This window comes from Scyliorhinus canicula, chromosome 6 (genome assembly GCF_902713615.1).
Source record: "Scyliorhinus canicula chromosome 6, sScyCan1.1, whole genome shotgun sequence".
Lineage (NCBI taxonomy): Eukaryota > Metazoa > Chordata > Chondrichthyes > Carcharhiniformes > Scyliorhinidae > Scyliorhinus > Scyliorhinus canicula.
In genome coordinates this window covers 64381573-64669930 of record NC_052151.1, presented here as the reverse complement: position 1 = coordinate 64669930, position 288358 = coordinate 64381573, and the positions used below count along the sequence as shown (strand labels likewise).

At 47.5% G+C, this 288358-nt stretch overlaps 1 protein-coding gene, 1 long non-coding RNA gene and 1 pseudogene across 6 annotated transcripts in view; all 3 read left to right on the top strand.

Moving 5' to 3' along the window:
• Positions 1-711, top strand: part of LOC119966806 — a 7932-nt gene extending 7221 nt beyond the window's left edge. The window contains exon 3 of the long non-coding RNA XR_005460838.1: positions 565-711. This is a non-coding gene — a long non-coding RNA (uncharacterized LOC119966806). The remainder of the gene's footprint in view (positions 1-564) is intronic.
• Positions 712-23542: 22831 nt separating this feature from the next.
• LOC119966805 lies at positions 23543-24569 on the top strand (annotated as a pseudogene).
• Positions 24570-173563: 148994 nt separating this feature from the next.
• On the top strand, positions 173564-274463 carry sgk1 (serum/glucocorticoid regulated kinase 1). Of its 5 annotated transcripts, XM_038799392.1 has the most exons (16): positions 173564-173793; positions 173877-174047; positions 194375-194575; positions 246857-246929; positions 268301-268379; positions 268724-268796; positions 268890-268939; positions 269049-269106; positions 269219-269302; positions 269478-269609; positions 269859-269971; positions 270140-270263; positions 271115-271210; positions 271301-271456; positions 272886-272975; positions 273255-274463. In XM_038799392.1, the coding sequence occupies exons 2-16, from the start codon at positions 173979-173981 to the stop codon at positions 273420-273422; spliced, it is 1566 nt and encodes a 521-aa protein (XP_038655320.1). In that variant the 5' UTR covers positions 173564-173793; positions 173877-173978; the 3' UTR covers positions 273423-274463. The 5 variants fall into 5 exon arrangements, with proteins under 5 accessions (XP_038655320.1, XP_038655318.1, XP_038655322.1 ...); XM_038799390.1 differs by having other exon boundaries at positions 173564-174047; XM_038799394.1 differs by lacking the exons at positions 173564-173793; positions 173877-174047; positions 194375-194575; positions 246857-246929 and adding an exon at positions 266293-266383.
• The last annotated feature ends 13895 nt before the right edge of the window (positions 274464-288358 follow it).

Genomic DNA, 288358 nt, shown 5'->3' with positions numbered 1-288358 from the left:
CCATCCAATTCCTCTCCCCCTCCATCAAATGATGAACACTTGAACCCTGCTTGACCTGAGTAATGCACCGTATCGTGACCAATCCCCTCCTTTGTGCCGTGACAAATCTTTTAGTTATAAAGCCAGTGTCTCTTTCATTAGTTACCTCACAATGGAAACATAACGGCAATGAACCTGTTAGATGAACTGAAAGATATTCCTACTTTGGCTAGGGTTAATATTTTCTCTGGTACATTATCCCTAATTTACGAACAAACTAAAGCAGATTATCTGGTCAATTCACCTCATTGTTCTGTGACCTCTCTTACCGGCACGTTGGCTGCCTCATTTGCTTATATTCCAAAGGTAACTGCATTTCAAAATGTTCTCATCAGTTGTGCCTGTTCAATATGCATTCAACATGATAAGCAGTCCGAATGTTTTCCTGTACAATTTTTAAAATTAAGTTAGCCTCTTGGAGAAATATCTCTAGTTCCAGAACTGCGTAATACTGCCTTGTTAAAAGGATCAAAAGGTTCTTGATAAATACAAACTCTTCCTTTCTTGTTTTTTCACTCTATACAGAACACGAAGGCATCCTTGGAGTTAATATTCAACCTCATCGCAAAGCATTAACATTGGATTGTCTGCCGGGTGTAAAACTCATCCGGTTTTTGTCCCATTGATTTCTGGGTAATTGTAAATGACCCCCTTCTTTCAGGATACCACTGGAAAATAAACAAAAGTATGTTTTTGGAAAGGTATCTTAAAACATATATTAAAAGGGTTATTTAATATGTTTGCTTTATATGAGCGAGAGAGAGCTGAAAATGACATCAGGAAATATCAGTTGCGACAGTGGGTCAGGATACTCATGTCTAAAAGCAGATATAATCAACAGCCTATCTGCTGTTTTTAAATATATGCTTATTACGCAGGTGTCTTAATATAGTTTGCTATGATCCTTCAGTTAAGGTCACTTATATTTCTTGCTAAATAAAGAAGATTCTAAACTGGTCCTCGAATTGGAAATATTGCTCTCAGAGGCAAATCTAAGTTTAAAAACTGTACAGGAAAACGTAAGTGCTGCTTATCATGTTGCATTCATATCGAATCGACAGTGGGTGATGGGCGGTTAGCAGAATGATTGCACCACCTGCATGATGGCAGAAGGTCTGTCCCACTTACATGGTTGGGCCCCATCAGCATCACCTTGGTGAGCTTTAAGCACTGGATGATAGCTCACCAAATGTTGGGAAATTCAAAATTCAGCTGCTCCTCAAGGGAACAGAACAAGTCAAAATTTAAAAACAGGGATGGATGGCGAAGCAATCGGAGAGAGGGGAGTGAGCAGAATGACAATTGTGCAATTTATTTTGCAATAAGGTACTAATAAGACATGTTTAGAATCTGGGAAGAACTATTTCATTGCTGGCTGGCTGATTTGACCACGCACCAAAATAAATTCATGTTTTGGAGGCCAGAGGGTTGGAGATTTAAAAAAATAAATCATATCTCATCCATGTCATTTTCAACAGGTGGTCAAAGCCTTTGGCAATGATCTGGATTTTTCAAAGGTGGCAGAGATCCCACCACCAAAGTCAGGGGACAACTCCACTTCAGAGGCAGCTGGACTGAGGCTAAATTGTTGTTGGCACCATTGAATGATCATAATGGCCCAGATCTTGTAGCAGTAATGACGGTGAAACTGTCGGCATTCGCTGTCATTACTCCCTGAAACTGATGGTAACTTTAGAAGTTGCACAGTTAAACGTGGAAAGCCATACGTTATGTGATACTATGCTTCACTTTAAAGCTGGCTCAAGATGCCCTTGAAGAATGCAATCAAGTAGAAATCATTGATCTTATGAAAAATTGCCCTTTTACACTATTGATCTTGCTGAAAAGTCCCTTGAAAAAGTTGCACCTCATTGAATGAGGTACACCTGTTTTTTTTTTTAAGGGTGAAGTAAGTTATTAATTACTGTGGAAAAACTTCTTGGGTCTAGAAAACCTTTTTGTAATTGCGAAATGCCAAATTGCTGCATTATGGTAAAATAAAGCTTCCACATATTTCAGAATTTTAAAAAAACGTTTATTTATGATGTTTCGGCTTCTATCTTCATCCATATGTATGTCCAATAATTTATTTCACTCTCTGTGAAAGTTAATTAAAAGTGAAGGTTAACTTGTGTATTTTTTTTATACATCCCCGGGATGTGGGGAATGCCAGCATTTATTGCCCATCCCCAATTGCCCTTGAGAAATTGGTGATGAGCTGCTGCCTTGAATCACTGCAGTTTGCGGGGTTGACTCAGTGACAATGAAGGAACAGCAATATCGTTCCAAGGCAGGATGGTGTGTGACTTGGAGGGAACTTGGAGCTGATGCTGTTCCCATGTGCCTCTTACCCTTATTCTTTCCTATGGGTTTGGAAGCTGCTTCACCACTGACTGAACGCTCAGGGCTAATATTCATCCACGTGATGTTTCTTTGTCTGACCTTTTAGTGGAAACATGAACCCATTCAAAATAGAAGCGTTTAACGTCTGAGTTAAAAAGAAGAAATTTTACATTGAAGTAGAGATTTTAACTTCCTCAGGATATCCCCATGCACTTTGAAGTCAATTTAGATTTTTGAAGTGTAGGAAATGTAGCAGTAAATCTGTGCACAGCAGCAACCCACAGAGGGTAATCAGGTAATGACTAGATCAGCTATGTTAAGCGTTGGTTGAGCTACAAATGTTGGCCAGGACACAAGGTTATTCCACCTTATTCAAGTATTCAAATGACTGCATGGGTGCCCAAGGGGTATTTGGGACCTTTTGTTTAACTCCTCATCCTAAAGACGACCGTCTCTGACAGCTCCGCTTCAGTAATGCATTGGACTGTCAGCATAGCTTTTGCTTAGATTTTGGGACAACCTTCTGACTCAGAGGTGAGAATACTGTACTACCACTGAGTCAGGCTGACACAGAGAACACTGGACAGAGGAATATTACACAGGCTTCTTTAAGCAATATTAGTTGCAGTTCAGTCAGCTTGAACACTTTCAGTGCATTGCTGAAAAAAAACCTCATTCTCCAGTGTACAATTAATCCAAACTAGGTCCTAGAGTAGCCATGATGTGGAGATGCCGGCGTTGGACTGGGGTGAGCCCAGTAAGTAGTCTTACAACACCAGGGGTTAAAGTCCAACAAGTTTGTTTTGAATCACTAGCTTTCGGAGCACAGCCTGAGGAAGGAGCAGTGCTCCGAAAGCTAGTGATTCGAAACAAACCTGTTGGACTTTAACCTGGTGTTGTAAGACTTCTTACTAGATCTTAGAGGTTAATTCCTCACCTCACTGAAGATCTGAACGTTTGACATTGTGGTTCCATTTATTCCCACAAGGTGCCTCCATCATTGCCTGATATATATTAATGATCTAGATCTTGGTGTGCAGGGGACAATTTCAAAGTTTGCAGATGATACAAAATTGGAAGTATTGTAAAGAGGAGAGTCTGGAACCTCAAAAGAACAGAGACAAGTTGGTGGAGTGGGCAGATCGGAGGAATATGAAGTTCAGTGTGGAGAAGTGTGAGGTGATGCATTTTGGTAGGAAGAACATGGAGAGACAATATAAAATAAGGGGTAAAATTTTTAAGGGGAAACAGGAGCGGAGGGAGATGGGTGACTTTGTGCATACATCATTACAAATGGCAAGATAGGTGGAGAGAGAGCAGTTAATAAAGCAGATAGTATTCTGGGCCTTATTAATAGGGTCGTTGAGTGCAAGAACAAGGAGCTTATGCTGACCTTATACAAGACAGTAGCTAGACCTCAGCTGGAATATTGTGTAAATATATGTGTGTCAAACATTAGGAAGAATGTGAGCCCATTGGAGAGAATGCAGAAGAGGTTTACTAACGTGGCAGCATGGATGAGAAACTTCAGTTATGAGATTAGATTGGAGAGGGAGACTGTTTCCTTTGGGAGAGAAGAAAACTGAGAGGAGATTAACGGGCAGGTCAGAGTAGATAGGGGGAACTTCCTGCTCATAAAAAGATCACGAATGAGGGGCACAGTTTTAAAGTGATTGGCAAAAGAAGCAAATGTGATGTGTGAAAAACATTTTCCACACAACTGGTAGAGTCTTACCATAGTTTTTCAAAGTGTCAGGCTTGGACTGTAAACCGGCATGTCGTTCTCCAACAGCACAGGCCGCTTTTCATTTCAGATCTCGAGCCTCTCTAAGTAAAAAAATGAGCGGGCATGCTTTATGCTGTCACTCTAGCAGGGCACGGCTTGAGAGAGCTGGCAAGGCCGGCTCCACAGAGATCGGGTTGCCATCTTTAAACGGCATCGCAACCAGAACTGAAGATAAACACCCTGCCCCGCCGACAATCACAGAGGTATCGCCGGCATTCCCATTACCCCCTCCTGCCACACAATCATCTGGGGGCTCACTCACACCACCCCCACCAGCCCCCCCCCCCCCCCCCCCCCCCGCCGTGTGAGTATCACTGGCGCTCTCTCCCTTTCACTGCTCGTGCCACTCCCACCATGCCGAAAGTTCCCCTTCAATGGCCTTGGCACTCTCCCCACACTACACATAACAGGAAAACCCCCTCTCCCATGTGACTTCCAGAGGGTCCGTCCCAGCACTGACCCCTGGCGCTGCCTCTTGGCAAAGGATGGCACTGCCAAGTTGGCATCACCATGATGGCTCTGTGCCAACCTGCAAATGCCAATCTGACAGTGCAATATGAAAGAGCCAACCTGGCAGTGCCAACCAGTGGCAAGGTGCAGTGCCAAGCACTTTGCGCATATGTCCCTCTCCCCACAGGGTTATATTTACCTTTGTGCCCTTGGAGGGATCTCTGCAACTGATTTGCATCTTCAAATATTTGTCGTCATGTCAGGAAAACTGGAATATTAACTGAGGGGGTTCATGTGGTGGGGGGGCTGGGTGAATACATTTAAATGTTTTCCACAACATTAAAATGGGGTTCTTGCCCTGAGAGGGCGTGGAAAGTCAAGAAACATGGGTGGGATTTTCCCCTATCTGGCGGGGCGGGCCGCACCGGCGCCGAGGAGTGGCGTGAACCACTCCGGCGTTGGGCCGCCTGGAAGGTGCGGAATCCTCTGCACCTTCAGGGGTTAGGGTGGCGCCGGCGTGGTTGGCGCCAACCAGCACAGAAGCACTATGGCGCTTGGCAACGCGCTAACCAGCGCCATAGGGCCTCCGCTGGCCGGCACGAGTTGGCGCATCAGTGGAAGCGCCAGCGTGTGCTGGCGTCATCCCAGTGCATGCGCAGGGGGGTTCTTCTCTGCACCGACCATGGTGGACTGTTACAGCGGCCGGCGCGGATGGAAGGAGTGCCCCCACGGCACAGGCCCGCCCGCGGATCGGTGGGCCCCGATTGCGGGCCAAGCCACCGTGAGGGACCCCCGCGCCCTACTGAGGACTCCGCAGGCCGCCCACAGAGCCAGGACCAGCTGCTATGGACCTGGTGTATTTAACGCCGGCGGGAGCCGCCGAAAACGGGCGGCCACCCGGCCCATCGCGGGCCGGAGAATCGCCGGGGGGGCCGCTGTCAACGGCCCCTGACCGGCGCAGCGCGATTCCCGCCCCCACCGATAAACCGCCGCCGGAGAATCTGGCAGCCGGCGTTGGGGCGGCGGGGCGGGATTCCGCCCCCCCCCCCATCGGCGATTCTCCGGCCCGGCGGGGGGGTCTGAGAAACCTGCCCGGATCTCCCTCAGAGAGAATCATGTTTCCTGATTCTTTCTAGATTTTCCACCCACGCCGATAATTCTGCGGACCAATAACGTGGGTTCAGACTTGCCCCCAACGTGATTTTCGGGTTTGGAATGCACAGCCTGGAAGTGTATCGGGGAAGGTTAAAGCGAGGCTTCAAGAGAGCATTAGATGATTATGTGAATAGAAACAATGTGCAGGGTTACGGGGAAAAGCCACGATGCTTGTTTGGAGCAGACATGATGCTCTCCTTTTGTGCTGTAACAATTCTATGATTCTGTGATTTATTTGCCATGATGATAAACAAGTAACAATGGACAATAAATGGATATTGATAAATATCAATAGTGGGAGAGCTAGGTATGGTAATATGGTAATTATTCATTGGATTAGTAACCTAAAAGCCTGGTCTAATGATCTGGAGATACAAGTTCAAATCCCGCCATGGAAAACTGGGGAGTTTAAATTCAATGAAATGAATCTTGAATAAAATCTTAGCAACAATAACGGTGACCATGAAATTACCTGATTGTCACAGAAATGATTATTGGTTCAGTGATAACTTTCTAAGGCAGGCAATCTTCCATCCTTACCTTACCTGGGCCTGTGTAAGACTACAGATCCTCTGTAGGATGGTTGACTCTTAGCCAGCCTCTGAAATACCGTAGCAAGTCCCGCAAGAAAGTGGTCCACTTCCTCAAGGACAATTAGGGAGCAGTAATAAATGCTGGTCTTACCAATGACATCCACATCCCATGACTGTATTACAATACCCACAATAACAGTCATCACATGTACGTTTTAACCCTCTGAATGCGCATCACGTTGGTATTTTTAAATTATCACTGCAGGATCTAAATTGGGTCTGAGAGGATTAGGGTGAACAGTTTGCTAAGATTCACGTTCGGTTTAAAATTGATAATTTTTTAGCTGAACTGCTTGTTGACAATCTCTTCCCGGAAACGAGGCTACAAATAAATTTCCAACCAATTACGCCTTGGCCCTCAAAGTACATTCCATAATTACTTAATCTCTCTGCCCCCTTTTTTTATTCTTACACCGCAGCTGCTAGTAATGGCCTCATCATCAACAACAGAGCCGTACCATTGGGCTGCTGCAAGGACCCAGAATAGATGCTTTTGTCAGATTGCAACAACACTGGCAATGAAAAGCGATGAGGCTGCCAGGTAGTGAGGCCAGCACTTCTCTGTGTGGATAGGTCAAATGCTTAGTTAGACAATCAGAAGTACAAACCTCGATGGAGTAAATGGCCTGTTTGTGTCTTTTTGCTTTGTTTAAGGTTCATCTGAGAGCTTGCCAAGACTCAGCAGTCTGAAAACAATGCATCAAATCACAACTTCCAAACCTCTAGAAGCTGCGCTATGATTAAGAGAAGAGTTGGTGGAGGGATAGCTCAGACTGGCGCTTTGGGGACCATTTTCGAATCCTGCCCAGCTCGGTGGTTCTCCTGGGACTGGATTCTTTGCTCCATTGAAAAATAAAAGGCTGTTTACTTTCCAGCGCATTTAGATCTCATAGTCGGTTATAAAATAATATTGTTGAAGGTCCTAATGCTGCTTGCAACACAATACAGGAGAAACAGAGTGTAGGTAGCTACCTCTACTCACCCCACTGCTTCCCCAGGCAACCTCCTCAGAAACAGCTTGGTATTGAAATATTACTGAAGTCTTCAAAGGGCCAAGACAGATTGCTGATGAGAATCCAGGTGCTTAATTTAGACCAGACATTCTCTCCTACTGGACACACTCTGATATAAAATCTAATCCAGATTAGGATCTGATCCAATTCTAATCATTGCAACGAGATCGGAGCCAGTAACAAATTGGTAGGTGTGAAAGCATGCTGCTAATGTTATGACTGTAAAAACTAAACACTGTCACGTCAGGACACTTTGCTGATACAACTGACATTCTGCAAAATGGTGTACATAAGGTATATTTAATGTAGCCACATGGTACCTAAAAATCTGCTTTTTTAATCCTAGATTTCAGCACACTGCTTCATACCGTTAAATCCAGGTGGCCATACTTTTATGTGGGTCACTCAGCTCCTGACCTCATTACAGCCTTGGTTCAAACATGGACCAAAGAGCTGAACTCCAGAAGTGAGGTGAGAGCGACTGCCCTTGACATCAAGTCAGCATTTGACCAAGTATGGCATCCAGGAGCCCTAGCTAAACAGGAGTCAATGGGAACTCTTTGCTGGTTGGAGGCACAAAGGAAGATGGTTGTGGTTGTTGGAGGGCAATCATCTCAGCTCCAGGACATTGCTGCAGGAGTTCCTCAGGATAGTGTCCTCAGCCCAACCATCTTCAGCTACTTCAACAATGACCTACCTTCCATCATAAGGTCAGAAGTGGGGATGTTCACTGATGATTGCACAATGTTCAGCACCACTCATAACTCCTCAGATATTGAAGCAGTCCATATCCAAAGGCAACAAGACCTGGACAATATCCAGGCTTGGACTGACAAGTGGCAAGTTACATTTGTGCCACATACGTGCCAGGCAATGACCATCTCCTATAAGAGAGGATCTAACTATCGCCCCTTGAAATTCAATGGCATTATCATTGCTGAATCACAAACAATCAACATCTTGAGGGTTACCATTGATCATAAACTGAACTGGACTAGCCATATCAATACTGTGGCTACCAGGGCAGGTCAAAGACTGGGACTCCAATGGCGAGTACTCACCCCCCCCCAAAGTATGTCTACCATCTACAAGGCACAAGTCAGGAGTATGATGGAATCAGCTCCAACAATACTCAAGAAGGTCAGCACCAACCAGGATAAAGCAACTCACTTCATTGCTGATCCTTCCACAAGTATTCAAACCCTCCACTACTGACGAACAGTGGCAGCCTTGTGTACCACCCACAAGATGCACTGCAGTAACTCTCCAAGGTTCCACAGACAGCACCTTCCAAATCCACGACCACTACCATCTACAAGGACAAGAGCAGCAGATACCTGGAAACACCACCATCTGGAGGTTCCCCTCCAAGTCAGACACCACCCCAAATTGGAAATATATCGCCGTTCCTTCACTGTCACTGGGGCAAAATCCTGGAACTCCCTCCCTAACTCCCTCCCTAAGGCAGCACGGTAGCATTGTGGATAGCACAATCGCTTCACAGCTCCAGGGTCCCTGGTTCGATTCTGGCTTGGGTCACTGTCTGTGCGGAGTCTGCACATCCTCCCCGTGTGTGCGTGGGTTTCCTCCGGGTGCTCCGGTTTCCTCCCACAGTCCAAAGATGTGCGGGTTAGGTGTATTGGCCATGATAAATTGCCCTTAGTGTCCAAAATTGCCCTTAGTGTTGGGTGGGGTTACTGGGGTATTGGGATAGGGGGAGGTGTTGACCTTGGGTAGGGTGCTCTTTCCAAGAGCCGGTGCAGACTTGATGGGCTGAATGGCCTCCTTCTGCACTGTAAATTCTATGAAACAGCACAGCGGGTGTACCTACATCTCAAGGACTGCAGCAGTTCAAGTAGGCAGCTCACCACCACCTTCTGAAGGGCAACTAGGGACGGGCAATAAATGCTGGCCTAGCCAGTGGTGCCCACATCCTGTAAATTACTAAAAAAAAGTTTATTTTCCGTGATTCACCAGAAAAGTTTCAAAGTGCAACATTGGGAGCTTTTGACATGGTGGGCGTGATTCTCCGCTCCCGCGCGGCATCGGAAAGGCCGTTGTGAACTCGGCCGGGCTTCACGACGGCATCGGAGGCCGCTCCTCGCACCCTATTCACCCCCCCCCCCCCTTCCCAGGGGGCTAGGAGCGGCGTTGTGAGAAACTCGGCCGCCGGGCCTTGACGCTTGCGTCAAAGCGATGCGCTGAGAATGATGCGACGGTGGCGCCTAAGTGACGTCAGCCGCGCATGCGCAGGTTGGCCGGCTCCAACCCGCATATGAGCAGTTGCCGCCTTCCCCTCTGCTGCACTGCAAGACGTGGCGGCTTGATCTTGCGGGGCAGCGGAGGGGTAAGAGTGCGTTTCTTGGAGATGCCGGCCCGATGATGGGTGGGCACCGATCGCAGGCCAGTCCCCTCCTGAGCACGGCCGTGGTGCTCAATCCCCTCTCCGCCCCCCACAGGCCCTAAACGCACCTTTCGTGCTATGTTCACGCCGGCAGCGACCAGGTGTGGTTCCCGCCGGCGTGAACAGGTCGGGAACGTCAGGCCGCTCGGCCCATCCGGGCCGGAGAATCGGCGGTCCCCGTGAAAAACGGCGAGGGGCGATTCCCCGAGTGGGGGGTGGGAGAATCGCAGGGGGTGCTAGGGCGGCATGTCGTGATACGCCCAGCCCTTCCGCGATTCTCCCACCCGGCGTGGGGAGCGGAGAATCGCGCCCGGTGTTCGTGACGGCTGCAATGCCGAGACTCACGGTAGCATGGTGGGTAGCATCAATGCTTCACAGCTCCAGGGTCCCAGGTTCGATTCCCGGCTGGGTCACTGTCTGTGTGGAGTCTGCACGTCCTCCCTGTGTGTGCGTGGGTTTCCTCCGGGTGCTCCGGTTTCCTCCCACAGTCCAAAGATGTGCGGGTTAGGTGGATTGGCTATGCTAAATTGCCCGTAGTGTAAGGTTAATGGGGGGATTGTTGGGTTACGGGTATACGGGTTACGTGGTTAAGTAGGGTGATCATTGCTCGGCACAACATCGAGGGCCGAAGGGCCTGTTCTGTGCTGTGCTGTTCTATGTTCTATGTTCTAACACTTAGCCATTTTTCTGACCCTTAGTGAGTTTCTCCCTGTCAAGGCGACACTTTGAAATCGTCCTGGCAATTGTGCTGAACTGGCCAGCAGGGCCGGCTCCTCTGACCCGGGCGCCATTTTGAAAGGCTGCCTGATCTCTGCACCACCATCCTCCTTTCGGACCCCCTACTTTTGGGAGACCCCCACTTCACTCTCCCCAACCTATTGTGGCCCCTTCATACCCCCCTGACCCTCCCTGGCTGTGACCCTTGGCACTGCCAGGGTGCCCAGGTGGCACTGCCGGGGTGCAAGACTAGCACTGCTAATGTGCCCAGGTGCCAGGCAAAGTACCATAGTACTACCCTGCCCAGTCTCAGATCCCCCCCCCCCCCCACCCCCCATGCGGTTCCATCACCCTGGTCCACACTTGTGAAAACCAGTGCAATTGGTGCCCGGTTGAGGCCTTGCAGGCAGAGCCATTGACTCCTGGGTGCCGGGTGAATGTGGCGTCGGGATATTTAAATAAGCCCAATGGCTCATTTAAATATCATTATCTGGATTATGTGAGGGTGTTGTTCAGATCGCGCCGGGCACTATGAATCGGGTAACTTGTGCGTGGTTTCGCACTCAGCGCTCAGCTCGATTTGGGCCTGTCCCATGATTCACCGCCGGGAGCGTCACGGTGGGATAATTGAGACCCTTGTCTAGTCAATATCTTTATATAAAAATCTTTTTTGGCTTATTTTGACACAATTGTTAACCTTTTCATTTGGAACACATTAACAAATGCATCAAAATAGTTTGTAAAAATGTTGTGCAAAAATGTTAAATGCACTGTTAAATGAAATCAAAGTAAAGTCATATTTTTCAACAAGATTGCAAGAAATCTATTTTCTGGTTAATATAATTAATACAACTAAAGCTACCTATAAACCGTGCTAAATACGATATATTCACAACAGGTCTAGCAGCTAAAAACTAGCACTCACGAGATGATATAAATATGGGTATTCCATCACAATAAGTAATCTAGGCCTGATAATATAAGGCAGCTAAATCGACCATTACTCTACCATTACTAGCAGTCCTGGGGCTCAATCTTGATTCAATGAGGAGTGCAGAAGACCATGCCAGGAGCAGCTCCAGTCATACTTAAAAATGAGGTGTAAACTTGGTGAGGCTACAACACAACTTTTCTTTGTTCTTTGTTCTTTGTTCTGTGGCCTTTGATGCCCTTGGCGGCATCCTCTGGGGGGCCTGGGGCCGGAGGGCCCCAACCGACTTACTGGTGTCACAGGCATTGCCATGCCACCCTGTTCGGCCTGCTGCCAATGCGCTGGTGTCAGGAAGGGGGGGATTCGCAAGAACTGGAGACCGCCATTGTCTCCTTGGTGGCAGACCTCGGGTTTGCCTCCTTGGCTTCCTCCTCCTTGACGGTTCCCATAAGGCCCTGGGGGACTCCATGGGATGGAGGGAAGCTGGAATGAGTTGAAAGTATCTGAATCATCTGACGATGTCAGTCCTGAGCCTCCGTATGGGTTGTACCATGGTGTAATCCCTCAGCGATGCTCCTCTGGGGCAGCACGTTGGGCAGTGGGTTAGCACTGAAGCCTCACGGCGCCGAGGTCCCAGGTTCGATCCCGGCTCTGGTTCACTGTCAGTGTGGAGTTTGTACATTCTCCCCGTGTTTGCGGGGGTTTCGCCCCCACAACCCAAAAATGTGCAAGCTAGGTGGATTGGCCACGCTAAATTGCCCCTTAATTGGAAAAAATTAATTGGGTACTCTAAATTTATTTTTAAAAAGCGATGCTCCTCTGTGACTGGGCCCTTGGGACTCCTTCAATCAGATTTCCAGTCACTGGAATGTCGCTGACACCCCCTCCGGAATGTCACGGCCCTGGCCTCTCATTGGCATCAGCTCTGGGAGAACCTTGTCCAGAGGCTCAGCATCTGACTGGGACCCAGCAAACCTCGGACTGCCGTCTCCCTTGGATGGTCCTGCCTCCTCCTGATGTGCAGCAGCAATGGTATGGTGCTCACCAGACTGTGCCCTGAAGCCTGTCTGCTAATGTCACCCTGGTGTGTGTCTCTGTGATGATGGAATGTGGAGATGATACCTGTGACGCCTCGTTGGCGGTCTCCTTGGAGCTATCCTCCAAGGTGGTCTCTTGGGTGGTGGGGGGGAACAACTCTGCATGGCTCGGCCTCATCAGATGGAGATCTTGCAAGGCATGGATATGTGATCAGTGAGAGGGAAGGATTATTTTTTCTGACTGACTTGAGACAGGTCACCTGGGTAAAGGGGCGGTGGATCCTCACCTCTCTGGTGCAGGCCAGCCTCGCTGCCGGTGGCTGCTCTCTCCTCGGACAATCCTGCAATTTCTAGGGGCTGTTGCTTACAGTGGTTGAGACTCAGATCTCTGGTACCTAGCCCGGGACTTGGCCTTTTGCCACTTATTATGGGCTATTTTCACCTGCGGGTTAAAGGGAGGGCATTGTGAGCCACAAGTTTGATGGGTCAGGGGTCTATAGAAGGTGGCAGTGTGGGCACCCCACCTGGACCTGAAGGGATTGTGCTGGTGGATGTCAGGGAGTGCTGAGGAACAAGCATGAAGATCGGATGTGGGGAGGGAGTGAATGATTTTCTGAGGTGGACGGGGAGTGAGTTTGGGAATTTGAGGGGTGGCAGGCGGAATTAAGGCCAGGAGACAGGTGGTAACTTACCTTTGCCGCTCGGTGGAGGTCGTTGATCTTTTTCCCACTTTGGACTGCAGTCCTCCCTGTCACACTGACAGCTGCTGTCATTGCCTCCCAGGTGAAATTGCTGAGCCTCCTACTGGTCGTCCGACCCACTCGGGGGAATAGGGAGGCCCATTTCAGATCCACAGCATTGAGGTCAGGAGCTGGTTGGCGCGCTGCCATATTTATGTGCTGACTGGGAGTGAGTGGTGAGGGAGCATTGTAAACCAGCTCCCCCTTGTTCGGGGCGAGCTGCTCAGGCGCGAGTCAGACAAATCAGACGGTAAGAGGGCCGGTAATGTCGAAATCTCCGGGGGGGGGGGGGGGGGGGGGGCTCATTTTGGCACTAACTGCCGTTGAATACGTGCCTCAATATCGCCAACCCCGGCCGTCGAGGAACCCCCCCAAATGGGCCCAAAATGACTATTTGAAAATTTTCAGTTAAATTGCACCTAGGAAGTTGCTCGAGGAATTCCTCAGGACAGGGTCCCCGGCCAGCCCAGCCATCTTCATTTGTTTAATTACCAACCTTATCTCTATCATAATGTTCAGGGTGGGAATGTTTTTTGATGATTGTACAATATTTCATTTCAGTTGCAGTTCCTCAGATAATAAAACAGATCATGCCTGCATGCAGCAAGACATGGGCAACATTCAGGATTGCAACACAAATGCCAGGCAGTCACCAGATAGAGTCTAACCATTTCCTCTTGATATATAGGACATTGCCATCAATAAATCAACATTCTGATGCCACCATTGACTAGAACAACCAAATAAATACTGGAGGCGATTCTCCGAGCCCCGTGCCGGACCGGAGAATCGCCGCAACCGCGCCAAGACGCCCCGACGCCGGCGCGCGATTCTCCGAGTTGTGGAGAATCGGCACCATTTGTGCCGGCGCGTTTGGTGCAGCGCCAGCCATGGGCCCCTGGAATTGGTGGGGCCGCCGATTCTTCGACCCAGAAGGGCCGAGCGGCCACGCCGATACAACAGAGTCCCGCCAGCGCCGTTCGCCCCCTGGTTGCTGCCGGAGGGAACTCTACGGGAACAGTCGGAGGGTAGCCTGTGGAGGGGGAGGGAGGCTACTTCACCGGGGGTGATAGGGTCTGGCCCGCAATCGGGGCCCACCGATCGGCGGGCCGGCCTCTCCCCCCGGGCCTACTTTCTGGCGCGGCCGGCCCCTGAGCACCAACACCATGTTGAGTCGGGGCCAGCGCGCTAAAGAAGTCCCCCGCGTATGCGCAGGTTGGCGCGGCCCAACTGCGCATGCGCGGATTGTGCCATTTCTGGCGCCACGAAAGGAGGCTGGAGCGGTGTGAACCGGGCCCGATTCGCTCCATCGTGAAACGCGACGGCGTTCACGACAGCGCGGACACTTGGGCTCCATATTGGGGAATCGCCCCCACTGTATCTACAAGAACAGGTCAGAATCTGTGAATTCTACTGTGAATTACTCACCTCACAGGTCCCAAAGCCTTTCTACCATCTCCAAGGTACTAATTGGCTGAGTGATGAAATACGCTCTACTTGCCTGGACAAGTGTAGCTCCAACAATACAAAAAAAGGCTAAATACTACAACGACAAAGTAGTATTATTCTGGCACCCCATCCACCACCTTCAACATTCACTCCCTCCAGCACAGGTGCATGGTTTTTGCCGTGTGTACCATCCACAAGATGCACTGCAGCAACTCACCAATGAATCTTCGACAGCACCTTCCAAATCCACAACCTCTACCACATAGAAGGACAAATGCAGAAAATACATGGGAACCCCATCACCTGCAAGTTCCCCTCCAAATCACGCACGACCCTGACTTGAAATTATACCGTTCCTTCACTGGGTAAAAATCCTAGAACTCCTAACAGTACTGTGGGTGTACCTACACCACAGGGACTGCAGCGGTTCAAGAAGGTGGCTCACCACCACATACTCATGGGCATTTAGGGATGGGCAATAAATTCTGACCTAGCAAGTGACATCCACATCCAGTGAAAGAATAAGAAAAATTCAATATTACCTCCCACAATCCTAAAACTCCTCTTCAAGTGGCACAGTGGCACAATGGTTAGCACTGCTGCCTTACAACGCCAGGGACCCGGGTTCAATTTCAGCCTCTGGTGACTGTCTGTGTGGAGTTTGTACATTCTCCCTGTGTCTGCATGAGTTTCCTCCGGGTGCTCCGGTTTCCTCCCACAGACCAATATGTGCAGGTTAGGTGGATTGGCCATGCTAAATTGCCCCTTAGTGTCCAATGGTTAGACAGGGTTATGGGGATAGGGTGGAGCAGTTGGTCTAGGTTAGGGTGCTCTTTCGGTGGGTTGGTGCAGTCCCGATGGGCTGAGTGGCCACCTTCTGCACTGTGGGGATTCTATGATTATATTCTATAATTCTATGAAGCAGTCTGTTCACCTCACCTTTGACGACCATTGGTGCTCATGTCGTTGGCAGCCTCGGCTGAACTTCCCTCCTACATGTCTACATTTCTCTACCTCCCTCACCTTCTTTGCCGCTCTCATTAAATTCCACCTCTTTGATTATGTTTTTGGCCACCCCTCCTAATATTTTCTTCTTTGGTTCAACATCCATTTCTGATGATGCCTGTGTGAAAAGCTTAGGGATGTTGCCAATACAATATAAATGCAAATTGTTGCTATTACACTGCCGTGCCATCAATAATTTCAGTCAAGTATGATGCTTGAAAGAAAGGTAGTCGTTAGCTACAATGCTGGAAAGTTACAGAATGAAGACTGAGTCTAGCTGTTGACTGACATTTGTAAAGATTCCATCCATTATCAAAGTGTGGTTTGTGATATTAGCATTGCAGCTTGTTCGCACGTTTATAATAAATCCCACTGCTTGCTATTTAAATGGGGGTGTTAATGGTTTTTAAATAAATGGGTTATTGCCTCCATTAATCTGGTCACTGGAAGGATTTCTTGTGAGCCCATTAAAGCAGTTATATGTTCGTGTGGTAACGTGATTTACTCCCCCAGACTGCCTCATTGAAGAACCCTGGAGTGACGTTACTGATGTCTGTGGTCATTCTGCAGTTACAGTGGACAGTCACCACCAGTCAGCTCTCCCTCTCAAAGGGGAAAGCAGCCGATGGTCATCGGGGACTATGGCGACTTTACTTTTTTACAGTCCGCAGTTCTGAAGACAGTTCTGGGAAGCGTTAATCCAATTTTTGCCTTTCATGTTTGACTGAAATGAATGGAAAGTTTCACATAAATTGTTTGTGATGTTAACTCAGCTACTGTATGACGCAGCTCATAGAATAAATTACTCTAAAAGCAGCATTAACTTGAAATGTTGCAATATCTACTGTTGGTTCAGCCCACATCAAACAATCACGTTTTGACGCACATCCAAACATGATGAATGTCACATCTATTCTCCAAACTAAGTGTCTGGCCTTCATCCAGTATTGATTACCCTTCGGCAACTTAGACATGGGTTTTATAACGATGACCACTTGCTGAATTTGAATGACACAAGCAAAACGTCACAGTGGTGCCAGTTGTAGGTGCAAACAAATCCTCAATTCCACCAGATATGTGCCTCTACGTGCCTCCAAAATAGGTCAACACAAACTGTTCCCTGCATGTTGGACTGAATAAACAGTTCAAGATTGAATGGTGTGAATGGTGGTGTGAACTAGTCATTGTCGTACCAAAGTATTGTTGCAACTATTTGACTCAGTGGCATAAATTCGCGCCATTGAAGAGTATTAATTTCCTTTCTCTGCACGGATTTCCAATGCAGCTTCACACCAGTGCACTGTGATTCTGACAGATAGCATTGAAGAAATAGAATAGGACAGTGCAATGCAAATGCCTGGGAAATTTGTTCCCAAAACATTGGGATTTTCATTTCTCGCTGGCAGCACACCCTTGCCGGTGGATTTCCCAAAGGGACGGGGGTGGCCTCAATGGGAAATCTCATTGACAGGCACCTGGGAAGAGAGAATCCCGCTGCCAGAGAACAGCACGCTGCCGACAAACACGTGGCTAGTGGACCGGAAATCCCACTCAAAGCTGCATGATTAATGAAACCGAGAAGGGAGGCTCATAATAGTCATTGGGTTCACAATTCAATCCAGAATCAAGCTACAGTAAGATACAGGGAAGAACTGATGCAAAGATCATTGGTAAAATGGTGCTAATGTCACAGTGAAATTAGATAGGACAGAAGAATTTCAAAGTTGACAGGCTCAAAGAAGAAAAGTAATTTTATCAAGATGGGATGCATCCTGTTTCCTGAGGCAAGTAAAGGTGCGAATTAGGAAGGCCCTGAAAAAACTCTTCCAATCCTCCTTAGATATGGGAGTGGTGGCTGAGTCCCAGAAGATTGTAAATGTGACACTCATGACCAGCTTCCCATGTTCTATGATCCATACACTTGAGGCCCGGGGAATGAAAATGTTTCTAAATCCCCCATTGTTTTGTGATGTACCATCAATGACCATGAGACGAAATGGTGAAACTATTGAGGCTTTATTGCACTAAATGTTGTGCCTCCTGCAGCTGGAACCAGAATGGAAGCAGCGCAGGAGAGCACACACTGTTATACAGCACCTGCTGGGAGGAGCCAGCAGGCTGGGATGTAATGTATTCACTGTAGTATAGTGGCAGCACCGTAATACACGTAGTGTGTTACCAGTGGTTCTTAACACATTCACCCCCTGTTTTTAAGAAAAGTCCAGCGGGAGTGAAAACAACGTTACAGGTTATGTCTGTCGGGGGCTTTGACCCTTCGCCGTGACCGCCTCAGTCCAGGTTGTGGTGTGGGCGCCAATGTGGGTACCTGCGACTCTGGGAGCATGTTGTCCTCTCCTTCTTCACCCACTAGTGGATCCGGTGAGTGGACGGATGCTGCTGGGGTGAGGGTTGCTGGTGGGAGGGTGAACAGCGCAGGGGCGTGGGAGGCAACCGGAGGGGGAAGGGATGGTACCAGGTCAGGGGTGGTTGTGGATGGGGAACCAGCGGGCCAGGTCCCGGAGGGAGACTGTGTCCTGTCGCCCGTCATGGTGTGCTACGTAGGCGTATTGTGGGTTCGCATGGAGGAGGAGGACATTTCGACAAGGAGATCCGATTTATGACTCCTCGCATGCCGACGGCCCCAGGAACTGTCAGCCAGGTTGGGAGCAAGATCCCGGAGGTGGACTTCCTGGAGAAGGCAAACACACGTTCGTGAGGGGTCTCATTAGTAGCAGTGCACAGGAGCGACCGGGGAGGACCTCCTGCCAGCAGGAGACTGGGAGATTCCTGGACCGAAGGGACAACAGGACGGCTTTCCAGACCGTCGCGTTCTCCATCTTCACCTGCCCGTTTCCCTGGGGGTTGTAGCTGGTCGTCCTGCTCGAGGCAATGCCCTTGCTGTGCAGGAACTGATGCAGCTCATCGCTCATGAATGAGGATCCCCGATCGTTATGGATGTAGGTGGGGTAACCGAACCAGCTGAAGACGCTGTGTAGGGCCTTGATGACCATGGCAGAGGTCATGTCGGGGCATGGGATGGCGAAAGGGAAGTGGGAGTAGTCATCAATGATATTGAGAAAGTACACGTTGCAGTCAGTGGAGGGGAGGGGCCCGTTGAAGTCCATGCTGGGGCGCTCAAAGGGGTAGAAGGCCTTCACCAGATGCGTTCTGTCTGGCCATTGGAAGTGCGGGTTGCACTCCGAGCAGACCTGGCAGTCCCTGGTCACGGTCATGACCTCCTCGATGGAGTAGAGCAGGTTGCAGACCTTGATAAAATGGAAGAACCTGGTGGCAGATGTCATAGTGGAGGGCCCAGAGTCGGTCTACTTGTGCGCTGGACACATGTACCGCGGGATAGGGCATCTGGGGGCTCATTGAGCTTCCCCGGGCGATTCAAAACCTCATAGTTATAGGTGGAGAGCTCAATTCTCCACCTCAAGATCTTGTCATTCTTGATCTTGCCCCGCTGTGTATTGCTAAACATGAAGGCAACTGACCGTTCGTCAGTGAGGAGACTGAATCCCCTGCCGGCCAGGTAATGCTGTCAATGTCTTACAGCTTCTACAATGGTTTGGGCCTCCTTTTTGACAGAGGAGTGCTGGATTTTGGAGGCATGGAGGGTGCGGGAGAAGAAAGCCACGGGTCTGCCCGCCTGGTTGAGGGTGGCGGCCAGAGCCATGTCCGATGCATTGGTCTCCACCTGAAAGGGGAGGGTCTCGTCAACCGCGTGCATCGTGGCTTTGGCGATGTCCCCCTTGATGTGGTTGAAGGCCCGGTGGGTCTCAGCCGTCAGGGGAAAAACTGTGGACTTCATGAGTGAGCGGGCCTTGTCTGCATAAGTATAGACCCACTGGGTGTAATATGAGAAAAACCCCAGGCATAATTTCAGGGCATTGGGGCAGTGGGGGAGGGAAAGTTCCAGGAGGGGGCGCATGCGGTTGGGGTCGGGCCCTAGGACTCCATTTTCCACAACGTAGCCAAGGATGGCTAAGCGGGTGGTGCGGAAAACGCATTTATCCTTATTGTAGGTGAGATTAAGGAGTTTGGCGGTATGGAGGGATTTCTGGAGATTCGTGTTGTTGTCCTGCTGGTCGTGGCCGCAAGTGATGACATTATTTAGGTACGGGAACGTGGCCTGCAGCCCGTATTGGTCAACCATTCGGTCCATTTCTCGCTGGAAGACCGAGACCCCATTGGTGACGCCGAAAGCAACTCTGACGAAGTGATAGAGACGGCCATCTACTTCGAATGCAGTGTATTGGCGGTCCTCCGGGTGGATGGGGAGCTGATGATAGGCGGACTTCAAGTCAACTGTGGAGAAGACTCGATACTGTGCAATCTGATTGACCATGTCAGATATGCGAGGGAGGGGGTACCCATCGAGCTGCGTGTACCGATTGATGGTCTGACTGTAGTCGATGACCATCCGGTGTTTCTCCCCAGTCTTGACTACCACCACTTGAGCTCTCCAGGGGCTGTTGCTGGCATCAATGATCCCCTCCCGCAGAAGCCGTTAGACATCCGACCTGATGAAGGTCCTGTCCTGGGCACTGTACCGTCTGCTCCTAGTGGCGATGGGCTTACAGTCCGGGGTGAGGTTTGCGAAAAGTGAGGGCAGATCGACCTTATGGGTCGTGAGGCCACAGACGGTGAGAGGGAGCAGGGGTCCGCCGAACTTCAGAGTAAGGCTTTGGAGGTGGCACTGAAAATCGAAGCCTAGTAACAGGGCAGCGCAGAGCTGGGGGGAGGACGTAGAGTCTGAAGTTACTGTACTCTGTATGGAGAGGGTCGCGACGCAGTACCCCGGATCTGTACGGAATGGGATGTGGAGGCTAGGAGATTTTTTGGGTGACGGGGAGGACCGGGAGGGAGCAGCGCCTTACCGTAGCAGGGTGGATGAAACTCTCTGTGCTCCCGGAGTCGAAGAGGCAGGTCGTCTCGTGCCCGTTGATTCGTACAATAGTCGTAGCGGTTGCGAGGTCGTGGGGTCGAGACTGATCGAGGGTGATGGAGGCGAGCTGTGGAAGATGTTGGGCTGGTCGGCGGTGGCAGAGGTATAGGCGGGCCGCAAACGGCCAGGCGAGCAGGGGTCCTGAGGCGCGGTCCAAGATGGCACCAAAGATGGTGGCGCCCACGGGGTGCACATGGCGGAAAACATCCAAGGTGGCAGCACCCACGGGCCGCACATGGTGGGCGACGGCGAAGATGGTGGCGCCCTTGGATCGCACGTGGGGGGAGTGCAGTGATGTTGGGCCTGGAAACGGCAGCAACAGAATTGGCCTGGCAAACGCAGACGAAGCGGCCCTTCTTGCCACACCCGTAGCAGGTCGCACTCCGCGCTGGGCAGCGTTGTTGGGGGTGCTTGTTCTGGCCACAAAAATAGCACTTGGGGCCCCCTGAGTTAGCTGGCTGCAGCGCGGTGTAGGCTTGAGGCATTCCCGGGTTGGAAGATGGTGGTGCCGATGACGCCCACGAGGGAGCCGTGCGGTCGGAGGTGTAGGACTCTAGATTGCGGGAGGCTACTTCTAGGGCATTAGCGAGCTGTAAGATCTCTGTAAGGTCAAGCGTACCTCCTTCCAATAACCGCTGGCAAATATAATTGGATTTAATGCCCGTGACATAGGCGTCTCTGATCAGCAGTTCTGAGTGTCGGACGGCCAACACTGCCTGGCAATTACAATTCCTACCAAGTATTCGCAGAGCTCGCAAGAAATCGTCCTGAGACTCCCCCGGAGCCTTTGTCACTCCACAAAGGCTGCCTGGGTGTTAAGCTCTGGAATACCGTCCCTGAACCTCTTCACTTCTCTACTGCTTCCTCCATTTTTTTTTCATGGTATTTTGTTCCAACCATGTGTCTCGTGGCCAGGAGATGCCTGGCAAACACCTGATTCGCAGTCTTGATGTACTGTCCTTTTAGTGATGCCATCTCTTCCGTGTAGGTGGGCGCGTCCCGAATTGGGGGGAAAATTTGTGGGTTCACCTGTGAGTAGAGGATCTGGAGATTCTGCGGGTCTGAGAGGGCTTCTGTGGATGCTCCAAGATATCCTTCAAAGCAGGCTAGCCAGTGCTCGAAGGTGGATGTGGCGTCGGCTGCGTGAGGGTTCAGCTCCAGGTGATCAGGCTTGATTAAGACGTTCATCTCTAAAATTCTAGTGTAATAAATTGATGTACCATCAATGACCACGAGACGAAATGGTGAAACTATTGAAGCTTTATTACACTAGATATTAAAACTCCTGCAACTGGAACCAGAATGGAAGCAGCTCAGGAGAGCACACACTGTTATACTGCGCCTGCTGGGAGGAACCAGCAGGCTGGGATTTACTGTATTCACTGTAGTACAGTGGCAGTACCGTAATATACCAACGTGTTACCAGTGGGGTTTACCACACTTTGTTCATTCCTATCTCTGTAAAACCCTCCAGCCAGCCATCAAATCCTCTGAGATATCTGCACTCCTCCAATTCCAGCTTTTTATCCCTGGCCAATTTCTGTCACTCCACAAAGGCTGCCCGGGTGTTAAGCTCTGGAATACCGTCCCTGAACCTCTTCACTTCTCTACTGCTTCCTCCATTTTTTTTTCATGGTATTTTGTTCCAACCATGTGTAAAAAACAGAAACATATACAACAACACATTCCGCAAACTCCTTCCCCTCCAGCAACTCCGGCACATCCGATACCCCAAAGATCACCAACATTGGATCCAGCTTGACCTCCACACCCACAATCTTAGACTATCTCCTTTTCCTTTGTTATCCTGTCTCCTATTCCTTTGTTATCCTGTCGCCTTTTTCTTTGCTAACCTGTCTCCTTTTTCTTTGCTAACCTGTCTCCTTTTTCTTTGTTATCCAACATCCCAATACCGCTTTCCACTATCCCTCCAGCTTCTTGCGACCCCAGAACATGTGCACATGGTTCGCCGGCCCTCACCCACACTTCTCGCACCCATTGGCCACCCCCTTGGAAGAACCCACTCATCCTCACCTGGGCCATATCTATCCTGTGCACCACCTTGAACTGAATCAAGCTCAAGCTCGCGCAAGAAGAAGTTGAATTCACCCTATGCATCGCCTCGCACCACAACCCCCAATTTATCACCCCCCCTCCCCCCAAACTCCTTCTACAATTTGTTCTTGGGACCTGAAACACAACCAGCCCCCCCCCCCCCCCACACTCACCCAACCACCCAAAAGTATCCCAAATCTAACCCTCTCGCGGCTCATCTGGGAGCAGCGGTTGTTCCAATGAGGTGTACTCTGGTAACCTGGGAAACGTCCTCCATTCCTTTTGCTAAAAGTCCCTCTCCTGCACATATCTAAATTCACTCCCCCTCGGCAGCTCAAACCTCTCCCTCAGCTCACCCTGACCGGCAAATTTCCCTTCCCGAGTAAAAGTCCCTCACCCTCGCCAGCCCCGCTTCCCTCCATTTCCCAGACATCCCATCTATCTCCCCTGGCTTAAACCTGTGGTTCCTGAACAGTGGTGTCCACACCGACATCCCTTCCAACTTAAAGTGACTCAGTAGGTGATTCCACACCCTGACCATCGACTGTACCACCAGGCTCCCTGTATACTTCCCCGGAGCTAGTGGCAGTGAAGCCGTCACCAATCCCCCTTTCTGTCTATGCCTCTGCATGAAGCTTCCCTGTCCATATAAATTCCAAAACACTGTTTCCAATTTCCGGAAGAAGGCGTTGGGGAGAAAGATGGGGAGGGTCTGGAAAACAAACAGGAACCTTGGCAGCACATTTAACTTTACCACCTGCACTCTCCCTCCAGTGTCAGGTGTAATGTACACCATCTCTTAAAATCCCCCCATATCTTCTCCAATAATGTTGTCAAATTCCACCTGCGCATCCTAGCATTCCGTTTCCCCTCGGTCTTTCCGGTCCTGGCGCCAGAGCAAAGAAAAATGGCGATCAGGTATACGATGGCAGTTGGCCTGCGCAAAGGTCACCCCGTAACCAAGAATGAGACCGCCCCAAGGCAGAGCCGTAGAAGAGGGCGCCTAACCAAGCACACCATGTTTGTCAGAGATCTGGGGCGAAATTCTCCGACCCCCAGCAGGGACGGAGAATCGCCTGGGGCCACCGAAAATCCCGCCCCCGCTGTGGCAGAGAGTCTCTGCCACCCGGGAAGTGGCGGTGGCGGGAATCTCACCACTCCGATCGGCGAGGCCCCTGCGGTGATTCTCCGGCCCGGATGGGCCGAAGTCCCGCCGCTGGAAGGCCTCTCCCGCCGCCAAGGTTTGAACCACCTCTGTAACGGCGGGATCAGTGGCGCGGGGGCGGGGGGGGCGATCAAACCCCGGGGAGTGCCCCCACGGTGGCCTGGCCCGTGATCGGGGCCCCCCGCTCAGACTCCGGGCCAGTGCCCTGGGTGCACTCTTTCTCATTCCGCGGCCGCCACGGCCTTCGCCATGCCGGAAGCGGAAGAGAACCCCACATCGCGCATGCGCCAGCAGTGACGTCAGCGGCCAACTGCCGCTGCCGTCACTGCCGGCGCATGCGCTGACCGGTGAAAGCCTTTCAGCCAGCCCTGCTGCCGGGGGCACCGGTTTTTTGCGCCAGTCTTCTGGTGGCAACCGCTCCGGCGCGGGGCTGGCCCCCAAAGGTGGGGAGAATTCCCCACCTTTGGGGAGGCCCGACCCCTGAGTGGTTGGCGCCACTCCCCTACTCCGGGACCCTCCGTCACGCCGGGTAGGGGAGAATCCAGCCCCTGATACGTGAGGTCTGTGGTTTTCCTCCCGTTGAAAGGCGTGCAATGGAATTGCTGAAGGTCTCTAAAGACAAACGGCACTCAAATGCATCAAAAAGCAAGTTGGCACTCACATCCGTGCAAAGAGGAAGCGGGAAGAACTCAGCAATGTGCTGGCAATGAGAAAGGCATCTGCGAAGAAAGATTAATCTGTACAAAGTTGCTACCATTAAAGTTATTTCATCGTAGCCCATTCCCTCGTCACCTGAATCCCCAAATATCTGAACCTTTCCTTAGCTACCTCTAATGGCAACATCCCCAAATTGGCCCCTTGCCCCGCCACATTCACGGGAAACAACTCGTTCTTACCGACGTTTAACTTATACCTGGAGAAGGCCCCAAACCTCTCCAATATTCCCATGATCCTACACATACTCTCCAGCAGGTCTGACACAAACAGCAACAGGTCATCTGCATACAGTGACACCCGGTGCTCCCCCTCACAATCCCCTGCCACTCCACTGACCCCCTAAGGGCCATCACCAAGGGCTCAATCGCCAGCGCGAACAACAATGGTGACAGCGGATACCCCTGTCTCATTCCCCTGTGCAATTGAAAACTCCGTGAACTTATCCCATCTGTACATACACTTGCCACTGGGCCTATATACAACAGACGCACTCATGCCACAAACTTCAGGCCAAACCCAAACCTACCCAAGATCTCAAATATGTACCTCCACTCTACCCGATCAAAAGCCTTTTCTGCATCCATAGATGTAATGACCACTGGCACCCGCCCCACTGATGGTGTCATAACCACATTTAACAGCCTCCTGATGTTACTGGTGAGCTGCCAGCCCTTCACAAAACCCGTTTGATCCTCAGCGACCGGCACATATCCCTCCATCCTCCAACCAAGCACTTTCACGTCTGTGTTCAGCAACGAAATGGCACCAGGCCCTGGGTCCTGGCCACCTCTCATGGCCTCCTCTCCCGCGTCACCTCCGCTCACCAGCATTACCCAGAGCTCTCACTCTAAGGCCCCCCCACACATAACCTCTGCTCCCTCCCCAATAGTTCCTCCTTAGCTTGTGCAACAGCCCACCTATCCATCTGAATGCCCCTCAGCCGGCAACCCCATCCAGCAGGCCTCACCATACACACCCCTTACCCGTAAAGGAAAAACACCCAAAATCGCAAACGCCCTCTCCAAAAAGAAAAAAAGGTGATTTCCCCCTTACAAACTTATAACCGCCATAAACAAACGCTCTCCGGCAACACACAATAGCCGTAACCTCCAACCTTTGTAGATACAGATCCTCCATCTCAAACCAACTCTTAGTTCTTACCCAGTTTATGGTCCCTTGTAAAGTCATTGGCCTCTTCTGGTGTTTCAAAATAATACCCCTGGCCTTCAAATGTGACCCACAGTTTTGCCGAGTTCAGCAACCAAAACTGAATCTTCCTTCTCTGCAACAGCGCCTTGGCCCTGTTAAATCCAGCACATCTCTTCGCCAACTCCGCACCAATGTACTGGTCTATTCGCACACGATTCTCCTCCAATTCACAGTCTCCCTTCTCCCTGGCTCATTGTAGGATCTGCTCCTTTTCCACAAACTTGGGCAACCGCACAATCACCACCCGCAGGAATGACTGGAGAACTGGTGGCCAATCTGATTGGATGGATGTTGTCCTAGGCGGCTCTATGCACAACTCTGAAAGTAGCAGGACAAGTTGAGAAAGCTATTTGAAAAAAAAAATGACTTTATTAAAAGAGGAGTAGAGTACAAAAGCAAGGAGCCAATCACTGAGTTGGAATTTTGCATTCAGTTTTGGGTACCGCACTTTGGGAAGGATGTTAAGGTCTTGCAGAGGGCACAGAAGAGATTTACTATTGTGGTACCAAGGCTGAGTCACTTCAATTGTGTTGACACACTGGAGAAGCAGGGGTCATTCTCAGAAAAGCTTAAGAGGAGATTTGATAGAGGTATTCATGATTTTGATAGAGTAAATGAGGAAAACCATTTCAAGTGACAGAAAGGTCAGTAACTAGAGGACACAGATTGAAGGTGAATGGCAAAAAAGCCAGAGGCGACATGAGGAAAACTATTTTTACTCCATGAATTGTTATACCTGGAATGCGTTGCCTTTCAGGGTGGTAGAAGTACATTAATAATAGCGTTAAAATATATATATATAATTGGATAAATATTTCCCCCTGAAGAGGGAAGATTTACAGGACCCTAAGGAATGGGAAAGTGGGATTAATTGAATTATTCTTTCAAAGAACTGCTACGGACATGATGGTTCTCCTTCCATGCCAGATCATTCTATGGTTCTATGATCATTCTGATGAAGCAATAATAATTAAATGTCATAGAATAGTTCTTAATTTTTCCTGAGTAACATTGAAAAGCAAAAGTTTACTGGATCCTTTATTTTGTCATGGGGACTATCAGTTTGATTCTGCGACACACATGAGTTTTTTTGCTGATGTCCACATGTGATTGAGAGCTGGTGACAAGGGTAAGGTCCATGCTTGATTAGACACTTGTATAACATTTGGTGCTTTGATAAAAGTGCTCATTTTTCCTACATCTCAACACCGCCCTGAAAATTTTGGCCACTTGCTTATCACAATTATTTAACTTCCACATTATGAGAACAAAGAACAAAGAAAATTACAGCACAGGAACAGGCCCTTCGGCCCTCCCAGCCTGCACCGATCCAGATCCTTTATCTAAACCTGTTGCCTATTTTCCAAGGTCTACTTCTCTCTGTTCCCCACCCGTTCATATATCGAATATATATATATATATATCATATTAATCAAACATCCGAGGTGGGATTCTCCTGTGCGGGGACCAAGTCCCCACGCCGGTGGGAAAACCGGTGCGAACCACTCCGGCGTCAACCGCCCCCAAAAGTGTAGAATTCTCCGCAATTCCGAGATCTAGGTGCATGCCGGAATGGTTGGTGCCGCGTCAGCCGGTGCCGAAAGGACTGCGCGAGTTAGAGCATGCGCTGAAGAGCCGGCGTGATCTCACGCACGCGCAGAACCGCCGGCATATTCTGGCGCATGCGCAGGGGATGTTTGCGCCGGCCATGGCGGAGCCCTATCGGGTCCGGTGTGGAAGGAAGGAATGCCCCCACTACACAGGCCCGCCCGCAGATTGGTGGGCCCCGATCACGGGCCAGGCCACCGTGGGGGCCCCTCCCGCGGTCAGACCCCCCCGCGCCCCCCCTCGCGGACCTCACCAGCCGACTTACCTGCTAGGTCCCGCCGTGTGGGACCATGTCTAATCCACACCGGCGGGACTGGCCAGAAACAGACAGCCGTTCAGCCCATTGGGGGCCGGAGAATTGCCAGGGGGAATTGTAAAAGGAATTGCCAACAGACCCCGACTAGCATGGCATGGTCCCCGCCCCCGACCGAAAACCGCCGCCGGGGCGGTGGGGCAGGATTCGCGCCATCCCCCAGGGATTCTCCGACTTGGCGGGTGGTCGGAGATTGGATTGGATGGATTGGATTGGATTTGTTTATTGTCACATGTACCGAGGTACAGTGAAAAGTATTTTTCTGCAAGCAGCTCAACAGATCATTCAGCACATGGGAAGAAAAGGGAATTAAACAGAATTCAAGAAAATACATGAGAATACATAATAGGGCAACACAAGATATACAATGTAACTACATAAGCATTGGCATCGGTTGAAGCATACATGGGTGTAGTGTTAATGAGGTCAGTCCATAAGAGGGTCATTTAGGAGTCTGCTGACAGTGGGGAAGAAGCTGTTTTTTAGTTATGTTCGTGCGTGTTCTCAGACTTCTGAATCTCCTGCCCGATGGAAGAAGTTGGAAAAGTGAGTAAGCCGGGTGGGAGGGATCCTTGATTATGCTGCCTGCTTTCCCCCGGCAGCGGGAGGTGTAGATGGACTCAATGGATGGGAGGCAGGTTCGTGTGATGGACTGGGCGGTGTTCACGACTCTCTGAAGTTCCTTGCGGTCCTGGGCCGAGCAGTTGCCATACCAGGCTGTGATGCAGCCCGAGAGGAAGCTCTCTATAGTGCATCTGTAAAAGTTGGTAAGGGTTAATGTGGACATGCCGAATTTCCTTAGTTTCCTGAGGAAGTATATGCGCTGTTGTGCTTTCTTGGTGATAGCGTTGACGTGAGTGGACCAGGATAGATTTTTGGTGATGTGCACCCCTAGGAATTTGAAACTGCTCACCATCTCTACCTCGGCTCCGTTGATGCTGACAGGGGTGTGTACAGTACTTTGCTTCCTGAAGTCGATGACCAGCTCTTTAGTTTTGCTGGCATTGAGGGAGAGATTGTTGTCGTTACACCACTCCGCTAGGTTCTCTATCTCCCTCCTGTATTCGGACTCGTCGTTATTCGAGATCCGGCCCACTATGGTCGTATCGTCAGCAAACTTGTAGATGGAGTTGGAACCAAGTTTTGCCATGCAGTCGTGTGTGTACAGGGAGTAGAGTAGGGGGCTAAGTACGCAGCCTTGCGGGGCACCGGTATTGAGGACTATTGTGGAGGAGGTGTTGGTGTTCATTCTTACTGACTGTGGTCTGTTGGTCAGAAAGTCAAGGATCCAGTTGCAGAGTGGAGAGCCAAGTCCTAGGTTTTGGAGCTTTGATATGAGCTTGGCTGGGATTATGGTGTTGAAGGCGGAGCTGTAGTCAATAAATAGGAGTCTGATGTAGGAGTCCTTGTTTTCGAGATGCTCTAGGGATGAGTGTAGGGCCAGGGAAATGGCGTCTCATGTGGACCGGTTGTGACGGTATGCGAATTGAAGTGGGTCAAGACGTTCCGGGAGTATGGAGGTGATGCGCTTCATGATCAGCCTCTCGAAGCACTTCAATACAACTGACGTCAGGGCCACCGGGCGGTAGTCATTGAGGCACGTTGCCTGGTTCTTCTTTGGTACCGGTATGATGGTGGTCTTCTTGAAGCAGGTGGGGACCTCAGAGTGGAGTAGGGATAGGTTAAAGATGTCTGTGAATACCTCTGCCAGCTGGTATGCGCAGGCTCTGAGTGCACGACCAGGGATCCCGTCCGGGCCCCTCGCCTTCCATGGGTTCACTTTCAGGAAGGCCGATCTGACTTCGGAAACTGTGATGGTGGGTATGGGTGAATTATGGGTTGCTGGGGCACTCGATAGCGGATTGTTGGTTACCTGCTCAAACCGAGCATAGAATGCATTAAGTTCATCGGGGAGGGGTGCGCTGCTGCCAGAGATACTGTTCGGCTTCGCTTTGTAGCCCGTTATGTTGTTTAGTCCTTGCCACAACCGCCGAGAGTCTGTCTGTGACTCTAGCTTAGTTTGATATTCTCTCTTGGCATCTCGGATGGCTTTGCGGAGGTCGTACCTGGATTTCTTGGATAGGACAGGGTCGTCTGCCTTGAATGCCTCAGATCTGTCCTTCAGTTGGGAGTCAATCTTGCGGTTGAGCCATGGTTTCCGGTTGGGGAACATACGTATTGCTTTCTTTGGCACGCAGTCGTCCACACATTTGCTGATGAAGTCTTTGACGGTGGTGACATACTCATTTAAGTTAGTCACTGAGTTCTTAAATATGGACCAGTCCACTGTCTCCCACTCCAGAACTCTATGGGAAAGCCTTTTTGTGAGCGCAAGCTTTAGATTTTTCAAAACCTCCAGTTTCTAATCTTCCTCTGTCAAAGTATACTCAGTTTCTACCCTGCGCCTATCTATAAAGCTATCTATCACCTCACTTTATCCAGCCCATGCTTACAGCAATTGATCGGTAACTCTTCGGAGTTGGTCTTGACTTTGTGCGATAATGTAAAACTGGTCACCATGAGTAGGCAAATTTTTTTTCCAAATGGGCAGAGATGTGAAGTGGGCTGCTGCTGACACTGTATCATCCATTTTACACAATCACACTGAGTCAAGATTGGCCTGTTTGAGTCAATATTTGTCTGAGAACTTAGCTGTAATTTCTGCACTGCCCAAAGTGCTTCTTAACACTTTGTAGTGTACTTATTAGCAGCAAGTTAGTTAACAAAATATGTTTGCCTGACAACTGTCACCAATGCAACCTTTGCACAAGTAGTTCCCTAGCTGGTTGAGAACAAAGCAAATAAGTTGGAAAGTGGTGTTAACTGTTTAGAACTGTTGATTTACACATCAATGTACTTTGTGATATCTTTAATGTATTCAGTTGATATCTTAAAAGCAGTCATTTGGAAATTAAATGCAGATGGGTTTGTTCATTAGCTGATTGTTGCTGCATTGAGGAATAGCCTGAACAATCCCCATATGAACCCAGCCTTTCTTGCTTGTAAATGACTACTATCAGCTGTCATGAATTATACTTCTTTACCACTTGTGGGAAAAGTCAGCCAAACTTAGAACTCAACTTCATTTTTGTTGCCATTGGGTGGGATTCCAGGAAGCTTAATTTAGCTCTTAGATTTCTATCGTTGGAATTCAAAGCTCTGCAGATCTCAAACCATTGAAACTTGACGGTACATGAAGACCACATAATAACCACTTGTTATCAGAGCATGAGATCGACAACTGAGAGAGCACTTTTCCTACTGATTTGGTAACATTGATTAGGAATGGGCTAGATAGGGGTTATAGTGCTTGGGTTGCAGTTCAGTGAAGTCATTACTTGATACACTTTGTCTAAAACAGGCAGAGTAATCAAGTATTCGTTTTGCTTATTGCATGAAATGATCCTCCAGAACACCCTATCCACCAAGATCGCAGATTAAAGATTTGCTTCCAGGCTTCTCTTCCATTCTATTCCCTGAAATTTGCTTTAATGGGAAATGCCTGTAGAGGAATTGAGTGAGTTCAATTCCCCCCATTCTATCTCTGTAGCCCAGTTTAGTTCCCTCAATTAGCCTATCTAATTTATTTTTGAAATCAATGGGTCCATGACATTACTACTCGTTTCATAAAAATATTCTTCCTCACCACACCCCTGTATCTCTAGACTGCAACTTTACCTAGTATACTCTAGTTCCTACTTGGGAGCGGGCTATTTTAGACCAGGTAGAGTGCAATGATACAGGAATTAATTAATAACATCATTTTAAAGGAATCGCCAGGTAATAGTGATCATAACGCGATAGAGTTTCATATTCAGTTTCATGGTGAGAAGCATGGGTCTCAGGATAGTTTCTGAAATTTAACTGAGGCAATTATAAGGGTGTGACAACAGTGTTGTCCAGATTGAACTGGGAAAATAGGTTAAAAGACGGGAGTAAAGAAGCAGTGGCAGACTTTAAGGAGGACTTTCAAAACTCTCAACGAAGATAGATTATATCAAGAAAGAAAGACTCTATGGCCTGAATTACACTTTCAGGGAGTGCCCAAATTTTGTGTGGATGGGAAGGGATGTGAAGTCCGCTCCCATTCGAGATCACGGTGTTAATGCTAGCTGGACAATGAACAACCATCCGGCATGAAATGAGTTCTGTGAGAGGGTGAGCGCTGCTGGGGTGGGTGAAAGGAGGGCAGGCAACAGGAATAGGGAGCTTGCAGGATGGCACTTCCCATGTGCTCCCTCATAGGGACAGTTGCTGCGGAGCTGTCTGAGGGAGTTGCTGAACTCAAAAAATAAATATCAACAGAAAAGTTATGCTGTGAGTGTCTTGGCAGCACAATAATACACTGACCTCAGTTTTACAATTTTGTTTGAGCCCTGCCTTTCAACCTGCCCTAGATCGAAGTGCCGCTTAAAGTAAAGGCCACCCTGCCAATCACCCTGCCCGCTAACTGTAAAAGCAGACGGGCAACATAATATCCCAGTCAATTGCTGTTTAATTCAATTAAATTGGCTCCTTGATTGTTGGTGGGCACAACCCTGACTTGCACACGCGCCAACCAAAATATAGCGTGAGGGCATGATGATGTCGGGATGTAGTCCCAATATCTTCTCATGTGGTTGTCCATGCTTTCAGATCGGTCTCACGCCCAGACAAGCAGCATAAAATTCTGGTCTATGGGAAGGATGTGCCCTTCATGGATAATTAAGGAAGTTGAGGACTTCCGGTGGCGGCGATGTCCGAGTGAGCCGCACATTCGGTGGGCTCTCACTCCGGCCGGCTGGAACAGCTGTTTCCCCGCGATAGTGGGACTACGGAGGCGGCAGAAAGGCTGCCTGGAACAGAGGAGGAGAGCGGGCTGCAGATGATGTAAGTGTGGGAGGCCAGCAGGTGAGGAAGAAGGAGAGAGAGAGAGAAGGAGGAAGCTGACCTGCAGGGTAAGATGGCGGACCCACGGACCTTCCTTCCTCCAGGACAAAGGGAAAAAGAAAAAGTTTGGAGTTGCTGAGGAGGGACAGCTTGGACCCACTTCAGATGCCCAGGAGGTAAAATTGAAGGAGCTGGGCGAAGGAAAGCGGCAGCGGAGGCGCTGAGGAGCGGGCTGCGGCATATGGAACAGCGGGATTCCAGAAGGCAGAAGAAGAAGGAGAAAAAAAAAAAAAGGGACAGAGACAAGGACCGGAAGAAAATTACCTGGGACCTAAGATGGCGGACACACGGAACCCGGACTCAGCAATCCAGCTGGCGCTGGATAACATGCTCCAGGTAATGAAGTCCAGTTTTGAAGCGCTGAAGCGGGACAGCTTGGACCCAATCCAGAAAGCGGTGGATCAGCTGAACCAGAGGCTGGACGCCCAGGATGTTAAAGTTAAGGAGCTGGGAGAAGCGGTGGAGGAGCAGGCGGATGCGCAAACGGTTGCAGCGCTAGAAGTGGACGGCCTGAAAGAGCGGCAGAGAAGACTGCTGGACAGAGTGGAGGAGCTGGAGAATAGAGTCCGCAGGAACAATCTGAGGATGGTCGGCCTCCCGGAGGGGGCGGAGGGGGCTGATGCTGCAGCGTTTGTAGCAGACCTGCTGAAGCAGCTGATGGGGGCCGAAGCCTTTCCGCGACCGCTGGAGCTGGAGGGGGCACACAGGGTGCAGGCAAGGCAGGGGCGGCTGGGCGGACCCCCCCGCCCGATGGTGATTAGGTTCCACAGGTTCGTGGACAAGGAGCGGGTGCTGCAGTGGGCAAAGAGCGCCAGGAGCAGCACGTGGAATAACAGTGTGCTCCGCATCTATCAGGACCTAAGCCAGGAGGTGGCTCGGCGGCGAGCAGCCTTTAAGAATGTCAAGGAGGTGCTGTTCAAGAAGCACGTGAAGTTTGGTCTGCTGTTCCCAGCTCGGCTATGGGTCACGCACCAGGGTCAACACCACTACTTTTCCGAGCCCGAAGAAGCGATGGATTTTGTGAGGGACCTGGGGCTGGTCCCGAAAGGAGGCCCCAAGGACGCGAGTTAGGGCCCGAGGATTTCTGTGGGGAGGAACGCCGAATGTGCCTGGACTGCTGCTCAACGGTTTGCTGGGCCAATGGGGCCAAGTGGAACATTTGAGACTCTTTCCTTTGTTCATGGACATTTATGTGCTTTTTCTCTTTTTTCTATGTTTTTTCCCTTTTTTTTTTTCTGTTTGGGCTTTTTGTGCAGCTCGCGGAAGACACTGGAGCCGGCTTGCCCCAGTGGGTGGGGAGGAGGGCGGGGAAACAAGGGGAATGGGACAGGAAGGCGCCGGAGTGTTGAGTCACCGGGCTAGCAGATTGGCTAGTCAAGGAAGTCAGATGGGGGGGAAAGCTATAGCCAGTAGATGGCAGGGGTGGGGGTATCGGGAGATGGGGTTAGGGGAGGGGGGGGTTGTTCTGCTGACGGGAGAGGGACTTGAAATAGGCACTGGAAAGGAGGTCGAGGGTGGAGGCAGCTATAGGGCGGGCCAGGAAGGGCGCGACGCACGGGTCAGGGGCCGGCCCGAGAAAGGCTATGGCTGACCGGCGGGGTGGGGGGGGTGGGATGTGCCCCCCGACCAGGCTGATCACCTGGAACGTCAAGGGACTGAATGGGCCGGTTAAGAGGGCGCGGGTGTTCGTGCACTTGCGGGCCCTGAGGGCGGACGTAATTATGTTGCAGGAGACACATCTGAAAGTGTCAGACCAGACCAGGCTAAGGAAGGGCTGGATTAGCCAGGTCTTCCACTCGGACTTGGACTCGAAGTCCAGAGGGGTGGCAATCATGATCAACAAGCGTGTGCAATTTGAGGCAGAGGGCATATCCGCAGACAGGGGGGGCAGATACCTGATGGTACGGGGCAGGCTGGAGGGGAGAAGAGTGGTGCTGGTGAATATATATGCCCCGAACTGGGATGACGTGGACTTCATTAAAAGAGTGCTGGGGAAGATCCCGGACTTGGATTCTCGCAGGCTAATAATGGGAGGGGACTTTAACATGGTCCTTGACCCGACTTTGGATCGGTCGTGTCCCAGAACGGGTAGACTCTCAGCAATGGCAAGGGAGCTGAAAGGGTTTATGGAGCAAATGGGGGCAGTGGACCCCTGGAGGGAGGGACAGCCAACAGGAAGGGGCTACTCGTTTTACTCGCACGTCCACAAAGTATATTCCAGGATAGATTTCTTTGTGCTAAGCAGGGACTGTAGGGGGGAGGTAAAGAACACGGAATACTCAGCAATTACCATTTCAGACCATGCCCCGCATTGGGTGGACCTGCAGTTAGGGGGAGCGAGTTATCAACGCCCGCAATGGAGGCTAGATGTGGGATTGCTGTCGGAGGAGGGGATCTGCGAGAGGCTTCGGAAATGTATAAAAAATTACCTGCAGGTGAATGACACTGGGGAGGTCTCAGCGGCGACCGTGTGGGAGGCGCTAAAGGCAGTAGTGCGGGGGGGAGCTGATTTCAATTGGGGCCCATAGAGCCAAGGCAGACCGGGCAGAGATGGATAGATTGGTCAGGGAAATGGGCCGGATAGATGAAGAGCACGCGGAGTCCCCGGGGGAGGTTTTACTCAGGGAGAGGCAGAGGCTACAGGCGGAACTGGGGGCACTATCCACGAGCAGGGCAGTGGAACAGCTTAGGAAGGCGAGGGGAGTGGTGTACGAGTATGGGGAAAAGGCTAGCAGACTGTTAGCGCAGCAACTTAGGAGGAGGGAGGCGGCCAGGGAAATAGGTAGAGTGAGGGACGAGGGGGGGCACAAAGTGGAGGATCCGGCAGAATTGAATAGGGTATTCCGGGACTTCTATCGTAAGCTGTATACTTCGGAGCCGCCAGAAGAACCGGAGGGGATGAAAAGGTTTCTGGATGGGTTAACATTCCCAACAGTTGGGGGGGGGGGGCGAGTGGAAGAGCTGGGGGCCCCGATTAGAGTAGAGGAGGTATTGGGGGGCCTAAAGGCCATGCAGTCGGGGAAGTCCCCGGGGCCGGATGGATACCCAGTAGAGTTTTATAGGAAGTTCTCGGAGCTGGTGGGCCCGGTCTTGGCGAGGGTTTTCAATGAGGCAAGGGACAGAGGGACCCTGCCGCCGACGATGTCTCAAGCCACCATATCTCTGATATTAAAGCGGGGTAAAGACCCGGAGGTGTGCGGGTCCTACAGGCCAATCTCCCTGATTAATGTAGATGCCAAGCTCCTGGCAAAGGTACTGGCGGGTAGAATAGAGGACTGTGTACCGGAGGTGATTGGGGAGGATCAAACGGGGTTCGTGAAAGGTAGGCAGCTGGCGGCCAATCTGAGGAGATTGCTCAATGTGATAATGATGCCCCCGGCGGGTAGAGAGGTGGATGTAGTGGTGGCTATGGACGCCGAGAAGGCCTTTGACCGGGTGGAGTGGGAATATCTATGGGAGGTGCTCGGACGGTTTGGGTTCGGGGAGGGATTGGTGGATTGGATCAAATTATTATATCAGGCCCCGAGGGCCAGCGTCAGGACCAACAGAGAAGTGTCGGAGTACTTTAGGTTGTACCGAGGGACCAGGCAGGGCTGCCCGCTCTCCCCGCTGCTGTTTGCGCTGGCCATAGAGCCGCTGGCGATTGCGCTGAGAGCCGCAGAGGGTTGGAAGGAGATGGTGAGGGGCGGGGTTGAACATAGGGTTTCTCTTTATGCAGACGACCTGCTCCTGTACGTGTCGGACCCAGTGGCCGGGATGGGAACTATACTGGGAATGCTGAGGGAGTTCGGCCAGTTCTCAGGATACAAATTAAATACGGTCAAGAGTGAAATGTTTGTGGTACAGGCAAGGAGCCAGGAGAACAGATTGAGAGGGCTACCGTTTAGGTTAGTTGAGGAAAATTTCCGGTATTTGGGAATCCAGGTGGCACGAGACTGGGGCAGGCTGCATAAGTTAAATTTGGCCAGGGTGGTGGAGCAAATGAAGGGAGAGTTTCGGAGATGGGATGCACTCCCGCTGTCGCTGACAGGGAGGGTGCAGACTGTAAAGATGACAATCCTCCCTCGATTTTTGTTTATTTTTCAGTGCCTCCCGATCTTTATCCCACAGTCCTTCTTCAAAAGAGTTAACGGGCTGATCATGAGCTTTGTCTGGGCGGGAAAGTCTCCGCGGGTGAAGAAGGCAATGTTGGAGAGGAACCGTAGCGAGGGGGGGCTGGTGTTGCCGAGTCTGGTCAATTATTACTGGGCTGCCAACATCGCTATGATAAGGAAGTGGATGGTGGGTACGGGGTCTATTTGGGAGCGGGTGGAGGCGGCTTTGTGCAGGGGCTCCAGTTTGGAAGCCCTGGTCACGGCTCCTCTACCGCTGCTGCCGGCCAAGTACACCACCAGCCCGGTAGTGGTGGCGACCCTGCGGATATGGGGCCAGTGGAGGAGGCATGTGGGGGAGATGGGGGCGTCTGTCTGGGCGCCAATCTGCGACAACCATCGGTTTGCCCCCGGCAGTATGGATGGGGGGCTCCGAGTATGGCGGCGAGCAGGGGCGGGAAGGGTGGGTGATATGTTCCTGGAAGGGAGCTTCGCGAGTTTGAGGAGCTTGGAGGAGAAATTTGGGTTGGTAAGGGGAAATGATTTTAGATACCTACAGCTGCGGGACTTTGTTCGTAGACAGGTCCCATCTTTCCCGCGCCTCCCGCCAATGGGGATCCTAGACAGAATAGTCTCTGGGAGGGACGAAGGGGAGGGTAGAGTCTCGGGTATTTATAAGGTGCTCATGAGGGAGGAAGGGTCCCAGACAGAGGAACTGAAACTTAAATGGGAGGAGGAGCTAGGCGGGGAAATGGAGGAAGGGCTGTGGGCAGAGGCCCTGAGTAGGGTAAACTCGACCGCGACATGTGCAAGGCTCGGGCTGATCCAATTTAAGGTCGTTCACCGGGCCCATATGACGGTGGCTCGGATGAGCAAATTTTTCGGGATAGAGGACAAATGCGCTAGGTGCGCGGGAGGACCAGCGAACCATGTGCACATGTTTTGGGCATGCCCCGAGCTGAGGGGGTACTGGGAGGGATTTGCGGGGGTCATGTCCCAGGTGCTAAAAACAAGGGTGATGATGAGTCCAGGGGTGGCAATTTTTGGGGTTTCGGAAGACCCGGGCGTCCAGGGGGAGAAAGCGGCCGATGTGCTGGCCTTTGCTTCCCTGATAGCCCGGCGACGAATATTATTGGCGTGGAGGGACTCAAAGCCCCCGAAGACTGAGTGGTGGCTTGCGGACATGTCAAGTTTCCTGGGGATGGAAAAAATTAAGTTCGCCTTGAGGGGATCTGTGCAGGGGTTCACCCGGAGGTGGCAACCATTTATTGACTTCTTTGCGGGAGAGTGAGCGTCAGCAGGGGGGTGGGGGGAGGGGGGGGGGTAGAGTAGAGTAGGAGGGAAAATATGGCGGGTAGTACGGGTGGGAGGGGAGCGGGCTTGTGCAATACGGTACGATGGAAGTATTGAAAGTACGTGGATGTTTGCACATTTTTGCCTTTTTTTGCTTCCTTTCTGATGATGTCTGTAACTGTTTATAAAGCCAAAAACTACCTCAATAAAATTGTTTATTAAAAAAAAATTAAGGAAGTTGAGTAGAGTATAAAATGTTTTGAAAAGTGTATAATTATATGAAGATTAGGGGTGGATGAGACGATTGGACAGATTAGAAACCAGCAAAGAATGACTATAAAAATTAAGGAGAAATTAGAGTATCCATGAAATTCCTACAGTGCAGAATGAGGCAATCTGGCCGATCAAGTTTTCACCAACCCTCCAAAAGAGCACCGTACCTAGGCCCATTCCCCCGCCTTATCCCTGAAAACCCATGCATTGATCATGGTCAATCCACCTAACCCGCACATCTTTGGATTGTGGGAGGAAACCGGAGCACCCAGAGGAAACTCATGCAGACACGGGGAGAATGTGCAAACTTCGCAGACAGTCAACAACAAGGACACCTATATCAGACTCCTTTATATTGACTACATCTCCGCCTTCGACACCATAATCGCAGCCAAGCTTGTATCAAAACTCCAAAACCTAGGACATGGCTCCTCCCTCTGCAACCGTTTCCTCAGCTTCCTGACACATAGACTGCAATCAGTAAGGATAAACAACAACACCTCCTCCTTGATAATCCTCAATACTGGGGCCCTGCAAGGCTGCGTACTTAGCCCCATACTGTACTCCTTATATACATGATTGTGCGGCAAAATTTGGCTCCAACTCCCATCTGTAAGTTTGCTGACAACATGACCATAGTGGATTGGGTCTCGAACAACGATGAGCGAGAATACAGGAGGGCGATCGAGAACCTAGTGGAGTGGTGTAACAACAACAATCTCTCCCTCAATGCCAGCAAAACTAAAGAGCTGGCCATTGACTTCAGGAAGCAAAGTATCGCACACACCCCTGTGTTGATTGGGAGTGGATGTTGAGGGAGTGTTTTAAAGCACCTCCCTCTTGTTAGCCACGAGAAGCTGAGCCGCGCGTTTGGGGAATTAATCGTCGAGACAGCCAGTAATGACGGGAGGTCCGTGGGGCTCTTTTTGGCACTAAGTGCCGTTGAATATGAGCCATGATCTCCCCAATGCAGCCCTCAAATACACTCTGCCATGAAGATGGCACAGAGGAGATGTGCCCCCCCCCCCCCCCGCCCCGCTTTCTGGAAATTGAGCAAGACTGGATGCTGGCGCAGTAGAGGAGAGGCAGGACTCTCTCTTCCCCCTGGTGGAAAGGAGGCTCAAGCCGTCCGTCCTGAACAGGGCCTGAGAGAAGATGGCAGAGGCAGTCAGTGTTTCCATCCTAACGAGGAGGACAGACACACAGTGCCGGAAGAAGATGAATGACCTCTTTAGGGCAGCTTGGGTGAGTCACCATCTCTGTTTCCCCAACATCACTCATCTCCCTCACATCACACCCCCATTCCCACAGAGATCAACCAAAGCCACCTGCCCGTATCTGCCATACGCCGCACATTCCACCAAACCCCAACACCTGTATTGTCCTCTTTGGCCCGATGTCTTGCACACACATGCCACCAGCTACAGACCCCCCCCTCCCCCCCCCCCCACCCCGTTTAACTCGCATCCATGCCTCTTACAATGTCCTTCATGTGTCCCCTAGGACAAGGCAGCCCATAATTGAAGGGAGCGAGAGAATACTGGATTGAGAAACCTGGAGCTCAGAGCGGAGACTCCTGTGGAGCTGGAGTTAGCTGGAGAGGTCCATAAGAGGACTGTCTCTGAGGCGGAGGTCGGCATGCATCAATCAAGTGAACCCCTAATGCAAAATGGTGTCGCTACAGCAAGAGAGTCATCCCTCCCATAGACTACTCCTTCCCAAGGAGCCTTGTGCCTTGTCTTTCGTCTTGCAGGATCACCATCAGACTAAGCCGGGCTGTCCGGGGTGCTCCGAATCCAGCCGCTAGCCCAGCTACATCCCCAGAACACCCCGGAGGACCACTCTGGGAAAGGCATTGACTTCTCAGCACTGCATTCACCTGCACCCTCCAGCATCACAGCAACTATTACCTTGAAGGGACATTTTAGCGATGAGGCTCTTGGTTCACCACCTGGTGTGCACGTCACACATGCTGCAGCACATCAGGTGGAGGGAGTTCACAGGGCTACCTGATTCCAAGATAGACCAGACAGGTATCAGACTTCCGAAAAGAATGATCCCATCACTGGTGGAGACGCAGATGGAGAGACAGGATCTACAGGAGGGGGGGGGGGGGGAGCCAGAAACTTTGCAATGCCAACAGGCGCAGATGGCGGTGTCCAACATCCCTCAGGTGAAGGAGATGGTGCCAACAATGGCTGGCACCCAGGTCAACACTGAATGTGCGGCGTCTGCAGTGGAAGCCTTGGGTCATGTATTGGGGCAATAAAAATCCAATCAAACAAGGCTCTTTCAATTAAATAAAAAGCAAATTTATTAACCACTAAACACGAGGGGGGAAAAATAATAAAAACGCAGTCACGCACACACGTATCAGGAATAAGGTAAGTAAGAGTTCAGTAGGGAATGTTAAAAGAAGCTAAGTGTCCTTTGATTTTATCTTGAGGGGTAGATTTTTGGAAGTTACAACCTATTTGGATTAGCTGGATTCGTGATGCGATCATGTGCAGAAGATATTGCGCCATTATGAGATCTAGGTTCGGCAATAGATTTCTAGTAAATTAGTTGTCTCCTGAACCATAGAAGCACAGAATCATAGAAATTACCATGCAGAAAGAGGCCATTTGGCCCATCAAGTTTTCATCGGCACTTGGAAAGAGCATCCTACCCAAGCCCACATCTCCACCCTATCCCCGCAACCCAATAACCCCAGCTGACCTTTTCTTTTTGGACACTAAACAGCATGGCCAATCCACCTAACCTGCACATCTTTGGACTGTGGGAGGAAACCGGAGCACCCGGAGGAAACCCACGCAGACAAGGTAAGAACGTGCAGACTCCACACAGACAGTGACCCAAGCCGGGAATCGAACCTGGAACCCAGGAGCTGTGAAGCAACTGTGCTAACCACTGTGCTACCGTGCTGCCCACCAGTTAATCTATTTGTTCCAAAAGAGGGAAAGAGAGAGCACGAGAGAATGACAGCTTTCAGACTGTCCCATCTGCTGAAAACTTTCCTGCAATCTCTCTGTGGTGTTTGCAGCCAGGCCAGTTATACTTCACCCATTGTGTATTTCCAAAGAGTTTTGGATGGGTCTGTCTGTACCAGTCATTGGACGATAACTTCCTCTGATTAGCAATCAGTGGCAGATTGCTATTCCATATTGACTTTCCTGCCCAAAAATTCTTCAGTGACTGTTTTGCTTGACTTTCTTGAGTCAAGCTGGGTGAGACTCAACTAGCGCAGGGGATCGTTGGGTCCAATGTGGAAGTGTAAAAGCATAGTGAAGGAGGATATGCCCCCACCTGGTCAGGTTGCATTGGTCATGTCGAGGGCGGGATGGGGAATCCAGTGCAGATGGGAGGGCGGAGCTTAATTGGGGGTGGGGGGGGGGGGGGGGGGTAGCGTGGACCCCTATAGGGGCCGAGGGTCTGGGGGTGTCACGTGTCAGTCTCGGTCTAGGTATTTAAAGCAGTTACACTGAAGTTAGGAGTCATTTATTTTTTTCTCACTCTTTCAGCATAACTATTAGCTTATCACTGGCAGTACCATCTAAAGTTCATGATTTAAATCGCTTTGTCAGATGGTTCCGGCGGATCTGATCACGGTATATAAAATACTAAAAGGTATTGATAAAGTAAACATCGACCAAATGTTCCCAGCGCAATCTAGAACGTGAGGTCACGGATATAGGTTGAGAGGTGGTAGATTTAGAACTGGGATGAGGAGGAACTACTTCTCGCAGAGGGTGGTGAATTTGTGGAACCTGCTGCCCCATAGTGCGGTGAAATCTGAGTCATTAACTGGTTTCAAGAAGGAGATAGATATATTTGTGATTTTAAAAACGGGTAAAAGTGATATGGGCAACAGGTAGGGAGGTGGATTTGAGACTAGGAAGAGATCAGCCACGATCTGATTGAAGGGTTGAAGGGCTGAATTGCATAGATCTGCTCCTAATTCCTATATTCCTGTATTGATCGTGTAACTTCATGTGTAAGGCAGGAAAGAAAGGGTCACTTGAGTTCTCAACTCCATTTTGTTTTAAACGTTTATACTTCTTAAATCCATATTGCATGAGCATGACAATATTGACTGGGACAAAGAGCAAGCAAATAAAATTGGATCAACATGCTTGGACTAGAAAGGAAAAGGACAGCCTTCCAGTAGTTGTGAACGTAGACTGGGTGGGCAGGTGATGCTGGGATGACTCGGGAACAAAAGGGGTGACTTGCCTAGATCGCAGGAGGTCCCCTTGAGGCATGGGTAGACACAGAGCTCAGCATTATCAATAAACATTTATTGTCATTGGTCCCTGGTCACCAGTTATTGCAACCCAATACTACCTATCGTTAAGTTATTGGGGATTTGGACTTGCTTATTATCACGTGTACCAGGGTACAGTGAAACGTATTGTTCTGCATACAGTTCAGACAGATCATTCTATACATGAAAAGAAAATACATAGAGCAAAAATAAAATACACAATGTAAATACATAGACAGAGGCATCGGGTGGCGCATACAGGTGTGTAGTACTACTCAGTAGAGAAGATCATAGAATCATAGAATTCACAGTGGAGAAGGAGGCCATTCGGCCCATAGAGTCTGCACCAGTCCTTGGAAAGAGCATCTTAGTTAAGCCCACGCTGCCACTTTATCCCCATAACCCAGTACCCCACCTAGCCTTCTTAGACACGAAGAGCAATTCAGCATGGCCAATCCACTTAACCTGCACACCTTTGGACTGTGGGAAGAAACCAGAGGACCCAGAGGAAACCCACACAGACACAGGGCGAAAGTGCAACCTCCACACAAATAATCGGCCGAAGCCGAAATTGAAACCGGGTCCCTGGAGCTGTGAGACAGCAATGCTAACCACTGTGCCACGGTGCCATCCTTAAGATGTTTGAAGTGATCAGATCGTCCATAAGAGGGTCATTTAGGAGACTGGTAACAGCGGGAAAGAAGCTGTTTTTGAATCTGTTCGTGTGTGTTCTCAGGCTTCTGTATCTCCTGCCCAATGGGAGAAGTTGGAAGAGTGAGTAAGCCGGGTGTGAGGGTCTTTGATTATGCTGCCCGCTTTCCCCAGGCAGCGGGAGGTGTAGATGGAGTCAATGGGTGGGAGGCAGGTTCGTGTGATGGACTGGGCTGTGTTCATGATGCTCTGTAGTTTCTTACAGTTTAGGGCCGAGCAGTTGCCATACTAGGCTATGATGCAGCCCGATAGGATGCTTTCTAAGGTGCGTTAGTAAAAGTTGGTAAGAGTCAATGTGGACATGGTGAATTTCCTTAGTTTCCTGAGAATATATAGATGCTGTTGTGCTTTCTTGGTTATAGCGTTGACGTGGGTGGACCAGGACAGATTGTTGGTGACAGGACAGGTTGCACACTGAGGAATTTGAAGCTGTCAGCCATCTCCACCGGGGGACTTGTAAAATGCAACCCTCCACTTCTGTTTACTACATTTAATAAAACACATTTTGGGGCAGAGAGAGTGAAACTCCCAGACCAGCAAAGGAACATGACCCAGCCTAGGAAACATCAGTATGTAGAGACTCAGTTTGGCGTTGACCGCTTACCTTAGGAACCAGACCAGTGTTTACTTCAGGGCTTCATAATCACACACTGACTGGAAAGGGACAAGAGGAATCTGCCACTGCAAACAACAAACAGCAACGAATCCACCTTCCCAAGCATCCAGTCTCTTCTCCAGTGGACAATGAAAGAAGATGAAATGAAAATCGCTTATTGTCACAAGTAGGCTTCAATGAAGTTACTGTGAAAAGCCCCTAGTCGCCACATTCCAGCGCCTGTTCTGGGAGGCTGGTACAGGAATTGAACCGTGCTGCTGGCCTGCCTTGGTCTGCTTTAAAAGCCAGCGATTTAGCCCAGTGTGCTAAATCAGCCCCTTACAGGCCTGCATTGTTTTCAAGTCTTCACTCTGAGGAAAAGCAAGTGTGACTGAAAGATTCTTGAACTTTTAAGATCGAAATGCATGCCACCTTTTGTAATGATAATGTTTTCGTGAGTGCGTGCATGTCTTTATGAGTGTACGAGTGGGTGTGGTTGTGTATATGTTTGGCTTTCTAACAATAAACATTGATCTCTCTTTTAAAGTTCAGAGAAAACTTGTCATTTGTCTTCCTGACAGTTAAAACCCTCAGGTGGTTCAAACACCTGTTTCAGATGGTTGAGATGTGCAGAGAGGGGGAGCCATTCCTATCATCACTCTCTCACCTGTAACAACATCAGTTAAATCAGCATTGATTAGAGATGGGAATGTGGACCTTCCAAGTCTTTATAGCAGTGGTGGACAACCTGCGACCCGGGGTCCACATGCGGTCCATCTGGGTTCTGTGTGCGGCCCACACGACATCTTGATCTCTGTTGCCCACATGCAGAGTTGCCGCATTCCGCTGGTTTCCATCCACACAGTATTTTTCCTACAAGTGTAACTGAAATGATATGCACATAAAGCAAGGGGACATGAAGTGAGGTAAATGCTGATTGCACACAACATTGACTGTGAGAGCCCTGTGCTCCATCTGCGTCCGATGAACTGTAAATATTTACTCTGCTTTTACCATTTAACATTGATGACAGTTCTATTAATATATAAACGATTCAGCATTTTCTGTAACTTCTTATGAAATCTTCGGCACACATTAAATATATTCAATCTTATTCAAAGGTCATAGTTAATGAACATGTCCGATTTCAATCATTCGGCCCACTGGGATGAAGGAAGGGTCGATCAGGTGGCCCACTCCCAAGCCTGTGTTGACCATCACTGTTTTAAGGTTTCGATCACGTTGGCTACACAAATCAGTTTGCAATTCCCAACACCTTACTTTTGACATTCAGTTCAATATTTGACCCTATGTGCCAACCAGCCAAACATTAATTCGTAAAGCAATTACATACAGCACTTGGACTAATGTACTGCCAACTAAAGATAAGCAGCAGCTACATGATAGAAATACTTACTGGGCTACGCGGCGGTGCAGTGGGTTAGCCCTGCTGCCTCATGGCGCCGAGGTCCTAGGTTTGATCCCGACTCTGGGTCACTGTCCGTGTGGAGTTTGCACATTCTCCCGGTGTTTGCATGGGTTTCACCCCCACAACCCAAAGATATGCAGGCTAAATTGCCCCTTAATTGGAAAAATGAATTGGGTACTCTAAATTTATTTTTAAAAATTATCGAAATACTTCTGAAATATAGCTGCCATTTGTTCATATGCAGCAGTCTAATTTGATCAACAAACAATGAAGAAACTGTGCAAATATTTGAGGAGATAAGTGCATGGTGATGTTTGCATTGTGTCTCGTCACAGATAAAGGGTAGTTCATGTTCGTTTTCAATGTTAATTACAGTAGAAAATGCTGAAAGCAACATCATTATTTTCCACTACTTTAGAAATAAACACAGATTTATTGCAGAGGGATATCTAACTTCAGGAAATTCTGATGTTTAATATTCTCAAATGAGAACTGTTTCATTGTCCCTTGGTCCCAATTATCTCAGTGAAGGTTTCAACACTTATCATGCTGAACAATAATTTCATAATATGAGCGGAATTGTGTCGTCCCAGCCTAGATTCAGATCAGGAGGTGGGCGGAATTTCTGCTCGTGGTGAGATTGGACAGCCGAATGCGATTACTTGGTACTTCACCAACAAACACAGTAAAGGAGCAAGGCCTGGCCAATTTTGCGAGGGGGGGCAGGAGGAAGTCACTGAACTCTCCCTCAGCTGATGGGATCAGACGCCCCGGAGCCATTTTCTAAGTGGCACCAAGACATTCAGCTAATGCCTACAACCCACAGCATCTGTCTTGCAGTCTACTAAATGAAAGACACAGCAGCAACAGCTTCATCATAAGGCCTGGATGGATCAGGGCCTGGTAATGGAAGTGTGAATGGGTTACCCAGGGGAATACATGCCAGTAAAGGAGTTAGGTACCAATCGAGCTGAAATTTATTCTCACCTTCTGCCTGCAAGAGGAAGTTCGCATAATACCGGAAAATGTGCAAAGGAGGCATGCATGACGTAAGGACGCTCACGGTACAGGAGGAGAAGAGCTAGGCAGTTGGGCAATTGTGGGGGATGATGCAGGAGTACAGAAAGGAGAGAATCAGGAGGCCTGAAGCCTGATGTTGACCCCTGAGCAGAAAGGAGAGGCACGTCTGAGAGAGATTGGAAAAGGAATTGAGAACAATGTGAAGCGAATTATTTGTGTTCTTTCATGCAGGTCCCCGGATGCTGGAGAGATGGCCCACTCCATCATTCATCACCCTGCCCTCAACTGCTGGGAAGAAGCTGTCAGTCTCAGTTCCCTTATGATGGAGGGAAGTTCATTGATGAAGCAGCTAAAGATGGTTGGGCCTTGGACACTAGCCTGAGGAACTCCTTAAGTAATGTCCTGGAGCTAATGTGATGCCTTTCTTCATAGAATCATTAAATGCAGAAGGAGGCCATTAGGCCCATCGAGTCTGCACTGACCCTCCGAAAGAGCACCCCACCTAGTCCCATGCCTCACCCTATCCCCAAAACCCCTTCTCCTCTCTAAGCTTTGGATCTAAGGGTCAATTTATCATGGCCAATCCACCTAACCTACACATCTTTGGACTGTGGGAAGAAACAGGAAAACCCCGGAGGAAACCCACACACACACAGGGAGAATGTGCATAATTCCCCATAGACAGTCACATCATTCCCCTGCACCCTCCACCATAACTGATACAGCCACTTTGGTGGGTAAGATTACATTGTCGGGGTCACAATCTGTTGAGCTCATCACAGTTGTGCTGGGACAGATGATGGAGGCTGAAACAGTTGAGGGGTCAGAGGGTTGGAGAACAGTTGAAGGCTGGGCTCAGTGTGAGCCTTAGTCTTTGGTCACTGCTGACTGGAGATGCAGTGTCAGGCATGTGAATATCTGGAAGGCCTGCCAGAGGCATTGTGCACACATACATGGATGATGGAGGTGCCCATCCAGGCCATGGGTTTTGTCACATCTCAGGTGAGCTTCCTCCATGGCGAGTTGGCTATTGTCATGGAAAGCCAGCTTCAGCAGAACAGTCAGTATTTGCTACATCTATGCTTGAACAAGACCCCATTGCTCTGGCCATTGGCCATTTACAGCATTGGCCTGGGGAGAGGGTGATGAGGCATGCTCCTGATGCCCCTCCTCCTCTGGTAGCTAGGAATGTGCCATTGTGCACCATGAGCGTGAAGGAGCACCAGTCTTCATCAAGGAGCTCATTGGGGGGCACCTGTGCCTGTCTGTAGTAGCAAGTCGTCTACATACTGGATCAGACCTTCGGGGCAGGAAAATTTAGCTAATCCATTTGCCAGCTGTCTGTGGAAAATGGAGAGGGAGTTGTGGAAACCTTGTGGAAGGCACGTCCACGTATACTGCTGTCCTTTAAATGTGAAGGCGAATTTGTACTGGCACGCTTTAGCCAATGGAATGGACCAGAAGCCATTACTAATGTCCAAAACCGTAAAGAATTGTGACTGAAGTCCCTGCTTGAGCATGGTCTCGGGACTTGTGGCTACAGTGGGGGCTGCTGCTGGGGTTACTTTGTTCAGTTCCCGGTAATCAATGGTCAGTCGCCATGATCCATCGGGTTTCCTGACAGGCCAAATCGGGGCATTATTAGTGGAGGCTACTGATCTCAGTACGCTCTGTTCTAACAAGGTGTCTCTTACTTTTGAGATTTCTCCCTCTGCTTCCTGGGGAAATCCGTACTGCTTCTGGGGTCTGGGGTCAGGACCTGTAATCTGCACAGAGCCAGCCATACTGCCACAGTCGTGCTTGTGCTGTGCAAATGCTGCTTTGTGTTCTTGCAGGACTCCCCTAACCTGTTTGGCTGCACTAATTGTCCTCGGATCAAACCAGTATTCTCCTATCGAGCTGATCCTATTTGCATATTCTCCTACTGTGAGCGTGGCGGGGGCTCTTGCTGCTTTTGCCATTCTCCAGACACATTTGTTGACTGGATCAAATGAAAGGTTGTGGGAGTTCATAAAATCGATTCCCAAAATGTGTTCTGCTGTGTGGGGCAGATCAACTAACACTATGGGGTGCTTGGTCGTTATATTGCCGATTTGTATGGATACAGGGGCTGTGATGTGTCCCTGCTGTAAGTGGCCTGTAAAGCCGCTGAGGGTGATGGTGTCTGTTGTGGGCCATGTGTCCCTCTGAAACATCATGGAGGAATTGAGTGTGGTGTGGGACCCTCCTGTGTCCCAAAGAAATTCAACGGGCTGACCCCGTACTTTGCCTGCTACGACCGGTCGGCCGGACTTATCCCAAAGGGTGTCACAGACCCAAGTTGGGGAGCCCGAACACCGTCAGTCTGTGCCGTTTATGTCTCCCTGGTCTGAACGGGCGCTAACACAATGAATAGGCTTTGCCCTATTCCTATTTAGGGTGCCTGTCTGTTGGGCTCTCTGTGGTTTCTGTGGGGTGTTGCACTCTCGGGCAAAGTATCCTAACTGACCACAGTTGTAACACTCCTACGATTTGGGTTGGGGTGGGCTGTTTCTACTCTCATTTATCCATGCGGGGTTCTGGTGCACTTTAACTGTATGCATATCTGCATCTGCCTGCTCTTCCTTGGGTTTCCTAAAATTGGTCTTGTTCTGAACGGATTGCTCCCAAGCGCGGGACAACCTTTTCAAAACCCATTTCTCATTGTGGGCCTCATCTGATGGGTCATAATTTGTGCAAGCTCTCTGTCCTGCCTCTGTGGCATGAGAGATCAAGATTCAAGTCCATTTTGCCATGTTATCTGGGGACAAATGGGCACGGGCTAATTCTCCAAAATCTGCAGTGAAATGAATCCACAAGCGTCCAGCAAACGCTGTGGGGTGCTCGGTCTTCTTTTGCTTACATCTATTCAGGCCTTCTACTGGGTCTCTTCTGTTATAGCCGATCGCATCAAGGATCGCTGTGTGCATCTCTGCTAGGGTGCTTCCTCCTACATTCTGTGGGTCGGGAAGGGCTGCTACGTCTGAAGGATCGAGGCTGAAAACTGTGAGCTTTACCTGCTCTCTCTCGTCCAGGCCGTACATGGTGGCCTGCTGTTTAACCTTCGCGAAGAATTGGTAGGGGTCTGAAGTGGGGAGGAACTGTGTGATTTCCTCGCACGCGTCCCGTAATTGGGTCACTGTTAAGGGGGTTGTATACAGGAAATCCGTGTCTCCTGCTGCGGCCCTGCGGTGCGTGGTTACCGGATTCATTGGGGTGTGTTCTGCCTGTTTGGTGGAGGGTTGGGGTGCTCTCCTTTTCTAGGGCTTCTCCTGCGCACATGCTCCATGTACGTATCTATGGGCTGTTTCGTTTAATTCCTGCCAATCTGGGCCATTTTCCTCATCTAGTTGGGATCCGAATGTGCTCTGAAAGCCATTCTGAACTGAAAGCAGGGATTGCAATTCTGCAATTTGCTTCCGGCACTTTGCGTGGTCTACGGAGCTCTGCCTTTGTTCCGTTGTGGAAGCATGGAGTGCTCGTACGGCTGCTTTTTAATCGCTGCACTGCTTCTGCAATGCCTCTACCTGCAGTTCTGTTTCTTGTCTTACCAAGACCGCATGTTGTGTGTCCTGGTAGGCCTTGTCATACTGGGTCTGGAAGCTGCTTAAGTGCGCCAGACAAGACTGGTGTGTCCTCTTGGCATCATCCACCTCTCTGTCTTTTGCTGCTAACTTCCCTCTTAATTCTCTGTTCTCTCTCTCTATCTCGCTCACATCTACCTTACTCGTTCTATCTCTCTCCTCTATCTCTCTACAGAGCAACCTCCTCTGTGCCTCGCAATTGTGCCAGACAGGACACGATTGCCATCGGCTTGCAAGCTTTTCCCAAGCTCTTCTTGTGAATCTCTGACAGGTTCTCCCACCAAGTATGTCCTATACTCCCGGGACCTGTTTCTTCATTCGCGCAAAATTCGCTCCAAAGGGGCCATCCTTTCCCTTTGAGGTACTTCCTAATTTCATCTTCCCAAACGGGACACTGTCCTACTCTGCTGGTCGCTGCGACCTCGAATTCCTGTGGGTTCATAAGGCGTTCCATTGTCTTCATTGCCATTTTTCCTATATCTGTGTTCTCTATTAAATTTGGAACGGGGGTGATAAAGCGGTGATGTAAACACGGGTACGGCTTACACTAATTTCCGGCCTACAAAACTCCCAACAGTTTTACGCAACAAAATCTCTCAGGTTTACCTTGTATCCCTGTTAGTACGCATGTATTAACACACTTCCGCATTCTGGAGGATTGATCAGTACTGCTTAAACTCTTGTGGTTCTTCTGTTTCCAATTGGATTTCTAATTCAAATTTTGGGTTCTCTCGGAGTGGGGGGCCACTTCTAAGTCGAGTCCCGGCGGAGTCGCCAGTAAATGTTGCTCGTTATGCTTTCCCTTAATTTGCTCTGTTTTAATTACCTTTGCGCAAGAGTAGCCAGGTATCTTTCTGATACCACCACAGGGTTCATAGCCAAGTACTGATCAATGACTTGATACACCAGTTAGTAAGTTTGAAACCAATACACATTTATTTACACACACTGTCAACTATTACTTATGCATAAACTATACTCGCTAAACTACAACTGCTACTAAAAGCCTATACTTAGCTTCGAGTGGCCCACTCAGTCAGAGGAACAATGGCCGTTGTCCGGTTCTGATACTGCTGGCTTCGAACTGGTATAGAATAGTAGCTAGGAGCGCCTATCTCGTAGCGGCGTTGACCTTAGACTTACTTGGCTGGTGCTTGGCGGGCCTCTCGTCGCTGAGAGCCAAAGGCCAAGGTGAGAGTTCTTCCAAGAGCTTCCAAGAGAGCGAACTGACCTTGGGGACTCTGCTTTATACCCCAAGGGGTTTCGCGCCCTTCTGGGCGGACCCCGGACTTGGTCCCAATTAATTGGACCATGTCCCAATTGTTCGTATTGATTTTCTCCAATACCGGAGTTGTTCAATCGTTCGGCGGGCTCTAGGTAACCGTTGGCCTGCCTTTGTTTTAGCTCACACTGGCGCCGGGGAGTCTGTCCTGGTCTCGATTGTTTCAATGTTTCTTTTTGTCCCCGGAGATAGCTCATTAAAATGCTAATGGCTATTGGTTTCAGTTCTGTCTGGGTTCTGCAAATCTTAATACACAGGAAACTATGCACCTGCTTGTTTTCTCTAGTGCTGTCCATTTTTCCCTGCACTCTTTGCGAATGTCCATTTTGGAATCGGGACGTGGCCACCCCAGGTGGCTACAGAAGGCAGCTCACCACTACCTCCTTAGGGCAACTAGGGATGGGAAATAAATGCTGGCCTAACCAGCGAGGCCCACATCCTGTAAATGAATAAATAGAATAAGAAATGCCTGCTGAGAATTAAGGACTCTCAGGTCTCCTCCACACGCCTCTCCATCATTCTGGTATCTGGTGCGGGATTCCTGACATAATGCCTGCCTGCTCTGACCTGCCCTTTCCACCCCACTTATTGGATGAGCAGTCTGACTCTGCTATGTCCATCACTGGCAAGGGCTCCCATCCTCCGCTGCGTGAGGTTGTGCAGCACATAACCATAATGCTCAAGAACCTTTGGGGTGTATATTGGAGTGCTCCACTGGAGTGTTGCAGCATTGGAGCCTCTCATGTAGTAACCCAATGGCCTGCTCTAGAGTGACCCTTGTGGGAATATGGGATTTGTTGTAATGCTCTTCAGCTGGGGCTCGATGGTTTCTGACTGGTATCATCAGCCAGGTCTTGTCGGGATAAGCCAGCTCGAATTCATTGCTGCTGGCGTCCAGGGGGTCTCGTATAGCTTTGGAAGCTGGGCAAAAATGTTTGCATTGTGAGAGCTCCATGGGAACTGAGCACACAACTGGAGGATATAACTCCTGTGAAGAATAATTACAGATGAAGAGAGTGGAAGCCGTTTCTGGTTATGAATGTTGCACACTGGTATCAGGGAGCTCTAATCACCACCTGGGTGCAGCCAAGAACTCCCTGTACACAGGGAAAGCCTGCAATTGCCCTGAAGCACACCAATTTCCCACTCTGGATTTCTGGATCCATTCTGTATCACATAAACTCTCCGGTCCTTTCTAAAAAGGCATTTGTCCATTCTTCAATGCACAGCTACCGGGGAGATGCTGCAGATATTCCTCTGGATCCCTGGAAGGAGCCGCTGCAGAGACGTGTAAAGCCAGTGGTACTGAGTGGCCTCCCAATCCAATGGTTCACAGGTTGTCTTGAAGGAGAGCACAGAAGCCAGACCTGGCCTTTCACTTGTGAATGATTGGTACTCAACCTGGTCTGGACAAAGGCAACCCTATTGTTGTTGTCAGAGTCACATTCAACCTTCCCTCAATCGCCCTTGGCCTCCCCTCATTTGAACCTGACCTTCTCTCTGTGACCTTTGACCTTGCTTCAGTGACCCTTGACTTGCCCCCAGTTGACGTCGACATCTCCTCAGTGACCCTTGACCTCCTGTCAGTGACCCACCACCTTCCCTATTTGTCAGTGGTACTTGTGAGCCTCCTCTTTCTTCTTCAGGAAAATCAGCGGGCCCGATTTAACAGAAAAATTTCTACTTTTCACTTTGGGCGAGATTGAGGTGTTTCTCGATGGCTGCGTTGGCAAGATCGTGACTCGCACTTAACGGCACTTAGTGCCGGAAATGAGCTACCACGAGTTTCTCACCATTACTGGCTGTCTCACTGTCAGATTCGCCAGATTTGCACCTCAGCATAAGACCATAAGACCATAAGACATAGGAGTGGAAGTAAGGCCATTCGGCCCATCGAGTCCACTCCGCCATTCAATCATGGCTGATGGGCATTTCAACTCCACCTACCAGCATTCTCCCCGTAGCCCTTAATTCCTCGCGACATCAAGAATTTATCTATCTCTGCCTTGAAGCCATTTAGCGTCCCGGCCTCCACTGCACTCCGCGGCAATGAATTCCACAGGCCCACCACTCTCTGGCTGAAGAAATGTCTCCGCATTTCTGTTCTGATTTTACCCCCTCTAATTCTAAGGCTGTGCCCACGGGTCCTCGTCTCCTCGCCTAACGGAAACAGTTTCTTTGCGTCCACCCTTTCTAAGCCATGTATTATCTTGTAAGTTTCTATTAGATCTCCCCTTAATCTTCTAAACTCCAATGAATACAATCCTAGGATCCTCAGCCGTTCATCATATGTTAGACCCGCCATTCCAGGGATCATCCGTGTGAATCTCCGCTGGACACGCTCCAGTGCCAGTATGTCCTTCCTGAGATGTAGGGCCCAAAACTGGACACAGTACTCCAAATGGGGCCTAACCAGAGCCTTATAAAGGCTCAGTAGCACATCGCTGCTTTTATATTCCAACCCTCTTGAGATAAATGACAACATTGCATTCGCTTTCTTAATCACAGATTCAACCAGCATGTTTACCTTTAGGGAATCCTCGACTAGCACTCCCAGATCCCTTTGTACTTTGGCTTTATGAATTTTCTCACCGTTTAGAAAGTAGCCTATGCTTGGATTCTTTTTTCCAAAGTGCAAGACCTCACATTTTCTCACGTTGAATTGCATCAGCCATTTCCTGCACCACTCTCCCAAACTGTCTAGATCCTTCTGCAGCCTCCCCACTTCCTCAGCACTACCTGCCTGACCACCTAACTTCGTATCATCGGCAAACTTCGCTAGAATGCCCCCAGTCCCTTCATCCAGATCATTAATATATATGGTGAACAGCTGCGGCCCCAATACTGAACCCTGTGGGACACCGCTGGTCACCGGCTGCCATTCCGAAAAAGAACCTTTTATCCCAACTCTCTGCCTTCTGTCAGACAGCCAATCCTCAACCTATGCCAGTAGCTCACCTCGAACACCATGGGCCCTCACCTTACTCAGAAGCCTCCTGTGTGGCACCTTATCAAAGGCCTTTTGGAAATCCAGATAGACCACATCCACTGGGTTTCCCTGGTCTAACCTACTTGTCACCTCCTCAAAGAATTCTAACAGGTTCATCAGGCACGACCTCCCCTTACTAAATCCATGTTAACTTGTTCTAATCCGACCCTGCTCTTCCAAGAATTTAGAAATCTCATCCTTAACGATCGATTCTAGAATTTTACCAACGACCGAGGTTAGGCTAATTGGCCTATAATTTTCCATCTTTTGTCTTGATCCTTTCTTGAACAAGGGGGTTACAACAGCGATCTTCCAATCGTCCGGGACTTTCCCTGACTCCAGTGATTTATGAAAGATCTCAACCAACGCTTCCGCTATTTCTTCAGCCACCTCCCTCAGAACTCTAGGATGTAGCCCATCGGGGCCAGGAGATTTGTCAATTTTAAGACCTTTTAGCTTTTTTAGCACCATCTCTTTTGTAATGGCAACCATACTCAACTCAGCCCCCGACCCTCTATAATTTTTGGGATATTACTCATGTCTTCCACTGTGAAGACAGACGCAAAGTACTTATTAAGTTCTCCAGCCATTTCCTCGTCTCCCATCACTAGCCTTCCGGAATCAGTTTGAATTGGCCCAATGTCTACTTTGGCCTGTCGTTTGTTTCTTATGTATTGAAAGAAACTTTTACTATCATTTCTTATATTACTGGCTAGCCTGCCTTCATATTTGATCCTCTCCTTCCTTATTTGTCTCTTTGTTAACCTCTGTTTGTTTTTGTAGCCTTCCCAATCTTCTGATTTCCCAGTGCTTTTGGCCACTTTATACGATCTCTCTTTTTCTTTCACACATTTCCTGACCTCCTTTGTCAGCCATGGCTGTCTAAACCCTCCCCGGATAATCTTTCTTTTCTTGGGGATGAACCTCTGTACAGTGTCCTCAATTATGCATTCAAACTCCTGCCATTTTTGCTCTGCTGTCTTCCCCACTAGGGTCTGCTTCCAGTCGATTTTCGCCAGTTCCTCTCTCATGCCCTCGTAATTACCTTTATTTAACTGTAACACCATTACATCCGATTTTGCCTTCTCTCTTTCAAACTGCAGACTGAACTCAACCATATTATGATCGCTGCTTCCTAAGTGTTCTCTTACTTTAAGATCTTTTATAAAGTCTGGTTCATTACATAGCACTAGGTCCAGAATAGCCTGCTCCCTTGTGGGCTCCATGACAAGCTGTTCCAAAAAGCCATCTTGTAAGCATTCCATGAATTCCTTTTCTTTGGATCCACTGGCTACGTTATTTACCCAATCCATCTGCATATTGAAGTCCCCCATGATCACCGTGACCTTGCCTTTCTGACATGCCTTTTCTATTTCCCGGTACATGTTGCGCCTCTGGTCCTGACCACTGTTAGGAGGTCTGTACATAACTCCCATTATGGTTTTTTTGCCTTTGTGGTTCCTCAATTCTACCCACACAGACTCCACATCATCCGACCCTATGTCGTTTAGTGCCATAGATTTAATTTTGTTCTTAACTAACAAGACAACCCCACCCCCTCGGCCCACCTCCCTGTCTTTTCGATAGGTTGTATATCCTTGGATGTTTAACTGCCAGTCCTGAACCCCCTGCAGCCATGTCTCTGTGATGCCTACCACATCATAATCATTCACGATGATCTGTGCCATTAGCTTGTCCACTTTGTTACAAATGCTACGAGCATTCAGGTAAAGTGCCTTAATGCTAACTTTCTTATCATTAAAGATATTGGAAGTCCTAAGATGTCCAAAGTTATCCTTCCTTTTTGTTGAATTCCTAGTCTGCCTCAAGCTTAAATCCACCTGCCTACATGTTATCCTCCTGCGTATCTTGCCTTTAACTCTATGCTCCCTGTCGCTTTCACTTTCCCTTCCCCCCAACTCAGAAGTTTAAAGTCCTACTGACCACCCTATTTATCCTCTTCGCTAGAACACTGGTTCCAGATCGGTTCAGGTGGAGACCGTCCCAACGGTACAGATCCCCCCGGTTCCAAAACTGATGCCAATGTCCCATGAAGTGGAATCCCTCTTTCCCACACCAATCCCTTAGCCACGTGTTTACTTCCCTAATTTTCTTGTCCCTATGCCAATTGGCACGTGGCTCGGGCAGTAATCCGGAGATTATGACCCTTGAGGACCTGTATTTCAGTTTTCTTCCTAGTGCTTGATAGTCCCCAAACAGGTCCTCCACCCTAGCTTTACCTATGTTGTTAGTCCCAACGTGGACCACAACAACTGGATCCTCCCCCTCCCGCTCCAATATCCTTTCAAGCCGGTCAGAGATGTCCCGCACTCTGGCACCGGGCAGGCAACACACCATGCGAGACTCCCGATCCGGCTTGCATAGGATACTATCTGTCCCCCTAATTATAGAATCCCCTATAACAATTACTTGTCTTTTTACTCCCCCCTCTTGAATGGCCTTCTGCACCATGGTACCGTGGTCAGCTGGCTCATCCTGTCCAGAGCCCTTTTCCTCATCCATACAGGGAGCAAGAGTCTCATACCTGTTGGACAAGGTCAAGGGCTGAGGCTCCTGCACTCCTGAACTCAGGTTCCCCCTGCCTGCCTCACTAACAGTCACACTCTGAAGTCCCTGATCACTTACTGAATGTGAATTACTTAATCTCCCAGCATCTCGCTGCTAACAAGAGGGAACTACTTTTCAACGCTCCCTCACCACTCACTCCAGTCAATACACAAGCATGACAGCGTGCAGACCTGCTCCTCGCTTTGGGGATGCTGACCTCACAAGGCTTTTCGACGCTGTGGATGCGAGATGGGACAATAAATCTAAATCCAAGGCTACGTCGGCAAAATACTGCAGTAAAGGCAGTCAAGGGCGATCAGAGTTCCATTGAAGTTTGGTGAGGCAGTATACAGGTTAGAAGATAAGAAGGTGTCTGGGAAGTCCTTGCTCTAGCTCTGAAAAGAAAACAATTGTTTTTTTTCTTTTTAATGTAATTCTGACACCTTCCATTATGATTCCTGAAGGTCTCTTAGCTTGTTATTATGTATAAGATTTTAATTCCGATACATTTTTTAAAAAGCATTCAAAATAAATTGTGGGGTTCCACAAGATACTGCCAGAATTCTCCGGTTGCCGAGATCCACTTTTCTCGCTGGCAGTGCACCCTCGCCAGTGGGTTTTACAGTGAGGTGAGATGGTTTCAATGGGAAATCCCATTGACAAGCGGTGGGAGGATAGAATTTCGCCGCCAGCGAACGGCGTGCTGTTGAGATACACGTGGCTGGGGACCGGAGAATCCAGCCGAAACAAACACTGGATCAAATATATCAGAGGTAAAGAATGCTTCAAAATTGCTGAGTACAAGAAAAGATGAGGTAACAACAGAACAGATAAAAGCCCTTGGAGAAGTGATAACAGAATTTTGTGGTCAAGTATATATCAAAGGACTCATTCCAAATGATTCGGAATGAGACATTCAGTTTTGTTAAGATACTTAAGAAATCTAAAACAATGATGTGCAATCATTTTTTAAAAATAAATTTACAGTTCCCAATTAAGGGGCAATTTAACGTGGCCAATCCGCTTACGCTGCACATCTTTGGGTCGTGGGGGCGAAACCCACGCAGACACGGGGAGAATGTGCAAACTCCTCACGGACAGTGACCCAGGGCCGGGATTCGAACCTGGGTCCTCAGCGCCATAGGCAGCAATGCTAACCACTGTGCCACCGTGCTGCCCGTGTGCAATCATTTTTGAACTATCAGCCTTTATGTGTGATCGCACTTAAGTGATCTTGAAAATCAAAATAGACAGAAATAATAATTCATTTGAAGCAGAAATTAATGAAACGCAGTATGGATTTAGATCTAAAGTAGAAGAAGAGATCAAATATTTAACCTGAGAACAATCTTTGATGTAGCTTCATAGAAACTCCACATGGACAGTGACCCAGGGCTGGGATTCGCACCCGGGTCCTCAGCGTCGCAGTCCCAGTGCTATCCACTGCGCCACATGCTGCCCTGACTGCCTTTTTCTTAACCAAGGTTTCCCCACCACTGTGGGTAACAGGGCACACAACTAGGCTCAACACATTTCCTGCACCTCTGTCTTCAGCCCTACATCTCCTCCCAGAATCACGATAGGGTCCCCCCCCCCCCCCCCCCCCCCCACCCCACCCCATCCTCACTTTCCATTCCACCAGCCTTTGCATTCAAAGGATCTTTGCCCGCCATATTCTCCAACTCCAGCATGATGCCACCGTGCTGGTTTAGCACAGGGTAAATCACTGGCTTTGAAAGCAGACCAAGGCAGGCCAGCAGCACAGTTCAATTCCCGTACCAGCCTCCCCGAACAGGCGCCGGAATGTGGCGACTAGGGGCCTTTCACAGTAACTTCATCTGAAGCCTACTTGTGACAATAAGCAATTTTCATTTCAATTCATTTTCCAAGAAACACATCCCCCCTAACCCCTCTTGTCAGCATTCTATAGGGACCGGTCCCTCCGTGACACACTGGTCCACTCTTCCATCACCCTCAACTCCTCAGCCCCTTCCCACAGTAGCTTCCCTTACAATTGAAGAAGGTGTAAAACCTGCCCCTTTACCTCCTCCCTCCTCACTGTTCAAGGCCCCAAACATCCCTTTCATGCGAAGCAACAGTTAACTGACACCTCCTTCAAATTGGTCTATTGTATTCGCTGCTCCTAATGTGATCCATTCTACATTGGGGAGACTAAATGCAGACTCGGTGACAGCTTTGCAGAACAAGTACACTCAGTCCGCATGCATGTTCCCAACCTTCCTGTTGCTTGTCATTTCCCCTCACTATCTTGCTCTCACGCCCACGTGTCCGTCCTTGGCCTGCTGGAATGTTCCAGTGATGCTAAACTGGAAGAGCAGTGTCGCATCTTCTGATTAGATAAGTTACAACCCTCCAGACTCAACGCAGCTTTAGACTGTGACCTTCCTCCTCCATCTCCACCTTTTTTATATCCCAAACATTCATAACCTTAGTGCAAACATCCCTTCCCAGCCCCAACAAGCCATTTGGCACTTGTTCTTAAGTTTTGCTTTCACTGAACTCTGATCTTTAATCACCCATTAACACATTCTGATCTTATCTTTATGCAATTATTAACACCTTCTCCTGCCATTAACGCTTCCTCTGCCTTGTGACCAACACAGTTCTATTGAAATCTCTCCTCTCCTCACTCCCGCCGATCATTGACCTACTCTCTTCCAGCTGCTCAATACCCTCTTATACAGTATATAATCCCAGGTTAAAGTCCAACAGGTTTGTTTCAAACACTAGCTCTTGGAGCACTGCTCCTTCCTCAGGTGAAGGAGCAGTGCTCCTTCCTCAGGTGAAGGAGCAGTGCTCCGAAAGCTAGTGTTTGAAACAAACCTGTTGGACTTTAACCTGATGTTGTAAGACTTCTTACTGTGCTCACCCCAGTCCAACGCTGGCATCTCCACATCACGGTATATAATCCCACACCGTTCTCCCTCTCCTTCGCTCTGAGAAGCATGTAGGTACAGCAAGAGGTTAGGAAGGCAAATGGTACATTGACTTTCATTGCACGGCAGCACGGTAGCATGGTGGTTAGCATAAATGCTTCACAGCTCCAGGGTCCCAGGTTCGATTCCTGGCTGGGTCACTGTCTGTGCGGAGTCTGCACGTCCTCCCCGTGTGTGCGTGGGTTTCCTCCGGGTGCTCCGGTTTCCTCCCACAGTCCAAAGATGTGCGGGTTAGGTGGATTGGCCATGCTAAATTGCCCGTAGTGTCCTAAAATGTAAGGTTAAGGGGGGGTTGTTGGGTTACTGGTATAGGGTGGATACGTGGGTTTGAGTAGGGTGATCATTGCTCGGCACAACATCGAGGGCCGAAGGGCATGTTCTGTGCTGTACTGTTTTATGAGAGCAGGAGAAAGGATCTCTTATTGCAGCTGTGCAGAGCTTAGGAAAGACCACATCTGGTGTATTCTGTGCAGTTTTGATTTCCTGATCTAAAATAGGATATACTTTTCATAGAGGGAATGCAGAGAGGATCCACCAGATTGATTCCTGGGAGGAATGGCAGGAATGTCGTATGAGGAACCACTTTTAAAAATAAGTGAGGAGGGCGAATGTCCAAAATTCAATGCCATTCAATTTTTCAAAAACAGGAGCAAAACAAAATCTAAAAGTTACACCCAGAAAATAAATGTCAATGTTTCAGCCTCTTCCTGAGGGCAAAGTGGTGGAGGAAGAGGAGCAGATTCAGAAATGGCCAAAGATGGCGCCGGAGCATGGAGACTCTGTACAAGCTCTCTCCCCCCCGTCCTTTTTCTTTCATCTACGATCAGCGTTCTGACCTACTAAAACTATTTTCCTCTTCTTATATAATTACTAACAATGTTCTTCTCTTCGTTTGGCCCCTTGTTCAATCACTGTTTGTTAATGCACCATTTGTCAATGCTCTCTGTTGATTATTTATTTTGTCTACTATGGGCAGCACGGTGGCACATTGGTTAGCACTGTGGCTTCACAGCGTCAGGGTCCGAGGTTCAATTCCCGGTTTGGGTCACTGTCTGTGCAGAGTCTGCACATTCTCATCGTGTCTGCGTGTGTTTCCTCCGGGTACTCCGGTTTCCTCCCACAGTCCAAAGACATGCAGGTTAGGTGGGTTGACCACGCTAAATTGCCCTCAGTGACCAAAAAGGTTAGGAGGGGTTATTGGGTTACGGGGATAAGGTTGAAGTGAAGGCTTAAATGGGTCGGTGCAGACTCGCTGGGCCGAATGACCTCCTTCTGCACTGTATGTTCTATGTTCTATGTACGTACTGTGTACGTTCCCTCGGCCACAGAAAAATACTTTTCACTGTACTCTGGTACGTGTGACAATAAATCAAATTAAAATCAAGGTTGGATGATAGACGTCATGGAGTGGTCGCAGATGAGCTACAGTGGATGTGTGAGGATGGTGCAAGATGGACAAGTATAACATGCCCTGACAGCAGATGTCTGGGTAGGAGTAACTACAAGCAGGATCAGATGTGGCACTGAAAAAAATGATCTTTTCGGAAGTTAATTTTAAAATTGCCTACAATGCACAATGGTATATGATTTCAGGTGTGAAATGAATAACTACATACAGGAAGGAGACACTTTGTGTGATTCACATAAGCCTGATGAAGCTGGTTGTTTTTTAAAATCAGCATGTTTCTGTTCTGATGTTGCAGCAGGCCTGTTATATTCCTCATAAAACATGATACGGGTCTCCACATGTGAAGAACGCATGAGTCATCCCTGTCATTCACAGCAGTAATAGTTTTTAATTATATCATGAAGTGGTGAATAGGTTTTCTGTTCAGGATTCGGGTCCTGGCACATGTTCGTTTTTGTCTATTCAGTGTAAAAAGGAGATTTTGCTGTATTTGTCATAATAAACATGAGAAATCTGTTGGCAGAGAAACAAATAGTGGTTCGATGAATCCTTGTGTCATAAGCACACATGAGAGTCAGCCTTGTCTGTTCCTTGACAATACAAAGAGGTCTAGTGTCTGGAAAGGTAATGAATAAAAGGCTATCGTTTGAAACAATGTCAAACCCAGTTGTCATACTTTAAACCTGGCTGGATAAAGTGAAAAAATATTTTGTATTTGTAATCAATCTCTTTCACGACTTACCTGAATACGCATATATATTGAGTAAACTTAAATACCAAAAGTAAATTCCACTGGATCAACGGATTGTTGCAACCATTTGCCATTCAGTGGAGGTAAAATGCAACTTTCTCTGCGTTCATTACTGGTCTACAAATTAGTTTGGTTGTGAAATAATTGTGTGGGAGCAGTGCAGCGGTGATGTCATTGGTCTGGTAATCCAGAGGCCCAGGTTAATGGTCTGGCAAAATGGCAGCTGGTGGGATTTGAATTCAATGAACGAATCTGGAATTGAAAGCTAGTCCCAGTAATAGTGACCCTGAAACTATATTGTGGTAAAGACATATCTGCTTTACTTGTGCCTTTCAGGGAAGGAAATCTGTCATCCTTATCTTGTCTGGCCCACATGTGACTCCAAATCCATAGCAATGTGGATAGTTGACTATCCTCCAAAATGGCCTCGGAGTTGAAGGACAATTAAGGATGGGCAACTTGCCAGTGAGAGAATACATTTAAAAATTGATGGGGCGGTGATAATGACGGGGCAGTGACAGCGATGGACCGCGGGTGGGATTCTCCGTTGCCCGACGCCGAAATTGGGAACGGCGATCGGGCGGAGAATGGCTCCCAACGCCGAAATTGTGGCAGGCACCGATTTGACGCCAGGTCGGAATGCTCCCACCCCCCCTCGAATCGTCGTCATCGAGGCGCGTGGCGCACAAAGACGCAGCCGTACTTGTATATCATTATCGGGGACCCCCACCATGCTCCGCCTTCAATGGGCCGCGTTCCCGACAGCACGGGCCACGTGTGGTTTGAACCTTCATGAGTCTGGCATGGCAGCTACGGAGAGAGAGAGGGCATATGGACAGCGTCCAGCACTGTCATACGTCACCGACAGCCGTGCCGCTGGCTGTGGGGCTTCTGCCAGGGCTGGCGGGGTGGGGGGTGGTAGTGGGGTTGGTCAGGAGGTGGACTATGGGGTTGGGATAGACGGCTACGCGGCCCAGCTCAACTGGCGTCAGCTTTCTGGGCGCGATCAGTGCCTGTGTGGGGGGTGTAAGTGCACACATGGCTGTAGCTACGCATGTCCAGCGTGGACCTGCCGATTCTCCCACCATTTTTCGCGAGTTCCACGCAGCACCAATGTAAGCCCCCGACTGGTGGTGGATGGCAGCGATTTTTCTGTCGTGGAACACCACAGATCCTCCGTTGGCATCAGCATTTAGACGCAAGAATGGAGAATCCAGCCCCATGACTTTGGGGCTTCACTTCCTTCCTGTTGATACTGCTTCCAAGTCAAGGATTGCCAGATCACATGGACTAGTATCTTTTATTATTCAAGAAAATTACAACTGATCTCTTTACAATTAATGCAGACTCTTAAATGCAATTACAGATTCCACAGACATTTGAACAAAATACATATTTTCCTTACTGAAACTTCAACCTAGACTGTGCACTTAAGCCATCTGGTAAGAGCTTCAACACCCACCGAACCTTCTGACTCAGAGGATCACTGATCCAAAGCTGACATTGACTTTGAAATACAATTCTATCAATTGGCTGGTCAATGGTCCAGGATGTTTATGCTGTGTTTAGCTTGGTTAAAGCAATTGCCATTCACCTAAATTTTGCAAAAAGGTAGAATTCACCACCATTTTTTACTCACTTTTGATGAAAGACTATTGAACTGAAACAAGCTCAGTTTCTCGCTCCACAATTACTGCAAAAGCTGCGAGCTTGCCCAACATTTTCTGTCCCTAGACTATTTTGTACTCCTATTGTGTCCTTCTTTGGATCAAAAGTATCAACATTTCTAATTCAGCCACAAGGAATTCCTAAGTCTGTTATAGTAATTTAGTCAGGCCAATAGAAAGATAATTACTCAGAGGCCTGTGATAGGGAGGAGAAAAACATATTTTTGATCTGTATATATATGTGTGTGTGTGCAGGTATGTGTGTGTGTGTGTGGGTGTGGGTGTGGCTGGGTGTGTGTGTGTGCGTGCAGGTGTGTGTTTGTGTGATGTGCCATCAATTATCACAAAGACGAGTTCTGGAACAAAACTGTGGCTTTAATAAGCTAAACGAGAACCTGCTGACAACTGATCCCGAACTGGGGCAGGGCCAGAGGTCGGCCACCTTTATGCAGAGCCTGAGGGGAGGAGCCACCGGCGGAGCCAGCAGGGACAACAAACAATATATACAATACAGTAACAGTGGTTTACCACAATATATACAATATAGTACCAGTGGTTTACCACAGTGTGCAGGTGTATGTGTGTTTGTGTGTGTGTTTGTAGGTGTGTGTGTGTGTAGGTGTGTCTCGGTATGGGTGGGTGTTTTGGTGTATGTGTAGGTGTCTCGGTGTGGGTGGGTGTGTGAAGTGTGTCTGGTTGTGGGTGTGTGAGTCTGGGTGTGTGTGTATTTGTGTGGGTGTGCTTGGGAGCAGATGTATCTGTGTGTAGGTGTGTATGGGTGTGTGTGGGTGTGTATGGGTGTGTCTGGGTGTAAGCGTATGTGTGGGTGTGGGTGTGGGTGTGTGTGTGTGAATCTGGGTGTGTGTGTATTTGTGTGGGTGTGCTTGGGAACAGATGTATCTGTGTGTGTGTGTGTATATGTGTGTGTCTGGGTGTAAGTGTGTGTGTGTGTCTGGGTGTAAGCGTATGTGTGGGTGTGTGTGGGTGTGTATGGGTCTATGTGTGGGTGTGTGTCTGGGTGTCTCTGGATATGAGTGTGGGTGTGTCTGGATGTGAGACGAGGGGTGTCTAAATGTGTGTCTGGGTGTGTATGTGGGGGTGGTGTCTGGATTTGTTGTGTGTGTGTGTTTACAGAAACTGAGTGAGGATTTGACAAGATAGGACTGACTCTATTGGATTTGTGATTGAAGAATCTGATGACCCACACTGTGAAGGCTCTGACATGATGTGGCTGAAATATTGAAGATCACCTGGTACCTGCGTATGTGTACCCAGCACCGCATCAATCCTTTCAGCAGAGAGTGAGGGAGAAACCCGAGCAAGTAAAAAACCGCTTGGCTGCTGTCTCGCAATGGTGAGCACATTAGATTGTGAAGCTGCTTACACTAACACCCAACATTCAACATTCATAGTTAAACCCTTAAATGTGTTTGTCTCAACTGCCCATCTGCCATTTTACAGGAGATGATAATCTGCTTGTTTTAAGTGGGTTAAAACTTGTGTTAAAGTAACAGACAGAAGGCTGCCACACAAATGAGTCAACCATTCATCGACTGATATCAATGACAGTCATATCTAGCCTTTTATAATTAAATCCATACATCACAGTGCCAAAGATCACAGATGCCTGCAAGCATCATTGGCAGCTCTATCACTCTTTCTCAGACCTCCACGGATTTTAATGCATAGATACAGATCTTTAGCCATTTCTAGATTGGCATTGGGCTCTTAAAAAAGTCAAACATCAATGTCACCATGTTACTGCAGCTGCAGGTTGCTGTCCTTTTATGTAGGGCAGTTAGGGAGGGAGGAGACCCACATGTTCCTCACCTCTTGCCTCTTTTATTTGGACCCCACAGATTGATGTGATTGAAGGCAAGAAGGCCAATTTTAACCGAGATTCTGCCCGGTTTCCGTATCCTGCTTTGACAAGCAGATCGGGTGACAGTAGTGTAATCGGGATATTTGACAGCAATTTTTACCAGAGTCTTTCTGACTTCTCTGCTGGGCTAACCTGCTGACAAGAATAGCAAGGAGAGGTAAGCGGTTTTGATTCCATTGTGGGAAGCCTTAGCCTTCATAGCGAGAGGATTTGAGTACAGGATTAGAGATGTTTTACTGCAATTTAATAGGGCATTAGTGAGGCCGCACCTGGAGTATTGTGTGCTGTTTTGGCATCCTTATCTGAGGAAGGATGTTCTTGCTATAGAGGGAGTGCTGTGAAGGTTAACCAAGCTGATTCCTGGGATGGTGGCACTGCCATATGAGGAGATTAGGATTATATTCACGAGAGTTTAGAAGAGTGAGAGGGATCTCATAGAAACTTAAATATTCTAACAGGATTAGACAGGGTAGATTCAGAAAAAGTGTTCCCGATGGTTGGGGAGTCCAGAACTAGGGGTCATAGTTTGAGGATAAGGGGTAAACCTTTTAGGACTGAGATGACGAGAAATTGCTTCACTCTGAGGGTGGTCAATTTGTGGAATTCGCTACCGCAGAAAGTAGTTGAGGCCAAAATGTTGTTAATTTCAAGAAGGAATTAGATATTGCTCTTGGGGCTAAAGGGATCAAGGGATAGGGTGGAGGTGTGGGCTTAGGTATGGTGCTCTTTCCAAGGGCCGGTGCAAACTCGATTTGCTGAATGGCCTTTTTCTGCACTGTAAATTCTATGATTCTATGATGATTCTATGATTCTATGATTTGAGGGGAAGGCGGGATCAGGGTATTGAACTTGATGATCAGCCAGGATCATAATGAATGGCGGACCAGACTCGAAAGGCCAAATGGCCTCCTCCTGCTTCTATTTCCTCGGTTTCTATAATTAATTAAAAATCTGTCTAACTCCTCCTTAAATTTATCTACTGTCCCAGCATCCACCACACTCTGGGGTAACGAATTCCACAGATTCACGCCTCTTTGGAAGAAATAGTTTCTCTTCATCTCTGTTTTAAATTTGCTACCTCTTATTTTGAAACTATGACCTCTTGTTTTAAAATGTCCCACAAGAGGAAGTATCCGCTCCACATCTACTTTATCCATACTTTATCATCTTATATGCCTCAATTTGATCTCCCCTCATTCATCTAAATTCTAGCGAGTATCAGCCTAGACTGTTTAATCTCCCCTCATACGACAAACTCCTCATCTCTGGAATCAATCTAGTGAGCCTCCCTCTGAACTGCCTCCAATCCCACTACATCTTTCCTTAAATAAGGGGACCAAAACTGTGCACAATACTCCAGGTGCGGTCTTACCAATGCCTTGTATAGTTGCAACAACACTACCTTGCCTTTATACTCAATTCCTTTTGATATAAATGCCAACATTCCATTAGCTTTCCTTATTACCTGCTGCACCTGCATGCTAGTTTTCTGTGACTAGGACACCCAGACCGGCCTGCACCGGAGCCCCCCTAAGTCTCTTCCCATTTAGATAATAAGTTGCCTTTCCATTTTTCCGACCAAAATGGATGACCTCGCATTTATCTGCGTTAAACTCCATCTGCTACGCTTTGGCTCACTCTCCTAACCTATCCATATCCATTTGTAAGATTCTTATTTCCTCATTGCAACCTACTATCCCATCTATTTTAGTGTCATCTGAAAATTTGGCTTTAGAATTTTCTATCTCTGTATTCAAGTCATTAATGTAGATTGTAAATAGTTGGGCCCAAGGACCTAACCCTCTGGCACTCCACTAGTTATATCTTGCCATTCATAAAAAGACCCAGTAATCCCAACTCCCTATCTTCTGTCCGTCAGCCTGTCTTCTATCCAAGTAATAAATTACCGTGAACCCCATGTGATCTCACCTTGTGAATTAAACTTCTGTGCAGCACCTTATCAAATGCCTTCCGGAAGTCCAGATATACTACATCTACAGGGTCCCCATTATCCATTTGGCTTGTTAACGTTCGGTCACTTGCAGCCCTTAAAATTCCCAGTTGAGTGTCAAAATCAGGCTCCATTGTTTCTACCTTCCTAGTTGCTTTGATACAACATGAGGACTGAGTTGAATGCCACTGGCTTCGAACATGTGGGCTGCAACCTGAAGCTAAGCCAGCCAGATTCATGCTGGTGGCTGGGAATGCCCAATATTTAGCTAGCAGCCTCAGCTAATTCCGGCAGTTTAACCATCAGGCTGGCACTGGCCAGGTGAGCACTTTTGCGGAACATTTTCCAGTTTTTGTACTTGGCCATATTGGGTCATTTGGGTGCAACACATATAGGAAAATTAGGCAAGAATAATTGCATGGCAGCAACGAGGAAAATTAATGGAAACTGCATCAAATATGCATCATTAAGGACAGATCAGGTAGATATAAAGGAGTAGAAAGCAAAATACTGTCGATGTTGAAAATCTGAAATAAAAAAGTAAAAGCTGAAAACACTCAGTCGGTCTGGCCAGCTCCGTGGATGGAGAAACAGTTACATTTCAGATCTATGACTGTTTTAGCATTGTCCTTTTAAGGGACCATACTTTATGGGTCACGTAACGGGCCGAGAGCATGTGTGGATACAGTAGGTGAACTATCAGGGGTTTAGGCATGGATCTGGCCATTGGGATTTGGTCAGAGTTAGCCTGGGTGTCATGGGAACATGACCTTTTCCCCTCAGGGACAAAACGTTCTGCCCTTGAGAGCTGACAGCCAATCAGATTGGCCAATCTGGCAGCAGCACCATAATTCAGTAGAGGCCACAACTGAGGCTATGAGGGAGAAGGGAGTTCCGACCATGGGCATTGGACTTTTATTCCAGAGTTTTTGGTCAGGTCATGATCAGGAACCCAATGGTAAGGGAAGTCAGGTTTGAGAGGCTGGGAGAAGGAGGCACAAAGGGTTGAACCACCCTGGAAACTCTTTTCTTCCTGCATTTTACTCAGAGTTTAGAAAGAAGCAGGTAGCCATTTTCCTCTGCCTTCCCCCCACTCACCTCATTGAGGCAGCAAAGGTGGAAAGAGGCCCTTAAATTGGCCACTCGAGAGCTCAATAGGCCTAAGGGTGTGTGGGCTGGCTGCTGTGTTACACCCCCAATGCAATATGGGGGACAGCTAGGGGTGGGAGCATTGGAAAATGGTGGGTTAGCCATGCCTTTTGCTTTATCCGACCTTGCCTCATATACATGAGCAGGGGATTGCAAAACTCCTCATGGAGCGAAAATGTGGTTGGAAGCGCATCTCAGGATCAATATGACACCAAGATTACTTTCAAACAAGCAAGTTATTTTTTAAAAATCGAATAATATAAGTTAAAAATTTCCTTTATCTTAGGTATCAGCTAATCCAGTACTTTTTCATTCCTTTCACAGCTGAATGCTTTGACTTTGAAATTTCCCTCCATGGGAGCAAGAAGCTGCTGATTCATATATTTCTGAGATACTGTTTCTCGGGTTTTTTCTGCAATGGTGGACAAATTATAATCAGCGACAAGAAGTCAACTGTGCGAGAATTGCCTGTCCAATATTTTCTGAACGCGCTTATCTTTATATTTGGAAAAATAACCTTGCAGCGACAAACTGCTGCCACCTTTCTGGGCTCAGGAGTTGTCATCAGCAAGACACACTCCAAGGGATGGCCGATACTCAAAAGTGTCCATGGGCATCAAGAGCTGACTCCTCATAATATCAGGTGCCCTGGCTTGATGCCAATTATGTGACTGATGTGAAGAATGCACGGAGGACGGACTGAGTAGACTGCCCACCCCTGGCAATGACCTTTGACCCTGATACATTATCTGGGGTCAGTGTGATTAAAGTAATGTTGGCCAGCTCCCACCTCCACTGGAAAGACCACCTGGGGAATGGGCAGGTGGGGGAAACAACTAGATGCAATGGACTGACACTATCAGAGTTGAGTAGCCACCAGTCTGAGGAACTGGCCTCAGGATTTATTCAGCTTGTAAATCTATGCCAAAGTACTACGATGGCCCATGCAGTCAATTGTCCAGTGATTGATTGCATAGTCCAGATAAATGTGAAGAGACCCTTCTGACGCCCTGAACCCGAGACCCCATTGCATTGGGCAAGATTCTCTGGCCTCCCGTGGCGTGTTTCTCAACAGCGGGAGAAGGTCCGCTATTGGTCAGCAGTGGGATGTTCTGGTCCCACTGCTCTAAATGGGATTTCCCATTGATCCCACTGCACACTCCCGGGAAACCCTCGGTGGGGGTGTGTCGTAAACAGGGCCGGAAGATCCCGCCAGTGGGAACAATCGAAAGATCGTGCCCAATGCCAACAGCCTCAGTGCCCAAAATTAATTTTGGAGAGTTCATCAAAGATACGTACTTTGATCTATTCTCACCATTTATAAATTTTTGGTAATATATTGGGCTGGATTCTTTGATTCAGGGGCTATGTCCCCACGCCGGCCTCTGTGAGACTAGGGGCTAGCAGGGAGGATGCGTAGAGCACCCGGCTCTAGCTGCTGATACACCTCGGCCGCGCTGTGCTACATGGTGCCGGCTGCCCCCGGACCCGGCCTGCGAAATAGTCCCCTCCTTCGGCTGGCCTGTGCACCCTGGACCAGCCACCCCCACAGTGCCCCCAGCCCCTGATAAAAGTCCCCCCTTGCCCGCGGATTGGCCCTCCCCTGACTGTGGAGGCGCTGGACTGAGTCCGCACTCACCACGCTGAGTTCCCGACGGGTGAGACCACACACAACCACGCCATCGGGAACTCAGTCGGTCAGGGGCCCCAGGCAATGTCCTGAGGCCATTGATACGGCGCGTGGCGTACTCTGCGGGTACACCGCTTTGGAGGGGGCGGAGCATCGCAAAATCCCTGATTTGGTCGGGACCTCAGATTCTCCAGCCGGTCGCCGAACGTGATTTCGGTGTTGGCGACCGGAGAATCCAACCCATTGGCTTTTGAAACATCCTGGGGGTGCCATGAACCAGAAACATAACTGGGCTAGTAATATAAATACTAGCAATATAAATACAAGAGTAGATCAGACACTGGGAACTCTGTGGAGACTAACTTACCTCCAATTCCCAAAAGCCTGTCCACAATCTACACGGCACAAATCAGGAGTGTAATAGAGTTCCTTCCACTTACTGGATGAGTGCAGCTCCAATAATGCTCAAGAAGCTCAACACCATCCAGGACAAAATAACCCATTTGATTGGCACCCCATTCATCTAAACATTTACTCCCTCCACCACCGTCACACAGTTGCAGAAGTGTGTACCATCTACAAGGTGCAATACAACTCGACTTATTTGTCAACGCCTTCCAAAATCCTCTAACACTGAGAAGAAGAAGGGTAGCAGATGCATGGGAACACCACCATCACCTCCAAGCTTTCCTCAACACTATCCTGACTTGGAGCTATGGGCATGATTTAATGGAAATGGAACAGAGTCTTGTTTTGGGGCGTTTAGCTATTAAACTGGAATCTGCTTCATCTCTGGGCCTGGGCGAGGAACGCTGCACTTTGGCTCATTTCCTGCACTAACGAGCTCAGCTCGCCAGTGCAGGAAGAGATCGGACCGCGACCCTCACTGCGGCCTCTGGACCCCCGCAATGCTCCAACTTATCAATTAGGGGATTTTTGAGCCCACTGCACTCCACCTCATAAGACCGGCACAATCCCTGGTACAGACAAGGTGCCAGCCTGGCACCCTGGCAGTGTCCCTGTTCGGGTACACAGAGGGGGAATTCAGAATGTCCAAATGATCTAACAGCACATCTTTCGGGACTTGTGGGAGGAAACCGGAGCACCCGGAGGAAACCCACACAGACACGGGGAGAACGTGCAGAGTCCACACAGACAGTGACCCAAACCAGGAATCAAACCTGGGACCCTGGTGCTGTGAAGAAACAGTGCCACTCACTGTGCTATTGTGCCGCCCATATTACCTTTTGCAACTTATGTACCAGAACACCCAGATGCCTCTGTACCTTTGAGTTCTGCAATGTCTCTTAATTTAAATAATAACTGCTTTCCCTTTTTAAAAAACTGACCAGGTTCAGGTGCAATACTGGCTTTACACCTTGCTCGATTTTAGTCTCTATCAAAGTGTAGTACTGGGCAGGGTGTAAATGCAGTGTTCCATGTGATCCTGTTTGTGTCCAGCCTGCAAATTAAAATTACTCCCTATTTAGTGCCGGTTAAAATGGGTGTCGCTCTGCTCGCCTCAAGGACACACTTCATCCTGCTTGTTTACTATGAGCGGGATTCTCCGGCTGCGTCTGGCCGGCAACCAGAGAATCCCGCTCGAGGTCAATGGAATACTCCATTGTACATGCCTCAAGGGCAGCCGGAAGCCCTGCACTCATTGGCAGTGGGTGGTCAACCTTCAGACCCCTGTGCCGATTTTGTCCCAAATCTATTAGGACTCACTGGGCAGGATTCTCCCACAATTGGCGAGATGGCCCGACGCCGGCGCCAAGAACAGCGTGAACAACTCCGGCGTCGGGCCAACCGGAAGTTGCGGAATCTACTGCACTTCCGGGGGTTAGGCTGGCACCGGAGGGGTTGGCGCCGCCCCAGCCGGCGCCGTGTTGGCGCATGCGCTGAACCGCCGGCGTGGCACCGCGCATGCGCATGGGGGGGTCTTCTCCGTGCCAGCCATGGCGGAGCTCTACAATGGCCACCGCGGAAGGAAGGAGTGCCGCCACGGCACAGGCCCGCCCCTAGATCGGTGGGCCCCGATTGGGCCCCCTCCCCCCCGAGGACTCCACTAGACGGCGTACCAGCCAGGTCCCGCCATGTGGGACCATGTTCATTTCACGTCGGCGGGACTGGCTAGAAACCGATGGCCGCTTGGCCCATTGGGGCCTGGAGAATTGCCGGGGGGGGGGGGATCACTTCCAACGTCCCCCCATTGCTGTGGCGCAAACCCCGCCCCGCCTGAAAACCAGCGCCGGAGAATACGGCAGCCGGCATCGGAGTGGCGGGGCAGGATTCACGCCCCCCCCCCCCCCCCACCCCGGGGATTCTCCGACCCGGCGGGGGGGTCGGAGAATCCCGCCCATGTGGGCTAACTGGACATTGGAAATAGCTACAAAAGTGTGTTGGCTTTCCTTGAACAAGCAAAGTCAGCTCAACTGTGCACAAGCATGTACAGTTAGTATACGTTTCACTGCAGCTCATCTGAACTTTTACCACTCTGATAATATTTGTGTTGAGAGTTTAAAGAAGCCTTTTTAATGAGCTGAATAAAACAATATTACATTTGATACAATGAACTTTCTAAATCATTTTGAAACATAAATTGCCTCAGTGCATTTCCCATCTGTATATTATCTTTCATTCTCGTCTGTTTACACAGAAACACTTTGCCCAAGTGAATAACCGCCAGAGCAACGAAATATCGACAATTTCGCTGTTATCAAAACTGTTGCAGGTTTGCAATGAGATTTAATCATTTGTCCTGGAGGTAATTTTTAATACTTTACTGGGAATTGTTCAATAGAAAAAGACATTGCGATGAAATGATTACTTCCACACCCGCTAACCTCTTGCTTTCTTTTTTCTCTGCTACTTATGGTTCAATGGACAAATTTCTGATGAACAATTGCTGATCTGAAATGTTGGGTGGAATTGTCCCATTTTGAGACGAAGTGCAGTGGTGGGTGGCTCTGGTGGCACCTGCCCTTCTGACCAGAATGACGGAAACCCGTGCCAGTTTCAGCGCTTGGGAGTACCACGCACTGGAGAGTTCCCCTTCTGGTGGGCTTGCAGCTGATTCGTCTGCCGACCCTCAGATGATTCAATATTTAAATACCAGTCCAGGGCACTCACATAACTCTCTCCAGCCCCCCTGTCTTCACCACACCATGCAAGATGTCAGAAACCCAGAAGGAAGAGGATAGCAACCTCATGAAGAAGTCTTTTCCTCGATGCAACCATCGTCCCGCTGAGCCCATCACCTGTTAGGCACTCATGCCCCATTTGGACCTCTACCCGTTGCATCTGGAGTCTTTCTGCATCCCCTTCCAGTAAACAATGTGGTATCCCCTTGACCCCACTATACATGAGATTTCCTGCAGCCTTGTCACACCTTGTCATGGTCCAGCTTCCCTCCCCATGGCCTTCCCTCTTTCCTCTTCTTCATCCGCCCTCTGCCTGCTATTGTGAGCTCTTGCTGTACGCCCTCTTTCCTTACACATCCCTCCTTTCCTTCTACATGCCACTGCCATGATGTCCAGGTGGCACTGCCAGCAAGGCAATGCTAGGCCCCAGGTGCCAAGGTGTCACGGTCAAGAGTCAGGGCCTGAGGGGGGCCAGGCCTATGAAAGGAAGGATGAGAGGGATATAAAGGATGGGGGGATGTAGGGCAGGTCTGTGGAGACCTCCGGAAGGTTAGGGGGTGAAGGGTTGGGTGTCCTGGAAGGGGGGAGGCCTGAAAGGGGATGTGGGGAAACCAAAAAAGCAGGACACGCAGCGACCCCATACTGGGGTGTCCTCACTTGGAGGTGTGTGGGGTAATGCCCATGTGCGTGGGGGGGGTGGGGGGGGGGGGGGGGTGGTGGCCTTGCCCGTGGCTGTGGTGGATGCTCAAGCTCACCAAGAGATCAGGGTACCTTTTCAAAATGGTGGCCCGAACTCTGAGGAGCCAGTCTGGCCAGGGAGTTCAGCTCCCTTGTGATGGGCTAGCCCCAGGGCCCGAAGAAGTGACTAAGTGTGGTTAGATAGCAATGGGGAACTCACCGACAGACCCACCTGAAATGAAGGACGAAACTTGCCAACCAAACCACCGCATGTTTTTCAGCAGGATTTTCTGGTCCTACCATGTCAACGGGATTTCCGATGAACTGCCGTCAGACATAAATCTTTTGGCCTCAATTACTTCCTGTGGTAACGAATTCCAAAGGCCCTCTCTGAGTGAATAAATATTTCCTCATCTCTGTCCTAAATGGTCCACCCCATATCCTCAGACTGTGACCCATGGTTCTGGTCACCCCAGCATTGGGAACATCTTTCTTGCATCGAATCCGGTTCGAATTTTATAGGTTTCTATGAGATCCCCCCACATTTTTCTGAACTCAAGTAAATACAATGCTAACCCATTCAATCTCTCCCCATAGACAGTCTTGCCACCCAATGAATCAGCGTGGAAAACCTTTGCTACACTCCCTCTGTAGCAAGAACATCCTTCCTCAGTTAAGGAGACCAAAACTATAAACAATATTCCAGGTGTAACCTCGCCAAGGCCCTGTATAATTGCAGCACGACACCCCTGCTCCTACACTCGAATCCTCTTGTTATGAAGGTCAACATACGATTTGCCTTCTTTACCGCCTGCTGCTCCTGTATGCTTACCTTCATCGACTTGTGCATGAGTACACCTAAATTGCACATTCCCTTCTCTTAATTTACGGCCATTTAGATAATAGTTTGCCTTCCAGTTTTTGCTTCCAAAGTGGACAACCTTACATTTATCCAGGTTATGCTGCATCTCACTCAACTTCTCCAAATTCACTGAAGGATCCCTGCATTCACCTCACAGCTCCCCCTTCCACCCAACTTTGTGTCATTTGCAAACTTGGAGATATTGGGCTGCATTCTCTGTAGCCCTGCGCTGAAATTTAGGCTGGCGCCAGTTTGATGCCGGTCAGTCATTCTCCACCCTCTCCAAAATCATCGTGACGCGTGCTGCGTGTATTCACAATGCGTTGGCACCTCATCGGCTGGCCCACCCGCAATGCTCCACTGAGTTCCCGGCAGCATAGGACACGAGTAGTCCACCAAATCTTCAACCCTGCGGTCCGGCTGTGGGCTATGTCCAGCACTGCCACTCTCGGCCGGGATCCGTGCCGATGGCCAGGGGGGGGGGGGGGGGGGGGGCTGTGGGGCCGCAGATGGCGGGTTGGGTCCACGCATGGCCTGCGCCATGTTTTATGGCGCGACCGCTGCAGGTCGACAGCCGTGCACATGCGCGGCCCTGGCCCCGGACGTTTTCCGGCCAATTTCAGCTCGGGAGGCAGGAGCTTCAGTTGGCACCAGTGCTAGCCCCTCAGCGGGTACCGGAATTAGTGAGGGGTTTGGGCTGATATTTTTAATGCGAACCTCCCACGGATTCTCCGTCTGGGCCGGCATTTAGTCGCAGGAGTGGAGAATCCAACCCATTAAATTTTGTTCCCTCATACAAATCATAGTTGGGTCCCAAGTGAGCAATTTTCTGACCAGCTGAGCATCAACAATATATCAATTATTAAATATGTTGCAGCTCTGCATTGAGGTCTCATCCGTTTCCCTGTAGCTATTTTGAATACTTATTCGGACATTTCATTGGTATTTTGGTCTTTCATATAAACATCCTTCCTGTCACCTCTCCAACTCATTACACAAATCATTGTTCATCTCAAAACATTTCACCACAAACAGGACCACACCCAATTCCTTTCTCATTTCTTTCCTCATTGCCTGGCCCTAACTCTTTCCATCAACCCCTCCCCACCGCTCACATCTACACTTTCCCTTGGTCTAAAAGTTTAATGGACTCAAATTCCTGGGCCACCGACTCGAGCGTGCATATGTGTCAGCATGTTTGTCTACCAACAGATCTGACATTGCCCTCTGAAGCAATATTGCTCTTTTTCTCTGTAGTCAAATCTTTCAAATACCAAAGAATTATCCAGGAAATAAGCACGGCCTCAAACTCCTCACCACAAACCACCTCGTTAAACTTTACAATTAGAATGCAAATCAACCCCACCCCATTAACACACGGGGCAGGATTCTCTCATCTGGGACTAAGGGCAAAATTCTCCGCACCCGCGGAAAGTCGTAAAACCGTCGTAAAAATCGGGAGCGTTTTACGACGGTCGCGAAGGCTTCATTTCCCGACGGATTCACTTCCTGGAAATGGGCTAGTAGCGCGGCCGCGTCAATTACGTGCGTGATGACGACGGAACACGACGACGACACGATCACGCCCACGTGACGCCGCCCGACGCCGTAAAAAGGCACGGGCGACCACAGAATCTGTCAGGCAGGATGTCGGAGCCGAGGAGAGCTGCTCCTCGCTTTGTTGATGCTGACGTCGAGGCGCTGCTTGATGCCGTGGAGCAGAGGAGGGGCATCATCCGCCCGCGGAGAGGGCATCGCCAACCTGCCAGCGCGGTACGCCAGGCCTGGCGTGACGTGACTGCTGCCGTCAGTGCTGTGGGGCAGACCCCTCGCTCAGCTGAGCAATGTAGGAAGAAGCTACACGACCTCACCAGGTCTGCCAGGGTAAGTGCCATGAGGGTGCCCCCTGGTCACAACCATCCCTCCCCCTTAACTTAAGCACCCCCCCCCCCCCCCCGGGCACGGGAGGGAGGAGGGGGAAGAGGGATTGGGGCAGAGTTATTTGAGGATGGTTCACAAGGTTGTCGCAGACCCAGCGCTCTGGCCCCGAGGAGAGATGCAATCGTCTTATGACAACTTGCCCCCCCCCAAACTGTGCCAGTATCTGAACGGACTGCTGATACCTACCGTTTTGTAATGATCTACCTATGTTCCCTCCCCCAACAGGCCAAGGCCGCTCACAACCACCGTGAGCGGCACAAGACTGGAGGGGGTTCGCCCAACCTGCACCCCCTCAGCACCTTTGAACAGAGGGCCCTGGACCTTGTTGGGGGGTCTGCCAGCCGCGATATCGCGCTATGCGAGGTTGGCGGAACTGCAGCAAGTGAGACAACCCTCCCTGACAAACACTCACCCCTCCCCCATCCTCTGTCCCTTCACACACCCTGCCCACTGGGACACCTCCCCCATCCTCTGTCCCTTCACACACCCTGCCCACTGGGACACCTCCCCCATCCTCTGTCCCTTCACAAACCCTGCCCACTGGGACCGTCCAGCGGCCTGCCGAGCAAATCGAAATAACCCGTCTCATTCTCTTCCCTAGGACGTGATGCCGAACGACCAGGGCCGTCTGCCTCCAGACAGACACAGGAATCTGCGCCACCTCACCCGGGGCCTCACAACAGAGGGTGCCCGATCAGCGGGCAGCCCCATCCGCCCCAACCCAATCTGCGGACCAGGACGCACAGAGGGTTCGAAGTCCACTACCACCAGAAATGGCCAGGGACAACCCTCCTGTCGCTGAGCAGCCCCACACCCTGGAGGAGGCCCTAAACATTGAGAGCGTCGGGCTTGCGGCACTGCTTTCTCCCACCACATCCATCATCCCAGAGACACACACCCCGGCAGGCCTATTTAGTGATGAGTCTCCTGGGGCACAGTCTGGTTGGCACATCACAGCTGAGCAGGTACAGCAGGTGGAGGTCGGAGCAACAGAGGGCCCGGACTCGCGGAGGCCAGACCAGGCCCAGGATGCAGCTGGCTCCCAGACGTTTTCTGAGTTCCTGGAGTTTATCAACCCACCCGCACAGCCGATGCCTCAGGAAACCCAGGGAAACAATGGCGGGAGGAGGGCTGCCTTCCTGGCTCTGCAGACGCTGTTAGAGGAGTCGAACCGCGTCCAAGAGCAGGGAGTGGTGCCGCTCATGGCAGAGACCCAGTCCGACACCGCACGGGTGGCATCCACGGTGGAGGCAATGGGTCAGGTTATGCAAGACGTTGGGGTTAATGTGCACGCGTCATCCTCGGCCCTGGACAAGGTTGCCCTCTCACAGGCAGCAATGTGCCAGAGCCAAAACGACATTGCCGGCGCCCTGCGGGCCATGGCCGAGTCTCAGCAGGTCATGGCCCAGTCGCAGCACGCCATGGCACAGTCCCAGCAGTCGATAGCACAGTCCCAGCAGTCGGTCGCGGAGACCATCAACCGCCTGACACATGTGCTGGATGGCGTCGTGCACACACAGGTTGAGGTCGCACAGTCCCTGGCGGGAATGTTTAACTCCCTGGACTCCGTCTCTGCAAACCTTCGGATCCTGGTCGATACCGTTGCAGGCCTCCAGGACTGGCAGCGCCAGGTGTTGGTGGTGCGACGGGGCACTTCCCCGCTCGCACCTCTGTCCCAAAGTGAGGCCCGGGGGCCACCGGGCTCCCCGAGGGAGGAGGAGGTTTCGGGGCCCGTCCCATTAACTCCATCACGGGACGTCCCGGAATTCTCGGCCTCCCCCCGTCCCATCCCTGGTGCATCGGGTGGGCAGCAGGCAGAGCAGGGTGGCACAATGTCACCCGAGACGCCCGCAGAGCAGCCTGGCCCATCAAGGCCTGGTCGCCCCAGGAAACGCTTGGCCAAGGAGAAACGAGTCGAGGGGGGCGATTCGCAGCAATCCTCCTCCACTCCTGCTGTATCATCTGGGGAGTCACGTAGACGTGGTGTTAGGGCCCGTAAGGCAACTAAGATAGACACTGAGTAAGTTGGCACGGGTGAAGGGCACAGTTTAGTTGTAGGGGCTAGGGCACCTGTAAATAATTGTTAATATTAAACGCACTGTTCCACCTTACTTGTAATACCGTGTGATTGTTCCACAGCCACAGGAATCGTGATGGTGACCGAGTGTCGCTGGGGGTGACAGGTGGTGAAACCTCGGTGCCGGGTGTGCAGTCCCTGCCCCTACCCCCTCCCACAGCTAGCCCACGCGGGCACGTGATGGAGTGTCAGTGACGAACTCAGCGGCCACCAAGGTGGATGGTTCAGCTATTGCCATGGGTCAGACTCTCTCTAACGATTCTGAGCTCACAGCTCTTCGCAGAGCGGGCTGTCATCATTCCACATGGCACTGATCACACCCGCTGACACAGCCATCAATGTTGTGCCATTCCGTCTGTACCCAGTGATAAGCGTCATGTCGAAGTGGAGCAGTGTACACTGAGGGGGGGGGGGGGGGGGGGGGGGGGTTGTGGTGATGGCAGTTGTGTGGTGACCCTCTGCATGACTAGCGATGCAGGTGGTGGTTTGGTGTTCATCGGGGACGTCACATGCGATGCGTGAACCGTGCTGCCACCAGGGCGTCGCGTGCCCGCCGTCCTTGCCGGTTCCGTCGTGCCGCCTCCTGGACATCACCAGCACCTGGGTCGTGTCTGCGTTCTGCGCCCGCCACTCCGCCACCCTCCTCCTCCTCCTCCTCCCTCGCCTCCTCCTCCTCCTCCTCCTCTGTGCTGGCACCACTGCCACTAGCTTCTCCCTCCGCCTCCTGCAGCAGGTCATCTCCCCTCTGCATCGCGATGTTGTGCAGCGCACAGCAGACCACTACAATGCGAGCGACCCTGTCGGCCTGGTACTGCAGGGCCCCTCCGGAGCGGTCCAGGCACCTGAATCTCATCTTCAGGAGGCCAAGGCAGCGCTCCACCACACCCCTGGTTGCTGCATGGGCCTCGTTGTATCGTGTTTCCGCATTGGTCTGAGGCCTCTGTATAGGCGTCATCAGCCAAGACCTCAGCGGATAACCCCTGTCGCCGAGCAACCAGCCCCTCAGCCGGGGGGGACGTCCCTCAAACATCGCAGGGATGAACGACTGCGCTAGTATGTAGGAGTCATGCACACTCCCTGGGAACCTTGCACAGACGTTCATGAACCTCATGTGGGGGTCGCATACCACCTGGACATTAATGGAGTATGTCCCCCTTCTGTTTGTGAACACTTCCTTGTCCACAGCAGGCGGGCGCAAGGGGACGTGAACACAGTCGATTGACCCCTGAACCCTCGGTATCCCGGCCACACTGGCAAATCCACGGGCTCGTGAGTCTTGACTTGCTTGGTCCTCGGGAAAGGTGATGTAGCGGTCCGCGATGGCATAGAGGGCGTCGGTTACATCCCGGATGCACCTGTGCACCGATGACTGGGAGATCCCGGAGACGTCCTCGCTCGGAGACTGGAAGGAGCCGGTAGCATAGAAGTTCAGAGCGACCGTCACCTTGATGGCAACCGGGATCGCGTGTCCTCCCCCCGTTCCACGTGGGGCGAGGTGCGACAGGAGTTCGCAGATATGTATCACCGTCTGCCTACTCAGCCGGAGTCTTCTCCTGCAGGTGATGTCCGGCATTGTCAGGAAAGAGACCCGGACACGGTACACCCTTTGGCTTTGGTCGTCGCCTCTGGCGCCGTGGCTGCACCCTCACTCTCTCCTCTTCCTCTTCCTCCTCCTCCTCCCCCCCATGCTGCTCGAGGACTGGCAACTCCTCGGCCCTTCCCTCTGCTGCTGCAGCTGGCCCTGCATCCACTGCGGGTTGTGGCTGTGGATGCTGCTGCATCGCCAAATCCAGTAGAGCGGCCCCAACCACTGCGCAGAACATAGCCGTTCTGTTCCCATGCATTGTGCTAACCTACAGAAGGGTGGTGGGGGCAGAGAAACGGGACATGTTAGACGGAGGTTAGTCGACACCTCGGCAGCCGCCTGCCACGGGATACCTGTGTGTCCCGGTGGCCTGGTCGCGCTGCTGACACGCGGTCAGCCTAACCCCTGGTCACTTTCTGCATCCAACGGCCAGTAAACTATGGCCTCCTCACCGATGCGTCAGTGGCCTGTGGCCGTAAGCCACAGGGCAACCAGCGGCCGTGTCCTCGTGACCGGCACACCATGGCATGGTGGCAGACATTTTGTTACGGGGTTGGACGGCTCACTCTCTACCTAACCCCCCCCCCCCTCCGTCGCCCCCCACTGCCTCCCCCGTCGCCCCCCACTGCCTCCCCCGTCGCCCCCCACTGCCTCCCCCGTCTCCCCCACTGCCTCCCCCGTCTCCCCCACTGCCTCCCCTGTCGCCCCCCACTGCCTCCCCCGTCTCCCCCACTGCCTCCCCCGTCGCCCCCCACTGCCTCCCCTGTCGCCCCCCACTGCCTCCCCCGTCTCCCTCACTGCCTCCCCCGTCGCCCCCCACTGCCTCCCCCGTCGCCCCCCACTGCCTCCCCCGTCGCCCCCCACTGCCTCCCCCGTCTCCCCAACTGCCTCCCCCGTCGCCCCCCACTGCCTCCCCCGTCTCCCCCACTGCCTCCCCGTCTCCCCCACTGCCTCCCCCGTCGCCCCCCACTGCCTCCCCCGTTGCCCCCCACTGCCTACCCCGTCTCCCCCACTGCCTCCCCCGTCGCCCCCCCACTGCCTCCCCGTCTCCCCAACTGCCTCCCCCGTCGCCCCCCACTGCCTCCCCCGTCTCCCCCACTCCCCCCGCTCTGGACCCCCTCCCGTTCTCAGGGATGCCTTCCCCGTTGTGGCCAGACTCGAGCGGTGCGCTGAGCGGTGCGCTGAGCGGTGCGCTGAACGGTGCGCTGAGCGGTGCGCTGAGCGGTGCGCTGAGTGGTCCCCTGACCTCCTCCAAGCTGTCGTCAGCCAGGCCGACTGGTTGACGAATTTAAAAAGCAGGTGTGTTTCACGACGTGCAAACAGGGCACCATGACGTCGGGACTTCGGCCCATCCGGGCCGATGAATAGCGGGGGGGGGCTATCAGTGGCGATTCTGGTCGTGTCAGGGGCGGGAAGGAGGCGTTTGTCGGGAATGGCGACTCCGACATTTTGCGGGGTTCGGAGAATAGCGGGAGGGCGTCGGAACAGCGTCGCCGTAAAAATTTCCGACGCCCGCTATTCTCCGACCCATCGTGAGTCCGGAGAATCGCGCCCTAAATTCCTTGTCAGGGGCTGGAACAGGAAAAATTTTCCTTCTGCAGAGGCCAATGGGAAACCATGCCATATCTTCCTGCCCGACCTCATTAATTATGCACCCGAGGGGTGGGGAGGGGGAGGGCTTACCGCCATATTTTGTGGTGGGTCGGGTTTAGACATGAGTCCCGCCATCATGTATGGGCACCTAACATCACTAACCTATCTCTGAACAAAGAAGATGGACCTCCTGAAAAAGAAGATGGATCTCCAGGATCACTCCAATGTTCGAGGACGGACCTCCTCAATAACACGGAATCTGTAAGGTCCACCTGTAGATGCCCCCACGCACACCCACACCCATCCAGTGCTGTGATTTACCAGGGCCCAGAGTCACCAGCGGCCTCCATCCCGAAATCCCGAGGGAGCCCCAAGCATTGTTGGGTGAGTCCACGTTGCCATGTTGTTCCAGACTTTTTTTGGACTCACATGTTTCCCGCTGGCGTCACGGAGAATCGGGCGTGTGTGGAAGATTCAACTCGGGCCTTCAGCCACGTCCCATTAGCAGGTGCAAATCAGTTTCATACCAACCTCCAGCGGGTTTTCTGATCCACAATGGCGGGCACCAGTAGAAGGCCCTGTGGCCCTGCCAAGGTGCCTGGATGGCACTGTCAAGCCAGCAGGAGCACTGCCTGGGTGCCAGGGTGGCAGTGCAAGGGTACCCACGTGCCAGGGCAAGGGTACCCACGTGCCAGGGCAAGGGTACCCACGTGCCAGGGCAAGGGTACCCACGTGCCAGGGCAAGGGTACCCACGTGCCAGGGTGACACTGCCAAGGGTCAGGGGACAAGAGGGATCATACACATGAAATGAGGGTGTAGGGGGTGTTTGAAGTTTGGGAGAGTGCAGAGCAGGTATGTAGAGGCCTCCGGAGTTTGGGTGGGTAATGTGTGGGGGTCCTGAAAGGGAGGGGGTGCTATAAGGGGGCTTTGGGGGCCTGAAGAGGGGGACCCCCAGGAATCCCATAGCCGAGTGTCCTCACCTGGGGTGTGTGGGATCCATATTTGTGGGGGATGACATTGACCATGGGTGGAGGACTCACAAGCTCACTTAGAGATCAGGGCACCTTTTCAAAATGGCAACCTGAGCTCTAATTTCAGCTCCGAAGTGATTAAGAAAATTCTAAGGGCTGGATTCTCTGTCTTTGAGAGGGCCGGTGTGGAAACAGTGGCATTTTACAACAGAACGAACAGAGCAGCAGCTGCACCGATTCAGCTACTTCAAATGGGCTAGCACCATTGCCACATGGAACTCAATCAATTCCATAGAAAACGGTGCTGGATTCGCCGGGTCTGTGATTGGCGTGCATGAGGCTTACATTCCGCAGCCGCACTTAACCTATCCATCGGCCACATGCACCATCCCAGCTAGCCAGATGACTGGAAGGAGAGCACGCCAATCAGAGTGGCCAGGGTGAGTTGGTCGTTCCGTCCCCGGCACTAACCCCCCCTCTGCGCACACCCGCAGCTCAGCCCCTCCCCTTCGGGGGACGGCCGAACCCCCACCCTGCCCGCCCACTCCCCACCCGGGTGCCCTGTCCAGTGAGACCACCATCTGCCCAACTCCTGGGCTGCATGCCTGGGAATGTCCCCATGACATATGTGTGAGAATCCCCTCATACCCCCCTCAACCCACCCATACCCTCCTCACCCCCTCAACCCACCCCTCATCCCCCTCAACCCACCTCTTAAACCCCCAGACCACCCTCATCCCCCATGCCCCCTCACCCGCCTCAACCCACCCCTCACTCCCCCATAACCCCCTCACCCCCTCAACCCACCCCATACCCCCCTCACCCCCTCAACCCACCCCATACCCCCTCATCCCCTCAACCCACCCCTCACTCCCCTCAACCCACCGCTCACCCCCTCAACCCACCCCTCACCCCCTCAACCCACCCCTCACCTCCCTCACCCCCTCAACCCACCCCTCACCCCCTCAACCCACCCCTCACCCCCCTCAACCTACCCCTCACCCCCTCAACTCTCCCCTTCCCTCCTCATCCCACCACTCACCCCTTCAACCCACCCCTCACCCCTCAACCTACCCCTCGCCCCCTCAACCCACCCACTCAACCCACCCCTCACCCCCTCAACCCACCCCTCACCCCCCTCAACCAACCCCTCTCAACCTATTCCTCACCCCCTCAACTCACCCCTCAGCCCCTCAACCCACCCCTCACCCCCCTCAACACACTCCCCTCAAACCACCCCCACCCCCCTCAACCCACTCCCTCACCCCACCCCCCTCAACCCACCCCCTCAACCTACCCCTCACCCCCCTCACCCCTCAACCCATCCCTCACCTCCCTCAACCCACCTCCCTCAACCCATCTCTCACCTCCCTCAACTCATCCCCTCTCAACCCACCCCTCACCACCCTCAACCCACCCCTCACATCCCTCAACCCACCCCCTCAAACCACCCCCCTCAACCCACCCCTCACCCCCCTCAACCCACCCTCCTCAACCCCTTCCCCCAAGCCCCCGGCCCGTTGTCTAATCATAGATAACCTCCTGTGTCTTACAGGACCTGCCGGAGATGGGGCCGGTCCATCCGGGGCACCTCTCACCCCCAGCCTGTGCCAGAGCCGGTGTCCCCCCAGACAGCCGGAACACCAGCCCCCCGCCCGAGATTCAGCGCACCCCGGAGCTCGGGTCGGTGGAGGACCCGGGTTTTCCATCACAGCTGTCTCCAAGACCCTCCACCATCTCAGAGATTATCAACTTGGTTGGTCACATTAGTGAATAGGCTCCTGGGACACTATCTGGTGCACACCACACATCGCACCCGGTACAGAAGTGTGGAGGTAGCAGCAGCCGAGGGGCCGGGCGGTCGGAGGGAGGCCAAGCCCCAGGACCCAGATGCCGCCCAGACTTCTGGAACATCCAGTCCCAGCCACAGTGCAGGTGCAGTCAGAGACCCAGGGGCACAAGACGGGATGACGGCGTTGGCAAAAGGAGAATCCCACCCTAAGTGTGGGCTAAACCAGTGAGAAACTCCCCAGGGCCCAAAAAAGTGACTAAGCATTATTGAATATTGGTGGGGAACTCGCCAGCAGAGCCGGCCGGAAACTCCCTGAAAAACCTGCAACAAATTAACTTAGAAATTGTTTGGGAGAATCGGGCACATCTGTTACAGACCAGGAGCTGGATTACGAAATCAGCCAGAGCATCTCCTCCCTAGAACGCATGACCTAGGAGCAGGAGTGGGCAATTTAGCCCCCCGAGCCTAACACCCTCAATGTGACCATAGATGATCCCATCCTGGCCTCAACTCCACCGGCCTGCCCGTTCTCCATAACCCTTCAACCCATTACTAATTAAAAATATGTCCAACTCCTTAAATTTACTCACTTTCCCAGCATCCACTGCGAATTCCACAGATTCAGAACCCTTTGGGAGAAGTAGTTTTTCCTCAAATCAGTTTTAAATTTGCTGTCTCTTATTCTAAGAGGAAGCATCAGCTCCACGTCTACTTCACCCATACCTTTTAGCATCCTGTATACCTCAATTAGATTTCCCCTCATTCTTCTAAACTCTAGAGAGTATAGGCCTAAACTGTTCAATCTCTCTTCATACGACAAACCCCTCATCTCTGGAATCAATCTAGTGAACCTCCCTCTGAACTACCTCCAATGCCACTACATCTTTCCTCAAATAAGGGGACCAAAACTGTGCACAATACTCCAGGTGCGGTCTTACCAATGCCTTGTATAGTTGCAACAACACTACCTTGCCTTTATACTCAATTCCTTTTGCTATAAATGCCAACATTCCATTAACTTTCCTTATTACCTGCTGCACCTGCATGCTAGTTTTCTGTGACTCATGCACGAGGACACCCAGATCGAGAACCCCAAAGTATCTCCCCATTTAGATAAGTTGCCTTTCCATTTTTTCAACCAAAACGCATGACCTCACATTTATCCACATTAAACTTCATCTGCCACATTTTGACCCACTCTCCTAACCTATTTATATCCATTTGTAAGGTTCCGATTTCCTCATTGTAACTTACCGTCCTACCTATTTTGTGTCATCTGCAAATTTGGCTATGGACCCTCTATCTCTGTATCCAAGTCGTCATTATAGATTGTAAATAGCTGGGGCCCAAGGACCGAACCCTGTACACCGCACTAGTTACATCTTGCCATCCAGAAAAAGACCCATTTATCCCGACTCTGTCTCCTGTCCGTCAGCCAGTCTTCTATCCAAGCTAATAAGTTACCCCAAATCCCATGTGATCTCACCTTGTGAATTAACCTTCTGTGCGGCACCTTATCTAATGCCTTCTGGAAGTCCAGATATACTACATCTACAGGATCCCCATTATCCACTTTGCCTGTTACATCTTCGAAGAACTCAAGCAAATTAGTCATACATGATTTGCTCTTCATAAAACCATGCTAATGTTGAAAATAATGATGAGAGCGCACAGTCACGGTTACCCTCATGATTGATTAAGGGGTTCCAATTTTATTGTTTGCCATTGGGGATGCAGCGAATGATTCTACATGATTTAATTTTTTTCAATTGGTTTATGGACATCAAATCCATAGAATTCCTACAGTGCAGAAGGAAGTCATTCAGCTCATTGTGTCTGCACTGAATATCTGAAAGATCTCCCGACCTAAGTCCACTTCCCTGTCCTATCCCAAACGTAAAATAAAGTTATGTGTTTTTGATGCCACTATTTAAGAAGAGAATCTCATTGATGAAAAAAAAAACATTTAATACATTGAATTCCCTGCAACTTAACTCTCAAAAATAAACAGTCCTATTATTCAGCTATTTGGAACCGTCAATAAAATTACCCCCATAACAGGCCCCCCACTATGATAATGTTAGGTTGTAAATTCAGTCATGGGGCAAAATCCAAAGATGTGCGGGTCAGGTGCTAAATTGCCCCTTAGTGTCCAAAGATGTGCAGATTAGGTGGGGTAATGGGGATAGGGTAGGAGAGTGAACCTAGGTCGGTGCAGACTCGATGGGCCCAATGGCCTACTTCTGCACTGCAGGGATTCTGTGAAACCATGCAATGAAAGCCCTCAGGTTTATCTCAAGTACTGATTATTGTTTTTAGCAAACTCCACACTTAAAATAAAATGCAAAATCCAGCAGAGTTATATCTTTTGGCAGCTTTGACAATGGGCTTCGACAGTTCCAAGGACTTTTGATAGTTCCAATGGGTTTGACAGTTATTTGACAGTTCTTTGACTACTTTGACAGTACTTTGAAAGTTTGGACAGTCTCAATGAGTTTATGTACTTTTTACACACATTGATGTCTACTTTTAATAATCCCACAGAGCACCTGACCTGTTCCAAAGAGTGTCCTTTCTATGGGAAGTTGTCTCTGCAAACCACACCTTTCCATTTAGAACCATCCCTCCTCATACTCCGTCCCTATGAAAATGGTGGAGGCAAGGATCAGGAGCAGGGCCTCCGGTTCGGGTCACAGCCAGTGTTTCTCAGTAGACGGAGAATCTGTGAAAAATCAGACCTTAAAGTAAGGTCTTCGTGGATTGTTTTAAATCCAAATTTTGAGGTGAGCCTCTTCCTATTCACCTTCCATGCCCTGCACTCATGATCTGGTAGATACAGCTCCTTAAGAAGAAAGAAACAGGGTGCAGTTCTCCGCACTCACGACGGTGCGGAGAATAGCGGGCGTCATAAATTTTTACGGACACGCTGGTCTGACGCCCTCCCGCTATTCTCCCCCCCCACCACGCCCGCCTCCCGACACGAATCGCTGCCCGCCGTTTTTTTACGGCGAGCAGCGATTCTCAGCTGGCCAATGGGCCGAATTCCAAGGCCTTTATGACCGTTTTTATGAACGTCAAACACACTTGGTCTGACCGTTCGTAAAAACGGCCGTAAAGTCCCGATCTGGGGAACCATGGCACCGATTGGTACGGCAGTACCACGGCCGTGCCAAGGGTGCCATGGGCCCGCGATCGGTGCCCACTCTTTATCCTTCCGTCGCCCCGCTGTATCCATTCGCGGGGCGGCTGAGGGGCATACCGGCACGCGCATGCGCGGGTCTCACGCAAATGCGTGATGATGTCATCCGCGCATACGCGGGTTGGAGTCGTCCAATCCGCGCATGCGCGGCTGACGTCATGTGACGCGTCAGCCGTCGCAAACTCTGGCTAGCGGGCTTAACAAAATTAGTTAAGCCCCGACCGGGGACCAGAATCGGTTCCCGGTCGGGGGGGCGGAGGCTGGCGTCAAACCCGCCCATTTTTGACGCCAGCCTCACGATTTCTCCCGGGTGCGGAGAATCACGCTCACAATGTTTACTAACACACCACTGACTTTGTGACCTTTAATAATTGGACAGGAGTGATTCTCTTTTTAACAATTTTTGATCATTAAGAAGGAAAAAAACTGCATTTATATTGAGCCTTTCGTGACCACAGATGTCACAATGTACTTTGGGCCAATTAAGCAATTTTGAAGTGTAACTACTGTTAATATGTAGGAACCGCAGCAGCCATTTTGCACACACCGAGCTGCCATTAAACAGCAATGTGATAATTAGCAAATGACCTGTCTTTGCGATGTTGATCGAGGGAGAAACATGGGTCAGACTGGAGCTCACTTTAACACCTCATCTGAAGGACAGCATCTCCAACAGTTGTACCCTCTTTTTTTGCAAATATATACTGTCACGACACCCTGGGCTCGTGTGCAGTCAATTCCAGCTCCACTTGAACCGGAGCCGCAACACAAGTGAAATTAGGGCCCATAACTTCCGAGTATCATGGAAAACCACAGCCCACTGATACTGGAAGAGAACTGTCCGCACTTATTTGCGCGCAAAAACCGCTACAAAATTCCCAGCCTCAGCGGCAGCCTCGGGCATCCGGCTTGACAGTCTGTGCAGACTCCAGCGCGCCGAAGTGTTGATGTAACCACACCTCCTTGTGCGGCAGCAGCTACAGGAATGCCCATCGAGGGCAGGTTTAAACTGCAGATTCATATTGAAGACAACAGGCAACCAGTGTTTAACTTGTTTAACAAGTTTAGGGCCTCACGGTAGCATGGTGGTTAGCATCAATGCTTCACAGCTCCAGGGTCCCAGGTTCGATTCCCGGCTGGGTCACTGTCTGTGTGGAGTCTGCACGTCCTCCCCATGTGTGCGTGGGTTTCCTCCGGGTGCTCCGGTTTCCTCCCACAGTCCAAAGATGTGCGGGTTAGGTGGATTGGCCATGCTAAATTGCCCGTAGTGTAAGGTTAATGGGGGGATTGTTGGGTTACGGGTATACGGGTTACGTGGGTTTAAGTAGGGTGATCATTGCTCGGCACAACATCGAGGGCCGAAGGGCCTGTACTGTTCTATGTTCTAAGTGTTTTAAAGGTATGTCGAAGTTATTGTCACAGTTATTCCTTTTTCTTTTATATAGGCATTGAAATTGTTTTTGGTTCTTTGAAAGCAATTTTGATTTTTTTATGATTGAAGGTGATTATTATTCATAAGTGAACATAGGTTTTGTTATTTGTTTTAATGCTGTGAAACTGTTTAAATCTGCACTATATTATTATATATCTTTATATGTGGCATGCTTGAAAGGGTTTGTACTTTTAATTGAGATTATGGTCATAAGATTTTCAAAGTGCCCCAGACTCTTAAATCTGTGTTAATAAAATCATAGAATCGCTACAGTGCAAAAGAAAGCCATTTGACCCATTGAGTCTGCACCGACCCACTAAAAGAGCACCCTACCCAGGCTCACCCGCCCCCCCCCTCCCCCATCCTATGTCCGTAACGCCACCTAACCTTTGGACGCTAAGGGGCAATCTAGCAAGGTCAATCCACCAAGCCTGCACATCTTTGGACTGTGTAAGAAAACCGGAGCACTGGGAGGAAACCCACCCAGACAGGAGCAGAACGTGCAAATATCACACAGTCACCCAAGGTCCCTGGTATTGTGAGGCAGCAATGCCAACCAGGGTGTCACTGTGTTACCTGTATTATTATGTTTCTGCCTTGCTTACTTCAATTATCTTATTCATTTATAAATATCTCATAATTAAATGTTTTCATGTTTCAGTAAGACATTTCCAGAAGCTTGCAAAGTTTAATGGATAACATTTATTCAGAAAATAATGTTAGGAACACAGAAGTTTGATACCATGTTGACATAACTTTTGCAGCAGCTGGTTGACATTTCCTTTGATAGCATTTTAAAAATAAATTTAGAGTACCCAATTAGTTTTTTCCAACTAAGGGGCAATTTAGCATGGCCAATTCACCTACCCTACACATCTTTGGGTTGTGGGGTGATGCACGATCAATTGCACAAAGACTAGAGTTGAATACAACTGAGGCCTTATTGCTCTAAGATGTGTGGCCTCCCACAGCAGCTGGCGAAATGGCTGCAGCTTGGAGGACACACATATTTATACTCCACCTACTGGGCGGAGCCAGCAGGCAGGGACTAGCGACGTACCTGTAGTACAGGTCCTACCATACATCACTTAATATAGGTGCAGCAGTGGTTTACCACATTCACCCCCTGTTAAAATTGAGTCCGGCGGGGGGTGGTGGAGAACTATATACAACAAATGAGTTATACATTTACAATATTGGGGAGCAAAAAAAAATCTTTTGAAGTCCAGTGGACCAGTTAGAGATTTAACTGGTCCGGGGCCTTGATGTGCCGCTGGGAGCGACGCAGTGGTGGCGGTGATCTCGATGCTGGTCTGATCTTTGGTGACTTGGGGAGTGTGCCAAAATCCTCTTCATCCTCGGGCATGGGCATGGGGAGGACGGATGGTCCTGGGGGTTTGCTGCTGGGAGAGCTGGGGGAGGGGAGGGTGGCCAGGCCGGAGGGGTGTGTGTGTCGGGAACTTGCTGGTGCCAGGTCCCTGAGGGTATCCTGGCGGCCATCGGGGTACGCCATGTAGGCATACTGGGGGTTTGCATGGAGCAATTGCACCCTCTCCACCAACGGGTCCGCCTTGTGGAGTCGGACATGCCTACGGAGCAGGACTGGTCCTGGAGCTGCAAGCCAAGTCGGGAGTGACACCCCAGATGTGGACTTCCTGGGGAAGGCAGAAAGACATTCATGGGGTGTGTTGTTAGTGGTGGTGTACAGTAGAGACTGAATGGAGTGCAGTGCATCAGGGAGGACCTCCTGCCAGTGGGAGGCCGGGAGGTTCCTGGACCATAGGGCCGGCTGGACGGCCCTCCAAACCGTCCCGCTCTCCCTCGCTACCTGTCCGTTTCCCCGGGGGTTACAGCTTGTCATCCTGCTGGAGGCAGTATCCCTGCTGAGCAGGAACTGACGCAGCTCATCGCTCATGAATGAGGATCCCCTGTCACTGTGGATGTAGGCGGGGAAACCGAACAGAGCGAAGATTGTGTTGAGGGCTTTGATGACGGTGGCAGACGTCATGTTGGGGCATGGAATGGCGAAGGGGAATCTGGAGTACTCATCGACCACACTGAGAAATACGTGTTACGGTCGATGGAGGGGAGGGGCCCTTTGAAATCCACGCTGAGGTGCTCAAAGGGACTGGAGGCCTTCACCAGACGCGCATGGTCCAGCCGGTAGAAGTGGGAAGATGGCGGCACCCACTGGCTGCGCGTGGTCTGAGGGGGAGAAGATGGCGGCACCTACTGGCCGCGCGTGGTCTGAGGGGGAGAAGATGGCGGCGCCCATTGTCCGTAAACGAAGGGGGTGGGGGCGACTGCGCGGGCCTGGCACACCGCAGCGAAGCCCCTTCTTACCACAAGCCTTACAAAAGGCAGCGCGGGCCGGGCAGCGTTGGCGGGGGTGTTTCTGCTGGCCGCAAAAGTAACATTGGGGACCCCCGGGGTTCGCTGGCTGGCGCGTGGCACAGGCATATTGGCTGGATAAGGCCCCCGCTAGGGCGGTTGTCTGTGGGGTCCACGATGCATAGGAGGGGTGGGCTGCGCGGCTGGGGGTGCAGGCCTGACTGTTGCGCGAGGTGACCGTCATAGAGAGCGCTAGCTTCTTTGTCTCTGCGAGATCGAGCGTGGCCCCTTCTAACAATCGCTGGTGCATGAGGTCCGACCCAATCCACGTAACAAAAGCGTCCCGCATAAGGAGGCTTAAATGTTCCGTGGCCATAACCGCCTGACAGTCACAGTCCCAGACTAGTGGGATTAGTGCCCACCAGAAGTCTTCTGTGGACTCACCAGGGGGGTTGAGAGCGAGTGGCGAGTACGTGCTTGGCGAAGAGTGTGTTCAACTTCTGAGCGTAATTTTCTTGAGAAGCGTCATGGCTTCGGCATAGTTTGGCGCGTCCTGGATCAGCGGAGAGACGCTGGAGCTCAACCTCGAGTACAGTATCTGTATTTTCTGAGCCTCCGGAACAGGGCTTGGCGCCAAGTTGATGAACGCCTCGAAACAAGCTAGCCAGCGCTGAAAGTCCTTTTGGTGTCGCTTGAATGCGGATCCAGCTGCAGGCGATCCGGCTTGACACAGAGGTCCATCTTTTGAGCAATAAATTGATGCATGATCAATTGCACAAAGACAAGAGTTGAATACAACAAAGGCTTTATTGCTCTAAGATGTGTGGCCTCCCAACAGCAGCTGGCGAAATGGCAGCAGCATGGAGGACACACACATTTATACTCCGCCTCCTGGGCTGAGCCATCAGGCAGGGACTACCTCTGTACCTGTAGTACAGGTCCAACCATACATCACCTAATATAGGTGCAACAGTGGTTTACCACATGGAGGTGAGACCCAGGCAGACACGGGGAGAATGTGCAAACTCCACAGGGACAGTGACCCAGGGCCGGGATTGAACCCGGGACCTCAGCGCCGTAGATACCAGTGCTAACCACTAGGCCACCGTGCCACTCCCCTTTTCATAGCTACCACAACTTTTCCAAACACTTTGCAATAAAATATATCTTTTCACTTTAACACAGTGATTAACAAAGCGTATTTTTTTTACTTGGACATAACGGTTCTGTTGACTTTCGGTAAATGGGGAGGAGGGAGGGAGGAGAGGGAGGGGGCAGGGGAAGAAGTAAGGGTTCAATGTCCAAATGTAGAAGCTGACAGGTGAACCCGAACAGTTGTAGGATTCTGAAATCCAATATAACTTCGACTCGGGGTCCGACTAAGTACAAGACCATTCTGGGTACAAACCTGATTCAACAATTATTGAATTAGCAAAATGACAGCACGTAACCAGATAATGGAGGCAGCCCCTTCACAATGGAATATTGAATCTCTGTCAGCTGGGGCTCTCTCTCTCTCCAAATTCTTCTTTCTTCTAACTTCTATTTTCTTTTTGCTTCCGGTATCACTGAAAATCAGGCGTATCTAACCCTTTCCAAATCACTGCCACAGTGATATCCCTGAACTATGATTGCTCCATGTAGTGCATGAATAGAACATAGAACATACAGTGCAGAAGGAGGCCATTTGGCCCATCGAGTCTGCACTGACCCACTTAAGCCCTCAATTCCACCCTATCCCCATACCCATTAACCCCGCCTAACCTTTATGGTCACGGAGGGCAATATATCATGGCCAAGCCACCTAACGTGCACGTCTTTGGACTGTGAGAGGAAACCAGAGCACCCAGAGGAAACCCACGCAGACGTGGGGAGAACGTGCAGACTCCGCACAGACAGTGACCCAGCGGGGAATCAAAGCTGGGACCCTGGCGCTGTGAAGCCACAGTGCTATCCACTTGTGATACCCTGCTGCCCACGGTAGAATAGATTCTGGTTGTCTAGGTGAGGCATGTACACTGCATTGTCATCTCCTGGTGACAATTCTTTCAGGATGAGAAGCACAATTAGCTCATTGTCTCAGATTCAGTGTATTTAATGTGAATTCTGAATTAAATCAGACACAAACATTGTCTGTAAATGTTGCTGTTTAAATCAGTTTTTCAATGTCTGTTTGCTTTTCCATGGTCTCCTGTTGGGTGATATATTTTACTGTAGCTGTTGCGTTTAGGGTGGCTATGTTACTTTAAGGACAGATTGCAAAGCTATTTATAATTTTAAACAAAACAAAATCAACCTAATACTGAAGATTATGCAGTGGGTAACACTTAAAAATCTGTACGAAGTGTGCGTAATGGCGCCAGAATGTGGCAACTAGGGGCTTTTCACAGTAACTTCATTTGAAGCCTACTTGTGACAATAAGCGATTTTCAATTCATTTCATTTTCATGATGAGCATTTGGAAGGTGGGCTGGGTAAAATATTCTTCCACATTCAATTATAATTGGTACAGTCACAGAGATTAAAGTCAAAAGGGTGGATCGTTCCAAAATTAATCATCCACTAACAGAAGTTAAACCTCATACAAAAGTACATGCACATCGTTTGCTCCTCATAGAGTCATACAGGCTTGTCCAGGCCGCCCATACTTTTTTACCACTAAGCTAGTCCCAATTGCCTGCATTTGGCTCATAACCCTCTATACCTAGCTTTATCATATAACTGTCTAAATGCTTTTTAAGAGACAAATTTGTACCCATCTCTACTACTGCTTCTGGCAGCTCGTTCCAGACATTCACCACCCACTGTATGAAATTATTGCCCCTCTAGACCTTTTTTTAATCTCTCTCCTCTTACTTTAAACCTATGCTCTCTAGTTTTAGACTCCCCTATCTTTGGGAAAAGATGTTGACTATCTACCTCGTCTCTGCCCCTCATTATTTTATAGACCTCTATAAGTTCACCCCTAAGCCCCCTACATTCCAGGGGAAAAAGTCCCGGTCTATCCAGTCTCTCTTTATAACTCAAACCATCAAGTCCTGGTAGCATCCTCGTAAATCTTTTCTGTGCTCTTTCTAGTTTAATAATATCCTTCCTGTAATAGGGTGACCAAAACTGTACAGAGTATTCCAAGTGTGACGTTACTAATGTCTTGTACAACTTCAACAAGACGTCCCAACTCTTGTATTCAATATTCTGACCAATCAAACCTAGCATGCTGGATGCCTCCTTCACCACCCTGTCCACCTGTGACTCCAGCTTCAAGGAGCTATGAACCTGTATTTCTGTATCTCTTTGTTTTGTAACTCTCCCCATCTCCCTACCATTAACTGACTAGGTCCTGCCCTGCTTTGATCTACCAAAATGCATCACCTCACATTTATCTAAATTAAACCTCCATCTGCCATTCACCGGCCCACTGACCCAATTGATCAAGATCACGTTGCAATCCTAGATAACCTTCTTCACAATCCACTATGCCACCAATCTTGGTGTCATCTGCAAACTTACTAACCATGCCTCCTACATTCTCATCCAAATGATTAATATAAATAACAAATAACAGTGGACCCAGCACCGATCCCTGAGGGGCATCGTTGGTCACGGCCTCCAGTTTGAAAAACAACCCTCTACAACACCCTTTGTCTTCTGTTGTCAAGCCAATTTTGTATCCAATTGGCTACCTCACCCTGGATACCGTGAGATTTAACCTTATGCAACAACCTATCATGCGGTACCTTGTCAAAGGCCTTGCTAAAGTCCATGTAGACAACGCCGACCGCACTGCCCTCATCTATCTTCATGGTTATCCCTTCAAAAAACTCAATCAAATTGGTGATGATGTGTTGGGTAAGCTGGGTCTGCGAGGACTGCGTTTACTGCAGTAGTGAGAGAGACAGGCTTCCAACACTTGAAGAAATGCAACTCGATTTTATTGAACTCTTAACTATCATACATACTTAAACTGTGGGTTGACACTATGCTGAGTTAATTGGAGACCTGAGGCTAACCTGACCAGACTATCTTACTGCCACATGGTGTATGTTCTAGCTGTTGCTCACGGGCTCTGACTGTCTCAGAGGCTGGATCCCAAGAGAGCGGGAAAACTAGTGCCCTCTGGCTTCATAGTGTTCATGTCCTGTCTGGTGATTGGCTGCTGTGTTCTGTGTGTTCATTGGTCATCCTGTGTGTCAATCAATGCCTGTCTGTGCACCATCATATACTTGTGTGTATATTATGACAGGTGAGACATGATCTTCCACTCACAAAGCCATGCTGACTGTCCCTAATCAGTCCTTGCCTCTCTAAATGCCTGTAGATCCTGTCTCTCAGAATACCTTGTAACAATTTACCTACCACAGACGTTAGGCTCACCAGTCTGTAATTCCCAGGCTTTTCCCTTCGGCCCTTCTTAAACAAAGGAACAACATTTGCTACCCTCCAATCTTCAGGCACCTCACCTGTTGCTGTCGACGATTCAAATATCTCTGAGGGGACCTGCAATTTCCTCCCTAGCCTCCCACAACATTCTGGGATACATTTCATCAGGTCCTGGAGATTTATCTTCCTTGATGCATTTTAAGACTTCCAGCACCTCCTTCTCTGTAATATGTACATTCCTCAAGACATCACTATTTATTTCCCCAAGTTCCCTAACATCCATGCCTTTGTCAACAGTAAATACTGAGGAGAAATATTCATTTAGGATCGCACTCATCTCTTGTGGATCCGCACATAGATGACCTTGTAGATCCTTAAGAGGCCCTACTCTCTCCCTAGTTACTCTTTTGCCCTTTATGTATTTGAAGAAGCTCTTTGGATTCTCCTTTGCCTTATCTGCCAAAGCAATCTCATGTCTCCTTTTTGCCCTCCTGACTTCTCTCTTAACTCTACTCCAACAACCTCTGTACTCTTCAAGGGATCCTCGTGATCCCAGCTGCTAATACATGTCGTTTGCCACCTTCTTCTTTTTGACCAGGGCCTCAATATCTGAGTCATCCAGGGTTCCCAACTTCTACCAGCCTTGCCCTTTACTCTAAAAGGAATGTGCTTACCCTGAACCTTGGTCATCAAACTTTTGAAAGCCTCCCACTTACCAGCCGGCACTTTACCTGCCAACAGTCTCCCCCAGTCAACTTTTGAAAGATCCTGTCTAATACCATCAAATCTGGCCTTGCCCCAATTTAGAATTTTAACTTTTGGGCCAAACTTATCATTCTCCATAGCTATCTTAGAACTAACAAAATTATGGTCACTGGTCCCAAAATGATCCCTCACTAACACTTCTGTCACCTGCCCTTCCTTATTTCCCAAGAGTAGGTCAAGTTTTGCCCCCTCTTGAATCAGGCCATCCAAATACTGAATGAGAAATTCCTCTTGAATACATTCAGTAAATTTCTCTCCATCCAAGCCCCTAATGCTGTGGCTGTCCCAGTCAATGGTGAAAATTCAATGTTCTGTATCATAACTAAGTTGAATTGCTAACTCCTGCACTGCCTTTGATTAATAAGGGGATGCCTTGATTAATAAGGGTGTCTGTAAGACCATAAGACATAGGAGCAGAATTAGGCCACTCGACCCACTAGGCTCCACCATTCAATCATGGCTGATATTTTCTCATCCCCATTCTCCTGCCTTCTCCCCATAACCCCTGATACCCTTATTAATCAAGAACATATCTATCTCTGTCTTAAAGACACTCAGTGATTTGGCCTCCACAGCCTTCTGCGGCAAAGAGATCCACAGATTCACCACCCACTGGCTGAAGAAATTCCTCCCCATCTCTGTTTTAAAGGATTGTCCCGTTAGTCTGAGATGGTGTCCTCTGGTTCTAGTTTTTCCTACAAATGGAAACATCCTCACCCCATTCTCTCCAGGCCTTGCTGCGGCTGTGTCAGGGGTTATGGGAGAAGGCAGGAGAATGGGGAGGAGGAACACATCAGCCAAGATCGAAAGACCTCATTCTGCTCCTATATCTTATGGTCTGATGCCCATGCATCACCTGGAGCGTGGGCTTGCACGCCTGCACAGGAGAGTTCCTGGCTTGGGTCACTGCCTGTGTGGAATCTGCACGTTCTCCCCTTGTCTGCGTGGGTTTCCTCCCACAAGTCCCGGAAGACGTGCTGATGGGTGATTCGGAAATTCTGAATTCTCCCTCCGTGTACCCTAACAGGCGCCGGAATGTGGCGACGAGGGGCTTTTCACATTGACTTCATTACAGTGTTAACATAAGTCTACTTGTGACCTTAATAGAGATTATTATTATTATCCTCCTCCAATTCTGATGACAAGTCATCAACTGGGCGGATGCTGAGTCCATGTTTAACGGAAACATTGTGCCCTGCATAACACACTACAACTGTCATCTCCACTCTTCAGGCAGTGCGGCAATTAGAGGCCATCTTCAGGTCTTCCTTCAACATTTCACAAAGGTGTCCCATTGCTCCCTTGCAGTCTCCTGGCACATATCTCCTCAGGCATCATTTCATGTCCTTTCCTTGTACACTCTATGGGGTGGGTACTTGATTCACCTCCTCGCCAGTCAGATATATAACTTGACTCCAGGGCGCTGGATTTAACGCACAAAAAACAAAGGCTCGTTTTGGGCGCTCATCGTGGGGTGTTTCTCGGTGCCTGCAGTGACGAGAACGATCCTGCTATCTGACGGGATTCTGCTGTTTTTCCTGGGCCTCCAACCGGAATGTCCTGACAAGGCCACACTTACCTCATTTTCTGCTCATCAGCGCAGGAAGGTGACCTGCGGATCGGGTGACATTGTTAAATGCTGCCTTGATATTTCAAGCCTCATCTACTCCTCCACTGTGGCCTCTGGAACACCCCCATTACCCTAACGTACCTCTCAGGGTATCCTCGAGCCCACCTCACCCCTCATAAGAGCATGGCAACCCCCCCCTCCCGGCCTGATTCCTGGCACAGACAACCTGGCACTGTCATGGTGCCAGGCTGGCAGTGCCAATGTGCCCAGCTGCCAAGATTAGTGCCAGGACTAGTGCCAGTGTGGAATCCTGCCTCCAATGGCCTGGGAGACACCCCGGGTGCCGGTTCGTCTGGTCCATGTTTGTATGGACCAGGGCTAAATGGCGCATGGCGAGGTCTCCCAGGCGAGGTTGTTAGTTCCCAGGCCTCGGCGGAATCAGGCACAAACATATTGAAGTGAACCTAACTGCTCACTTGAATATGTTAATCTGGATTTCGCTCTGCGAGGGCAAGATCCAGATCGTGATGTCTTGCGAGATCGCATTAGATCTCACAAGGTGTTCTGAGCATTGCAAATCTCATGAAAGTAACAGCCTCATCACACCACCAAGTCTGGCGCCACAAGGCCATTAAATCGGGCCCCCGATTTTGAATGTGCACTGGATTCTGCAATACCTGTCAGAGAGATATTTCACATTAGCTTACAGGAGGCTTCTATACGTTAACGAAGGAGTTAACCTTTACTAAGGCTAGTAAGTATTAACATTACATCAGGGGAATATGAAATAATACCGCTTAAGATACATTGCAAAGGCAGCACGGTGACGCAGTGGGTTAGCCCTGTTGCTTCACGGCGCCGAGGTCCCAGGTTCGATCCCGGCTCTGGGTCACTGTCCGTGTGGAGTTTACACATTCTCCCCGTGTTTGCGTGGGTTTCGCCCCCACAACCCAAAGATGTGCAGGGTAGGTGGATTGGCCACACTAAATTGCCCCTTAATTGTAAAAATTTATTGGGTACTCTAAATTTATTTTTAAAGATTTTGTTTAAAAAGATACATTGCAAAATCCAACTGTACATTAGCCCTCCATGAGCTGGATGGAAGATTAACGTCCTTGAAGGAGCCAAGAGCACCAGTATCAAGGCCATGATCATCCAAAACCAACTCTGCTGGGCCGGCCATGTGCTTTGAATGTCAGAGTTCCGACTGCCAAAACAAATCTTCTCCCGGCTCAATGAAGGATCCCAAACAACAGGACAAAGGAAGCGCTTCAAAGAAACCCTGAAGGCTTATCTCAAGAAATGCAACATAGACACAAATGCCTGGGAGAACCTTGCTCAGAAGAGACCTACTTGGAGGAACCTCCTAATTGAAAGGGCACAATTCTTTGAGGACACCAGAAGGCAAGAGGAGGCCCTGAAAAGGAGCCTGAGAAAGGAATATCAGTGATTGAGAATCTAGGGACCAATCCCACCTCCTGGAAACACATGCCAAGTGTGCAGTCGAAGATGCGGCTCTAGGATTGGGCTCATCAGCCACGCAAGGACCCACAAATCCTGCGACCAGTAACACAGAGATTCTTAGGTGGATAATTGTACTCATTAGCGAGTGATCGCCGAAAATTACATACACTCCAAAACCAATCTATCCATTATAGTTTCTTTAATGGAATTAACATACTCATGACAAACCAACATTTGAAAAAAATCTTTCTTTTACTTTGTGACTCCCAACTGACTTTATACAATAAAGTATTTTTAATGGAATTAACCATTAATTGGGCCCACGGACCCAGTCCACAAAATAGTGCCCCCCCCCCCCTTTGGCTGGCTGGTGCCCCCTGGACCACTCCCCCGCAGTGCCCCCAGCCCCTGATGAAGTCCCCCCCCCCGCCTCTGGATTGGCCCTCCCCCGACTGTCCGCAGTCGCCATGCCAAGTTCCCGACGGATGAGACCACACACGACCGACGCCATTGCGAACTCGGCCGGTCAGGGGCGGAGCATCGAGGGGCAGGTCTCAGGCAATGACCTGAGGCTGCTTTGGAGGGGATGGGGCATCGTGAAAGCGACACCACCTCCAATTTGGTCGGGAACTTTGATTTTCTAGCCAATTGCCGAACGCGATTTCGCCATCGCCAACCGGAGAATCCGGCCCAGGGTTCCCAATTTCCCCTCCTCTGCTCGATTCTGGACCGAGCAAAAAAAGGGCAAATAAAAAAGTGTAAAAACGTACCTAGCAACCACCTCATCTCTATCCAAACCTTCTTTGCAGGAGCACATTCCACAAGGAGGGGGCCTCTTCCACCCTACAATCACCTCGAGGGCAGCGTGCATATGGGGTGAGAGTCCGCGCATGTACAAAGGATCTGACAGGGAGGGCCTGTCTCACCACCAGCTAAGCTAGGCCTTGGTGCTTATTTGTAAGTTCTGGTGATGAGACATTCAGCTAAATGTTCTTGACAGTCAGCTCAAGGAACCATCCAACATGATCCATCATCTCCTTTTCCTGAAGGCCCTCTAGGATGTTACATGCAAACCACTGCCTGTTTGACTTGTGGTCAAACATGTTTCTCTGCACAAATTTTCCACGAGGGACAGATGGTACAGTACATTCCAACTACTTGGAGCATTCCGTTGCAATGTGGCCAGACCCATCCTTCGCAACACCGAGGATTGGTAAAACCTCAGCACATAGTGACACTTGGTACTCGTGATCTATGCACAGCTTGATGCAGCCGCACACAAAGGTAGCCATCAGGATTAAGACAATGTTGGGCACATTTTATACCCCTTCATCTCGAGGTTTGTACATCGTGTCCCTTTGGGCACGGTTCATTTTTGGGCCCCAGATAAAGCAGGAAATGGCTCGGATAATCGCCACCACGCAGGAGTGTGGAATGGGCCAGACCTGCGCCATGTACAGCAACACCAAGAGTGCCTCACACCTGATGATCAGGTTCTTACCTGCAGTGGAGAGGGAGCATCACTCCCACATACCCTGTTTTGGCTCATTATACCTACTCGCTCCTTCCAGTTTCTAACGCTTCCCCTGGTCCCTCCGAACCATATCCTACGACCTTCGAGCAGTCTTACCTGTTAGTGAAGGGGTAAGGAATCGGTCAGTCTAGTTACCAAGGAACATGGTCACCTGTATGCAGTGTACCGATGGGAGCGGTAGGTGCATGCCTGGAGAGATGGGCCAAGGGTTCAGAGGTCGAGCGCATTGCGGAAGAAAGGGACAGAGGCATCATACTGGTTGTGGTGAAGGGTTTTTAATGTTTCACTGGTGTCCAACAATGCCCTACTCTCCTCGTGGTGCCCCACTTTCCCTCCAACCACATCCCCTGTCACCCCTTACCCACACCCCCCCCCCCCTTCCTCCCTTCCTCCCCCAGTGCCCTCTTAGTGATCCTCGACGTGCTTAGCCTTCCTTGCTCTATTGCTACATCTAGGTGTTTCCCGGAATGTACATCAGAGGTGGAGGCAGCCTGCTGCTTGCCACGTCCCATGGCCCCCTGGCAGGTGTCCTCTGGGGGCTCTGAGGCTGGAGAGCCCCGATGCATTTGTCGGCGGCACCTGCACAGCCGTGCCGCCCTGTCGCGTGTGCTGACTGCGAGACGCCGCCTCATCAGAGGGGTGGAACTCGGGGTAGCTGGTGGCCACCGTCGCTACTCCATGGGACGGGTCCAGGTTGGCACCCAGTCCCCCCTCCTCCCGGTCGGTGCCCATAGGACCCTGGGCTTCATCTCAGGATGGCGGGGCAGTTGGTTCAAGCCCTGGCTGCCTCTGCATCATCTGTTTCTGTCAGCCCTGGTGGCTTCCCAATGGCTGCAGCACAGTGTCGATACCCTCGGCGATCTCCTCAGTGATTAGGACATGCTCTCCAGCGCCTCGGCAATGTCCTGCGACTGGGACAAGCTCCACAGTTCCTCGGCCATTCCCATCTGAGACTGGGACATGTCCCGCAGAACCTCATCTAGGTCAGCCTGGTGCCTGGTCACATCCCTCAGCAAGTCAGACATTCTGCCGAGAACCTCAGTCATGACCATCACCGACTGACGCTATAATGTGTCGATTGTGGCATCCTCGGAGCTCCCCTCCAAGGAAGCAGGGGAGGGGACCACCCCAGATGGGCCGCGCATTGGCTGGAGGACCCATGGGAGAATGGACATGTGGTCAGTGGGAGGGTTGGGTCAGTCAGTATGACAATAATAACTCACATTTTACAGGTCCTCCAGGTGGGGCCTGGTGGATCCTCACCTCTACGGTGTGTACCAACCTCTGCATTGGTGATCGCTCTGTCCTCAGCCACCCCCGTTACCTCCAGGGCCCATTTCTCGAAGGTCGTGAGGATTCTTATGTCCGACTCCTCCCCCCCCCCCCCCCCCCCCTCCCCCCCCCCCCCCCCCCCCCCCCCCCCCGCCAGTCTGGGCCTTCTCCCGACGATGCTGGGAGAGCTTCTCCTGAGGAGACACAGAGAGGGTATCATTAATCGCACAGTGGTGGGAGGTAGTGGTGAAGGAAGGCTGGGGTGCGGGGGAGGGGGTGTGTGGGTATGGGGGGGGGGGTGGTTGAAGGGAGAGGGGAGTAAAGGGAGGCGGGTGAAGGGAGGGTTTAGGGGCACATGGAGGGTTGGGGGGTGGATGCTCGCACGGGGGCGGCAAGGTCTCGGGGTGGCTGGGTGGTGGTGTTAACACACCCATGCTGCCCAGATTGGGTCCTTGACCTACTTGTGGCACTGGAGGCCAGTCCTCCTGGTCACATTGCCCGGGCTGATTGCCGCTGCCACTTCATTCCAGCTGGCACTTGCTGCCCTGTGGCTCACCCTCCGGGACACTTGGGGTAACAGGACATCCCTCCTGGTCTCCACCGCATCTAGAAGCCTCCCCAGGTCTGCATGTCCAAACCGTCGGGCAGGGTATCTCGGCGCCATGGCTGCGGGTTGGCTGTGCAAGTGCTGTTCGGCCTTAACAGGGACCTGGCGATCATGGTCTCAGTGAATCAGCTAGTGAGCCTTCATTTGCCGTGTGAAGCCCATGGGGCCTCGTTAAGCAAACCAATTATCGTTGTATCACGTCGCCAAGTTGAGTGCTCGCGGCAGTTCCCGCGTGCTACCACACCATGGGGCGGCATGGTGGAGCAGTGGTTAGCACTGCTGCCTTATGGTGTTGAGGATCCGGGTTTGCCCCTGGCCCCGGGTCACTGTCTGTGTGGAATTCATTCTCCCCTATGTCTACATGGGTTTCACCCCCAGAACCCAAAGATGAGGGAAGGTGAATTGACAACACTAAATTCCCCCTTAATTGGAAACAAGGAATTGGGTACTCTCATCACTGGATTGGTTAACCAGAGACCCAGTGTAATGCTCTGGGACCCAGGTTCAAATCCCGCCACTGCAGATGCTGAAATTTGAATTTAAATAAACATCTGGAATTAAATGTCTAGTGATGACCATGAAACCATTGCCGATTGTCGTAAAAACCCATCTGACTCACTCATGTTCTTTAGAGAAGGAAATCTGCCATGCTTACCTGGTCAGGCCTACATGTGACTCCAGACCCACAGCAATGTGGTTGACTCTTAACTGCCCCCTCAAGGGCAATTAGGGATGGGCAACAAAATGCTGGAACAACCTGAGATGCCCACGTCACATGAAGAAATAAAAAAATTTTTTTTTTCAAATGATCAATTAAAAAATGAGGAATCTTTCCGGAGAATGGCGCCCGTTGCCTTTGGCCGTTCCAGCCCTTTGATCGGCTCCAGCATGCCCATCGCGTTTGTAAACCCTCTCACTTTGGATAGGCTGAGGAAACTGTCCTGAGTCTCCCCTTTGGGATTATCTCATCCAAGGGATGTCACTTCCTCTGTTGCAACAATCTCTCCCACACATCTGCCTCCAGAGCCCTTCAGTGGGATTTGAACCCAGAACTCTCTAATTCAGGCCAGAGTGCTACCAACTGATGCACATTAAAATCTGACCCATGACAGCATTTATATCAACTTTAAACGCTGTTTTTTTTTTGGGCAGGGCTTTATAGAAATTATTTCCATTTTACAGTCACTGTGACTCATAATGATTCCAAGTTGAACTGTATCATTATAAAAGAGTGTGTGAGTCTGCAGATTGATATGCACACACACAACTCACCAGGGTGTCTTCAGGGACACCATCCTATTGTTGGCGTCAAAACGTTAAATGACCTGTCTAAAGCAAGTTATTTGGACAATGACCTTTTTTCTTCAACTTGCCAGAGAACAAACTTGCATTTTCAGCTTTAAATGTCAGTTCTTGGAAGGGAATTTGGAGAGGATTAAAAACAAGGGCTACAAGGGGCTGGTTTAGCACACTGGGCTAAATAGCTGGCTTTTAAAGCAGACCAAGGGAGCACTGTTCAATTCCTGTACCAGCCTCCCTGAACAGGCGCCAGAATGTGGCGACTAGGGGCTTGTCACAGTAACTTCATTTGAAGCCTACTTGTGACAATAAGCGATTTTCATTTTTCATTTTCTTGCTGTCTAGAACAGCACTGCCCTTGTTTTCTATACCTCTTTAATTTATTGGGCATGGCCAATGCTGCTGAAAAATTAATTATGTTAGCCCAGGGTAGATTTTTCAACTTGTAGACCATATGTAATACTAACATTGTGGATCGGCCACCAGCAGAAAAACTGCCTGATTTTCATATCCAAGCAATGAGAATGACGATTAGGTGATTAACATAATAAGCTGCCAGTGTTCCAACCTAGCAATGAAAATCTGACTTATAAACTATTATCCCTGTTGCATGTTTAAACAGCAAAGACTCGTCTGCAATCTCCAAGCATAAACTGAACTTTGGAAACAAAGGTTCACTTCTTGTGGAATAAAAACAGAAAATGCTGGAAAAGCTCAGCAAGTCTGGCAGCAGCTGTGGAGACAAAAAGAGAGCTAATGTCGTGATGGAAGGTCATTCACCCAAAATGTTAGTTCATCTTTCCACAGCTGCTGCCTGACCTGCTGATAGTTTCCTGTTTTGATTTATTCCTCCAATGGTTAGGTGTTGGAAACTAAAACAGAAAATACTGGGCAATCTCAGCAGGCCTGACAGCATCTGTGGAGAGAGAAGGGAACTGACGTTCAGAGACTTGTTGACTCTTTGGCAAAGCTTGTTGTAAACTGTTGGGCTATGTACTGTTAACTCAAAATAAATTCATAATGGAAAATCCCAGGCCTCAGTTGAATCTGTCAAGAGTGGTGACTTCTACCCATAGACCCTTCCTTCCTTGGTCCACGCAGAGATATCCTGATTCTGCCATTTGTGTCCATGTGATTTGAAACTATCAATTCAGGAACCTGCAAAGACGCATTACAACTAAAGAAAGGACTTAGCTTTTTTTTGTCATTTACATAAGATCTTCTCCAGAGTTTGATATTTCATCCTTTCAGCTATTAAAGATGCAATAAACCAAATAAAACTGAAACCTTCCTCTCAATCATCATTAACATATTCTAAGTATATTTTCACACCAGAAAGTAGTTACAGGTTTGCTATTGCATTTACATTCTCTCGTTGATGCCCACTCTGGGGACTATGCGTTGCTGTTTGGCCCCAAGGTGTGAAAATCAGTTTGCAGACAATGGTTAGTGATGACTGACAGCACAGTAGCATAGTGGTTAGCACATTTGCTTCACAGCTCCAGGGTCCCAAGTTCGATTCCCGGCTTGGGTCACTGTCTGTGCGGAGTCTGCACGTTCTCCCTGTGTTTGCGTGGGTTTCCTCCAGGTGCTCCGGTTTCCTCCCACAGTCCAAAAATGTGCAGGTTAGGTGGACTGGCCATGGTAAATTGCCCTTAGTGTCCAAAAAGGGATAGGTGGGGTTACGGGGATAGGGTGAAGGTGTGGGGATAGGGTGGAGCTATGGGCTTAGATAGGGTGCTCTTTTCAAGGGCCGGTGCAGACTCGATGGACGAATGGCCTCCTTCGGCATTGTAAATTCTATGAGTATGAGACTGATCTTTAATGCTGCAGGGGCTGGGTGGAATTGAGGTGGTATAAAAATGATGGGGAATGGCTGACCATCCCTTTCTACAAAGAATAAAGAACAAAGAACAAGTCCTTCCGCCCTCCAAGCCTGTGCCGACCATGGTACCTGCCTACATTAAAACCATCTGCACTTACAAAGTCCGTATCCTTCCTTTCCCACCCTATTCATATATCAGCATGTTTCATATATTTACCACCCTCTGTGCAAACATTTGCCTTGCACATCTGTTCAAAACTTTTCCCCACCCACTTTAAACCTATGTTCCCTAATACTTGACTCTCCTACCCTAGGAAAGAGCATCTGACTAACCACTCTGTTCAAGCCACTCATAATCTTGTAGACCTCTATCAGGTCGCCTCTCAATCTCCTTCATTCCAGTGAGAACAGACTGAGTTTATCTAACCTATCCTCATAGATAATGCCCTCCATAGCAGGCAACATCCTAGTAAATCGCTTCTGTACCCTTTCCAAAGCATCTACATCCTTCTGGTAATGTGGCGACCAGAATTGTACACAAAATTCCAAATGAGGCATAACTAAGGCCCTGTACAGCTGCAACATGACTTGCCAATTTTTATATTCAATGCCCCGACCGATGAAGGCCAGCATGCTGTATGCTTTCTTGACCACCTTATCCACATGCGTTGCCACTTTCAGTGATCGGTAGACATCCACGCCCAGATCGCTCTGCCTGTAAGTACTCGCAAGAGTTCTACCATTTATTGTGGAATTCCTACATGCATTAGACCTTCTAAAGTGCATTACCTCACACTTGTCCGGATTAAACTCCATCTGCTATTTCTCCCCCCAAGACTCCAACCAGTTTATATCCTGCTCTATCCTCTGGCAATCCTCCTCACTATCCGCAACTCTACCAATTTTTGTGTCGCATGTGAACTTACTAATCAGACCAACTACATTTTCTTCCAAACCATTTATATAAGAACAACAACGGCCCCAGAACTGATCCCTGTGGAACGCTGCTAGTCACACCCTTCCATTCAGAAAAGCACCCTTCTATTGCTACTCTCTGTCTTCTGTGCCCAAGCCAGTTCTGTATGCAACTTGCCAGCTCTCCTCGGATCCCATGTGACTTCACCTTTTGTACCAGTCTACCATGAGGTACCTGGTTAAAGGCTTTACTGAAGTCCATGTGTACAACATCTACTGCCTTTCCCTCACCTATCATCTTTGTCACTTCCTCATAAAACTCGATCAAATTAGTGAGATACAACCTACCCTTCACAAAATCATGCTACCCATCACTAATAAGTCCATTTGTTTCCAAATGTGAGTAAATTCTATCTCTAAGAATCTTTTCTAATAGTTTCCCTATCACTGACGTTAGGCTCACCGACCTATCATTTCCTGGATTATCCCTGCTGCCCTTCTCAAACAATGGAACAACATTGGCTACCCTCCAGTCCTCTGGAACTTCACCTGCAGGCAATGAGGATACAAAGATTAATGTCAAGGCCCCAGCAATTTCCTCCCTTGCCTCCCGCAGTATTCTGGGGTAGATCCCATCAGGCCCGGGGGACTTATCTACATTAATGCTTTTTACGATGCCCAACGCCTCCTCTTTATTAATATCAACATGACTCAGAATATCTGCACACTCTACCCTATACTCCTCATACACCAAGTCCATCTCTTTGGTGAATACTGAGGCATAGTATTCATTTAGTATCTCTCCCATTTCCTGTGGTTCCACACATAGATTCCCTCCAATATCCTTGAATGGACCAATCTTTTCTCTGGCTACCCTCTTGCTCTTAACATATGTATAAAACGCCTTGGGATTTTCCTTAATCCTGTTTGCCAATGACATTTCATGACCCCTTTTAGCCTTCCTAACTCCTACCTTAAGTTCCTTACTACTTGCTTTATATTGTTCACAGGCTTCATCTGCCCTAAGCCTTTTAGACCTGATGAATGCTTCCTTTTCCTTGTTGACAAGATTCATAATATCTCTCATCATCCAGGGTTTCATATACTTGCCACCTTATATTTTGTCCTCACAGGTGCATGCTGGTCCTGAATTCTAATCAACTGACACTGGAAAGGCTCCCATATACCGGATGTTGATTTTCCCTCAAACAGCTTCATCCAGTCAACACTCTCCAGATCCTGTCTAATGCTGTTGTAATTAGCCTAGCCCCAGTCTAACACCTTCACCTGAGGACCACTCGTCCTTTTCCATAAGCAGTTTAAAACTTACAGAATTATGATCACTGTTCCCGAAATGATCTCCTGCTGAAACTTCAATCACCTGGCCAGGCTCATTTTCCAGCAATAGGTCTAATATGGCCCCTTCCTGAGTTGGGCTATTTACATATTGTTTCAAGAAACCCTCCTGGCCGCTCCTTACAAATTCTGCTCCATCCATGCCTCCAGCAGTAAGTGTGTCCTGATGGCCTATCTTTGGACAGCTGAAGTGTCAGCCTGAGGCAGTCAGGGTCATCTCATATACATTAGATCCCTATTGCGATTTGAGTTCTCATCCTTTGAAGCAGAAAGCATTGATTCATCTAAGGGCAGTCTTGATAGGTGACAGAGATGAGCATCGAGGGTCAGAGGGGTAGAATGGGGAAAAGTAATTAAAGTGTGAGGAGGCTCATGTGTCAGCATAGACAGGTTGATACAAATGTGCTGAATCGTGCTATAAAGCTACTTCCTGGTATGTGTGTGTTATAAATAATCTATATCGACAAAAACATATTTTGTTGCAGGAACCTTGGGAGATATATGGGTTAGCTTAGATGGGCTTTTTAGTGATGTCATAGAATTTACAGTGCAGACGGAGGCCATTCGGCCCATTGAGTTTGCACTGGCCCCTACAAAGAGCAACCCACTCAAGCCCACGTATCTACCCTATCCCCACAACCCAGCAGCCCCTAGATAACCTTTTTGGACACTAAGGGCAATTTAGCATGGCCAATCCACCTAACCTGCACATCTTTGGACTGTGGAAGGAAACCGGAGCACCCGGAGGAAACTCACGCACACACGGGGAGAATGTGCAGACTCTGCACAGACAGTGATCCAGTCAAGAATCGAACCTCGGACCCTGGAGCTGTGAAGCAATTGCGCTGACCACTATGCTACCATGCTGCCCGCTTTTGGTTGGTATGAACCAGTTTGGGCCGAAGGACCTATCTCCGTGCCGTAGATTCTATGATATATACTTTAGTACCTATCATTCCAAAGGGTGAACAGCTATTTAATTAACAGCTCATTTTGTGATTATTCCCTAGCAGCATATTTGACAACCTTGGGAACCTGTTTCATATCATGCCAGAAGGATAAATCTCAATATCAATTTTAAAGCAGACAATTCTGTATCTTGCTGTTGAATAAATTCTGCTTTAACACAATGCTGGAAGATGCTAATAAAGCTAATCTAAATATTAATGCTAATCACAAGTAAAACTTGTCTTAATGATGTGCATTCTAGCTCCTCGGGTGTACAGTAATTGTTAAATACCAGCCAACATTCTTATTCATTCTAATTATTCTTACAAGTTCCAGGCTTCATGTGGACATAAAAAAAATCACAGACTGAATACCATGAACATAAAGATGACTTACTGTAGAACTTATAATGATATTAACTACTCCATTCAAACAAAATATTGGACATATCGCTAAAATAAATTCTTGGCTATGCAGATTAAGAAGCATGATGGAATATGACCAGAATGAATGTGTTTTTGAGCACTTCATTCCAGGAGTACACATATTACTAAATAATAATGCTATTAATTCAATATGCTAAGTGGCATAAAGTGCAGTAGTATTCCCTTCATGCTCAGAATACATGCTGTTCAGCAAAACTGATCTGGAAGAGTGACAGACCTCTTTGATTTCTTTCAGACTCTTACTTCCACAACACTCAATTCAACTGAACAATATCATTTACTGGATGAATAACAGCCCCGGCTACAGAGACCTCCAGTTATTTGGGTTCAGCCAAATCCAGCAGGGACCTCTTTTCTTTCTTTCCTCCCCTTTTCCCAAACCTAATCAAACCTGCTGAGCCAGAGCCAAGCACATTGCCTCAACTGTATAATCTGCATTTTCCCCAGTGTAGGCACAACCATGTCAACAAGCCTTATTTACCAACTCCCCCATCCTACGATCAAAACGCACAACTACTTTGCAAATTGTGTGTGTGTGTGTGAAATTTCGGAAAAATAAAACAACTTGGCCTGAGATTTGGAAAGGTGCCAAGGACACCAGGTTGACAAGTTATTCTAATTTGAATTGAAGGCTGAGCAGGTCACGCAACGTTCTGCTTAATTGTGACACTTGTAATTGATACAATTGGGAATGTTCATCATCCGCCATCAGGGATCTCGGCAAATGTAAAAACACACTCTGGAGCAGTGATTATTAAAATGGATGTTGTATGGAACAAAATAGCAAAAAAACGCACATCTCCCACCTGAGATTACAGCTGAACTGGGACAATAGCTCTGAAAATTAGCTTAGGCTGGGATATTGAGTGGTAATCGTACTTGAGATTCAGAAAGGGTCTTCCAGCCGTGCAAACCGACTTAGAATTGATTTACTTCCGAAGATGAGGAATGACCTGTTTGCCATTATTCGTGCTTTAATAATGTTGGGATGTATAAAATGTGTACCATGTGTCGGGAATGCCCTGGTGTTCAGTTGGACGGCTACAGGGAAATTTTAGAAACTAAGGGCCCATGGGATCAATCACGATGATTTTGTTTTGCAGTACTGCTGCGGGTGTTTCAATCATTTGTTTCTCTTCCTCCTCCGACTGCACCCTGCTCCCATAACAGAGGTAACCCAATGGCAGCAGAAGAGCATTCAATAACCTTGAACCTGGGAATGGAATGGACTCAGGGTGCAGGCGTGGGATAGACCAATGTTCAGCCCGTCTTGCAATCTAAAAGGAAATTCTGACCCACAAGCTATTGATAAGAAAAGCTTAACCATGTAATTCCATTAGGTATGAAATGGCTATTCCTTGTTTACATTGCTGAACAGCTACAGTATATCAGGTGAAAAGCATTCTCAGCTAAAAACAGCTCCAGGCAGCTGAGTTTGACCCAATAATCCAGCAGGGATTCCTTTACTCGTATTCTTCCTCCTTCCAAAACCTAACGATGTGGAACTCATTTTATCCACCTTGAGACAATAATGGTTGAGTGAAATCTGTCAAAGCACGAATTAAAAATTGTGGTGCCAAGATTAAATCGTTCATTGGTTGACCCTCTCAATGATTATGCCTTTGATGAAAAGAGCAGTGTGTGAATGCGGTTTGTTTTTAAAGTTTGGGAATCCACCGCTTGTCTGTTGGAAAATAACCCAGGTGTACCCAGAGCAATAAGCCGACCAAACAAGCTGTTTTGACTTCTTTAAATACTAAAGCCTTGTTATGGGAATCTATTTTTCTTCTTGTAAAGCCTAGTTGTTGTTGTTTGTTGACATGTTTCCTAGATGCACAATAGAGCAAATAAAAGATGGTGGGCGGGATTTTCCGCCACCCCCAATGTTATGAGGTGGCAGAGGCGGCTTGCCATTGGCCAGCGACAGGATCTTCCGGTCACGCCTCAACCAACAGGGTTTCCCATTGTTCACACCCCCCACTGACGGGGAATCTGCAGCAGGTAGTCGTCGCCGGTGGAACTGGAGGATCCCGCCAGTGTGAACGTGCGGAAAATCCCACCCGGTGTCTGGACTAGCCATGAATTATTGTGTCTATCTGCAACTTAATAAATGCAATCAAGCATAAATTATCAAACTTCAAAACATTTAATTAAAGAGAATTAGACCAGCACAAATGTAGAAACAATGTAAAAATATAAACACAAACTCTCAAGGCTATGGGCCATACTATGTTATTCCATTGCGTTTGGTTTTGTTTCATATTAAATATTTAAAACACGCGGTGGCACAGTAGTTAGCACTGCTGCCTCACGGTGCTGAGGATCCCAGGTTCGATCTCAGCCCCGCGTCACTGTCCGTGTGGAGTTTGCACATTCTCTCCGTGTCTCTGTGAGTCTCACCCCCACAAACCAAAGATGTGCAGGGTAGGTGGATTGGCCACGCTAAAATTGCCTCTCAATTGGAAAAAAGAATTAGGCACTTCAAACTTTAAAAATATATTAAATATTTAAATATCGCGACTCAGCAAGTGAAATTAACAAATGGACCATGATGAAATTTAGTGGGAGCAGAGCCACAGCACACATCTGCTCCCTTTTACCATCTGTTTGCCATGGAAAATAACTGTTTGACAATCATTGCAGTTAGTCATTTTTTAACTTTGCATCATTCTTCTACAATCTATCTTTTTTTATTTCTCTCCTCTCATGTTCTCTCCTTTGCTCATTGTTTCCTGACGGTAGTCGTTCCTGCCGAAATATATCTACTCGTGTACTGGGAGTTCTCTGGTGCTTCACACAAGGAGCCATTCTTTGCCTGTGTGCCTAGATAGTGAGTATCAGCATGCTCTTCAGTCAATCATTGAAACCAAATTTTCACATTCCCAGCAGGGTTACAGGGTGGCAGTCAGCAGCAGAACCCACGACAGGGATCTTGTTATGAAAGGATTCATGAGCTCATTGCTCAGTTTGATTTCAGAATCCATTCACGTCCTGATCCTGTTACATTCTTAACCAGAAATGGAAGCTACGGTTGAATGCCAGAGGAGAAGTGAGAGTAACTGCCCCTAACATCAAACCATCGATTGGCTGCACCATACCTAACAAAATTGAGGTCATTGGGGGTCAATGGGCAAACTTTCCACTGATTTGAGTCATGGCTGACACAAAGAAAGATGGCCATGACTCAAAGGGTTAACCACTATAGCCTTCAGAACCCTACTGACAATTTCCTCCGAACAATGTCTTGGTGGAACAATCAACTGCAGCTGCCTCATTAACGACCTTCCCTTCTTCACAAGGACAGGAGTTCACTAGATGATTGCACTGTGTTTATTTCCATTCACAGCTTCTCCAGTAATAAAACCACCCATGCCAGTCTAAACAGTAAGAAGTCTTGCAACACCAGGTTAAAGTCCAACAGGTTTGTTTCAGATCACTAGCTTTCGGAGCACTGCTCCTTCCTCAGGTGAATAAAGTCTAAACAGGACTATGACAACTTCGTGGCTTGAGCTGTCAAGTAGCAGGTAGAATTCATGGCAAATAAATGCCAAGCATTGACCCTTTCCAAAGAGTAAAGGAAAAATCACTTTGGCCTATCTTTGCTGGTAGAACCTATGCCAGACTTCCACAGTTAACATAACAGTGACATCTTTGACAAGGATCTTAATTTGACCAATCATACAAACACCATAATTAAAAGAACAGGACAGAGGTTGAGTACTTCTGTCCTCCCATTACGTGTCTACCATCTATAATGCTGAAGTTAGGAGGTGTGATGGAACCATTGCTATTCCCCTGAGATAAATATCAATATGGACTATTTGCACCAAATATCCACAGTGTAACTTATGTCCAAGGACAAGTGCAGCAAGGTCATGGGAACACACCATCGGCGAGTTTATGCTATTTGAAGATTCCATGGTCAAAACTTGGAATTCCTTTTAAAAAAAATTTTTAAGAGTACCCAATTTTTAAAAATTCCAATTAAGGGACAATTTAGTGTGGCCAATCCACCTAACCTGCACATCTTTGGGTTGTGGGGGTGAAACCCACGAAGACATGGGGAGAATGTGCAAACTCCACATGGAAAGTGACCCAAGGCCGGGATTCGAACGCGGGTCCTCAGCGGCGCAGTCTCAGTGCTAACCACTGCGCCACATGCCACCCTCAAAACTTGGAATTCCTAACCAATAAACTTGCGATGTCACCTTGAGTGCTGCTGTGGTTTAAATAAAAGCCCACCACCATTTTTATGGGGCAACTGGAAAAGTGGAAGGCCTGCAGCTGTGTCAGTGCCATCCACATCCGAAGAACATTTCAAAACCGAGAGCAAATTCTTTGTCAGGTGTGTGGATTTAGGGTTATGGAACAAAAGTGGACAAGTGGAATTAAAATACAGACAGGCCATTACTTGAAATGAAAATCGCTTATTGTCACGAGTAGGCTTCAAATGAAGTTACTGTGAAAAGCCCCTAGTTGCCACATTCCGGTGCCTGTTCGGGGAGGCTGGTACGGGAATCGAACCGTGCTGTTGGCCTGCCCTGATTGAATGGCAGAATATGGTCAAGGGGGTGAATGGTTTAATCCTGTTCCAATATTTCCAACAGGAAAAAATACCATAGAATCATTGAATAATCACAGCACAAGAAAGAAACTATTCGGCCCATTGAGCCCGTGCTGGCTCTCTACATGAGCAATTTTGCTTGTCCCACGCTCCTGTCCTGCCCTGTAGCCTTGCATTCTTTTCTCTTCGGGATTTATCCAATTGCTTTTTGAATGCCTTGGTTAAATCTGCATCCACCACACTCTCAGCCAATGCATTCCAGATGTTAACCACTCGCTGTGTAGAAAGCTTTTCCTCAAATTCCCTTTGGTTCTTTTGTCAATCATCTTAAATCTGAGTGTTCTCGTTCTCGACCCTTCCACCAAAGGGAATCATTTCTCTCTATTTACTCTGTCTGGACCCCTCATGACTTGGAACACCTCTAGCAAATTTCCTCCCAACCTTCACTTTTCTAAGGGCAATAACTCCAACTTCTCCATCTGTCCACGTAACTGAAGCCCCTCATGCCAAGACGATTCTTGTGACCCTTATTCCATACGCTCGCAGAAGTCTTCACGTGCTTCTGAAAGTGTGGCACCCAGAATCCTACACAATATTCCAGTTGAGGTTAGACCAGTGTTGTATAAAGGTTTGGCATAGCTTCTTTGTTTTTGTATCCTACGCTTCTATCTAGAAAGTCCAAGTTTTGCACGCCTTTTTAATCACTTTCTCAGCCTGCCCTGCCACCTTCAATGATTTGTGCACAATCACCCCCAAGTTTCTCTGTATTGTACATCCCTTTAGAAATGAACCCTGCAATTTTAGCAACTGTTTCTTTGTTCTTTCCAGTAAAATGTATCAATTCGCACTTCTCAGCATTGAATTTCCTCTGCCATTTTTCGACCCATGCCACCCACCTACGTCTTCTTGAAGTCTATCATTATCATCACCCTCACAGGTTTCAATACTTACAAGTATTGTATCTGGTCATTTGAAAGTTCTGCCTCGCACACCCAAATAAGTCGTTCAAAATACATCAAGAAAATCCGTGGTCTTAGTGCTGACCCATTGGCAGTCCCACTTTATGCCTTTCCCAAGTCCAAGAAAACAAGCATTCACCACTACTCTCTTTTTCCTGCCATTCCGTCAACTTTATGGCTTGAAGTTTTAGAGTGGCAGCCGCGAGATTTCCAACTGCCCTGTTGCCATTTTACGCACCAATGAGGATTGATTGGCATTAGGTGGGACTTTTGCTCCTCATTCATGAGAATTAAAACCATAAGACGTAGGAGCAGAAGTAGGCCATTCAGCCCATCGAGTCTGCTCTGGCAGTCAGTGAGATCGTGGCAGATCTGAAATAATCCTCAACTCCATTTTCCCGCCTTATCCCCATAACCCTTGGTTATAAACATCATCTATGTCAGACTTGATCAATGACCCAGCCTCTATAGCTCTTTGCGGTAAAGAATTCCACAGATTCACTACCCTCTGAGAGAAGAAATTCCTCCTCCTCTCTGTCGTAAATGGGTGACCCCTTACTCTGAGATTATGCCCTCTGGTCCTAGACTCTCCCACAGAGGAAGCAACCTCTCAGCGGCTACCTTGTCAAGCCCCCTGAGAATCCTATATGTCTCAATAAGGTCACTTCTCATTCTTCTAAACTGCAATGAGTACAGGCACTACCTACTTTTTTTTTTTGAAATGTTTTTTATTGAGTTTTCATATTTTATATCCAACAAATTACAAATTATTAGGAAAAAAAAAGCACGCAAAAATTAACATGTATATTTACAGGTAAGCATCTTCATAATAACAACTGTGGCCGCCCCTAACCTCTCCTCACAAGAAAATCCCACCATATCGGGGATCAACATAGTGAACCTTCTCTGGACTGCCTCCAATGCCAGTATATCTTTCCTTAGATAAGGGAACCAAAACTGTTCACAGTATTCAGATTCTGGTCCAACTAATGTCTTGGATTGTTTTACCAGCACTTCCCTATTTTTATATTCCATTCCCTTTGAAATAAAGGCCAACATTCCATTTGACTTCCCTATTATCTCCTGAACTTGCATGCTATCTGTTTGTGATCTGTGCACAAATTTGGTGGGGCGGAGGGTTGGGGGGTGGGGGGGGGGGGGTGCACTATCTGTAACTAAGGACAATGGAATTTCCAAATGTTCACCATTAAACAGCTAACACCTGATACATGTGCAGCCTCTGTCACATTATTCTGCACAGGCCTGCCCACCCCCAGTTGCCCTCCGTTCCCCTCACTGCCTGCCCACCAGGCACAATGGTCCTAGATCAGTGGTCCACGATACACATCCCATTCAGGCGATGGGTGTGAGCGTGCTGTCAGCAGAATGAGTTAGACTTGGCATAAACTGAGGAGCACCAGAGCTAACCTCACAGCGAGTGACCATCACTCTCCTACCTTGTATAATGCTGGCAGGGCTGACACAGGCCCGTTACCCTGGAATGATGTAACACAGACCCTGGGAGGGTGGAACAGGGGAGTCGGGGGTGTGGTGCTTTGCGGGAGGGTCGAGGAGGTGGAGAGGAAGGAGGGAAAAGGTTGGGGAGGAGGGAAACAGGAGTGGGCTTGGTCAATGGGAAGAGGGGTGAATGGGAGGAGTTGGGAAGGGGAGGGCTGAGCTGACGGACAAAACCTCGTCCTATGAGAAGCAGGCAAGGATGCAGGCCTCCCTGGCCCTATTGGCATGCCCTCCTGGTATCCTCACCACTACCTGTTCTGCATCCTCCAGTGGCTCCTGTTGGTCCTCCCTGGGCTTGCCTCCAGTCCCTCCTGGTTCAGCCCCTCCTCATCCTCCTCAGATGAGACTGCATGACACTACATGTCACTCCGCATGTTGCCCCACTGCTGCGGCAGGTTGTGGAGGGCACAACAGACTACCACAAAGTGGGAGGCCCTCAGGGGACCCTCTTGAGGGTGTACTGCAGTGTACTATAGATTACCTTCTGGACTTATCCGTCCCCCTGCAGCCACCAGCAGGAGCAACCTGCAGCTATGAGGTGCTCCATAACCAGCAAGGCCAATTCCTTATTAGTATTAGCCTTCAGCTGAACAGCTAGAGGCTGCTCACAGTTAAAGAGAGTTAAAGTGACCTTCAGCATATATCCAAGAACAGGGCTCTGTCCTGGAAGTCTTTTGTAGGACAGAACAGCTGTAGTTGCCCAGTTCTGGTATACACAATATTGGGGATGGCTTGCAGGCCCCACAGAATCTACGCCCCTCAGCCCCACAGCTCAGGGTTCACCTCCGATGTATGATGTTCATCCCCCCCGTACCAGCCCCCCCCCCCCCCCAGCCCTCGCCAACCCCCCCCCCCCCCCCCCCCCCCCCCCTCACCACCAGAGTTCCCACGACCCCTTACCTCCCACCGAGCACTGGGGTAGCAGCTCTCCAATATCCCTGGGCTGCATGCCGGGGATTGGAAATGGCTACTCACCTCCTCGGCTCCCCTCAGCAGTCATTACTCCAGCTCCCTGTATTTAAAAAGGAGTGCTAAACGGCGCCCTCATGACCTCTCGTTGGTGAGTTCCCGGGAGGCCGTTAGATTGGACTTACATCTCACTAATGAGGTAAAGATTAGTGTTAATTGGTGTCTCGCCGCGTCTGGGCGGAATCTGGAACCCACAACCGGGAGCAGGCTGGATGGATTGCGAATCGATTCGTGCCCGGCGCGGATCCCGATTTTGGTCTCTCCTGCTATTTAACGTTGTGCATGGACCCGCGCCGGGCGTAACTTGGCCGTTAAATCGCACCTCATAACTTTGTTCTGTGGTGATCTGATGCCTGAATTCCGGCCTCGGTTTCCTCCATCAACCTTCAAAGCTTCTCTAATGTGGCAAGTGCGCTTGGTATCTCCTCAGGGATGTGACTGCTCAGATAGTTCCATGTGTTAAAAGGGGTCTCCACAGGATCTGGAGCATCTGCCAGATCATATGAACATTCAAACATACATGGTTGAGGTCCCAGGTGGGAAAATTATAAATGTGCTAAACCCGGAAGAACTTTGTGGCCACTTTCTCGCAGGAGTATAAAACTTTATAGGTTTTTTAAACTTATGGAGAATATTAAGGTGCAATGGTGTCAACAGACAGGGGCAATGTCTCACTCCAGCCAAGCACTTCACAGCAAGTTATACCCTGCAGCTGGCCGTTCTTTGTCCATTAATTTTAATAGCTGAATAACTATGAGCTGGGGCAGTGCCATTTCCTACTGCACTGGAGTGGAAAATTCCCCATGAATTTTGGCTGGGATTCCAGCAGTTCACATGATGCTGTTCTGTTCTTATACAAGCAGGGTTGTGCAAAAATTATTCAGTGGTGCAGTTATTGTAGAAGGAGGTGACAGTTGACAAACATAATGGCCCCGAAAGCAAATGGCGATTTGGGCGCAAGATATTGCGGGACTCGGAATTGAGAATCTCGCCGGCGTGATCTCTTTTTCCGATCTTCCCCTCCCCCCTCCGGTGACGTAACCAGATTTCTTCCCAGGAAGGTCGGGAATCACATTTCAATGCTATTTTATATAATTAGCAGGCTTCCCCGCCATATCGTCCCCTCCCACATTTGGAAGTCCCCCCCACGCCAAAGTGATATAAAGACGAGGTTTACAACTGCTTTTTAAAACATGAACCAGGCAAAGGGAACCCACGGGGGTGGGCGCACAAACTGGGTATAGCCCCCGGGGGGAGAGCGACATGCCAAGGCATTACCCTGGCACTGCTCCCCGAGAGAGCAGGGCCAGGGGGCCCAATGGGGAGCTCCTATGGGGGTTGGGCCCCCGTTATCTTTTGGTGGGGGGGGGGGGGGGTTCTCCTTCTGCGTGTGTGTGGGGTTCCCCTCATGAGTGTGGGGGAGGGGCTGAGTGGGATGTTCCTGATGTACCTCAGGGGTCTACCCTGTCCGTGTCGGGGAGGGGGGTGGGGGGGGGGGGGGGTCTCCAGTTTATCTCTCAGAGATCGAAATGCCCTTTAAAAAGGGCCACGCCTCCAGATTATTTCTGCCCAGAGTGTTTAATTATTTTGAGAGACAAGCTGGCTGTGCAGCCTGTGAGCTGAACTCTGGTTTACTCACCTCAGTCAGCACTATGTACAGAGAATGGAAAATTCCACCCAAAGGGCCTTTTAAAAAGACTGAATATTTAGGAGACTTGTAGGTAAATGAAACAATTAAACCATATTAGTCACTGATTCTGAATTCATGCATTTGAGCTGAAGAAACTGGAGCTGAATCGTCGCTTGACCGTGATAAATCTTTTCTGATTCACTGCATTGAAACCCTTTCATTTTAAAAGAACAACTGAATGACAGTGTTGGAGCTGTAATCTTGCCAGTTTCCACCAAGGTGGAACTGAAGGCAGGGCTGAGAGAAAATTTGGAGAGTGAGGTGATGGTAAGAACACCGATGCATTCCTGCCTCTGGGCAACCTTTGCCAGAGGTGAGTGGACAAGGGCAATGGCTGTCTGCCCAGCAGCAGTGGGTAATCAGTTAGGCCAATGAGGTGCCTAAAGGGTGCAACAGCGAGGTCTTTGCCAGGATCGACCTGACATCAAAGCTCCATCAAATGCTGCAGCTGTATGGTGGCATCAGAATCACAAATCCACCCGCTATCTTAATTGAATGGTGAGTGCAGAGGCAACCAATCAGGAAGCTGTGTCTAGGAGGGTTGGGTAGGATGGCATGCTGCCTGTGGGCTTGGAACCCAGAAACGGTCACGGCTCCTGAAAATATTTCATCCACAGAAGGTTGTGCCCAGAGTAATACATCCTGATTTCTGCCTGGCACAGTATCATCACAAGGACAGCTGCTGAATGTAAAAGGAGCCAGATGAGCATATAATGAGCTCACAGTGGGGAAGGTTACCTCTGTGAGTCAAGTGCAACAACATTGTAAAGTTGTTGATAAAAAAGGAAGGATTGACAATTTTGCTACACACGACACCCAGAGAAAATCACCTCCCAATCTGTTTAATGGCAGCTTCGAATTATTTGTTGTGATAAACTAATTGATCAGTTTGGTTAAACAAGCAGTATGTTGCCAGCTTCTCAGCTCAAAATGCAACTGAATAAAATCCACGATTGTAAGTTCAATTCCATTTGCTGCTGCCTCTTTCGCACTGGAAGTTCATCCCCATTACTTTATTTGATACTTTTCACATATTTATTGGCATCCTGCTGACATGCCTTCGATTCAGGTTGGCAGTGGGAAGACAACTTACGTGCCTGATTTTTCGCTCATGCATCTCAGGAAGCAGATTCATCTTCCGATCAGTCAACTTGGCCAAGATCCTGAGTTCCCCAGCTCTCCAGGTAAGGAACCATAGAATCCCTACAGTGCAGAAGGAAGCCATTCAGCCCATCAAGACTGCGCCGACCCACTGAAAGAACACCCTAATCTAGGCCCACTCCCCTGCCTATCCCCATAACACCACCTAACCTACCCATCTCTAGACACTTTTAAAAAATATCTTTTTATTGGCATTTCCCATATTTATTAACAGTTGTATATATACACATCACATTTTTCTCACCTGAGCTAATTTCCTTTATTATACAGAGAGGTTTAGTTTGTCCTTCGTTGAACTGACTCAATGTGCATTTTGCTGCCCTTTGGATCGGTCTATGACTCCTCCCCCTTCCCCGGGGTTTCGGGTTCTGGTCAGGTGCGCTCTGTGCACCACTTTGAGCTGCATTAGGCTTAGCCTTGTGCAGGAGGAGATGGAGCTCACTCTGCTCAGTGGTTTGCTCCAGAGTCCCCATCCTACCTCTGTCCCCAGTTTGCTCTCCCATTTTTGTCTGGTCTCGTCCAATGGAATCCGGGCTCTGTCCAGTAGCTGTCCGCATATTTTCCTGCATAGCCCCCCCTTCACGTTGCTTGTGCCTATCAGATCCTTTAGTAGTGTGGTTTCTGGGGCCCCGGGATATCCTACTGTCTCTTTGCGGAGGAAATTTTTTACTGAGAAGAGTCTCATTTCCTGTCCTTTTGCTAGATTCCACTTCCTCGTCAGTTCGCCTAGTGTCACCAGTCTGTGCCCTATAGAGAAGTCCCCGACCGTCAGTGTGCCCCCGTCCCACCTCCATCTTTTGAAAGTGGTATCCAGCATGGCTGGGGGGAATCTGTGATTGCCGCAGGTGGACGTGGGGGACATTTTGGTGATCCCAAAGTGTTGTCTCAGGTAGATCCATGTAATCAGCATGGCCGCTACCACTGGGCTCATTGTGTATCTTCTTGAGGGGGGTGGGAGTGCTGCTGTGGCCAGGGCCCGGAGGGTCGTTCCTTTACAGATGTCTCCTCCATTTGTACCCAGTCTGTGCCGGGTTCCTCTCATTCTTTCTGTCGAGTGGTAGTATTTCAGGTTTGGTAAAGCCAAGCCCCCTTTGATTTTCCTTCTTTGCAGTGTCGCTTTGGGAATTCCCGGGCTCTTACCTCCCAACACTAACGCCATGATTAGTCTGTCCACATTTTGGAAAAAGGCCTTGGGATGAAGATCGGGATGGATCTAAACAGGAAGAGGAACCTTGGCAGTATGTTCACCTTGATCGTCTGCACTCTTCCCACCAGGGAGAGTGGGAGTGAGCCCCCCCCCCCCCCCCCCCCCGTTGAAGGTCTTTTCTTATTTCCTCCACCAGGCTGGTCAGGTTCCACTAGTGGATCTGTGTCCAGCCTCTGGCTATTTGGATCCCCAGGTAACGGAATCTGTTCTGGGCTGTTTTGAACCGGAGCCCCTCCAGCTCTCTCCCTCTCTCCCTCCCCGTTTGGGTTCACTGGGAATGTCTCGCTTTTGCCCAGGTTACGTTTGTAGCCCGAGAAGGTTCCAAACTCTTTCAGTATTTGCAGCATTGCCTTCAGTTCCCCCTGTGGCTTTGAGACATAGAGGAGCAGGCCATCTGCGTAGAGTGAGACTCTGTGCTCTCTGTCTCCTCTCCGGATTCCCTTCCAGCTTTTGGAGTCCCGCAGGGCTATCGCCAGGGGTTTGATCGTGAGCGCGAACAAGAGTGGGGACAGGGGGCAGCCCTGCCTTGTTCCTCTCTGTAGCTGGAAGTATTCAGAGCTGGTGGTGTTAGTTCGGACACTCGCTTTGGGAGCGTTGTACAGGAGCCTCACCCAGGCGGTCAATCCCGCTCCTAGCCCAAACTGTTCCAGTACCTCGAGGAGGTAGCTCCATTCGACTCTGTTGAAGGCCTTTTCTGCGTCCAGGGAGATGATCATCTCTGGTGTTGTCTGCCTGGGGGGGGGGGGGGGGGTCATTATTACGTTCAGCAGCCTTTTGGCCAGGACCTTTGCGAGTATTTTCGCATCCAGGTTCAGCAGTGAAATGGGTCTGAATGCTTCACATTCCATCAGGTCTATATTTTTTGGGGGTATCGGTGAAATTGTGGCAGCATGGGGGGGAAGGTTTCCCTGGCCGGTGAGTCCTCGGAGATATCCCTTGTGTGGGGCCAGGACTGGTGCAAATGTTTTGTAGAAGTCCGCCGGGAACCCGTCGGGTCCCGGTGCCTTCCCCGTCTGCATGGAGCTGATGCTCTCCATGATTTCGCCCAGGTCTATTGGTGCTTCCAGCTCCCCCGTCTGTCATTCCCCACAACTGGTAGTTCCAGTCCGTCTGGGAACTATTTCATCCCCGCACCCCGTTGGGGGGCTCGGCGGCGTCCAGTCCCCGGTATAAGGTCTCAAATGCCCGATTGCATCCCTGGACACTTAAGGGGCAATTTATCATGTTCAATCCACCTAACCTGCACATCTTTAGACTGTGGGAGGAAACCGGAGCACCCAGAGGAAACCCACTCAGACATGGGGAGAATGTGCGGACTCCGCACAGTCACTCAAGGTTGGAATCGAATGTGGGTCCCATGGACATAATTTTAAAGATCTCTTTGATACTGTACATCATGCTGTACTAATGGGCAGCCCTTATTCTTATCACTCATTTCATTTCTAACATGGGGCGGGATTCTCCCAAATCCCCGCAATGGCTCGACGCCGGCGTAAAAAACAGAGCGAACTACTCCGGTGTCGGTCCGACTGGAAGTTGCGGAATTCTCCTCACTTATGGGTGCTAGGCCGGCACCGGAGGGATTGGTGACGCGCCAGCCGGCGCCAAAGGGCCGGCATGAGTTAGCGCATGTGCAGAACCGCGCATGCGCAGGTCAGCCGGTGTGTTCTAGCACATGCACAGGGGGGGGTGTCTTCTCCATGTAAAACATGTATGACTCTAAATCTGCTGAAAATAAACCAGATATTAAATAGAAATATTAAGGGCGGGATTCTCCGACCCCCCCGCCGGGTCGGAGAATCCCCGTGGGGGTGGCGTCAATCTTCTCCACGCCGGCCATGGCAGAGCCCTACAGGGGTTGGCGCAGAAGGAAGGAGTGCCCCCATGGCTTAGGGCCCTGATCGCGAGCCGCCCCCGGGGTCTAATCCCCCAGCACCCCCCCGAGAACCGCACCAGTCGGCCTACCAGCCAGGTCCCACCGTGTGGGACCATGTCCAATTCATGCCGGCAGGACTGGCAAGAAACTGTTGGCCGCTCGGCCCGGAGAATTGCCGAGGGGGGGTGGAGCTGCCAACGGCCCCTGACCGGCGTGGCGTGATCCCTGTCCCCGCCCGAAAACCAGCACCGGAGAATACGGCAGCCGGTGGCGGAGCGGCGGGGCGGGATTGACGCCACCCCCACGGGGATTCTCCGACCCGGCGGGGGGGTCGGAGAATCCAGCCCTTAATATTTCTATTTAATATCTGGTTTATTTTCAGCAGATTTAGAGTCATACATGTTTAACAACATTTTCAATGAATACAATAACTGTTACAGTAAAGCTCCAATTCAGTGGCTGATGGTTTGACATAGCGTGCCAGGAGTCAATGACAACGTTATAATGGAAGTATTTGCCACAGGGGACTACAAAATGTTCAAACACTGGGAAAAAAATTTCCACTGTGCATTTCTATGAAAGCAGTTTTATTTCGCCGACACCCTCTTCACAGAGGAAATGGTCCCATGTTAGTAAATTTTCAGTTCCCACCCTCCGTGGGAATTGTCATGGGTGGGGCAGAAAATTTGGAAGACCATTTAAAGGTCCATTGACCTCCGGCAGGAAATCCCAGTCCCTGGGCAGAACCGGGAAATCCCACCCCTAGTGTGAGCAACCGGCATCATTATTCGGTATGAAATAGTGGTCAACCTGAGGACTTTGAGTGATGGTCGTTTTGCTGCTTAGCAATAATTCAATTTTACTGCATTGCAAGGGTTTAATTACCCCACCTGATTAACCTTTCCACTGTACTATTCACGCATACGAAAGGTTTGAAAAATATATTTAACATTTAATTATATGCCATGAAACTCTAATCAGTAGTGTTGGTGTTGAGCACTTAGGTGTTGTTTGGTGTCCCCCAGCATGAGGGCAAAATTGGACGTGAGTCCACCAAATACCATATCGGCAAAAATGTTAATGCAAGCACAGTGGAAGTCACTATCCCAGTTAACCCCCTCTCTTAACCGTGCATTGCTGAACATGCATTGTGCAGCAGAAAGGACCAGCACTGGCTCAACTTAAAGGGATCATCAACAATTCCACTTGTTGATTTCTTCTGGATGTTGCTTTGAGTCTGCAGGTGTTTGCTGCTTTCTATTTTTGTTTTGAGTATAAAGGTCTACATGGCGTGGTGTGCCAGCTGTTCGTGGAGCTTTTGCTGACTTCAAGGCTTCAGCGCAAACCAGTTGCTCCCAGACAAGGGGGACGCAGGAGCCATTTCCCGTGACAGGATAAGGCAAAATGGCAAGGATAGTAATTCCTTTTGCTTTGAGGTATGTATCCACACCTATCACCATCATCACTAACATCTAGACATAGTCCCAAAGGACCAGAGGCAGCTCGCATTAGAGAGAGGCAATTTTAGCAACTCGTAGCTTGAGAGGCAAGGCAACGGGCAGTGGCTCCATGAAAAACAGAGCTGCTGTTGGGATTGAACATATGTGGCTGCTATCATTTTGCATCACACTCTAACCACTGCGTCAACTGACCTACCAACCCCTTTTATCCACAGCAATCACCCACAGATAAACCACCACTTTTCTTTTATTTCTTCATGGGATGTGGGAGTTGCTGGCTGGGTCAGCATTTATTGCCCATCCCTGAGGGGCATCCTTGAGGCAAGAGTCAACTACATTGCTCTGGTTCTGGAGTCACATGTAGGGCAGGCCAGGTAAGGATTTCCTTCCCTAAAGGGATTCATGAACCAAATGGGTTTTTACAACAATTGACAATGGATTTATGTGGTCTTTTAGACTTTTAATTCCAGGTTTTTATTGAATTCAAATTTCACCATCTGCCATGGTGGGATTCGAATCCTGGTCCCCAAAGCATTACCCCGGGTCAGTCGATTATGAGTCCAGTGACAAGAGCACTACGCCATCGCCTCCCCTGTAGTAGATGTTATCTGCAGATCAGCCTGTAGCTGATGGAGGATGTAGCAAAGATTCAATCCGCTGTAACGGACAGGTATTTCTGCAGGGATCTGAAACATAGGCTCTGAGGCATTTATTGCTTTCTCCTGAATTTATCTTTGTCATATCATGCAGTTTTATTGGAGTCCCTATAGGATTTCCACCTTCACCCATTATATGGTACTAGTTGAAAGGCAACAGTAACCAGGAATAATGAGGATTGTTACTAGAAGGAACAAACAATAGATATGTTTGCTATTCAGCACCCTAAATATCCGAGATTCTTCTGATCCCATGCCACAGTTTCGGAAGCCACAGCCACAGTAGATTGAACATTAGAAACATTAAACAAATTCTGTTTGTGCTGATTTTCTAAAGTTCTGTAGATCTTCTTCCGTAGTCACATTGGAGAGGCATAGGAGCACCTGCAGGGATTCACGTGCTCTCTCCTGCCCTCACTCCCACCTGCACAAATCCAGAGAAGGAATAATTTACACAACCTTCAAGCCTCTAATCAGGATCTGCCAGGTCCACACTGCACTTTCCCTATAAATCCAAAAATAGGTTCACAACACATGGGGAGTCTTCGCCCTTAGTGTACAGGCCCAATTTCATGATGCATTCTGGTCCGTGGCGAGACTCTGCCCAGGAGGGGAGCTTCAAAATTGCCCTTGGGAGTTTCCACACAACTAAATTGAGAATATTTGGTTTATTCCCCCTTTTTTTTTCCTTCCTTGGGATGGAATGTAATAATTTTCAGCCTCCAGTCTTTTGGCACAATTTCCATGTATTGTGGCAATCTTTTTAAAAATATATTTTTATTGCCGTTTTTCATTTCACCAAATAACACAACAAAACCACAGGAATGGTATAGCTCAGCACAATAAACAGTCTCAATGTATATAGATACAGAGGGGAGCAAGAGAACAGCAATCATTACAATCATTCGACTCAAATTGGTGCCTCTATAAGCACCACCAGAGTACACGGGACAGCCATGATAAACGTGGTAAAATGGTGCACACCTTCCCACCTGCCGATTACTCGTGATGACTACAAGTGTTGAGATAAATGTTACGCGCCATGTTCGGGTAAGCACCAGAACATATCTCCCTGACCTCCAGCAACAGCAGGGGCACCAATGACATACTGTAACCCCCTCCCTCCAGATGTCAGACTCATCTGTACCCCTGCAGGAGCCAATCACTGATTCTTAAACCCCACCAGAACAAAAATAGAAAAATACAAAGAAAATACTCGAGAACCCCAGTTCAAGAAGGGCATTTTAGATATACCACACAGTGCCACATAATCCCAACCTCAGGCACAGTACAGAATGATCACCATTCCCCATATTGAAACAGAGAGGACCAGCAGCTGTAAATTCGGATTATGGTTAGTGTAGTTAGCGCTTCCCAACACATCGGGAGAGCTACAAGGGACCACCCAGCCGGCCCTGAACCTTACTAACCACTCACTGGGCAGCACACCAACTCACCAACCAAAACTAGCACTATAACAGCACGTTACTCACCCAGATGAAGAGCAGACGCCCCCCCAAAGTGGAATGCCTGAGTAAACCCTAGAACATTAGACACAGAATGGCATTCTATCCCTTGCAAGAAGGATATTAAGGGACAGGGCAGTGCTGCCTCAACAGAGACAAAAGCACTGCCTCCCCATGGAAGACCCAAGCACAATGAGGAGGATATTCAGGAAACCAATATATAAGACGAACCGGAGGAGGGCGCTTAACTCCCCATCAAGCCGGCCCTTGAACCGAAGAAGGACTCTGACAACACAGAGACACAGCATACAGAATCTCACTTCAACAAGTCGAACAGAGATAAACGACCACACTCAGATGTGCGCCTGCCCTCATTTCCCCCTACCCCAATAGCCCTAAAAATGCCAACCACACAAAAGGATCTGAAGGAACCCAGTCCTCTCCAGGATGCATGGCCCGCACAGGTCTTCGAAGGAGGCAAGTACAGATTCTCAAAATTCAAAGCAACAGCAAAAATGGCAAAATGAAAACTCAATACAATTAATTCTAACTGGAGGCTATCCTCAATCCACCTAGCCACTAGCCACCACCTCATCAACCATCCACCCTTCACCCCACTGTGGCTGCACTCACCTTCTATGTAAACGAGATAAAGAGTGTTTAAAATACACTCCTCCTCATAAATGCAAAGATTACAGCACATTAAAAAAAGGATAGGTCTGTGCACAAACCACATATAATTTTACCGAGTCCATATGGTTTTTCCTAAAACACGATACCAAACAAACTTCGCCCTCGAGCTCAAACATTATACACCCTTGTCAGGAGAAAAGACAACAAAATTAAATCAACAGCATAATCACAAGGGAATAAACTCCAGGATTACTGATGAGCTTCAGGATAATAACCCCATTTATGTCACTTGGAAAGGCCATGACAGGATCGCTGAAAAACACTCAAAATATCTCCAAGGTTCCATTGAACAAAGCGTCCTCACCTCCGCCACATTGCCGCCCCGATGCCCAGGTGACCAGAAACCCAGGGTGGGACGATGACTCGACATGATCAGGCACTTCCAACCCCTCACAACAAACATCGCGGACAGAACAGCAAAAGACCAATGGTCAGGGCCTCCACCCGGCCCCAGGCCTCGCAATCAAATACAATGTGTTCTGTAGAACCTTCTCTCAAGGATACTACTTAGTTCATCAAATTGAGCACCAAAATTCTGCGCCACCCGAACCAAGATCATCATCCATCTTTCGCAATGGGGGTCATCATCCCATGCAGGCAGCTCCACCAGGGTATAGACCCACTCACCAGCAAAATAGCCATTGCATGCTGGGCCCACCCCAGCCATCTACACCACCCAATCAAATGAGGGTTCTCTCTGATTCATCTCCAACCAGGATTATCCAGCAACATAGTGTAAGACGTAAATCCCCCCAAAAAAGATAACATTCAAATAAAATAAAGGATTAAAAGATAAGTGGAGGCAGAGTTTGTGAAAACGTAGATGCGCCCGCACTCACATCATGTGACTCCCTTGTAACTACTGCCTATTAATCCTCCTTCAGTTCTTTGTGGTGCTTGCTATCTGGGTGACTCTTCTGCTTTTGGTCTCATTCAATTCTTTTAGTAAGATATTTCCTTTTTAAAATTGAGGTGAAATACTTCTTAAACATCTCTGCCATTTCTTCAAACCAAATTCCAAGACCTTTTCTGTCCTCATCTTTTGCCTACCCTTCTAATCAACCATTGTTAATTTTATTCAGGTATACCATCCATCTCCTTGTTCTTCGCCTTTTTTGTTTCCATTCTTCTTTGTCAAGTATTTTGTACTTCCTTTCCCGATTATCTCCTTATGCCCCTTATTTTCATCTGTTTTTCTCTGAAGAACAACTTACTCTGTAGCCGCCCCGCAAATTGACAGGATCTAAGTCACAAAGTTACTTTGTAAATCCTTCATCCTTCATCTGACAAAGGGAACTGAAGTCAAGAGGCCCTCCTGAAATGTGATACTTGAGGCTAAAATCTTTTACAATGCACAATGAACTCTTTTCTTGAAAATTGAGTATTGTGGTAATAACAAAATTTTGAAAATGAATGCTCATTATGTAATGAGTGTAATGTGACCTTGAAGATCCGATTATCCATTTACTGACATTTGACAGGCTTTTGCTGTACTGGCTCCTGTTCCAGTCAACACGATTGTACACCAAAATCAGGGCTAACAGCCAGTTGCACAAGAACTGCATGGATGAAAATGTAGTGATTTCAGATGAACATATTTACACCCTTTATTATGGAAGATGTAGGGTGGGATTCTCCCACAATTTGCGGGATGGCCTGATGCCAGCGCCAAGAGCGGCAAGAACCACTCCAGCGTCGGGCCACCCGGAAGTTGCGGAATCCTCCGCACTTCCGGGAGCTAGGCCGGCACTGAAGGGCCACAGTGGTCCCGCGCATGCGCAGAACCGCTAGCCTGTTCTGGTGCATGCGCAGACCGGCTGCCGTGTTTCCTGTGCATGCGCAGGGTGGTCTTATCTGTGCCGGCCATGGCGGAGCCCTACAGAGGCCGGTGTAGAAGGAAAGAGAGCCCCCACGGCACAGTCCCACCCGCAGATCGGTAGGCCCCGATCACGGGCCAGGCCACCGTGAGGCCCCTCCCAGGGCCGTATCCCCCTGCATCCCCCCAAGGACCCCACTAGATGGCCAACAAGCCAGGACCCGCCGTGATTGACCATGTCCATTTCATGTCGGCGGGACTGGCCAAAAACAGGTGGCCGCTCAGCCTATCGGGGCCCGGAGAATTGCTGGGGGGGCTGCTGCCAACGGCCTCCAACCGGCGCAGTGTAAACCCCGTCCGTAAACCGGCGGCGGAGAATACAGCAGCCAGCATCAGCATGACGGTGCGGGATTCACGCCGTCCCCCCTGGGAATTCTCCGACCCGGTGGTGGGGGGTTGGAGAATCCCGCCCATAGTTCCGGCACCAATCTAAGGTCTGCTCTTACTGTAAGATGAACCTAACATTGATAAATGGAATAGTGAATGGTGACAGATATTGCACTTCCATGAACATTAGACACTGGATAAGGGTAGGAATGAGACTCAGTATGAGACAGAAGCTAGCGTATTTACAGATGGGACATATCCTTCAGAAGAAACAAAAGTAGAAAACTGCGGATGCTGGAAATCTGAAATTGAAGCAGAAAAGATTTTATTTTTTTCCTCCCTTTTCCGTCGCTTTCTCATTTGCTCAAAAACTGTTAACATTTCTAACTTCTTGCAGTACTCAGTCATCAACCTGAACTTTCTCTCAGTTCTCTCTCTGTCTCTGAGAAAGATGCCACCTAATCTGTTGAGTGTTTCCAGCAGTTTCTATTTTATGTCCTTCAGAAGACTTTGTGAAACATTGATCTGATGCAATCAGAATCTGATTCAGCAACAGACAAAACAAGCTGATTTCTAACGCACCTTTAATGCAAGAAAATGGCCCAAGGCGTCTCATTGAAGCAGAGCCAGACAAAGGTTAACACAAGCTAAAACAAAAAGGGAGATATTAAGAGCAGTGATTCCGGTACTAAACTTTGTTTAATTTCCTATAAATGCTCCAGCTTGCAGTTTCTTACTGCAATATGTTAACCTTGGTTTTATCCAATAACTTGTCTTCAAATAGCTTCGCTGAATTACAAATGCCATTGAATGTTAAGCAAAAATAAAACTATCAGAACCATTTTGCTATCGCAGTCAAATTTGATTTCAGTCCCAATTACATTGGCAACAGTATTCACTGAATCATTCTAGGTTTTCATTAAAAAAGGATACAGTTTTTCTCAGATAAATATTATTAAAATGTAGGTATGAATTAACAATTATGCAAACAGAATTGTGAATGGACTACTTACTGCTTTTTTGTTTAGCACCATACAGATGATGCTCTCTAAATTGGAATCAAGGAAGATAAAGTTGGATAAAAATAGTTTTGGTTTATTAAGACCTTGTTAAGTCTAATCGTGCATAACTTATTTAGAGCATGTTGGGGCGCGGAGCGGGTGTGGTGATATGCATCACTGTAAATACACAAGGGGTTAATGTAAATACACTACGACTAAGTAAACTCTAGAGGGAGCACCATGACCTGCATATACAGCTAATGAACACATAGAATAGGACACGACCAATGGGCAGTCAAGACACCCAAAGGTGACACTACATCAAGGGGGCATTACACAACCCATATATGCTCTGTCTCTTTCCACAGACCCATAACTAGAGAGTAGGACAGGGGCAGATCAGAAGCATCACACCCACCACGTGACTTAGAGCAGACTGGTTAGTTAGACTGAGTTACTATAGCAAGATCAGCAGGAGAGTCGAACTCATAGAGAACTGTGCTAATGGTTCAACAAATCACATTGAACTTACTTCAAAGTCTGGAGTATTTTTTGGTCAAAGCTACATCGAGTTGCAGCCTGTGTTATCCCAGAGTACGTAACACATCAGTGGGAACTGGAGATAGAACATAAAGAAAAAGTGAAACCTCCTGGACTCCAATCCAGATCCGGTATGAATCAGCAAAATGAAGGACAAGTTTTCAGATTCAAATTGGACACTAACAGTATTAAATAGGATATGGCAGTTTTAGGGTGAGCAGCCCAGGAGGAACCAATCATTACCAAGTGCACTCAACGCAGTAGGAGTTTGAGTAGCTGCCGAAAGAACATAGGAGGTACACTATTCACGGCACACAAGTTGCCCTATGCAGGGGACCGATGATGGTCAGGTATGATGAATGAAGCAGGGATCTGTGACTGAGGCTGTCACCTGTTCATGGAAAACCTGCAGCTATTTCAATTATTTGTACTAGCAGCAATGCCACCCTAAATCTTTATGCAATTGGCTTCTTTCAGGAAGGGATGACCAACATATGACCCAGCAGCCAAACCTGGCCCATCATCTTCCTTTATCCACCTGGAGAAGACCTTGCCAGTATATTTTACCTTTGTGTGCAGGGGCATTCGTCAATTTAGTTCAACCTCAGCTCCAAAACTCTCGTAGCTTGGAAGACTAAAAAATGGTGCATGCAAAGTGGTGGGACAGGGTTGTCAGACAGGCAATTGCAGTCTGTTGACTGATTATTTGGAAAATTAAAGTGGCAGCTCAAGGTTTATCAGACTGTGAGTTACATACCAGCTAATTCATTAGGAGCAGACAGCTGGGATCTTGATGGACAGCTGGGAAGTGAACTTCCATTGAACCCTAATGTTTGACCTACCTCCTAACTTCATGCACTGATGATTCCTGCAGGTTATGTCTCACAAAAATGTATTTTATGCAAATGCATAAAACTCTATTTGCTATTTGTTCATGATCCAACAGCTTTTGCTTCACACGACAAGCATCAACCTCATATTGAACCTCTTCCTCTCTGTCAGCTCGTGCACATGGAAAGTTTTATTTGGATTTGTTCCAACTTAAAAGGGGAACTGGCGCTGAAAGGCTTTTATGGTCTAGATACAGAGGAAGTCTTGAGAGGCAATTAAAGTTCCCCCATCTCACTGGTGTGCTAATGAGAACTGTGAGCGTGCATAATGACTGAATTAAAATGACCCGATTCGCCACATGCAGAGCTCTATTTGAGAAAGGCCTTCTTGCATTACCAGCCTTACTCTGACCTCCATGGTGCAGTACCAGGAGCCAATTAGTGATAACTCTGGCCTTGTGCACTTTATGATATGGTCTGTACTGCAATGTCTGACTGGCTACTGATGCAGGGAAAGCATTGCTTTGCGATATACAGTACCAATTTCCTACAAGTTCCCTATTGTCAGGAAATTTATAACCTGCTGTGAAGGAATTTCAGCCTAATCAGTGCAGCTGTTGAAAATGAACTGCTGCCAATTCCTTCCTGACAATGGGAACGAATCTGAAGCAAGGTCACAGATAAGATTGTCTTTTCAGGCTTTTGTTCTGTATTGTGAAAATAGCTACATGGTTATTTATTCTACCTACGTTTTGTGTTCCTTTGCAGTTACTGTATTTGGTTGTGAATAAAAACATCAATACCTTTCAAACACGCAAGCAATTTTTAAAAACAAATTGATGGATGAGATTGGATCATGAAAATGCATCATAAATTAAATGAGCCAGCAGCTTAACTGCAGTATTGAGGATACACCTTGGAGAATTTGGAGCTAACATGAGGCCTCAAGCCTATATATCTTTATTATAATACTGCCTTCTTTCTTGAAGGCAGCGACTGTTGCTGAGATACAGTGATTGAAGGCAACGACTGTTGCTGAGATACAGTGCTTGAAGGCAGCGACTGTTGCTGAGATACAGTGCTTGAAGGCAGCGACTGTTGCTGAGATAGTGCTTGAAGGCAGCGACTGTTGCTGAGATACAGTGCTTGAAGGCAGCGACTGTTGCTGAGATAGTGCTTGAAGGCAGCGACTGTTGCTGAGATACAGTGCTTGAAGGCAGTGACTGTTGCTGAGATACAGTGCTTGAAGGCAGCGACTGTTGCTGAGATACAGTGCTTGAAGGCAGCATCTGTTGCTGAGATACAGTGCTTGAAGGCAGCGACTGTTGCTGAGATACAGTGCTTGAAGGCAGCGACTTGCTGAGATACAGTGCTTGAAGGCAGCGACTGTTGCTGAGATACAGTGCTTGAAGGCAGCGACTGTTGCTGAGATACAGTGCTTGAAGGCAGCGACTGTTGCTGAGATAGTGCTTGAAGGCAGCGACTTGCTGAGATACAGTGCTTGAAGGCAGCGACTGTTGCTGAGATACAGTGCTTGAAGGCAGCGACTTGCTGAGATGCAGTGCTTGAAGGCAGCGACTGTTGCTGAGATACAGTGCTTGAAGGCAGCGACTGTTGCTGAGATACAGTGCTTGAAGGCAGCGACTGTTGCTGAGATACAGTGCTTCAAGGCAGCGACTGTTGCTGAGATACAGTGCTTGAAGGCAGCCACTGTTGCTGAGATCCAGTGCTTGAAGGCAGCCACTGTTGCTGAGATACAGTGCTTGAAGGCAGCCACTGTTGCTGAGATACAGTGCTTGAAGGCAGCCACTGTTGCTGAGATCCAGTGCTTGAAGGCAGCCACTGTTGCTGAGATACAGTGCTTGAAGGCAGCCACTGTTGCTGAGATCCAGTGCTTGAAGGCAGCCACTGTTGCTGAGATACAGTGGTTGAAGGCAGTGACTGTTGCTGAGATACAGTGCTTGAAGGCAGCCACTGTTGCTGAGATACAGTGCTTGCGCACTGGCAGCCTTCTGATTCCTCAAGCAATTGGCCATTCTTTGTTGTGGGTGAGCGGAGGCAACATGGACCTGGAATTCCCATAGGATTGCTCCACTGGCACCAAAGTGAGGGTTGCTGTGGATTCAATTTTTTGTTGTGGGAGGATGGGGTTCCCAAATGTGTGCTAAATTTTCAGCGCAAAACCTGAGGAAACCCGACAAAAACAGTGGGAGATGATTGGGGAGGGGGTTGAGGTTCAACTCCTTAATTGAGCCCTGGTGGAGAGCTAGGCCCAGAACTAGTCCCAAATTACTGAGATGGAGGAATCATCGGCAAAGTCGTCCAGGCACGGCCACCCTGAACAGCCGCTAGGAATGGGAGAGCAGTGTCAACTGGGCAACCTCTGAGGTGTGTGATCCTTTTCTCCCGATTCTCCTCCACAGACCCCGTCGGGGGATATTACTTTACTGTAATGAATGAAAGAAATTGGAATATATATTTTATTTTATATCTGATGCAGCAATATTTTGAAAGAATCTAGGTTAAAAAATCCAGACTCTGTGGCTAGAAAGGGTGCAATTAAGATGTTGTAAAATTGAGATCCCCATTCATTCCAACCATGTATGTGTTTACAAAGTTGGCTTAATGGAATATTGTTATGATTACAGGAGATTCCCTGGAGAGTAGATCATTTGAGACATTCAGGGGGATTCTCCATTTCTGAGACTAAGTGTTGACACCGAAGCAGAATTCGTGGAGCTAGACAACAGCAAAACTGGCGCTGCACCTGGACCGATTCAGTTACTGTTAAGGGGCTAGCACCAGCACCACGTGGAACACAATCGATCCCTATGAGAAACGGTGCAAGATTCACCAGTTTCATGATTGACACTCAGGAGGCTGACAAGTGCAGCTGCGTATACACATTTCACGCGCCACAAACATCATCCCAACCAACAAGGTGACAGCAAGATGCACAGCCGCACGCTTCACAGATGCTGAGCTGGAGACCCTCCAGGACGTGGTGGAGAAGAGACAGACGACCCTGTACCTCAGCCCGTGAATGAGGTTGCCAGCTGCCGCCATTCGCCGTGCCTGGGCGCAGGTGGCAGAGGTGGTCAGAGCCGTGGGTAACACCGTCCGGACTGGACAGCAGTGCCAGAAAAACTGCTCAACATCCGCAGGGCAGCCAGGCTGAGTAGGCAACACCGTGCCCCTCGCACCAACCCACGTCCCACATACCCGTAACCCTAACCCTCCACCCAGAGAATGGGTAAACCCCCACCCTGCACCACATGCCAGCACCCATATCGGCTGCCATGGCCTGGTGCCCTGGTCACTGAGGCCACCAGTTCCTCACTCCCTGGGCATGCATGAGCCGGAATGTTTAACACTGTCATTTTCTGATTGCACCTCCCACCCACCCACCTCTCAGGAGAAGGCCGCCCATAACCGGCAGGAGTGGGAGAAGACTGGAGGGGGAGTGCCGGACCTGCAGCCACTAACCGTGGCAGAGCAGAGGGCCCTGAGCATGGTCAGTGACCCGGATGAAAGGGAGGACACTGTGGTGGAGTTCGGCCACGGGCGAGGAAGTGAGACCCTGCTGTGTTGCGGCTCCCCCGGACACGCATGTCAAACCCCCCAACACCAGCCCCGCACCCACTTCCCCACCACCCCCACCCTCACACCCACAGCAGCACCTTCATACTACCCTCACCCCCGCCCCTACACCCACCCACCATGCTCACCCCCCATCACGCTCATCCCCACACCACCCTCATCCCAACCCTCACCCCCATCATCCTCACCCTCACCCCAACACCATCCTCACCCCCACCACCCACACTCTGTCCCAGTCCACGACCTAATCTTGCGTCTTGCCTTGTGTTTTACAGGACCTGTTGGATGGGGTGGGTCCATCGATGGCCTGGCCCCCAGCCAGTGCCACAGCCGGAGCCCCACTCTGAGCCCAGCATTGACTCTGAGAGCAACTCGGATGACACCCGAGGTAAGAACACCCGAGGGGGTGGATGGTTGGAGAGCGAGTTGACCCCAGGAACTAGCTGCCACCCAGATGGGTTTCAGGTCTCTGGAACGGACAGTCCCATCAATTGTGGAGATACAGTTGCAAGCCAGGTACTGCATGAAGGGTTGTCAGCGAGCATCCTGTACCTGTCGGTGCAGCTGGAGGAGTCCAACCGCTTGCAGGAGTAGAAGTTGTTGCAGACCATGCGTCACCCAGGCCAACACTCACTGATGGCGTCCATGGTGGAGGCATTGGGGGTGACGGTGTTGGCTCCGGATTAGCATGTCCAAGGCCTGGGGCATTTTGTGCAGGCGCTGGCTGAGGCCCAGGAAAGGGCTGCCCTCTCACAGACAGCCATGTGCCAGAGCCACCTGGACATTGCAGCGGCGCTCCTCAGCATGGCCCACTCAGAGCAGGCCATGGCTGGGAATGTGGCTGGCCAGCGTGGCGCAGACAAAGAGAGAGGTAGCTGAGTCCCAGAGGGAGATGGCGCAGTCACTAGCTGATGTGTCACAGGCCCAGAAGGTGGTGGCACAGTCAATGGTTGATGTGGTGGAGTCCCAGACAGAGATGGTCCACTGCCTGTGCTCCATGGCCATGAACCACAGCATCTCGGACTCCCCCCCCCCCCCCCCCCACCTCCTGTCCCTGGCATATGTGGTGGGGAGCGGGCAAAACAGGGCTGCACGATGCCACCTGGGGCACCCACGTAGCAGCCAGGCCCATCCAGGCCCTGGTAGCCCCAGGAGACGGCCACCAACGGGGACCCAGGACACAGGGCGGAAATCACAGCAGGCTGCCTCCACTCCTGCTATGGGGCGGGACAATGGCTGGGCGTTGTGGATGGTCTGGGCTCCCCACCACCGTCCCATCCCCCCCAACCGTCCCCACCACCGTCACTCCAGGGATTCATTGGTACTGTGTGCATTGGAATGGCCAGCTCGCATGCAGGGATGAACCAGGTGGACGGTGGAAAGTGCTACCGTGGGCAGGAGTCAGACATTGTCAAATGATGCGGAGCACCAGAGCTCATCGCAGAGTGGCTTGTCATCATCCTCCATCCCATGAATCAGACCTGCTGTTTTTTTCAATACCAGGGCCCCTAGTCCGTAGTGCGGCAGGTATGTATCATGAAGGGGGTTGCAGATGAGGGTGTGGCCAGGGGAGGGGGGGGAGTTGTGTGGGGGTGGAATGCAGTGTCCGTGCCCCTGGCCAGACTCCACCCCCTTACCCCACAGTTGGAGGGGGTGGGATCTGAAGGCGATCAGAGCGTCCCGTGTGCATTGACCCTGGTGCACACGTCATGGGGCCTACCTTGCCTGTCTGGACTCCATGTCCTTCCCATCCTCCCCCTCCCCCGCATCCTCCTCGTCAGATGACGCTTAGCATTCTTCCTCCTCCTCCAGCACATCGCCCCTCTGCTGAGTGATATTGTGGAGGGTCACAGCAGACCGCCACCCTGCGGGCAACCCTCTCAGCATCATACTGGAGGGCCCTTCAGAGCGGTCCAGGCACCTGAACTGCATCTTCATGAGGCCGAAGCATCATTCGATCACGCTCCTGCTTGCTGGATGAGCGTCCTTGTAGCGGGTCTCCGCGTCGATCTGTAGCCTCGAGATAGGTGTCATCACCCATGACCGCAGCGGATAGCCCCTGGTACCCAGGAACCATCCCCCAACCTGTCAGGAATCGTCGAGTGTGCCACAATTAAGGCATTGTGCACATTGGCCGTGTATCGAGCGCAGAAGTGAATGATGGGCAACTGATGGTCACATATCGCCAGCATGTTTATCGAGTGGCACCCCTTTCAGTTTGTGTAGAGCGGCTTGTCATCTGCAGGTGCTTGTGGGGAGACACGTATCCCATTAATCACCCCCTGGACCAGGGCAACCCATCGATGGCGGCGAACCCCGCTGCGCGGGCATCCTGGTGGGGTCGGTCCACATTGAAATGGATGTATTGAGGCGCCTGGATATATAGGGCCTAAGTGATGGCACGGATGCATCTGTGCACCGAAGTCTATGAGATCCCGGACAGATCCCCACTCGGCATCTGCAAGGACATTATTCCTTGGGAAACTCCATCCATCTTGGACCCCACTTGACAATTGAGCAAACATAATTTGCCCAGTTTATCCTGCCTCCCCCCAAATTAAGTGTACCCACACACTACGATTCCCGCCGCTGGAGGGAATGGAAAATTCTGAAGGCACAGTCTCCAATGCTACGGTGAAGGAGGATAGAGAGCGGGAGAGCTCTCCTAATTTATTTGAAATTGTTGAATGGGATGTTTTATTAGCAGATGTTGCTATCCCATATCATGCATATAATGCAATATTGTTTGCCTCAGAAAGCATATTGGTTAAAATGGAGGGAAATTATATCAAACAGATTGAAATAAAAGCCAGGGCGACTGACAGGCCAACTACCACCCTCAAAATAGGAGGGCAGAGTAAAGGAGGAAACCTTTGTGGAGAAAACCACCTCACTGATCGCATTAGAGTTTGACCCAGCCAGCCATCAAGCCATGGGTGCCAAGAGGTTTCCAGATTCAGCAGCCACTATGCTGAGATGGTGGTCAGGAAAAAATATTTTGCTTCAATACCATTGAGTTAGGCACCGAATAACCTATGGAGAGTCTTGGTTCTGATCACAGTCCATTTATCCCCGCTGGAAGTGTACACATGTGTACATCACAAGGCCAGGATTAGTCTCAGATGGCAAACCAAGAGGGGTGAGCTGCCAGAACTCTGTGGCTCACAAATAAGTATTTACCATTTGGGTGGTGTACTGGAAGGCTCCAGTTGCCTGTGAAATTATATACTGGTAAGGGAAAAACAAAGGAAAGAAATGGGGCTGGATTCTCCAATTTGGAGACGATGTCCCCATGCCGGCGTGGGAACGGTGGAGTATTACACCAGGAAAACTGGCGCTAAATGGCCACCAGTTCCTCATTTTGCTGGGGGCCAGCAGGAAGGCAATGCAGAGCACCCAGCTCTAGCTGTCGATACGGCCTGGAGAATTGCCGGGTCCACGGCAATGCCGTGCTTTATGGCAGAGGCTGCTCGCGGATCCGGCCCACAACATAGTCCCTGCCTTCAGCTGGCTCGCGGGCCCCGGACCACCCCACCCCGAATAATGTCCCCCTTGCCTGCGGATCGGCCCTCCCCCGACTGTGGCGGTGCTGGACTGATTTCGCAGCCGCCATGCTGAGTTCCCGGTGGTTGAGACCACACGTGTCCCACGCTGTCGGGAACTCGGCCAGTCAGGGCAGAGCATCGTGAAAGCGGCCCTTCCCCGATTTCGTCAGGAATTTGGGTTCTCCGGCCATTCGCCGAACACGACCGGAGAATCCAGCCCAACATCTTTGTAAAGACATCATACGACATGCATAAATACACAATGTAAATACATAGGTACAGGCATTGGGTGAGCATACAGAGTGTGGTACTACACAGTAGTGAAGATGTGTGAATAGATCAGTTGGGTCCAAAAGGGGGTCATTCAGGAGTCTGGTAACTACGGGGAAGAAGGTGTTTTTGAACCTGTTTACATAGAACATACAATGCAGAAGGAGGCCATTTGGCCCATCGAGTCTGCACCGACCCACCCAAGCCCTCACCTCCACCCTATCCCTGCAACCCAACAACCCCTCCCAACCTTTTGTTTTGGTCACTAAGGGCAATTTATCATGGCCAATCCACCTAAGCTGCACGTCTTTGTACTGTGGGAGGAAACCGGAGCACCCGGAGGAAACCCACATAGACACGGGGAGAACGTGCAGACTCCTCACAGGCAGTGACCCAACGGGGAATCGAACCTGGGACCCTGGCGCTGTGAAGCCACAGTGCGATCCACTTGTGCTACCGTGCTGCTGTTAGTGCGTGTTCTCAGACTTTTGTATCTCCTGCCCGATGGGAGAGGTTGGAAGAGTGAGTAAGCCGGGTGGGAGTGGTCTTTGATTATGCTGCCCACTTTCCCCAGGCAGTGGGAGGTGTAGACAGGGTCAATGAATGGGAGGTGGGTTTGCGTGATGGACTGGGCTGTGTTCACGACTCTCTGTACATCCCATGAACAAATAAAAAAAGGATCATGCAGGTAGAAGAAGGTGAGTAAAACTTGGAACATATCATAATCGACTAAGAGGCCTACTGGAGGTTTGGCACTGAAACGCAAGTGGCAACAATCACTACATTCCATCGAGCTTACATTTCAAGGAAATCTGAGTATGGCTTCATTGATCATGTCAGGTGCATTCACAGCCCAGTTAAACAAACAAGAGGTTCTGTACCTGGAATCTTCATGGCAGTTTGGAGCAGAACATACTGTACAGTGAAACAATGCCGTGCAGCATGAGATGATGGGACAGCAGGTTGCATTGTCTGATTTTTGTATCAATAAAGGACAGTACATACTACGCTGCAGGGACATAGCTGTTGCATGAGCCAGCTTGTTCTGTGCAGCATTGCCATAGGGTGCGCAGAAATAGTCAGTTTTGCTATGAAACTGCGTTAAGGTTGGACTAAAAAGGATTTGCATTAGATTTCTTTTAGCTGAATAGCTGTTGGCAGAGATCCAGTAAAATAATTTAACTTTTTGAAAGAATATGTGTCCTGGTAGTTAGCCCTTCACTTTAGCTGTGGCAACATTCAGGTTTGACACTGTTAGTTGCTGTTTGATTAAGGTGTGTAGTCAGCACCCACAGAACTGTACACACAGCTCTTGAGAGTTAATGGATGGAAAGTCATATGAGGCACGTTGACTTCCACACACAGGTTTGCAAACAAGACAGTATTGTCAATAGCATTCATTCGCTGGATGCACTATGTGCTCTCAATCGTCCTGTTGTTGCACTCTGCGGCTGCTCTATTATTGATATCGATTCAGTATGGAGCACTGAAAGTAGTTATTTCTAACATTTTATCCTCAACCTATATCATGTTGAAAGTGTCACATTTTTGTCTTGACTTTGTGGATTCTCTATTTGTATTTTTTGTCTTGGGTTGAAATTCTTTCGAGAAAAGATGACCTGCAAATGGCTTTTGCAACGGCATATTGCACTGGGAAATTAACTGGCCTCTATTCTTTTTGTTATGCTTGTAGGGTATCCGAAGAAAGTCAACATTATTGATTACCAAAGCATCCATTTAAGAAAATAATCAAACAAGTGACAGCAACAGTTATCGTTTATAATTGGATGGAACTGGCTCTTCATTGATCAAATAGGGGTCTCAATCTCACAGATTACTTTCTCAAAGAACTTTAGGCTGTATAAAAGTTAAAAATCTTCAATATACTAAATAGGTTTGATTCTAGTCAGTTTGACAAGTAGAGTCAAGACAATACTCTGTAAGAATATAGAAGCAACTTTTAAAAAGGCTATAGGGTTTTTTAAAATTTGGAGTACCCAGTTATCTTTTTCCAATTAGGGGGAAATTTAGCGTGGCCAATCCACCTAACCTGCACATCTTTGGGTTGTGGGGGTGAAACCCACGCAGACACGGGGATAATGTGCAAACTCCAGACAGACAGGGATCCGGGGCCGGGATCAAACCCGGTCCTCAGCGCTGTAGGCAGCAGTGCTAACCACTGTGCCACCGTGCTGCCCCACTTCTAGCCTCAGAACATTCCTGGAGATCCATCTTTATTTTCAGGAGATACACCTTCTTTCTTCAATAGTGGGTCAGTGGTGTTGGGGGCATTTTCAATATGGCACCTGGATAGGACAGCAGACTACCAGCCATCAGGCCTGCCCGTCACGGAACATAGTGCAAAAGAACCGGGTTGCATAATTAATCAGGTTGGGACTGAAGGGTTTGGCGGACTTTTCCGTCAGCCTCCCAGTGGGACACACTCCACCGCAGCGTGGGATTTAGTCCCCAGATGGGAGAATTCCGCCCTGTAACTGGCCCTGATCAGGCAGGTGCTTTAATTTCCAAGGAGTGATTGCCTCTTGTTCATTCGAAAAAAATGCAAAGGAAATCATTTGCGGGAACTCAACTGAATAGTTTTTCTGTTGAACTCTTTCATGACATGGTTCCAAGTTGCTGTTATTTGGACTACCTTCAAAAACTCTTTGTTACTTCCAGATGCTGTGTATGACTGTATCTATGACTAAACCTGTTTCAGTCAACGACAAAAAGTGTCTGGTGCAGCTGATATTAATCATCTTCTGAAGTGATAGTAAAAATCCAAAGGAAATAAACTGGGCTTTTTGCCCTGGCCACAATATTCCAGGCTAGTCGGTACACAAAGGTTTCATTTCAGTTCCTATGAAACGCAGTTTACCTTTGGGAACTGACTATTCTGTTGGGCAAAAGAACCAAAATATGGAGAAGCCCAAATAGTAACCAAGTATTGTATGCTTAGATTTTGAAATGCAACGTTTATTTTAAAAGGATTAATGCCTCTATTAAGATACTGAGCAGAACAACCCCACATGAACCTGCCAAGCATTTGTCAACTAATATTGCCTTTAATAAAGTTTTGCCTTTAGAAATAGAACACATCTGGGTGTTGATGTGACAGGTATTCAAGATGACTTGCAATCTTCATTTGATGAAGGATTAATAATCAGGTCCCAACTAGCAAATGTCCAATCCTGAAATAGCATCTTTCAGTTAGATTTGGCACTCCAAACATAGGCCATCCATCAATCCAGTTGACAACCATCAGGATGCAAGTGGATGAGTCTGGCAGAGGTTCAGCTGAAAATGCAAAAGGACCACAGAGAGACCCTCAAAATGCATGTGGACGTTTAGGAGTGGGCGCATATGGCTTCACTGCGGATCATTTTACACAATTATTTTGTCAGATACACAAATCAGTACAATATATTGTCGTGTATGATTTTCACTGAATTATACTCTGGATATGGATGTGGGAGGCACAGTGGTTAGCACTGCTGCCTCACAACACCGGGGATTAGGGTTCAATTGTGGCTTTGGGTGAATATCTCACCTAATCTTGTGTGGGTTTCTTCCAGGTGCTCCGGCTTTCCCCTACAGTTCAAAGTTGTGCAGTTTAGGTAGACTGGCCATGCTAAGAAATTGCCTCTTAGTGTCCAAAGATTGGCCAAAGATGTGCTAGTTAGGTGGGATTACAGGGATAGGACAGGGTTGTGGGCTGAGGTAGGGTGCTCTTTCAGAGGGTTGGTGCAGACTTGATGGACCGAATGGACTCCTTCTGCATTGTAAGGATTCTATGGCTCTATTCTCTGAATGTGGTGCTGCAATGGTTATGATACCTGTAGTTGTGAAATCAGAATCCAAGCATTGCAAGTTGTGAAACAAAATTTAATAAGTCCCTTGTATTGTGGCTGGCACCAGAAAATGACATGAAAGGCCCACAGATTGTGAGGATTGGATTGGATTGGATTGGACTTGTTTATTGTCACGTGTACCGAGGTACAGTGAAAAGTATTTTTCTGCAAGCAGCTCAACAGATCATTCAGTACATGGGAAGAAAAGGGAATTAAACAGAATTCAAGAAAATACATGAGAATACATAATAGGGCAACACAATATATACAATGTACTACATAAGCATTGGCATCGGATGAAGCAGACATGGGTGTAGTGTTAATGAGGTCAGTCCATAAGAGGGTCATTTAGGAGTCTGGTGACAGTGGGGAAGAAGCTGTTTTTGAGTCTGTTCGTCCGTGTTCTCAGACTTCTGAATCTCCTGCCCGATGGAAGAAGTTGGAAAAGTGAGTAAGCCGGGTGGGAGGGATCCTTGATTATGCTGCCTGCTTTCCCCCGGCAGCGGGAGGTGTAGATGGAATCAATGGATGGGAGGCAGGTTCGTGTGATGGACTGGGCGGTATTCACGACTCTCTGAAGTTCCTTGCGGTCCTGGACCGAGCAGTTGCCATACCAGGCTGTGATGCAGCCCGAGAGGATGCTCTCTATAGTGCATCTGTAAAAGTTGGTAAGGGTTAATGTGGACATGCCGAATTTCCTTAGTTTCCTGAGGAAGTAGAGGCGCTGTTGTGCTTTCTTGGTGATAGCGTCGACATGAGTGGACCAGGATAGATTTTTGGTGATGTGCACCCCTAGGAATTTGAAACTGCTAACCATCTCCACCTCGGCTCCGTTGATGCTGACAGGGGTGTGTACAGTACTTTGCTTCCTGAAGTCGATGACCAGCTCTTTAGTTTTGCTGGCATTAAGGGAGAGATTGTTGTCGCTGCACCACTCCACTAGGTTCTCTATCTAGGAAGAGCAAACTGCTCTTTCATTCGCATCCTCCAGAGAAAAGTGGCTGCAACTGCCTAACTGGTGCGGGCTACAAATAACCATTGAGTAAAATCTCTCAGCTCTGTTCAGCTAGGGCATCCTTTGCATTGGGAAAGTGGTTTGAAATGGTTGCCTGAGAAAATATAGCATTCTGATTTACATGATTCAAGTGTGGACATCAGATGAGCCGACTCGATGGGGCAAATGGCCTACTTCTGCTCCCACATCTGATGGTCTTATGTGACAGGTATATACTGGGGTGGCTGGGAAAGGTGTGACAGCATAAAAGCTTCATGGTGATAAAAGCAAATTACTGCAGATGCGGGAATCTGAAACAAAAACGGAAAATACTGGACAATCTCTGGCGTCTGTGGAGAGAGAAGGGAGATAACGTTTCGAGTCTGGATACTCTTTGTCAAAGCAGGAGAGAATTGGAAATAGGGTCAAATTTATACTGCAGTGGTGGTGGGGGGGGGGGGGGGTAGATGGAGCGGTGGGGCTGGATAGGGCGCCAGTAATCTATCATCATTAAATCATAGAATTTACAGTGCAGAAGGAGGCCATTTGGCTCATCGTGCCTGCACCGGCCCTTGGAAAGAGCACCCTACCCAAGCCCACACCTCCACTCTATCCACGTAACCCAGTAACCCCACCAACCTTTTTGGTCACTAAGGGCAATTCAGCGTCGTCAATCCACCTAACCTGCACATCTTTGGACTGTGGGAGGAAACCGGAGCACCCGGAGGAAACCCATGCAGACACGGGGAGGATGTGCAGACTCCGCACAGACAGTGACCCAAGCCGGAAATCGAACCCGGGCCCCTGGAGCTGTGAAGCAACTGTGCTAACCACCGTGCTACCGTGCCGCCCTCGACCATACTTGATCCTAATGTCTGCTGAAGGTGACACAGTTCAATGGCAACTCGTGTTGTGAAGCAGAGGCAACAACGGCAGGTCACATCTGACATTGGATACAATAACACTGGATACTGCAAAGGCTATGGGCTCTGAAAATATTCCAGTAATAGTACTGAAGACTTGTCTCCAGAACTTGCTGCACCCCCAGAAAAGCTGTTCCAGTACAGCCACAGTACCAGCATATACTCGGCAATGTGAAAAATTGTACAGGTTTGCCCTCTACATAAGAAACAGGACACATCTAACCCAGCCAATTACCGCTCCATCAATCTACGCTTGATCACCAACAAAGTGGTGGAAAATGTTATTAACAGTACTATCAAGCGGCACTTACTCAGCAATAACCTGCTCTCTGACGCTCAGTTTGGGTTCTGCCAGGGTCACTCAGCTCCTGACCTCATCACAGTCTTGGTCCAATCATTGACAAAAGAGCTGAACACCAATGGTGAGAGTGACTACCCTTGAAAGCAAAGCAGCATTTGACCGAGTTTGGCAGCAAGTAGCCTGAGCAAAATTGGAGTCAATGGGAATCGAAGGAAAACACAACGTTAGTTGGAGTCATACATAGCACCAAGTAAGATGATTTTGGTTGTTAGAAGTCAATCACCTCAGCCCTGGGTCATCACTGCAGGCTTTCATCAGGGTAATGTCCCAGGTTCAACCTTCAGCTATTTAATCAATGACAGAAGTGAGGATGTTGTGACTCCTTGGATAAGGAAGCAGTGCATGTCCATGTGCAGAAAGACATGGACAATATTCAGGCTATGGCTGCCAAATGGCAAGTAAATTCATACCTCACAAATACCAAGCAATGACCATCTCCATCAAGGGTGGCACAGTGGTTCGCACTGCTGCCTCACAGAACCAGGGACCTGGGTTCGATTCCGGCCTCGGATGATTGGCTGTGTGGAGCTTACACATTTTCTCAGTGTCTGTGTGGGTTTCCTCTGGGTGCTCTGATTTCCTTCACAGTCCAAAGATGTACAGCTTAGGTGGATTGGCCGTGCTAAATTGCCCCTTGGTGTCCAAAATGTGCAGGTTAGGTGGGGTTACAGGGATAGGATGGAGGAGTGGGCCCAGGTAGCGTGCTCTTTCAGAGGGTTTGTGCAGATTCGATGGGCTGAATGGCCGCCTTCTCCACTGTAGAAATTCTATGGTTCTGTGGTCCTGGGATGCCCATCCATTTATTTGTTCTGGGCAAGGCTTGCGGTGCGAGTGAAGATTTGCAAGAGGTGAATTATGCAATGCAACATTATTATTTACATCTCACACTGAGGCTGAGCATTGCTGGTAGCAGGAACTCCTGTTTCGCCCAAAGTACTCTCGTGAAAGCTTCAGCATCTCAACAACTTGGACACATGCAATCAGGCACTCAATTGTCTGACTCGGGTCTGCTGCAGTTTCTCTGAAAGCATCTTTATACTGCTTTGTTCCAAATTTCAGTTTATTCTTAATGGGTTGTTCACCTGGAGCTGTACATTTAACTCACACCAGCACTGTGTTGACCTGCCATGGACTCTCCTAAGAAGCTTTCTGCAGCAGATTCAGTTGTGAGATTCTGGCTTGTTTGTGTCTCTCGCCCTCTCGTCCTTATTGCAAATCAGTCTTCAGTTCTTTATGCAGTCCTGTTGCTTGCTTGCCAGCAGCTACAAAATGGAGGAATTTCTCCTCCATACTTTTGCACCCAAAGCACAGACCGACAGGGCTCGTGACGTCAGTGCACGTGCCGGGCACATGACCTGCTCTCTGTCACTGCTCCTCATCACTGCATTTAAAGGTCAGTTGCGGCCGAAATTCTCTTTTTTTAAAAATAAATTTAGAGTTCCCAATTAACTTTTTCCAATTAAGGGGCAATTTAGCGTGGCCAATCCACCTAGCCTGCACATCTTTGGGCTGTGGGGGCGAAACCCACGCAAACACGGGAGAATGTGCAAACTCCACAGGGATAGTGACCTAGAGTCGGGACAGAACCTGGGACCTCAGCGCCGTGAGGCAGCAGTGCTAACCACTGCGCCACCGTGCTGCCTGGCATTCTCAACTTAAAATCCAGTCTTGGCTGGCATTCTGATAAGCCGGTCGCGGCAATTGGGCGCTTCACCTGTGACCAGGAATGCTACAACCGATCATTCCGCGACCCTCCCGACACACACATGACCCACTCATGGGTCGCAACGCTGAGTTGAAAGACCCTTGGTGGAATTTTCTGTTCCTGAGACTGAGAAGTGTTGAGGCCGGGGCAGGATTCACGGAGTTCTACGACAGAAAAACTGGCACCACACCAGGAACGATTCAGCGATGGTTATGGGGTTCACACTAGCGCCACGTGGAACACAATTGTATTCAATGTGAAAAGGAAACAGATTCTCCGGATTCACAGCCAACATGATGGCACTGGTTATGCTGGAGCGCGCCCATCCCATTGATGGGTCGGCTGGGGCCAGAGGCCATCAAAAGTGTGCCCTGGGGATGGGCAGGGGGGCACTCATATGACCCATGGCCCTTAGTTCACACTGGGCTGTCAACAGTGTGCGCAGCTGCATGGCTTCCTTGCAGATTGCGGCAATGGTGTTCCATGCCCGTCTACCCTGACCCTACAGACCACCTTTTGGCCCTGGCAGATGCCCCCTAGCCAGTGGCATAACTATCAGCACACTGTGGCGATGTTGGACACTTTCCGTACCCCCTCTCTCCCTCAGCAGCGACTCTGCCTGTTTCACAATTTTTGAAAGCACAAGTGAACCGTGCCAACAGGTATTTGCCCTGGTGGAGGAGGAGAATTGTGGAGGCCCCAGAGAATACCGGGTCAGGCCCGCTAATGATGTACCAGTGAAGTTTACTGTACGTGAGGAGTGGAGCACATTGACGCCACTGTTGAGGCACCGGAGAATTGCGATGTGGCGCCCGCCACAATTTCGGCATCAAACCCGATTTTCCCCCAATCACAGTTCGCGATTCCAGTGTCCGCTGATGGAGAATCCCACCCCCTATTTTAGGATGTAAACTATTTCATTTATTGTGTTAATCTACATTATTTCTGACAGTTTTCCATGCACAGCAGGGATAGAAAAAGAAATCGCTTCCATGACAAGACCCTTAAGAAACGTAATAGTGCTTTTTACCCAACTGCGTATTTCTGAATAATATTGGTATTTGGATGACTGGGATCCTCCTTTTTGTGACTGCTGAAACATTTTCACCCTTTGCTATTGATAGGCACGTATGCTATGTGGTGAATGAACTGGTTGAAACAATGAAATTGTTGCGGTGACAAATATTTTCTCAACAATATTGATTTGCATTGCCAGATGTGCTTCACTGTATTTACCTCACCTGAGGCTGTGGATAGGTGTTGCAACCATGCCTTCAAACTATTCCGAGCCTCAAGTTCCATTTTCTGACATATGAAAACAATAAACATAACATCCTATTATATCAACAAATTCTGACCAAAACAAAGTACACAGAGATCAACAGATGCTGTGCTTACAGTTGACAGTACACAAGGCTTCAAACTGACAAAAGCGCGGGTTTCCTCCGGGTGCTCCGGTTTCCTCCCACAAGTCCTGAAAGATGCGCTGTTAGGTAATTTGGACATTCTGAATTCTCTCTCCGTGTACCCAAATAGGCGCCGGAATGTGGCGACTAGGGACTTTGCACAGTGCCTTCATTGCAGTGTTAATGTAAACCTACTTGTGACAGTAAAGGTTATTAAAAAAATTTTTTTTAAATCTGTAGCAGATCCTTGGAACCTTTCATGGACTTTCCAGGTCTATAGACTTTAGTTTGAAAATAATTAGCATGGATTGGAAATGGTCATTTGGCTCATGGTACCTGTTCTTTCCATAACCCAATCTCTGTAATAGAATCTCCTCACCTATTGAAACTTCTGACGGTAAGTTCTGCAGAGACTCTGTGATCCTGTCAGGTAACCAAGCAGAACTGCAGGATATTCAAACATCCTCATTGAGCCACCATCTGACCCTGACCAGGCAGCATTCCCTGCCTTTGTTCCAGCAGCACGGTAACCATAATGCCCTGTGAGTAACTGATCATTTCAGTCTCTGCCTACGTTATTTACCTCCATACTGTACACGGACATACTAAATAGGAGCAGAAGTACGCAATTGGCCCCTCGAGCCTGCTACACCCTGCAATAATAACATGGCTGGTATGTTTAAGTTCCACATTCCCATCTACCTTCAATAACCTTTGATTCCCTTTCCCAACAAGAATCTACCTACCTCGGCCTGAAAAATATCCGGTAACTTCACTTCCACCGTCTTCTAAGGCAGAGAATTCCAAAGTAGCACAAACCTTTGAGAGAAACAAATTTTCCTCATCTCTCCTCATCTCATTAACCAACCTAATCCCAGCAATTAGATTGCTGGACTCACCCACAAGAGGAAACATCCTTTGCATGTCCATCTTGTCAATATGGGCAGCATGTTGCCACAATGGTTAGCACTGTTGCCTCACAGCTCCAGGATCCCAGGTTCAATTCCGGCCTTGGGTGACTATCTGTGTGGAGTTTGCATTTTCTCCCCGTGCGCTTTCTCCCCGTGTCTGCGTGGGTTTCATCTGGGTGCTCTGGTTTCCTCCCACAGACCAAAAATATGCAGGTTAGGTGAATTGGCCAATCTAATATTGCCTAAAACGTTAGGTGAGGTTATGGGGATAGGAGCGGGGGATTGGGCCTAGGTGAATGAATGAAAATCGCTTATTGTCACGAGTAGGCTTCAATGAAGTTACTGTGAAAAGCCCCTAGTCGCCACATTCCGGCGCCTGTTCGGGGAGGCTGGTACGGGAATTGAACCGTGCTGCTGGCCTGCCTTGGTCTGTTTTAAAAGCCAGCGATTTAGCCCAGTGTGCTAAACCAGCTAAACCAGGTTGGGTGCTCTGTCAGAACAAGGGCCAGTGCAGATTCGATGGGCCAAATGATCTCCTTCTGCACTGTTGGGATTCTATTATTCTACGATACCGTTCAGGATCTTATACACTTTCATCAAGTCATCCCTCACTCTTCTAAGCTGCAGTGGGAACAAGCCCAGCCTTTTGAACCTATGCTCATAAGACAAACCACTCATTCCGGGTATCAATCTAGTGAACATCCTCTGAACTGCCTCCAACGCATTCACATCCTGACATAAATAAGGAGACCAAAACTGCAATCAGAATTTGAAATTTGGTCTCAGCAATGCCATGTACAGCTGAAGTACAACGGCCTTACTTTTATAAAAATAAAACACTGCAGATGCTGGAAATGTGAAATAAAACCAGAAAATAGTGGTTAAACTCAGCAGGTCTGGCAGCATCCGTGGAGAGAGAAACAGAGTTAACGTTTTGAGTCTGAATGCCCCTTCTTCAAAAGAAGGGCATATGGACTTGCAATGTTATTACTGTTTACTTTAACTCTGTTTCGCTCGCCACAGATGCTGCTGAGTTTACCAAGCATTCTCTGCCCTCTCGTAATAAAGGGTAGCATTCTATTAGTCTTCTTCAGTACATGCTGGACCTGCATACTATTTATAGTCCTGGTTTACCGCCAGAGATAACATTGGATTCTAGTTGACGCTTCATCAAGTTGTACTGTAGTTAACTTTAACTTCACATGATTCTCAAGGAGTCTTGCATTCATTGTATCGACTCTTTCAAAAGTCCTTGGTGCTAAATTCTCAGTCAATGCCAATGATCCATAGGGCAAGCAAGGTAAACTCAATCATCCAATGATTGGTGCTTGATGTTGAAAACATCCCATGCAATGATAGATTATTTCCTGGTCCATCACTCCCAAAACATAGGGACATAGGTCAGTGTGGAGTTTGCACTTTCTCCCTGTGTCAGCATGTGTTTCCTCCGGGTGCTCCTGTTTCCTCCCACAGTCCAAAGATGTGCAGGTTAGGTGCATTGGCCATGTTAAATTGGCTCCTTAGTGTCCAAAGGTTAGGTGGGGTTACAGGGATAGGGCGGGGGATTGGGCCTAGGTAGGGTGGTCTTCCAGAGGGTCGGTGCAGACCCGATGGGCCGAATGGCCTCCTTCTGCACTGTAGGTATTCTAAGAGTAACTGCACTCTTAATAATCGGGATGTGGCAATCAGACTCAATACATTTGACAGATGTCAATGATTCATCCTTGAAGAGATAAAACAATTGTACAAGCTGCTGATGAGTGAGTCATGTAACGAGTTTGTCCATCCTTTGGGCATATTCTCCACCTCCTCCATCAAAATCCATGATTCTAAATAGCATCAAGGAAAATTCTTCCATATAGATTAAAGTGATTGTTTATCTGGGGAATAATGCCCAATCCTGCTTTAGTTCTGATTGCACACCCCAGATGAGGTTGGCTGGACTTTCAAAGGGAATATATCTTTCTCACGTAATTTATTCCGATCTGACTCTATCATCATTTTAATTCAGTGTTTTTCAACAGAATTTGCTGACTATTTGCCAGCATGGCTATAGTAACTTTGCATTTGCCACATACACTAATCTTAATTTTAAAAATGCCGTATACAGCTAAATGTATTAATTTTATGCAAAGTCCATCTACTATTATTCAGTACATAACTTTGCAGTCTTTCTCTTTTGTCAAAGTTTAGAATTTGGACATGTGTTTTTTATAATCAAAGAACATCTTGATGCAGCTTCTAGTTTTGTGCCCAGATGTTGTGAACCGTACTTTGAAAGCTGAGAATGCTGACTTCTACAGTGAGACGCACCAGATGTGTCCCTGCCCTCCACCTGAAAATGGTGAAATGCTTTGTGGTCGGGTGCCCTGTTGGATTTTCCCAGTATTTGCTGGGCTTGCTTTTTGATGATGACCTGGCGTGGTTATTCCAGTTGCTTGAACCGATCAGGATGATAGCTTCCCTTTCCATAGAGTTTGATGTTTCCATGAAGCTAAATTCTGGCTCTTTCCCCTGTGCCATCCACTATTTTAACAGATAACAATTAAGCAGTAACCAAGAAAGTCGCATATACAATGATTAAAAACCATTGTTTTTTATCTTATCATGTTACCAACAGTTCACCAAAATAGTTAAGTGCCCAGTTTACATGGTGAGAATAAGTTCACACGTATGTCTAATACTTTTTTTCTGTTTGTTAATCAATTAGCTACACCTGGGGCAGCACAGAGCACAGTGGCTAGCACAGCTGCCTGACAGCACCATGCACCCGGGTCCGATTCCAGTCTCGGATGACATGCCTGTGTGGAGTCTGCGCATTCTCCCTGTGGCAGTGTGAGTTTCCTCCGGGTGCTCCGGTTTCCTCCCACAAGTCACGAAAGACGTGCTTGTTAGGTGAATTGGACACTCTGAATTCTCTCTCTGGCTCCTTCACGTGCAAGAAGTTTGTCCAGGAACGGTAGGGAAATAGGCCGGCAGCAGCAGCAACCGGGGGGGGGGGGGGGGGGGGGGGGGGAGGTTTGGATCGGGGGGAGGGAGAACTGTGTACACGGGTTTTGTGGGATGTGGCGTGTGTTATCTCTTTCCCTTTTGTTGTTGGGTGTTCTTTTGTTTTTTGTTTTTTTGTTTGTAGTTGCTTTTGAAGTTGGGTGGGTATTGTTCTTGGGGTGTTACCGTGGTTGTTTTGTTAATAGAGTTGAGTTGTTTATATTTTGTAAAAATTTCAATAAAAATTATTTTAAAAAAAAAGAAGTTTGTCCAGTTGCAGCTCCTGTTAGACCGCATGACGGCTCTGGAGCTGCGGATGGGCTCACTTTGGAGCATCCGCGATGCTGAGGACGTCATGGATAGCACGTTTAGCAAGTTGGTCACACCGCAGGTGAAGGTTACTGAGGGAGATAGAAAATGGGTGACCAAAAGACAGAGCAAGAATAGGAAGGCAGTGCAGGTGTCCCCTGTGGTCATCTCCCTGCAAAACAGATATACCGTTTTGGATACTGTTGAGGTAGATGGCTCACCAGGGGAAGGCAGCAGCAGCAAGGTTCATGGCACCATGGCTGGCTCTGCTGCACAGCAGGGCAGGAAGAAAAATGGCAGGGCTAAAGTGATAGACTCAATTGGAAGGGGAATAGACAGGCGGTTCTGCGGACACAATCGAGACTCCAGGATGGTATGTTACCCCACTGGTGCAAGGGTCTAGGATGTCTCGGAGCGACTGCAGGACATTCTGGGGGGGGGGGGGGGGGGGGGGAGAGTGAACAGCCAGCTGTCATGGTGCACATAGGCGCCAACAATATAGGTTAAAAAACGGGATGAGGTCCTACAAGCGGAATTCAGGGAGTTAGGAGTTAAACTAAAAAGTAGGACCTCAAAGGTAGTAATCTCAGGATTGCTACCTGTGCCACGAGCTAGTCAGAGTAGGAATGTCAGGATAGATAGGATGAATGTGTGGCTCAAGAAATGGTGCAAGAGGGAGGGATTCATATTACTGGGGCATTCTGGGGGAGGTGGGACCAGTACAAACCGGACGGTCTGCACCTGGGCAGGGCTGGAACTGATGTCCCGATAGTAAAACAGGGACAGAAACAAAAGGCAGAAAGGGGGAAAGTGTAAGGCAGAGGAGCCATAGTCAAAAATCAAAAAGGGCGACAGTACAAGGTACAGTGACTGAGGGAAGCTCAGTGAATAGACCCAGTAATACTAAAAGGAATAAAATGGGAAGTAAAAACATAAATGGTAAGCGAAGCGGCAGGTTGTTACATGAAGATATGGGTTCAACGACAAGGAAAATTAGGAGAAAAGTTAAGAGGAAATATAACTTAGGAGAGGTTACTGATCGAGGTGTAAAAGCCAACATAAGTCTACTTTACTTGAATGCTCGTAGTGTTCGGAATAAGGTAAATGAGTTGATGGCACAAATCATCGTGAATGACTATGATTTAGTGGCCATCACTGAAACATGGTTAAAGGATGGTCACAACTGGGAGTTAAATATCAAGCTATTCGGAAGGACAGAGTGGATGGTAAGGGAGGTGGTGTAGCTCTGTTATTTAAGGATGACATCCGGGCAATAGTAAGGGATGACATCGGTGCTATGGAGGATAAGGTTGAATCCATTTGGGTGGAAATCAGGAATAGTAAGGTTAAAAAGTAATTCATAGGAGTAGTCTATAGGCAACCAAATAGTAACATTATGGTGGGGCAGGCAATAAACAAAGAAATAACTGATGCATGTAGAAATGGTACAGCAGTTATCATGGGGGATTTAAATCTACATGTCAATTGGTTTAACTAGGTCAGTCAAGGCAGCCTTGAGGAGGAGTTTGTAGAATGTATCCACATTAGTTTCCGAGAACAGTATGTAATGGAACCTACAAGGGAACAAGCGGTCCCAGATCTGGTCCTGTATAATGAGACAGGATTGATTCACGACCTCATAGCTAGGGATCCTCTCAGAAGGAGCGATCACAATATGGTGGAATTTAAAATACAGATGGAGGGTGAGAAGGTAAAATCAAACACTCGTGTTTTGTGCTTAAACAAAGGAGATTACAATGGGATGAGAGAAGAACTAGCTAAGGTAGACTGGGAGCAAAGACTTTATGGTGAAACAGTTGAGGAACAGTGGCGAACCTTCCATATGATTTTTTACAGTGCTCAGCAAAGGTTGATACCAACAAAAAGGAAGGACGGTAGAAAGAGGGAAAATCGACCGTGGATATCGAAGGAAATAAGGGACAGTATCAAGTTGAAGGAAAAAGCATACAAAGTGGCAAAGATTAGTGGGAGACTAGAGGACTGGGAAATGTTTAGGGGGCAAAAGAAAGCTCCTAAAAAAGCTATGAAGAAGAGTAAGATAGATTATGAGAGTAAATTTGCTCAGAATATAAAAACAGATAGTAAAAGTTTCTACAAATATATAAAACAAAAAAGAGTGGCTAAGGTAAATATTGGTCCTTTCGATGATGAGAAGGGAGATTTAATAATGGGAGATGATGAAATGGCTGAGGAACTGAACAGGTTTTTTGGGTCGGACTTCACAGTGGAAGACACAAATTACATGCCAGTGACTGATAGAAATGAAGCTATGACAGGTGAGGACCTTGAGATGATTGTTATCACTAAGGAGGTAGTAATGGGCAAGCTAATGGGGCTAAAGGTAGACAAGTCTCCTGGCCCTGATGGAATGCATCCCAGAGTGCTGTAAAAGATGGCTAGGGAAATTGCAAATGCACTAGTAATAATTTACCAAAATTCACTAGACTCTGGGGTGGTCCCGGCGGATTGGAAATTAGCAAACGTGACACCACTGTTTAAAAAAGGAGGTAGGCAGAAAGCGGGTAATTATAGGCCAGTGAGCTTAACTTCGGTAGTAGGGAAGATGCTGGAATCTATCATCAAGGAAGAAATAGCGAGGCATCTGGATAGAAATTGTCCCATTGGGCAGACGCAGCATGGGTTCATAAAGGGCAGGTCGTGCCTAACAAATTTAGTGAAATTGTTTGAGGACATTACCAGAGCGGTAGATAACGGGGAGCCAATGGATGTGGTACATCTTGATTTCCAGAAAGCCTTTGACAAGGTGCCACACAAAAGGTTGCTGCATAAGATAAAGATGCATGGCATTCAGGGTAAAGTAGTAGCATGGATAGAGGATTGGTTAATTAATAGAAAGCAAAAGTGGGATTAATGGGTATTTCTCTAGTTGACAATCAGTAGCTAGTGGTGTCCCTCAGGGATCAGTGTTGGGCCCACAATTGTTCACAATTTACATAGATGATTTGGAGTTGGGGACCAAGGGCAATGTATCCAAGTTTGCAGACAACACTAAGATGAGCGGTAAAGCAAAAAGTGCAGAGGATACCGGAAGTCTGCAGAGGGATTTCGGCAGATGAAGTGAATGGGCTAGGGTCTGGCAGATGGAATACAACGTTGACAAACGTGAGGTTATCCATTTTGGTAGGAATAACAGCAAAAGGGATTATTATTTAATTGATAAAATATTAAAACATGCTGCTGTGCAGATAGACCTGGGTGTGCTAGTGCATGAGTCGCAAAAAGTTGGTTTACAGGTGCAACAGGTGATTAAGAAAGCAAATGGAATTTTGTCCTTCATTGCTAGAGGGATGGAGTTTAAGACTAGGGAGGTTATGCTGCAATTGTGTGAGGTGTTAGTGAGGCCACACCTGGAGTATTGTGTTCAGTTTTGGTCTACTTACCTGAGAAAGGACATACTGGCGCTGGAGGGTGTGCAGAGGAGATTCACTAGGTTAATCCCAGAGCTGAAGGGGTTGGATTACAAGGAGAAGTTGAGTAGACTGGGACTGTACTCGTTGGAATTTAGAAGGATGAGGGGGGATCTTATAGAAACATATAAAATTATGAAGGGAATAGATAGGATTGATGCGGGCAGGTTGTTTCCACTGGTGGGTGAAAGCAGAACTAGGGGGCATAGCCTCAAAATAAGGGGAAGTAGATTTAGGACTGAGTTTAGGAGGAACTTCTTCACCGAAAGGGTTGTGAATCTATGGAATTCTTTGCCCAGTGAAGCAGTTGAGGCTCCTTCATTAAATGTTTTAAAGATAAAGATAGATAGTTTTTTGAAGAATAAAGGGATTAAGGGTTATGGTGTTCAGGCCGGAAAATGGAGCTGAGTCCACAAAAGATCAGCCATGATCTCATTGAATGGTGGAGCAGGCTCGAGGGGCCAGATGGCCTACTCCTGCTCCTAGTTCTTATGTTCTTATGTGTACCCAAAGAGGTGCCGGAGTGTGATGACTAGTGTGATCAGAGTAACTTAATTGCAATGTTAATGTAAGCCTACTTGTGACTATAATAAAGATTATTATTATTATGGCCTCCTTCTGCACTGTAGGGATTATACGATCCTATATGACCCCCCAAAACTACCTTAATATGTGTTTTCATTCATGCTTGATATTCAACTCCATTTACGGAAGGCTTACATAGTTACCGTGAATATTGAATGTGACACCTTGATATTGATGCAAAGGCAATTGCCAGGAGGGGTGTGGGATGGGTGGGGGGTGCGGGGTAAGCAGTTTGATGACCTCACCAGGTTAGCGAAAAGATGTACATTTGTTGATCACCGTGCTGTTGTGTGAAATGCCCATCTCAGCATCCATCCTTCATTTTCTATGTTCTTCATCACTACCTCCTGTGTCCAGCCACTTCTACTCACCACAGACCTGATAATAATAATAATCTTTATTATTCTCACAAGTAGGCTGTCACTGCAATGAAGTTACTGTGAAAATCCCCTAATCGCCACATTCCGGCACCTGTTCGGGTACAGAGGGAGAAATCAGAATGTCTAAATCACCTAACAGCACGTCTTTCAGGACTTGTGGGAGGAAATCGGAGCACCACGCAGACACGAGGAGAAGGTGCAGATTCCTCATAGACAGTGACACAAGCCGGGAATAGAATCCAGGGCCCTGGCACTGTGAAGCTACAGTGCTAACCACTGTGCTACCGTACTGATATAATGGGATCCTTCTAACTCAGTCACCTCACAGAATTCACTCCATCCCTGAGTGAATAAACAATTTTATCTCCCCCCTAGATCAGATTTCTCATTCCTTGCAGGTAACGGCAAAGTAAAACACAAGTGAGAGGGACAGAACGGGAGGTGATAAGTCACAAATTATTCAGCTCACAGTTGCAAAGGAGGATGCCATGGGGATAAGTGGGACATCTGCATCCCACTTAATCAATGATGGAGAGATTGGAAACTGGCAGATGTCTGGTGACAGTATTAAAAATATCTTTGACAACACTTTGACTTTACTTTGCCAATGACAGAATCATGAGAAGTCTGAGCACAATCATTACCAAGATTGTTATTTTGTCTTGACAAATTCATATGCTTTTCTTTTATCTTCTATAGCCTCATGTGTGCAGCAAGATTTATTCAAGAGTTAGAAGAGGGTGATTCCTCAGAGATGCTCAGTCCTCTGAGAGTGCACAGGTACAGAACATACAGATATGTACCATCGCATGTACTTGCACTTTGGTGGCTCCAGTTAGGGAGCTGGCTGGGATTTCACCCAGTGAATCACAATTCACAAGTTAGCATGTGGAGACACTGGTGGCAAAGACAGCTATGGAGAATCCCCATCAAGAAGTGAATCTTCTCCAAACTCTGCTAAGTTGCAAACAGGGCCATCACAGAGAAGTTGAATGAAATGAAATGAAATGAAAATGAAATGGAATGAAAATCGCTTATTGTCACGAGTAGGCTTCAATGAAGTTACTGTGAAAAGCCCCTAGTCGCCACATTCCAGCGCCTGTCCGGGGAGGCTGGTACGGGAATCGAACCGTGCTGCTGGCCTGCTTGGTCTGCTTTAAAAGCCAGCTATTTAGCTCAGTGAGCTAAACCAGCCCCTAAACCTAAACCAGAATGATAGGGATACATAATAGATTTTGTCAGGTATTGACAAATACTGGAAAGACTGCCATCCAACTTGAATACTGTAGTAATAAATTGGGTAATGTGTGACCACTAAGTCCAGTAGGACCAAGTTTTCCTTCTTACAGGAGACTGCAGGACTCTGCAACCATCTGCTGTCACTACCTGAACCTGTGGAAACATTGCACTTGAGATAAATGAAAGAAACTGAGCCTTTGTCAGTGACTTCCTGGTGCAGATAATGCTTCCATAGCCTCCGGGTCTCTGTTGCTCCCATGTCTGCTATTCTCTATGCTCTCCTTTGTGATAAAGTGCACCTCTCTCTTGTGCACCATAGCACGACATTGCTATAATTGTCTTCCTTGTCTGATGTCCTCTCAAAGTTAACCATGACAACGCCCACCCTGATTTTGTCCATTTGAAAGCTCCCAAACATCTTTAAAAATCTCTGTTGGTGAAGCAACTGTACACATTGAGGCTGTTAGTGGGGAATCTGAAACTCTAAAAACCGCCATAGATTGTTGCTCAATCTCGCCTTCAATTGACTGGCATATTTCCCCAGCCTTAGAAAATCTGTGCTTGAGGTGTCAATATCCAATTGTCTGTTCAATTTGATTCAAAACCACTTCATTGCCATGTGGTAATGAGGTAAGTGGTTGTGCTAATTACCATTCCTTCTGCCTTAATAGCTGTGCTGACTCTGGTGAGCAGCTTAGTCAAGTCACCACCAAACTCACCTCTGTTAAACATGCATGTCTGAAGCAGTTTGTGGCTATGCTTAAAATTCCTACAACCCACAGTCACTGCACTTGGAGGTTAGAATTCTTCCCTGGATCTTTAGCCTCATTTGGGAACAGGCTGCAACATGCATAACTTATTTAGGAACTGTTACTTTATCTTCAGGTTACAAAATACTAAATAGTAAGTCAGAATACAATGCATTAAATATTTAGAGAGTATGTTTATTATACCACAGCACCAATAGAATAAGAGGGAAAAAGGCTAAAGATTACAAAATGAGTATTTTAAAATTTAAGTTGGCTTTCAATAAAGATTTGAAACTTTGTTTTTCAGACAAACACAGGCTTGGTGATATTCCCTTCAATCCTAACTTTGCCCAATTTTGGTCTCATTTGAGTTCTCTCGCTGCAGTTATATTAGTAAAAATCACTGGCATTGGAACAGATCAGGCAGCATCGATGAAGTAGGCTGCTCCTATTGGATGCTCAGGGTGGCATTTTCCAGCCCTTCCCACCGGCAGAATCTTCCAGTCCTGCCAAAAGGCGACCCGCCCCACGCAGCAGGTTCCCCGGTGGTGGAATGGGTGAGCCTCACAAAACTCCATAGACATTTGCGGGACCAGAAGATCCCGCTGGTGGCCAATGGAAAGCCGGCTCAGCTGTGGGAAAACATGCCTCGGGAGTCTGGAAAATCCCACCTTCTGGTTTCTAGTGGCATTCAGTAGCCTGCTTCACCCTGTGTAATCCAAATCATAAAATCCCAGTTAACCTACCATGAATTTTGACAGAAAATAGAATGCTCTGTTGGTGCAATCTGTCTCAGCCAGCACGTGCTAAAATCTACTTGTTGATACAGCTCTAGTGATCCTATAAAATAAACTTTCTGGGCTGGTGTGTTGGTGGGGGTGGAGGGGACAGTGGGTAGGGATGGTGGTGGTGTTGGCAAATAGATCTCTCTCCATGCTTCATAATATTCAGCAGTTTGTAGAAACCTTTCTCAGTCCTCGTGCCATAATTGAGCTGACAAAGCATAAAATTGCATTCAAACATCTTCTTCTGTTAGTAATATTAAGCCAAGATTAGTAATGAGCTGGTGCCATTTTACAGATATATGACCAAAATTATACTGATGATACTGCTGTCTAAGGTTGATCAAGATTCTTTCAGTCCTGATTTCCTCTGACCAATAGTGCAAATTAAGATCCAATTAAGCTTTGGTCACGCCCTCTGACCGATAGAGATACATTCATTCCTGGAATTGCTTCAAGCCACTGAAGTGGTGTAGCGGTATTGTCACTCAACTAGTATTTCAGAAGTCTAGGCTAATGCTCTGGAGATATGGGTTCAAATCCCAACATAGAAGCTGGTGAAATTTAAATTGAATTAATAAAACTGGATCAATAATGGTGACCGTGACACCCATCAATGAGTGTTGTAAGTACCCATTTGGTTCACCAATGTTCTTGAATCCAAATCTTACAGCCCCTGAAGGAAATCTGCCACCCTTGATTGGTCTGGCCTACATGTGACTACAGACCCATGGCAATCTGGCTCATGCTTAACAGCCATTTTGCTCTGAAATGGACTGGCACGTCACTTGGTTCAGGGGCAATTAGGGTTGGACACCCACAAACCTGAGTTTTACTGGGTATCAGATTGTCCTTATTTCCTCAGTTAAGTGTTGGTAAAGAATCTTTATAGTCTGTCTCACTCTGCTACCCTGAGAAACACCCATAATTCCAGTATTTATTTATACCAAGCCCAAATGATTTGGCCTTGCAGCTCATCAGGATTCAAAGGATAGTAAGGTTGGAAACCTATTTGAATATATAGCTTAGTTAATCAGAGATGTGTATTTTCTATGTGATCTTGTAGCTGATGAGATAACAATTGAGCACATTCGGAAAATTTAAAAAAAAACTATTAATGGGTACAGCAAGGCACTTGAATTTGGAAATAATTATGACTTAGACAATGAATGTAGAAAAGTAAAATATGGACGTGTTGTTTATCTGTAAGAAAGTTGTGTTCTGTTTCTTTTTTTCACGCTTTTCATTCCTGTTATTTAGGAGGCTGATTGAGAGCTATTATTATAATTGCGCTGATCTGCCTAATGTCCTGTGCAGCTTCACTACAGTATAGGAAATTTACTAATGCAGCTATGTGAAACAGTGAGCATCCATTTTCTGCTCAGCCATGAAAAGGGTGCCCAAAGAGAATGCTAAATACTCAAGGAGCAGATGATTCCAACCACAGTCCTGACGAATAAGCCTGATTTCTGAGTCCAGGAGGTTAGGAGCTTTGCATGTCCATGTAGGTACAGAAGAAGAATTTATGACTCCCCTTCGTTAGAATGAGATCCCTGGAAAATATGCTAGGGATGTTGGGACTTAGTGCTGGATAGCTGACGATGAATCATATCAGACACAACTGTTCCACATGGAGAGTTTTAAAATGTTTTTCCTTTGGTTCTAATTAAGGGGCAATTTAGCATGTACATCTTTAGGTTGGGGGGGGGGGGGTGAGACCCATGCAGACACAGGAAGAATGTGCAAACTCCACACGGACCAGTGACCCGGGGCTGGGATCAATCACGGGACCTCAGCACCGTGAGGTAGCAGTGCTAACCACTGCGCCACCATGCTGCCCTTCACATGGAGAGTTGTGAATGTTTTGAATGATCTTCCTAAAGAGGTGGTCAAAGTTGTTGCTATCAGTAATTTTAAGGAGCTGAACAGTTATTTGGTTAAAAAAAAGTGATTTGAGGACTATAGAGAGGACTATACTTTCTGTTTTTTATCGTGTCACTCGTTAAACAGACCAAATTATCAATTCCTGTCCTGTGTGATCAATGTTCCCATGACTCATTGGAGGTCTTGAAAAGAGAAATGTGTGAAGTAAGATATCCCTCTTCAAGGCAGAAAGCTGCAACCTAAAAATAGAGGTTCAAACTGTTCGGGAAGAAATTACTTCACAAGTTAACACCATGAGCCAGATCTGGGAATAAATAAAGAAAATACATTCTATTGGACCAGAGATGCCAAGATAAGCATTCATGCAAGCCATGGTCCCAATATAATTGTTCATTTGTTACAGCCACAGTGAGAAATCCAGTGGGGTATGGGTGTCACTGGCTAGACCCAGTATTTATTGCCCTTCTCTAGTTTTCCCTTGAGAAAGTGATGGTGACCCACCTTCTTGAACCTTTGCAGTCCATGTAGTGTAGGAATACCCACAGTGCTTTCAGGAACACTCCATGTTCAGCTTGTTGCTATATCTCTTTGTTTCACAGAACAGCAGCAAAAATTAGCATTTATGTAGAATCTTTAACACAGTACAATATTCCACGATGCTTCACAGTAGTGCTATCAAACAAAGTTTAGCGCAAAGCGACATAAGGAGACATTAGTGCAGGTGATGAAACATTTTATCAAAAAGGTAGATTTTAAGGAATGCCTTGTGGTGTTCTTTGCGTTTCTGTTATCAGGATGGATGTTTTAGTGTTCACAAAGATCACAGAAGCTAAGTACATCAATGAAGCTAACTTTTATTTACGCTACTTATTAAAGCTCGATCACAGGGGCAGCATGGTGGCACAGTGGTTAACACTGCAGTCTCACGGCGCCAAAGTCCCACGTTCAATCCCGGTTCTGGGTCACTGTCCGTGTGGAGTTTGCACATTCTCCCCGTGTTTGTGTGGGTTTCCCTCCCACAACCCAAATATGTGCAGGTTAGGTGAATTAGCCACGCTAAATTGCCCCTTAATCGGAAAAATGAATTGGGTACTCTAAATTTATTTTTAAGAAAAGAAAGATTGAAATAGATAAATGGGGGAAAAATGGATAATACTAAGGCAACAGAATATTATTCTCCAGCGCTAATGTCCAACAGTATTATTTAATAGTCTGATAACAAATGTTATCAGAAGCCTATCAAAGCCTGTCATTTCTGTTTTAGACACAAGTCCACCATGAGGGATGGACAAAATGAAATGAAGGTTAGAGGCCCAGAACTTGATGGCACAGGATCTCAAAAAGCCGCCATGGAGCAAGAGGACCATATCGCGACACTCGAGGCTGAGGTGGCGATACTGATAAAGACCCAGAAAGGGTTGAAGGACAAGGTTGACAAACATGAAAACCAGTTGCGCCAACAAAACATGAGGATTGAGGGGATGCCGGCGGGAACAGAAGGGAGACACCCCACAGAATACATGGCAGAGATGCTCGGGAAGCTGGTCGGAAAGGATGGCTTCGCCAAGCTCCCAGGGTTAGACCGTGCCCACAGGTCGCTCCAGCAGCAGCTCAGGGCAGGAGATACAACTGAAATGAAATGAAAACCGCTTATTGTCACGAGTAGGCCTCAATGAAGTTACTGTGAAAAGCCCCTAGTCGCCACATTCCAGCGCCTGTCCGGGGACGCTGGTATGGGAATCGAACCGTGCTGCTGGCCTGCTTGGTCTGCTTTAAAAGCCAGTGCGCTAAACCAGCCCCTACTGCGGCCCCTAATCGTGAAGTTCCACAGGTACCATGATAAAGAGTGGACCCTGAGGTGGCCAAAGAGCGCGAGGGGATGCAAGTGGGAGGACATTCCATTGGCTTGTACCAGGACATTGGTGCTGACCTGGCCAAGCACCAGGCAGAATTCAAAAGGGCAAAATCTGCACTGTGCAAAAGTGGGGTGCAGTTTGGCATGCTCTACCCTGCCAAACGGTGGGTCATGTACCATATTTTGATGTCCCGGAGGAGGTCAACAAGTTTGTCCAGAAAAATGGACTGGACAGGGCAGCAAGAGAAGGCAATGGCCAGAATGTGTGCTGTAAGGAGCTGAGAGGGATGGTGGCGGCCACCTGCAGGGGTGTGGAGGAGAGGGGCAGGAGGGGAGAGGCAGACAGGTTAAATCAGGCAATCCATCTGTTATGGGAGCTGCTACACTAACGAACAAGCTAGAGTACGGAGGTAGAGTGAGAAAGGAGCTTGCAGCACACTTCACAAGAGGGAAGGAGTGCCTGGCAGGAGAGAGGGGGGAAAACAGAATTAATGGGGGAAAAAAATGTGTGATAAAGAGAGGACCGTGGGTGTAGGGATAGGGACAAGCCACGGGAGGAGGGGTGACATAGATGGTGATAAGGAGGGGGGTGTGCAAGGGTAGAGTACAGGGGAAAAGCAGAGGGGGAGTAGGGGAATAGGGTGGGGGAGGGCCAATCGCTGGTTGCAACAGATTGCACGTGGAAATGGCAAAGACAAGGAAGTAGCCAGTGGCCATTTAATGTGCAACCAAAATGGGGAGGTCTCAAACTCCATGTTTTGGGAGGTACTGAAGAGGTACTGAAGGAAGGTACATGGAAGAAATCTTAGTTTATAGGGCACTTAGGGACAGGAAAGAAAGGGCAGACAGGCAGCAGCTGATCGACTCCATACTGGATCGACAATTCTCCATGGCCACAACCATGGAACTACTGCCGGAGAGATAAAAGCTGGAGATGGAATTTGACCTGCTGTCCACAGGGAAGGCAGTCCACCAACTCTATCAGGCATGGGGGCCCTTCTATGAACATGTAGACAAGGCCAGCCGCATGCTTGCACACCAGTTAAGAAAACTAATTGCCACGAAAGAGATGGCGCAAGTCAGGGACAGAAATTGTTAGATAGTGGCAGACCCGAACAAGGTGAACAAGGCCTTTGCAAACTTTTACCGAGGCCTGTATACCTCCAGAAGGGGAAATGGGAGATGAAGCAATTCTTCGACAGACTGGACATACCGGGTATGGGGGAGAACAGGAAACAAGGGCTGGAAGCACCATTGGGGCTGAAAGAAATTGTGGAGTGTGATGTGTTGGGTATACTGGGTCTGCGAGGACTGATCACGGGCTCTGGCTGTCTCAGAGGCTACATCCCAAGAGTGCGGGAAAACTAGTGCCCTCTGGCTTTATAGTGGCCGTGTCCTGTCTGGTGATTGGCTGCTTTGTTCTGTGTGTTGATTGGTCATTCAGTGTGTCAGTCAGTGTCTGTCTATGCACAATCATATACTTGTGTGTATATTATGACATCTCCCTCTTTTGAAAAAAATGTATAAATAGTGTGGTATGTGAATGTGCCTGACTATATACAGAGTATGTGAGCATGATCCTGACTATAATCAAAAATCCTGCATGTAACAAAACATGGAATATAAATAACAGTATGTACAAATGAGCAAATGAAGAACCAAGGTAACGAAACAATCAATTCGTAAATTCAGTCTCTGTGGTGGGCGACGAATTCTGGTTGACTGTAAGGATGGCACACCACTCGTCATCTGGATCAATGCTCATCACTGGGAAGGGCTCGGCTTTTTTTTGGGAAGCATCGTATGCTTGGTAATGATGCCCACCCGGAATGGGAATTTGAGATCCTGGACGTCGGGGTCTGGAACCATGTCGGAGTCGGAATCTGTAACTGGTTGTTGAACGGACTGGACATTGCTGCGCTACTGCTGGGAGTGACGGGAGGCAGGTGTTTGAACAGACCTACACAGGGCTGCATAGTGCCCAAGCATGCCACACTGGAGACGGCGTCGAGATTTTGCGGGACATTGCCGCTTTAAGTGGGAGGAGCCACAATTGTTGCACATCATGACGTCAGGACGCTCTGCGCCACCGCGCATGAGCGGTGCAGTCATACGTTGTGCGCACCAGCGCAGTTCAGTCTTCGACCTCCCTTCGGTCATTGCGCACATGCACAGGAGCCCAGGAAAAGAGCGTGAAATGGCTGCCCTCATCCAGACTCTGGCCCTGGAGCTGTTTTACGGCCAGCACCCGCTCCGCATCGTGGGGGCCTTGCCGTGCCGTCTCTGCCGCTTGAATGTGCAAGTACCGGTTAGTAGCGTGCTCATTCAGTATGCAGGTTTTGATGGCTATAGCGAGGGTGAGCTGTTTCACTTTAAGGAGCTGCTGGCGTAGGGGGTCCGAGTGCACTCCGAAAACAATCTGCTCGCGGATCATGGAGTCGGAGGTGGAGCCGTATTTACAGGATTGCGCGAGGATGCGAAGATGGGTTAGGAAAGATTGAAAAGGTTCATCCTTACCCTGCAGACGCTGTTGAAACACGTAGCGTTCAAAACTCTTGTTGACTTCGATGTCACAGTGCCTGTCGAACTTCAGCAGGACTGTTTTGAACTTGGACTTGTCCTCACCTTCAGCAAATGTGAGGGAGTTAAAAATGTGGATGGCGTGGTCCCCGGCCGTGAAGAGAAAGAGAGCAATCTTTCTGGCATCTGAGGCGGCTTCAAGGTCGGTGGCTTCGAGGTACAGCTGAAACTTCTGCTTAAATATCTTCCAGTTGGCACCGAGGTTGCTGGTGATGCGGAGCGGCGGGGGAGGGCGGACGCTGTCCATGCTACCGGATGGCTGATCGCTGGTCAAAGGCAGACTATCTCAGCGTAGGTCCGTCAAACTCTAACATCACACACTGGTACCATGATGTGTTGGGTATGCTGGGTCTGTGAGGACTGCATTTACCAGAGCATTGAGAGAGACAGGCTACCAACACTTGTACAAGTACAACTCTATTTTATTGAACTATGAGCTGTTAAATATACTTGCACTGTGCGTTAACACTATGTTGAGTTGACTGGAGACCTGAGGCTAACCTGACCAGACTATCCTGCTAGCATATAGTGGATGTTCGTGCTACTGATTAAGGGCTCTGGCTGTCTCAGAGGCTGCATCCCAAGAGAGCGGGAAAACTAGTGCCCTCTGGCTTTATAGTGACTGTGTCCTGTCTGGTGATTGGCTGCTGTGTTCTGTGTGTTGATTGGTCATTCAGTGTGTCAGTCAGTGTCTGTCTATGCACCATCATATACTTGTGTGTATATTATGACAGAGTGTATTAATTCCATGCAGTCAGGGAAAGCGCTGGACTGGATGGGTTCCAGGCAGACTTTTACAAAATATTTGCAGCAGCGCTGGCCCTGCACTTGCAGGATATGTTAAATGATTCACTGTCTAAGGGGGTCCTGCCGCCCATGCTCCCCCTGGCCTCAATCTTATTGATCCCCAAAAGGACAAAGACCCGACAGAGTGTGGATTGTGCAGACCTATCTTTTTCTTAAACGCTGATGCAAAAATTCTGGTGAAAGCTCTGGCGAGGCGCCTGGAGAGCTTCCTGCCAGATGTGATCGCAGAAGATCAGACCGGGTTTGTCATGGGCTGACAGCTAATTGTGTACATCAGGCGCTTGCTGAATGTAATAATGACCCAATCCAGGGCGAGGACACCAGAGAGGTGATTGTTTCTCTGGACACCAAAAAAGCCTCCGATCGAGTAGAATGGAGGTACCTCATTGGGGTTCTTGAATGGTTTGGATTTGGAGCAGGGTTCACCGCATGGGTGAAGCTCCTGTACAGCATTCCTACGGCAAGTACAGATGAATGCCATCAGCTCTGAGTACTTTCGGCTACATAGGGGCACGAGGTATGGATGCCCATTATCTCCCCTTCTGTTTGCACTGACAATCGAGCCACAGACCATCGCCCTTAGATTGGCAGAGTGGTGGATGGGTATTTGTAGGGGGGGGGTCGGGGGAAGAAAGCAGAGTTTCGCTGATGACCTACTCCTCTGTATTTCAAACCCCTTGGCCAGCATGGGAACAATAACAGGATTCCTCAGCAAGTTCAGTGTCTTCTCCGGTTACAAACTCAGTCTGAGGAGAACCAAAAACTTCCCAGTGAATCCCCGATAGGGAGCAGCAGAGCTGGAAGGACACAAACAGGGACCAGGCGGAATGGTACTTGTGGGGTCTCTCAGGTGATCGGAGGCTCCTGGGTGGGCGGACTCCTTGCAGGATGGCATCTGGCACTACTGGTGCCATCTGGGCACTTTGACACTGTCAGCCTGGCACCCTGAAGGTGTCACCTGGGCACCCTGACAGTGTCACCAAGGGCACTGCCAGAGTAATGAGATGGCACTGCCAGGATGGCAGGTGCACTGCCAGCATTCCAGGCTGGAATTGTGCCCATGCCAGGAATAAGACCCAAGCGTACCCTTCCCATATGCGGTCAGGCGTGGGAACGCTAAAACCACCCAAGAAGTGAGTCCAGGGATTGCATTGGGGGGTCAAGAGATAATGGCGCCCCTACCTTTTCCTGCACTGAGGGGCTCTAGTCATCGGAGTTCCTCAAAGCAGGAAATTACATTAACTGTGGCTCGGGGAGCATTCCTTGCCGGGGCATGTAAAAAAGACAAGTGTGCTGTTAGCGCCGGGAACGATCCCGCTAATCGCTGCCCGAACGGAATCAGTTTTAGTTTGGTTAGATTGGGCCCGTATTTTAGCGAGTTCAGCAGTGATAGCCAAACAGCTTTTGTTCCGAGTTAAGATACAGGCAGCATTAATCTCAAGTCAATGGACGGTAGAATGTGGGAGACCAGTCAGGAGTGTGTTGGTCTGGTCGCATTTAGAGGTAAGGAAGGCATGAATGAGAGTTTCAGCACCAGATGAGCTGAGGCAAGGATGACGTTGAGTGATGTCACAAAGGGGGAAAGATGCGCTCATAGTGGTAGCACAAATGTCAGGTCAGAATATAAGGGCAGAAGTAGTGGCACAACCAGTCAGGAACTTGGTAAAACCGTGCAACAGGCAATCTAGCTGCCCTAGCACCAATACAGGTTGAAGCAGTGAGAGGGTGATGTCAGTGATTGGAAGAGGACACACTCATTGAGTAAAGCACAATACACTATTGAAGACCAGCAAATAGAACTTCCCAGGGAGCAAGAGGAACATCCATTCCAGCTGTGGATCTATATTGTTTTCTTGGAACAAGGGAAAGAATTGTTTTGGAACAGATATTGCCTTCAGGAGGGAACTCAGGTTCTCAAACATCTGCCAATGAATGTACCGAAGGACAATTCTGACATGTTTGCAGTCTTACAGCAGAGATATATCCAGTAGAACAATATTTACATCCACATGGCATATGCCCTTATAAGTTAATCAATTTCATCCAGGTCTACGGTATATTGGATCTTCCGAGAGAATTTCCATCATTGTTTTTCTGCAGCACCAATGCAAGAAGCCAGAATTGCTTCATCAGAAGAATTATTGCTCAAGCGAAATAAATATAAGTAACAATCCTGCTTTAAGACAAGTTTCAAAGTAGGCCAGGGCGATTTTCAAATAGGTGTGTCTATGGGTGAGATTCTTTGGCCTCCCATGGCATGCTTCTTGGCAGTGGAAGGTGGCAGGATCTTCTGGTCCTCCTCTGTCCACAGGAGCTTCTGTTGAATCCACCCCATGCTGCTGGGAAACCCACAGCAGGGGTGTGCCATCGGCAAGACTAGAAGATCCTGCTGGTGTGAAGTGGAAAGATCTCTCCCTTTGTCGCATATCGGTGAACAGATCGCTGTGGGTGGAACCTTGTCTGAAGTGGAAGAGAGTCTAGCATGGGAGCTCATTACCATAATTGGCACTTGTCAATAGAGGACCTGAAATTAGGCCTTCTCTTTGATACTGGACACAGAGCCATCAGGCTTCTGGTGTAGGATGACTGAAAATCTACCTGTCAGAACGTCTTTTCCACTTTTTTCGATCCAACATCCTTGAAGATTTAAAGATGCGTAAATTGTCAAAAGAACCAATGTGAAGTGATCATATCTGTGTTTTGTGGGGCAAGCTAAATTAAGATTTTTGTTTTGCAATACTCAGCAAGTTGAGGAAACCAGTGGTAAGAATGGAAGGTTTTTCCTACCTGGGCATCCATTGTGTGCGTGGGTTTCCTCCGGGTGCTCCGGTTTCCTCCCACAGTCCAAAGATGTGCGGGTTAGGTGGATTGGCCATGCTAAATTGCCCATAGTGTAAGGTTAATGGGGGGATTGTTGGGTTACGTGGGTTAAGTCGGGTGAGCATTGCTCGGCACAACATCGAGGGCTGAAGGGCCTGTTCTGTGCTGTACTGTTCTATGTTCTATGAAATCTCAAGTCAGCCGCAAAGTGAAGCTCCTTTAATGCTAGTTAAGCAGTAGGCATCAACCATCAACTTTGCCCCAATCTTCCAACTCACTGCATTATCCATTTTTAAAATCAATGTAATTTATTTTTCTGTATGATAACCTGACAGAATACCCTGTGATGAAATGTCAATTATAGAATAGAACAGTACAGCACAGAACAGGCCCTTCAGCCCTCGATGTTGTGCCGAGCAATGATCACCCTACTCAAACCCACGTATCCACCCTATACCCGTAACCCAACAACCCCCCCCCCCCCCCAACCTTACTTTTGTAGGACACTACGGGCAATTTAGCATGGCCAATCCACCTAACCCGCACATCTTTGGACTGTGGGAGGAAACCGGAGCACCCGGAGGAAACCCATGCACACACGGGGAGGACGTGCAGACTCCGCACAGACAGTGACCCAGCCAGGAACCGAACCTGGGACCCTGGAGCTGTGAAGCATTTATGCTAACCACCATGCTACCGTGCTGCCCATTATGTGTGCCTAATTTTGGTAAAATATTCAGGGGAGCAGATGTTGCACTCAATTCTCATTCCCGTTCTCTGTAATGCTAAGTTGCCTGAATTTGCAGTCATCTCTGATGAAGCTTAGGCAGAACCTATGCTCGCCAATTAGTCGAGCATGCGCATGTGTAATTACTAACTCATGAGGCACTGTAGCATAGAGTATGGTATTGCTACTGTACTAGAAATCCAGAAGCTGAGTTAATGAACCAGAGCCATGAGTTCAAATCTCAAATCCGGGGAATTTAAATTCAATTAATTAAATAAATTGGGATTCAAAAAACTAATATCAGTAATGGTGACTATAAAATTATTGGATTGTTTTCATGTACCAGATACAAGTCAGGAGTGTGATGGAATACTCTCCATTTGTCTGGATGAGTGCATCTCCAACAACACTTACAAAGCTCGACACCATCCAGGACTGACCAAACTGCTTGATTGACAGGACATACTGCAGCAACTCTCCAAATCTCCTTCAACATCTCCTTCCAAACTGGTGACCTCTACTACCTAGAAGGACAAGGGCAGCACCACCATCTCGGCAAGTTCTCCTCCAAGTGGCACACCACCCTGACTTGGAACTGTATTGATATTCCTTTAATGGCATTGGGGGCTGGATTCTCCACTGGCGGAATTCTCCATTGCGTCGGCAGTTCACCAATGCCCGGGGATTTCCCGACGGCGTGGGACTGCCCACAATGGGAAACCCCATTGGCCAGCTGGCAGGATGGAGAATCCCGCTGCTGGCGGGGGTGCACCGGGCCAGAAAACTGGTGGGGCGGGATGGGGAATAAATATTTGCATTGCCACTGACACACACATATCCCATGGAGGTTTATATTAAAAATATCAGCCAATTTCTTCCAAGATTAGGATGTACCTTCCCAAGAATCGTAAATTCAATTCTGAACCTTACTATAGTGACTTAATCAGGAACTGGTTGAATCATGCCAGATCTGAAGATTTTCGCTTAATCTTAGAACATAGAACATAGAACAGTACAGGCCCTTCGGCCCTCAATGTTGTGCCGAGCCATGATCACCCTACTTAAACCCACGTATCCACCCTATACCCGTAACCCAACAACCCCCCCCCAACCTTACTTTTATTAGTACACTACGGGCAATTTAGCATGGCCAATCCACCTAACCCGCACATCTTTGGACTGTGGGAGGAAACCAGAGCACCCGGAGGAAACCCACGCACACAGGGGGAGGACGTGCAGACTCCACACAGACAGTGACCCAGCCGGGAATCGAACCTGGGACCCTGGAGCTGTGAAGCATTTATGCTAACCACCATGCTACCCTGCTGCCCCTTGTGATTACAATTTACATTACTATGCACGCTAAACTTCCAGTAAAATTGCGCAGTGTTCCAAAATAACTGTGCATGCTCACTTTTAAATCTCCAGTTGACCATCATAGAATACTTTATTATTTGAGAGAGTGTAAACAGGCTGAGCAGTATTATAATAATTGTCTCTAGTTATTCCAGAAAGAGGAAGTGAGGCTGCGAGAGTACAAATTAGGTTCAGTGTGAAAGAGAGTTCATAGAAACAGAGTATACCTGACCTTCTGATGTGTTTGTAATTGGAAAAAAGAGGCTGACTTATATTACAGTTGTCATACTTTAGTCACATAGGATATATTCTGGTAAAACTATCTCTTTGCTCAAAGAAATGCTATGCTCATCCCAGCACTATATTTCTCAAAGCCTGGAACAATAGAGAAATTCTGCTAGACGAAGGGACCATTTAGAATACGTCGCTGACAGATTACAGATGGTGTTTGAGCGAATCTAATAGCATTTCCCAGAATTTTCCACTAATGGTATTCTTGTTGTGGCGTCCCTTTGCCAGCTCGTTGTTGTTTTTGCTCGCGCGCGTTCACCTCAGAGGCTCACAAGATGCCCCGCAGGAGGCTGAGGAGCTGGATCCTTGGTTAGAGCACAGCATGATGAGATAAGCAGTACAGGTCTCAAGAAAGCCTGAACTGCCTTCATTTGCATTGCCTACTAAAAGTGAGGCGATAAAACCACTTTACTGGCACATCCTCGAATGCATAGTGATTTCACTTCATAATGAACTCTGCGCTGTGACTTAACAGACTGCCAGATTGAGACTGAAGAGTGGAATGAGAGACTGATGCAATACAGCGGTGAGGCGGCAAAAAAAAAATCACCTGGGCTTCAGGGAGTCCCACCGTTACCAACTGCTGAGCACTTCCCCTTTATTTCACAGATGACTGTTAGCGTGGAGAATGGAGAAAAGCAGATGTACTGACTAAGCAGATTTAACAAGCTGCTGGACCTGGAGTGGCTGTTTCATTGCAGGCTTCTGAAGATGAGAACCAAGACAATAGGTGGATTTTCTGTCACCAAATGCTCCGCATTTCAGTTTTTAAAAAAACGGGTAAGAAGATTTAATGTTTCGATTCATGTTTATTATGCCACAGCTCCCCTGAAAGAGCAATTATCTCAATGTCACAGCTTTAATCTGACAGCCAAGATACTGGATCAGAATAACCGGGTTAAATATAAATGTCAAAGGATAGAGTTACAAAAGCCACTAGTTTCAAGTGTCTTTTGAAATTAAGGATCTGCTTTTTTTTAAAAAATAAACCTCCCTGACAGTTTGCAGTATTCCTATTTGGAACTAGGTTTTGTACAAATTGATTTGTGCAAATCATTTTCCTCGAAAAAGCTCCCATATTACAACTTCTGAATGTTAGAAACTCTTCATTTTGAGTAACTTATTTACTATGATCTTAAGGTCATAATTAAGTTGCAGCTTTCGTGATAACTTGATAACCCCAATGCTGCTGTTCACTGCAGCAAAAAAATAAACTGATACATAACTGTATTTGAATATTGACCTCTGTAGTGTAAATTGTTTTAGTGCATAATTTAAAAGAAACAATATTAAAACAGAGCAGAGCCTGACCTAGCACACTGTTGCGTTCAGTGTCGTTTATTTCTGCATGCCCTTCTTTAATGTTAGAGACATTCAATGATCTTTTAGGCTTATGTGATTGAGTTTCAGGCTAATGCATGGATATCATTGTAAGAATTGATGTGCATTTTTTTTAAAGAAGCAATTGTATGAATGCCTGCAGGGTTTCTCTTCATATTCATAAACTATGAATTAGCTGCACTCAAACCTATGAATGAAATATTCAAATGGTTTGTTCCAGGGGAAGAACTTTCATGTCTTTGCTAGTCTACTCTTCATATTTCAGATGAAAGCATCACTGTCACTTACATCTGTTTCCATGAATGAATGCTGTAAAGACATATCAGAGTGATGTCCAATCCAATTATAGTTGGTCACTGTGGGTCTGCCTTGTTGTTTTTGACTTGAACCCTCATTGTAATGTCAAATAGCACTGGAGGAGTAAGAAGACTGTCCATGCATAATCAATAAATCACCTAGTGCTGTGCGGCACCAGTAATAATAGAAAATCATATCTATTAACAGACATGCTTTTCTATATTGGCACAAGCATTTGAGAGCAAAGATGGAGATGAGGGCCCTGTTGTTTGTTCTTTCTCTTCCCATAGTGAGGTTTTCCCTGAAGCAGGTCACTAGCTTGTCATCAGAGATTTTCAACTTGAGGGGGGTGTCAGTCTGCACCAAGTATGGTTGACCAGAAGTCTCACCCACCTGTCATTGGTGTGCTGGACAGATCTTGATACTCAACCTGTTAGCCGCGTCATGAACACACCTTCCTTGGGACCCGAACCCAGAGTTTTGAGCTCAGAGGCAGGGATACTGCCCAATGCACCACAAAACCTCCCCCTAACAGATCTATTATTTGAGGCGGGATTCTCCGGTCCCCCATCTGTGTGTTTCCTGATAGCGCACCGTTCGCTGCCAGCCGGTTTCTCTCTTCCCACCACTCAACAATGGGATTTCCAGGGCAGCACGGTGGCCTAGTGGTTAGCACAACCGCCTCACGGCGCTGAGGTCCCAGGTTCGATCCCAGCTCTGGGTCACTGTCCGTGTGGAGTTTGCACATTCTCCCTGTGTCTGCGTGGGTTTCGCCCCCACAACCCAAAAATGTGCAGAGTAGGTGGATTGGCCACGCTAAATTGCCCCTTAATTGGAAAAAATAATTGGGTAATCTAAAATTTATTTTAAAAAAACAATGGGATTTTCCATTGAAGCCTCCCCACACCGTCGGGAAACCAGCAGGAAAAGAGAACCCCAACCTCTGGAGAATTCTTGCCCATGTCTTAGTTGGCTTTGTAACATTTATAAATACTTGTAATAATCCAGGTAATGTTTCATTATTTTTATGATTATATATTGCTACATCTTTAATAAAGAATTTTACATTGTTCTATAGCTGTGCTTTATAATAGAATAGTTCACATCCCTAATAAGTATCACCCTGATTAAACAAAGAACAAAGAACAATACAGCGCAGGAACTGGCCCTACGGCCCTCCAAGCCTGTACCGGTCATGATACCAACCTTTGCCAAAGCCCTCAGCACTTCCTTGTGCCGTATCCCTCTATACCCACCCTATCCATGTGTTTGTCTAGATGTCTTTTGAATGCTGTTAATGTATCTGCTTCCACAACCTCCCTGGCAATGCCTTCCAGGCACTCACCACCCTCTGTATAAAAAAACCTGCCTCGCACATCTCCTCTAGACTTCACCTCATGGACCTTAAACCTATGCCCCCTGGTGACTGACCCCTCCACCCTGGGAAAGAGTGCCTGCCCATCTACTTTATCCATGCCCCTCATAATCTTGTAGACATCTGTCAGGTCGCCCCTCAATCTCAATCTTTCAAATGAAAATAGTCCGAGTCTATTCAGCCTCTCCACATAGCTAACACCCTCCAGACCAGGCAACATTCTGGTAAACCTCCTCTACATCGTCTCCAAAGCTTCCACATCCTTCTGGTAGTATGGTGACCAGAATTATGCGCAATATTCCAAGTGCAGCCTTACCAAGGATCTATACAACTGTAGCATGACTTGCCAGTTTTTATACTCTATGCCCCATCCAATGAAGGCAAGCATTCTGTATGCTTTCTTGACTACCTTGTCCACTTGTGTTGCAACCTTCAAAGATCTGTGGACCTGCAATGCCCAGATCTCTCTGACTTCCTATATTCCTGAGAGTTTTACCATTTACGGTATATTTCCCCTCTATGTTAGACCTACCAAAATGCATTACCTCACATTTGTCCAGATTAAACTCCATTCGCCATTTCTCTGCCCAAGTCTCCAACCTATCTATGTCCTGCTGTATCTCTGACAATCCTCAACACTATCTGCCACTCCACCAACCTTGGTGTCATCCGCAAACTTACTAATCAGACCAGCTACATTTTCCTCCAAATCATTTATGTATACCACAAACAACAGAGGTCCCAGCGCCGAACCATGTGGAACGCCACTAATCACAACCTTCCATTCAGAAAACACCCTTCTAGTGCTACCCTTTGCCTTCTGTGACCAAGCCAGGTCTGTATCCATCTTACCACCTCACTTTGATCCCGTGTGACTTCACCTTGTCAAAGGACTTCACTGAAGTCCATGTAAACAACATCTACCGCCCTCCCCTCAATCATCTTTATCACCTCCTTTAAAAACTCAATCAAGTTAGTGTGGTACGACCTACCCTTTACAAAACCACGCTGTCTATCGCTAATGAGTCCATTTGTTTCCAAACGGGTATAAATCCTGCCCTGAGAATTCTCTCCAATAATTTACCTACCACCGACGTGAGGTTCACCGTTATATTTGGCTCGTAGGAATATTAAGGCATGCGTTTTGTAGTATGGCCACATTTTTTCTAAAGACTGAGCTGGTCAACAGCAGCTAGAAAGAACACCTCAACCCCTCTGATGTTCAGGAATGAAAGCTTATCTTTAAATTTAAAGATTTAATGTATTCATTGATTACAAATAATAAACAAAATATCACAATCCTCTATGCTGTCAGGCAACCTGAACCAGCATCTTTCCACTAGCTAAACGCGCTGTGTTTTTATATTAAAAACCCAATCTCATATTAAATCTTGGAAAGGAAAAAAGGTGAATAATCTCCAAGGGGACCTATCACTTGCAATCAAGGTGAGAATCTGGAAGTAATTAGAAAGATAGGATGACAGAAACAGCCCATCGAGCCTCCTCTACCATTCACTGAGATCCTGGCTGATCTTCAACAACACTTCATATACCTCTCTTTACCCTAGATTCCTTAATACCTTTGGTGAACAACAATCTATAAATCTCAGGTTTTAAATCTAGAATTGATTTGGCATCATTAGCCATCGGTGGAGGAGAATTTCAAACTCTTTGAGTGTGAAGTGTTTTCTAATTTCATTCCTGGAAGGTGGCTCCAATGTTTATACAATGCCCCTCAGCACCAGCTTCCCCAACCAGCAACAATAGTTTTTCCAACGCTTTCTGTTCCCCTTATCAATGTAAAAGCTTCAATCAAATCACCCCTCGACCGTCTAAACTTCAGGGAATACAACCCCAGTTTGTGTAATCGCTCATCATACTTTAACCTTTGGAGTCCACATAATGTGCAATCTAACCAAGGCCAATAAGTCCTTCCCATAGTATGGTTCTCAGAATCATTCATTGTACTCTAGGGGGTTGCGTTCCCAAATCTGGATGACTGACGACCAACATGTATTCCTCTGGATGAGTTTTCAGTTCGCACTCAGTGCACAGAGAACCTGGGGACGTGGTTTGCGGCATCAGTCTGGTGGGGTGGTCAGGCCGGTTCCGCAGAGATAGGGGTGCCATCTTTAAAGGGCATGCCGATCGGCGCTGAAATTAAATTTGCATAACATCTTTAATAGAGTCAGATGTCTCAAACTCCTGCACAAAAGCTTTACCAGACCAAATGTGACCGGGCCACATAAGGAAATATTAGGTGAGGTTAAGTTTTACGATGTGTCTTATTAGAGGAAAGCGAGGTAGAAAGATGAAGGTTTAAGGGGGGAATTCCAGAATTTAGGATCTAGGCAGCTGCATCTCTTGAGGAGATGCAAGAAGCCACAATAGGAAGACTGCAGTGATTGGGCGGCACGGTAGCACAGTGGTTAGCACAGTTGCTTTACAGCTCCAGTGAGTCAGGTTCGATTCCCGGCTTGGGTCACTGTCTCTGCGGAGTTTGCACGTTCTCCCTGTGTGTGCGTGGGTTTCCTCCGGGTGCTCCGGTTTCCTCCCACAGTCCAAAGATGTGCAGGTTAGGTAGATTGACCATGCTAAATTGCCCTTAGTGTCCAAAAAGGTTGGGTGGGGTTACTATTGTGGGCACTCACCCGCTTTAAAGCCATATCCCCCTTTTCCTCATAGGCACTGGGGCTCTCCCTCTCCCCCTTCCACACATAAGGGGAACTCACCCCCCCATGAAGGAGGGTTGCTCATTTGCCAGATCCCCTTTGGCACTGCCCCCTTCATGTTACTCCTTGGCACTACCCTGGCACTGCCAGGGGGCACTGTGAGGGTGCTGGGAGCATTGCACAGACTTGTCCCTCAGCCTCCAGGAATGTCCGTGTCCCCGGTGTGGTCATCATGACTTGTTTTTGCTTTTGATAAACGGCAGCACGGTAGCATGGTGGTTAGCATCAATGCTTCACAGCTCCAGGGTCCCAGGTTCGATTCCCGGCTGGGGCACTGTCTGTGCGGAGTCTGCACGTCCTCCCCGTGTGTGCGTGGGTTTCCTCCGGGTGCTCCGGTTTCCTCCCACAGTCCAAAGATGTGCAGGTTAGGTGGATTGGCCAGGCTAAATTGCCCTTAGTGTCCTAAAAAATAATGTTAATGGGGGTTGTTGGGTTACTGGTATAGGGTGGATACGTGGGCTTGAGTAGGGTGATCATTGCTCGGCACAACATTGAGGGCCGAAAGGCCTGTTCTGTGCTGTACTGTTCTAAAGTAGTGATTTGTGCCTGCATGACATCACACCGGCAAGGAAGAGGATGGATTGCGGAAGGATGCTACAGCACAAAGCCCTTTAATTATATTGAAGTATATTTACATTTATGGAAATTAGATTTATGCTCCATTTGGGGCGTGAATTTGATTATGTCACTTTTGGGGGTGGGGAGGATATCAAGATTAGATCTCGCTGGTGCAAATCCCATTTGAATTATAGAATTTACAGTGCAGGAGGCCATTCGGACCATCGAGTCTGCACTGTCTCTTTGAAAGAGCACCCTATCTAAACCCGCACCTCCACCCTATCCCCATAACCCAGTAACCCCACCCAACACTAATGGCAATTTTGGACACTTAAGAGCAATTTAGCATGGCCAATCCAGCTAACCTTTTGGCCCTCTTGCGAGATTTAGCAGCTATTGTGGGATTTGCGCCTGTGTTGAACGGGGTCACTAAATCATGCCCATCATCTGCACCCCTTGTGGATCTGGCTTTTTATTAGACTGCTACACTGTTTGATGCTTGCTAGGCCACCAGATAAATATCCTGCCTGCACTTCAGTTTTCAGTTCCATTGAGCTCAGTGTGTCAGTCATTTCCATAACCTCCCAAGGTAAATATCGACTCAACGTTCCCAACAGTTTTCTTGGAAGCAATGGTTAAAACCAATCAACACATTTCATTCCTTCATTGCTCATTTTCACTAGAATCGAGAGCACAATAATAGTTTTTTGTCTCTTTTGGTAGCAAATGTTTCCGAAGCTGAAGGACACATATGGAATATATTTTTCAGGGTATGATTTTCCTGACCTATTCCTGTGGCTGAATATTATTGGAACTAAGTCAGAAATCTGCTCTGTTCCAGCTGGGGAACGATTCAAAAGCCAGTGCTTGGACACAGTTCAAAACAACTGCCCCTTGTAAAAGAATTGAAGACTGTCTCACACATTGTAATTGGAACCAGCTTTTCATGTCTTCCATTCATCTCCTTTTCCAGCTTGACACCGTAGCATGACAACCTTTTCATTTAACTGTTTTCTTCTTATCCTTCTGAATCCTTACACCATGCAACGGTATACCACAAGGAACTGGCCCCAAGTAGGATGGCAGCAGTTGCTCTGAGCATGATTTCGGACTAATCTTTTTCGCCTTTCCTGTGAGGAAAGGTCTGACTCCATTTAACACACTGTATCGTGCAACAGCAGTTCAACCAGAGCCAAGTTTTGAAACATGTCCACAGCCACTAATAGGGTAGACCAGCCACTAATAGGGTAACCTATTGGTTAGCACTGCTGCCTCACAGTGCCAAAGACTGGTTTAATTTTGGCCTCGGGTGACTGTCGAGTTTGCACTTTCTCCCCGTGTCTGCGTGGATTTCCCGAGGTGCTCCGGCTTCCTTCCACAATCCAAATATGTGCTAAATTGACTCTTAGTGTCCAAAGATGCGTAGGTTGGATGGGGTTATGGGGATAGGGCGAAGGAGTGGGCTGAGGTAGGGTGCTCTTTCAGAAGGTCATTGCAGATTCGATGGGCTGAATGGCTGCACTGTAGGAATTCTATGTTCTAACTGTGTGGCATAATATATTTGCACTCCAATGCACTCAGCAATCATACCACTATCTTATGCATTTCTATATTTTCACTATCAAAATTGGAGCTGTGTCATTCTGCGCACAGATGCAACAATTCGTTCATATGGTTATATTGATATTTTCTGTAGATAGTGAAATTTGAATTCAATAAAAATCTGGCTTTAAAAGTCTAATGATGACCATGACACCATTGCTGATTGTCATAAAAACCCATCTGGTTCACTAATGTCCTTCAGGGAAGGAAATCTGCCATCCTTACCTGATCTGGCCTACATGTGACTCCACATGTGGTTGACTTTTAATTGCCCCCTCAAGGGCAATTAGGGATGGGCAATAAATGCTGATCCAACCATATTTTCACAATACATTTGCATGTATAACTGGCAAAATATACAATGGGTGACAGGTTTTCTTCATTCATTGGATTTGTTGCTGTCTGGACCAGCATTTAATGCCCATCCCTCATTGCCCTTGAGGGGGCAGTTAAAAGTCAACCTCATGTGGAGACGCATGCAGGCCAGACCAGTGGTTAGCATTGTTGCCTATGGCGCTGAGGACCTGGGTTTGAATCCCAGCCCTGGGTCACTGTCCGTGTGGAGTTTGCACATTCTCCCCATGTCTGCGTAGGTTTTGCCCCCACAACCCAAAAGATGTGCAGGTTAGGTTGATTGGCCATGCTAAATTGCCCCTTAATTGGAAAAAGTAATTGGGTACTCTAAATTTATTTAAAAAAAATATAGGCCAGACCAGGTAAGGATGGCAGATTTCCTTCCCTGAAGGACATTAGTGAATCAGATGGGTTTTTATGACAATCAACACTGCAGTGGTGTGATTTGAACTTGGGTTCACCAAGCATTATCCTGAGTTGCTGGTTCACTAGTCCAGTGACAATACCACTATGCCACCATCTCCCCCAAAGTGACTTGGGCTTAATTGGCAAGGTGTATAACAGCCAGTGTGTACAATGGACAGCTGATATTTTTACCACTTTTTTGACACCACCAGTTTTAATGGTGATAATATTCTTCAACAATGCGTTCAGCTGGCTACTGTTTATTATGCATTCACAAAATAGTATTGGGATGAATATCATAATTGCTTGCTTTCCATGGAAGTCTGACGCACAATGCTTTACAATAAAGTGAAACCTGCAAGCATCTTTCGTGTGATTTATGGATGAAATGTCCAGTGCGGGAAACAATTAAGGGGCAATTTAGTGTGGCCAATCCATCTACCCTGCATATATTTGGGTTGTGCGGGTCACACCCATGCAGACACGGGGAGAACTCTACATGGATACTGACCCAGGACCGGGATTGAATCTAGGTCCTTGGCGCCATGAAACAGCAGCGCTAACCACTGCTTCGCCATGCCGCCCAGTGCGGGAAAACATGAGGTGAGAGGGCTCTTACCTTATTGAAATTGATCGTTCTCCAATAAAGTATTCTTGCTCTATGGCCTGAATTTTCACTGAGCTATGATGAGTTGGAAACCTTTTAAAAATGACAGGCGGGTCCCATTTCCGGGATTCCTGATCCCATTCCTGGGCTGTTTGGTTTTCAGGAGTACACGGTAGGGGCTCATGCCCATCAAAAGCGCACATCTGGCGGTCTGGACCTGGCTGGTTCCACTGCGGACATTGGCATATCTTACTCCACAGTTTTGATAGAGTTGGGCCAGATTTTAAAGAGTCATGGTTCACAACCCCTCAGGGCAATTGTGAACCCTTGTCTGCAGGAGGGTGCCTTTTAAAAGATAGGTTCAAAAGATGCCCTTCGTGTCACGCTATGCCTGCCCATTCACTCCCCATGACCTTGCATATTCCCATGCCAAGTTCTGCCCTTCCACCCACATCCAATGCCCCTCCTGTCCCCAAAAGCCATGTTTTGTCCTTCCAACAATGCCCCCTGACCCTTATGACCCAATGTCATTCTCTACCCCTCTCCTCACTCGCATATCCCCTCATATCCCCAATGACATTGTACAGCATGTCCATGCCCATTGACCCAGTATGTACTGAATATAACCAATGAACTCTATTTTAATGGTAGGATGTGTAAAAAGAAACCTTTTAAAAAAGTAATTCATTCAAATCTTCCCAAAATGTTAAGAAAGTAATTTCGCTGAGAAGGCAATAGAAGTGTCAATTATTCAGACCTTTGAAGTATCAATTTAAAAAAAATCACAAAACCTTGAAACCACGTAACCTTGCATAAATAAACATTGCGAAATTGACTGGAGAGATAAGAGAGCCTAAATTGCCAATTAAACAATGTTTTCTCTGGGGCTCAGCTATTTCAACATGTGTAATGGATGTCTTGGCTGGGAGCCCAGGCAACATTGACTCTTATAGAAGCACCTGCATCCCAACAAAAACATCGACAGTTCAGGCTCTCTGACTTTTCCCTGTCAATTTCACAATGTTTGTTGACATAAGTTAAGTGGTTTCAAGGATTTGTGTTTTTGCTATTGATACTTTAAAGGATTTGGATGATTCACTTTGCAGCCCAGTCGGCAGAAACGTACTTCAGGACTCAGCCAAATCGGTCTGCGTTGATGCTACTGAGCCACTATTGCGGATGGTCATTCAAGTCCCCCACCCAGAGTATATTTTGTGCCCTTGCCACAATCATTGCTTTCTGCAAATTGTGTTCAACATGGAGGAGCATGGAATCATCGCCTAAGAGAGGGCAGTAAGTGGTATTCGGCAGGAGTTTCCTTGTTCATGTCTAATCTGATATCATGTGACTTCATGGGTCCACAGTCAATGTTGAGGACTCCCAGGGAAACTCTATCCCATCTGCATGTCACTGTGCCACCACCTCTAGCAGTGACTGGGACATTGGTTGCAAGGTGTGAGTCAGTGATTATTATTACAAGTTGAGCATCCCTTATTCAAATTGCTTGGGGGCAAGAGTGTCTCGGATTCCGGAATATTTTGAATTTTGGAATACCTGTATAGGTATAGTTGTGAAACGTCGCAGAGGTAAGGGATCTCAGGTGAGCACCATGTTGCATGATTTTGGCACTGGGAAAAAAGTGAGGATTTCAGAGCTTTCTGAATTTTGAAATTTTGAATAAGGGGTTCTCAACCTGTACCATGTCAGGCTACTGCTTGCTTTGTCTGTGAAACAGCTCCCTCAATTTTGGTACAGGGCTGTGTGTGCCGTTTTCATATGTGATGCCTAAGTTGATGCCAGATGGTCCATCCAGTTTTATTCGTTTCCAGTTTTTCTCTCGTGTCTTAGTGCACCTGAGTGCTTTGCTGGGCCATTTCAGAGGGCAGTCAGGAGTGAACCATATTGTTGCGGGTCGAGAATCACATGTAGGCCTAGAGTAACAAGCAGGAGTTAAATCTACTTAAATGTATTCTAGTTGTGATTACCTTGCAAAAGTATTAATATAATTTGGCTAGGTTATGATAGATAGTTCAAAGGTAAGCATTCCTGTTTCTCTTGGCTTCTTACTCGGGTAAGTAGAAACATTTTATTTACCGTTTTGTTGACAACCTCCAGTAGTCCCTCTGAATACTGTTTGACATGGTCACAAGTAATACAAAAGCCTAAATCTTATTGCTTGTGATATTAGTAGACACATGTTTAACCTGTTATTTTGCCTGCTCTTTGAATGCAGCTGCTTGTGGACTGTTACCTCTGCTAAAGCAGGGGGAAGGGAGAAATGACATGCATTAAGTATCATTCACCAATTGCTAGCAATGATTTCTTGGTTGTTGTAACCAAGTATGCATACGTGAGCCAAAATAATTGTCAGGTGGGTACTTCTGCCTTTGTGTGAATTGTGGTTTGTTCAAGTCTGACAAGACTGGGGCATCATAATCTGAAACCATTCCCCCAACATGTCTGACAAGATCCTTTTTGCTGAGTTTATAAGTAAAGAAGTAGATGGTGTTGCTTTTGTCATGACAAGGCTGAAATTTCCCTCTGTTTACTGGATAGACAAACCGTAAGCCTCTTCTTTCCAAACATGTTATTGAGCTGGCAATGATATTAGCCTTATTTGGAAACAGGGCCAAGTTCACCCTGCCGTAGGTAAAGCACCTGCTGAGATTCACAACTTGACTGTTTGAAACAAGTTACTTTTGTCATCTGCACTTTCAGGAGCTGAATGTGGTCAGAAACAACTCGATAGCATCGCATTGCCACTTGGACTCCCAGTTCCTGCCTAATTCCAAATGTTTAATTCAGATTAGAAAAAAATGGCGACTAGAACAGAGTAGCAGAGAAGTCTTAGGTTAAAACAAACCCGGTCAAATCCACCGAATCTAGTTGTTCTGTCATCCATTACCTTGATTGCATCGCTGTGTAGCAGTCAGCTTTGGTGCGTGCCCATTGGCTGCTCAGCATGCAGGTCACGTTATTTGGATGCATTTGAAAGTAGAAACAGCCTGAGCTGTTTGCTGCTGTTCTGACTTGATTATCAATAAACACCTCATATACCATTGTATTGGGAAGTAGTTGATCTTAGAAACTCAGACAGGTATTAGGGTAGTCATCCCGGCAGTTCTTGGGTTTCATTAGGTTGGAACTGAGGATGTTTACTAATGTTTAGTACCATTCACAACTCATCAGGTGGTCAAGCTTTCCCTGTCCTCATGTCGAAAGAACTGGACACCATTCAGACTTGGGATGATAAACAGAAAATAAGATTTGCACCACTTAAGTGCCAGACGATGACCATCTTGAACAAAAGAGAATCCAACCACCTCCCCTTAACATTCAATGGCATAGCCATTATTGAATCCCCCACCATCAATGTGCTGGGGGTTACTGTGAACAGCAACTGAACTGACAAAGCCAGATAAATACTGTGGCTACAAGGGCAGGTCAGAGACTGGAAATTATGTGGAGAGTAACTTGCCTCCTGACTCCCCAAAGCCTGTCCACCATCTACAAGGCACAAGGTCAGGAGTGTGATGGAATAGTCTCCACTTGCCTGGATGTGTGCAGCTCCAACAAGACTCAAGAAGCTCAACACCATCCAGGACAAAGCAGCCACATGATCAGCAATCCACCCAACAATTTAAACAACAGTACATCTTACGTGTGATACATACTGCTGCTGATGACAATGTACATCATTCACAAGATGCACTGCAGCAACTCAACAAGGCTATTTAAACAACACCTTCCAAACCTGCAATCTCTCCCACTTAGAAGGGTAAGGACAGCAGATACATGGACCATCACCGCCTGCAAGTTTTCCTCAAAGCCACACACCATTCTGACTTGGCATTATATTGCAGTTTCATAACTGGCACTTCATCAAAATCCTGGAACTCCCTCCCTAACAACACTGTGGGTGTACCTACACCACATGGGTTGCAGCAGTTGAAAGGGCGGCTCACCACCACCTTCTCAAGAACAATTAGGGATGGGCAATAAATGCTGGTCTAGCCAGCAATGCCCACATCCCGTGAGAGAATAAAGAAAGGTCTTGGAAGTATCTTTGTAATTTTGAGCTATTACAGGCAAGTGAATCAAAAATGGTGTCTTGGAGAAAAGAATGATTACAGCACAGAAGGAAGCCATTGTGCCAGTGTTGATTCTCTGAAGGAACAATTCACTTAGTGCCACCCCTCTACATTTCCATGTTCTGCAAATTGAGCCTTGTGCTTCATTTTCCATTATTTGCACTGTTTCACCATCTCACCCATAGAGTATGACAAAAATGAGTAACGTGAGTGTTTCATGATAGGGTTCACTGACAATTAACGCAGGGAGCAACAGAATTAGAAGAGAAACAGCACATCATCCCCAGCCCTCAGCTGCCACCTGCTTTCTATAATCCTTCCCCATTTCCAGCAACCTTGACAAAGAATTGATCTGCACTTCAGCAAATTACTCAAAGGTCCTGGGGCGGGATTCTCCCGTACCCGATGGGGCGGGGGGATTCCCGGCGGGACGGAGTGGAGTGAACCACTCCGGCGTCGGCCCGCCCAAAGGTGCGGAATCCTCCGCACCTTCAGGGGCTAGACCAGTGCCGGAGTGGCTGGCATGGAAGGCCTTTGGCGCCACGCCAGCCGGGGCTGAAGGAACTCCGCCGGCCGGCACAGGTTCGCACATGCGCGGGAATGTCAGCGGCGTTCACCTATGCGTCGGCCATCGAGGAGGAAAAGAGTGCCCCCACGGCACAGGCCTTCCCGCGGACTGATGGGCCCCGATCACGGGCCAGGCCACCGTGGGGGCTCCCCCGGGGCCATATGAAATGAAAATCGCTTATTGTCACGAGTATCCTTCAATGAAGTTACTGTGAAAAGCCCCTAGTCGCCACATTCCGGCGCCTGTCCGGGGAGGCTGGTACGGCATATCGCCCCCCCCCCCCCCCCCCCCCCCCCCCCCCCACACAAGGACCCTGGAGCCCGCCCACGCTACCAGGTCCCAGGTCCTGCTGGTAAGGAACCTAGTCTGACCTACGCCGGCAGGACTGGCAAAGAACCAGCGGGACTTCGGCCCATCGCGGAGTCAGAGAATCGCCGGGAGGCCGCTGCGAGCGGCTGCTGACCGCCGCAATTCCCGCTCCCACCGAATCTCTGGTGGCGGAGAATTCAGCGGACGGCGGGGGCGGGATTCACACCCCCCCCCCCCGGCGATTCTCTGACCCGGCGGGGGGGTGGAGAATCCCGCCCGTGATTTTTATTATCTCGCATCCAAAAAGAATGGAACATGTTGGATCTTAAAATATTGGTAGCATGCTCAGTTCTGTGCTTAATACCTCTGGAGAGTAGGGCAGGTAGGTGGGTGTCTTGGAGTCAATTTGGTCAGGAGTATTCCTCAAGGAACTGTAAGAAAAAAGTGGGACTTGGCTGCCCCAACCATGCCCATGGCCACTATAGTATGTTGCCGAGCTGCCTCTCTGATGCCCTCTCTGCTCTGTTGGGGAGGTGCAAATAGAATTAATTTCTGAATGGTTGTTTCAGTGAATGCATATGGTTGGTTTCTCCCATGGCAATACACAACCAAAGGAAACTAAGGACTGAGGAACATTGTGACCTGCCTTTTGGAACTTGTAAACTTGATTTTGAGCATGTTTGAATGATTTGGAAGATTGCGCCGTTTGTGCATATTGTAGTCAGATACACAGTGAGTCAGCAAAGTGCACCACTGAAAAAAATGGTACGGTAGGCACAGGGGTATTTGTACAGCTTTCTTCTTTATGTCCTGTCGGTGTTGACAAAGCATTTATTTCCCATCCCTCTTTGCATTTCAGAGGACGCTAATGTGCTTTTAGCCACATATTGGGAGATGGTGGGGTAATGGAGTAATCCATAAACCCAGATTAACGTGCTAGGTTCAAATCTTATATGGCAACTGGCGGAATTTAATTCAATTTCTGCAATCTTGAATTAAAAACTAGTCTCAGTAATGGAACTGTTGTCAATTCAAAAACCTCATCTGGTTCACTACCGTCCTTCGGGGAAGGACATCTGATGGTCTACATGTGACTCCAGTGTGTTTGACTCCTGCTTGTCAAGCCAGTCAGTGCAAGGGTAATTAGGGACGGTGACAAATACTTAGCCTTGCCAGTGTCATGCAGATCCTATTACATAATTAAATAAATAGGCCAGGCAAGCAAAGCCCTTCCTTAAATGCCATTAGTGAACCAAATGCTTTTTAATGACAGTCTGGTCGTTTCATGGCACCCATTACTGTTGTAAACTTTTTATTCCAGATTTTATTTCATTAATTGTATTTAAATTCTGCAGCTGCCTTTGAAGAATTTGAACACATGCCCCTGGATCATTAGCCCAGCCCTCTGCATTAGTAGCAATCCAGTTAGGAAATTGACTGCTCTTTGAAGCAGCAGCATATATGAAATAGGTACTGGGTAAGCATCTTTCATCACATAATAGAACGCCAACACTGGCAGGATTAGCCCCTGAGAAGATTTATTGGGTTTAATGATATTGGTCTTGGCAATGTCTTGTTCTTGCTTTCCTGTTTCTCTGTTTGATGACTGCCAGGTTTAGAAAGTGTGGAATGTCCCCTCGCATCTCTGTTGTCTGCGCACTATGAATTTTTAGTAAGAAGTTCTGTTGGTTATTTTAAATTACCATGACCTATCATTGTGCTTGATACACATCCTGAGTATTGGAAGCTGAGGTGATGAGATGTCAGAGTTATTGCAATGCCCTGAGGGTCTAAATTGTGCCAAGAGTGCAAATAGCACCTCAGCCCTCTCAATACAGGCCCGTTAGTCATAGCAACTGTCCTATTTCCATGTGAATTACTTATTTATTTATTGATGTATTCTGTGACATCCTAGTAGATTTGCAGGTATGGAAAGCATGCTTTTTGAGCACTGCTGCCTCTTTGGGGAAATTTTAACTCAAAGTAGATTTTGCGCAGGTGGGGGGGGGAGGGGGGGGGGGGGTGATTGTCGGCCCGCTCCCCCAATGGCTCCAATTTAAGGCCCAGACTGTTCTGACATCTGGGCTATATTTACATCCCATGAGCCAGACTCAGGCAAACATCATTAACCCTTTGGAACATGCTACCACAGCGAGTAGTTGAAGGGAATGCCATAGATGCATTTAAGCAGGCATTAGCTAAAGGGAGAAATTAATATGTTGGTGGGTTTAAAATGGGAGGAGTCTTGTTCGGAGAATAAGCAGCCGCCTGGGCCTGTTAAGCTGTAAGACCTGCTTCAGTGCTGTAAACATTGTACGACTATGTAGTCCTGAGACAAAGACAATCGAACCCGAGAGTTCAAAGCTTGTGTTCATTCTTCGTACCTTGTCTTCTGCCAAAGATTACAGCAAAATGTGTTGTAAAGATAAATGCGTTCAGCATAGATTTCACACTCTGTTGATTCAGCATCATTGGCTTTTATGACTTGATGAACTGACCTTATTACAGACCTGTATCACATTATTGCAAAGTGCCTTGCAAAGTAGCAGGTAACATTTTATTGGTTGCAGACTAATCATAGAATATTTCCATGTTCGCAAAATTCCTTTCTTAGTGGAGATCACGATGGCAGAAAAATAATGAGTCCCAATAACTGAGACACTTTTCGTGATTAACTGTTCTACTCACTTGAACTTCGGTCGTCATTTTGTATCATTTTTATGACTGCTGCAGACAGACATACAAGGTCAGGCAGTCAAAATTCATTTTAAATTGGCAGTACTGAAGAAAAAAGATATCTACGTACAGATGGAGGGAAAGTCATAGGAAAACTGACAACCGAGAACAACATAGGCTAGGATCTTATGAGATCACAAGGAACGGGCTGGGAGGCAATCAGGTGGAAAGGCAGGGGTTGGCATACCTGTCACCTTCCTGCTGCTGCTCACATTTTGCAGGCAGTGGGTGGGTCCATCACTATGTGTGGAGATTGCCGGACATATCTAGGTGGCTTCCTTGCAGACTTGGGGCCGATCCTTTCTGATTGAGCACTGTAACCTACAGGAGGCTACTAAAGTGATTATGGGCATTCTGGGCAGAAGACCTCTTCTGCCACCCTCTCCCATCTCACCAATGAGCAGAAACACCCTCCAAACCTACTGGGACCTGCCTGATTGGCATTGGCAACACTGATACCCACTTAACATGGTACCAGGATGCCACTTCGGGCTGTTTTGGCATTCCACCGTTCCCATAGGCACTGCTGGAAATGAAGGACTGCCAGCCCTCTGATTGACCAGTGACCCTTGGAGGTGGGATATCAAGGCAGGAAGCAAGATATGGCAGAATCAAGGATACCAGTCTTCAGCCAATTCGATTCACTCCATGTGATAGCAAGAAATGGCTGAAAGCTCTGGATACAGCAAAGACTATGGACTCTGACAATATTCTGACAATGGTTTTGAAGACTTATGTTCAGAACTAGCTATAACCTTATCCAAACTATTCTAGTAGAGCTACAACAGCTATGAAAAATGCCCAGGTATGTCCTGTCCATGAAAAGCCGAGCAACAGAGGTAAAGTAACACAGAGGGCCAGATTCAGTGTGGGTCAGAGAGAGAGGATAGGAATTGTAAGCTTTGTGATAAGAAATACTATAAGGCTATTGGGGACAATTGTTGACTGAATAATTAGTTCTAGAACTTAGTAAAGTGATCAGTTCAGCAGAGGTGCTATTGGGAGCAAAAACATAACATCCTGGACAATTGCAACAGACAGCATCTGTGGAGAGAGAAGGGAACTAATGTTTTGAGTCCGGATGACTCTTTGTCAAAGTTTAGGGAACTCATTTTAGTTTGTCCTGCAGTTGAAGAACCAGGTAAAATAATAATAATAGCTTATTGTCACAAGTAGGCTTCCATGAAGTTACTGTGAAAAACCCCTATTCTGGTACCTGTTCAGGGAGGCTGGTATGGGAATTGAACCCGCACTGCTGGTCTTGGTCTGCATTACAAGCCAGCTGTCTTAGTTCACTGTGCTAAACCAGCCCTGAGTGAGTATGGAATTCAGTTTCTTGGTGTCGCAGGGAGAGATATGATTTGGGGAAGAAACATCAAACAAATGTTCAAGAATCCTCCTGAAGGAAACTGCTTGCAACTATGCCAATTGAGAAGCCTTTATGACAAGCTGGTGTTAACTCTTTACTGCTTTATGTGTCTGTAAAGATATTGCTGGAGTAAAAGAATGGTGTGAATTTAAAGTATGGTCTTGGCATTGAGATCTTTCCAATCTGATGTGATAGAGTTCATATTTTTGTTTAATAAATATTTTTTTCTATATGTTAAAAGTTCATCAGCAGACTCCTGTGAATTTATTCAGTAACTTTCAAACAAAGAACGAAGAACAAAGAAAAGTACAGCACAGCAGCAGGCCCTTCGGCCCTCCAAGCCTGTGCCGACCATGCTGCCCGTCTAAATTAAAATCTTCTACACTTCCGGGATCCGTGTCCCTCTATTCCCATCCTATTCATGTATTTGTCAAGATGCCCCTTAAATGTCCCTACTTCCATCACCTCCTCCGGCAGCGAGTTCCAGGCACCCACTACCCTCTGTGTAAAAAACTTGCCTCGTACATCTCCTCTAAACCTTGCCCCTTGCACCTTAAACCTATGCCGCTTAGTAATTGACCCCTCTACCCTGGGAAAAAGACTCTGCCTATTCACTCTGTCTATGCCCCTCATAATTTTGTAGGCCTCTATCAGGTCGCCCCTCAACCTCCTTTGTTCCGGTGAGAACAAACCGTGTTTATTCAACCTCTCCTCATAGCTAATGCCCTCCATACCAGGCAATATCCTGGTAAATCTCTTCTGCACCCTCTCTAAAGCCTCCGCATCCTTCTGGTAGTGTAGTGACCAGGATTGAACACTATACTCCAAATGTGGCCTAACTAAGGTTCTATACAGCTGCAACATGACTTGCCAATTCTTATACTCAATGCCCCGGCCAATGAAGGCAAGCATGCCGTATGCCTTCTTGCTTACCTTCTCCACCTGTGTTGCCCCCTTCAGTGACCTGTGGTCCTGTACACCAAGATCACTCTGACTGACAATACTCTTGAGGGTTCTACCGTTCACTGTATATTCCTTACCTGTATTAGACCTTCCAAAATGCATTACCTCACATTTGTCTGGATTAAACTCCATCTGCCATCTCACCGCCCAAGTCTCCAAACGATCTAAATCCTGCTGTATCCTCTGACAGTCCTCATCGCTATCCGTAATTCCACCAACTTACTAATCAGTCCAGTTACATTTTCCTCCAAATCATTGATATATACTACGAACAGCAAAGGCCCCAGCACTGATCCCTGAGGAACGTCGCTAGTCACATCCCTCCCATCAGCAAAGCACCCTTCCATTGCTACTCTCTGCCTTCTGTGACCAAGCCAGTTCTGTATTCATCTTTTCTCCATGGTTTATGAAAAAAATAAGTCAGGGGGTGGGATTCTCTAGCTTGGGATGGAAAATCGGGATCCTCAGACCCGCCGCCAGCTGGGAACGGGAATAATGTCCATGATGCATGTCAGCAGGAGCAGGAAAATAAATGCAAATGGGCGTTAATGACCCATCTCTATCTATTTTGTGGGCCCAGGTCCCTATGCTCCACTTATGGTTTTGACCAGTGTGGACCTGACGTGGTGGACTTTGTGGTGGGTCAAGGAGGCAACGGTTGCCTCCTTCATCCACTGCGAGGTCCACCGCATCAGGGCCACGCTGGTAGAGACCATCCAAGCCCATCCGAGGGCCAACCCCCCACCCAACATTGCAGTACCTGCCCATGCCTCCTCTACCAGATGCCCCCAATGCCCCTCACAGGGACCCCTGTAATAGGGAGACCCCCTACAGGGAGCTCTGTAATAGGGAGAAACCCCACAGAGACCCTGTAATATGAGGGTACCCCACAAGGACCCCCTGCCTAAATGGACTCCTGTCTGGAAGCTAGAGGGCAGTCCAGACAGGGGCAGTGGAAAGCATGGGTGATGTAATGTTTACCTTGCAGCTCCACGTGCCCAGTCCTCCAAGGAGAGCAGCTGTGCCTGCATCTGGTTCCCACAGACCCATTCACTACAAGCCATTCATATCGTTATGTGGTATATGACTGTCAGTTTCTACATGGTTCAGTGGCCTAAATAGTGAAACCACAATGTTTGCAAACATTGAACACATCAAAGAGATGTAAGTGCATTCCAAGCACTGAGTGCATTCCAATTGTTGAAAGATGTGGTTTCACTGCACTCTCATCTCTTTGTTGGTTTCAATGTTTACAAACATTGAAGGGATATGAGTGGATTAAAGCTGCAGAAGGTTTGTAGAAGCTGTAATTCACCTGTACTGGTAAGCTATGAATGGCTTGTTGCTAATGAATTTGTGTGAACCAGAAGCAGGCACAGCGGCTCTCCTTCGAGGAACAGACACTTGGAGCTGCAAGGTAAGTGTTACAGCTATAATACTTCTCACTGCCCCTGTCTGGACTGATCTCTAGCTTCCAAACAGGGGTCCCTGGTTGGGGGAGAGGGGGATGATTCTGTGTGTAGGGAAGTCGGGGGCTCTGTGGAGGGGGTCCCTTTAGGCAGGGTGTCTCTGTGGGGGAGGACAGAAGTGACCTTTGTCTACACGATTAACTTTGCCCAGCAATATCTAGTCCACACAAGGCCATGCGGGAGCCTATTGTGCCCTCTTACTAGATGTTGTATTTTCTGAGTCTGATGCAACTATTTATCCCTGTTTACTCTTTAGGTTGAAGTAAGCTGAGGCTCAGTCAGGCTGCCTTGCAATCAGTCATTATATTGTTACTGTTCTTTTTTTGGATAGGTCAGAAGATGGAAGAAGAGTGACAAAATAAACTCTGATGAAAAACTGCCAACAACGACAGACGATCCAGAGTCCTGTGCATCTCAGATGGGCAAAGTTCCGAAATTAGCAGCTCAGCCATCCATAATGGAATGTCATTGTTGCCAAATGAACATAACCCATAAATCTGATGGACCGTTGGAAACCAGGAAGAGCTCCAAGGTATAGCAGTTGAAGTTGTACAAATTTAATTTAAAGAGCAATTGTCTTTCTCAAAAATGTAAAACTTTATTTTGTTTGGGAAAGAAGAGCCCATAATGTTTTCATCATGACGTTAATTGCAAGTGATGCCATGGCATGGGGCTTTACACAACCACCAGATGTCCACATTCAATTTACATTCAATCAAGTGTGGAAACTGTTGCAATGCAGGAAATGTAGTAACCAGTTTGTGCACGGACCCCCCTCCCCCAACCACCACAACCACAAACAGCAATATGATAATTTCCTCATACTCTGCTTTTGTGGTGTTGATTGAGGGATGAATATTGGCCAGGACATCAGGGATAACTTTCCTGCTCTTCTTCAAAATAACGCCACGGGGCCCTTTATTCCCACCCAATCGGGCAGCTGGGGCATTGGTTTCAGCGCCGGCCCTAGGGTTGCTGGCGCCCCGGGCAAGCTGAACTTCGGCGCCCTTGGGGGGGGGGGGCCGAGGGGCGGGGGCGGACCCGAGGGGGGGCGGACCCGAGGGGGGGGCGGGGGAGGGCGGACCCGAGGGGGGGCGGGGGAGGGCGGACCCGAGGGGGGGGCGGACCCGAGGGGGGGCGGGGGGGAGCGGACTGAGCGGGGGGGCGGACCGAGCGGGGCGGACCGGGGGGGGCGGACCGAGCGGGGGCGCCTTGGGGGAGGGCGGCCACCGCGCATGCGCTGGTTGGCACCGGCCCAACTGCGCATGCGCGGGACCCGAGTCTCTGGCGCCCCCGGCACATGGCGCCCCGGGCAACTGCCCGAGTTGCCGGTGCCTTGAGCCGGCCCTGATTGGTTTAACATCTCATCTGAAAGATGGCACCTCCAAAAGTGCAGTGCTCCTAGAGTGCTGCACTGGGATGTTACCTTTAATTTTTGTACTGAAGCCCTGAAGTGGGACTTGGATCCCAAACCTCACCACTCTAAGGGAAGAGTACCACCAGTTGAGCCATGACTGAACGTTATAGTATTGGCATTTAACTATCGGCCCAGATTATGGGAGTGAATTTCCATGAATGCCATTTTTCCAGGATCTTTTGTTGAGGTTACAAAGGACAAGTTGGAGAACCCTCAGAGAAATTTAACCCTTGCCTGGTGAATTTCTGGAAGGGTTATAGAAAACATAACCTTCAGACTCAGAGGTGATAGAGTTACCCTAAAGCATTAATCTGACCTTGAAGCAAACAAGGAAATGTTATCCAAATATTTTTAAATGTAATTCAAGTAATAGTCCGAGCAAACAAGGCTCAACAGATTGCCAAAGACCATTAACAGAATGGTCATCTGAATATATTAACTGATAGTTCTTCACATATTTCAATTCTGACCATAACATCACAGGGGAGGCTGTGGTGCAGTGGTATTATCACAGGGATAGCAGTCCAGAGATCCAGGGCAATGCTCTGGGGATCCAAGTTCAAATCCCATCAAAGCAGATGGTGACATCTGACTTCAATAAAGATCTGTACTTAAAAGTCTAATGATGACCATAAAACCATTGTTGATTGGTTGTAAAAAAACTGATTTGGGTCACTCATGCTTGTGACCTCAATGCCCTAGCAAGCCAATCAGTTCAAGGGCAATAAATTCTGGCTCATATAGTGCAGAAGGAACCATTTGGCCCATTGAGTCTGCACCGACTCACTTCCACCATAACCCCATCTAACCTTTTTGGCCAATCTACCTAACCTGCATGTCTTTGGACTGCAGGAGGAGGAAACCGGAGCACCCGAGGAAACCCACACAGACATGCGGAGAACGTGCAGACTCCGCATAGACAGTGACCCAGCAGGGAATTGAACCTGGGACCCTGAAGCCACAGTGCTAGCCACATGTGCTACTATGCTGCCCACATCTTCTGAGTTAATTTAAAAAAAGTGTATCAATGGGGACAGCCACACTGGGCTATTATCAGGAATGTGGAATCGGGGATTGTCTGTTGAAAAGTGGTGCAAGTCAATCCCCTCCAAGCTGGTCCATGTTCTTTCTCAGATATTAATTTGCCATTACATTTAATCCGATAGGCCACCATTGTGTCCCAATGGTATGTCTCTGGCTATTAAATCAGATTGATTTTGACCATTGAGGAATGGGCACATTTGTTTTACTTCAACTTCAATGATTTAAAATGCTGAAGTTAGGCTGGGCCTCTCAAGAATAATTTGATTTATGTCCAACGAACTCTGCTAATAAAGTATAATATTCTTTGGAAAGAGGGAAATGGTCATTTGAGAATTCATTATGCAGATGCAGGCTGGAGAATCCTAAAGTGGGCTTTGCTTGGGATTTACCAATGTGAGCAGCAAAAAGCTTCTGTGTATTTTTGACAGATTTCACCAGCACCAGAGGAACGATTGTTCATTTCTTGTGTGCACAACTTGTCACAATAGAATGGAGAATCTAAAAAAGCATTTACCAGTTAAAATAAGAAAGGATTAGAACAAAGGACAAAAAAACAAAGAAAAGTACAGCACAGGAACAGGCCCTTCGGCCCTCCAAGCCTGTGCTGACCATGCCGTCTAAACTAAAATCTTCTACACTTCCTGGGTCCGTATCCCTCCGTTACCATCCTATTCGTGTATTTGTCAAGATGCCCCTTAAATGCCACTATCAATTGAAAAAGGGCAACACAGTGTCGCAGTGGTTAGCACTGCTGCCTCACGGCACCAAGGACTTGTTCAAAGTTCGTTTCTGGTTCCGGGTCACTGTCTTTGTGGAGTTTGCACATTCTTCCCGTGTCTGCATGGGTCTGACCTCCACAACCCAAAAAGATGTGCAGGGTAGGTGGATTGGTCATGCTAAATTGCCCCTTAATTGCAAAAAAAAGAATTGGGTACTCTAAATTTATTTTTTTAAAAAGAAAGATTGAAATAGATAAAGGGGGGAAAAGGTGGATAATGCTAAGGCAACAGAATATTATTCTCCAGCGCTGATGTCCAACAGTGTTATTTAATAGTCTGATAACAACACTATCAAAGCCTGTCATTTCAGTTTTAGACACAAGTTACAAATATTAATGCGCACCTCATGACCAAAAGTACAATTATAAGGAATTCTGTTTTATTTGGTTAACTCACTGGACAATTTCAATTTACCCAGTCATGTCCCATGCCCCAGCACCTAGTTTGTCAGATCATGGCTCATTCTTCAGGGTCTTCTTATAACCTGTGGTTGCAGCTATGATTGACAGTGTCTGACCATATCAAAAGCAGTTAAGTACTTTCTGCTGAGAAAAAGAGGAAGTGAAAGCACTTAACTTCTAGATGTCTATAAACATTGTGGTTAGGTTCAAAGTAGGGTACATGAGATACATTCAAGTGTGAAGGGAAGTGAAAATAAACAATCCAGAACCCTGGCTGTCAGGAAGCTGTTACCCTGTCAATTACAGCCTGATAAAAGCTATTTATCTGTAAGAATAGAAAGCTCATATCAAATGATCTGAGCGGGGTTAAAGCCTTGTGATGTGGTTTTGGCTTTCTGCACACCTATCTGAGGCAGCAGGTATAAGGAACGGACGACGGAAGCCAGTCTCTGATATTGGGTGGTATCTGATATGGGGGGTCTCTGATATGGGAGGTGGTCTCTGATATGGGGGAGCTCTGACATGGGGGGGCTGTGATATGGGCAAGCTCTGACATGGGGGGGCTGTGATATGGGCAGCTGTCCCTGATGGGGGGATCTCTGATTTGGGGCTCTCTGATGGGGGGGGGGGGGGGGGGTTCTGATAGGGGTCTCTGATCGGGCTCTTTGATAGGGCTCTCTGATAGGGGCACCTGACAGGGGGCTTGGAGTGGGATGGGTAGGATTTACAATGCAGAGGAAGGGGGGTCCTCTATTGGACTTTTGGGGGCATCTGCATGAAATACCTACCGCCTTGGCCCACCGTGAGGTCCACCACATCAGGGCCATGCTGGCAAATACCTGCACCAATCCGTGGCCAAGTGAATCCTGGCCCAGAGGGCTGGAGCATCACGGAGGCGTGGAGAACCAACCCATTCATCCAAGGAATCAACCTAGTGAACTCCTTCTGAATTGCTTCCAATGCAAGCGTATCCTTCCTTAAGTAAGGTGACCAAAAATGTACACAGTATTCCAGGTGTAGTCTCACAATGCCCTGTACAGCTTTTCAAGATATCCCCACTTTTATGCTCCATCCCAAATGCCAATATTCAATTTGCCTTCCTAATTTACTGCACCTGCATGCTAACGTTTTGTGATTCATACACAAGGACTCCCAGATCTCTCTGGACTGCAGCATTCTGCAGTCTTTATCGGAATATCCTGGGTTTTTTAACCGTCCTGCCAAATTGGATAATCGTATCTTTCCACATTATACTCTATCTGCTAATTTGCTCCCCACACAATCTCCCTACATCTCTTTGTGGATTCTTTGTATCCTCCTCACAACTTGCTTTCCTACCTATCTTCGTATCATCAGCAAATTCAGCTACAATATAGATTGGGCCTTCTTCCAAATAATGAGCATAGATCATAAATAGTTAAGACCCCAGCAGTGATCCCTGCAGTATTGCACTCATTCCAGTTTGTCAACCTGAAAATGACCCATTTATCCTGGCCGTCTGTTTCCTTTATTTAGTCAGTTCCCTATTTGTGATATAACAAAAGGCTGCCGGAAATAAAAACAGAAAATGCGGGAAGAACGCAGCATGGCTTGCAGCATCTATGGGGAGAGAGAGAGAGACAGAATTAATGTTTCGAATCTGTAATACTCTTCTTCTGAGCTAAAGCGTTATTCATGAGGATATGTTTCCCCAACACTGTGACTCTTATGCTTTTTATTGAATGCCTTTTGGAAACCCCAATATACTACAGGTGTAATTTCACAGCCCCTCCCACCTGAGGGACCTTCCATCCCTGCCAAGTCAATGGACTTTTGAACTGCTCACCTTATTTCCCAGTTCCACCCCAGCCTGTTTATTACTTCCTCAAAGACCTCTTTAAAAAATTGTCAATCACAATTTTTGTTTCACAAAACTATGTTGACTCTTCCTGATTACATTGTAATTTGCTAATTGCCCAGCTACTATCTTCTTTTGAATGGATTCAAGCATTTCTCCCTATGACAGACATTAGTCTAACTGGCCTATAGTTTCCTGCTTTGTCTCCCTTCATTTTTTTGGTTTCCATCTGCTGCGCTGTTTCCAGAATCTAGGGAATTTTGGAAAATTACAACCAATTCATCCACTATCTCTGCAGCCACTTCCTTGAAAGCCCAAGGATGCAGACCATGAAGTCGCGGGGGCTTGTCAGCCTTTAGTCACATTAGTTTCCCCCTAGTGATAGTGATTGTTTTAAGTTCCTCTCTCCCTTTTGCCTCCTGATTTTCTACTATTCTTGGGATGTTTATTGTGCCTTCTTCTGTGAGGGCAGACACAAAATACTTCTTCAAAGTATCTGCCATTTCCTTGTTTCCCATTGTTAATTCGACAATCTTGGCTATAAGGGACCAATTGCTCTTTCTTTTAATATATTTATAGCTTTCACTGTCTGTTTTATATTTCTTGCTAGTTTTCTCTCATATTCTAATTTCTCTCTATTTATTTTTTTTAGCTGATTTGGGTAATGTAGTAGATGCAATATATCTAGATTTCCAAGAAGAAGCATTCAATTGGACGCCACATAATAGACTGATGAATAAAGCCAGAGAATGTGGAGCCAGGGAACAAATAGCACAATGGATTACCAGCTTCTAGACAGAAAGCAGAGAGGATACGTAAAGGGTAGTTATTCAGAGTGGCAGAAGCTGGGAATAGAAACAGGGCCTCAATAACCTTCAGCAGGCAACCAATCCATCCCTAACCACACTCATTCTAAAAGGCACAGGGACAGAATGATCATGTGGAACCGGCACTGGTACCAATTGTGCTGAATTGTGTACTTGTTTGCCTCTGTTCTTACCCAAACATTTTCAACAATCCTGCCCCATAATTCACTTGTGGGGAAATGCAAAACTAGAGGACATCAGTATTAGATAGTTACCAAAACAAATCAGAAGGGGATTATAGAAAAAAAAACAACTTGACCCAGAAAAAAACGCTTCCATTCTTATAACACTTTTCACGTTTTGATGTTTTGAAGCTCAGCACAGCCCGTGAAGTATTTTTGAAGTGTAGTCATTGCGCTAATGTAGGAGACATGATGGCCAATCGACACACAAACAACTCCGATAAACAACAATGTCATAATGACAAGATAGCTTTAATTTGCGATGTTAATTGAGGGATAAGTATTGGCTAGGACACCAGGAAGAACACCCTTCTCTTCTTACAGTGCCATGGGATTTTTTTACTTTGCTCAAGCAAGCAGATTGGGCCTCAGTTAATATTTTATCCAAAAGACAGTCGCTGAGACTTTCCAACTCCACTGTAATGGATTCCCTGTGGCGGATGAGGTGAGCCATTCAAATCCCGGGTAACTTTGGCAGCCCTGAAAGATCCTGCCAACTGGTGGGACTGGGGAATCCTGCCCTGTGCCTGCAACAGCGTGGTGCTGCACTGGAGTATCCAACAGTGTGGTGCTGCACTGGAGTATCCAACAGTGTGGTGCTGCACTGGAGTATCCAACAGCGTAGTGCTGGTACAACACTGGAGTATCCCATAGCGTAATACTGCACTGGAGTATCCCACAGCATAGTACTGCACTGGAGTATCCAACAGCGTAGTGCTGGTACAACACTGGAGTATCCCATAGCGTAATACTGCACTGGAGTATCCCACAGCATACTGCTGCACTGGAGTATTCAACAGCGTAGTACTGCACTGGAATATTCAACAGCGTAGTGCTGCACTGGAGTATCCAACAGCGTAGTGCAACATGGAGTATCCAACAGCGTAGTACTGCACTGGAGTATCCCACAGTGTGGTGCTGCACTGGAGTATCAAACAGTGTGGTGCTGCACTGGAGTATCCCACAGTGTAGTACTGCACTGGAGTATCCCACAGTGTAGTACTGCACTGGAGTATCCCACAGTGTAGTACTGCACTGGAGTATCCAACAGCGTAGTGCTGCACTGGAGTATCCAACAGTGTGGTGCTGCACTGGAGTATCAAACAGTGTGGTGCTGCACTGGAGTATCCAACAGCGTGGTGCTGCACTGGAGTATCCAACAGTGTGGTGCTGCACTGGAGTATCCAACAGTGTGGTGCTGCACTGGAGTATCCAACAGTGTGGTGCTGCACTGGAGTATCATACAGCGTAGTGCTGCACTGGAGTATCCAACAGCGTAGTGCTGGTACAACACTGGAGTATCCCATAGCGTAATACTGCACTGGAGTATCCCACAGCATAGTACTGCACTGGAGTATCCAACAGCGTAGTACTGCACTGGAGTATCCAACAGCGTAGTGCTGGTACAACACTGGAGTATCCCATAGCGTAATACTGCACTGGAGTATCCCACAGCATAGTACTGCACTGGAGTATCCAACAGCATAGTACTGCACTGGAATATTCAACAGCGTAGTGCTGCACTGGAGTATCCAACAGCGTAGTACTGCACTGGAATATTCAACAGCGTAGTGCTGCACTGGAGTATCCAACAGCGTAGTGCAGCATGGAGTATCCAACAGCGTAGTACTGCACTGGAGTATCCCACAGTGTGGTGCTGCACTGGAGTATCAAACAGTGTGGTGCTGCACTGGAGTATCCCACAGTGTAGTACTGCACTGGAGTATCCCACAGTGTAGTACTGCACTGGAGTATCCAACAGCGTAGTGCTGCACTGGAGTATCTAACAGCGTAGTGCTGCATGGAGTATCCAACAGCATAGTACTGCACCTGAGTATCCAACAGTGTAGTGTTGCATGGAGTATCCAACAGCATAGTACTGCACCTGAGTATCCAACAGTGTAGTACTGCACTGGAGTATCCAACAGCGTAGTGTTGCACTGGAGTATACAACAGCGTAGTACTGCACTGGAGTATCCAACAGCGTAGTACTGCACTGGAGTATCCAACAGAGTGGTGCTGCACTGGTGTATCCAACAGCGTAGTACTGCACTGGAGTATCCAACAGCGTAGTACTGCACTGGAGTATCCAACAGCATGTTACTTCACTGGAGTATCCAACAGCGTAGTACTGCACTGGAGTATCCAACAGCGTGGTGTTGCACTGGAGTATCCAACAGCGTAGTGTGGCATGGGTGTAATCAACAGCGTAGTGCTGCACTGGAGTATCCCACAGCGTAGTACTGCACTGCAGTATCCAACAGCGTAGTACTGCACTGCAGTATCCAACAGCGTAGTTAGGCACTGGAGGATCCCACAGCGCTGTACTGCATTGGAGTATCCAACAGTGTAGTGTTGCACCAGAGTATCCCACAGCATAAGACTGCATTTGAGTATTTAACAGCATGGTACTGCACTGGAGTATCCAACAGCGTAGTGCTGGTACAACACTGGAGTATCCCATAGCGTAATACTGCACTGGAGTATCCCACAGCATACTGCTGCACTGGAGTATTCAACAGCGTAGTACTGCACTGGAATATTCAACAGCGTAGTGCTGCACTGGAGTATCCAACAGCGTAGTGCAGCATGGAGTATCCAACAGCGTAGTACTGCACTGGAGTATCCCACAGTGTGGTGCTGCACTGGAGTATCAAACAGTGTGGTGCTGCACTGGAGTATCCCACAGTGTAGTACTGCACTGGAGTATCCCACAGTGTAGTACTGCACTGGAGTATCCCACAGTGTAGTACTGCACTGGAGTATCCAACAGCATAGTGCTGCACTGGAGTATCCAACAGTGTGGTGCTGCACTGGAGTATCAAACAGTGTGGTGCTGCACTGGAGTATCCAACAGTGTGGTGCTGCACTGGAGTATCCAACAGTGTGGTGCTGCACTGGAGTATCCAACAGTGTGGTGCTGCACTGGAGTATCCAACAGTGTGGTGCTGCACTGGAGTATCCAACAGTGTGGTGCTGCACTGGAGTATCCAACAGCGTAGTGCTGGTACAACACTGGAGTATCCCATAGCGTAATACTGCACTGGAGTATCCCACAGCATAGTACTGCACTGGAGTATCCAACAGCATAGTACTGCACTGGAATATTCAACAGCGTAGTGCTGCACTGGAGTATCCAACAGCGTAGTACTGCACTGGAATATTCAACAGCGTAGTGCTGCACTGGAGTATCCAACAGCGTAGTGCAGCATGGAGTATCCAACAGCGTAGTACTGCACTGGAGTATCCCACAGTGTGGTGCTGCACTGGAGTATCAAACAGTGTGGGGCTGCACTGGAGTATCCCACAGTGTAGTACTGCACTGGAGTATCCCACAGTGTAGTACTGCACTGGAGTATCCAACAGCGTAGTGCTGCACTGGAGTATCTAACAGCGTAGTGCTGCATGGAGTATCCAACAGCATAGTACTGCACCTGAGTATCCAACAGTGTAGTGTTGCATGGAGTATCCAACAGCATAGTACTGCACCTGAGTATCCAACAGTGTAGTACTGCACTGGAGTATCCAACAGCGTAGTGTTGCACTGGAGTATACAACAGCGTAGTACTGCACTGGAGTATCCAACAGCGTAGTACTGCACTGGAGTATCCAACAGAGTGGTGCTGCACTGGTGTATCCAACAGCGTAGTACTGCACTGGAGTATCCAACAGCGTAGTACTGCACTGGAGTATCCAACAGCATGTTACTTCACTGGAGTATCCAACAGCGTAGTACTGCACTGGAGTATCCAACAGCGTGGTGTTGCACTGGAGTATCCAACAGCGTAGTGTGGCATGGGTGTAATCAACAGCGTAGTGCTGCACTGGAGTATCCCACAGCGTAGTACTGCACTGCAGTATCCAACAGCGTAGTACTGCACTGCAGTATCCAACAGCGTAGTTAGGCACTGGAGGATCCCACAGCGCTGTACTGCATTGGAGTATCCAACAGTGTAGTGTTGCACCAGAGTATCCCACAGCATAAGACTGCATTTGAGTATTTAACAGCATGGTACTGCACTGGTAAATCCCACAGTATAATACTGCATTGGTGAATCCCACAGCATAGTACTGCATTGGAGTGTCCCACAGCATAGTACTGCGTTGGAGTATCCCACAGCAAAGTACTTCACTGGAGTATCCAACAGCGTAGTACTGCACTGGAGTATCCAACAGCGTAGTACTGCACCTGAGTATCTAACAGCGTAGTACTGCACTGGAGTATCCAACAGCGTAGTACTGCACTGGAGTATCCAACAGCATAGTACTGCACTGGAGTATCCCACAGTGTAGTGCTGCATGGAGTATCCAACAGCATAGTGTTGCACTGGAGTATCCAACAGCTTAGTACTGCACTGGAGTATACCACAGTCTAGTACTGCACTCGAGTATACCACAGCATAGTACTGCATTGGTGTATCCCACAGCGTAGTACTGCCCTGGAGTATCCCACAGCCTAGTACTGCACTGGAATATCCCACAGCGTAGTACTGCCCTGGAGTATCCCACAGTCTAGTATGGCACTGGAGTATCCCACAGCATAGTACTGCACTGGAGTATCCCACAGTGTAGTACTGCACTGGAGTATCCCACAGTGTAGTACTGCACTGGAGTATCCCACAGTGTAGTACTGCACTGGAGTATCCCACAGCATAGTACTACATTGGAGTATCTAACAGCGTAGTACTGCACTGGAGTATCCCACAGCGTAGTACTGCACTGGAGTATCCAACAGTGTAGTACTGCACTGGTGTATCACACAGCGTAGTACTGCACTGGAGTATCCCACAGCGTAGTACTGCACTGGAGTATCCCACAGCGTAGTACTGCACTGGAGTATCCCACAGCCTAGTATTGCACTGGAGTATCCCACAGCCTAGTATTGCACTGGAGTATCCCACAGCGTAGTATTGCACTGGAGTATCCCACAGCGTAGTACTGCACTGGAGTATCCCACAGCGTAGTACTGCACTGGAGTATCCCACAGCCTAGTATTGCACTGGAGTATCCCACAGCCTAGTACTGCACTGGAGTATCCCACAGCGTAGTATTGCACTGGAGTATCCCACAGCGTAGTACTGCACTGGAGTATCCCACAGTCTAGTATTGCACTGGAGTATCCCACAGCCTAGTATTGCACTGGAGTATCCCACAGCCTAGTACTGCACTGGAGTATCCCACAGCGTAGTACTGCACTGGAGTATCCCACTACCTAGTACTGCACTGGAGTATCCCACAGCGTAGTACTGCACTGGAGTATCCCACTGCCTAGTACTGCACTGGAGTATCCCACAGTGTAGTACTGCACTGGAGTATCCCACAGCCTAGTATTGCACTGGAGTATCCCACAGCGTAGTACTGCACTGGAGTATCCCACAGCGTAGTACAGCACTGGTGTATCACACAGCGTAGTACTGCACTGGAGTATCCCACAGCGTAGTACAGCACTGGTGTATCACACAGCGTAGTACTGCACTGGAGTATCCCACAGCGTAGTACTGCACTGGAGTATCCCACAGCGTAGTACTGCACTGGAGTATCCCACAGCCTAGTATTGCACTGGAGTATCAGCCTTGATTTCAGTACTCACGCCCTGGAATAAGACTTGAAACCTGGACCTTGGGGCTTAAAGGTTCGGGTGTTACCATCTGAGCAATGGAGAGTGGTGAAAATATGGAGCTCGCTAAAATTATGAGAGACTGAGGTGAATAGTTTTTAAGCATTGGAGGGGAGTTTAGACAAGCATACAAGGGGAAGGGAATAGTGGGTTATATTGATATAATTAGATGGAGAAAGACAGGAGAAATCTCGGATGCCGCATAAATGCCAGCATGGACTGGTTCAGGCAAAGTGTCTTGTTTCTGTGCTTCTATCTTCTGTAAATTTAGATAATCCTTTGGGCGAAGTTCTCTATTTGAGAGGCTAAGTGTTGACACCGGAACTGAATTGAACTAACTCGCTGAGGGATGTGGCCCAGTCTCTGTGCTCCATGGTTGAGGTCATCGAGACCCTGGTTGAGACCAGAGAGGGACTCCAGGACTGGCAGCACCAAATGAAGGTTGAGCCTCTGGAACTCACTTCGGCCTCAATTCCATCCCAGGGAGTAGCTTGGGAGCCATCGAGCACCTCAACAGAGGGTGTGACGGGGCCTGTGCCAGTCTTTCCTGAAGGGGAGGTGCTGGAACATCTCAGCACTTGTGAATTCCACCCCCCCCCCCCCCCCTCACCCCCCTCCCCCGTCACCTGACACTGGTGTATCTGGTGGGCAACAGGCAGAACAAGGTGGCTGCTCCTCACCTGTGACACCGGGCCCATCCAGATCCAGGCCTTCCAGAGTACGGCCGCCAAAGGCATCTCAGCTGAAAGAGCAAGGTATGCATCAGGCCGCCTCCAGATCTGATGTGCTGCCTGGAATCGCAACTAGGAGTGGTAGGCCAAGTAAAATAAGGAAGTTAGATAGCAGTTACATTGGCACAGGTGCAACACATAGGTTAGAGGAAGGGGTCAGGGCACAATAATGGAAATAGTCACAATTAAACACCTTTTCACCAACATTCTGACCTGTCTCAATACGCTGCCTGAGGGGTGTGGGGTCCTGGGGCTGGTTTAGCACTGGGCTAAATGGCTGGCTTTTAAAGCAGATCAAGGCAGGCCAGCGACTAAGGGCTTTCCACAGTAACTTAATTGAAGCCTACTCGTGACAATAAGTGATTTTCATTTCATGGGTTGGGTGCAGAGGGTGTACCGGGGTGTGGAGGTTGGTGCTGTGAGGTGTGGGTGTTGGAGATGGCACAGAGCAGAGGCCCCAGGACAAATGAACGTTCCACGGAGTCACCCACAGAGGCGGCAGGTAACGGGGCCAAAAGTGTGAGGCCACCATGTAGGACAGCTGGAAAGCTGACCCATTGAGTATCACTATCTCCATAGCTGCACCTCCCCCCCCCCCCCCCCCACACTCCCCACCCCCCAACACTCCCCACCCCAAAGCATATATGAATATATGGGCCCACGGGATGGAATGGCCAGCACACATACAGGGATCATATGGGCAGACAGTGGAAGGTGATTCTGAAGGCAGGAGTCAGACTTTGTCAAATGATAAGGAGCGCCAGAGCTCGTCAAGACCACAGCGGGTAACCCTCGTTACCCAAGAGCCAACCCCCCACCCAAGAGAGCTGAAGGTGCCGGGAACCGACAAGTTCACCAGGGTGTATAAGCCGTGCATGCTGTCTGGTGGTCGCACACCAACTGCACATTCAGGAAGTGGAAATCCTTCCGATTGATGGTGAGCACCCCGATGATGAGCCGGTGTTCGGTGGGGAACGAGTGTTCCATTGATCACCCTCTGGACCTGCGGCATGCCAGCGATGGCTGCAAATTCTGCTGTCCTGGCATCCTGATGGGCTTGGCCCAGTAGTCTGCTTCCCATGCGCATCGGGCATCTGACACAGCATAGATGCACCTGTGCATGGATGTCTGCGAGATCCCAGACAGATCCCCGCTCAGCTCCTGGAAAGACCCAGAGGCATAAAGGTTCAGGGTGACCGTCACCTTGACGGCCAACATGGTGCCAGGGGCGCCATTGTCTGGCATAGGTGGTGCATGGTCTCCCTGGTTAGTTGAAGTCTTTGGCGGCACAGGCAGTCCGCCATCTCCTCGAAGGACAGGCACTGACTGTATACGCGTGGTCTGATGTGGCGTATCCTTCACACCTCCTCCTCGGCCTGTTGGACGGCCATCACTGGAGCCTCCCCTGTTGGCCCCTGCTCTTTTGGGGCAGGTTCCTCTTGTGCAGGGTCCTCCCTGAGCAGGCCCTCCACCTCCAGCCTCCGTGCGTCCGCAACGACCGTCAAGTAGATAGCGAGTATTGCTGGCTGTACTACAAAATAGGGGCTGGCTTAGCACAGGGCTAAATCGCTGGTTTTGAAAGCAGACCAAGGCAGGCCAGCAGCCCGGTTCAATTCCCGTACCGGCCTCCCCAAACAGGCACCGGAATGTGGCGACTAGGGGCTTTTCACAGTAACTTCATTTGAAGCCTACTTGTGACAATAAGCAATTTTCATTTCATTTTTTCATTTCAAATACATTCTCTGCAGGGGTGGAAAAGAGAGGGCATGTGGGAAAGAGGAGTATTCCCCAGACCAACCAGATCCAACTGACTACATTGTGTCGCTGAGTTGCACTTCAGCTGCATGCTCCACAGGTCCCCCCAAGCTTACCCCTACCCCCCATCCATTCTCCCTGATGCCTTCCACACTGTATCCATGTCCCCATCAATGAGTGGCACCGGGCCTGTGCTGTGGGGAGCCTCTATCCTCATCACCTGTTGATGTGTTGGGTATGCTGGGTCTGTGAGGACTGCGTTTACCATAGCAGTGACTGAGACAGGCTACCAACACTTGTAGAAGTACACCTCTATTTTATTTAACTATGAGCTGTTAAATATACTTGCACTGTGGGTTGACACTATGTTAAGTTGACTGGAGACCTGAGGCTAACCTGACCAGACTATACTGCTAGCACATGCTAGATGTTCGTGTTGCTGATCACGGGCTCTGGCTGTCTCAGAGGCTGCATCCCAAGAGAGCGGGAAAACTAGTGCCCTCTGGCTTTATAGTGGCCGTGTCCTGTCTGGTGATTGGCTACTGTGTTCTGTGTGTTGATTGGTCATTCAATGTGTCAGTCACTGTCTGTCTATGCACCATCATATACTTGTGTGTATATTATGACATCTCCCCCTTTATGAAAAAAAATGTGTACATGGCAATAAATAGTGTTGGATGTGAATGTGCCTGACTATATAGAGAGCATGTGAGCATATTTACATGACCATGATCCTGGCTATGTACAAAATTCCTAACATATTTACACAGGAAGGTGTCTAGTGCAGATAGAGTGTATGTAACAAAACATGGGATATAAATAACAGTATGTACAAACGAGTGAACGAAGAACCAAGGTAATGAAACAATCAGTTCATGAATTCAGTCAGTTCATAAATTCAGTCTCTGTGGTGGGCGGCGAATTCTGGTTGACCAAAGGAGCATTTGGCTCTGTTGAGGTGGAGGCCATGCTCATGGATTCTCCGGAAGACGCGTTGGAGTCGATCAATGTGTTCCTGCGGGGTGGTGGACCAGACAATGATGTCGTCTACGTATACCCGCACCCCCTCAATGCCCTCTATCATTTGCTCCATTATTCGGTGGAACACCTCCGAGGCTGAGGTAATGCAAACGGCATCCGGTTGTAACAATACCGGCCAAATGGGGTGTTAAAGATGCAGAGCTTCCGACTGGATGTGTCAAGTTGTATCTGCCAGAAACCCTTGGAGGTGTACAACTTTGTGAAAAATTTGGCGCGAGCCATCTCGCTGGTGACTTCTTCGCGCTTTGGGATAGTGTAGTGTTCCCTCATGATGTTACAGTTCAGATCTTTGGGATCGATGCAAATGCGTAGTTCTCCTGATGGTTTCTTAACACACACCATGGAGCTGACCCAGTTGGTGGGTTCCGTTACCTTAGAGATGACGCCCTGGTCCTGGAGGTCCTGCAGCTGCTGCTTGAGGCGGTCCTCAAGGGGTGCCGGCACCCAACGGGGTGCGTGAACCACAGGCGTGGCATTTGGTTTTAAAATAATTTTGTACGTGTATGGCAATGTGCCCATGCCCTTGAATACGCTGTGGCATCGAGTAATGATGTTTTTCAGTTGTGTCTGAAAGTTGTCGTCCGGCGATGCTGATGCCTCAGCGTGCCTACAATCTCGAAGTGCAGGGTGGCCTTTAAGGAACGGTGTGATACCACAAGCTGCCGTGGGCCACTGGCAGCAGTGGCATTGCCATTGTAGTCAAGAAGTTGGCAGGCGGATGGTAGGATGGTCAGCTTAACGTGGAGGCTGTCCAGGTCAGACTGTGAAATGAGGTTGGCTGAAGCGTCGGAGTCCTGCCTGAATCGGATGCGAGATTTGTTGACCGTAAGGGTGGCACATCACTAATCGTCCGGATCAATGTTCATCACTGGGAAGGGCTTGGCCTTTTTTTGTTGAAGCATCGTATGCTTGGTGATGATGTCCACCCAGAATGGGGATTTGAGATCCTCGGTATCAGGGTCTGGAACCATGTCGGAGTTGGAATCTGTGACCGGTTGTTGTACGGTCCGGACGTTCCTGCTGCTGGGAGCCACGGGAGGCAGGTGTTTGAGCAGACCTGCGCAGACCTGCGCAGTGGCCAAGCTTGCCACACTGAAGACAGCATCGAGATTTCGCGGGACATTGTCGCTTTTAGGGGGAGGAGCCACAGTTGTTGCACGTCGTGATGTCAGAACGCTCAGTGCGCCACCGCGCATACGCGGTGCGGTCGTATGTTGTGCGCGCCTGCGCAGTTCGGTCTTTGGTCTCTCCGTCCCCTCGGTCGAAGCGCACATGCGCGGGAGCCTGGGAAAAGCGCTCGAAATGGCTGCCCTTATCCAGGTTTAGGCCCTGGAGCTGTTTTACGGCCTGCACCCGCTCCGCATGGTGGGGGCCTTGCTGCGCCGTCTCTGCCGCTTGAATGTGCGAGTATCAGTTAGTGGCGAGCTCATGCAGAACGCAGGTCTCGATGGCTATAGCGAGGGTGAGCTGTTTCACCTTAAGGAGCTGCTGGCATAGGGGATCCGAGTGCACTCTGAAAACGAACTGGTCGCGGATCATTGACTCGGATGTGGAGCCGTAATTGCAGGATTGCGCGAGGATGCGAAGATGGGTTAGGAAAGATTGAAAAGGTTCATCCTTACCCTGCAGATGCTGTTGAAAGGCGTAGCATTCAAAACTTTCGTTGCCTTCGATGTCACAGTGGCTGTCGAATTTGAACTGTTCTGAACTTGGACTTGTCCTCACCTTCAGCAAATGTGAGGGTGTTTTAAATGTGGATGGCGTGGTCCCCGGCCGTGAAGAGAAAGAGAGCAATCTTTCTGGCACCTAAGGCGGCTTCAAGGTCGGTGGCTTTGAGGTACAGCAGAAACTTCTGCTTAAATATCTTCCAGTTGGCACCGAGGTTGCCGGTGATGCGGAGCAGCGGGGGAGGGCGGACGCTGTCCACACTACCGGATGGCTGATCGCTGGTCAAAGGCAGATTATCTCAGGGTAGGTCCATCAAACTGTAACATCACGCACTGGTACCATGATGTGTTGGATGTGCTGGGTCTGCGAGGACTGCGTTTACCAGAGCAGTGAGAGAGAGACAGGCTACCAACATTTGTAACAACCTGTCCGGGGGCAGGATGAGACAGGCTACCAAGTTGTGGCAACCTGTCCGGGGGCAGGATAAGACAGGCTACCAAGTTGTGGCAACCTGTCCGGGGGCAGGATAAGACAGGCTACCAAGTTGTGGCAACCTGTCCGGGGGCAGGATAAGACAGGCTACCAAGTTGTGGCAACCTGTCCGGGGGCAGGATAAGACAGGCTACCAACATTTGTAACAACCTGTCCGGGTGGATGGGAGCACGAAGACAGTGGAGAGACAGGACTTGGAGACAGCTGATGGTCCTGTGAAGTGGGCTAACTGATAGTGTCACTGGTGAGGTCTCTGCCAAAAGCCACAGTGCATGTGCCCTTTATTTGGGGTGAGCTCTGCTGTTCCCCTGCAGTGGGACGGTGCTTCTGATGAGTGTGCTGAGGAGTGGCAGCACCTGGCGTAGTGGGTTAAACACACTAATTGCATTTAAATTAATGCAGATGCTGGTTTTGTAGCTGCTGCCAACGCAAGGCACGAACATCGTTAAAAAATTATAGGCCGGTTAGCCTGACTTCGGTCATTGGTAAGATTTTACAGTCCGTTATTAAAGATGAGATCACAGAGTACTTGGAAGTGCATGGTAACATAGGACTGAGTCAGCACAGCTTTGTCAAAGGGAGGTCGTGCCTGACAAATCTGTTTGACTTTTTATAGGAGGTAACAAGGAAGTTAGACAAAGAAGAATCAGTCAACATAATTGATTTAGATTTCCAGAAGGCCTTTGACAAGGTGCCGCTTTGGAGACTGTTAAATAAGTTAAGAGCCCATGGTGTTAAGGGTAAGATCCTGGCATGGATAGAGGATTGGCTGACTGGCAGAAGGCAGAGATTGGGGATAAAGGGGTCTTTTTCAGGATGGCAGCCAGTGACTAGTGGTGTGCCTCAGGGGTCTGTGCTGAAACCACACCTTTGCACAGCATACATTAATGATCTGGAAGAAGGAACTGAAGGCACTGTTGCTAAGTTTGCAGATGATACAAAGATCTGTAGAGGGACAGGTAGTATTGAGGAAACAAGTGGGCTGCAGAAGGATTTGGACAAGCTAGGAGAGTGGGCCATGAAGTGGCAAATGAAAGACTATGTGGAAAAGTGTGAGGTTACACACCTTGGAAGGAGGAATTTAGGCATTGACTATTTTCTAAATGGGGAAATGCTTCGGAAATCGGAAGGACAAAGGGACTGGGAGTCCTTGTTCATGATTCTCTTAAGGTTAAGGTGCAGGTTCAGTCAGCAGTTAAGACGGCAAATGCAATGTTAGCATTCATGTCACGAGGGCTACAATGCAAGACCAGGGATGTACATCTGAGGCTGTATAAGGCTCTGGTCAGACCCCATTTGGAATATTGTGAGCAGTTTTGGGCCCCGTATCTAAGGAAGGATGTCCTGGCCTTGGAAAGGGTCCAGAGGAGGTTCAGAAGAATGATCCCTGGAATGAAGAACTTGTCATATGAGGAATGGTTGAGGACTCTGGGTCTGTACTTGTTGGAGTTTAGAAGGATGAGATAGAATCTTATTGAAACTTACCGGATACTGTGAGGCCTGGGTAGAGTGGATGTGGAGAGGATGTTTCCACTTGTAGGAAAAACTAGAACATGAGGACACCATCTCAGACTAAAGGGACAAACATTTAAAACAGAGATGAGGAGGTATTTCTTCAGCCAGTGGGTGGTGAATCAGTGGAACACTTTGCTGCAAAAGGCTGTAGAGGCCAAATCACTGAGTGTCTTTAAGACAGAGGTAGATATGTTCTTGATTAATAAGGGATCCAGGATTATTGGGAGAAGGCAGTAGAATGGGGATGAGAAAAATATCAGCCATGATAAAATGGGGGAGCAGACTCGATGGGCTGAGTGGCCTATTTCTGCTCCTATGTTTTATGGTCTTATCGCCACCAGCGAGAAACAGGAGCATGGTGTCTAATTCGGCACCAGGCGCAGACTCAATTTTGGACAAACGCCCCATCTCACTACAGTCCTGCCCTGACAAGCTCTGTCCCTGAAGGTGTCACTCACCTTCTTTCTTCTTCACATTGGGGCAAGACTCTCATACTCTGCACTGTTGCTGATATTAAGACACTTTTGAAAATTCATGAACGGTATGTGGGCGTCGCTGGTTAGGTCAGCATTTATTGTCCATCCCTCGGTGCCCTCAGAAGGTGGTGGTGAGTTGCCTTCTTGAACTGCTGCAGCCCCTGAGGTGTAAGCACACCCACAGTGCTGTTAGGGAGGGAGTTCCAGGATTTTGCCCCAGCAACAGTGAAGGAACGGTGATATATTTCCAAGTCAAGGTGGTGAGTGACTTGGAAGGCAACCTCCAAGTAGTGTGGTTCCCAGGTATGTGCTGCCTGTGTCCTTCTAGATGGTAATGGTAGGTTTGGAAGGTGTTGTCTAAGGAATCTTGGTGAGTTACTGCAGTATGTCTTGTAGATAGTACAGACGGCTGCCACTGTTTGTCGATGGTGGAGAGTTTGAATGTTTATGGAAGGAGGCGCAATCAAGCGGGCTGCTTTTTTATGGATGGTGCTGAGTTTCTTGAGTGTTGTTGTAGATGCACTCATCCAGGCAAGTGGAGAGTATTCCATTACACTCCTGACTTTTGCATTGTAGATGGTGGACAGGATTTGGGGAGTCAAGAGGTGAGTCACTTGCTATAGGGTTGCTAGCCGTTTGACCGTCTCTGGCAGTCACAGTATTAATATGTCTCGTCCAGTTCAGTTTCTGATCAATGGTAACTCCCAGATTGTTGATTGTGGGGGAATTCAGTGATGGTAATGTCATTGAATGTCAAGAGATGATGGTTAGATGCTTTCTTGTGGGCGATGGTCATTGTCCGGCACTTGTGTGGCGCGAATGTAACTTGCCAGTTGTCAGCCCAAGCTTGGATATTGTTCAGGTCTTTCTGCATTTGGATGTGGACTGCGTCATTATCTGAGGAGTCGCAAATGGTGCTGAATATTGTGCAGTCACCTGCGAACATCCGCACCTCTGACATTATGAAGGATGGGAGGTCTTTGATGAAGCACTGAAGATGGTTTGGCTTAGTGCACTACCCTGAGAAACTCCTGCAATGATGTCCTGGATGGAGCTGAGATGATTGACCACCAATCACCACAACTATCCTCCTTTGTGCCAGGTATGACTCCAACCAGCGGGGGCATTTTCCCTAATTCCCATTGACTCCAATTTTACTAGAGCTTTGACTTTGATGTCAATGCAGCTCTTTATTTGAACCAAGGTTGTAATGAGGTGAGGAGCTGAGTGAGCTTGGCAGTACCCAGCTGAGCATCCGTGAGCCGGTTATTGCTGGGTAAGTGCCGCTTGATAGCACTGTTGATGACTGCTTCCGTGACTTTGCTGATGATGGACAATAGACTGATGGGGTGGTGATTGGCTGGATTGAATTTGTCCTGTTTTGTGTGTACAGGACACACCTGGGCAATTTTCCACATTGCCAGGTAGATGCCAGTGTTATAGCTGTACTGGAGTAGCTTGGCTAGGGCCTTGTCATTTGCATAGGTGTGCTGGACTCCTCCGTCATTGAGGATGGCATATTTGTGGAGCCTCCTCCTCCAGTGAATATAGAACATACAGTGCAGAAGGAGGCCATTCAGCCCATCGCGTCTGCACCAACCCACTTAAGCGCTCACTTCCACCCTATCCCTGTAACCCAATAACCCCTCCTAACCTTTTTGGTCATGGAGGGTAATTTATCACGGCCAATCCACCTAACCTGCACTTCTTTGGACTGTGGGAGGAAACCGGAGCACCCGGAGGAAACCCACGCAGACACGAGGCGAACATGCAGACTCGCACAGACAGTGACCCTGCAGGGAATTGAACCTGGGACCCTGGGACCCTGGCGCTGTGAAGCCTCAGTGCTATCCACTTGTGCTACCGTGCTGCCTAAGTTGAGTTGTTTAATTGGCCACCAACATTCACGGCTGGATATGGTCTGATGCGTTCATTGTGGAATTACCCAGCTCTGACAATTACTTGCTGCTTATGCTGTTTGGCACACAAGTAGTTCTGTATTGTAGCTTTGCCAGGTTGACACCTCATATTTTGGTATGCCTGGTGTTGCTCGTGGCATGCTCTCCTGCGCTCTTCGTTGAACCAGAGTTGACCCCCTGGATTGGTGGTAATGGTAGAGTGTGGAATATGCTGGCCATAAGGTTGCAGACTGCGGTTAAGTACAATTTTGCCGCTGCTGATGGCCCACAGCACCTCATGGATGCCCAGTCTTGAGTTGCTAGATCTGTTCAAAGTTTATCCCATTTAGCACGGTGGTAGTGCCACTGAACATGATGGAGGGTATCTGCAATGTGAAGAACAGACTATGTCTCCAGAAGGACTGTGCAGTGGTCACTCTGCACTGTAAATTCTGTGCAGATGTCATGGACAGATGCATCTGCAGCAAGCAGATTGGTGAGGATGATGTCTAGTACAAATCATTGATCCATTAATTTAGTTTTTATTCATTTTAATTGGAGTCAGATTTCTCTCTGCACAGAATCTGAAACATGAAATGAAATGAAAATCGCTTATTGTCACGAGTAGGCTTCAATGAAGTTATTGTGAAAAGCCCCTAGTCGCCACATTCCGGCGCCTGTCCGGGGAGGCTGGTACGAGAATCGAACCGTGCTGCTGGCCTGCTTGGTCTGCTTTAAAAGCCAGCGATTTAGCCCAGTGAGCTAAACCAGCCCCTGTGAGGCATGAAAAAGCTGGCAACGTGCAATGAGTGATGACTCATTGAGGCATACATATTTCATCTGTCTCCATTTGCTTTATATTCAAGATCTTCTATATGAACAATGTACTCAGCCCTTACAGTAGGTTTTACTGCAGTGTGTTGTTCCTCTGTAAATGGATAGTGAAAAGACAAAAGTATCTGTAAATGAACCAAATGGTATATAAAATCAGAATTATCAGACTAATTTTAGTTCCCCCCATTCAGCCGAAATTAGTTTGTGCATGTCCAGTTCCTCTCCATTCCCACCCAAGGCTTATTTTAACACAACATTTTTTCCTGCTGGACACGGGGTCTTCCTGAATCCTATGGGAATCCTATGGGTGTCACATATATTCCAGCTTCTACATTTGACAATGACATCCAAGGACCAATTTTGAATGCAGCATAGGGAGTTTACCCTGTGTACTGCATATCTGCACTTAGGTTATTAGGCCATTGTTTGTTGAAAGTCAAGTGTTATTTGGATGCAGTAAATTACTCCACCTGGATTGATGCTAAATGGTGATATCACCATAGAATTTAAGAATGGTTATGGCAGAAAAGGAGGTCATATGGCCTGTCGAGTCTGTGATGGCTCTCTGGAAGAGTAACTCAGCTAATTCCATGCTCCAGCCCTTGCCCCACAGTCCTGCAATTCAGTTCCCATTTGAAAGCCTTAACCGAATCTTCTCCTCTCTCCCTCTCAGGCTATGCATTCCAGATCCTAACCATTCACTGTGTGGAAAGGTTCTTTTTCATGTCATCTTGGGTTCTGTTGCCAATTGCCTGAAATTGATGTCCTCTGATTATAGGCCCTACTGTCAATGGGAGCATTTCCTTCCACTCTACTCTGTCATGTCCTCTCATGGTTTTGAACACCTCAACCAAATCTCCTCTCAATTTCTTCTTCCCTCAAGCGATCAATTGCAGTTTCTCCAATCTATTCACGCAACTGAAATCCCTCAAAAGTGCAACAATTCTCAGGGCAGCATGGTGGCACAATGGTTGGCATTACTGCCTATGCCGCTGAGGACCTGGGTTCGATCCCGGCCCTGGGTCACTGTCCGTGAGGAGTTTGCACATTCTCCCCGTGTCTGCGTGGGTTTCACCCCCACAACCCAAATGATGTGCAGGATAGGTGGATTGGCCACGCTAAATTAGCCCCTTAATTGGATAAAATAATTGGGTAGCCAAAATTTTTTTTAAAAGAAAAAAAAGTGCAACAATTCTTGTAAATCTATTCTGCACCATCTAAGCCTTCACATCCTTCCAAACGTGCAGTGCCAGAATTGGACAAAGTACTGCAGGTGACACTGAACCAGAGTTTTATAAAGGTTCATCATAACTTAGTTGCTTTTGCACTCTCTGCCTTCATGGGTGGTACACTAGCACAGTGGTTAGCACTGTTTTTTCACAGTGGCAGGGACCCGGTTTCAATTCCCGACTTAGGTCACTGCCTGTGCAGAGTCTGCACGTTCTCCCTATGTCTGCTTGGGTTTCCTCCGGGTGCTCCAGTTTCCTCCCACAAGTCCCGAAAGCCGTGCTGTTAGGTGAATTGGACATTCTGAATTCTCCCTCAATGTACCCGAACAGGCGCCGGAATGTAGCGACTAGGGGCTTGTCACAGTAACTTCATTGCAGTGTTAATGTAAGCCCACTTGTGACACTAATATAGATTATTATTATTTATAAAGCCTAGATTCCTGCATGTCTTTTTAACCACATCTTCAACCTGCCCTGCCATTTTCAATGATTTGTGCACTTATACCACCAGGTCTTTGTGTTCTTGTACTCCCTTTAGAATGTACTCTTTATATTGCCTCTCTCCATTTTTTCTAACAAAATGAATTACTTCATGTAACTCTGCATTAAACTGCATCTGTCACTCTGCTGCCCATTCCCCCCAGCCCTGTCTGTTGAGTTCTTCAGGTTCACATTGGATTGGAGTCAAAGGGAGAAAAACACTTGGAGCTCAGCCACATTTTCACTTATAATGTTGAATCCTACTGTAATAAATGTAACTTACATCTGGGTTTTAGCTTTAAGGAGCTGAGGCCAGTTTAGCTTCATACACTGCCAGTTGGGGAACACTTTGTTCAGACCTGAGTTTAATGGACTGGTGTTAGTTCAGATCCAAACAAAGAGACAAACTGAGCCAGGCAACATTAGAAATATTCCAAAAAATGAACTATTTTCCCTAAATAGAAGAAAAGAATAGTATTAACACAAGGAGAGAGAAACAAAACACGGAATTTCGAACATGTATTAAAATCAAGTACGGTAACACCATAATCTTGGGCCTGGGAAAGCTGAGCAGCATGGAATTAATAAAGACAAAACACGGTGCAAATGAAATTCTTACTATTCATAAATAACCTTGAACCGAGTTTCTTTGAACTGAGCGCTATAGTCCCAGCTACTAGGGGTGAGGGATAAATGTGGGTTTTGGCTGAGTATAACTCACCAATGTGAGGCCGGAGGTATTAACTTTTGGAACACATTTAAATATAACAGTCCTGACTGCCATCTGAAACTGGAATCCATTATATCAGACCAGTGAGAGAGTCAGACAAGAATTGTCTTTGAGCTGCAGAATACTACCTGTCATAGAAACATAGAAAATAGGAGCAGGAGGAAGCCATTCAGCCCTTTCACCTTGCTCTGCCATTCATCCAACTCATTAGCCTATCTGAACTCCAGCGAATACACGCCTAACCAATTCAATCTCTCCTCACACATCAGTCCCGCAGTCAGGTAAGGGATGGTGAGATGGGAAATGGTGGAGGGGGGCAGTAAATGATACCTGTCAGGGAAGGGGAAACCCAACACCAATCGCCTATCCTTGCTCCCAACCAAAGATTTCTTGTGGAGCAAGAATATTATTCTGGACCCCAGAAAGGGAACCTTTGCAGGCCCTCTTTTGGTCCTGCTCCTTCATGTGACCAGCACTGGGTGCAGCTGTGGGTGTTTGAATTGCATCATCTGCCCTCAGTAACATTATTGGGCTCCAACTTTTGCACTTACCCTAGTGTAAGAGCCTCACTGACAGGCCAGAAATCGGCAGGAAACATGGATTAATCGTGTCACTGCAAGGATTTTAACCTCCCCCCCCCCGTGCACTCCCTGTTGCTGGGTGAAGGCATTAGAATCGAGTTTTGCGTTCTGTTAATATCAATGCATAAACTCTCAAAGGGTTCATTTGAAGTTCCTTTGACTGTTGTTTTAACTGAGGCAGTAACCTATTTATTTTAAACAGGTTAAAGACCCCAATAAAATGGCATGCAAATTAATTTTAAATATGTCTTCAAGCAGATGCTACTCATTTAAAAAAAATTTTTTTTTTTAAGAGTACCCAATTCATTTTTTTCCAATTAAGGGGAAAGTTAGCGTGGCTAATCGACCTAGCCTGCACATGTGGGGGTGAGACCCACGCAGACACGGGGAGAATGTGCAAACGCCACACGGACAGTGACCCAGAGCCGGGATCGAACCTGGGACTTCGGCGCCGTGAGGCATCAGGGCTAATCCACTGCGCCACCGTGCTGCCCCTAAGCAGATGCTACTCATTGATGATGCATTGAGAAACTGGTTCCACACCTAATCCAGAGATGGATATAGGAGGTGAATGCCACAAGAGAGATGAGAATAGCTGCCTTCAATATCAAAGCAGTATTAAAGTAAATACAGCAACAAAAGAAACCTAGCAAAATTGGAGTTAATGAGTGTCAAAGAGAGTGCCCCCTCCCCCCATTGTCTGGAGTTGTCCCTGAAAGTCATTGGGCATCAGTAACTGAAACATCAAGACTTTGCTCCATGGCTTCCTCATCAGCATCCTCAGTTGCTTCATCATGTCCTTCCCTCAATCATAAGATTCACCCACTCGCCTGGATAAGTGCAGCTTTGACAACATCCATGAAGGTCAACACCATCCAGGACAAAGTAGCCCACTTGATTGGCACCCCACCACCACTTAAACACTCACTCCGTCTACCACCGATAGTGGCAGCAGAGTGTACCAAATGCAAGACCCACTGCAGCAACTCACCAAGGATACTTCGACAGAACCTTCCAAATCCGTGACTTCTACCATCTAGAAGGACGTGGGGAGTTGATGCATGGGAACACCACTACCTGCAAATTCCCTTCCAAGCCCAATACGATCCTGACTTGAAACTATATCACTGTTCCTTCACTGTCACGGAGTCAAAATCCTGGAACCCCCAGCCTAACGGCATTGTGGATGCACCTACACCACATAGACTGCAGCTGATCAAGAAGGCAGTTCACCATCACCTTCTCACGGGCAATTAGGGATGAGCATTGAGGGCTGGCCTAACCAGCAACACTCACATCCCATGAAATAATACATTTCCAAAACGGAATGGAGCTATTCCCTAATGGATTTTACAGTGCCAACCCTGGCAGGCAAATCAGTGTGGACACATTTACATGATGACAAGAATCACACTAGGTCTAAATGTTGTTCTGCTCCATGACCCAGATTAACGATAGTTTTCTAACTGTTGGCTGACTGAGATCGGTTCCTCTTTCTCTTTCTATGTGAGTTAGCAGAACACAAGTTTGTGTCATTATTCATTCTGGTTATCTGTAAAGCTTCTCATAAACAGATACAGCAGTATTCAATATGTAGTATAAGAAGATGATTCAATACTTGAATCTGTGCCCTCAAAATTTAAACCTTCCAACTAATTTGTAGAGCTATCTGGAGTATGTCCTTAAATTAAATCAGATCACAGAACGGATAAGGCCATGAAAAGGACATGGGTAGGGAGATGGACCCACAGTAAGAATTTTCCACAAAATTGTTAAAAAAAGGTGTTAATATTGGAACTCATAGGCAGGCAAAATACACTGTTCGGGAAGGTAGTATCTACAGCCCTTTGAAAATCTTTAAACAATGCCTGAAGTGTTAATAGTTAAATTGTCATCTTTGTTTTATCTCTGTAACATGTTTAAAGAACCATCTCCACATTCATCCTTAGGTGTCACTGACGCTTTAACACATTTAGTTGATTAATTTTTCCATTTTATGGGCAGCACGGTGGCACGGTGGTTAGCATTGCTGCCTACGGCGCTGAGGACCCGGGTTCGAATCCCGGCTCTGGGTCACTGTCCGTGAGGAGTTTGCACATTCTCCCCGTGTCTGCGTGGGTTTCACCCCCACAACCCAAAAGATGTGCAGGATAGGTGGATTGGCCACGCTAAATTGCCCCTTAATTGGAAAAAATAATTGGGTACTCTAAATTTAAAAAAAAAAAAAAAAAAAATTTTTTCCATTTTATGACAGCATCAAGTTTTTTTTTATAACTTTAGAGTACCCAAATTCGTTTTTCCAATTTAGGGTCAATTTCAGATGGCCAATCCCCCTACCCTGCACATCTTTGGGTTGTGGGGATAAAACCCACCCAGACTCAGGGAGAAAGTGCAAACACCACACGGAAAGTCATGATGTGGAGATGCCGGCGTTGGACTGGGGTGAGCACAGTAAGAAGTCTTACAACACCAGGTTAAAGTCCAACAGGTTTGTTTCAAACACGAGCTTTCGGAGCACGGCTCCTTCTTCAGGTGAATGGAAAGGCTTGTTCCAGAAATGTTTATATAGACACAGTCAGAGATGCCCCGGAATGCGAGCACCTGCAGGCAATCAAATCATCAAAGATGCAGAGAGAGAGGTAACTCCAGGTTAAAGAGGTGTGAATTGTCCCAAGCCAGTTCAGTCGGTAGGCCTCTGCAAGTCCAGGCTTGTTGGTGGGGGCCGAATGTAATGCGACATGAATCCCAGATCCCGGTTGAGTCCGCATTCATGCGTGCGGAACTTAGCTATAAGTTTTTGCTCAGCAATTTTGCGTTGTCGCGTCTCCTGAAGGCCTCCTTGTAGAATGCTGACCCGGAGATCAGAGGCTGAATGTCCTTGACTGCTGAAGTGTTCCCCAACTGGAAGGGAACAGTCCTGCCTGTTGATAGTCGCACGATGCCCGTTTATTCGTTGTCGCAGTGTCTGCATGGTCTCGCCAATGTACCACGCTTCGGGACATCCTTTCCTGCAGCGTATGAGGTAGACTACATTGGTCGAGTCGCACGAGTATGCGCCGCGTACCTGGTGGGTGGTGTTTCCACGTGTAATGGTGGTGTCCATGTCGATGATCTGGCATGTCTTGCAGAGATTACCCTGGCAGGGTTTTGTGGTGTTGTGGTTGCTGTTCTGAAGGCTGGGTAATTTGCTGCGGAAAGTGACCTGGGGCCAGGATCGATGACAACATCAAGTTACTGGAATTTTATTAATTTAACAAAATTCACGTAGCAGATGAAATGAACGCTCATTGTTACAGAGAAAGTGACTTCAAACAAAACAATTGAAAGGAAGCTTCACTCTGAGCTGTTGAAAGAGAGCTGTTTGAAGTTCATTAGCTGGGTTCAGAAGAGAGCCATAAGGTTGAAAGAAATGCTAAGTGAGTTCATTTTAAAAATGATTCATTCCAAATTGATTGATGTAGAAACCTTAATTAGGATGAAGTTAGCAGTGTTTCAACAGTCACACAATGCTGTTAGCTCCAGATCCTTTCTGTTGCACGTAGTCTCCTGCAGGTCATGCATCATGAAACTAGTCGCATTCTAATTTTTAAGCAGGAACAAAATGTTGATAACAATCACTGCAAGCAGGACATGAAGGAGCTAATGAACTCACAAACTAAAAGTGACTCAGCAAGTAAACACAAAGCCACAAACCAGGACTGCATCAAGCTCAACCCCAAATCTTCGCTGAGCTATCTGAAATCAAGTTTTTTTCCCAACTCTTGCTGGATATGGGCATCACGAGCAAGGTTAGCCTTTATTATCCATCCTACTTGACTTTGTGAAGGTGGTGGTGAGCCAATTCTTTGAACACTCAAGTCCATGTGATGCAGTCCATTTGTTGCAGGTACACTCATACTGTTGTTAGATGAGGGAATTCCAGAATTTTGACCAAGAATTATGAAGGAATGGTGGTATATTTCCAAGTCAGAATGGTGTGTTAATTGGAAGGGGAGTGTGGGCGATGTTGGAGAGTTGGAGCGATATGTAGGAGGTGGTGTTCCAATACACCTCTGCCTTTGCCTTTCTAAGTGCTAGAAGTTACAAGTTTGGGAGGTGCTATTGAAAGAATCTTGGTAAATTGCTGTACTCTCTGCAGACATGCTGTGCTGATGGTGTAAGGGGTGTTAATCAAATAGACACTTTTGTCCTGGATGGTATCATGCTTAGGTGTTGTTGGACTTGCACACATCCAGGAAAATGGGATGTATTCCGTCACTCTCCTGAATGGGGCCTTGTAGATGGTGGAGGTCAGGAGGTAGGTCACTTGTGGGGAAGACCTGATGGCACCTCTCCACTGTGGAATCGGGCACCATATTGAAAAGGAACCCAACATCACTGACTCATGATTGAAGAAATAAATATGGACCTCTTGAAAAAGAAGATGCATCTCCAGGAACATTATGAGGCTGAAAGATGGACCTCCTCAATGACACTGAATCTGGAATACCTACCCATAGGTGCTTCCTTCACACATTGCTGTGGTGTTCTGGGGTCCAGGTTCATTAGTGACCTTCATCCCAAACTCCCACACAGCCCGTGGGGACAGCACGGTCGCACAAGTGGATAGCACTGTGGCTTGACAGCGCCAGGGTCCCAGGTTCGATTCCCCGCTGGGCCACTGTCTGTGCGGAGTCTGCACGTTCTCCCCGTGTCTGCGTGGGTTTCCTCCGGCTGCTCCGGTTTCCTCTCACAGTCCAAAGACGTGCAGGTTAGGTGGATTGGCCATGATAAAATTGCCCTTGGTGACCAAAAAAAGGTTAGATGGGGTTATTGGGGATAGGGTGGAAGTGAGAGCTTAAGTGGGTCGGTGCAGACTTGATAGGCCGAATGGCCTCCTTCTGCACTGTATGTTCTGTGTTCTAGGTGAATCCCAATGTCTTCATACCATATTGCTCCAGAAGTTTAGTGTTTTCCTGCTATCACCGAGAGAATGGACGTGGGTGGAAGTTTCTGGTCAGGCCTTCATCTGCATGCTGTTAGCGGGATGCAAATCAGTTTTACACTGGCCTCGATCTGGTTTCCAGATCCACCATGGCGGACACCCACGCAGAGGATCCCACGGGAAATTTACGCCATGGTGGAACCCATTTTTGAACCTCAGCCAAATTCTAACCCACCCCCTGCCCACCATAGAACCCACAGCAAGATGATCAGAGACAGGGCTCAGAGAGGGGCTCAAGGGCCCAGGGAAGGAATGGACTGAGAGGTCGGAAGGGAATTTGAGACCTCTGAGAAGAGATGGAAGGCCCTGGGGATGGATTGGAGGCCTGCGGAGATCAGAGCCCTCAGGCAGATGGATGGAGGTCTGAGAAGGTAATCGGAGGCTTCGAGGAGAGGGATTGAAATGGTGAGGGGTGGGGATATCTGAGTGTAGAGAAGGCGGGGTTCCAAGGCTGGTATAGTTGGTCTGACAGGTAGGTTTGAAGGGCACATATCTGCTGGAGTTGACAGTCCTCACCCCATTTAGCTGCCAGCTTTCCCAAGGCTCAGTAAACCATCTGTTGGCAGTTCTCCGCCCGGGATGGGCCAAGTGGCCGTCTAAAAAAGCCCGAGTCCCACCGGCGGCATTCCCAACTGGTCTTACTTGGCGGGACCTCGGCATCCATCCAGTGGGGAGGGGGCCTCCACCATGGCGTGGCTCGCGAACGGGGCCTACCGATCAGTGGGCCGGCCTCTCCTGGTGGGAGCCTCTTTTGCTCCGCGCCAGCTCCTGAAGCCCTACGTCATGTTGTGTCGGGGCCGGCGCGGAGAAGGAAGTTATCACACATTCGCGCTGGTCGCAGTGCACCTGTGCACCTGCACAGACCCGCGATGCCCATTTGACGGCAGTATCGGCAGCTGGAGCGGCGTGGGTCGCTCCAGTGCCGTGCTGGCCTCCTGTAGTGCAGAGGATTGCGACACTTAGCGTACCGATGACGCCGTCGTTAAACTCTCCAATTTTTATGACGGTGTCAACACTCTGCCGTCAGAAGGGAGAATCCCGCCCGGAAAGTCTGATGCCTGTCAGTGCTATCAGTGCAGTAGTGCTGAAAGCAGCCACAATACTTATGGCATAAAAAGGAAACAATCAGCCAGAGAGCCTCCTCTTCAGCATAATTCAGTAAACCCTGCTGTGAAGTGTGGGGAGTTACTCAGGATGGGGCCTGGCTTGAATATGCAGCCTCCTGTGGTCAAATAACCTGCTGGCTACCTGGACACATGACAAATGGCCATCTGGTGAGGTACATGGGATCTTTAACCATCCAGACTAGAAAGAAACATATTTGGAATCGCACATTGCATTCTATATTTAGGATTTTATGTACAAAAGTCTCCTAATCAGAGTACCCCATGTTTCATTCCACTGAGAACCTGCATTTGAATATGATATAAAATTTCAAAAGAGAAATTCTCAACATTTTCTTGAACGTTTGTTAAATAACTCAATGAAGCAAAAGGATTTCCAAAAAAACACAAGGACATCTGACTTTACATGAAACAGATGTTTCAAACAGAAATATTCACTTTGGAATTTGTTAATGGCAGAGTCATTGTGTAGAAATCTCTCTTAAAACATGGCCAATATTCCATGTTGTTGAAAAACCCTGATAAATGTTTTCATTTTTTTTATTTGTTCACGGGACGTGGGCTGTGCCCATCCCTAATTGGATTTGGGGCAGCAGTTCAGAATGAACCACATTGCTGTGGGTCTGGAGTCACATGTAGGCCAGACCAGGTAAGGATGGCAGATTTCTTTCCCTGAAGGACATTAATGAACCAGATGGGTTTTTATGACAATCGACAATGGTTTCATGGTCATTATTAGACTTTTAATTCCAAATTTTTATTGAATTCAAATTTCACCATCAGCAATGGCGGGATTCGAACCTGGGTCCCCAGAGCATTACTCTTGGTCTCTGGCTTTCTAGACCAGTGACAATACCACCACGCCGCTGCATGTGTATTTGGCAAATGTTTAATTCTGGCTTTTACCCAGTAAGTAATATAGCTTCCCTACTGTTACAAATTCCTATGTTTAAAGTTTTCAATTGCCCGTGTCTTGTGAGTGGAGGACTGAGTCAATAATGTCATTGGATAGAGTCATCGGTAAGACAGAATTGAGGAGAGAGTGGCTTTTGTGGCTTCATTTTAAACACATACATTAATTATTAAAGAAAGATATAATATAGTTATGTATTGCTGAAAAAGATTATTTAAGATCACCAGTTGAGTTCACAGTGTGGCTCGCTGACACTTGGCTCACTCTGTCATGCACAGAGGCCTGTCCTTTGCAGACAGAAGGCAGGTCCACACTTTGCACCTTCTTCAACTAAACAAGAACGTGCAGGAAAAGCCATTCTATAAGACCCATAAGTTATTGGAGCAGAATTAGACCATTCCGCCCATCGAATCTGCTCCATCATTCAATCATGGCTGATATGTTTTCCCCATTCCCATTCTCCTGCCTTCTCCCATAATCCAAGATTGCCTTATTAATCATGAACCTATATATCTCTGGTTCATTACCCCAGCACTGCCTTGACCAATTACAGTCAGCTTGCCAGGTTTCAATTTAAACAAAAGCTTCGTAGCTAACTGTTCCCTGGCACGCCTCTACCAATCAGAGTCCACTTGACAACCAATTAGCACCCATTTCTCATGCAGTATGAATCGTTCCCATTGAGATTTCAAAGTCTTGTGATCTGTCCTGATGAGTGCAAGGCAGAAAGCTTCAACAGCATGTCTCTTTTTTTCCCAGAAACACTCAAGTTCTGTATTGTCAAGTGATGATGTAAATGCTGGACCTTAACAGACTCTCAAATATATTTTTTGAACTGCAAAGTTGTTCTTTCTGCTACCAAATCATGTGATTTTATAAACTGATTCCAGATGAATGTTGTCCTGATTCAAGCAGATTTTCCAGTCGAGCAATTTGCTTCACATTCACGTTTACAATTTGATTTTATCTTGTTACTTTGCACAGTGCTGATTGTAAGATTCTTGTCAAAGATGCAATTTCAGATTGGTAATGTACACCGTTTGAATGTTTCGAGCACCACTGGCACAAACACACATGTTTCACTGGAAGTCATATTGGCGAGATGCTGGTACAGTCGCAGTGAAGTACACAGATTGCAATGTCAGTCAGTGTATAACTCTGATTTGATCGTGGCAGCGCCATTTTAGAGCTCAACGCTCCAGTTATCGCCTCTCTTCACCTGTATAACTGAACATGCATCAGCAACAAGTGGACCCTCCATCAGTGCTATTGAAAGGCAGCACTAACCTCCATACAAGTTGGTTGCTGGTCAAATTCTTCTGCCTGTTGCTTTGATTCTACAACTGTTTGGTGCCTCCAGCTGTGGAGGTTTGGTGCCTTTGACCAGGGAGAGGTGTGGCAGGTGCTGAAGGTGTTTTTTTTTAAATGCTTCAAGGCTTCTGCACCAGTTGCTCCTACACATGGGAGCACTAATAAGCATTCCTCTCATTTTACAGCGTGAACAGATGGTAGAGAGAGCTGTTGGGAGTAAGTGGAGGGAAGGGTCCTAGGCAGGACGCTATCTTTGCCCAGGGTGTTCGGGGAGCAGTTCTCACACCCGAACCTAAGCAGAGAACATTGTGGGCAATGTTTGTGCTTTAGTCTGGACATTCTCACTGAAATCTGTCACCTGCTGAAATGTCACAGCAGGGCAAGGGCATTGCCAATGGTTGTGTAAGTGACCTTGGTGTCTGACCCTTTCCAGGCTGGAGCTATTTGCATAATTCTACAGTTTGCCTCCCACTGCTGCATTAGGATGATCAAACAAAGAACAAAGAACAAAGAAAAGTACAGCACAGGAACAGGCCCTTCGGCCCTCCAAGCCTGCGCCAACCATGCTGCCCATCAAAACTAAAATATTCTACACTTCCAGGGTCCGTATCCCTCTATCCCCATCCTAGTCATGTATTTGTCAAGATGCTCCTTAACCGTCACTATCATACCTGCTTCCGTCACCTCCTCCGGCAGCGGGTTCCAGGCACCCACTTGCCTCAGTGTAAAATACTTGCCTCATACATCTCCTCTAAACCTTGCCCCTCGCACCTTAAACCTGTGCCCCCTAGTAACTGACCCGCTATCCTTGGAAAAAGTCTCTGACTATCCACTCTGTCTATGCCCCTCATAGTTTTGTGGACCTCTATCAGGTCACTCCTCAACCTCCTTCATTCCAGTGAGAACAAACCAAGTTTATTCAACCTCTCCTCATAGCTAATGAGCTCCATACCAGGCAACATCCTGGTAAATCTCTTCTGCACCCTCTCTAAAGCCTCCACATCCTTCTGGTAGTGTGGCAACCAGAATTGAACACTATACTCCAAGTGTGGCCTAACTAAGGGTCTATACAGCTGCAACATGACTTGCCAATTTTTATACTCAATGCCCTGGCCAATGAAGGCAAGCATGCCGTATGCCTTCTTGACTACCTTCTGTGTTGCCTCTTTCAGTGACCTGTGGACCTGTACACCAAGATCTCTCTGACTGTCAATACTCTTGAGGGTTCTACCATTCACTGTATATTCCTTACCTGTATAGACCTTCCAAAACGCATTACCTTACATTTGTCCGGATAAAAATCCATCTGCCATCTCGCCGCCCAAATCTCCAAACAATCTAAATCCTGCTGTATCCTCTGACAGTCCTCATCGCTATCCGCAATTCCACCAACCTTTGTGTCGTCCGCAAACGTACTTATCAGACCAGTTACATTTTCCTCCAAATCATTTATATATACTACGAACAGCAAAGGTCCCAGCACTGATCCCTGTGGAACACCACTAGTCACAGCCCTCCAATCAGAAAAGCACCTTTCCATTGCTACTCTCTGCCTTTTATGACCCAACCAGTTCTGTATCCATCTTGCCAGCTCTGATCCCGTGAGACTTCACCTTTTGTACCATGCCATGAGGAACCTTGTCAAAGGCCTTACTGAAGTCCATATAGACAACATCCACTGCCCTACCTGCATCAATCATCTTTGTGACCTCCTCGAAAAAACTACCAAGTTAGTGAGACATGACCTCCCCTTCACAAAACCATGCTGACTTTCGCTAATACAACCACTTGCTTCCAAATGGGAGTAGATGCTGTCTCGAAGAATTCCCTCCAGTAATTTCCCTACCACTGATGTAAGGTTCACCGGCCTGTAGTTCCCTGGATTATCCTTGCTACCCTTCTTAAACAAAGGAAAACCATTGGCTATTCTCCAGTCCTCCGGGACATCACCTGAAGACAGTGAGGATCCAAAGATTTCTGTACGGGCCTCAGCAATTGCCTCTCTTGCCTCCTTCAGTATTCTGGGGTAGATCCCATCAGGCCCTGGGGACTTATCCATCTTAATATTTTTCAAGACGCCCAACACCTTATCTTTTTGGATCTCAATGTGACCCAGTCTATCTACACACCCCTCTCCAGACTCAACATCCACCAATTCCTTCTATTTGATGAATACTGATGCAAAGTATTCATTTAGTACCTCACCCATTTCCTCTGGCTCCACACATAAATTCCCTCCCCTGTTCTTTAGTGGTCCAACCCTTTCCCTGGCTACCCTCTTGCTTTTTATGTATGTGTAAAAAGCCTTGGGATTTTCCTTAACCCTATTTGCCAATGGCTTTTCGGGACCCCTTTTAGCCCTCCTGACTCCTTGCTTAAGTTCCTTCCTACTTTCCTTATATTCCACACAGGCTTCGGCTGTTCCCAGCCTTCTAGCCCTGACAAATGCCACCTTTTACTTTTTGACGAGTCCTACAATATCTCTCGTTATCCAAGGTTCCCAAAATTTGCCATATTTATCCTGCTTCTTCACAGGAACATGCCGGTCCTGAATTCCTTTCAACTGACATTTGAAAGCCTCCCACATGTCAGATTTTGATTTACCCTCAAACAACCGCCCCCAATCTTTGTTCTTCAGTTTAATATTGTTAAAATTCGCCTTCCCCCAATTTAGCACATTCACCCTTGGACCACTCTTATCCTTGTCCACCAGCACTTTAAAACTTACTGAATTGTGGTAACTGTTCCGGAAATGCTCCCCGACTGAAACTTCTACCACCGGCCGGGCTCATTCCCCAATACCATGTCCAGTATAGCCCCTTCCCTAGTTGGACTATCTACATATTGTTTTAAAAAGTAGTGGACTCGCCAACATTAAGGGCATTTAAATGGTCATTGGATAAACAAAGGGAATAGTGTAGATGGGCTTCAGAGTGGTTTCATAGGTCGATGCAACTCGAGGGCCGAAGGGCCTGTACTGCACTGTAATGTTCTATGTTCTAAAAGCCCTCCTGGATGCTCGTTACATTTCTGCCCCATCCAAGCCCCTAGCATTAAGTGAGTCCCAGTCAATACTGGGGAAGTTGAAGTCTCCCATCACAACAACCCTGTTGCTTTTACTCCTTTCCAAAATCTGTCTACCTCTCTGCTCCTCTATCTCCCGCTGGCTGTTGGGAGGCCTGTAGTAAACCCCCAACATTGTGACTGCACCCTTCTTATTCCTGATCTCTACCCATATAGACTCGCTGCCCTCTGAAGTGTCCTCCCGTAGTACAGCTGTGATATTCTCCCTCACCAGTAGCGCAACTCCTCCACCCTTTTTACATCCCGCTCTATCCAGCCTGAAACATCTAAATCTTAGAATGTTTAGCTGCCAATCCTGTCCTTCCCTCAACTAGGTCTCTGTAATGGCAACAACATCGTAGTTCCAAGTACTAATCCAAGCTCTAAGTTCAAGTGCCTTACCTGTTATACTTCTTGCATTAAAGCATATGCACTTCAGGCCACCAGTTCTGCTGTTTTCAGCAACATCTCCCTGTCTGCTCTTCCTCAGGGCCATACTGGCCCTATTTCCTAGTTCTCTCTCAATTTTTTTCACCTTCTGACCCCCTGCTCTCACTGATGCTCTCAATTTTATGAGATCCAACACTTCATTCTTTCCTTCCAGAGGAAAGCGACAGAGCATGCATGCAGCGTCACAGGGATTGCAATCTTACCCAAGGTGCAACGTGTCAGTGATTGCAATTGCATTGCTTTGTGAACACCGCATGTCAACTCTACCCATTACCGGATTCTACTCCCTCAACATCCAATTGGTGTGTTAACATAGGCTGAGAATTCTGCAGGGCAATGCCTGAGATACTGGCTGCAGTCCCAATACCTTCACTCTGCGGCAGCCCTCTGTGCTAGCTGCCTTTCAACCACCATGACAAACTGAAGGGTGGCTACTGGCAATCAAGGCAATTGGCTGAGCATGTGATTCCTAATTCTGCTGTATAACCCATGCACATGTGCACAGCATGCATGGAATGGAAGCCATGTCACCACACAAAACACCACACCGCAGACCATTGATGAGCTGAAACAATGGGCGCGATTCTCCGCACCCACGGAAAATCGCGAAGTTGGCTGTGAAAACGGCCGTGTTTGGCGACGTGTAGTTTGTGCGGGGTTCGGAGAATAGCGAGAGGGCGTCGGACCAGCGTCGCCGTGAAAATTTGCGTCGCCCGCTATTCTCCGAACCGTCGTGAGTGCGGAGAATCTCGCCCAATGCTTCTGTTGCCTGAACCACTCCGCAGGAGCCCCGCAGTACTCAGCAGAATGAGTGTCAGGATGCACTGTTGTGCATGGCATACTGCACAACCTCACTATAATGGAGTGCAGTTGTACTGTGAGCAGCTGAGGAGCCAACTATGGGGTGGCACTGAAGCAATCCCAGTAAATCGTTGGAGGACAGATTTCCAGATTGCTTTCCTGCGACTATACCCTGCAAGCCCCTAGTTTGAACACTGGTATCTAAAACACAATGGCACTTGTCTGAGCTTGCAAGGCACCACTTGAGTCCGAGCTTCCACTGCTGTACCCCAAACATCTGGTGAAAGTTGCGTGGGCTGCAATGGAAGGTGAGATGAATCATCAGACGCTGCATCAGGGAAAGGCAAAATACAGCTGAAAATCTCAAATGAAAACAGAAAATCTTAGAAATTCTAAGCAGGTCTGGCAACTTTCGGGGAGAGAAAAGCATAGTTAATGGGCTGGTTTTTCCGTCCCGTCAGATTTATTGTTCAGCATGACGGCGGGATGCTCCGTTTGGCCGGCTGGTCAATGGTGTTTCCCATTGTGCGGCAGCCACACGCCGTCGGGAAACTCCCGGGCTGCCGGCGGAGAATCCAGCCCCTTACCTTTAGACTACAAACTTTACAGCCTTTTAAACTTGACAATTTGAGGTTGTGACCACTCCCCATATTTGTCTGCTTCTTTTTGCTTCTTATTTCTTTCACTTTGCTTTCAGGCAGCAGAAACCCAGCATCCTGCTATTCATACTTCCTCTCGACATGTCTATTCTTTCTTTACTTGTACCGTTACCCATTGCTTTGGCCTTGCACCATGAAACAGTGGGTCATTTGGGCCAGGGTTCCCTATTGCGAGTCCGCCCCACTGCCGCTGCCAGCGAGGATGGAGAATATGGTGCTCAGCCAAATCTCCCATTCACTGCAGCGAGGTAGGGGAACCCCGCTGCCGTGAATGGACGGAGAATCCCGCCCAAGGTGCTGATCCTTGAGCTTGTGTGAGCTGCTGTATCATGGTTTGGTTTAGAAATGTGATGATATAGTTGACTACCACTTTCATGGTGGAAAGGATGGGCTCCAAGCTCTGTGCTAAAACCTGTGTCACCACTACCTGCTCTGCAAACCGTGTGGATGGATGGCTGTTTCCTCCCTGGGGATGCAACTCTCCTCCTTTCCATCTCCTCCACCACGGCCTTCAGCGCAGCCGCCAAAAGGTTTGGAGAGCATCTCCGAGATTCATATCTCTGCCTTGTTGAGCCATTCCTCACTATTTGCTAATGAAGCCAGAATAACTTGTGCACTGCCCACCGGTGCCTGCTCCAGGCATCTTCACTTTAAAACTGCAGGCTGGCCTTAATAAGTGCAGGCTCGATTTAACATGTGCTAGGCACCTGATGAAGCCTCTCAATAGCAGCTGCACTCTGCAAACATGACATTGAATGGTGGCATGCAATGGGCATGCTGCCTGTATTAAACTGAATGGGCGAGGGTTACTTGCACATTGTGTCTACTGACAGTGGCTACTTGTTCAGCCTCCATGGTATTTTACTATGAAGGGCCTGCACTTCAAATGGTTTTTTTAATACACAGCTTGGGAAGCAATTGTTTTTTTACATATGGAAAAACTATTTCAATCTTTTTCATCTCTGCTGATACTCGCTTGCTGCACCGGATGGCCCTCCCTTCCCCTTGTCCCAGCAATATTCCTTACTTTCAAGTTTACAGATTAACATGACTGGTGTAGTATCTGGGCTCCAGCTCACAGACTGAAGTTTGGTAGTTTGAGTGGTGGACCTTTGCGACATGCTGTTTGTGCTGATACAGAGGCTGGGAGATGTTCACCTCTGCATTTGGCTGTAACTGATGTTTGTGACAGTCTCTATAGCCTTTACTGTGCGGATTACCAAATGGCATTCAGGATATCACACTGCCCAGTCTGATGCTGGATAACTACTGGGGATGTCTGAAAAACGCTATATAATTTGGTTTAGAATCTCTTGGGCAAATGATGGCTGGTCAACATATTGGCGTGATGTCAAATCTAAACTCTACATTGTATGAAGCAGCAGTAGAATCATGGTGGGAAAATTTTACCCGAACCCACCCATTAGAATAAAGCCAGGATGAGGTGCCACACAGGCTTTACACCCGACCTGATTGTACTCTCCATTGAAGTCAGTGAAGGGTAACATTGGGCCGGGTTTAAACAGGTGCACCACGCGCTGGCTGGGTTTCACAGTTGGAAGGCAAGAATAAAATTACCCCCCACCCCCAACATATTGCCCAGTGGGGCAGCAAAAGCCCCGACTGCTCCCAAAGGCAGACATCAGTCAGTAATACTTTCAGCAATGGGTCCATTTACAATACATATTTACCACCATCACTTAGCAACTTTCAGTGATGCTCAAATTAAAAGTTGTCTTCCCTTCCCTTACGCAGCAGTCAGTTTGTTTATCACACAAGTCCAAGATTCCACTGAGAAAAACATTTCAATCTTTTTCATCCAGACCAGTATGAAATTAAATGAAAATTGCTCATTGTCACGAGTAGGCTTCAAATGAAGTTACTGTGAAAAGCCCCGAGTCGCCACATTCCGGTGCCTGTTCGGGGAGGCTGATTCGGGAATTGAACCGTGCTGCTGGCCTGCCTTGGTCTGCTTTAAAAGCCAGCTCTTTAGCCCAGTGTGCTAAACTTGCTACTGGTCTGTATATACCGGAGATGTGGCATGACTCTGCAAGTTCTTACCCTTAGTGGGCAGCACGGTAGCATGGTGGTTAGCATAAATGCTTCACAGCTCCAGGGTCCCAGGTTCGGTTCCCGGCTGGGTCACTGTCTGTTCGGAGTCTGCACGTCCTCCCCGTGTGTGCGTGGGTTTCCTCCGGGTGCTCCGGTTTCCTCCCACAGTCCAAAGATGTGCGGGTTAGGTGGATTGGCCATGCTAAATTGCCCGTAGTGTCCTTAAAAGTAAGGTTGGGGGGGGGGGGGGTTGTTGGGTTACGGGTATAGGGTGGATACGTGGGGTTGAGTAGGGTGATCATTGCTCGGCACAACATCGAGGGCCGAAGGGCCTGTTCTGCGCTGTACTGTTCTATGTTCTATGTTCTATGTTCTAGTTTCACACTTATCACTAAGCACACTGATGTTATCTGCGGAGGTAGCCTAACTTTTAACACCGGATCGTGGGGATGTATAGTTTTGTTTTGTGTGAGGTGACAAGTGAAACCCCAGTAAAAAGAAGTAGCCAGGTCGGCATGTAAGAATTATTAAAGACTATTTATTAAAGCAAAGAAAATACAAATACACATGAACAGAACTGTTCTACTCTCAGTCAAATGTGGTATATGAATTACTAAACACACATAGTTCATGTAGAACTACGATACCTGACTTCCCCTGTTCCCCAAACAATATCCAAAATAACCAGCTGACAGTTGCAACACAACACAGGGATGATAATCAATTCTGGGGACCATATTTTCCTGGTCCAGCGAAGATACTTAAACTGCTTTTACAAAGGTTGTCTACCATGCCTTGACTCCGAGAGAGGCTTTTTTTTCCCCCAAAAATATACTTTATTCATAAAATCTCTAATAAACATTACAGAACATTTCAAATTGTCTTGACTGTACATTTCCATCAAAGTTACACATTCACTTGTCTTTCTTCCATTCAATTGGGATGACATTACACACACATCCTTCTTTACGTTACAGTTCTTAAATATTTACATTGTCATGTTTCTTTTATACATTGGAGTATTGAAGACACGGAAGACCTAGTTTTACACTGTTACCCACCCCTCGGTGTACATTTGCTGGTGAGACCTTACACAGTGGTCTTTCCCCATTGCGCCTTGGCGGCAGCTGCCCCAAGCTTGAGTGGCTGTGGGGAATTGAGACGGTCACCCACCTCCTTGTGGAATGTGCCTTTGCAAAGAAGGTCTGGAGAGAGATTTAGAATTTAGAACAGTACAGCACAGAACAGCCCTTCGGCCCTCGATGTTGTGCCGAGCAATGATCACCCCACTCAAACTCACGTATCCACCCTATACCCGTAACCCAACAACTCCCCCTTAACCTTACTTTTTAGGACACTACGGGCAATTTAGCATGGCCAATCCACCTAACCTGCACATCTTTGGACTGTGGGAGGAAACCGGAGCACCCAGAGGAAACCCACGCACACACGGGGAGGACGTGCAGACTCCGCACAGACAGTGACCCAACCGGGAACCGAACCTGGGACCCTGGAGCTGTGAAGCATTGATGCTAACCACTATGCTACCGTGCTGCCCTAAATGCGGTGGTATTTGTCCAGGTTCATCCCAAGCAGCTCCGTGACATAGGACTCTGTGCTATACGGACTGTTTCCAGGGACACACACCGAGACAAACATCAACTGCTGCTGGAAGGTCATCAACTCGGTGAAAGACGCTCTTTGGTCTGCCCGAAACTTGCTGATCTTCCAGTGCAAAGAATTGTCCTCAACCGAGTGTTGCAGACTGGCACATTTCGAGTTCCAGGACTACGTGCTGAGGGACGCACTCAAGCTTGAGGCTCTGAGAGAGGCTTGCTTTATGTAAACTGGACCTCTAGGCTGCTCGCTGGAATACTAGCTTGTCTGCTTCTTGAACCTAATAGATGTTAACTGGCCTCCCTGGCTTGATCGTCCAGCCAATTAAACCTTTGTTCCTCTTTGATCATGCCTCCTGTGTATTCGGCTGTCTGCCCCTATCAACTTCCTTGACTATAGATTAACATATATATACCTCATTGATCTTCCCAAATGCCTATAAGCTGTTTCTCTTCATAAGCTATTGACATTTGATTGCTATCTAAACTGCCTTCTAAACCCCGTTACGGGGAGAGATGCATCTCATTGGGGTCTTTTGAATACTGTCTACTGCTGTCTCTCGGTAGATTTCTAACTGTTGCTGGACATATTGCATCCTATTATGTTTTGTGAAATCAGTTTACTGCTGTTGCTAAGCAGATTCCTGACACACTCCTCGGATTTGATATCACAGTAACTGCCTGCTTTTTCAAAGAAGAGTAGTTTGGTTTGCGGCCCAAATAGTTGAATGTTTTGAGCAGAATGATGTACTGGGATCTTTCTGGGAGGCTGTGTTTGATAAAGGGTACTTTCTTTTCTTTCCAGGATAGAGGCATAAAGACACAACAAGGGGGAGATGTGGAAAGTTTGGGGGCGGCTAAAGGAAAGAAGTTACATCAGCAGCAAATTATGTCTGGAAAATTACAATACAGAGAAGCAATTAAGACTGAGGATAGTGCTATCTCTCTGATGGACCTTGGAAGTTCGAATTACAGGCTGATAAGAAATTGAGTAACATGTAATAAAACCTGGGAAAGCAATTTGATGATCTTAAAATAGATGTCTTCAGTGTGAAATAATTGCCTTTTCTTAACATTTTTAAGTATATTATAAATCAGAAGGTTTGAAAAGCAGGCAAATTGTTTATTTTATTTACATTGGGAGATCAGAGGACTGTCGAGCTGGGAAGTTTCTAGGAGTCACTCTCAAATCATATTGCACCATGGCCTCAGTTGATGTACCATAAGACAGAGACTTGTGACAGAGGCAAAACTGACCTTGAAAACAGCAACAGAAATTACTGTGAGAATGAAGGCTGCTGATAAAGAAATGAAAGAGTTCAAACATGGCCAAATAGTTGTGTGAAAAAGAAAAGGGTGAATGTTTCCAGCGGCACTCTGGTTTGAAAACAAGCATCAGCTGATATCTGATGAGAAGAAGTTCAGGGTTAAATGTTTTAATTTCACACGGTATAGAGGAATGCTGCTTTCTAATAAGATTCTCTTGCCTTCTCTTTCGAATGATCAAATAAGGCAAAATAATTGACTTTCAACTGAGCCATCATTCGACAATGAAGATCAAGCAGTACCCAAATGGAGGCCTGCTGGTACATCAGGTAATAGCTGGTTTGTCAAGAGTTACTGCTGAAGTAAAGTTTGCCCCATATCATTTGTGGTGCCTGTTGTGAGGTGTTAATTACAGGTCAATACACCTGAAGACATTTTCATAGTCAGATTTAGGTTAACAGTCAGTCTTTATTGATTGTTAGAACTATTTACAAATATACAGTAAACAAGTCAAGAGATGTCTCCATGCTTGCTGGCACACATAGCTCTGTCCATCACTGTACTGATGCTGGGTGTGGGCCATGTGCTCTCTTACATCACTGTGTCGGCAGTACTGTACTCAGTCCAACATTAACCCTATTGTGCCAGATCCTTATACAACCCCTCCTCCAAATCTTTAAGCAATGTATTTTTAGTGACTATATTTTACCTTATGTCTTACATTGTCATGACTACATTATCACTATCCCATTTCCTCCCTTCATCTCCCCTCTTCAAGTACTTGACTTCAAAGGTTCCGGCAGTCTGGCAGTCTTATAACCATTCGATATCTCGTCCGCACTGCTGTGAGAGGACCGGTAGGCTCTGTCACTGCCATTGCTTTTCTGTAGGTTTGGAGGTTATTCGGGCATCTGAGTATGCTTTCATCCTTTTCTTCCCGTCTTTAATGTTGGTCAGTTAGGCTGTTTTCTCCCATTAAAATGTGCTGGTCAGCGGTTGCTATGCTAATATGTTTCTTATGGTGTGGACGGATGTTGAATTTGTCTCCTTGTTATTTCTTTCCCTTTTGCTGTTGTGTGGGTCATGGCAATGTCCTCTGTGGCAGAGGATGAGCATACTTGTGACTAGAATGAGGTTTAGTGGTACGCTCACCTATGCATTTCACATTGGCAATGGACGGCTGCGACCAAGTTCTAGCATCTTTTGTAGAATTGACGTGCTGGCTGGGATTTAAAGCGTATGTTCGGTGGTTGCAGTGTTGACCTCCTGAACCATCGTCGGAGCTGGAGATTGAGTTTCATCGGACCCACGGTCAGCCACTTTTAAGGCCACCACTGAAGTGTATTGGTTACCTCCAGGATGGTTGGCTGCTCTGGCCATTGTAGGTTTTGCAGTATCTGTACCGAGAATGGACAAACTTGCTCCACAAAGAGAGAAGACAGTTCAAAGCTGAAGACCATTCAGGATACTCTTTTTTTGTTTGCGTACTGGGGAAACTTGAAATTCTGTATGACTAACAACAGTGGTTATTGTGACATCTGTCATTTTGAGGAGGCTCAAGGCTGCACAAATATCCCTGCTCAAGAAGGAGAAAGGTTAGTTCTGACGCCATATATCAGCATAAAGATTTGTTTTCTGCCATCCTTAGTGATTCCAGAATCATGCCTATAACTAAAAGTTGATTTCTCTGTGCCCATGAAGTATTGCGTCTATTGTTCGAAACTAGAGGTCTTTTAGCCATGGTTCTTTGTCTGGAGGACTGTTACGCTAGCTCCTGTGTCTAGTTTAAAATTTATTAAATAGCCATTGACTGAAATGTTTGCATTCCACAAAGAATAACCTTTCACCTCACCCAGGAAGCATGGGTGTGTGCTTTCGAGGCTTCCAGTCTGGACCACTTGGATGACCTATGAGCTTTCTGTGCATTTCAGAGTTATTATTTTGCACAGTTTGCTGTAGTATCCATTCCTGTTATGGTGAAAGCATTGAGCTGAAGTTGCAGGACATGACCTTGCTCAATAGTGGTTGGCATGGTTGCCCTGCTGGCTGGTTCCAGTATTCCTTTTCCTTGTCTGAAGTCCCCCTGTTGCATTGTTGCTCAACCAACTGAACTGTGGGTTGACCTCTGCACAAGTTTATTTTCTCCCCTTAAAATGATTCTGTGCTGCTCATGGAGTTCTGACTGCCTAACTATCTGGTTTGCCTTTTCCAGGGTTAGATCTTCCTTTACTTGCATGTGGTCAGAGAGTGCGCTGTCTGCTACACCTAACACTGTTCTGTCTCTGATGAGGTCAGCTGTTAAATATCTGTATTTGCAAACTTCTGTCACCATGTACCAATCATTGATGAATGAAATCAACAGGTACGCCTAGCTGCTGGCCTCGTCTATTAAGCGGAGCACTTTTGAGTATTTTATTGCTTCTTAGATTAAAATAAACATCAAAAGATTTTAGTACTTCTTCAAATTTAGCAGATGACTCATTAGTTCCCTCTTTTGCGGTAGTGCCATTTGAAATTAGACCTACCGAATAAAGCAGTGTGTTAACCTAATCTGCTTCTAACATTTTGTCTCAACCTTAAGCGATGCTGTATCTTAGGAATCTTTTCTTCCAGATTTCAAATCATGTGATTGATCTGAGCCTTGGATTAATCCGAATAGATTTTGAATTGCGGAGTTCTGATCCATGGTTAAATATTTAAGAGTATAAGTTCTGTTTTCAGAGATTTCAATATTTCAATAGCGTCACCAGCGTCACTATTTACTTTGTGACAAAGAATTTCCCAATGCATGCTGGTTTTGGGTTCCACTACAGTGGTGATCGCGCTTAACTTGAAGCATGAAATTTACAACAGTGGCTGCCTGGATCAACTGCCTGTAGAGTTCTATTGCTCAGTGTTTGACTTTAAAGTCGCAAATTTGTTGAATCCTGGCTTTTGCTTTCTCTCAGCTAAGTTTCGAAGTTGTTATACTCGCGGGTTATTTAATTCATTCTATTTTCAGTTTGGGAGTGAGCTCGGACACTGTTCAGGGGCCAACTCAGGAATCGGCTTTTAGCCGCAGGTTTTTTAAAAAACTGTATCGCTGACTCTGAATTATTTAAAGATTTCTCAGCATTTGCTATAGCCTGGAGTTTTAAAATATATAGCTGACCCCTGCTGGGTCTCTGGGATTGGAAGCAGGACTTCCCAAGGAGATTCAATGGAGTCTTCTGCTGCAGTAAGGATTTTTACATTTCTACCTCCAGCGTCCAAGCTTTTTCTTGATGGTTTTTCCTCTGTGCCTCTGCTTCTGGGGCTTCTTTTTAGGTTGGATTGCTTTGTTGATTTACCTCTCAGTCTTCCAGATTTTTAGTTATTCTCTGCATTCTCTGTGAGGCTTTAGGTTTTTCCACAAGCTGCCACTATGTTGCATAGAGTGTTGGTTACAGTTTAATAGTTCTGAAGAAGTCTTCATAGTAGGTTAACTGTACATCTTTAGAACTATTTACAAATATACAGTAAAGGGTACAAACTAGGAGCTGTCTCTATGCTTGCTGGTACACATGATCCTGTCCAACACTGGACTGACATTGGGGACAAGTCATATCCCTCTTACATCACTGTGTGGGTGATACTGTGCTCAGTCCCAGATTAGCTTAATCTATGACAGGCCATTATACCACAATCCCGAGGCTCTTTTAAGAGCACCAGTACAAAATTGTGAGAAGGTCACTATCATTTTCTATTCCTGATTAGTGAGCCATATCTGTAGACGGTGCACAGCTTAACACTGATAGTTCGGGAGACTTTTCATGGCTGATTTTGTACATTTGCTTATTTCTAGAAAAGGCACCCAGAAAACACATTGCTTCTTCCTCTCCCACTCTGAAAAATACTGTGGCTTCCACAAGCACAATAAGGTTTTGCCAAGCTAAACGTTTATTCAAAGTGTTAGTTTATAAGTCAAACTAATCAAATGCAGACTATGTTTGGTTTACAAGCCTCTGATGGCATCGTTTGAACGTTTTACAGCAGACACAAATCCCGTCTTCCCTCACAGTTTACGCAATTCCAGAAGATGACACACTTGGGAAGGTTTACAACTGGCAATGTTTCCTGAAGTATTTCCGTTTAACTTCTGAGCTGAAACACTTTAAAATTGCCACGCGGAATTAGTTTGTGTCAAGAATAATTCTGTACTCATGTCACTGACCTGCTCTTTGCAAATTCTGCCTTGATGATGACTAACATCAATCAGAATTGACCTTCCTCCCTCGTCTGAGCTAGACCCAGTTCCAGAAGTAGAGGTCTGTATTTGTAAATCTTAACATTTTAGTAATAGGTCATTGCATTCTTTCGAGACACACACTCACTTTATTACATAACTAGAGACACCAGAATGTAATTTACAGTTGCGCAATGAAAGCAAAGCAGCATATTCTAAGAAATATATTTACAAATCCCAACTTCTGTATTATTTCTCAGTTACTATGTCTTAATAAAATACGTATGAATGCACAGAAATATTGGTCGAATCCATAATGCTATCTAAATCCTTAAAACAAGATCTTTTCAAAATAACATGAAGATGTAAATTGAAGTACTGAAACGTGATATTCCTAGCCATGCAGATACAGGAGGAGGTGTATTAACAACAAAACCATCTGTAGAATTTAATCAGTTGACTGGAGTGCATATAGTTTATTTGTTCCTCGTGAGGGGATGATTTATTTTGGACAGTTTCAAAAGATTTTTGTGATATTGTACACAGGAGGTGTGCATTGGTTGGCTAGGCACAGGCACCACTTTTCAGTCAGGCCAGGCCTTTCTGCGCAGAGAGCACTTAAAAGAGGTACCGTTTAAACAACCCCTTTTACTTTATTGTTCTTCAAGGACAAAACGATCGCTGCAAATATTCTGACTTGGATTTCAATTCAAATAGCACTTCTCTCGAATTTCAGAACAAACTGATGAATAATCATCTCGAACCTGACATTCCAACCACCAGTAACTCCAGTTTCTGTCAATTTGCCTTTTTTTTGTTATTGCTTTTTCCTGAGTGATGATAAAGTAGATGTAAGATGCTTTTCATATCACTTGGCATATTTGGATGAGACATATTCATAATTGAATAATAATCTATTTATTTTTGATGCAATAACATTATTGGGTTGCATGAATTTTTACTCGACTCCTGTAGAAACCGGAAGATGTAGGTGAGGTTTTAAATGAGTACTTTGCATCTGTGTTTACTAAGGAGAAGGATGACGTAGGTATAGAAATCAAGGAGGCGCATTGTGATTTACTTGAACAACTTAACATTGAGAGGGAGTAGGTAGTAACAGCTTTAACAGGCCTAAGAGTGGATGAATGCCCCGGGTCCAGATGCAATGTATTCCAGGCTGCTATGGGAGGCAAGGTAGGAGATTGCAGCAGTTCTAACAAATTATTTCAAATCTTCTCTGGCTACAGGAGAGGTGCCAGAGGATGAAAAGTGGCTAATGTGATGCCATTTTTAAAGAAGGTGCAAACATGAAAATTACAGGTCAGTGAGTCTAACTTCAGTGGTAGGGGATCTACTGAACAAAATTCTGAGGGACAGAATTAATCTTCACTTGGAGAGGCAAGGATTAATCAAGGATAGTCAGCATGGCTTTCTCAATGGAAATCATGGCTGGGATTCTCCAATAATGGGGCTATGTCCCCACACCCGCAAGAAAACGGGCGAGAAACACTCCGGAATTTTTCCAAAAAGTCTGGGGTGATTCTCCATTTTTAGGGGGGGCTAACAGGGCCCCGGCGTGCAGCGAGCAGCTCCTGCTGCTGATACGGGGCCCTGCACTTCTGGCTGCGGGTCCACGTATGCGCACTGCGGCGCGGACCCCGCGCGACATGGCGCACCCACACAACAGACTGCCACGGAAGAAGGTAGGCCTCCCCCAGATCGCGTGCACCCACCGATCGGTGGCTCCCAATCACGGGCCTAACTATCGTGGTACCCCCCCCACCCAGAAACTGATCCCCCCGACCCTCACAGGACGGCCACCGCAGCCGCGACGCTGAGCTCCCGCTGGGTGGAACTGTACGAGAACCACGGCGGTGGGAATTCGGCCGGTCGACCGTGGAGAATCACCATGGGGGCCGCTTTCAAGGGCCCCCGACCAGCGCCACGTCGACCATGTGCACGCGGCTGGCGGCGATTCTCCAGTCGCCCGAGAATTGTTCAAAGGTGTCGTGGGTCAGACGCCCCATTGTCCACCCCCGCGCCAGGCGTGATTGCAGTGCGGGGGCTCGGAGAATCCCAGCCCATGTCTTACAAACGTGATTGAATTTTTTGAGGGGTGACTAGGTGTGTAGTTGAGGGTAGTGTAGTTGAAGTAGTCTACATGGACTTTAGTAAGGCATTTGACAATGTCCCACATGGGGGGCTAATGAAGAAGGTAAGAGCCCAGGGGATCCAGGGTAATTTGGCAAAATGGATCCAAAACTGGCTTAGTGGTAAGAAGCAGAGGGTGGTGGTTGAAGATTGCTTTTGAAACTGGATGCCTGTGTCCAGGATGTTCCGCAGGGATTGGTGCTGGGTCCTTTGTTGTTTGTGTATACATTTTTTTTTCAAATTTAGATTACCCAATTATTTTTTCCAATTAAGGGGCAATTTAGCGTGGCCAATCCACCTACTCTGCACATTTTTGGGTTGTGGGGGCAAAACCCACGCAGACACGGGGAGAATGTGCAAACTCCACACGGATAGTGACCCAGAGCCTGGATCGAACCTGGGACCTCAGCGCTGTGAGGCGGTTGTGCTAACCACTAGGCCACCGTGCTGCCCTTTTTGTAGTATACATTAATGATCTGGATGTGGGGGCAGCATGGTGGAGCAGTGGTTAGCACTGCTGTCTCTCGCCGCCGAGGACCCAGATTTTATCCCGGCCCTGGGTCACTGTCCATGTGGTGTTTGTACCTTCTCCCTGTGTCTGCGTGAGTCTCACCCCCACAACTCAAAAGATGTGCAGGGTGAGTGAATTAGCCGCGTTAAATTGCCCCTTAATTGGAAAAAAAGAATTGGGGACCCTAAATTTAATTTTTTTTAAATGATCTGGATGTGAATATAGGAGGTATGATAAGTAAGTTTGCAGATGATACAAAAATTGGTGATGCTGTAAATAGTGAGGAGCAAGGCCTTAGATTACAAGACGATATAGTGGTTAAGTGGGCAGAGGAGTGGCAAATGGAATTTAACCATGAAAGTGGGAAGTAATGTATTTTGGGAGGACTAACAAGACAAGGGAATATATAATGAATGGTCAGATCCTAGGAATTACAGAGGATCAAAGGGACCTTGGTGTGCATGTCCATAGATCTCCGAAGCCAGCAGGCCAGGTAGATAAGGTGGTTAAGAAGGCCTATGGGATTCTTGCCTTTATTAACCGAGGCATTGAATATAAGAGTGGGGAGGTTATGCTGCAGCTGTAGATAACAGTGGCTAGGCCCCAGCTGGAGTACTGTTTGCAGGTCTGGTCACCACAGTATAGAAAGGAAGTGATCGCACCAGAGAGAGTGCAGAGGAGATTCACCAGGATGTTGCCTGGGCTGGATCATTTCAGCTATCAAGAGAGACACTGGATAGGCTGGGGTTGTTTCATCTCGAGCAGAGAAGGCTGAGGGGGGACCTGATTAAGGTGTAGAAAATGATGAGGGCCATAGATAGGGTGGACAGGAAGGTACTTTTTCCCTTAGTGGAGGGGTCAATAACCAGAAAGCATAGATTTTATGGGAAGGGGCAGGAGGTATACAGGGGCTGGTTTAACTCACCAGGCTAAATCGCTGGCTTTTAAAGCAGACCAAGCAGGCCAGCAGCACGGTTCGATTCCCGTACCAGCCTCCCTGGACAGGCGCCGGAATGTGGCGACTAGGGGCTTTTCACAGTAACTTCATTTTTTGGGGCCTCACGGTAGCATGGTGGTTAGCATCAATGCTTCACAGCTCCAGGGTCCCAGGTTCGATTCCCGGCTGGGTCACTGTCTGTGTGGAGTCTGCACGTCCTCCCCGTGTGTGCGTGGGTTTCCTCCGGGTGCTCCGGTTTCCTCCCACAGTCCAAAGATGTGCGGGTTAGGTGGATTGGCCATGCTAAATTGCCCGTAGTGTAAGGTTAATGGGGGGATTGTTGGGTTATGGGTATACGGGTTACGTGGGTTTAAGTGGGGTGATCATTGTTCGGCACAACATCGAGGGCCGAAGGGCCTGTTCTGTGCTGTACTGTTCTATGTTCTATGTTTAGAGGAGAGGAGACGTAAGGAAAAACCTTTACACCCAGAGGGTGGTTGCAATTTGGAACTCATTGTCCGAAAGGGTGATGGAGACAGGGACCTTCACAACTTTTAGGTGAGCACCTGAAATGCCATAGGATACAAGACCAAGTGCTGGAAAATGGGATTAGATTAGATAGGTGCTTGATGGTTGGTGCGGACGCAATGGGCCGATGGCCCTCTTTCTGTGCTGTATGACCATGACTCCAGAAAGCAGGCCTCACTACATTTGTATGACGCACTTAGGTGAAAAATTAGTTGGAATACCTGTGGGGAAATCAGACAAAGAATGCCACCCCGCACCACAATTTTGTTCCTTCACACCTGGCTGGTTGACCACATGTAAATGTCGGTGCAGAGGTAGGGCTGGTAAGCCACCTCATTTCCCAATTGTATCGTCGCTGTCTCTGCTGAGCCCAAGGACCTGCAAGGAGAAGAGGGCATGGGTCTCGAGGTCTTTATAATAGACTCTTTTCCCTCCATAGAGGCCTCAGTTTCCAACCTTTTCTCAGCCTCTTCAAGCAGGAGTGGCAATTCTTACATGGAAAACAACATATTGACTGTGTGTGTATGTGCTCTAAACATGGCATAGGTAAAATGAAAACGGATAAGGTGATTCTGACTGATTGCTTCATAATTGACAGTATCATATTCTTTAGTGAACTGAAAGAGTAAATGGCAGAAAATGACAACTAACACTGTTAATATTACTGCAGGCAAAGAAGCAGTGCCAAGGTGAACATCAGAAAGATCCCTCAGAGAAACCCGTCACAAACAACTGCAAACCAGGTACTATTTATTTGAAGTATATTGACCTCCTCTCAAACCTCAAATTAAGAAGCATTTTTTGAGATTAATTTCCAGTAACTCTGAAGAACTGTTTTAAGTTGAAGTCTAGTTTATTATCTCCAGCCAAAGTATTAGTCATTAGTGGATTCATCATAGCAATAAAGAAAGGAGTGGCAAAACAGCCAAGCTAGAACTATTGGGCCTGATCTAACCCAATCGCAACAGAGACATGTGTTGAGCACATTTACCTGGGTGTTTCCCAGTGCTCACAGCACCTAGTAACACCACGTTATCTAATGGGACTGTTGTGATCTGGGGCCTCATCAAAGCCTCACTTAGTCCTGTTTCCTGCACTGAGGAGCTACACTCGCTGGAACTCCTCAGTGCACAGGAGGAGATCAGGACATCATTTGTATATGGCACCCCATCTCTCAACTCCCCCCCCCCCACCCCGATCTGACCCCCCCCCAAAAGATGCAATTAAGCCATTAAGGGAGCCCTCAAGACTGCACACCCCCCACAGTGGCAGATGCAGTGTAATACAGGGAAATGTGAAGTTATATGGTCATACAAAAGGAGCAGGAAAATGAATGCATGCATACCGACTTGGAACCGAACAGGGTGAGTTGATTATGAAAGAGGGGTGGTGGGGTGGGCCGCGGTTGGGGTCGGAGGCAATGAGGAGTGAAGTGGGAAGGTCCTGGTGTCTTGGGTGTGTGGGGGAAGGGGTGGTGGGAACAGTCAATCATGGTAAGAAAATGAGGAGCCTAAAAGGTTGTGTCAGTACTCTCCAAATGTGGGTACATCTCAGGGTGTTGGCTGGCAGGGTGCATCACAGGGCTTTGAATTCACCCACAACATTTCAATTATCCCCACTGAGATTTCTCCCAGGTAATATCCTTTACAATGCTTAAAAGTGAAAGGCAGCTGAGCCGGCAAGTTCACCCGTGTTCCGCAGTGACAAATACAACACTGGACACGAACATGAACATTTATTAAGAGTGAATTTTTAAAAAAAGCAATTTATTGTTTCTTCCACAATAAAGGAAAGGTCCCTAACTCTTTTGTAACATTCAATGCATGCTAAACATGAGGAATGGCAGAATATTTAGCTCTCTGAGTAAGATAGTCTCAACAAATAGCAATCATGCATAAATGAACAAAGTGAAAGCAAGGAAATGCAAAACATTTGCAATAAAAAAAATAAATTCCTTTGTGCTCTCAATAGGTCTTATGTTAATGTCAATGTGTTGGGCAGGAAAGTTGTAGCCATGATGCCGAGTCTCCCTGTTTGACCAGGAGGCTCTTCCATAATCCACCTGTACCTGCTGCATTGTCAGTTGACAGCAGGTCGTACCACTGGAAAATTCCTCTGCCGTTAAATCAAATGTTTCTTGCATGCAGGCCGCTGCATAGCACTTGAATTTTAATGACAATCATGTGGGAAATAGCAAAAGGACAGAATGCGGAAGTGACGCACAGATCCAGTTATGATATCGGGAATAATTGACAAAATCCTGGCCGTCGTCTGATGCGCAAAATCTAGACAGCCTTGGGCCTCATCAATCAGGTGTGGAGCATGCTATGAACATCTGTGGACACATCCCATAATTCTTCACAACTAATAAATTACTTTGGAGGCGTAGTGACTGCAGCCAATTTTTGCACGGCATTGTCCCACAAAGAGCAAATGAGATGAACAAGCATTTAATCTGTTTTGGTCATCTTGGTTGTATTGTACAAATGTAAATAAGGTATGGATGAAGGAACATTGTGCTCTTGAAAATACACTGAAAATGCACACTTGTCACGTTCACCTGAAATGAAAAAATGAAAATCGCTTATTGTCACGAGTAGGCTTCAAATGAAGTTACTGTGAAAAGCCCCTAGTCGCCACATTCCAGTGCCTGTTCAGGGAGGCTGTTACGGGAACAGCCTGCCAGATGAATAGCTTTCGCCTACTAGATCCAGTGCTTTTGGTGGAAAATTTGTTGGTAGATTAGTCTACTAATCAAGAAATGCCTGTTTCCAATCTTCCAGGAATCCAAAGGTTAAAAGTTATTGCAAAACTTTACTCAGCCTCTGCAGATCAAAGGTTAAGTTAATACTCAATGCAAATTACACTGTTGAATAAAATACGATGAATGTGATATGCTAAACTATAATTTTTTTAAAATATTTTTTTATTCTCCTCCTCTTTCACATTTTCTCCCAAATTTACACTCACCAACAATAACCAATAATCAGTAACAAATATGTCAATCCCCATATGAATAACAACAATCCCATCCTCCCACCAAACCCCAAACATCAGCCTGCATGTTCACACAAATAAATGACAAAAAGGAATCATGAATTACCCATAGTCGCCATGAACACACACTGCACCCCTCCCCCTAACCCTCCCACCCACCCCCCTCCAACTAATGTTCAATTAACCCAGTTCTTGAAAGTGCATAATGAATAATGCCCATGAATTGTAAAAACCCTCCATCCTTCCAAACTTAACCTTCGCAAGAGTCAAGAATTCTAATAGGTCCCCCGCCACTCTCCACTGGGGAATCAACCCCTCTTACCCAGCTCCGCACCTTCTCCACATTCGCCGCCCAGTGGTAATACATCAGGTTCAGGAGACCCAAACCCCCGGCCTGCCTTACCCTCTGTAGCAGCACCTTTCTAACTCTGGCCACCTTCCCTCCCCATATGAACTTCCCTCAATCCTTCCCTCAATCTTTCTGAAAAAAGCCTTTGGCAGGAAAATCGGCAGGCATTGAAAAATAAACATATTCCTTAATTACCTTTTCAATTTTGTCACAGAACACTTGGTCCTCCAAAAGTCCCACATCTAATTTCCACCCCGGCCTCTGCGCTAACCCCTCCTCCAGTACCATATCCACCCAATGCGGAGCATGATCTGACACTGCAATTGCCTAGTATTCCGACCTCTTACTCCCAGCCACCAAAGCCTTTCTAAACTACAATTTTAAATCAAAAGTATACATGCATACACTTTTTTTATGTACATAATTATCTAAAGCAGATTATTTTGTTACTTCTCTCCAGTTGTCTCCCTTCCCCACTACTCACATTAGTGAAAGGTTCTGAGGGTTCCAGCCACTCTTTGCTGCCTCATGCGTGGACCAAGGCGATGGTTACTCGCAGGCTCTCTGACTGCGAAGGTTTCATAACTGAGACTGAACCCGACAGCCAAACAGCACTTTCCAATAAAAGTCACTGTATAACAATCAAGAAGCTTGGTGACCTTTTTCCCTTCGCTAATTCATCTGCATTGAGGACAATTGTAGCACAGTGAGTGTGGTAATCCTGTAGAATAGGGCTGTGTTTAACATTTTACATCCGTCAAGGACTGATCTGGTTATGTCTGTGACAGATATATCAATCTCTCAGGTTCAGGTACTCCCATGCCTGGGAAAATGGCTCTTGGGAATGATCAGCTATTCAGAGCACAATTCTTCCAATGCGGAAGGAAGATTCCAAAGGGAAAATTAAACAAGTAAAATTATTGCCATTATTGGCAGGCTCCCATAGTCTCTCCATTGTCACTTGATGGCCATATGAGTTTTTTTATTTAAAAAGTGTAACAAAGCAATTAAGATGTCTGTGTGCCATATAAATTTCTAATATCTGGTTAGGTGGCAATACCCACTGGATACGTTATTCTGATAGCACTCATACATACAAAATCAGAAATCAGGGGAACACAGAGACTATCCTTTGAAAGTTCTCCACTGGCGATGAAGTGTTTTCAGACGTTCTGATGTTAAGAATATATAAATATTTGTTCTCCTTTCCTTCCTAAACAGGGGCTGTTTAGCACAGGGCTAATTCGCTGGCTTTGAAAGCAGACCAAGGCAGGCCAGCAGCACGGTTCGATTCCTGTACCAGCCTCCCCGAACAGGCGCCGGAATGTGGCGACTAGGGGCTTTTCACAGTAACTTCATTTGAAGCCTACTTGTGACAATAAGCGATTTTCATTTCATTTCTTTGGTTCACCAGTGGTGTCTTTTGAAATGACCTGTTTTCCCCAGCTGATATCCGTCCAGTTTGATCATTAACAAGTTTCGGCACAATTTGAAAAATATTCAATCATTTAGAAATGCTGTCCATAAAAAAACCCATAAAAAAACCCACAGGGGAGCTCAAATGATATAAATAAAGTGCAGATTTTACGCAGCGCGTGTGACATATGCTACCCGCATTTGGGAAATTGGATACATTTTGTAATTAACTAATCATCGTATATAATGACACTTATTTCGGAGAAGGCTTGTTTACAAGTTTATTGGTTGCTATGGTAGCACATTTATCCGGCCTGCTGTTACATAATTTCATCTGAAGCATCAGTGTGTATTTGGCGATCAGAAATATCAGACTGGGGAAAGCAAGGAAGAACAATTTGTGTTGAAGATCTGCATTGGTTTTGGACAGCCGGATTTTATATTTGTCATGCTGAAAAGAGGTACTTTTCTTTTTTTATTGATAAATTAGTGGGTGTGATTTTAATAACAGGCTCTTAGCAAGCGATCATGACCGTTAGTCATGCCTGTCACATGGTGAGATCATTTTGTTTTGAACACTACTGCAGTGAAAAGAAGACGTCGCTAAAAAGAAATGAGTAATCCTCTTTATCTTTATTTATTCCAATTTTGTCAGAAGACATTGCCTTGGGTTGAGATGCAGTTCCATGTCAAGGAGTGGCATGCGAGATCTGACGCAATTTACCACAGATTCCAGTTCTATCCATTTGCAGTGTTTGTTTTAGTGATTTTAAAAAAAATTTGCTCACAGGATGTGGGCATTACTGCCAAGGCAAGGATGTATTATCCATCCATAATTTCCCGAGAGGAGGTGGTGGTGAGCCGCCTCCCTAAACCATTTCAGTGCTTGTGGTGAAGGTATTCCCACAGTTCCGCCAGGGAGAAAGTTCCAGGACTTTGACCCAGCATTGATGAAGGATATACATGGCCACATGCAGCAAGAACTGTACAACATTCAGCTTTGGATTCATAATTGGCAAGTAATATTTATGCCACACAAGTTCCAGGCATTGACTTCTCTGCTTACTTCCCAAAGACTTGCGTTGGAATACTCCCTACTTGCCTGCTTGAGTGCGACTGGAAATATGTTCAAGTAGCTCAACCCCAGTCAAGATATAGCAGCTCGCTTGATCGACACCCCAATTCCACTGCCTTAAATATTCACTCCCTCCATCACTGGTGCACCATGGCTGCCATGTTTACCACCTACAAGATGTGTTGGGCATCACGGTAGCGCAGTGGTTAGCACAGTTGCAGCACATCTCCAGGGTCCAAGGTTCAATTCCCGGCTTGGGTCACTGTCTGTGCGGCGTCTGCATGTTCTCCCCGTGTCTGCGTGGGTTTTCTCCGGGTGCTTTGGTTGCCTCCGATAGTCCAAAGATGTGCCGGTTAGGTAGATTGACTAAGCTAAATTGCCCCTAGTGTCCAACAAAAAAAGGTTTAGGGGACAGGGTGGAGGTGCGGGCTTAGGTAGAGTGCTCTTTCCAAGGGCCAGTGCAGACTCGATGAGCCGAATGGCCTCCTTCTGCACTGTACATTCTGTGATTCTATGATAACTTACAGACAGTTTGTGATGAAGGGCGATGCGCACCCGGGTCTTTGGTAAGACCACCCATCTCAATTACCAGAGCGCACTACCTCCCCCACCATTTGGACAGCAGACAAAGAAAGCTTCTATCTTACCCATTTGGCTTAGATTTGAAGCCAGGTCCCATGTAGTGGGACTTTGCCATTGTACACCTAGTTCTCTGGCCAGGTCCTGACAGGGGTAGGAAATACACTTATTTTGGGGGAAGAAGGTTGGATGCAAATGAAGTTTTAAGGGGTGTCGCAGTAGGATGATGAAAATGTTTAAAGATATCGGAGAACCTGGAAAAGCACTTTGTTTTATCAACTATTGCTGCGGCTGAAGAGGTCGGAGACTGCAAAAAGAGATTCAGAAATAGGGAGCAAAGACATTTAAAGATAGACACTAATCTGCAAGCAAGTCAAGATGCTGTTCGATGCAGGAAGTCCTACTTGTTTACTGCTGAAGTGTAGGTGGTGCTGTGTAAGGTGATTGGCACAAAAATGCTTCTCAGTGCCACCACATTGGAGCCAGGTGTAAAGGTTGAAGTCGACCTGAAAGGAAGGAGGCTGGAAGCATTTATGAGGCTGCAACAGATAGTTATTTTCATTGGATGTATCACTGCATGGTAGCTACAGGAGTCCTGGTAGCAGATGGCACAGCACTGCAGCTCCCTAGTCTGGGATGATAGTTCATCCTGGATATAGTCAAGTAAATGTGCAGCACCCTGTTGGCTGCTGCTATTTTGGTAGGTGTGGCTAATCAGGCAGCGCTGGCCTGCGATTAACCTGGCGTGCCTTCTTACAAACATGGAAAACTGTGTTTGGGTGTTTGTCAGTGAGCAGCTGTGGGTGCCAGCACGCATAGGGGATTTGTTGTGCAGCCTGACATGCCTGGCACCCTTCCATGCTCCTCCTCTTCCAAACAATGGGAAACCCAATGGTGTGAGTAATGGAGGTGCGGGAGAAAATAAATAATTTTGCAACAACAAAAAGCTTCACCTGCTACCAAGGTGAAAACAGAAAAAGATTCGGAAAGGTTTAAAATAATCTGACCCTTCACTGTCCGTGAGGAGTTTGCACATTCTCCCCGTGTCTGCGTGGGTTTCGCCCCCACAACCCAAAGATGTGCAGGGTAGGTGGATTGGCTACGCTAAATTGCCCCTTAATTGAAAAAATAATTGGGTACGCTAAATTTATAAAAAAAAAAAAAAAAAATAATCTGACCCTTAAGTTGATGCATTACTTCTCTGATTTCCATGATACACGTTTTAACCGAGTAACCTGTGAATGTCCCATTTCAAATGGACACGGTTTACCTTGGGTTTCCTCAACACTGCACAAGGAGGAAACAGCTTACAGAGCACAGATACCCAAACTAATATTTCAATGAAGCACCCGTCTGTTTGAGTAAAGTTGTTGCACCTTCCCATGGAAAATGTGTATGTGCAAGGAGGCGGCACAATCTCTGTTGCAACTCAGTGTGTGATAAGCCGAATGACGTCAGTTCAAATCCCATGCATTCAGTTTTAAACAGAAATCTGGTGTGAATAAAGGTGATCGTGAAGTGTGCCGCAAAATGGGAGAGTTGTCAAACATTAGCTGGTTTGCTCATGTCCAGGGCAAAGGAAACTGCTGCCCATACCCAGAGCAGGGTTTTCACCCCAAAATGGGGCAGCAATGGAAGCTGACTGGAGCATACATTTGTGCCATTGGTCTGTGTGCCAGCTTGCCAGTTTGCTAGCGCCATCCTATCCCAGAGCCTTCCCCCTGGATGCTGGGTCAGAGATTGAACGGCTACTCATCCGCAGGGTATTTATGGTAATTTTAAGGACAATTCTGGCTAATTATTTGATGTCATTAGAGCATAGAACATACAGTGCAGAAGGAGGCTATTTGGCCCATCGAGTCTGCACTTAAGCCCTCACTTCCTTACGGGCCTTACGGCCCACTTCCAAGTGTTACGGGCAGCAGGGTAGCATGGTGGTTAGCATAAATGCTTCACAGCTCCAGGGTCCCAAGTTCGATTCCCGGCTGGGTCACTGTCTGTGTGGAGTCTGCACGTCCTCCCCCTGTGTGCGTGGGTTTCCTCCGGGTGCTCCGGTTTCCTCCCACAGTCCAAAGATGTGCGGGTTAGGTGGATTGGCCATGCTAAATTGCCCATAGTGTAAAGTAAGGTTAAGCGGGGGGGGGGGGGGGTTGTTGGGTTACGGGTATAGGGTAGATACGTGGGTTTGAGTAGGGTGATCATGGCTCGGCACAACATTGAGGGCCGAAGGGCCTGTTCTGTGCTGTACTGTTCTATGTTCCACCCTATCCCCACAACCCAATAACCCCTCCTAACCTTTTTGGTCACTAAGAGCAATTTAACATAGCCAATCCACCTGACCTGCACACCTTTGGACTATGGGAGGAAACCGGAGCACCCGGAGGAAACCCAGGCAGACAGGGGGGGAATGTGCCGACTCCGCACAGACAGTGACCCAGTGGGTGAATCGAACCTGGGATCCTGGTGCTGTGAAGCCAGTGCTATCCACTTGTGCTACCGGCTGCTGTGGAATTCTCCAGTCAGCATGTGGGCCTCCACAGCACTGGGAATAAGCCAGCTGCATGGAAGTGGTCTCTAGGTGTCAGAAAGGGGAGTCAGATCTCCAGGCTTGACGCCACCCCCACCCCTCCATACCCCAGCCTACCTGGTGATAGCTGCAGCCACAGGCTGTTTGTGACGGGTTTCCCTTCCGTAATGGTGGTCCTCAGGCTGCGGCCATTTTTAATTTTAGATTTTGTGAGTTTGCTGAGAGGGCACCTCAAGATAGAAGCATCCTCTCTCTCCCTTTATCCACGATGGAAGGCTGAACTCCTTTGGTGCAGCTTAATTGGACGGCAAGTGCACCCTCTGGTCTCTAATTGGCTAAACGAGGCAAAATTGATGTCAGGTGACTGCTCCCTACATTAAGGCTTCAGGACCCACGTTTGACCCTGACATTGGGATCCTGACCCCAAATTCAAAGCCCTGCCCCCTAGTGACCATCTGCCACTTCAGTGACACATCAACCTCGTGACCTAATGCCCTTTTTTCAATTCATTTATGGGATGTGAGTGTTGATGGAAAGGCCAGCATTTATTATCCATCCCCATACAACTGCGCGGTTTGCTCAGTCATTTTAAAGCCAGCAATATTGCTGTGGATCTGGAGTCACTTATCAGCCAAGCCTGGGAAGGATGGAAGATTTCCTTTCCTAAATGGACATCCGTGAACCAGATTTGCTGTTAAGACAATCCAAATCACCAATACTGATACTACGTCTTTAATTCCAGAATCTATTGTAATTCAACTTAAATTTCCCACATGCCACATTGGGATTTGATCATTAATGTAGCCCTCTGGATTAGCAGTCCAGTAACATAACCACTTTGCTACTGTACTGCGTGCCCCTCAGAACTTCAAGAAGAAGACCCACCACTCATGATTGGCAATAAATGTGGCCATGCAAATATTAATCACGTCCATACAACCCACACAGCCTTGTTCAAAGATCCAGGAAAAAGTGCATCTCTAATGCAGCAGGAAAACCAAATCATTTATACATGAGAACGCAGCCAGGAAGAGAGGTTTTTTCTGGTTCACTGCGATTTTTAAAGAGAAAAGAGCTTTCGTTGCTTCGGTGCTTGTTTTCCTTTCTTACGTCCCTCTGCTGGCTGTCACACATGGTATGTGTACCTGTCTCTCTATTTCGTATGCATTCCTTTTCTCACGCTTTGTCAAAAGCTGTTGGCCTTCTCTCTTCTACGTACCTCATAATCTCTTTGTGCCACTCTTTAACTGTCTCTTGACATTTTGAAAGCCCAGCATTTGATGAAAGACGGGAGTCAGCATATTGCTGGTTGGTGCACAGCTTGGAAAGTCTATGGGGGGAGGGGAGGTGTAGGTGAGGCTGAAAGAGAAAATGATGGGTCAAGAATTATGGTTGGGATGGGGGTTGGAGGGGTGGGAGTAGGCTGTTGATGACATGTAGGAAGCAAGGGTGGGTACGATGCTATCTCAGTGAGCACTATGCACATTCGGGAATTTGGCCGACTCAGAGGGGAGGTGGAGTGTGGCAGAACTTGCATCTGACACTTGGGAAGACATTACCAAGTTCAGACGTGAACATTAGGTGGGGTGGAGAGATCCGCTGTGAGACATTGGGCAAGAAGAAGACTGGAATTTTAGATCAGTGATTATTTAGGAGCGGGCTGGTAATGTTGGTGTCAGGTATGAAAGTCCTCTCTAGCTGCTACAGTTTAGAAGCTGTCAGGGTTTGAAATTATGAAGGATTGAGTGATGGTTGGGTTATTTTGTATAAAGGTGGTCAGATTACAGTAGAGTAGATTACAGTCAGAACATGAGGTACATAGAACATATAATGCAGAAGGAGGCCATTCGTCCCATCGAGTCTGCACCAACCCACATAAGCACTCACTTCCACCCTATCCCCGTAACCCAATAACCCCTCCTCACATTTTTTTGGACACTATGGGCAATTTATCATGGCCAATCCACCTAACCTGCACATCTTTGGACAGTGGGAGGAAACTGGAGCACCCGGAGGAAACCAACGCAGACACGGGGAGAATGTGCAGACTCCGCGCAGACAGTGTCCCAACGGGGAATCGAACCTGGGACCCTGGCGCTGTGAAGTCACAGTGCTAGCCGCTTGTGCTACCGTGCTGCCCAACACATTGCTCTTTACAAGTGCTTGCTATAACTGGAATCTATAAGCATTTGGTGCATTGGAGGAGTTAGCGAGACCAGGCAATCTAAAAGCAGATTGGCTGGAAACCAATGTTTCTACGATTGACTCTTCACAATAGAGCTGGTTTAGCACAGTGGGCTAAAAAGCTGGCTTGTAACGGTGAACAAGGCCAGCAGCGCGGGTTCATTCAGCGCGGGTACCGGCCTCCCTGAATAGGCGCTGGAATGTGGCGACTAGGGGCTTTTCACAGTAACTTCACTGACGCCTACTTGTGACAATAAGCAATTATTATTATTATTATTAGGTTTGGTGCAAATTATAAACTTGAGTCATTCAGTTTGGAGCGGCACATCTTTGTTTTATTAAATTAAGGGGCAATTTAGCGTGGCCTGTCCGCTTATCCTGCACATCTTTGGATTGTGAGGTTGAGTCCCACACAGACAGGGGAGAATGTGCAAACTCCATGCATGACCAGGGGCCGGGATCGAATCCGGGTCCCGGCGCTGTGAGGCATCAGCGCTAACCACTGTGCCACCAAGGAGCGGCACATCTGAGGGAAAGATGCGAGGAGGGAAAATCTGACAGGTCGGCTAGGAGCTATTTTTGTCAGTGTTTCAATTAATTTCTAATTTCAGAAAGAAATGGTGAAATGTGGTATTTGCTGATGTTGTTACAAACTTGAGAAGTGTTTAATGGGGTGGATTAGGAAGCTCCTGCTCAAAGGACTTTGAATTTCTGTTCCAGACTTCTGCTTGGATCATTGGTTAACTTGTTTAAGCAAATTAGGCTTTTTATTTATGGGTGCTGAGTTTGATTAATTGTTTTATAGAGAATGTGAAATTTGAATCAACCAGCATACTCTGTGCCCTACACACACGGCAGACAGTTACTTTCCCACAACACACAGATTTTCTCACACTTTACCAATACGTCACTTTCCCACACTCTGTAGACACTCTCATGTCTCTCATGGACACATTAACACTTTCCCATATCATATGGAAGCTTTGGACATGTGCCAGATGAAATGTTTTTATTATATAATAAAATTGCTAAAACAAAATGCTTGGTGCTTACAAAAGGTGCACAAGAGTGTATTATTTCAGCCAAACAGCTCTTTTAAACAGCTTAGAGTAGAAATTTGACAAATGCTCTTTAAAAGGGTAGAAGAGGAGTGGTCAGAGAACCTTCACCTGCTGTTTTGACTTGCTGCTGATCCCCTTCCAAATCCCAGGCATCGGGTCTTTTTAAAAGTAAATTTAGAGGACCCAATTTTTTCTTCCAATTAAGGGGCAATTTAGCATGGCCAATCCACCTAGCCTGCACATCGTTTTTAGGTTTGAGGATGAGACCCACGCAGACACGAGGAGAATGTGCAAACTCCACACGGACAGTGACCTCGGGCCAGGATCGAACCCGGGTCCTTGGCGCTGTGAGGCAGCTGTGTTAACTACTGCGCCAGCATGCCACCCCGGGTGAGTTCTTTAATAAGGACAAGGGAACTCCACACTAAGTAAGGTAACAAGCTAGATTTATTTACAATATGTTATATACACTGCCCGATAGCTTCCTAGCGCGATCGTCTCTTTCTCCTCAGTGCCTTACTGACCGATCTTATATACATTGGTTGATTAGAGTTCACCTATCCCTAACAGGGAGGGGATGGGGCAGGGGGAACGGCTCGTACTCCGTGTGACCCACTGGTAAGATAATCATTCCCACCCCGTAGGTCCTGTGGAGGATATTACACAGTAATTGGAATATTTGGTTTTGATGCTGGCCCTGCAATCAGGAAACAGAGCTACTTGCTTTGCTGAGGAGGTGGGGAGTTTAGCGGCTCCTGTAGTTCCAAAGGGCATCTGACACCGATATCAGGCTGAAGAAAAAAAAACGGCGTAAACTTTTATGGTACCCTTCAAGGAACTGGGGCAGCTAATTAGAGTATTGAAAAACAATTTTGCTGCTTCTTGGAATCTTCAGTCGGCCAAAGGAAGTTGCACCTCAGCACACCTTGGTACCACATCAGGGGAGTGAGAATTGTTAGACTGGTCCTGAAATGCCATGGCCCAGGCCCACAGATAGTTTTCAAAGTAGCAAAAGCAGGCATCCATCCCCAAAGTGCAATTTGTTGGACAAATTATGTAAGACGAAACCAAGTGGATTGGGGTCCCACCCTGAATAATGTCCCCCATTGGAACCTCACCCCAGCTCTCCTTCCCCTAACCTCTCTCCACATTGTGTATTTTATTTTAGTCAGGACAATGGAATTTTCCCTCCAGTCCACAGGGTGTGTCTGGCTCCTTTGAATTCCAGAAGCAAATTTCCAGTTAAGAAACAAATCTATTTCCTTATTCCTCCTGTTCACTTTTCCCTGATTCTTTCCACAATTTACTTGCTGCATCAGAAAAGAGACCTGCATTTGTCCAGCGCCTTTAAGAACATCAGCAAGTCCCAAAGTCCTCTGCGGCCAATGGAGTGCTTTTGAAATGCAGTGACTGACCTAGTTTAGGAAATGTGGCAGCCAAATTGTTCACAGCAAGCTCCCACAAACAACAATGAAGATATTGTCCAGATGATTTTTTTTTCTAATTTAGAGTACCCAATTCTTTTTTTCCAATTAAGGGGCAATTTAGCGCGGCCAATCCACATAACCTGCACACCTTTAGGTTGTGGGGGCAAAACCAACCAGACACGGGGAGAATGTACAAACTCCACAAACACAGTGACCCGGGGCGGGATCGGACTTGGATCCTCAGCACCTTAGGCAGCAGTGCTAACCACTGCGCCACTGTGCCACCATAATCTGTTTTAATGATGTTCGTTAAGGGAGAGGTGTTGGCCAGGACATCAAGGAGAACCCTTTAGCTTTAGTTTGATCAGTGCCATGGGATTTTTAACATTCAACTCAGAGGATGGTGGGGACCTCAATTTATTTGAAGGAAGGCGGTGGTTGCCGGGAGTTTCCCCTTACCCGGGCTGAGGAAAGGTGGGGGAGGGCCTGGCAGGGTCAGGTCCCTCTCCATAATTTCTCTTGGAGGGTGATGGAAAGTGAAACTGTTCCCAAGCTGCACTGGAGTGGCCACAATGGGATGAAAGAGACGGGACGGCCTGTCTGAGCCTGAGGCCTTGCCTCAGACCCTGGCTCCGGCCCTCAGCTTGGACAAGTGCCTGTGCCTGGTTTGCAGGGAGCGGCTGGTGGAGCCAGTGACGCCACCATGCGGACACTCACTGTGCCTGGGCTGCTTCCAGCAGACGGTGGAGATCAGTCCGTCAGGCTTGCTGGGCGGCAAGGGCCGCTGGGAAGGTTGGGACCGGTTTGGCGGTGGCAAGGCGCTAGCCACGGTGGGCAGCACAGTAGCACAGGGGTTAGCACAGTTGCTTCACAGCTCCAAGGTTCGATTCGCTGCTTGGTTCAGTGTCTGTGCGGAGTCTGCACGTTCTCTCCGTGTCTGCGTGGGTTTCCTCCGGGTGCTCCGGTTTCCTCCCACATTCCAAAGATGTGCAGGTTAAGTGGATTAGTCTCCAAAGAAAGGTTAGGTAGGGTTACTGGGTTACAGGAATGGGGTGGGCTTAACTGTGGTGCACTTTCCAAGGGCCGGTGCAGACTTGATGGGCCAAATGGCCTCCTTCTGCACTGTAATTTCTATGAATATAGCTATATTATCAAGACGGTGCCGGAGTGTGGCCACTTTCTGCGAGCTGTCTGTGTCTGTGTGGGTTTCCTCCGGGTGCTCCGGTTTCCCCCACAAAGCCCGAAAGACATGCTGTTCGGCGAATATTGAATTCTCCCTCAGTGTACCCGAACAGGCTCCGGAGTGTGGTGACGAGGGGATTTTCACAGTAACTTCATTGCAGTGTTAATGTAAGCCTACTAAGACACTAGTTTAAGATACTAAAAAGGATTATTATTATTAGATATTTATATATGGAACAATACGCCAGGACTGTAAGCAGAGCAATACGTTTCACTGTACCTTGGTACACATGCCAATAAATATATAAATTGATCAATTTAATACCACATTCAAATGTCAACACCTTCAACAGAGCAGCAATTCTGTAGCACCGCACTGAAGTGTCAGCCTAGGTTGTGTGCTTAATCAGGTACATTAAGGGAAGGGACATTGTTCCGCATAATTTCACTTTGATCCAGCACTAAAGGTGTTAAACGTATCAAATATATGGTTGGTATTTGCAGTTAAATCATCTCTGTATTAGCATTTCCTGTGACCTGGATACAAGTGTAGCAGTTCCAAATTGCAATCTGGAGTCGGAAGCAAGTGGGGCAAGGGTTTGGCTTGTAGTTTGAGTTCTCATGTTTAATTTCCTGCCAGTAAATATTCAGTTAAAAATATCAGGAATTATGCTGGCTGACCATAATACACAAAAGTAAACTGAAAGTTGAAATTCTACTTTTTAAAAAACCTAAATGGTGGATCTAGAAATTAATCCGTTCAGTGCCCATTCCTCAGGCACCAATTGGCATCCTAAACCTCCAATTTGGTGGGTAGGAAGAGCACGCTTGATATGAACTAGAAGAGTACTGTCCACCATTTTTGTGGAAGTCACAAAATCAATAGATGGTACCCAGCCAATGTTCTTTTCACTCCGAAAAACGGAGTCTCCAGGTGGCCAACAGGAGGTCTTTAAAGGGACTGCTGCAGGCCACAATCAACAAAGTAGATGTTTATGCACCCAAATGTAAAGATGAGAATAACAGGCTTCTGCCAGCCCCTGCTACCCCTCCACCTCCACACTGATCACAGCTACCAGTCTGACAATAAAATCTGTATCAACAGCTTATAAGTGAGTAGATTGCTTATGGTACAAGTGTATATACAATTTGATAACTCCCATAGAAAAATAGTTTAATTTATTATTATATTAATTGTATTTCCGTCTGGACTCCTACACATTAAAATGAAGGATGCAGGCAAAGGTGTATTTTGCTTATAGTGTAGGGGGAAAACTGTAAGTTGTTGGGACCAGTTTGTCTTTTTCCAAATGTTTCTTTCTGATGTGCTTGTCAGATAACAGATTTGTTAAAAAATTGTTCTTGGGATGTGAGTATCACTGGCAAGGCCAGCATTTATTGCCCACCCTTAATTGCCCTTGAGAAGGAATTTTTATGGAAATGCATGAGAGCACGTGAGGTTCGATCCTGGCCTCGGGTCACTGTCCGTGTGGAGTTTGCACATTCTCCCCATGTCTGCATGGATCACACCTCCACAACCCAAAGATGTGCAGCGAAGGTGGATTGGTCATGTTAAATTGCCCCTTAATTGGAAAAAAAATGAATTGGGTACTTTAAAATTATTTTTTAAAAAGAGAGCACGTGAGGAATTGTCACGAGGAACCGTCAATGGTCTTTCGAAGAAATTCATTTGCCAGAATGTGATGGGAGAGAACTGAAATCAGAGAGGGAGATTTTACAGGCTTTGTTGATAAATAACAAAAGTAGAAGCTAACCAAAATAATACAATCAAAAATGAGAGAGACATACTTAAACAATCCCAATTGGGATGAAAACATTAAGGTCAAACTCACTGCTCAGGGTTTTGATGATAATGAAAAATCCATAAAATGTGGGTGGCACAGTGGTTAGCACTGCTGCCTCACAGCGTCAGGGACCCTAGTTCAATTCCAGCTTTGGGTGACTGTCTATGTGGAGTTTGTACTTTCTCCCCGTGCCTGCGTGGGTTTCCGCTGGGTGCTCCGGTTTCCTTCCACAGTCCAAACTTGTGCAGATTAGGTGGTTTGGCCATACTAAAATTGCCCTTTCAGTCCAAAGATGTGTAGGTTAGGTGTGGTTATGGGGATAGAGTAGGGGTGTGGGCCTAGGTAGGGTGCTATTTCAGAGGGTCGGTGAAGACTTGATGGGCCGAATGGCCTCATTCTGCACTGCAGGGATTCTGTGGTTATTAGAAAGATAACTATTATGTTATTTTCTGGAAATTAATCTTAATTTACTCTTTGCTAAACTTGTCCCTTGGATAAGGCCAATCATAAGAGTTTATTGGGTAAAATTACATTTTATCATTCTGAAAATCTTGTTTAATATTTTCTTGGGTGTTCCACAATTTGGTGAAAAGTGGCAGCAATTTTTAGAAGGCCCTTCCCTATCATCTTAACTTAATGGAATGGACTGATTGTATGTGTCCCTAACACTCAGTGCTGACATAAAAAGGACCATCAGCACAGACTCTACAGTACATATTGTAAAAGATTATCTGACATGAGTCATATCAACGCTATAATTTCATTTGGGCTTCAGGGATTAGTTTTTCTCTTCAGGCTTCTCTCTAAAAGTCTCCTCTTGCTTTCTTTTCTCCTGATATTATAATGGTGATCGGTGTTGGGGTGAAGTTCTTGGTGTCGGAGAGCTCACCCATAGCCTGAAAAATGAGCATTTGGAGTCACCCTCATCAAACTTGATTCTGTTCCCACTCAAAATCCATATGCATTCACCTCCCACAAGATGTCTCAGGGTAATGATTATATCCAGGCTGCTTTCCCCTTCTTAGCACAAGGATGCTCCAGCATGCACACTAACGCTCCAACTGAGTTTGGCTAAATCAGCATGAAGCTAGATCCTTCTAGTATAAATGGTTCAGAATATGAAGTGCCGGCTTGATTTTGTTGGTAGTATTCTTGCCTCTGAGCTAGAGCTTATGAATTTAAGCTCAACGTAGATTTAAGTACAGGATATAGACTAATTCCATAGCACTATTTAAAAAGAGAGCAAAATGCTTTCCCTGATGCCCTGACCCATATTTTCCCCTCACTCGACATCATTAAGGGGAAATGGTGATATAGCAGTAATGTGAGTGGACTAGTACCCAGGGGCTGAGACTACCAATCTTGGGACACAGGCTCAGATCCTATCGTGGCGGAGCTGGTGGAATTTAAATTTAATTAAGAAATCTGGAATATAAAAATATGTGTCTCAGTGATGGTGACTATGAAACCATTGCAGTAAAACCCCATCTCATTCGCTCATGTCCTTTAGGGAAGGAAATCTGCCGTCTTTACCTGATCTGGCCTACATGTGACTCCAGACCAACAGTAAAATGATTTGACTCTGAAACGGCAAGCCACTCAGTTCTGGAGCAATAAGGGATGGGCAACCAATGCAGACCCTGCCAGTGATATGTCCACATCCCAAAAAACAATGACGAAAAAAGCTGATTATCTGATCACTCGTCTCACTTGTTGCTGATGCTACCTTGATTTTTCTTTACCACACCAGAAAATACAGTTACCAGCGAAATCCATCAGGGAAGCTTTAGCTAACTGAATCATCTGAATGAGATTACTGTTGAACCACTTTCAGGCAGCGTTTTGTTTTAATCGAATAAAGGAACCAGGGTTTATAATTTATTTGTAAAACACAGCACAATGAAACATATCAATGTAATACAAGTTGCAATGTAAAAAAGCATGAAGTTCATTAAAAAAAATGTCATTGTGGCTGTCACTGAGGGACATGAATGGCTGACAATAAAACCTGCTGAAAATGGAATGAAGGTGGCCTGTGCAGCGGTTTCCTTGCTCTCTCACTCCCCCTATAGAATCACACCAGCTAATCCAGTCTAGAGGTCTTCTGGACAGAAAGCAGTGATTACAAGATAATCTAGCAGCCAAGCACAATGATTCAAATCATATTACAAATCCAGAACTCAAACCTAAATGATTTATACTTATTATTATGCTGTTTCCGTGGGTGGCATGGTGTCACAATAATTAGCACATCTGCCTCACGATGCCAGAGACCCGAGTTCAATTCCAGCCTCGGGCCACTGTCTGTGCGGAGTTTGAACTTTCTCTCCATGCCTGCGTGGGTTTCCTCCGGTTGCTCCGGTTTCCTCCCACAGCTCAAAGAAATGCAGGTTAGGTGGATTGACCATGCTAAATTTCCCTTTTGTGTCCAAAGATGTGCAGGTTAGGTGGGGTTGCCGGGATAGGGCGGGGTGTGGGCCTGGGTAGGATGCTCTCAGACGTGATGGGCCAAATGACCTCCTTCTGCACTGTAGGAATTCTATTCTATGGTTCATTTGCATGTGTGAAATCTGCACATACTCCTGGTGTCTGCAAAGCTCAGATGATCTAAATGTTTTTTTGGTATCTCTTTATTTTGTAAATATATGTTTAATTTATGTGACGACTTTATTTCATGTTAGGGGTAAGGACCACTATAAATGATGATGTTCACGGGATGATGAATCTCATTTATCAGGGAACTATTTCACTGCTACATGGCAGATACAAGTATTTCCTTTGATTAACCTCTCGGGCACAATAAAGAACCAACGCGCATATTCCAAGTTCTTTGCGTCGAATACTTAATGGCAACAAAACAAAAAATCTGTAATCGTTTACAAAATGTGGAGCCCTGACACCGGACACTGGAGAGGCACAAGAAGACAAGATAACTGCAGTTTAACAAATTGGTTCTCTGAACCAGCCCCACTTGTGGGCGACTGTCTTCCTTGAAGGAAACCTGTGGTGGATGTGAGGAATTAGCAAGGGGCGCCTCCTCCGCCCTGGAGGTATCCGGTCCCTTTGGAAGCAGTCTCAACAAGTCCCTTCCACGCAATCGCTTCGGTGCCCCGAGTCCTGGAAGGGGAGACATCTCAGGCGCCAGCAGAAGCTGCTGTCTGTGGTGACTGCTGACACCACAGTCACCACAGTGGCGCGCACACACACCTCAATCACTGTTCGTCCACTTCCTCCTCAAAAAGTCAAATAAAGCTAGACATGTTAGCAAGGGGCTGCCAACAACAACCGTTAGCTTAAATGAAACAGGATTTTTTTTTGCTTTAAAGAAATGTAATTACCAAGTGGAGATCAAGTGCATATCATCATTGGAGTTCTTTTAATCATTAGTAAAGCAATCGGCCCATTTACGTTGTGGAATTTATAACCGACGCTCAGTGATAAGTTATCTATGTAAATTGTTTAATTAAAGGCACCTCGCCTATATATTAAAGCTCTTTCTGCCAGCGAGTTCAGTGGATAGTGTGGGCTCGCTCCACAAACTTTGACAAAGCGCTGGCGACTATGAAAACTTTAACGGAGAAGATTTCTTTCACAGGTTAGATGTATTTCCGTGTTGGGGTGAGTTGACCGCTGTACTATGTAACCGGGACTGGCAGGGGCAATCCTTGGTGTTGGTGACGGTGGGGAAGAAGGGCTGGCTTTGAGGGGGAGGGGGAACCCAGCAGTTTGCTCTGTGCCCGGGGGGAACCCAGCAGTTTGCTCTGTGCCCGGGGGGAACCCAGCAGTTTGCTCTGTGCCCGGGGGGAACCCAGCAGTTTGCTCTGTGCCCGGGGGGAACCCAGCAGTTTGCTCTGTGCCCGGGGGGAACCCAGCAGTTTGCTCTGTGCCCGGGGGGCACATCCACACTTTGGGATCCGATCCCGGCTGTGCTTCCTGAGGATGAAGGAGCCGCTTTGTGGTGGATTCAGCTCCCGGGAGGAGAGACCCTGGTGGGTCCAGATTGCCACGTCGAAAATCAGCGAGGGGGTGATGGAGGGAGGGCGGACTAAATGTTGTGGAAATAAATATTTGCTGGGAATGTGTGATTTGCAAGTAATTCACAGGCTGAGTTGATCTTTTTATTGCATCTGGCCGCTTAACTCTTAAACGCAACCCATTTCGGAGACCGGAGTGACAAAGTTTCTCCCCTCTGCACAGCCAACTTTTCACAGATCTGACTGTGATAATGTTTATGTTATCAGTGACTCCAGTGGTCATTTCAATGTAATTGTGCGAGTCATTTAGTTCACACTGCAATTCCAGCCCCCACACACAGAAAGGAATCAGCCAGAAACTGGCATTTTACTGGCTGGAAAATCACTAACCGCTTGTATTAGCAGTGAGGAATCGTTTCCCAATTGTGAAATTGAGCATTCCTCCAACATGACTGCTCGGCTGATGACACATCCCCCCCACCCCCCACCCCACAGAAGACAGCTTGCCTTAATCCTGCTGAAACTGAACTGATCTCCTGAACTTTTGTATGATAACGGAAGTTGCAACAACAACAAAACAAATACAGCAAAGTTTGATTCTGTGGCTAAATGCAGTTGAACAACTCCCATGTATCTACAGTCCAAAGATGTGCTGGTTAAGTGGAGTAGCCATGCTAAATTGCCCCTAAAGATCAGGTGGGGTTAAGGGGATGGGGCAGGGGAGTGGGTCTAAGTGGGGTTCTCTTTCAGAGGGTCGGTGCAGACTCCGACGGGCCGAATGGCCGCCTTCTGCACTCTGGGAATTCTACGGCCAAGTATGCAAACGCCACTCAGTTACCCGGAGCTGTTCTGAGCAAACAAAAGGGATTTGTCTCCCCGTGTGGACCCTGCGAGGTGATCTGATGGGGGAGCAGGTGGGAATGAATGTGCTCTCGGAGAAAGCACAGAGCGCCAGTTCACTGCTCAGTGTGACGCTGGCGTTCCGGGAGGAAGCCCAGGGTGAGAGTGACAGGCTGACTCAGGGAGGTCAGAACCGCCCGGCAGGAGCACATAGCTCACATACCACCGCCCCCAATCTCCTCTCTCCCTGTGTGTATATATATACAGGCGAGAGGGCGCTCTGTGCTTTTTGCAATCTCTAACTGGGCACGGATCGTACAAGGATAATACAGGAACAGACAAAGTGATCAGCCTTTTAGCCATGACTGTTAAATCCAGCTCCTCAGGATCTGCTGTTACATATTCCAAAATGAGAGGGGTGGTCGCCATACTTACCGGTAATTGATGTTTTCACATCACAGTTTCAAATAGATATATTTTGCATAATGTCAAAAGGCTGTCAGTTACAATCGCGTGTGTGTGTGTTCAGATTTTTAAACATCGTCCAGTCTGGCAATAGAAGTGCGGATGGCAAATGACTTCTTAAAACTTGTAAAGTGCAGAAAGTAACTGGCAGCTGATTTGACCTGTCTATAACTGGATTTATTGAGCTGCTTATTCCAAGTGTTCTTATCGGCCGTTTCATTTTGTTTTTATAGCTTTCATGAAACAAAGGCGAATGGGACTGAACGATCTGATTCAGAAAATAGCAGCTTCTCAGTCCTACTCCTGTAGACAGTAAGTATCTGCTCGCTATACTGTCACTGACCACCGGGAATAATGTACAGGAGCTGCCGGGAGATTTATCAGTGGCAATGGGGGGACGGGAGGTGAATTTGACCCATTTGGTTCTGAACAGAGCCCACTCCCCCATCACCACTTTGTGCTTGCGGCACAATAGCGCGTCTGTCTGCACCGAGATATCGCCGGCTAGTTTGTCCCCTTCAAACAATGCCTTGTGTTCAGTAAGATCTCAGTGTGATTGGGAGCGGAGTGCCTGGCGGGTGGGCAGCGTCTGAAACCCCCACATCAGAGGCCTCGGTGTCTAAAGCTGTCTTCTTTTCTCCTTCTCTTGAAAACAGCCCGGAAGTCCCGGCCATGTTACACGTCAATCCCAAAGAAAGCGAAGCTAATGGAGAGAGCGCGTCTCCTCCGGTGAGTATAAAGGAGAGCATGATTTGATCATTCACCCCTTTCTTGAGCCTTCACACCGTGTTAACTTGCTTCTAATGTGATTCCCCCCTGCAGTCCAGCCCCACGACAGCACAGATCAACCTTGGCCCTTCCTCTAATCCACAGTGAGTACCATTCATTTCGTGACTTTGACTTTAAAACAATCTGTTGCTGAGTGGATTTCACCCCGTGAATGCTGCACATTATTCATGTCTTTAACTCTCTCACCTCCAGGGCCAAGCCAAGTGATTTCAACTTTCTAAAGGTGATTGGAAAAGGAAGCTTCGGAAAGGTAACACTTTTTTTTAAATCTAAAAAGCGACCTAAACGGTTGCAAAGTGCAAAATCACCTTCCCATCTGCTCGTGTGTGTCTCTAAATAAATTACCATTTATGTTTGAATAGGTCCTCCTCGCTAAACACAGATCTGATGACCAGTTCTACGCTGTGAAAGTTTTGCAAAAAAAAGCCATTTTGAAGAAGAAGGAGGTAATCATTTACCCCCTTTTTAAAAATCATTTACCCCCTTTTTAAATCATTCTATACCTTTCTGCTGCATGTGTTTTGTGCACACTCTGTGAAGCCTGCTTTTCTTTTTGAAATGCACAAATATTCTTCCGTTTTCTTAATCACTTCTCTTATTCCCCCCACCCCTCCAATTCAGGAGAAGCACATCATGTCGGAGCGCAATGTCCTGCTGAAGAATGTCAAACACCCTTTCCTGGTGGGTCTCCACTACTCCTTCCAGACAGCCGACAAACTCTACTTTGTCCTGGACTACATAAATGGAGGCGAGGTAAGTGTCACTCACAGGGGACTAACTGCAGCATGGGATTTCCTGTCCCCAGCCACAGTGGCTTATTTATTTTAAGAGGGGAGATTTATTAGCGGACGTGGAGGGCAAGTCCATGGAATTGTAACTATAAAGTTGGGGCGGAGGGGGGTTGGGTGATTTGACAGGCCACTTCCTTTCGCTTGCTTTTACTGTTGCTTGCTCTCTGGTCGATTTCAGTTTATTTATTTGCTGGTTTGTTCTCTTTTACAGTTGTTTTATCACCTCCAACGAGAGCGTTGCTTCCTGGAACCACGAGCTAGGTTTTACGCTGCTGAGATTGCCAGTGCTCTGGGTTACCTCCATTCTCTTAACATTGTTTACAGGTGAGTGAGACGTGACCTTGTGATTAAACAGTAAAATAGCACTTTAAAATCTCGATGGGACAAAATTAAACTTTTTTCATCGCGCCATACCAAAATGACTTGTGTGTTGCATGCAGATTTGAATGGATTGTGAAGTAACTCTCCGTGGGTTTTTTTTGAATCTTGTAGAGATTTAAAGCCTGAGAATATTTTACTTGATCGCCAAGGACACATTGTTCTGACTGATTTTGGCCTCTGCAAAGAGAACATTGAATCGAATGGCACAACTTGCACTTTCTGTGGCACACCTGAGGTAAGTAAGATATTTATTTTGAATCCCAGAGTATGAACTCTTTCTATATTCTATTGCTAGCCAATCGTTATCTCCTCCTGAAAACATTTTGTAATCATTTAAGGCATGTAGCATTCAGAGTCACGGCTGATGTGGAGGCTGCATATAAGGTGATGTTGTTCCCCTTGGAGGGAGCTATACATCTCTGAAGAACTATTTTTCCTCTATACCTATGGAGGGAACATCGGCCTTTTACTTTTATTTGCTATGGTCGAGCTGAAAGCTTGGCCTGTCTTGATCGGGTTAGCAATGTGGTTTCCTATTGCTGTCAAACATGGACACTCTGCAGTCTTTACAAAATATCTGTTAAACACTTAACATCAGTACCCACACAATCCTGTGTGTACATTGTTGTTGCTTTTGCTTCTGCCTGTGCTGTAGAACACAGGCTGCAGTATAACTAGGTACCAGTCCTTTAGAATCAACTTCAGTTATGTAAGTGCAACACAAAGTAGGCCTTTTTAATGAAAAGTAACAGTATCAATTTTTTAAAAATGTAAAGTACCCAATTATTTTCCAATTAAGGAGCAATTTAGCATAGCCAGTCCACCTGCCCTACACATCTTTGGGTTGTGGGGGTTAAACCCACACAGATATGGGGAGAATGTGCAAACTCCACAGGGACAGTGACCCAGGGCCGGGATTGAACCCGGGTCCTCAGCTCCGTAGGCAGCAGTGCAAACTACTGCAAGTAACAGTCAATAAACATTTTTAAAAATGAGGGTTGTCTGTATTGTGCCGGAGTTTGTTTATTACTATGTGTGGTGAAACACAAATTGGTTTAAATTGACTGTTGATTTATTCTGTTACAGTACTTGGCCCCTGAGGTTTTACACAAGCAACCCTATGATAGAACAGTTGACTGGTGGTGCCTGGGTGCAGTTCTCTATGAAATGTTGTACGGATTGGTAAGCATTATCTGTGCGTTACTAAGCAAGCAATCTTTAATTTACAGCATTAGATATTATTTTAAATTATGAATCTTTGCTTTGATACAGCCACCTTTCTATAGCAGGAACACAGCTGAGATGTACGATAATATTGTGAACAAGCCACTACATTTGAAACCAAATATCTCCAACGCTGCAAGGGACCTGCTGGAGGGCTTACTGCAAAAAGACAGAACAAAACGCCTGGGTGCAAAGGAGGACTTTGTAAGTACATACTTAATCCTTTTGAAACATTGAAAATAGGAGCCGGAGAAGGCCATTTGGCCCTTGGAGCCTGCTCCGCCATTTATTATGATCATGGCTGATCATCCAACTCAACAGCCTGTGCCCGCCTTCCCCCCCTCCCCCCAAATATCCTTTGATCACTTTAACCCAAGTGCTATATCTGACTTCTCCTTGAAATCATACAGAGCGGGATTCTAAGGTCCGTCAGCCTGGTTTTACGGTGCGGCGCTCCCCCGCTGGCAGCGGGATTCTCTGTTCCCACAGCGTGCCAATACCGTTTCCCATTGTGGCCCCCTCTCACCGTTGGGAAACCCGTGGGTATGGATGCGCTGCCGGAGCATCCTGCCAATGGAGAATTCTGCTTTTGGCCTCAACTACTTTCCGTGGTAAGGAATTCCACAGGCTCACCACTTTTTCTGGTGAAGAAATTTCTCCTCCTCTCAGACCTAAATGGCCAATGCCATGTCCCGAGATTGGATTCCTCCACGATCCAGAACATCCTTCCTGCATCCACCCTGTATAGTCCTGTTGGAATTTTGTAGGTTTCTATGAGATCCCCCCCTCATTCTTCTGAACTCTAGCGAATATAATCCTAACTGACTCGATCTCTCTCATATGTCAGTCCTGCCATCCCAGGAATCAGTCTGGTAGACCTTCACTGAACTCCCTCCAAAGCAAGAACATCTTTCCTCAGATAAGGAGATCAAAACTGCACACAATATTCCAGGTGTCGCCTCACCAAGACCCTGTATAATTGCAGCAAGACATTTGTACTCAAATCCTCTCTCAATGAAGGCCAACACACAATTTGCCGCCTTTACCATCTGTTGTACCTGCATGCTTACCTTTGCAACTGGTGTATGAGGACACCCAGGTCTCGTAGCGCAATCCTCTCTCTTAATCTACAGCCATTCAGATAATCTGCCTTCCTGCTTTTTCTACCAAAGTGGATAACCTCACATTTATCCACATTATCCTGCAAATACCATGCATTTGCCCACTCACTCCGCTTGTCCAAATCACTATGAAGCATCTCTACATTCTGTGTAATTTGGGTTAAATTGTTTTCCTATTGCATTTGACTGTATGAGATAGCTACTTGTATGATGTAAACATTTCTCTGAGATACCTCCTTTCTGAAGTAACCTGCATTGAAGTCTTGTATACTTGGGGAAAAAAATTTATTTTCCAGTTCACCAGACCATACAAATTCTGATCATTTTGAAGTGGACATGGTAGACCACTTGAATAAAGTGTATTCTTTTTAATGGACAGTGTATATAAACTTGACCAGTTGCTGTGTTCCTACATTTTAAAAATTGTTGACTAAAGTGAGTCGCGTTAGCAAATAAATCTTTTCTTTCAGTTTAATTCCTTTTTATTTGACTGTAATGTCCTCTTTCTACAGGGGGATATCAAGGCTCACATCTTCTTTTCTACAATAAACTGGATTGATTTAAATGCCAAGAAGCTAACACCTCCATTTAACCCTAACGTGGTAAGTGAAATGAAAATCGCTTATTGTCACGAGTAGGCTTCAATGAAGTTACTGTGAAAAGCCCCTAGTCGCCACATTCCGGCGCCTGTCCGGGGAGGCTGGTACGGGAATCGAACCGTGCTGCTGGCCTTGCTTTACAATAGTAGTTTTGTGTGGTTAATAAAAGCAAGCAGCCCACCTTTTTTGCTCCACCTTTAGAATTTGGGAGATTATGTCTAAAATTACAGCAAAAATCTGAACTGGAATTATATTTTGCTTTATCTTTTTTAACCATTGTAGAGTGGACCTTCTGACCTGCAACACTTTGACCCAGAGTTTACAGAGGAGCCAGTTCCAAACTCAATTGGCAGATCGCCCGATAACGCTCTGATTACTGCCAGTGTTAAGGAAGCGTCTGAAGCCTTCCTGGGATTCTCGTATGCTCCACCCATGGACTCCTTCCTGTAGTGAATCATTAAACTGAATTGTCTCATCGGGTTTACCTTAACTGAGCTCTACGTTCGGTTTACCAAGAAATGGGACTTGGCTGGAAGGAAAAATATACATCTCATTGGCAGCTGCCTGGCCTTCGATTCCATTTCTGAGGGGTTGCTGAAGTGTTCGAGGAGCATATGTTGCTCAGTGAGTCTGGGAGACGGCAGCCATGGCGCTACGCTGCTGCACGCCAGAAGAAAGTCCATTAATCAAAGGGACAGAGAAAGAACTTTTTTGTCATCCACCCACCATTTGAAGAACTGCTATTTAAACCTGACTAGAAGATGGCGATTGTCTGAAGACTGTTCTTTCAGCTACACGTGCCTTCTGCTATCAACCAGGTTGCAGGCACTGGAGTGGCCACATTCAAGAATTGTGACGCAACAGATAGAAAGAGAACAATAGTACAAGTGTGTTTAATCTTGGCCACTGGACTTGATGATTGCTCTGTGGTTTAAATATTGACTCGAGAGTTTTTGATCGTCACAGCAGGACACTACACTGTGACAGATATTCATCACATGAGATGAAATGTCGCCAAACCATCTCTGTATAATTTAACCCATCTGCTCCATACACAAATGTGTGTGCACACACACACACACACACATAATTAACCTCTAAAATAGTTCACTACAATATGCTTGAAGCATTGCTGCTATAGGTAGAACTATAAATTTTGTTTCTAGGACCAAAATGCCCCATTGTGGAGTCTGTCTTAAAACTACCAACTGGCTTCTATGTGCTAGTAATCCCATACGTATAAAATAACTTTGTTTTTGTTTCTACTACATTCCAGATTTTAATGGTCGTCTCATTTCAGCTGTGCATATGTAAAGATATCTGTATGTTGTGATCTGTTGCTGCACTAGTTTTAATGTGTATATTTAAGACATTGCCAGTAATGTAAATTTTTTTTCTGTACAATAGATTATAATTTTAATTTGTTTTGAAATGTACACATTCCTGAAATAAGATTGAGTTTGCAATAAATGTGCGACTATTTAAAAAATATATTGCTCCCAAGTTTTGGATCTAAGTTGAAAAACAATGCACCACTGTTTAAAATTTTAATGCCAAAGCATTCTTGCATTAGCGACAGTCAATAACAAGTTAACTGGACAACAAATTCACACTTTTGTCATAGGTCAGTAAAAGAGTCTGCTAAATGTCCAAATTGGGCAGCATGGTAGCACAGCGGTGAGCACTGTTGCTTCACGCACCAGGTTCGATTACCGGCTTGGGTCACTGTCTGTTTGGAGTCTGCACGTTCTTCCTGTGTTTGTGTGGGTTTCCTCCAGGTGCTCCGGTTACCTCCCACATGTCCCGAAAGACGTTCTGTTAGGTAATTTAGACATTCTGAATTCTCCCTCTGTGTACCCGAACAGGCATTGGAATGTGGTGACCGGGGGCTTTTCACAATAACTTCATTGCAGTGTTATAGAGAAATACAGCACAGAACAGGCCCTTCGGCCCACCATGTTGTGCCGAACTTTTGTCCTAGGTTAATCATAGAATTTTGGACACTAAGGGCAATTTATCATGGCCAATCCACCCAACCTGCACATCTTTGGACTGTGGGAGGAAACCGGAGCACCCAGAGGAAACCAACGCACACACAGGGAAGATGTGCAGGCTCCACACAGACAGTGACCCAAGCCGAAATCGAACCTGGGACCCTGGAGCTGTGAGGCAATTGTGCTATCCACAATGCTACCGTGCTGCCCTTAAGAACAAATTCATCTACACTCCATTATTCTACCATAATCCATGTACCTATCCAATAGCCGTTTGAAGGTCCCTAACATTTCCGACTCAACTACTTCCCCAGGCAGTGCATTCCATGCCCCACTACTCACTGGGTAAAGAACCTACCTCTGACATCCCCCCTATATCTTCCACCATTTACCTTAAATTTATGTCCCCTTGTAATGGTTTGTTCCACCCAGGGAAAAAGTCTCTGACTGTCTACTCTATCTATTCCCTGATCATCTTATAAACCTCTATCAAGTCGCACCTCATCCTTCTCCGTTCTAATGAGAAAAGGCCTAGCACCCTCAACCTTTCCTCGTAAGACCTACTCTCCATTCCAGGCAACATCCTGGTAAATCTCCTTTGCACCTTTTCCAAAGCTTCCACATCCTTCCTAAAATGAGGTGAACAGAACTGCACACAGTACTCCAATTGTGGCCTTACCAAGGTTTCGTACAGCTGCATCTTTGTCCAAAGATGTGCAGGTTGGGTGGATTGGCCATGAAAAATTGTCCAAAATTCTATGATTAACCAAGGACAAAAGTTCGGCGCAACATCGTGGGCCGAAGGGCCTGTTCTGTGCTGTATTTCTCTATCTATCTATCATCACCTCACGGCTCTTAAACTCAATCTCTCTGCTAATGAACGCTAGCACACCATAGGCCTTCTTCACAGCTCTATCCACTTGAGTGGCAACTTTTAAAGATCTATGAACATCGACCCCAATGTCTCTCTGTTCCTCTACATTGCCAAGAACCCTACCGTTAACCCTGTATTCCGCATTCAGATTTGTCCTTCCAAAATGGACAACCTCACACTTGTCTGGGTTAAACTCCATCTACCACTGCTCAGCCCAGCTCTGCATCCTATCTATGCCTCTTTGCAGCCGACAACAGCCCTCCTCACTGTCCACAATTCCACCAATCTTCGTATCATCTGCAAATTTACTGACCCACCCTTCAACTCCCTCATCCAAGTCATTAATGAAAATCACAAACAGCAGAGGACCCAGAACTGATCCCTGCGGTACGCCACTGGTAACTGGGCTCCAGGCTGAATATTTGCCAACCACCACCACTCTCTGTCTTCTATCGGTTAGCCAGTTTGTTATCCAACTGGCCAAATATCCCACTATCTCATGCCTCCTTACTTTCTGCATAAGCCTATCATGGGGAACCTTATCAAATGTTCCATGTAAAATCCATGTTCACCACATCCACTGCTTTACTTTCATCCACATGCTTGGTCACCTCCTCAAATAAGTCAATAAGACTTGTAAGGCAAGACCTACCCCTCACAAATCCGTGCTGACTATCCCTAATCAAGCAATGCTTTTCCAGATGCTCAGAAATCCTATCCCTCAGTACTCTTTCCATTACTTTGCCTTCCACCGAAGTAAGACTAACTGGCCTGTAATTCCCAGGGTTATCCCTATTCCCTTTTTTGAACAGGGACACGCCATTTGCCACTCTCCAATCCCTGGTACCCCCCCCTGTTGTCAGTGAGGACGAAAAGATTATTGCCAACGGCTCTGCAATTTCATTTCTTGCTTCCCATAGAATCCTTGGATATATCCCGTCAGGCCCGGGGGACTTGTCTATCCTCAAGTTTTTCAAAACGCCCAACACATCTTCCTTCCTAAAAAGTATCTCCTCGAGCTTACCAGTCTGTTTCATACTGTCCTCTCCAACAATATGGCCCCTCTCGTTTGTAAATACTGAAGAAAAGTACTCGTTCAAGACCTCTCCTATCTCTTCAGACTCAATACACAATCTCCCACTACTGTCCTTGATCGGATCTACCCTCGCTCTAGTCATTCTCATATTTCCCACATATGTGTAAAAGGCCTTGGGGTTTTCCTTGATCCCTCCCGCCAAAGATTTTTCATGCACTCTCTTAGCTCTCCTAATCCCCTTCTTCAGTTCCCTCCTGGCTATCTTGTATCCCTCCAGCGCCCTGTCTGAACCTTGTTTCCTCAGCCTTACATAAGTCTCCTTCTTCCTCTTAACAAGACATTCAACCTCTCTTGTCAACCATGGTTCCCTCACTCGACCATCTCTTCCCTGCCTGACAGGGACATACATATCAAAGGCACGCAGTACCTGTTCCTTGAACAAGTTCCACATTTCACTTGTGTCCTTCCCTGACAGCCTATGTTCCCAACTTATGCACTTCAATTCTTGTCTGACAGCATTGTATTTACCCTTCCCCCAATTGTAAACCTTGCCCTGTCGCACGCAACTATCCCTCTCCATTACTAAAGTGAAAGTCACAGAATTGTGGTCACTACCTCCAAAATGCTCCCCCACTAACAAATCTATCACCTGCCTGGCTCATTACCAAGTACCAAATCCAATATGGCCTCCCCTCTGGTAAGACAATCTACATACTGTGTTAGAAAAGCTTCCTGGACACACTGCACAAACACCACCCCATCCAAACTATTTTATCTAAAGAGTTTCCACTCAATGTTTGGGAAGTTGAAGTCACCCATGACTATTACCCTGTGACTTCTGCACCTTTCCAAAATCTGTTTTCCAATCTGTTCCTCTACATCTCTGCTGCTATTGGGGGGGCTATAGAAAACTCCCAACAAGGTGACTGCTCCTTTCCTATTTCTGACTTCAACCCACACTACCTCAGTAGGCAGATCCTCTTCGAACTGCCTTTCTGCAGCTATACTATCTCTAATTAACAATGCCACACCCCCACCTCTTTTACCATCCTCCCTAACCTTATTGAAACATCTATAACCAGGGAACTCCAACAACCATAAGCCCCTCTTCTATCCAAGTTTCCGTGATGGCCACCACATCGTAGTCCCAAGTACTGATCCATGCCTTAAGTTCACCCACCTTATTCTTGATGCTTCTTGCATTGAAGTATACACACTTCAACCCATCTCCTTGCCTGCAAGTATTCTCCTTTGTCAGTGTTACCTTCCCCACTGCTTCACTACACACTTTGGCGTCCTGAATATCGGCTTCCTTAGTTGCTGGACTACAAATCCAGTTCCCATTCCCCTGCCAAATTAGTTTAAACCCTCCTGAAGACTATGAGAAAACCTCCCTCCCAGGATATTGGTGCCCCTCTGGTTCAGATGCAACCCGTCCTGCTTGTACAGGTCCCACCTTCCCCAGAATGCACTACAATTATCCAAATACCTGAAGCCCTCCCTCCTACACCATTCCTGCAGCCACGTGTTCAACTGCACTCTCTCCCTATTCCTAGCCTCACTATCACATGGCACCAGCAACAAACCAGAGATGACAACTCTGTCTGTCCTGGCCTTTAACTTCCAGCCTAACTCCCTAAACTTGTTTATTACCTCCACACCTCTTTTCCTACCTACGTCGTTGGTACCAATGTGCACCACGACTTCTGGCTTCTCACCCTCCCCCTTCAGGATCCTGAAGACACGATCGGAGACATCCCTGGCCCTGGCACCCGGGAGGCAACATACCTTCCGGGAGTCTCGCTTGCGACCACAGAATCTCCTATCTATTCCCCTAACCGTTGAATCTCCTAATACGATTGCTTTTCTATTCTCCCCCCTTCCCTTCTGAGCCCTAGAGCCAGACTCAGTGCCAGAGACCTGGCAGCTAGGGCCTTCCCCCGGTAGGTCACCTCCCCCCCCCCCCCAACATCATCCAAAACGGTATACTTGTTTTGAAGGGGAACGGCCACGAGGGATCTCTGCACTGTCTGCCTGTTAGTTTTCTTTCCCCTAACTGTAACCCATCTACTCTTGTCCTTGGGTGTGGCTACCTCCCTGTAACTCTTCTCTATAACCCCCTCTGCCTCCTGGATGATCCGAAGTTCATCCAGCTCCAGCTCCAGTTCCTTAACACGGTCTCTGAGGAGCTGGAGTTGGGTGCACTTCCTGCAGGTATAGTCAGCGGGGACACCGGTGGTATCCCTCACCACCCACATCCTACAGGAGGAGCATGCAACTGCCCTAGCCTCCATCCCCTCTTACTTTACAGAATATAGCTCTTCTGTAGACCAACTGGACCTCCGCCCTCCGACTCTGCTCCCAGTCAGCTGCACTCTCTGTAAACTCCCGGCTCCCTTCACGCTCTTTGCGGAAATGAAATGAAAGGAGCACCTTGCTCCCTCCTCATCTAACTCCCTCAGTCACCAAACTCTCACTGTAGCACTCAAATGCACCAAGTTCAGCACTCCAGTGCAAACAAACAGTGTTAACGTAAGCCTACCTGTGACAATAAAGATGATTATTATTTTCAGACACCTCCATTTTCCTTGAATTTCAAGACAGTAGAATCAGTGTTTTATACCGCCCCAATGTTACCTCAATGTGCGACTAGTGATTAGTCGCTTCCTGTGGAATATAAAGTCTTATTGTCTGTGTCTCTGCAATTAAAATTCAAGGAATATTGGATTCTAGATGTTTTTAGAGATCTGAACTGCTTTTATATTGGGTTTAGTGGGGTTCTAATATCACCAATAAAGGATACAGTTTGTATCAACTTCAAAGTAAATTTAACAAATCTGATGAGCTGTCTCTAACTACATGAGAGCCGGAGCACCACACTGAAGCTTTGTACAAAAGCAGTTTGCCTCTTTAGTTTGCTCTTGGCAGTAGCACACCCATGTCATTGATTGGATGTAATTTCCAGCATAATGACAGTATTACATTTCAAGAGTACTTAATTAGCTATAAAGAGCTTGGGTTACACGAAGGATGTGAATGGTACTTTATAAATGCAAGTCATTCTTTACAAATGAATCTATGTCTCAAGGGCTCCAACGTTTTATCACGCAATTCTTCCACATTACAGGACCCGCAGTTTTGATTTGGCCTTCTTTTCCAGGTTCTTGTAATACCTTTCAACACTTTCTCCACACTTCTATGTTTCTCCCTTTCCCATAATTTACACCCTCAGTGTTTAATGCATTGGTGAAATGAGGTTATGGATGATTTGTGTCATCGTGACACCAGAGATAAATCTAGTTTACCTCATACGTTTAGCTCCGGAATTTATGTAGCTATTTTAATGAATATAGTGCTGTAACAGGAAAGAACTGGGTCGTACTCAATGTGGGTACAGCAGGTTGTTAAATCAGAACCACAGACACGCCTGATGGGAAGTAAAACAACCAAACTCAAATACACTGGACGTAGACAGATAGCCGGTGCAAGTCTAGGCTTGGCCTGTAAACATGACATTGGAAGATAATCGGCCCCATTCAAATGGATCCATTGTTGTGGATTGCCCAAATGAAGCCAGATTTTTTGGTGCCTAGATTATGGGATAAGATTACGGGCAGACAATGCACCTGAGTTTGGAACTCTGGGGGGAGTTCCTGGTGCCCTGCAGAGATGCAATTGGCACTCCATTGGGCGTTGATACCCCTGCCCAGTGACCTCATTTTCTGAGGGACGGGGAAGCTTCTGGAAGGGGACAAGGAGGAGTAATAGAAAGAGGCATCCAGAGATCCTTCCCAGCAAAGACTCAATGCAGGGACAGTGGAGAACTCGCAACGGCAGACCAGAGGGCAGAAGGAAGCAGCATGAGAGACCCACCTTCACAGATGAGGACCCTGAGACGACTGAGACTCAATGGATTGGACTCGCAGTTCATTGGCACGGGTAGTATTGAAAATCTTAGGCATATTATAATTGGGATAATTTGGGGGGATAAACTGTTTCAGTGGTGTTTGAAAATAAACCTTGGGTTGAATTGTGAACTTATGTCCTTCGTTCATCTCGCAAATAAAGGTAAAATGTTTGAATAATAAACTGGGCGAAGTGTCTGAATTTTAAAGACCACAGTGGGCACACAGTAGGGTTTAATGAGGGTTTCAACAGAGAAGAAAAGTGGAGTTTAGTAAGGGAATTCCAGAGTGTGGGCATTCCAGAGTGTTGACTAAGATAGTTGAAAGACACAGCCAGAAAAGAAGGGGCGCGAGTCCAGAGTCAGAATTCTGAGCGGGTTGTGAAGGTTTTGATTATTTGGATTTCAATATATTTGCCTGATAGAGGTTAAAAATGGAGAAAAGAAAAGGTCTGCTTACTGAGGGAAGCAAAATTAAGCCTGAAAATTGGATAAACCCATTGAAAGTTTGTGTGAATGTAGGAAATTGGTTTGTTACTTGCAGCAGGAAAACCAATAAAACATAGAAATCAGGGGTACCTTGTCTGAACTATCTTGCATGCTTTAAAATAGAAATCCAGAATTGACGGTGCTAGAATTAGTGATTTTTACTGAGATTTGAGGACCATCCTATTTTTGCAACATTTGCTTCTCTTGATTCAAAGAGCTGTCTACTATCACAACAACCCACAGTGGTAATAAACCCTCGTCTTGTGGGAAATAATGCCTTCATTGATGTTGAGAGACACTTTTATGTAATATTTTGCTGCACTGATTCTATTAATATCAAGGGATTTGTGTGAGTGCAGGAAATTGGCTTGTTACTTGCAACAGGAAAACCGCTAAAACTTAGAAATGAGGGATACCTTGTCCGAACTATCTTGTACACTTTAAAATGGAACTCCAGTTTTGGTGGTGGCAGAATTATTGATTTTTACCGGGAAGTTGAAAGCACAACTTTTAATGAACTGTCCATGTTAATGGGGGCTATCATTACCCAGAAACTGAACTGGGCTAGCCACATAAAATACTGTGGCTACAAAAACACCCTGCAGAGAGTAACTCACCTCCTGTCTCCCCAAAGCTTCCCCATCACCTACAAGGCACAAGTCAGGAGTGTGATGGAATACTCTCCACCTGCCTGGATGAGTGCAGCTTCAATAACTTCCACGAAGCTCAACACCAGGGGCTGGTTTAGCTCACTCGGCTAAATCGCTGGCTTTTAAAGCAGACCAAGGCAGGCCAGCAGCACGGTTCTATTCCCGCACCAGCCTCCCCGGACAGGTGCCGGAAGGTGGTGCCTAGGGGCTTTTCACAGTAACTTCATTGAAGCCTACTCGTGACAATAAGTGATTATCATTTCATTTTAATTTTCACCATCCAGGACAAAGCAGCTGGCTTGACTGGCACCTCTGCCACAAACATTCACTCCCTCCATCACCTCAGGACAGTGGCAGCCACATGTATCATCTACACGATGTATTACAAGAACTCATAAAAATTCCTTAAACAACATCTTCCAAACTCACAGCCGCTACCATCTATAAGTTCAAAGGCAGCAGATACGGACCATCACCAGCTGCAAGCTCACCTCTAAGCCACATAGCATCCTGACTTGAAAATATATCGCCGTTCCTTCACTGTGGCTGGGTTAAAATCCTGGAACTCCCTTTCTAATAGCACAGTGGGTTTACCGACACTACATACAATTATATTAAATTTTACAGTGCAAAATCAGGCCATTCAGCCTAAAAAAAACTAGAGTAGTGTTTCTGCTAAAAATAAACGTCCTTTTGCTTTAATTGTCTCCCCTAACAAGGTATTTTTATCTTGCTTTCTCCTTCATGCACTTACTAGCTTCTTCTTAAGTGTATTTATGCTGCTTGCCTGAAGCTCTCTTTTGGACAGTGATATCTATGTTCCACAGAACTGTAGCTTTTAATGTGTGCAGACATTCACTGACAACGTAAATATCACCACAGTCCCATAGGTTGCTTTCCCCTTTGAGGGGGGAGAGCTGACTGGTGGTGATTTAACCTGAGGATCACCTCAGGCGAGGAACAAGGTTGACAAGGCGGGGCCTTCATAAATAACCTCAGCCGATACAGGAATTGAACCTGCGCTGTTGATACCACTCCACACCACAAACCAGCCATTCAACCAACTGAGCTAACCGACCCCCAGAGGTCAATTATAAGTGCAAGCCTCATTGGGGTACTGGGACAAAGAGTTCAAATGCACAAAGTTGTAAAAGTTGTGCCAGCAAGGCCGTTAACAAAGCAAACCAAGTACCACGTGGCAGTGGCATGGCTGGAGAATGGGCAGAGCCGTTCAAAACTCCATTGATTTCTGTGGAAATGGAAGATCCCCCCCCAGCGTCATGATTCTCCGTTTTGCCGACGCCCGGGGTTTCCCGATGGTGTGGGGCTGGCACACAAGGGCAACCCCATTGACCAGCCAGCGTAACGGAGAATCTCGCCGGCGGTTCGGGGCAGAAATGTGGCGCGGCGGGGCGGAGAATCCCGCCCCATATTCTAAAAAGGGTATGGAGGCACTGGAGATGATGCAAAGAATTTGGTCTTTGGTGATAGAATAATATTGGTGATTGCAAAACTGTTCTTACATGCTGCCCAGTATCGTGTTGGCTGCTCAATTCGCTATCACAAATTTTGCACATTTACAAGGAGATGTGCTGGTATACCTCTCAGGAAAGGATTGACAGTCTGGGTCTCTTTCTTGAAAAAGGGAAGTCTGAGGAGGAGCCTGATAGAAGAATTTAAAATGATGAAAGGTTTTGACAGTGGCTGTTTGGAGAGACTGTTCCCTCTTGTGGAAAAGAGCATAACTAGAGGCCATCAAAGATAGTTACCACAAATCCAATTGGGAATTCAGAAGAATCTTCTTTACCCAAAGCATGGTAAGAATATGGAACTCGCTACCATAGTGAATGGCTGAAGCGAAAAGTATAGATGCATTTAAGGGGAAGCTCGACAAGCATTTGAGCGAGAAGGAAATCGAGAATTACACTGATAGATTTAAACAGGAAAAGATGGGAGGAGACTTGAGTGGAGCAGAAATACCGACATGGACTGGTTGGGCCGAATGGCCATTTACTGTGTTGCCTATCCTTGTACTGCAAAATGTGTGATGGTGAAATCAGCAGCCAACACGATACTGGGCAGAATGTAGAACAGTTTTCCAATCACCAATATTATTCTATCACCAAATACCAAATTCACTCTTTCAGGCTAATTCATTCTTGGATGTGGGTATCACAGGCAAGGCTGACTTTTGTTGTCCATCCTTGGCTGTGCTGAGAAGCTGATGGTGAACCTTTTCTACCTGCTGAATAGAGGTTGAAACCACTGCGTGGCTTCCGAGGCCACTCAGCGATCAGTTACGGAGTAATTGTGTTGGTGTGTAACTGAAGTAATCTACGGATCAGGACAGTCGGTTTAAATCCCGAGAAGCCATCCTGTGAGGTCTAGCTAAGGTGTGGTTCTGGTGGCTCTAATGATCACATCAACTCCCAACGATGAGTCCTTGGACATGCACAAAGAGCCACCTAGTGTGAAAGGTTGTTATGCCACCATATTCCAGTATGACGCTTGGCCTAGAAAAAAGAGAGAGAAGAGAAAGAAAGCCTTGCCTAGTGGTTCATTTCATCTTTTGACAGGACTATTCTTGTCAGTTATCCCTCCAGCATTCTCACGATATGGTGAGCTTCATTGCTGAGTGCTGTTCTATCAAATAACCCCGGCAAAAGATACACAAGTAGAGCGGATGGGTGTCAAGGGGACAAACGTACCTCCTGCGGCACTCGTTTCCACGCTCCAGGATTATCCTGAAACTTTCAGAAATGAAAGATTAATGTCTTAGATATCATTGTAAGCAACATAGGGAGAAAGATGAAAATGATATTAAAATATATATTGCAGATAAAGACTACTTTACTGACAGTGAGTCAGCAAATTGGGCAACAGGGAGTCCCTTCCCTTCCCAATTAACATTGGGAAGAGGAGGGTGTGAGGATGGATTGATGAGCCAACCAGTGGCAGGAGAACCTAAGAAAGGAACCCCTTGAACACCCACCCCCATTCAATAAGATTACCTTCTACCTCAACTTCACTTCCCTGCACTATCGCCATAGCCCTTGAATTCCTTGGAATCATTTTTTAAAATTAATTTTCTGGGATGTGGGTGTCGCTGGCTAGGCAAGTATTTATTGCCCATCCTTAATTGCCCTTCAGCGGGTGATGATGAGTTGCCTTCTTGAACGGGTACACCCATAGATCTGTTAGAGAGGGAGTTCCAGATTTTGCCCCAGCGACAGTGAAGGAACGGCAATATATTTCCAAGTCAGGATAGTGAGTGACTTGGAGGGAAACATCCAGGTGGTGGTATTCCCTGGTATCTTCTAGATGGTAATGGTCATTTGAAAGGAGCTTCCTAAGGAACCTTTGTGAGTTACTGCAGTGCATCTTGTAGATGGTACACACGGCTGCCACTGTTTGTCGGTGGGGGAGGGATTGAGTGTTTATGAAGGGTTAGCAATCAAGAGGGCTGCTTTGTCCTGGATGGTGTTGAGCTTTGTGAGTGTGGTTGGAGCTGTACTCATCCATTTAAGTGGAAAGTATTCCAATACACTCTTGACGTATGCCTTGTCGATGGGAGTCAGGAGATGAGTTACTCGCTACAGGATTCCTAACCTTTGACCTGCTCTGGTAGCCACACTATTTGTATGGCTAGTCTAGTTCAGGATGTCGATAGTGGCAGTTTCAGCGATGGTAATGCCATTGAATGTCAAGGGATGATGGTTAGGTTCTCTCTCGTTGGAGATTGTCATTGCCTGGAACTTGTGGTACAAAAGTGTTGCTTGCCACTTGTCAGCCCAAGCCTAGATATGGTCCAGGTCTTGCTGCATTGGACATAAACGGCTTCAGTATCTGAGGAGGCACGAATGGTGGTGAATATTATGCAGTCATCTGCAAACATCCCCAATTCTGACTTTCTGACTTTAAGGTCATTGATGCAACACTGAAGATGGTTGGGCTTAGGGCACTACCCTGAGGAACTCCTGCAATGATATTCTGGAGCTGAGATGATTGACTTCCAACCACCACAACCATCTTCCTTTCTGCCAGATATGACTCCAACCAGTGGCAAGCCTTCCCCGATTCCCATTGACTCCAGTTTAGTGAAGGCTCCTTGATGCTGTATTTGCCGAATTACTGCCTTCACGTCAAGAGCAGCCACTCTGACCACACCTCTTTTGTCAGGACATACCTGGGAAATTTTCCATGTTGTTACTGGAACTAATTGGCTAGGAGCATGGCAAGTTCTGGAGTATACGTCTTCAGTACTATAGCTGAAATATTGTCAGGGCCCATAGCCAGTGTTTTCAGCTATTTCTCCCCACCTCAGTCCCAAATGGCTGACCTGTGGCCTTGAGACCTTCTGATTCAGAAGTAGTAAATTATCCAATCAGGGCAGCACAGTGGCGCAGTGGTTAGCCCTGCTGCCTCACGGTGCCGAGGTTCCAGGTTCGATCCCAGTTCTGGGCCACTGTCCGTGTGGAGTTTGCGCATTCTCCCTGTGTTTTCATAGGTTCATATAATCGTAGAATTTACAGTGCGGGAGGAGGCTATTCGGCCCATCGAGTCTGCACTGACGGGTAGAAAGAGCACCCTCCACCCTATCGCCGTAACCCAGTAACCCCACCTAAACCTTTTGGACACTAAGGGCAATTTTGCATGGCCAATCCACCTAACCTGCACATCTTTGGATTGTGGGAGGAAACTGGAGCACCCGGAGGAAACCCACTCAGACACGGGGTGAACATGCAATCTCTGCACAGACAGTGACCCAAGCCGGGAATCGAACTTGGGACCCTGCAGCTGTGAAGCAACTGTGCTAACCACTGTGCTGCCGTGCTGCCCCCACAACCCAAAGATGTGCAGACTAGGTGGATTGACCATGCTAAATTGCTGCTTAATTGGAAAAAATTAATTGGGTACTCAAAATATTTTTAAAAAACTGATCCAATCAGCTTCATCCTAGAGTTCCAGGTCATGAAATCCACTGTGAATATTATCATTCTGTTCTTAATGTAACTTTAAACTAATTATAATGTCCTTGAAATAATTCTTAGAATTAAAAGTATACAAATGTTAATTAAGCATTTTCCTTGTGTAATTATAAAATTGTAAGCGAAGGCAGATTGCACATTATCTGGTAGTAACAGGCTTCCTGAGGTACTAGTGCCACCCAATGGCGAACTGTGTACAGGTCATAAAGCCGCATTCAAAATTCAGTATGGTGAATTTAAGCTCAGAGTTTGCTGGTGTTGTTAAACCGAACACCAGTGAGAAATGTGTGATTGTGACCAGCAATGCTCAGCGTTCCATATCTCATTTTATTCGCACCTGCATAAGAATAAAGATGTTTGACTTTTAATTGTTTATTTGTGCAGTAAATCAATTAATTGGTGGATGATATATTTAATAACCTTGTGCACTAATTAATAATCATCTCTATTGTCACAAGTAGGCTTGCATTAACACTGCAATGAATTTACTGTGAAAATCCCCCAGTCGCCACATTCTGGCACCAGTTCAGGTACACTGAGGGAGAATTCAGACTGTCCAATTCACCTAACCATACTGCTGTAATAATGTAATGCCAGTGTAATGCAGTTATTTCTCTCAGATGAGCATTGCTAAAGAGGCTATAATGAGGAATATGGTGTCTTCAGTTACAGGTGAGTTGCTACAAAACTTCTTGCCACATTTCATGTTTCTTGTGCACTTGGTGCATCATTAACCCCAAAGTTGGCAGAGCAGGAAAGAGTTAGTTGTCTGTGCTGTAGGTTATATGCAAGATAAAAATCCTGCCTGCCTACTTTTCAAAGTTGCCGTATTGGACAGAAGGACCTGGAAATGACAGGGGAGTGGCACCTAAAAGACTGAGATTTATCGAGGCTCTTTTGTCATATATATGCTATTTTCTTCAGGAAGATCATCACAGAACACACAACATTCCAATTAGAACATAAGAACATAAGAACTAGGAGCAGCAGTAGGCCATCTGGCCCCTCGAGCCTGCTCCGCCATTCAATGAGATCATGGCTGATCTTTTGTGGACTCAGCTCCACTTTCCGGCCCGAACACCATAACCCTTAATCCCTTTATTCTTCAAAAAACTATCTATCTTTACCTTAAAAACATGTAATGAAGGAGCCTCAACTGCTTCACTGGGCAAGGAATTCCATAGATTCACAACCCTTTGGGTGAAGAAGTTCCTCCTAAACTCAGTCCTAAATCTACTTCCCCTTATTTTGAGGCTATGTCCCCTAGTTCTGCTTTCACCCGCCAGTGGAAACAACCTGCCCGCATCTATCCTATCTATTCCCTTTATAATTTTAAATGTTTCTATAATATCCCCCCTCACCCTTCTAAATTCAAACGAGTCCAGTCCCAGTCTACTCAACCTCTCCTCATAATCCAACCCCTTCAGCTCTGGGATTAACCTAGTGAATCT

Coding starts and splice junctions, on each gene's coding strand:
- sgk1 (XM_038799392.1), top strand. CDS start 173,979: ATGAGAACCAAGACAATAGGTGGATTTTCTGTCACCAAATGCTCCGCA. Junction 269,610..269,858: donor ACTACATAAATGGAGGCGAG/GTAAGTGTCACT, acceptor TCTCTTTTACAG/TTGTTTTATCACCTCCAACG. Junction 269,972..270,139: donor TCTCTTAACATTGTTTACAG/GTGAGTGAGACG, acceptor TGAATCTTGTAG/AGATTTAAAGCCTGAGAATA.